This window comes from Mytilus galloprovincialis, chromosome 3 (genome assembly GCF_965363235.1).
Source record: "Mytilus galloprovincialis chromosome 3, xbMytGall1.hap1.1, whole genome shotgun sequence".
In the NCBI taxonomy this organism is placed as follows: Eukaryota; Metazoa; Mollusca; class Bivalvia; order Mytilida; family Mytilidae; genus Mytilus; species Mytilus galloprovincialis.
Window position 1 is genome coordinate 4,639,296 of NC_134840.1, and position 268,352 is coordinate 4,907,647.

Consider the following 268,352-nt stretch of genomic DNA (forward strand, 5'->3'; position numbering starts at 1 on the left):
CTTTGTAATGTAACCACTTATTTTCTTCAGTTGGGAGTTCAATTTTCTGTGGTCCTTGGGTTTGGCAGTATGGTAGGTGGTTGCTTAATATTCTTTCTTTGGTAAATCCATGCAAGCAGTATGGGCAGTAAAAATGTCGTCCGTGATGTGTGTGCTGGTCACCTAACAACCGATTAAGATCTTTTATCCAGCAATAATGTGATTTTTTTGTTGTCCGATATCATGAGGAGGTTGACATGTTGTGCATACTGATGTTTCGAGATGTGTATCGGGAATATCTCGCCTTTGCTGAATCCAAACAAATTAATAGATATTGTGTTCTGTTTTTCGAACTTGGGAATGTCTGTTACTTTCACAGGAAACAAGATGCCTTCAAAGTTTAAGCTGCTTGTGTGATCCTTGTATTTCCATACCCGCTCTCCGTCACGTTTCGTTGGGAACATTGCAGCTAAAATCGACCACATGAAGCATTTGTTGTCCTTGTTTTTCACATTAATTATGGCATGTTTAGATCTGAGTTTGATTGGAAGTGGAATATAACTTGAGCCTTTTAAGGGTCTGTAGCGTGCCATGTGTATAGTCAAATTCATCACTTTATCCACCGTCCAATTACTTCCTTGTCGCTGATACTCAATGAATGATGTATACATCTTTTTTATAGATTCCTTTAATCCTTCATCTATATCCTCCAATTTTAAACTGGTTTGACATCTCCCGCGAAAATGAGGTTCTGCTGTTTCTACGTCGTCTCCTTTTCGTCGGCTCATTTTCACTTTCATTGATAAGTACCATTTTGTACCACCCCTTTCTTTAATTTTAAATTTGATGATTTCTTTTACATCGTCATACTGACTCTTCAAAAATGTCATCGGATCAAATTTATTTAATCCTTTCGCTTCGAAGATATGTGTTTCTACGGTCCCATTAAGAGCCTTGAAATTACAAGGTTCCGACTCGTTCTCCTTATCTGTATTAGCTTCTGTACTACCACCTCCAATTTGTTGGAATTCGTGTCTCTTCATGTGACGTAAATAGTTGTCTCGTCTATTTAACGATATACTACATGATCTGCATTCAAGTTTCTCTTTCGAGTGAGCAGTCCTTTTATGGCGAGATAAACCTTGCTTTTGTGAAAAAGATTTTCCACAAGTATTGCATTTATATAGGGACATCTTCATTTTCTTTACAGACGATTCCATCTTTTTACTCCTCTGTCTAATATCTGTAAAATAGTAACCTCAATATTGTGAAAGGATTTTTTATTTTTATTATTAATCATAATATGATTCGGACAACCAGACATTATTCATATCAAAGGAGCCTATCGCCACTGGTACTCGCCCACGGGTCGGAAAAACGACTCCTCAGTCTACCGACCGTATGGGTTCCCAGTCTTGATACTGATATGAATAACGATCTGATTGATATTCAAGAATGTTTGACTAAGGCTTTCGCCAAAGTAGTCACCGCCCGTCAACATTTCCATCACTGGAAACAGAGCTGCTCTCGCAGTTAAGCAAGACTGCAAAGGTTTTGGTCGGAGAGGTCTTCCTGACTATAACGGGCATGTCACATGACACTTCCTCTCTATTGCTAGCTAAATGACACTGCCCTAAGTCAGTACACCTTACCAGTGCAGGAGACTATTTCAAACTTTCGAGAACTCAAAATTAAAGTACAGCCTCCCCCTTTTTTCCCCATTATTTTGAAAATAAGCATATGTCTATTCCATTTATTTATTATTCGTAAAATAAGTTTGAAATTTAAAAACAAAATTATCAAGAAAACTTTAATTTATATCATACATTCCTTTACTATTAAACGTTAAAAGTTGTTTAAAATAAACAAATTATTAGCCATACCAAATCTTTAAATCCTTAAGATACTGTTAATGTAAACTTGATTTCACCTTTAGAATGTTTTCGATAAGACTGTACGAGCCACAACAAATGGAAGTTTTTAACGACCTTGACTGGCTATACAGCCCTTGCACGGTCGGTTGTACGAGCCCCGCATTTCACAGCGTTTATATAGCAGAATTTTCATGAATTGTGGAAATTCCGTAATTTACGTAATCTGATTGGTTAATTTCAAATCCGGCAAATTCTTTCGATCGATAATCAGTTCAGTCTAATTTACCTGTTGGAGCGATCAGACGTAGTTTTCTTTGCTAGCAAGGCAAATATATTTTTTTTTTTTGCATTCTGATCCTGATGTAATAAAAAAATAATTTGGAATAAAAGCATTTATTAATGAATAAGTTTATCAAAAATGAATATAACTTAAAAGTTTAAGTACAGCCTAATAAAAAAAAAGTAGAAATAATCATTATTTGATAAGAACTACTTGACATGTTTACATCAATGGTCATTCACCCATGTACTTAATCACACCAGGTTATTGGGGTCAACAGAAACTGTTGAAATGTCTTGTTTATCAGTTTGGCATTTAATAGTAAAAGGATTTCAGTTTAAAAGTGAATATGATCGAGGAAATAATAAAATAAGTTTTCAATTCATACAGTATATTATAAGATAAGATAAGATAAGATATTTTATTTCCAATTATGGGCCCCAAAGGGCATAAACATTACAACATCAATATTTTTTTCATAATACAATACAAACAATGAGATAAAAAAAAAAGTTAAACGAGAACTATTTAAGTTCTTAAAGAATACGTAGATAAAGAATCTATAGTATGTTGGTTTTTTTTTATACTAATGCATTTTAATACAAGTGTGGTTGATATAGATAACAAACAAGCAGCCCAAAAAGAAAAAAAAAGAAAAATAGATATCCACATATGTATAGTACACAAAAAGTTGGATCAATTAAATATATAATAATTAGCCAAAAAGAAAGTAGAAATTAAACATGTCCATGACTCATCCTGTGTCAGCAGCAAATAGGAAAGCATTATGGTTTCCTAAAGGCAGCTGACACCAGGGGACGATACCTTATGGGCCATAGGCATGTAAAATGTGTGTAAATGTCTCTTTCCTACCTGTATCAAAAGCAAACAAGGAAGCATCATAGGTAACTTGAATGCAGTTGATACCAGGGGACGATGCCTCAAGGATATAAGAGAACATTTGAATAAATAATATATCTTAACAATTATTTTTTTTTTTTTTTAATCGGCTAGTATGTTTGTGATATTCAGATGAATATAATTTTCTATGTCCAATCAAATGTATATACACACATAGATTTCCTTTAACTAATCTTCACTAAGGAAGATGTTTGTATATAAAATTACATATTATTTTAAGTAACTCAACATTTTCTACACTAAATAACCAGATAATTTTGCTTTGACTGTTCATATGATTAAAATAAGAATTATATTGTGCAATACTAGCTAACATACAATTTCTATCATCCTCAAATTTGTTACAATCAAATAGAAAATGAGCCTCATCTTCGACAGTATTGGAAGAACATTTATTACATATTCTGTTAATTCGGGGAATACCCTGATATCTACCTAATTCTATTTGTAATCTATGAGAAGATACACGTAATTTAGTAAAACTTCTTCTAAGTTCAAAATTCTTGATCAATGTTAGATATTTTTTAGTATATTATATGATTAACGGAGGGATGATAGTTGGATATTAAATAAAAGACGTATTATATAACAGTATGTATCATCGAACACATTAAAATTAACTACTTGATAAATCTCATCTTTGTAAGAATAATTCAATTAATATTATGATTTACTTATTTCTAAAGACTGCATAACGCGACAATGTTTATAATATTTTCAACATGGCGATTACATTTAAATCGGATTATTGACAAGTCTAAACTTGATTATGACACAGACAAGTTAACGAACGCTTTCAGTGATTTAGCAATTATATTATAAATTCAAATACTTAAAAAAAAAAAAAAAAAAAAAAAAAAAATCACACCATAAATATGAAGATATATTATTCTAATTAGTGCCAATAATATAACGATTTAATGATTTCAAAAGACCGACGCGATTTTTCAATATGGCGGATTTATTGACACGTATCAACATGTTAAAGGTCACTACGTACACTACTGGACAAGTTTAAACACGCTTTCAATATTGATTTAATAATCATGTTATCACAGATTAATAGCCGTAGGTGAATAAATATTATATAATACCAGAGACATATAACATGTATAATACAATAATTAATGATCTGTTAATACACACTAAGGTGGGGTTTTCCTGTATATCTATTAATAGACTGGGGATTTTCATCAAATATAAAGAAAATATAAGTATATACTTATCCATAATAAAAACAAACGTAACTAGTAACACTTTATAATGACCTTATCTCCAAAGAAATTACTTAATTTAATTAATGAATGTCATAATACTTAAATTGACGTCATTTATTAGGGAGGTTAACTCTGGGAGGTTAACCTCACTCCCATAGGGTTTGCATTAGCAAAAGGTCGCCAGAATGCCCACTTCCCCCACTACTTTTAGCAATGTATCACTCTCTACTGTCCTTATCTATTATTCTATATTCTGCGTTTCCATCCAGATTCTCGTGTATACCATGAGGGTCCGGATTGGGGGTATTGTTTATTTCTGTATTCTTTAAATTGTTATGTCATTTTTTTCTTCATTTTAATTATCTTACTCATTATTCTTTCTTTCTTTTTCATATTTTGTCATCCCAATATATTCTACTTACTGATGTTTAGTTATACTACGACGTTTATCTCTGATTTGTATACTGGTTACCAATGTAGATGACAAATTTGTGTCATTCATGACAATTAAACAGAATCAACATGATATATGCGATCATTCTTGGATGAAAATAATATTACTTTAATATTACGTTTTTTTAAAACCATTTTTATCAATTTTCAATTTCATGTGTTGTTTCCGTATATGTTATGTTTCATTGCTCATGTGTAGTTTTCGTCTATTTTAGCCGCTCGTCTTGAGCCTATCCATTTGATCCGATAACACCCCATATAGCAATAAAATTATACTTTTATTGCCATTCATAACTCTTAACAGACCAATTAACAGACCGGGTTTTATACATCCGACCCATTAACAGACCAGGTTTTAAATAAAGATTGATTTATGTCACCAAAATACAGATTTTCGTGTAGATTTTTCACACAATGATATCAATATGGTTAACAAACATATAGCCTTTCTTTTTTCGATGTTCAAAATATTGAATGCAAGTAAATTTAACCAATGTGTCATTTTGTTTACATTTTATGTGTATAAAATGTGTATAAATTTATTGATGAGTAACCCGCCTTTTCATTTAATAGATCGTACATCGAAGCTAGAAAAATAATAACTACACCACTGAATTCAGTACATTGAATTGTTTTGTTAGACATGAATACTTTTTATGATGAAGATATATTTAGAAAGTTATGCAATGAAACATGCTGAACTTTCAATGGTTTTCTCGATAACACCTGATTAACAGACTTTAGCCAACCCGATTAACAGACCAACCGCCGATATAGCCGCATACTCAATATAGATTAACCGACCAATCTCTCGGTTAGCCGAGTGTCGGCCGTGTAGCTGTAGAAACAGTTGGTGCGACCTCGATAAAATCTTTATCAGCGATAAATATTCATGACTACAATGATAATGAATTTATTGGAGTCACATCCACTGTTTCTACTGTAAACATGAACTCGTCGGTTAGTGCAATGAAGACACTTTTAAAGATTGAGATTGTTGGTTTATTCTTTACACCTTCGAGGTATTAAAATTATTTCAGTGTTTATTTAAAGTTAAATTTATTTTCAAATCTCTTCTGTTTAAAATTGTCGAAACTTCCGTTTAAGATTTCTGTGGTAAACTATCTATTCTATAGTTAGGACCATTTTATAATAAATACCCTTTTGTACAAGAATACTTTCTTTATAGAAGTATAGATCTGCTGGTTATAGTTTTTTTTTATAACTTTCATTATTGTGACGACGTGCTATGAAATTCAGATTAATTTATAAATGAAGTTGTATATAAATTTTTGGTCATAAACACAAATCTTTTAAACAGTTCGACGAGTGTGTCAATGTTACAGTACTCTGTTTACTGTAAGTTACTAAGCTTGGCCCGATTTATCTGTCATTTATGGAAACTAATTCACCACTTTCTGAGACATTCATTTTTATTTCACCATCAGACATGGAGCTACATTTGTAACTAAAGGAAAACTCTCAAATTAAAGAAATTTGACAAGATATACTGAAACTTTCTTATAATCAATTAAACGACTGCTTTTCTTAGATATGTGATGTTTCATGGTCAAACTTTTTCATTGTTAACGGACATTTGGAGATTTTTTATTGTAAAAAAATGGTGTTTTTTTTTTAAAGAAATCAACATTCAAAATTTAGAACTTCATGAACATGTACAGGAAGCTGAATTATTGCACATCTATGTACTACTTAAAATTGTACTTCGATCTGTTGCGTCCTTAAAATGTTCTGACCGTCCTAAGATTTAATGTACGGAAATGTTTCGGTAAATTAAATTCAAATCCGAATTGAATGTTTATGACACACAAAAAGAGAAACCAGAATCTCTTGATGACCAAACGTATGTACACGTTGGGGCGATTTAGAGCTTTTCAGAAGGAGTGAGAATCCACCCTTGTTGAAAGCCTTGTGGAGACCTCTAGATTTTTAAATTCCCTCCGTTTTTCTCATGGATGGAGTGTGGTCTCTCTGTTAATTACCCAATATCTTTTCATTTTCCTATTTACCGAAGGTTCCATGTGAAAATTTCCATTGGATCATATCTGTTAAACAAATGTACAAAACAGGCTCAAGAAAAGGAGAAATTTCTTTTTCAAACCCGAACTAGAAATCCATTTTTTTTTCTAATAGAGCACCTTTAAGTTACATTATCGTCAATGAGTTCAGGCATGTGAAAAATTATATAATCATACACAAGAAAGAAACCCTGAACAGGCTTTCAGCAATAATTTTTACCTATTTAATATTAAGTAAATATTAACATGTACATGTATTTGATAAAGTACAGATATAACAAAGAAACTGCCCGGTATCCGACGTAAGAGTAAACTTTTTACTGCACGCGTAGTCGGGTGCGTTCACTACGAGGACACTTGTACCCAACTACGCGTGAAGTATGAGTACAGAATCGTCACATACAGGACATTTTCTATGTTATCCTAGTATATTATCCGACAGTTAAGAATAGAATCTGGTCAAATTTTGAAGTTGAACATGTGGGAATTTTTTATTTTTGCCACGGACCATTTAATTAATAAATCTTTTTTTTCTGTTCTGACTTTGAAGAAATGACTACTTTTCGCCCAATCGAAATGGTGCATGGACATATTTTGTTTCATATTATTAGAATTATTTTCAATATTATCGGTATTAAACTTGATTATCGACACATGAAAGTTTGTCAGCATTGTCAATCTTTTTAACGTTAAAGTACCAATAGTTCGGTCACTACTCAATTAAGTTTGTCGATAACGTAGCTAATTTTGACGGTAAAGAAACATCAATTCGATCACTTCTCTGTTACGGGCTGTACCAGTTATAAATTTAAAATTTTGTACAATAAATTCACTTCGATTGCACATAACATACTGCATTTCTTTATTTCAGAACAAAGATTCTTAATACCTTATTATCTGGTAAATTTCAACGAATTCGAGACTGCAATAGTTTACTGAAGTTAAAATCTCCTCAATCGGTTAAGAAAAAGGAAAAATCACAAAAGTACCAATCTCCGAAAAAAAAATTCAAAACAGAAAGTCCCTTATCAAAAGTTCAAAATCATCATGAGATTATCCCATAACATGGTGTTAGATCAAAGGTCAAGGTCAACATACCATACCTTGAGAATTTGTTCATATCACATAAAATAATGATGATCGGTGAAGATCCTAGGTGTCTACGACTTACAGTTTCTGAATTTTGGTGGCTAACCGACACCGGTTAATTTTCATAGGGGCATAACCCTACCAAAGAGTCGTTGAATCTTTTCGATCCAAATATAACGAAGAACCAGGGTCTGGTCCTGAAAAAATTCACCCTTCGCTTTTTTTCTACCTCTACGGTTACGGTATTTGAGTGATAACAATGTTTTAAAGCTAGCTAAACCTCTCACTTGTATGACACTCGCATCAAATACCACTAGCCCCCAAGGGTGACTTGGAATAGAAATATGTCACTTAGTCTTCCTTTGACCGGCAGTAAAACGCTTACCAAAGTGGGGCGTCAGTATGGCTGTGCGGAATGTATCAAGTTTGCAGTCCTGTATGGTCAGAATGGGGACGTTAAATTCGATGCCTCATGTAAATAGAGTGCGACGCTCTTTACATGTTAAGAACCCTTGCAATAACTCTCTAGGGTCCGTAGGTGGTCTGTTGCAAGGCAAAATTTATGTCCCTATCCAATATACCCTCATTTTCTAATGGCAGTCCAAATTTCCCCGACTATCATCCCGTATGGTCTCTATTACAAGACCTACCTATTGTATTTATTGTTAACTCGTTCCCGTCCTAAAGATGCATGTAATATTTGCTACTGGACGTTAAGCAACCAACAATCATTCAATCAAATTTCATTATATTGACAACGATTTGTGAACAAAATACACTCAATAGTTTAACTGTCAAAATTAGGGGAACAACAGCAACACGAACCCCAACAAGAGAGATATAAACAAAAAATCGAAGGGAATCGCATGAACTCTAGAGGGAGCAAAACAGTAGTAGTATGTTTACTTCTACATCTATCTGTGTTATTGTGTAGCCTTGACTTATAACCAGCATCGTAGCAGGGTAAAATTTCAAATGATGAAACACTTAAATGATCCCGGTTACTGGATTATTAGATAAATAGTTAACTCTATAATGTTGTATGCTGTTTATTTAAGATATAATCGACATCACCTTTTATTCTTCAATAAAAAAGAAACCAAGAAGATACTGAGAAAAAGGGAATGTTAAGCTTTAAGACTGGAGACACTATGGCAAAATAAAGTGATGAAATGTCTCGCTTACTTTATTGACCCTTGATTGTATGTTGATAGTCCTAAGTATAAAGCTTTACTACAAGTATCAAATAAACTAAACGTAAACCACGAAAATGAGGTCAAGGTAAGATAGACCGAACCGGAAATATATGTTCACCCTACAATCATTCTATACACCAAATATAGTTGACACATTGCTTATATTTTCTTAATCAAAGCGCTGTAAGCGCTGAAGGCAGTTAACCAAAAACCAAGGCAACCCGTTTCCCTGGAAAGAAAACTGAGTTTGTTTTCTATAGTACAAAAGTTATGAGACACGAATCAGACAAATGTTCACCACAACAGGGATCAAAGGTGAGGTCTGACTGACCTGCCCATAGTAAATGTAAATGATTTGTTGTTTTGTCCCATACATATGAATTTAAGGGTGGGGATCTCAACGGTTTTCAAGTTCTCAAACAGGTAGGGGTAGGCAGAGGATTTAGGGGGCCCCCTTTTTGGGAAAAAAATTGGTTGCTTATATAGGGAATCACTGAAACGTGACTGGAGCAGGCCCCTTTTCGGTCAGTCAGTGGGCCCCACTTATGAAAATTTCTGGATCCGCCACTGGGGGTAGGGTGACCCTAGGGACTTCCCCTTCATTTCATTTTATTTGTTATATTGTCCCATACATGAATATATATGGTTTAGGGGTGGGGATCTCATTGGTTTCCAAGTTCTCAAACAGGAGGGGTAGGGTGACCCCAGGGACTCCCCCTATATTTCATTTAATTAGTTATATTGGCCCATACATGAATATATATTGTTTTGGTGTGGGGATCACGACCATTTCCAAGTTCTCAAACAGGAGGGTTGGGGTGACCACAGGGACTTCCCCTATATTTCATTTGATTTGTTATATTGTCCCGTACATGAGTTATATGGTTTAGGGGTAAGGATCTTAACCGTTTCCAAGTTCTCAAACAGGAGGGTGAACAGTGACCTCAGGGACTCCCCCTATCTTTCATTTGAATTGTTATATTGTCCCGTACATGAATATATATGGTTAAAGGGTGGCAATCTCAACAGGTTTCAAATTCTCAAACAGGAGGGGGTGGGGTGACCCAAGGGACTCCCCCTATATTTCATCTGATTTGTTATAATATTATTGTCCCATACATGAATATATATGGTTTAATGGTGGGGATCTCGACCATTTTTAAATTCTAAAACAGGAGGGGTGGGGTGACCCCAGCGACTCTTCCTATATTTCATTTGATTTTTCATATTGTCACAAACATGAATATATATGGTTAAGGGGTGTGGCTCTCGACCGCTTCCCAGTTCTCAAACAGGAGGGGGTGGGGTAACTCCAGGGACTCCCCCTATATTTCATTTTTTATTTATTATATTGTCCTATACTTGAATATATGCAGGGGCAGATTCAGACGGGGGAGGGTTGCGGGCTTGCACCCCCCCCTTAAATTTGCAAAGCATGGGTTATTCTCAGCTTAATAAAGAATATTCCGATAATTTTACCTCAAATTTATTTTAGCTTCACTGTGCTCGGCGAAAATTTAAGTTTGCGCCCCTCTTAACCTAAAATCCTGGATCTGCCCCTCATATGGTTTAGGGGTGGGGAGCTCGACCGTTTCCAAGTTATCAAACAGGAGGGGGTAGAGTGGCCCAAAGAATGACACCTATATATCATATGATTTACTTACATTAAGGTATATATAATATAGTTGCATTATTTGTGAAAATAAAGAAAGAAACTTTCAGCTACTTTAATTGACCCTTCAAAATTGAGAAAAACAAATAACCCTTTGAAATTGCAGTAATATGTTTACACTTTAAAAGCATCTCACATGCATTATCATCATTTATCATTTATATAGAAAATTTAGACTGTGACCATGAACATGTATATTGTTAGATATACTGTTCCCAGCTGTCACGTTGTATTGGATTTTTAAATTAAAATTTGTCAAAAAGTAATTTTGAGTTTCTGAATAAAATATTTTTCTGCTTTTTATTTCTTTTTTACCATGCATAGATGTATTTTTTCACCTGCATGGATTTATTTTGTAAATGATCGCCAAACCCGGAATTACCCTTATCCGCTTCCGGAATCGGGTCCGATATTGTCTTCACGGCCGCCATTGTTATGTTTTACAATGTTGTTTTTAGTGGAAGAAGACGTCAAGTCTTCTGAAGACTTAAGGGGCTGACCATTGGCATTGAGTCTCCGTATGCCGCATTCATTTCGTGTATTACAATTTCAAAACAACTTAGATTCCTGACACCGATTTTTACACATGATTAGGCATCTGAATCATTTAATTTGTAAATTATGATTGTAAAACAATCACTATCGTAAATATGACCCTTTTATTTATGTAAATTATTAGATTTCATCTCATCCACATGAATGTTATTTGTTTACTTGTAACAGGATGTTTTAACTGTAGATATTTGTATTACGCATGCGTGAATTTGGTATCGGCACAACTCGCCCTGTTTACAAGTTCGCCCTTGAAGTTACGAATTTGCAATCCTGCAGACAAGAAGATTTTGTTTTTATATAAACAAAAAGGATATATAAAGTGTTGTCTTTATTCATGGTTTTCCTTTGTCATGTGAATTAGATGCCCTTCGTAACATTCATGTGAACCTCCCGTTTAGGAGAAAAAACTCCCGTGTATGAAATTTTTCAGACGCCATATTTGATCATTTCTTACTACTGTACGGGTGTAATTGACACCTGTGTTAAATTTTACCTGAACATCAAAGAAGATGTATAATTATATGGCTTCACTTGACAGCTTGGGTGTCAAACATACTGGTAATCAACGATGTTTACCTCCGGCTAACTGCCGTTGTGTTATCAAAACGATGTGTATTGGGAATATTGAAATACTTTTTTGTTACTTCCCTTTGTTTTATCCTGTTTTCAGTTATTTTGCTTTTAAAAATGTAAATTGTAAAAAGACTATAAATGATTAATATTTTAATCAAATAATCATAAAAGGATGTTGATTAAATGAATTTAAATGATTTTGGACAAATAAAAAAATTAAAATTTATAAATTATTTAAGCAATCTAGACCTCCTTTCAAGGATTAAATTGAAGTTTATATCATAATTTTGTTTACAACAGAATGTTTTCTTAATTAATTTACGATGTTGCAAATATACATGTGGAGCTTATTTCTTTCTTATTTGTCTATACATTTGTGCTAGCGTGTATTTATTCACGATTGAATAAATACCGTTATAATTTTGTAATGTATATTTTATTTCCAATTTGAATTTGCTTTTAATAAAGATGATTTAATTCCTAATTCATATTGGAAATAAAATATACATTACAAAACACTACCAGCAGAGACCAAGACACACATAAACAAGGCTATAACAACCCAACCTGAAGACGAAGGTCTACAGGAGATCAAAGGTTTGATTAATCAGATACATACCAGACTGGATTGTAATGATAAAAGATGGGAGCAAGCACCATGGAACCATCAGGAACAACATACACAACCCCCACAATTTCAACCACCAAATCAGTCGAGACAATGGCAGCAGCCCAATCAGTCATCACCATGGCAACAGCAACCACAGTTTGGACAACAACAACAAAATAGAGGAGGATATAGAGGTAGAGGAGGAAATTCAAATAGAGGTAGAGGACAGAACAATTACAGAGGAGGAAGAGATAATCCAGATAGAGATTACCAATGCTGGAGATGTGGACAGACAGGACATCTGAAGATAGGATGCAAAGTTAGAATGGATCATAGTCAGCAACATTTAAACTCCAACAAGCCTATGCAGGGGGAACGTCCATAGGTTTAGAGAACAGCAAGGTTCCCAAAGTCAGTCGGGTAAAGACACCACCAGGACTCTTTGGTCAGCCAACAGAAGTAAAGATGAACATAAATGGTATGGAAACATCAGCCTTATTAGATACCGGCTCAACAGTGTCAACAGTCAGCCAATCTTTCTTCAACCAGTATATACAGACACCATTAATGGACATAACAACCTTGCTAGATATAGAGTGTGCAGATGGGCAACAGTTACCATACCTTGGCTATACTGAAACTTGCATACAGATACCAGGTCACCATCAGGAATACCCATGTATACTCCTAGTTATACCAGACAGTAGATACAACAAACAGGTACCGCTGCTACTAGGAACAAACATGCTTTCAACCATCATAGATCAACTTAAGGTAAGTATAGGAGCTAGATTTTTACAGGAAAGCAGCTTGACTACACCATGGTACCTAGCGTTAAGATGCATCATACTTAGAGAGAAACAACTTACAAAGAACAGCAACCGTCTTGGAATTATCAGAAGTGGTGAGATCAAGTCTGTAACAGTACCACCAAATTCATACATCACATTAACCGGCTACTTAGACAAAGAAATACCATATCATGATTCACCAGCAATGTTACAGTCGTCTTTACTTGCAAAAAATCACGAGGACTTAGACATCGAACCAACATTAATCAGCTACCAACACAGAAAGAATGGACCAGTGAAGATACGCATTTCCAACATAACTACCAGAACTGTAAGTATACCACCTAGAGCCATAATATGTGAGATCCAACCAGTTACCATCGAACCATCGCAACCAACAACACAAGATGATGAAAAGGTAAGTATTATGGAGAAGATGGAATTCACCAAAAGTAATCTCACGGATGAACAATTTGAGGAAGGACGTACACTTATCCGTTCGTACATGGACATCTTTTCCAAGAGGGATGATGATGTAGGTCACACCGACACGGTGCAGCATAGAATCGACCTTCTTGAAGATAAACCGTTTAAAGAGAGATACCGCCACATACCACCAACAGCATATGACGAGGTACGGGCACATTTGAGGCAGTTACTGGATATAGGGATTATTAGACCATCACACAGTCCTTTTGCGTCCAATGTGGTATTAGTGAGGAAGAAAGACTCCAGCCTGCGCCTGTGTGTAGACTACAGAAAGCTAAACAACGCTACAAAAAAAGATAGTTATGCACTTCCAAGAATAGATGAACTTCTGGATTGTCTGGCAGGATCGACGTACTATTCGGTCGTAGATATGAAATCAGGGTACCATCAGATTGAGATCTATGAGCCACACAAAGAAAGAACAGCCTTTACAGTCGGTCCATTGGGTTTTTATGAGTATAACAGGATGCCGTTTGGTTTAACCAACAGTCCAGCCACTTACCAGAGAATGATGGAGGACTGCTTAGCCGACTACAATCTGAGGATATGCTGTGTTTTCATAGACGACGTTATCATTTTTGGGAAGACGTATGAGGAGCATCTAGAGAACCTCAGGCTAGTGATGGAGAGAATAAGGCAAGTCAACTTAAAGCTAGCGCCAAAGAAGTGTTCCTTCTTTAAGAGACGGGTGAAGTTTGTTGGTCATATAGTTTCAGAGGCAGGAAAAGAGATAGACCCAGAGAAGACAGACAAAGTAACTACTTGGCCGAAACCAACATCGCCAGAGGATGTCAGACGATTTCTTGGGTTTGTAGGCTACTACAGAAGATTCATCAAGAATTTCAGCCAGATTAGTAGACCTCTCACTGATTTGATGCCATCACCAACAGGTAAGAAAGGAAGCAAAGGAAAGACCAAGAAACAGATAGCATGGAACTGGGGACCAGATCAAGAGACAGCCTTTGCCACCTTGAAGCGACTACTTACATCAGCACCTATTTTAGGATATGCCGATTATACTCTACCGTTTGAGTTACACACGGATGCTTCGGGAATTGGATTAGGAGCAGTCTTATATCAGGAACAGAAAGGTGAAAAGCGAGTTATTAGCTATGCTAGCAGGGGTCTGACGAAAGCGGAAAAGAACTACCCGCCACATAAATTGGAGTTTTTGGCATTGAAGTGGGCTATTACAGATAAGTTTAAAGATTACCTGTTTGGACAACAATTTACGGTATGGACAGATAACAATCCACTCACATATGTTCTGACAACAGCAAAACTGGATGCTACAGGTCACCGATGGTTAGCAGACTTAGCCAGCTATCACTTCAACATCAAGTACCGCCCTGGAAGAACAAACGCAGATGCAGATGGACTCAGCCGGCTACCAGTTTCTGAAGATCGATCAGACATCAACATTGATTCCGTACGTGCCATCTGTGATGCAGTTGTACCAACACCTTTTGCAGAATGTTTAGCCATTAACCCCAACTTAGTTCAGGACGAAGAGAACAATGTGTTAGATGGGCCATCAACCACTGACATCATAGATTGGAAGAAAGCCCAACAACAGGACAAGATGATAACACGTTGGATAGAGATGGTAGAAAAACAGCAGAAACCTGATAAAGGAGAACCCATATTGAAGAGACAATTTAACCACCTACAGATTATTGATGATATTCTATACAGAGTAGTTAATACTGAAGATGAAGTGAAGAAACAACTTGTATTACCATCACAACTTATCACCACCATTTTACAAGCATACCACAATGATATAGGACACCAGGGAAAAGATAGGACTCTATCACTACTCAGGGACCGCTTTTATTGGCCAGGTATGGCGAAAGATGTAGAGGAATGGCTTTCACACTGTGGCAGATGTTTACGGAGGAAAACCATCCCTAATCACAGAGCACCTCTGGTAAGTATTCAGACCACGGCACCGTTACAGCTTGTATGCGTGGATTATCTAACCCTGGAACCATCGAAGGGAGGACAACAGTATGTCTTAGTAATTACAGACCATTTCACCAGGTTTGCACAAGCTATACCAACAAGGAATATGACAGCAAGAACAACAGCTGAAGCACTGTATAACCACTACATTGTTCACTATGGACTTCCCGAAAGACTTCACTCAGACCAGGGAGCACAATTTGAGTCTAAGCTTATTAAGGAACTCTGTACGTTAACAGGAATGGTAAAATCCCGCACCACCAGTTATCACCCACAAGGAAATGGACAATGCGAGAGGTTTAACCGGACATTAATGAGTATGCTTGGAACCCTGGAGGTTGAACAGAAGAGAGACTGGAAGGCTTATGTTGGACCATTGGTATATTGCTACAACAGTACCAGACACGATTCAACAGGCTATTCACCATACTTTTTGATGTTTGGGAGGAATCCGAGATTACCAGTAGATATTGCTTTTGGTTTAAGGAAGGAAGCAAAGAGTCAAGACTATATCAACAACCTCAAAGATAGACTAGAGTATGCACACAAGGCTGCAGCAGAAATGTCGAAGAAATCTCAGTTGAAACAGAAAGGAGGTTATGATACTAAGGTACGTGGTGCAACTATACAGAAGGGAGACAGAGTACTGGTACGAATCAACGCATTTGAAGGACGACATAAGCTATCTGACAAATGGGAAAAGGATTCTTACCGTGTTCTTGATCAACCAAATAAAGACATTCCAGTTTATACAGTGCAAAAAGAACATGGTGGTGGAAAGAAGCGAAATTTGCACAGGAACCATTTACTACCTGTAGGATTCATCACGGAAACGCATGAGCATAATGAAGAGAACAAACCAGTACAGACACTAAGAAAAAGAAAGCCAACAAAAGTACCACCTACAATGATACCCGATAGACCAGTACCAATTCAGGACTACAGACAGAATGAATCTTCTGATGAGGAGTCAGTTGAATTGGTCATTATACATTCAGATGCTGATGATGACAGTAACCCATCCGTTACAGATTTAACATCGCAGCAAGGAGAGCAAAATGAGGTAATAGAGACAGAAGCTTCAGGATCTGATGGGGACGCCCTTTCTCAGGCTGATTCAGTTACGACAGTTGATGAGACAGATTCCGAAGAAGAACAGGGAAGCGCTTTAGATAGTGGAAATGACATAGAACAGCAGGAGAATCCACCTGAAGACAGTTCGTCGTCATCTTCTCAGACTATTAGACGGTCTACCAGGGAAAGAAGAAAACCAGCTTGGATGCGGTCAGGTAATTATGATACATCGCATTCAGCTAGTTTGGTAACAGAAAAGGATTGGTACCAGAGGATCCAGTGTATTACGTCATTAGCAGGAACCAACTTATTTGGAGATCTACAAACAGAAGCAGCAAAGACGATTTTAGCTATTGTGAAAACTCCACAGAGCAAATGACGGGACGTCATTTCAGATCAGGGAGGAGTATGTGCTAGCGTGTATTTATTCACGATTGAATAAATACCGTTATAATTTTGTAATGTATATTTTATTTCCAATTTGAATTTGCTTTTAATAAAGATGATTTAATTCCTAATTCATATTTGTGTTTTCGTTTTCAAATAGATTAATTACGGATTGTAATTAATTATGAGTGGTGCTATTCGTATTTTATATTCACGGACTTTGACGATTGACTAGTTCGGCCTTGATTGTTACTCACTTCTACTATTCTGATGGTCAGTGTTTTACGCTTGATTTGACCGCACACTTTCTTCTATTTCATTGGTTATATATCTTTTGGCGGTTTATTTCTATTCAGTCTATATTTAATTGTGGATTGATGTTCAAACCGAACAGACGTTTCATATACTTTATTTGCTGTTTCATATTTTGTACTATTTGTATTGGAGGAATTCCACGATTGTTTCAGGTCAGTTTGCTTACTTATCTCTTTGGATATTCTGTCTTTATCTTACTTTCATTGTAATTTTATTACCGGATTAATCAGTATTTCACGCATGAGTAACTTTCCATTTTAGCATGAATTCGTAGTAAGAATGTGTATCGTGTGATTGGTGAATGAATGTTGTAAACTATTTAAAAGGTTAACGTAACTTTTATAACAGGCACATGATTGATTTACATTTGAGCTACATAATTTAAGCCTGGAAATAAATAGAGTAAATATAAACGTATTGAATGCCGAATATTTGAGCAGAATGAGTCCGAGAGTAAATGAGTAAAATGTTAACTTGATAAATACTTTTCAGAGTCTTTATAATATTTTTGTCTCCGATAGATAGATTTTAAGTACTTTATAAGTCTGTGTATAGTAACTATAATTTAGTATTTGTTATACAGGTATTTGACAGAGTTCTGCATATGATGTAGATATACGTAGAGGCATAACCTTTGTACCTCATACGAGGTAAGAATGAGTGTTCATTTGTAGTGGCTTATTATTTTATTAGCTTAGTTATTTTGATTTGTTTAGCTAGCTTATATTTATTAATTAACTGCTTGTTGCTATTTGCTTAATTAATGCTTATTTTGCTTAGACTGTTTGTTTATAGTTTTAACGGCTAATGCGTATATTATAATGCTTTGTTAAATGAGAAACTATGTTTCTATTTTGCTTTTCTGACAAGTTAAATTCTGTTTCGGATGTCACAGAAAGTTATATTTTGATTAGATAAGGTTAATTGCACATTTTGGTAATTTCATGAACTGTGACGTATTTTACAGTAAATTGGTTAATTATTTTGAGTACACATGTACATATTACGTAAATTTATCAGATTGATATAATACATGTTTTAAAAGAATTGATTTATATACATTGTTATTAAATGTAATATTATGTTACAGGGTTTCTTTTGATGCTTCATTGAATAATAAAACTATCCAGAACCCTATACAGTCTACTATTTATTCATGCCCAGATAGTGCGACTACACATTTACAAATGATAAGGAGATGAAGACATGAACAAAAATATATACAGATAAGATATATAAATATAATGATTCATTTGCTAGCAGTGAACAATCATTTGTCAAAAACAAAACAAAACAAGAAACAGATTCTTCTTATTATTTTATTTTATTCAAATAGAGAGGCAATAATGGAACTATAAACATTACAATTTCATGGAAATTTGAAGAAAAAACACAATTTCTACATCATTTGGTTACATTTATGACAAAATTTATGTCGATAAAAAAACATGATGTTTTGACCATTCAGTACTTAACCCTTTCCTCCATAATGACGCTTTTTGACGCCACCCCTTTACTCCATAATGACGCCTGTGTAGTACCTCAGTTGAAACACTTTGACTACAAAGTGTCTGCAGTAGACTCAATAAAATTTGTATCCAATATGAAAAGGAATATCATAGGAATATTCTACTTAAATTTATTTAATGAAATATTTGTTTTTTGCAATACATTTTAATACTTTAAAGCCTATTTTCAGCATTTTATTGAAAAATTCTATTTTGTGTTCATTTTTTACAGTGGGTTGTGATGATCTTCCAGTTAGGTTACCCTCATTTGGAGTGTTGTTCCCAACCTGTTAAAGGTCCATCTTTGTGCATAATTCAAAATTGGAATTTCAACAAGCATCTAATATTCTTAATCTGGAAAATAAACCCTGGTCTGCTAGCTTCATGTATATTTTTTCAACCGATTTATAGCGAACCCTATGATAGTTTTCCATAGATTCACCTGCAAGTTACCTGTCGATTTAAACTTTTGGCAGTTCTATTGTCCCATCTAACAAATACAACAGGTATTGTTCTCTGTATAGTTCATTCACCAAGACCTTTAAATTTCTTCTAGGAGAAATATATCACTCATTGATTAATTTACCTGACCAAAAAATTATCTGTTTTTTTTATTGAAATACTTCTATAAACTCACATAAACTGTATGCAATATTGTATTTATTCAATATACTATCAATATATTTTCAATCTGTTCAATATAAAATCTGATTTAATAATAAAAAGTATATTTTAGACACATTTTTTAGTATTTTCCAAAGAATTTGCATGTTTTTGTTGTTGTTAATTTATAGACTATGTTTATGAAGACCTTAATTTAAAAATAATAATATTCAAATTTTTATTTATCAAACACACAAAAATATTTATTGAATATTTGATCAGAAATCAACTTTTAATTTTTAAATCATTATTAATATTGAACACATTAAAAACGAGTTTTTGGTATTGAATAAATACAACACCACATGCAGTTTTGTGAGTCCTTTCTTAGTATTGGTATAAGTATTTTTCATCATCGACAGTTCAATTTTTTGTTCAGGTAAATTAATCAATGAGTGATATATTTCTCCTAGAAGAAATTTAAAGGTCCCAGTGAATAAACTACACAGAGAACAATACCTGTTGTATTTGTTAGATGGGACAATAGAACTGCCAAAAGTTTAAATCAACAGGTTAACTTGCAGGTGAATCTATGGAAAACTATCATAGGGTTCGCTATAATATATAACTAGAATCATGCAAACAGACTTAAGGAAAAGGCATGTAAGTTCATCATACAAATATGACACTTTTTCTAGACAATCCAGATCTTGCAAAATACGTCGCTAAAAATTGTAACCTTTAAAATTGTTGTGCAGTAAAAACCCATATGGGAACTTTCAAAAGTTGGCAGGTATGTAACAAATCTTACTATTTTTATGCTCCATTTATGGGCAATATGTTTTCTAGTCTGTCCGTCCGTCCTGCTTCTGGTTATAAAGTTTATGGTCGAGGTAGTTTTTGATGAAGTTGAAATCCAATCAACTTGAAACTTAGTACACATGTGTTCCTCTTGATATGATCTTCTTAATTACTGTCAAATTAAAGATTTTACCTAATTTTCATAGTCAACTGAACATAGAAAATGATTGTACGGATGGGAAATCCATGTACTTATGACCTTTTCTTGTTTGAAGAAAAAAAATACATTTTAACGATAATGGAACAAAGCAGCCTGGGTAAGTGGGGCTGCTTTTATGGTAATTCAAGTTACCTTTTATTCACCTTCTTCCACTTCAGAGCTATCAGCTCTTTGATTGTCTATCAGATACGACTTTACTCGAATTTATACAATATTTGTCGGCGATTTTCTGTATAAAGCTAGCGGTTGAACAAAATGAACATCGCTGTCATGAATAATAATGATAAAAATAAGTTTTTAGCTCGTTTAATTGGAGACTTTGGTGAACATGGTGAAAAGGTTTGCAAAGTAATTTCTTATTCTCTTTCAAGTGGAAGGTGGCTACGTCGGACGTAGCTAAAAAACCCACTATCCTAGTCGAAATTCCGCTTGCAAAAGTGGAAGGTCGCGGACCTCGGACCACCGCTAATTTGCACACCTGCCTCCAAATTGAAAAGCTACGAAAATTTCTTTTTCTAATTTGAAATTGCCGCCAACAGCATGAACAGTTGAACTTATTATATAATAGACTACTGACGTACTTGTACTACGTATTGATGACAAACAATATTCCTACGACTTTTGTCATTTGGGAAATCTAAACTACTTGTCTTAAGAGATTTTCGGCGATTAAATATTTCATACAGTTGTTCTTTGACATCTTAGCTAAAAGCACAAGTCATAATGAACTACACAAAGATTCTGAATAAGCACTACTTCCTATGTGTAACTTTAAAACTTTTGGATAAATCGACGATCATTTAAGGTTTTTCTGGTCATATTTTTTGTTATCCAGAATAAAAAGTATTAAAAAAGTGTTCAATTAGTTATATATAACATAGTAGCGAGCTACATAATAACAATGGCAAGTATTTCAGCATTTATTGGGTAGAACACAAATCTAGGGTGCTCGCATAATGCAGCTTAACTGCATAAAAACTATCTTAACCAAGAACACTCAACATTGACAAATGAAGCATGAAAATGAGGTCAAGGTCGGATGAACCATGCCAGACAGACATGTACACCTTACATTCTATTAATGCACTAAATATAGTAGACATATTTCTCATAGCATCTTACAAACAAACTTAACCATGAAACTTAACATTGACAATGAACCATGAAAATGAGGTCATGGTCAACTAATATTTACCAAACAGACACATAAACTAAATACAGTTGACCTTTTGTGGACATTGTAAGAAAAACAGAACAAAACACTATAAACAGTTCACTGATAAATGAACTGTGAAAATGAATTCAAGGTGAAATTAAACCTGCCAGACTGACATGTGTATCGTAAAATATTTCCATAGCGCTATAAAACTAGGTTCAACCCCCTCCATTTTCTACATTTGAAAATACCTGTACAAAGTCAGTAATGTGATAGTTGTTGTCCATTCGTTCGGTGTTTAATCATTTGATTTTGCCATTTGATTAGGGACTTTCCGTTTTGGAATTTTTCACTATCTTTGTGATTTTATTTTTTTTACTTACACCAAATATAGTTGATTTATTGCATATAGTATAAGAAAGAAGACCAAAAAAAACCAAAAAAACCTTAACTTTAAACATTGAATAATGAAAATGAAGCAAAGATAAGATGAAATCTGCCAGCTGGACAATTACATCGTATAGCTAGCTGTTTGGTGAGCCAAGTCTCCTTGTTGAAGACCGTACTTTGACCTATAATGGTTTACTTTTAAAAATTGTAGACGAAACGCGCGTCTGGCGTACTAAATTATAATCCTGGTACCTTTGATAACTAATTTCATTGACACTCATACCACATCTTATATCAATGTTCACCTGACAAAAGTTCCAGATATAGACTTATAGCGTATAGTATCTAAGATAAAGACTTGACCACAAAAATTAACCTTGTTCGCTGATCCATGAATTGAGGTCCAGGACAGATGAAACTGTCTGACAGGCATACAGGCCTTACAAGGTACACACAGAGAGATATTAACAATACATAAGTAGTCACTAAACCATGAAAATGAGGTCATGGACAAGGGACAAATGACAGATGGAAACTTCATAAAATAAAGCATCCATGCCTTTGGCCTTCTGAAATATAACGCTTAGAAGTAGTTAGTAAACGCTGCAGTTAGATCACTATCCCCATGATGAGCTTTCTGAACCAGAAGTTGCATCTCGACAAAAAAGCCGAAACAACATGTGGAGACTGCTTGACTGATTATGATTGAAGTTAATGTTGACAGTGTTTAAAACTATAAAGTTTTACTACAGAGATCACATAAGTTTCACAAATTATCAAAATCCAAGTCCTATATAAACCCACATAGATAGCTTTACATAGACAGAAATAGTAGACTTATTGTATATAATTATCATAAGAAACTAGTGTAACTATAAAAACTTAACATTGACCAATAAACCAAGAAAATCATGGTTTTAGCATCTTGCAGCGAAGTTGCTATTCAGGATATAAATAATCCCAAGTCTTTTGAGTACTAAAAAAAATAATTCTTGATACAAAGTACTAACATAGCTATTGTTTTTTTTTCTGTCGCACAATAAAGGAAACAAATTAAAACTGAGGTTACAACAAATGTATTTATGTCTGGTATGTGGAGTGAGTCTGAAAGATTGTGCAATGTGTTTTTTTTATTCAGTGGGCTTTTAAATAGATTATGTAACAATTGTTGTTATTCAGTTTGGCAGCCAGTTTATTCTGCAGGATTCTGCCAAGCAGTTTCTTTTGTGTTTCATATGTTCTTTATAATTTAGCTTGGACTTTTGTGGCAGGGGAAATATTTTTAATTTGAAAATAAAATTTTGAGCTGGTATCTGCACCATTCAGTACAAACACATTGTGTTTGTGTGCATGTTCTCAAGGTTTCAAAGTTGCTGTAGCATTTTAGAACATACATATTCCAGAATAAGATTTGGATTTATATATTTTGTATAGCTTATATTTAAATGTGCAATATATTCATATATCATTTTTCTAAAGCTACCTTCTGCTTTAAGACCAACTTACTTTGAACAATTTTGAGCATGGCATACAGTATGCAAATCAACTTTTTTATGTTTTTAACTGTTTGTTGCTCTATAAATCTCTTTTTGATTTTAGTGTCCTTGAGATGAGGTCTCAACATCTCTTTTTAATTTATTTTTACATTGTCTTATTAAAATATAATTAAATCATTTCAGAATTGCCCTATAAGTGATTCCTACATGTGTATTGTTCTTTCTTTCAGGTTGTATCAAATTGTTAATTTATAACCGAACTGTGTTTTAACAATATAACGAAATGATTCTTATTGAAAACATATCAGTATATAGTTCTTTCATCATGATGACTGATTTTGGAGGAATTTGTTTTATCATGCAATCAAAATCTGTGTTTAAAAGTTAGTTTTATTATTAAAAGTCCCCTATTGAATAAGACTATTTTAAGCTTCTGTACTATTTTTATACAATTTACCTGTATTTATCTGTATCATTGGCGCAAATACACAGCACCTATTGCACTTACCTTTTAAATAATAAGAACACAAATTGTCTTTATTGGATGGATGGATTGGTGTTTAATTCAAATCATTGATGGCTTTACAAACTGAGATATTAATGAGATTTTACTTTAATGATGACATAAACTATAACAAATATATCATTGAAATCAAGTCTTTTTTCACAATAAATTATGCTGACAACACAATATATAATGTCAAAACAAGCACTAACAGTCTAGAATCTTATGACATTTCTTCTTCTAAACTTGGCTTCCACATATAATCTGAAATTTAAAAAAATATTTTATTATTTGCATATCTAACAACATATTTTTAATAAAAAAAATAAGGAAAGTGCCATTTAAGATCTATTCTATATATCTTTGCAGATCATGAACTTAGATCAAATGGTGATTTAAATGAGTTTACATACTTGTAAGAGAATGAACATATCCTGATTTGAGTTCTTCACCATCTATTTTAAATTCATTTTTTCAGTGATAAAAAAAAGGAAAATAATAAATAAGTACCTGCAGACTGAGATATATTTCAAATAAATGCCATAATAATAAAAATAACATTTTTTAACAACATTTGATGTTACAATATGTTTTGTTGTGAGTTTTTTTTTCAACATTTGTACTTCCATTAATGTTGTTTTATCCTTCATGTATTAGAAATCCTGCATGTGTTGAGAATGTAGCTGAACTGAGCAGATGATTTTATTGAAATGTAGGGTTTTACTTCCAATACCAAAATTTGCTTGGATTTCATTTGCTTTTATGAGTCTTTATAAGAGACATAAGAAGTGTAAGGAACAAAATCTAAATCATATGATCCTCAAATATAGCATCAGTGGGTACCAAGACAGGGTTAGTTTAGTGTCTTAGTTATGTATTTAACCCTGTCATGCATATCTTTACTATTTACCGGATTTGTTATCTCATAAGCAACGCGAGGGGTGCCACATGTGGAGCAGAATCTGCTTACCCTTCTGGAGCACCTGAGATCACCCCTAGTTTTTGGTGGGGTTTGTGTTGTTTATTCTTTAGTTTTCTATGTTGTGTTATGTGTACTATTGTTTTTCTGTTTGTCCTTTTCATTTTTAGCCATGGCGTTGTCAGTTTATTGTCGATTTATGAGTTTGACTGTCCCTCAGGTAACTTTCGTCCCGCTTTTACTCAGTCAAAACTGAACAATACCCAAAAATTTACCACAATCCTTAATAAAGCCCTCATTTGGCCCAAATATAAGTGCAAATAGAAAGTTTCCATTCATTTTTGTTACGAATCAGAAAAATATATATAGGGTGCAAAAATCTAAGACAGTAGAATCATGTGACTAGTAATTTATTACCTAATCTTCAGTCCATTCGAATGGCTCTGGTGGTTCAGGTTCTTCCTCCTCTTCAGCTTTAGGTCCCCCAGTAGCCACAGGTTCTATTATCTCTTCCTTCTCATCTGGGTTACAATTCTTCAACAATATGATTCCACCACTGCTAACCTAAAAATACAAATATTCTTATATCATACTTCAGACTGTTTACAGATTAAACACTTGAAATACAAATTTAGGCGAGTTTATAATTTTCTACAGTCAAGTTCTTTTGTTTGCTATCTTTTAAAACATATGTGTTCTTTATTGGAAATAGAAAAAGAGATTACTCAAAAAAGTATTTACAGAAATCTGCTATTTTCTGTAAATGAAAAAGAACATGACAACATATTCTGTTTGTACTATCATTATAACATTTCAATGTTCTGTGAACTTCAAAATCCAGACTAAAAACCCTAATTTGGCACTTATTTCTAAAAAATAACATTGTAATGAACATTTGTACTAATTGAAAGTTGATGTGACTACAACTTCATTGTTAATTTCCTAAAATTAAAAAAAAAAGGGAAAACACCGACATAAAACCTAGTTCCACCCTACAATCATAGTAATAATACGATAAACTTACTTCCTTGATTGGTTTGTAGCGACTTCCTTCTGGCATGTTAACAACCTTCAACTAAAATAATAAGAAAAGTTATTAGCACATTTATACAATTCATAAAACATAAAAAATAAACATGTTAAATTCTGTGTGAAGAGAATGTTAAGATAAATTGTAAGGAACAGGATAAGAACAGAACAAAATATATTTTTTTCTTGACATTCTGTAAGTAATTCTAATATAATCTTCATGTAAAAAATTGTTCATTGGCTTAGTTTAGCTGTTAAATCCACAATTGACACTCCAGGTTGCCATTTTAGTTGGTATTCACGAATATTCAATTTATATAATATAATAAAAAATAACTGTGTACATTAATAATTGGTAATCATTTGAGTGATTTAAAACATATACTTTGTTTTGGACCCGAAAATGATATGTTGATGATTTTCTGGTACTAACCAAGACTTACAATGATGATTAGGATAATGATCTGTACAAACCTGTTGTTTCATAACTCTAGCAGGATTTGTTAGGATTTGAAATGTTGGTTCTGGTTCCTTTTCCTTCTTTTCTGTTGGTGTTTCTTCCATTTTTTCCTCCTTTCTTTCTTCTTCCTTTTTCTCCTTTTTGTCATCTGCTTTCTCTTTCTCTTTTTCATCATCTTTCTTTTCATCATCCTAATAAATGAAAGATAAAATAGTTTTTCTTAAAAACATATCCTGCTTTAAAAAAATTGTATTTGTTTTATGGAATATACTGCAAAGCAACTTAATTGCAACAGCAATTTTTTTGTGATTTTCAATCGTAAAATAAATGCTAAAAATAAAGGACTATAACAATTTTTACATTCAAAAATTTCTTTGGCTTACTCAAACAAGATTAGTTATATACTGGAAATATACATTCAAAATCTTTACTTAAAAAAAATATAAAAATTGTATATAGATGCCAGTTTTAAAAACTGCCAAATGTCTTTTTATAATATGCAGTTTTTAGTACATATAACCTTGATAGATGGTTAGAGATTTTTCAAAAGGAAATGTGATTAGTTCTGCAAACATTGAAAGTCAGGTAACAAATAACCCTTTGCATTCACAGGAGTAGAACTTTTACACTAATTCTGAAAATTTTCCTTATTCAGCATTAGGGATCATACTTGCTTTTGCTTTATTTCGTTTGTAAAAACAAGTGTATGGATAAATTGATTGAATTCTGTGTTTTATTTTTTACATATATAAATGCATTTTGTGTTGTGTTACTGTTATGGTAGAGTTGCCTTTCTTCAAATGTTTATCAATTTAAGAGATTACACTAAACAATTCCAGAGACCTTGTAATATATCTCAGGTAGACCCTAAGTTGCATTAACAAAATTGTATTGTTTTTATCAATACTACTGATTATTTACGTAACTATTTTATCAACAATTCACATGTATATGGGATGTGATACTAGGCAAGATATGTCAGTATGAACGTACCACATCCATTTTTTCTTCTTTTTCTTTCTTTTCTGCTTCTTTCTTCTTCTGTTTGGCTGTAATACTAAGAACAGCCGTTTCTACTTTCTCTTTTGCCTTTTCTTTCTTGTCTTCCAATGGTGGGGGATAAGCATAATGCGATGGTTTAGCATTAGATTTAAACTCTAAAATCGGCATCTGTATAATACAACATATATCTTATTTAAAGTTAGTCATTTTCCAATAACAACATCTGTAAATCTTAGAGGGATTGTCACTTTCAATGTTCTGCTGAGATTAAGTACATAATACAAGATTGGGAAAACCATGAAACCAAATAACCACTTAAATACTGGTTTTCCTCAATCCACCAAACTGATACCACGAAAATAAACCAATCCACAGTATTGACAATTAAAACTGAAAATTGTAATAAAAAAAAGTCTTTGAAAATATGTGATTTCTAAATCTACTTCTGTTTTATCTTTGTAATCACCCATACATATATCGGACGAAGCTGACAACGATGACGACAACGTGATACCAATATACAACCAAAATTTTTAAAATTTTGCAGTAGTATAAAAACTGTTTGTTTGACAAAGAAACAACCTGACCAATGGACAAAATGATTGCAATACAGCCCCAACTTTTAGAGGTTAAGGTATACAGTAATAAGAGGAAAATTTAAATGTAGGATTTTCTGTGGAATAAGGGTGCAATTTGAAATTACTTACCTTGAGGTCTTCATTTAGACCAATCAGACATGTTGGCTTGAATGACAAACACAGGAAGTGGCTAAGTGGATACCAGAACCAGAACTGTGTGAATACCAACATACCAACCACAGCCTCTAGATTGGTGTGGCCCATCTTAGACTGAAGAGAGATTGTCATGTTACGACCACCTACAAAACAGAATAAAGATTAAAGATTAATCTAGATTGGTGTGGTCCATCTTAGACTGAAGAGAGATTGTCATGTTACGACCACCTACAAAACAGAATAAAGATTAAAGATTAATCTAGGTTGGTGTGGTCCATCTTAGACTGAAGAGAGATTGTCATGTTACGACGTGACCTACAAAACAGAATAAAGATTAAAGATTAATCTAGATTGGTGTGGTCCATCTTAGACTGAAGAGAGATTGTCATGTTACGACCACCTACAAAACAGAATAGTCATGCAGGCATTTCAAACTTAACTACGTATTTAGTCTTAGGTTTTCTATGTTGTGTCTTGTGTACTATTATTTGTCTGTTTGTCTTTTTATTTTTAGCCATGGCGTTGTCAGTTTATTTTCAATCCATGAGTTTGAATATCATTTTGGTAACTTTGCCCCTCTTTTATTGTGTTTTTGGGCAAGAATTTCATAAAAGGCAAAATGAATACATGCCATTTTACTAGACTTTGCTAAAACTGCTGTTTAAAGAACGCAGTCCTTTAATTGAAAGACGGTCAAAAGTGTTATTATAATCATTATTTAGCTTCTAATTGAACATGTACAATCTTTGTCATTTGTTAGATAGTTGTCTCCATACAACATCTGTGTTAACTGTACCTAACATCTTCTCTTTGAACCAAACATTATATAAAAAATCTTGCTGACACACATCATTCTAAATGATCTGTTACACCATAGTGTATAAACATAATTAATCTGATGTCATTCTCTAATATTATTGGAAGTAGCCAAACATTAAATGTTTCTGATAATATCACCTACAAGTCTCAGACATTTAGTGACAGGTATATATATACACATTGTAAGCTTAATGTGTCATTTAGGTAGATATTTGGCCAAAAGTGCATACTCAAGGTAGGAAATGAGAACAGTATGTCCTTTTATCTATAATTCTTTAAAACAAAACAAAACACCATAACATGATACCTAACAAATATATCACTGATTCTCTTAGGCCAATTAGATAGCTCCAGTATTTGCCTTCATTACTGTATAACTGTATCATATCTTTAGGCAACAGTATTTTAAAACTTGCATGTTGAAGACCGTACTTTGACCTTTAATGGTTCACTTTTTACAAATTATGACTTGGATAGAGAGTTGTTTCATTGACACTCATACCACAACTTCTTATATCTACATAACCAATCTCAAGGATTTATTTTGGACAATATGCCTAACATACCTGCATCTATAATGCCTTGGGCAACAATAGCTCCAAACTTAGCCATTACATCTTCATGTTTGTCACTGATCACCTTTGCATACATTGTACGGAAATGGGCAACCTAAAATTAGAGAAAAGATGCATCATGGGTTAACATTTGATGTAAAGAAATGGGCCATCGGAGAAGATGATATACATGTACAGTATAGCCTATAAAGTCCTTATGTAATCATGAATAAACTATTCTTTCCAAGTAACAGAGAACTTTTCTGTACCAGAAACATACCCATAATCTAGTGGTGGTTTAGATTAAATGAGTAATATATCAGTAACATTATTTCATTTACTCTCCAAAGGTTAATCTGTATGGTGTATAAAATAACATCTCAGTCATAAATTAGTCAATTATGGAGGAATATTCATCAAGGAGTACCTGTTATATTCATTAAATATTCACAATATCACTAGGAGACACAGATTCACCGAGAATTGTTTTTGGTATAATTGAGGATCATGGGAATTGAAAAGGTCATAGGCTCACTAATGAAGATTAGAAATTAAAAAATAAACAGGTCAAATGTCTTAATGGAATGTAAAAATATAATACTATGTGGTCACAAAGACCAGCTCAATATCTTCATTCATTTTATAAGTTGCTTATTAAAAAAAATGATCTAAATGAACAAAATAATTCCCAAATGGATTGGGCTTGGAGCAAGTTTTAGAAAAAATAAATGGAAAATGTGTCACACCATGGGACACAGATGATGTCCCCACTTGCATATAACTTTATAGAATAAGAACAGAAAAGGAGATTGAATCCCATTAGAAACTATACAGCCAAACCAAATGAAAGGGACAATAAGGGTTAAACTGTACACAGAGACTAACCATAGATGAAATAGACAATAATCTGACATAAACATTTTGTTCAGAGAAAAGTTTAGACCTGTGAATGTCTTATTCATCTTTATAGTTTTAGTTTCCATTTTCTATCACTGTAAGAATAAATTTTCACTTCACTGATGTTTTTTCAATAACTATGGCCTATCAATGTCATGTAGACATCCTTTTCTAGCCAACATTTTTTAATATTTGAAATAATAGTTAATGATTTAGAAAGTAAGAGATCAGATCGCTGGAATCATTCAAATGTAACATAGAAGAAAAATGATTAGACATTAACAATAATACGAAGAGCAATTGTCTACACAATAGAAAGATCAAATCTGTCATTTTCATTCTGTTAGATAAAAAACTATTTATATACATCATTACTCTTTCTTATAATAATTAAGACAAAACTTGTAGATATTGCAATAATGAAAGTCTACTTTTAAAATTTGTCAAAACTGCCCCTTAAAAATAAGAAAATTGTCCTGCTTAATTTCATTATCTCAAGTAGTTATTGTGTTTCGATCTTCGATTATCCCTTTCATCTTTTCTGTGTTTTTTTTTTATATTTCAATAAAATTAAAACTATTATTATACCAGCAAATGAGGACAGTTTATTTTTTATGATGAATTGTTATCATAATAACAGCCAAATTGAAGTTTTGTAAATATAATGAATCATTATTTTTCATGTAGTAATTGAAATATTATCATGTTTATATGCTGTTAGATGTCATAAATCACAGAACGAAGAAAGACAATAATTTGCATATATCATATTAACTAATAAACCCAATTATATAGTTATAATTAATTACGGCTATATGATCATCAAACGAGATTATGTCATTAACACAAAAACTTTGGGCCATTACCAAGAAATGTCATTAAGAAACTTTATCAAAGAAAGACAGCTTGAAGATGATAGTCATTTACATTTATTTATCTGTTGGTCTGATAAATAGTTGTGGAATAATAATTATAAATAATACCCCAGGGAAGGTCACATGTACTTTTAGAGTTCATTCCGTCTAAATCTTGTTTGATGGTTGCACTGTTTTTCCAAGTTCAAAGTTTTTTTTATCACTTTAACTATTGTGTTATCAAAATTCCGTCCTGCATCATTAATCAAATAAATAAATTTGATGTTTTCACAGTATTCATAATGTTAAATTGGACTAATACAAAATATAATACAACTGTTAGAAAACAATGCAGGTATTGTCTCTGCAACAAAGCAATAATTTTTATTGAGATAGAAAATAACTTTCATGCATAGTGCTCTGTTTCGAAATAACAAGCTTTTACAGTGATTTTTATAAATTGGTGGTATATTAAAAAAACAGAATTAATCCTTTCCTCCATGGAATTTTTTTAAACATACCTGATTTGCATAGGATTTTTTTCAGTAAAAAAAAATCATCAGGTTTGAAGTGTTAATGCATTGTGAAGAGAATATTTCAACAACAATGAAATTCAAGTCAGATATTCTCATGAATCTCGTTTTCATATGGAATACAATTTTTTTTAAAGTCTTATGCAGACATTCTGGAGTCAAAGCGTTTCAACTATGGTACTACACAGGCGTCAAAAGGCATCACTATGGAGTAAAGGGGGTGGCGTCAAAAGTCGTCATTATGGAGGAAAGCAGAAAAAATGAAAGGTCTAGTATAATTGGTAAATCTGTTGAAGGACAGCTGTCAAACCCTCAACTTTCTTTAAACATTCTCTACAAATGGTTCCACTCAATCCACTGCACTACCTTTTTTCTTTTTTTTTTTTTAGTATTTTCAAATTTTCTACATTAGTTCAGGTTCCCTGACATTCCTGGTTCAATTGTTTAAGAAAACCTGTTAAGTTAAAAAAAATAGTTTAAATCAAGAATTCAAGTTTTTATCACAATGGTGATTCTGATATCCAAACATTTACCAAAGGTACCAACATTTAACTTACTGTCAAACAACAACAGATTATTTGTCTTCTTATTGATATAATAGACAAATAGTATAAACCAACTTTTAAGATGGAAAAACTGTTATTACAACTAACCTTTGGGCAGGTGTTTTCATTCTGTTGAACAGTGACCATAGCTGAAGCAATCAGGGCTCCTTGTCTCACATAGTTGACTGGATCATTGGTCATTGGTTCAAGTAGTCCAATGGCTTCCTGTAATAATCAAATATTATATTGTAGTTTGTGTAACTGAAAGACTGTTAAAAAAAATAAAACTTCTAAATACTGCAGAAGGTAATTTTGTGGAATAAGTATAACTATCTTTTATCCTTATTGAGTAACTTGTACAAAATCTACCAATACTGAAACATGGTATCTTTAAATAATGCAATAAAATGAGGTCAACTTTTAAGATTTTCAACTGATTTTTATAGTTCATTCTTATGTTGTACTGTTATACCACTGTCCCATGTTAGGGGATGGTTGGGATCCCGATAACATGTTTAACCCCGCCACATTCTATATGTATGTGCCTGTCCCAAGTCAGGAGCCTGTAATTCAGTGGTTGTTGTTTGTTTATGTGTTACATTTTTGTTTTTCGTTCATTTTATTGTACATGAATTAGGCAGTTAGTTTTTCTCGTTTGAATTGTTTTACATTGTCATTTCGGGGGCTTTTATAGCTGACTATGCGGTATGGGCTTTGCTCATTGTTGAAGGCCGTATGGTGACCTATAGTTGTTAATTTCTGTGTCTTTTTGGTCTCTTGTGGAGATTTGTCTCATTAGCAATCATACCACATCTTCTTTTTTATAAAATCAACCTGTTTGATTTACTGTTCTGAATCATTGTTCACTCACAATAAAACACAGAAATCAGTTATGGCCTACAAAAGTACACTGGTATTATGTCTATGTATTCTGGTACCAACTATTAAATAAATCAAGACCCTGGAAATGAATAGATCCCTCTCAAATGGCAAATCAAATTGAAAGTTATTGATCAAGGTTGATACCCATCAAATCAACGAACAAACAATTGACAAATATCGCAGGACAATGTTAGACAAATTATCATGTAAATTGGTGTTGTGCATTAACCCAATCAGATGACCATTTCACAGGAAACAGTTTGTGATATTTAAATCTCAGCTTAATTGGTCTTTGTAATTGTGTCCATTGTTTTACATAAATATTGTGTCTTGTTACAGTATATCAATACTTTATGTGGGATATGGGTAGGAAATCTACCATATCTATATGGTCTATGGAATAAGATAAGGTCTCACACATGAAATTATTTCTAGAGCTTATACAGCATACATCATTTCAAAAGTGACATTTTTTGAAAATGACCAATATTCTTGAATCTTAGTACTTTAATTTAAATTCTATCAAAAGTTATTCAGACAATTCAACAAAAACTTTTTTTCCAAAGTAACTTGATTCAGATCTAATTAAATTCTACCCAAATCATTTTCAATATTACATAAATTTAATCACTTTATGATGAATTGAAAATATTATTACTAACTTCCTTACTAATTGGTTTAAACCTTTTACATGATTTTGTTTAAGAGTATAAAATGTAAATAAATTATGGGAACTGTCATGAATGCCAATTAGCCTCAATGTATGCCATAACAAAAGTTAGAACAGAAACCTGCCATATAAATATTCCTACAAATGGCCAAAACATCTGATAACATGATAGGCAGTAGAAATGACCACATTATTTACCCAACACATAGCCCATCAATGCCAAGTTGGTACACATTTAATTTCCACTTGTTTTGGCAAATTTAACATGGACTGTAAGGTTATTACTCCAACTAAAATAAAATTGCAGTATTTCTTATCTTCTTTATATATCTGCACAATAAAACTGAGGCTCAACACAAGTTATGATCATATCGTGAACATCCATTGAATCACAAATAATTCTAAGATAATTTTAAAACCTAGAAGGGGGAAGATAAGATTATCCAAAGGGAGTAGCAAATTTTAATTACAACATAACAGTAAGAAGCAGAAACTTGTATATATAGGGATATTAGCTAATGTATTTCACAACTACTCATCTAGACCCTGAAGTCTGACTGCAAGTTGCAGACATCTGCATGTTCTCAATGGCTTCCAATATTAATTGATAATGATAAGTAATTTAAGGACTGACCACAGCTGAATAGAGCTATTCCTTGGATCATTGCATTTTATTCTCCCAAACCAACATGTGTTTAAGACTTTCTGTGAGGCTAAACTATTACTCTTATACTCGTTGTATTGTTTTAATTCTAACAAACTTTTATTTCTTTGATTATTTAAGAAAAACTTTTAATATTGAAAAAAAAAAAAAAAAAACAAATCAAAAACATTTGCCCTTTTTTATTCCCATTTTGAATGCAAAGATTTAATTGTTTTTTAATTAATTTAAAGAAGTTAGTGTGAAATATTATTACAAAGAGTATTTTTTATCTCCCTTAATATGAGCTTAAATGTAGAAACTAAGTAGAATTGGAACTATATTATCAGATATAGACAACTGACCAAGATTAATTATTACTTTACCATAGTAAAATAAACTTCCCTCAAATAGTAGCTGATCACAACAATCTGAGATTCCCATTTTTTTCCAGCAAGTATTCAATCAATGTCTTGCTTTCTTGATTAACCAAAGATTACATAAGTCAGAATCTATGTCAGCACAGAACACTCTATTGTGACGAGGTAAACCTGGTTTCATATGTACTAAACCTTTATAATTTATAATTAAGTACTCCTCTTAACTACGATCCCATCCCTTTCCAAGAATTTGACCAACCCAATTAGACTTCTAACCAGGTTGGAACTTACAAGAGCAGCAAAAAGGGTGCAACATGAGGGTGCAGGATCTGTTTACTCTTAAGGAGCACCTTAAATCATTCCAGATTTCAGTGAGGTTGTGCTACTCAGTTTTTCTATGTTGTATTTTGTGTACTTTTGTTTGTCTGTTTGTCTTTTTCTTTTCAGCCATGATATTGTCAGTCTATTTTTCAACTTATGAGTTTGAAAGTCTGTTTGGTATCTTTCGCCACTCTTTTGTCTAGATGACTTTTGGTCTATATTGTGGTTCTGTTTTTGGTTCATTACCTTTAATCCAGTCCAGTCCCTGCACAAGCTATCCCTAATGCCATGGCTGCACCAAACCTCACAAGTGGATTATAACTAAACTTACCTTTAATCCAGTCCCTGTACAAGCTATTCCTAATGCCATGGCTGCACAAAACTTCACATGTGGATTATAACTAAATTTACCTTTAATCCAGTCCCTGCATAGGCTATCCCTAATGCCATTGCTGCACCAAACCTCACATGTGGATTATAACTAAACTTACCTTTAATCCAGTCCCTGCATAGGCTATCCCTAATGCCATTGCTGCACCAAACCTCACATGTGGATTATAACTAAACTTACCTTTAATCCAGTCCATGCACAGGCTATCCCTAATGCCATTGCTGTACCAAACCTCACATGTAGATTATAACTAAACTTACCTTTAATCCAGTCCCTGCACAGGCTATCCCTAATGCCATTGCTGCACCAAACCTCACATGTGGATTATAACTAAACTTACCTTTAATCCAGTCCCTGTACAGGCTATCCATAAATCCATGACTGCACCAAACCTTACATGTGGATTATAACAAAACTTACCTTTAATCCAGTCCCTGCAAAGGCTATCCCTAATGCCATGGCTGCACCAAACCTCACATGTGGATTATAACTAAACTCACCTTGAATCCAGTCCCTGTACAAGCTATCCCTAATGCCATGGCTGCACCAAACCTCACATGTGGATTATAACTAAACTTACCTTTAATCCAGTCCCTGTACAGGGTATTCCTAATGCCATGGCTGCACCAAACCTCACATGTGGATTATAACTAAACTTACCTTTAACCCAGTCCCTGCACAGGCTATCCCTAATGCCATGGCTGCACCAAACCTCACATGGGGATTATAACTTTCTGACAATAGTGAAACAACACTTGGGCATTGTTCTGGCGTTCTGGAAGTAAAAAAAACCAAACAATAAGTAAAAATATCAACCAACTTTTGTTTCTTAAATAAGCCTTTAATGTAATTGTAAAATGTTAGAGGCAACAACATTGACCAAACAAATCAATGCCATACAGACTGTTATACTGTCTAATGAAAGCAAAAGTGTTTCTAATTATTATAAAAAAGATTAATTATTATATAAGCAGTGGCGGATTCAGAGGGGGGCGTAGAGGGCGTACGCCCCCCCCTTTGCTGGCACTTTTTTTTTTTTTTTTTTTTTTTTTTATAAAATCATTAATAATCAGCCTAGACTTCGTGAATTTTGCTGTGTATTTAATTTTAATGCGACAGTTCTCCACTTATAAAGATATTTTTCACTCGTATTCACTGTAATATATTATTGATTATGTCAAAGTTATGTGATTCGCTACGGTGGAGTTGACAAGTACGTCGAAAAAAAAACGTCACTCAGTCATTTTGAAATTCAGATTACAGTAACACATGTTCAGGCTAAGGATGACGCCTTCAAAGTATTGAGCAAGGACATATTGACTTCTTTATCACAATTCCACCCAACAGAAAATTATACTCTATTACACTCTAAAAAAACTGGGCGTATTTTTTTTTTTTTTTGGGGGGGGGGGGGGGGGTAAAGGATTGCATGTGAATCCCATATCTGACCGGAAGGTCTGTTAAGCCGAACTAATATACTGAATTTTTTTTTTCAAAGCCCAACGTCAACCGGCCTGCTGGGTGTGGCCTATATGACACCATGTGTCGAACGTTATTCACAACTTCATTTTCGTTTCCGATTCATTCGTAGCCTTTTGGTTGATTTGTACCCCTCGCTTCCATTGTTGGGTGAAACATTTCAACCAAACATTTCATTGGATAAAAAATTCTTGTTTGTTTTCCCTTTGGTCGGTCGTATTGTAAATTTCATTGAATAGTCGTATATCTTGTTCAAAACAAGAAATCTGTAAAGTTATGCTAACTAACCATACAACAAACGGGAATTTCCCATTTCCATTTTTTACTGATAAATTCCACTTCAAATATATTAAATAGTTCATAGCTTTGGATCCATTCAATCATTTTATAATAGACAATCAATGTAGAGAATACGGCACCAAAAATGTCCAGCCCCTACACTTTAACTAAAATGCATTTTACACTTATTTTATATTTTTTAGCAAAAAAAAAAGGTCCCCAAAAATTTATTTCTTCGCCCCCACTTTCCAAAATCCTGGATCCGCCCCTGATAAGAATAAGTTTTTTACCATACTACGTTGGGTTAAATTTACTTTAAATATATTTTTTTAAGTCTATCTGTGTTCAATGTCTATTTTAAGTTTTTTTGGTAGTTTTGAAATTATAATTTTATAACACTCCATGATAATACATACTGTACTACTGGACTACAAACATACACACAGCATGTATCAAATGCCAGTTCTTCATTTATATTCACCAATATTTAAACCTATCCCAGCATAAGGAATAACAATGGATCATTTAAATGTCACTTTTGAATGAACTATGGGTTACTGAAAGGAGATTATCTGACAAGTTTCAAGTGTTAACAGAATAATATAATATTGTTAATACCCAAACACAAACAATACTGTCAATGAACACCAGCGATTCCCCATCACTAACAAGGAAGTCAAACCTATGGTGTCGTCTGTCTTTTTCATCATGTATACAATATTATTGAATGTAAATCAACATAACTAACTACAAAGTTTAAAAATACATTTCAAACAAAAACATATTGAATTGAAGTTTCCTTACATGATACTGTTAACAAGACAAATTAAAAATAAAACTATTTTACACAGGAATATATATGTATAGATGTATAATATTTTTGCAGAATTTTTTATATGTCTGTATACGTGGCAGTGCTTACAAAAGACATTCTCCATGGGATAACCTTTGTGTTAAAGGGGCACTAGCTGCCAAATTCATGTTCACTGATTTGACTCAAATTCTTATATTTTATTCATAACAATGTAAAACATTTTTCCAAACTATTAAAAGTATAAAAAAAAAAACAATTTACAGGACATGGTCTCAAAAAGATGTAGCTTCGTTTTGTGTGAATTTTTACCAAGACACCATCTAATTATCTATTGAGTTGACCTTTTATGACCATATAAGCGATGTAAACATAAACATATATATAAATAGATTAAGCAACAGGTGCAATTGGATTTTTATAAGTCTGTTAAATTTTGTATTATAGATTCAAAATTAATGTTTATCGTCATTTTTACATTTATTAGAAAGACTTTTTGTGGATCGAATCAGTTAATCAAATTTAATTTACCTTAGTTTCACTTTCAATATAGACATTCTTTTCCTTTAATAACCGTACATGGACAATGCATGCATTATTCTATCTCTTTCTAAGGGATTACATTGGAGTTCACATGAATACAGGTTTAATAAGGTCAAGTTATTCACTTGCAAGTGAATAATTCATTTTCAATGTTTATTAGTTTAATTTAACAAAATTGAACCATTTTAGCTGATAAAAGCAAATTATTATTTCACTATTTCACTTTCATTAATGGTTGAACAAAAAAAATCATACTTTTGATTTTTTATATATCTCATAGCTAGTGCCCCTTTAAGGTAAACTTCATTTGAAATTCAGCCCAACAATTTAAGAAATGCAAATTTTGGCCTTTAATCTTTTATCAATGTTTATAGTGTATGCACTTCGTCCTGTCCTAAACACTAAAAAAAAAAAAATTGTTAAAAGAGATAATTGTTGCTGCTGGATGCATGTAATTGCAAAGGGCAATTCCTTAAAATATAAACTTTGCAAAAAGGAGAAGATTACTTATTTCACAAATTCACTAATTGTTTATAAAGATGTTTAGAAAAACACAAATAAATCAATGCAGGTTCAGAAAATGAATAAATTTCTAGTTAAACCCAGTACAATCAGAAAGTAAATCTTTCTAGTTAAACCCCAGTACAATCAGAAAGTAAATCTTTCTAGGTAAACCCCAGTACAATCAGAAAGTAAATCTTTCTAGTTAAACACCAGTACAATCAGAAAGCAAATCTTTCTAGTTAAACCCCAGTACAATCAGAAAGTAAATCTTTCTAGTTAAACTCCAGTACAATCAGAAAGTAAATCTTTCTAGTTAAACCCCAGTACAATCAGAAAGTAAATCTTTCTAGTTAAACCCCAGTACAATCAGAAAGTAAGTCTTTTCTAGTTCTACCCCAGTACAATCAGAAAGTAAATCTTTCTAGTTAAACCCCAGTACAATCAGAAAGTAAATCTTTTAGTTAAACCCTAGTACAATCAGAAAGTAAATCTTTCTAGTTAAACTCCAGTACAATCAGAAGGTAAATCTTTCTAGTTAAACCCCAGTACAATCAGAAAGTAAATTTTTCTAGTTAAACTCCAGTACAATCAGAAGGTAAATCTTTCTAGTTAAACCCCAGTACAATCAAAAAGTAAATCTTTCTATTTAAACCCCAGTACAATCAGAAAGTAAATCTTTCTAGTTAAACCCCAGTACAATCAGAAAGTAAATCTTTCTAGTTTAACCCCAGTACAATCAGAAAGTAAATCTTTCTAGTTAAACCCCAGTACAATCAAAAAGTAAATCTTTCTATTTAAACCCCAGTACAATCAGAAAGTAAATCTTTTCTAGTTCAACCCCAGTACAATCAGAAAGTAAATCTTTCTATTTAAACCCCAGTACAATCAGAAAGTAAATCTTTTCTAGTTCAACCCCAGTACAATCAGAAAGTAAATCTTTCTAGTTCAACCCCAGTACAATCAGAAAGTAAATCTTTCTAGTTAAACCCCAGTACAATCAGAAAGCAAATCTTTTCTAGTTCAACCCCAGTACAATCAGAAAGTAAATCTTTCAACATTTTAAATATACTGTTATATAATTATGTACAGGCAGATGTGTGCTCCTTCTGTTAAATAGACAAAACAAATAATAAATCACTTAATCTGCGTTCAATTATTTATTAATAATTGGTGATTAAATATATATTTATATGTTTCTATCATGTTCTGATAAATGGACAGGTGACAACTGATTAATACTAACAAGAAGAGAGACAAGAGCGTGTTCTCGCCTTCTATACTAATCATTGATATTATGTTGATAGTCTAAGCTTTATTACAACTGTCACATAAACTTAACATTATGCAAGATAACTAAACAAAGACCAATGAATCTTGAAAATGAGGTCAAGGTCAGATGAACCATGCGTCTATACAACATATATAGTTGACCCATTACTTATAGTTTAAGAAAAATAGACCAAAACACAAAAACTTAACACTGTGCAATGAACCGTGAAAATAAGGTCACGGTCAAATAAAACCTGCGCCACTGACAAAAAGATCATAAAATATTTCCATACACCAAATATAGCTGACCTATGGCATATAGTATTAGATAAAAAGACCAAAACTCAAAAACTCAACTTTGACCACTGAACAATGAAAATGAGGTTAAGGTCACATGACATCTGCCCGCTAGACATGTACACCTTACAATCATTCCATACAACAAATATAGTAGACCTATTGCATATAGTATGAGAAAAACAGACCAAAACACAAAAAATTAACTATAGCCACTGAACCATGAAAATGAGGTCATGCAGGTCAGATGACACCTGCCAGTTGGACATGTACACCTTACAGTCCTTCCATACACCGAATATACTAGCCCTATTGCTTATAGTATCTGAGATATGGACTTGACCACCAAAACTTAACCTTGTTCACTGATCCATGAAATGAGGTCAAGGTCAAGTGAAAACTGTCTGACAGACATGAGGACCTTGCAAGGTACACACATATCAAATATAGTTATCCTATTACTTATAATAAGAGAGAATTCAACATTACAAAAAATTTGAACTTTTTATTAAGTGGTCACTGAACCATGAAAATCCGTCGCTGGATCACTATCCCTATGTCGAGCTTTCTGCAACAAAAGTTGCAGACTCGACAAAAAACCTAAACCAACTACCTCTGGTTGTAAAATTTCAAAGCTAGTTTTTACTTGTGACAACAGAACAACATCTTAAAGATTGTAGACTGAAGTTGAATAGCTTTTACTTGATTATAATTACTTTAAATTAAAATTGGACAGGAATGTGTCCATAGTACACGGATGCCCCACTCGCATTTTCTATGTCCAATGGACTGTGAAATTGGGGTCAAAAATCTTATTTGGCATAAACATTAGAAACATCATATCATATGGAACATGTGTACTATCATTTAAGTTGATTGGACTTCAACTTCATCAAAAACTACCTCGTCCAAAAACTTAACCTGAAACACGCTATATCATTTTCTATGTTCAGTGGACCCTGAAAAATCTCATTTGACATTCAAATTAGAAGGATTGTATCATGGGGAACATGCGTATTAAGTGTCAAGTTGATTGGACTTCAACTTCATCAAAAACTACCATGACCAAAAACTTAAAACCTCAAGCGGAACAGTAGATCACTCACTCAGGATGAATGAACGAACGGACAAACGAACAGACGCACAGACCAGAAAACATAATGCTCCTCTCTATATACTGTAGGTGGGGCATAACTAAAATAAGTATGACCTTAACCATTGGTAGATACAGAAATATTAACAATCACATTAAACTCCCATCAACCTTTATTTGAACATACACCTAAAAGGCTAAACTAAAGTAATTGAACCTTAAGTAAAATGAAAGAATAATACTGAGGCAAGATATACAAAATCATAAGTCGAAAAATAAACTGACATAGCCATGGCGAATAAAGACAAAAAAGGCAAACAACAGTACACAACACTCAACAAATAAAACCTAAGGACTAAGCAACATGAACCCAACCAAAAACTCAAAGCTTAACTGTAAACAATCTGGTTTATTGACTACACTTTAATCCCATGCATTCATTTATAATTCTATTCTCCATGATCAAAGGCTTCAAGAACCAATACTTAGGGTCTTTGCTTTCTGTGTTGTCTATCAGCAATTCCAATATTAAATGCACATTTGTTAGCTTATAGAAACAGTGTTTGTAGATATCAAATTATAAATAGAAGGTCCTATTTAATTAATATTTACCAAAAATAAAATAGAAACAAAAAGAAACAGATGTCTCTCTATGTTTCCTCAATTAATATCTACTTATCTTTATTTAGACGTAATTCTAGGATATAGTCTCTAAATAACATTAAAGATAGTCTCTAAACAACATTACAGACATGTAGGATCATAAGGGGGTATATCCTGTCGTAGAAACTCCAGATGAAAAAATAAATGTCATTACCACAGGTAAACAAGACTTAGTCAATACTGACGAAAGATCACAACAATTAGTGCAATATTGTCAATGTGCAGGGAATTCTGCTCGGCTAAACTATTGAAATTCTTTCAAGTTAATATCAACTTCAATAAAAGCTGAGCTTTTAGGCTAAGGATAAGGTATGGCAAACATGCAATATTGTTGTTAATTTCTTAAATAGATTTATAAATTGACAAAGGATTTTGTTTTGTAAATATTTATCAAAACAAGGTTAATGTATTGTTCGATGTTTTTTTTTTAGTATTTGGCTCTAAATAATGTCAAGCGTCTTAGATCGACAATGACACTTGTTTACAGTCTGCAACTATTATATGTAATTGTAGCAGTCTGTTTAATTCAAATGTCCTACAGCACATATAATCTTTTCTGTCAAATAGCACATTCTTTTACTCTCAAAAGAATACATTAATGATAGACAAGAGTGCACACTTGCCTTCTATACTAATCATTGATATTATGTTGATAGTCCTAAGTATAAAGCTAAGCTTTATTACAACTGTCACATAAACTTAACATTAACCAAGATAACTAAACAAAGACCAATGAACCTTGAAAAAGAGGTCAAGGTCAGATGAACCATGCCAGGCAGACAGGTACAGCTAACAATGCTTCTATACAACATATATAGTTGACACATTACTTATAGTTTAAGAAAAATAGACCAAAACACAAAAGCTTAACACTGTGCAATGAACCGTGAAAATGAGGTCACGGTTAAATAAAACCTGCTCGACTGACATAAAGATCATAAAATATTTCCATACACCAAATATAGTTGACCTAAGGCATATAGCATTAGATAAAAAGACCAAAACTCAAAAACTTAACTTTGACCACTGAACCATGAAAATGAGGGCAACGTCACATGACATCTGCCCGCTAGACATGTACACTTAACAATCATTCCATACAACAAATATAGTAGACCTATTGCATATGGTATGAGAAAAACAGACCAAAACACAAAAATTTAACTATAACCACTGAACCATGAAAATGAGGTCAAGGTCAGATGACACCTGCCAGTTGGACATGTACACCTTACAGTCCTTCCATACACCGAATATACTAGCCCTATTGCTTATAGTATCTGAGATATGGACTTGACCACCAAAACTTAACCTTGTTCACTGATCCATGAAATGAGGTTGAGGTCAAGTGAAAACTGTCTGACAGACACGAGGACCTTGCAAGGTACGCACATATCAAATATAGTTATCCTATTACTTATAATAAGAGAGAATTCAACATTACAAAAAATTTGAACTTTTTTTTCAAGTGGTCACTGAACCATGAAAATGAGGTCAAGGACATTGGACATGTGACTGACGGAAACTTCGTAACATGAAGCATCTATATACAAAGTATGAAGCATCTAGGTCTTCCACCTTCTAAAATATAAAGCTTTTAAGAAGTGAGCTAACGCCGCCGCCGTAGCCGCCGCCGTAGCCGCCGCCGGATCACTATCCCTATGTCGAGCTTTCTGCAACAAAAGTTGGCCCATTGGTTTGAGAGGAGAAGATTTTTGTAAAAGTTAACGACGGACGACGACGACGACGACGGACGCAAAGTGTTAAGAAAAAGCTAACTTCGGGCCAAGTGAGCTAAAAATTAATGACCCCTCCCCTACGGCAGGGCAATAAAAAGAGTCTTTTCTTGCTGCATTGAAGACCTGTTGGTTACCTTTTGCGGTTGTCTGTTCTATGGTCGGGTTGTTTTCTCTAACACATTCCCCATTTCCATTCTCAATTTTATTTTTTATTTGATTTTTCTCTTGAATCTTTAAAATGCTAGAAAAATTGACAGATTTAATACAGTATATCCCCTTTTACATGTCATACAGTATACCCCCTTTTACATGTAATACAGTATGTCCCCTTTCAGATGTAATACATTATACCTCCTTTTACATGTAATACAGTATACCCCTTTCAGATGTAATACAGTATACCCCCTTTTACAAGTTATACAGTATATCCCCTTTTACATGTAATACAGTATATCCCCTTTCAGAAAAGTTCAATATGGAAGCAATTGTGATAAAATGAGAATCTTACACACTTTGCTTAATCAAAGTCAGACACTCAGGGAAACTGATGAAGTGAAGAATATTCAGCTCCAATGTCTTCGACACCTGTTAAATCTGATACTGGAAATAAATGGTCAGTACAGTATCTCTGGTTATCTCTTAGAATGTATGTAGATAAAAATATTAAAGTGTTCATACAGATCTATGGAAAGGGAAAGAAGAAAAGCCAAAAACACACATAGGATATATACATATACACAAGTGGAAAGGATCTAACCAGTGTACAAATATTAAAGAGTTCATACAGATCTATGGAAAGGGAAAGAAGATAAGCCAAAAACACACATAGGATATATATATATGTACACAAATGGAAAGGATCCAACCAGTGTACAAATATTAAAGCAAACTTGAGCTCTCGGAGATGGACCTTCATAGACAATCACTTTTCTTATAGTAAGTTGTAAGTTTTGTTGATATATTTTTGTATTTCTAGCTTGTATATTTTATGCCGTGGTGACGAAAAAAGAAAATTTAGGCGTTAAGGCTTACTTTTGGGTTATCGACAGGACACAAACACCCCAAAAATAATATTCAGGAAGGATCGATGAGTTTCAATGACTGCGAAGAGTAAATATAAGCACTTCTTAACAATTTAACTTACATATATGCAAATATTATGAATCCATTTTGTATTCAGGACTTCAAGTAAACTATCTATAATGCATACTGTAAACTGAGAATTTATGCTGAGTCATCATATCTAACATTGTCTAAGGCCCAGGATTCTACTGATCTTCATGAAATATTTATAAAACTTCATATTTGAGTTAATTTCTTTAAAATCTTTGAGATAAAGCAAATTTGGTTAAATTCTGAATGTTCTCTTTTTTCACCAGTATAGGTTGCATTTCTTTAAATATTAACAATGCAATTTCCCATAGGAACTTCTTTTACGGCTAAAACTGTACCACTTTTACTATGAAGTTTAGAAAAAAATCTTATCCTTGAATTGAAAGTTCATATGCACTACAATTTTTTTCAAAGGTCAAAATATAGGGCTGTGCGGCATTTTCAACTTTTATATGCCCTGAACTTTCAGAGATTAAACTAACACTAATATTCCTAACTACCCCTACCTCGAATGAAGTGTTACCACACATTTCAATGTAAACAATATGCACGTGTATATTTGCTGGTAACATTCCAAAGTTACGTCTCTATGAGATGGAACACAGAGAGCATAACTGGGAACCAGTATGTAAACAAAATTAATTTTCTATGAATATTCTAAATCTCCCCAAAAGAGGCGTGGTTTGAGAAACAGCTGTATTTACGAAGGGCAACCTTTAAGTGAATAAACCTGTGGTAGTGATAAATAAACATACTTTCATAATTTAAACATGTACCATAAGGTGAGCGGGTTTTTGTGGGAGGCCTCACAGTGACTTTGAAATGAAGAACTGCAATAAAAGCGTTGTTCCTTTGCTGTTTGTGTTTGTTTATGCTGTGCATATACTGACTTTGTGTCATGGATGGATGCCCCATATCCTCTGACTTTGTGTCATGAAGGGATACCCAATATCCTCTGACTTTGTCATGGAGGGATGCCCCATATCCTCTGACTTTGTGTCATGGAGGGATGCCCCATATCCTCTGACTTTGTGTCATGGATGGATGCCCCATATCCTCGGACTTTGTGTCATTGATGGATGCCCCATATCCTCTGACTTTGTGTATTGGAGGGATACCCATATCCTCTGACTTTGTGTCATGGAGGGATACCCCATATCCTCTGACTCTGTGTCATGGAGGGATACCCATATCCTCTGACTTTGTGTCATGGATGGATACCCCATATCCTCTGACTTTGTGTCATGGAGGGATACCCCATATCCTCGGACTTTGTGTCATGGAGGGATACCCCATATCCTCTGACTTTGTGTCATGGAGGGATACCCATATCCTCTGACTTTGTGTCATGGATGGATGCCCCATATCCTCTGACTTTGTGTCATGGATGGATACCCCATATCCTCTGACTTTGTGTCATGGAGGGATACCCCATATCCTCTGACTCTGTGTCATGGAGGGATACCCATATCCTCTGACTTTGTGTCATGGAGGGATACCCATATCCTCTGACTTTGTGTCATGGATGGATGCCCCATATCCTCTGACTTTGTGTCATGGAGGGATACCCCATATCCTCTGACTCTGTATCATGGAGGGATACCCATATCCTCTGACTCTGTGTCATGGAGGGATACCCATATCCTCTGACTTTGTGTCATGGAGGGATACCCATATCCTCTGACTCTGTGTCATGGAGGGATACCCATATCCTCTGACTTTGTGTCATGGATGGATGCCCCATATCCTCTGACTTTGTGTCATGGATGGATACCCCATATCCTCTGACTTTGTGTCATGGAGGGATACCCATATCCTCTGACTTTGTGTCATGGATGGATGCCCCATATCCTCTGACTTTGTCATGGATGGATACCCCATATCCTCTGACTTTGTGTCATGGAGGGATACCCATATCCTCTGACTTTGTCATGGATGGATGCCCCATATCCTCTGACTTTGTCATGGATGGATACCCCATATCCTCTGACTTTGTCATGGATGGATACCCCATATCCTCTGACTTTGTGTCATGGAGGGATACCCATATCCTCTGACTTTGTCATGGATGGATGCCCCATATCCTCTGACTTTGTGTCATGGAGGGATACCCCATATCCTCTGACTCTGTGTCATGGATGGATGCCCCATATCCTCTAACTTTGTGTCATGGATGGATACCCCATATCCTCTGACTTTGTCATGGAGGGATACCCCATATCCTCTGACTCTGTGTCATGGAGGGATACCCATATCCTCTGACTCTGTGTCATGGAGGGATACCCCATATCCTCTGACTCTGTGTCATGGAGGGATACCCATATCCTCTGACTCTGTGTCATGGAGGGATACCCATATCCTCTGACTTTGTGTCATGGATGGATACCCCATATCCTCTGACTTTGTGTCATGGAGGGATACCCCATATCCTCGGACTTTGTGTCATGGAGGGATACCCCATATCCTCTGACTTTGTGTCATGGAGGGATACCCCATATCCTAGATGTTTTTCAAGATATGAATAGCTGTCCATGACTATGTCTGGATAGGAGAGAGATCAATTTTGTCTAAGTTAAAATAAACATGTCTTGTATAAATTCTCCAGAATCTTGTAGAAAACAGAGTTTATAACTTTGGTACTGGCTATAATCAATCTAATTACTAAATATAAAAGTCTGGAACATAAGTCTGGTAATTTATGTCTTAAGCTTCTTAAATTTGGTTTCTAATAAGATATTCAGGATGTTATAAACTTGATTATGTTAGAGAAAATTGAGAAATGCCTGTCATTGGTTTTAGTCAATAGAAATTAAAATGGGATACAACCTATATATGTTTGTCATATTATCGCCAAGATACTTAAAATAAATATACAAGATGTTAAAATATCTAATTGTTAATGGAGTATGTTGTTCCTTATGGTAACTAAAGCTATTGGACTAAAGCTTTGCCAACATAAACTGAAGCTATTAGACTAAAGCTTTGCCAACACAAACTGAAGCTATTAGACTAAAGCTTTGCCAACACAAACTGAAGCTATTAGACTAAAGCTTTGCCAACACAAAATGCTAAGTCCTTTAGACTTGTTTAAAAGTCATCAATTACCCCCCTCCTAAACTATCCAACCATACACAACATTTCAAAACTGTAGAATCAATTGACACATTTCCGAAAAATCAATCTGCATCAAATTAACAGCAATCTTTGATATTTAGATCTAAAAGGGAACTACCTGCAGTTTGAAGCTAACTTTGGCATTGATGATTATATAAATCTGTTTCTTTCTGATTAAATCAAACACCAGTGAAAATGACTTTTCTATCAAGTCTGATGCAAATTCAAAATGAGCAATACAAGTTAGCAAATCTATAAAATTGTGATCTGTTCTAAACATAGACTGACAGTACAGCTATTAAACTTCAAAACTTTCACTTTATATTTAATCATCTTTTATAACAACTTTTACATAATTTCAATTAAATTAGACTTTATTGGGTAGAGGAGTTTATCTTAACAATTAAATTAGACTTTAACGGGTACTTGATGCCAATGAAATAGTTAATCATAGAAAAACTCTTTGAAATTGATATTTTTCTTCTTCACATGAACCAAAGTTGATTACTCAATACCACATCTTTACTTGTCAGAAATAAGATAATTTTTGTTATATTTTAAAAAGAAGGATGTCCGAAGAACCAATGCCTGTCTATCAAATACTTTGCGACCACTTAACGAGAGTAACTGACTTTCAACATATACAATTAGATGGAGAGAGTAACTGACTTTCAACATATACAATTAGATGGAGAGAGTAACTGACTTTCAACATATACAATTAGATGGAGAGAGTAACTGACTTTCAACATATACAATTAGATGGAGAGAGTAACTGACTTTCAACATATACAATTAGATGGAGAGAGTAACTGACTTTCAACATATACAATTAGATGGAGAGAGTAACTGACTTTCAAAATATACAATTAGATGGAGAGAGTAACTGACTTTCAACATATACAATTAGATTGAGTGAGAAACTGACTCCAAACATATACCAGTAGACTGAGTGAGAAACTGACTCCCAACATATACCAGTAGATTGAGTGAGAAACTGACTCCAAACATATACCAGTAGATTGAGTGAGAAACTGACTCCAAACATATACCAGTAGATTAGGTGAGAAACTGACTCTAAACATATACCAGTAGATTGAGTGAGAAACTGACTCCAAACATATACCAGTAGATTGAGTGAGAAACTGACTCCAAAAATATACCAGTAGATTATGTAAGTTATTGACTTACTTAAACTAGTAGATCGAGAGAGTAACTGACTTCTGTCATTTACCATTAGATCAGTAGAGTAACTGACTGCCAATATATAACATTATATCAAGTGAGTTACTGACTCCCAACATATAACATTAAAATCAAGGGAGTAACTGATGCCCAATTTTTGGTTTCTCAATGCTCTTCCAACTTCAAAATTTTTTTTTGCCTTTAAAACATTTTTGAATTCGACCGTCACTGATGAGTCTTTTATAGACGAAACGTGTGTCTAGCGTAAGTGTAAAATTTTTGTCCTAGTATCTAGGATGAATTTATTCCCAACATATACATGTACCATTAAAATCAAGAGAGTAGTTACAAGTAGATCATAAGAGTAACTGACTTCCAACCTATGCCAGAAGACTTCTATTAGATCAAGTGAGTATTACGATAAACTGATATTTAAAGACCTATTTATAGACAAAATTTAAAATTTGCACAGAGTAAGTAGCTGTTCCTCAAACAATTATCCATAGGATGTGTTGATATCTTTATACTATAATACTACTACAATCAGCAGGCTTTAATACTCATCTTAATTAATCATATACAATACCACTGATACATCCTATCCTACTATAGCTCAAACATTTATCAATGGAATTCGGACTAGGAAAGACCAAAAATCAAGGCAAGTACAAATCAAATGTATCTTTTTTTCTTGCTTTTCTTTGAAGTGGCTTAATGATCTATTACATTTAATTTCTAAGACAATTAAAAAATATGTTTTATCAAACATCTTAAAATAAGCCTGTTATCATATCAGATACCTGGACTTCTATTCATGTTATATCTAGAAATGTAAAATCCCATTTATCTTTGCTTTCCTCTCAGTCTGCTGTTAAGATATTTCTAAATAGTGTCACTGCTAATCAAAGTAACATACTGCAAATAACATGTACTGTTAAATGGTTAAGAAATCTATTTCCAATAAATAACTATCTGTTGTTTACTATAACTGAGAGAGCTTATTATCAAAATAAAACTTACTTTGACATAAATAACCAATGCAATTTCACAGAGATATGTCTTGCTTTTTAGAAATTTCGATAATGCAAATGTTGAAATAGAAAAAAGCAACACTTTTTAAACATGTAAGTTTAGCAAATATTCAAAGTCAATGAACCATGACTGAAGGTATATGGCTAAACAATCTCCATGGAAATGAGATGAGCCATTATGCTAATACAACTGCATACCAAATACTATTGACTTATCATAAGTAGTTCTCTTTAAACAAACCTAAACACAAACTAATACATGTAAACTAAATAAATTTCCAAGTCAATAAAACCTAACTGAGGGAGAGGGTAAAAAAATTTCCATGGTAATGAGATGTGCCAATGTTATTACAACTACATACCAATTATCATTGGCCTAACACTACTGGTTCCCCATAAACTGACCTAATCACAAACTAATACATGAAAACTAAGCAAAAGTTTCAAAGTCAATAGACCATAACTGGGTCAAATAATCTCCATGGTAATGAGATGTGCCAAAACTTATACAACTGCATATCAAATATCTTTGACTTACCACTAGTGGTTCACCATAAACTAGACATTATCACAAACTAATACATTGTTGACGCCGCCGTCGCCAGAAACAGCATACCTATGTCTCGCTTTTTGACTCCGTCAAGCGAGACAAAATAAACTTTTTTCTAAGCATTCAATAGATGCAAACAGTACTGTATATGAACTGTATTTCTGTAGTTGTTTTTTGTTGCTGTATGATATCATAGTTTTTTTTGTTTTGTATTGTGTGTCCTTGTGTTGTGCTGTTGCACTGGTCTGAACTTACGGGGTGGGTCACTTGACTGCCTCAAAACATGTTTCACCAGCCACAATATGCATGTTCCTGTCCAAAGTTAGGAGCCTCTAATTCAGTTGTTGTGGTTTATTGCTGACTATCATAATTAATTTAGTATTTTGTTTTGTGCATTAATGATAGTCTGTTGATTTTGAATTGTTGTTGTTCTATTATGTTGTGACCTTTTACAGCTTTCTTTGCTGTATTGGTTTTACTCATTGTTGAAGACTGTACAATGAACTACAGTTGCTATCATCTTTGTCATTGTGGAAAGTTGTCTCATTGGCAATCATACTTTATCTCCTTATTTTCCTGCCATATCCAGCTCGACTCTCCAGTTGGAAGTCAGTGAAAATGACCTGATGTCATTATACAGCCAACATCATTGACGTTAAAGTTGCAGTGTAATTAAAAATAAGGTTGCCACTTAGATCTTCATGAAGGTTTCCTCCTTCAGCCTGATAAATTAATCAGACACTGATGCATTTGATGGGTTAAACTACTAGATTATCATGCTGCAATTATGTTTTAATAACTGGTATGTCAAACAGACTTTTGGTATAAAACTCAAACAAACCCCACAAGGAGTTATATTTATATGTCACATGGAATTCTTGACAAAGGATTTGCTCTCTGGGAATCTTACAAGTTTTATGTCTTGACATCAAATTGTCACCTACATATATATCTTTACAAATCTACTCCATTCAAGACCTCACTTAAATCTTCAATTACATTAATCCCTTATTCTTGAACATAACATCAAAAGGATAATCCTTAAATGATGTAAAAAAAATTCGTTAAGAAAGAAGGATGTAATTCACTACTGCTACTAACTTAAATTGTTATAAAATTTCACATTTCTGTTGTTCAGATTTCACTGAATTCAAAGAGAATTAAATATTTTCCCATTATTATGTACCATGTTGCATTATCATTAATATTGACCAATAACTTCAATAGTTATATCTTATTTCTTTGTGTTATTATTACAAAAATTATATAGATTTTGAATATTCTATATTCAATTATAAAAATAAAATTTAAGTTTCTATTGAAATGGTTGAATCATATAGATTTTGAATATTCAATATTCAGTTATAAAAATAAAGTTTTGAGCTTCTGTTGAAAGGGATTTATACAACTTTCTTCTAAAGTAGCTTATTTTTCAATAATTTGATGTAGTATATAGTTAAGTAGTGGAGAAAATCAAACATTCTATCAGAAATCTTAAGATCAACATATCATAACATAAGTAGATATATCATATTAATCAAGTAAATATACTGACAGACTAATTAATGGCGATTTCTTTGATTGCTTAAGAAGATCGGAAATGAAAAAGCCATTTTAGAGGAGATTGTATTGATTGTTACGCTAATTGGTGTTACTGATTAAGTGGGTTTTACACATACCTATAGGAATTATTGATAACAATATATTAATTATCTATTCAAACCAATCAAAACTTCTTGTTTCAGCCTCTACAGAACTTTTATTGTAAAAATCAATTCTGACCAGACAGGTAAAAATGTGATGGATGTAATACACTGCAATAAAGTATTTAGGAACATTTCATGACGAGGATCCCGCTATAATTCACGTAATAAAGTAAATAGTACGTCACAATGATCATGGAATATATCGTGCATTTTAGAACTTCTGGTCACATGTTTCAAAAAGTTCAAAAGTTAGAATAAGTACATAAGAAATATCAAAGTGTCATTTATTTATAAAGATGACAATATCTCAACAAAAAAATATTAGTGAAAAGAATGGAACAGAATATATACAATGGGATTTACTGCTGAACCAATCAACGATTCATCCAAACTCAACAAATTCTAGCATGGAGACCGAGTATAACTGGGCCATATTACTATGGTCTCCGTTGATAATATTTGGAATTGCTGGGAATATACTTGTGTGTATGGCTATATCTATGGAGAAACGCCTTCAAACTGTGACCAATTACTTTCTGTTGTCTCTCGCTGTGACTGACTTACTTGTGTGTGTTATAGTTATGCCACTTAGCATCATTAATGAATTTACAGGTAAGAAAAACACATTCAAACACAAATTATTATTAATGATTATTTATTTATTTCTTATCTTTTATTTTTTTATAATGATAATTCATTTTGGAATTTATGAAACTTTGTGTCTTGCTGAAAAAAAAACAAAGTTATTAAAAGAAAACTTATCAACATTTTCAAAAGGAAATAACTACAACAATATGTTCCATTTCAACTTCAGTTCAAAGTAAATAAAAAATTTCCATGAAGAAAATTTACACAAAATAAAAAAAAAGTATAAGTATATTTTCGTCATTTTGATCGATTATAGCGATAAAAGCTTAAAAGCATGGATTTAACATTCAAAATTTATTAAAAACAAACATTTTTTCAAAGTGATTGGATAAAAAATAGATTAATATCCAAAAAAATATGTTATGAACTGGCATTACATTTGACTTTGGTAGAAAACAAATAAGATGTTAAATGACTGTTTTACCCATTAATTTCTCCATTTGTAGAAAAATTCCTGTACATCATTCTTAGCATTTAATTCCATTTGATTTCAAACTGACTTTGTATATAACAACTTATTCATTTAACCTTCATTAACCATCACAGTTATTAAGTATCCATCTAAAATCTGATCCTAGAAACCTTATATAAAACACACTTCATACAAAATAATTCCAAATCAATTCTTGAAACAATCTTTTCAGTTATTAAAAAGCTATAAAATCACTACTTAAAATAAATTATTTTCATGCAAGATTTCCTTCATTTAAAAAATCATTATTGGTTTTCATTGTAATGAAATATTCACCATTGATATCATCAAAAATAACTAGTTTGTTTCATGATGTTTATATCTCATTACATTATCAGATCACAAAGCACTTGGTGAGGAAATTAACTGATTCATTATTTCATCTCATAACTAATTATTTTTTTCATCATGTATAAACCTTGGAGTATAACACAGCATATGAGTACTGAAAACAAGGAGTTCCAAAATTGGAAATGACTGAAACAAATTTGAATTTGTAATTTTCTACTTTGGTCATGTGCTTATGTAGATGATCTCATTTATTATCTCATAGTTTATAAGATCAACAGAGAAAGAAACTTGACAATAACTGATTCATTATATTTCCAAGTAATATATGCATGACAATCAGACCATTTAAAAGAAGTAGCATGAAATCCTGTCATTTTCCTGTCTCCAATAATTGTGTTCCTAACTTGTACTGTGTGACGTCGGACTATTGTTCAATTTGAGCAATGCTTTTGAAGAAAGTTTTCAATACAAGATATTGCTATACTTAAACCTGTAGTTTTGGTTCAACAATTACTTAATCAATTACATTACAAATGTTACAACCAAACATTGATTTCTTGTTTATTTATAATAAAATCATTGTATACGCAAACAGTAGGTGAAAAATAAACTTCTATTAATATATACATCAGTTATAAATGTATACAATGGGCAAACAATACACTTATATTAATATATATATATCAGAGATATCTCTATACAAAAGAAAAAATACTTAAGCAATAAATGCATTTTTTAAAAGTATATTTTATATAAAGGACAGAAATCTGTGTTTCATATAGAAAATAAACATCATTTACATCATTACTTTTATATGCTAAAAAATCCTTACAAAACAATAAAATTCTTATAAATAAAAATAAATTGGGAATGTGTCCATGGTATACAGATGATGCCCCCACTTGCATATAACTTTATAAAGGGACATAACTCAACAACTGTAAAAACGATGCTTCCCAAATTTGTATTTGATCTGAGTTTTGTGGTAATTAGCATTGATTATAAGTTTCATAACATTTAGTTGAAGCAAACTAAAGTTAAGAAACAGAAACAAAAAATTCAGCAATTTTTCCATTTGTAAAGGGGCATAACTCTAGAATAGTAAAAGTAACGCCCTCAAAATTCAAACTTGATCTGTGTATAGTGGGAAGAAGCATTGTGTAAAAGTTTCATAACATTTAGTTGAGGCAAACTAAAGTTAGAGAACAGAAACCGATTTTGGACATACATACAGATGGACATTAGTGTGAAACTTACTGCCCCCTCCACTACAGTGGGGATGTAAAAAAAACAACCCTACACCAATAAATTATATATGCTGTTTTAAAGAAACATGTATTTATGCATCTCAATTGTAGACAATTTCTAATAGAGACAAGGCAGACTGGACTCTCTTCCCTCCATTATGGCAGAAACTTCCAAGTTTTTGTTACATTTTCTGCTTTTTGATTGCCCCCTTTTTTATTATCTCCTCAGACACATTTATTGATAAATTAGGGCCTGTACAGTAATAGTGAATTTCATTTTGGGTGAAATATTCACTTCATAAAGTTATTGACCAATCAGATAATTTCTCAAAGATGTATGTACAAACTTTTACTAGATCTTTACCTACAATTTAATTGTACTAGTGATAAATCTATATCTGTGTTATTTAATTACTTATTGCAATTATGTAATACATAAATGTTACGTGCAAAGGGTCACAATATCAACTAACTGAGAAGATAGTCTGAACAATCTTTTGCCTCTAACATTGCTGATAATAAATTTCTTAATTATCGCCAGACCTTAAAAAAAAACATGCAACTAATAACTAAAATTTTAGCCTGAAGGACTGTGGTATGATTGACAACATTAAACTTGCTACAGAAATAGCCTGCATATTCCAAAGGCTGAACAAGTTTTCACAAAACAAATGCAGAGAGGAAACCTTCAAGTGCTAAATCTTGTCAATACTAATTAAATTACAAGTATAACCACCACATAATAACAAGATTTTACAAGGTTTTCTAATGTCATAACTAAGTACTTCAAACTGAAAACAGTGTCTGGCTCCTAAATGGTTTTCAGTAAGATAACACTTATTATAACAATTTTTGACAAATATTTCTGACTATTTGATCATTGTTTAGTTATAAGGTAGAGGACTTTTGTAATGCACATGTCTTATTCTACATACTCTTATTTTTTATTTAATTCGTTTTTCAACAGAAACTGTGATGTAAGCTTATATACCACTTTAAACTGTGATTAAATAAAACAACAACTTGTATATAATGGCTATTTACTTCATATTATACTAAAACTTAACTTCTTATCTGAAATAATTGAAAACAAAGAACTTTAAAATTAATTTTAGATGGTTTAAATACAGATAATTTTAGATTGGTTGGTAATACACTTTCTAAGATTGTAATAATTTGGATTGGTAATACACTTTAGATTATTGATTAGTTACAGGTTACCTACCACAGAAGATGACTTATGTCTACACCTGTTGATTAATGCTGCCAAACTTATCTTAAAGCAATTCATTTACTTAGCTTTAAAGAAAAATGGCATTATTATATTTGACCATTCTACGCTGGAAATTTATTTATTTCACATTTTTAAAAAATAATGTTTGTTTTCAATATACATTGGAACAAGCTATGTCTTAACTTCCTGCCAGCTGCTGCATCTCTCAAATTGCAACAGTTGACTAAAAACTGAGTTATTCTGTGCTATTGTTTTTTGAGAATTCCAATGGTTTTTGTGTTTCCTTTTGATTATTAGCACAGTCAAATTATCCCTTCATATCAATCAATTGTCTTGTAACTGGTCATGTTAAAAACCGTATGTATACTAGACAGCTGCATGAGAAAATGTCTTGCTCACAAATCAGAGAGAAACAGGACAGGGATTCCTGTAGATTTAATACATGTTTCTGGATGTGGAATTTCAAAAGGATCTGAGTCATCTGGAGTAAGGAAAAGTTGCCTTCTTTATTTCTGATTAATGTCATAATAGAACTATAGAATGACTGATCATTAAAATCTATACGAATTCAATTCTTAATTTCTTATTTATTTATTAAGAAAAGCATCAATTTATAACTGAGGAATGAACCTTGAACATGTGTCAAAATTAGAGGATTGTTTACACTATACGTTAGTTATTGTGAAATGGATCACGGAAACAAGAATTGAAAACCCACAGACAAAACTGTTATGGAATTTTAAAACTGGTTCTTGAACAAACAAGTATATTTTTCTAGAACATTTTTTAGTCTAAAACTTCTATAACTCATCTGTTTTTAATCTTTTGAACAGTTTAACGGGAACGGGAACGGAAAGACAACTTCACACTGTCATTTTACATCATAATATAGAAATAGTCAGGTGTTCAGATCCAAATTGATCAAACAGAACTGAAGTTAACTTTAATTAAAATCACATGAGTTTTGTATGATGTATTGGTTAGAACAGATTGTTTCTACATTAATTGTCTCACATAACTGAATGGTCAATGTCCTACAGTCCTTCCTTCTTTTCATGTTATTTATTCTATAAGATTAGATACTCTAAAATAAATATGGTCAGAAACCTTTTTGGCTGATGGACTTGAGAAAATTAATTCAGAAAACCCCTTTAGTTGTGGGAGTTATAATTTTGGTTAATAGTGGTCTAACATGTAAGATGAATCAGTGTTATAACAAACCTATTTAGATCTCTATATAGACCTAATATCCTTATAAAACCTTTCTAATTTCCATATCTAATCTTAACTATTGTTTTATAAAGCCCTTGACAGGATAGGCAACAAATACAACCAGTGACATCAGAATATCTATTTTACTTGCATGGAAATCATCATCTTTTTAATTTCATGCTTTAAAATGAAACTGACAGCCTTTCGGAACTAGATTACACTTTTGTCAACTTCCAAATATTTTAATCAATATTATGAAAAAACAATGAGTTTTCTTTTCTGTTGTAAGTTATTAAAACAGTTATCTGACTAAACAATATGCCATCCTTACTCCATTGATTTAACAACTATATATGTGATATAGAAACAGAACAATGTATATGGTAATAGGACTCAGTCAGGATGTTCTTTTCAATGTTAGACTGTACATACAATAGGACAAGAATTTAATGCATAAAAACAATTCCATTGATGACACCTTCTCCACTTGGCTTTTTTAAAACAATTTTTGTCTGTCAGTAGGATAGAAGGATGAAAAACAAGAATTATTGAGATTATACTGTCTTGTACAACTTTTAAAACATCATTTACAGTTAACAAACGTCTTTATACCAACAATAGTCAACTAAAATATAAGGAGAGACATCTGGTGACAGGATAATTGCCCACATTTGCTAACATTATACTGCAAGGGCAAGGACACACTATCCTTTTGGAAAGTGCATTGTAATTTACTTATTTTGCCTCATCTGATATTTACAAACATAAGAAAACCTTTACAAGACAACAGTCAGTCTCTGATTACAGAATGTTTTCAGTGTAAATATTCTGACATTTTGTCTGGGATCTCCATGACATTAAACATTTTATAATCAACAGAAATAAGATTCCTATCTACATATTGCTGGCACAAAAACTTCATTCACACACCAGCTTGTTCTACCTTTGTCAAACTGTGTGTTAAATAAACTCATAGCAATACCTGATATTACAGAGATGTAAGATAAACAAAATCAGCAAGAAACCAGATATTTGTTGAAATCATCTAAAAAGTAAACAGCTGAGGTCATTTCAATACCACAGACTCATTTGATCATTAAAGTAACATGGTGGCACATAATCCTAAACGTTTCCCACTCTCTGACTACCATTGTGTGATTACTAAATATAAACTAGCTAATATATCTGGTGGTATGTAAAAAGATAAAAAAAAAAAGGTGCTAAATGTGAGGAGAAATAGTACCGCTGCATGTGAGAACTATCCAAACAGTGCATGATTAGATGAAAATCACTTTATACTGATTTTAGCATTCATTTCAAATATCAATTTCCATGAACCTGAAAATAAAATTAATTTACCAGTGCTGACAAGAAACAAAGACCAAACAGATTATGAGTGAAATCACAGACCATTGAACACTAACCACACCAATGGATAAATGGACAGTTATAAAATTATGAACTAATTGACTTGGAGGGGATTACATTTGTGTACTAGTTAACCCACAAGAGTGAAAAGACCAACATGTTTCTCTCACACTCTCAGCCCACTGATATCAATGGTTTCATAAATAACTATTCCTTGCTTGCCTTGGTCAAAATGTTAACTCCAGTGCAAAAACATGGAAGAAACTTTACAACCTAAATTTATCTATAACCCACAATAATTGAGTCTGTATGTCATTAAAAGAAGACTACAACAGATCAAACTAATATCAGGTACACAAATGTGGAACAAATGATATTTTGTGAATTGTAACTATTCTGAACCAACTCACCTTATAGATGATTTAATAAGAAACATATCTAATCTATCATGCAACAGAAATTAATCCAATGCTTTAAGTTACTGTAAACTTATAAACCTCTTCATATACACCCAAAAGGATGACCATGTGGCTGCATTGAGTGACCAATTCCAAAAATCTTAATTTATAGTCCTCCAACATTCTTAGTCCAATGATATTTCACACACACTTTATTGTTGAAGACCATTTGTTAACTTCTTGATGCCAGGTTTACTGTGTACCAAACAATATATCCCTAGCTGCCAGGAGATATGAACCAAAGAACCCTTCTGTGTACTAAATAACCTTTGTACCAAGTGAACATTATGGAAGTCCATGACTGTCTTCTGATGTTAATTGTTTTATATGTTCGGTGCTTTATTCATTATGTTCAGTATAGTATCTATATTATGTTCAGTAGTTTTCCTATTATGTTCAGTAGTTTTGACATTATTTGGTGCTTTTGTTATTATGTTCAGTAGTTTCATTATTATATGATGTGGTATTGGAATTATGTTCGGTACTTCTGGCGTTATATGCAGTGCATTTTTCATTATGTTCAGTAGATTCAGTATTATTTACAGTACATTATGTAATATCTTCTGTGGTGCCGGTTTCTTTATATTCGGCAGATTCTTCATTATGTTCAGTAAAAGCATCAGTATTATACTCGGTTCAATCAACAATATGTTCAGTGGTTGTGTCAATATGATGATGCAGTAAAAGTCGGAAAATCAATAACGGAAATTGAACAAAAAAAAACAAACTATCGCGGATATTTTCGACCGACGTTTTCTTTTCGTGGAAACCTTTACGGTATGGAATAAAAATGGAAGAAATGGAAGCAGTATTAAATCAGCTTGGTTAACTTTCACACTTTTTCAATTTTCACAAGGAAAAAACACTCCTGACTTAATTTGTAAGATGTAATGATTGATTGATTGTTGTTTTCTGAAGGTACAGTGGCAAATAGTTCATGCATATTTATGACGGAATGAAGAATTTTTTAAACAAGAAATAAGAAGTTGCATGCATTGTCGTTGATAAACCCTGACAATAGAGATGAAAAAAGACAAACAGCAAAAATAAAATATAAAAACATATTCTTTTGTATTCCTAGTAGGTAACCCTTTTTGTTGGTTGGTTGTAGCAAATAAATCTCAAGCACCGACTTTTAAGAGACCACCAAAAATCATATATTTATTTGAAGTAACCCAAGATATGTGAGGTTGTGGATGAGGTTTATAGAATAGAGAAAGTTGATTCACAAATATGACAATACCAATGATAATTCATGGTAACACGGATTAGCCAGCCATGAACCTGTATTTGTATTTTCTCAATCTATTCCTCTTAACTCTGGCTATCTTTGGTGGATCTAGAAACTAAATCTAGAAATATGTTTTTAAACGCTGTGTTCGATAAAAGATATTAAGTTATTGGTTAGGGTACTTTCTAGTCTCTTATTAAACAAAAATGGCCATGTTGTATGAATTACTTAAATAATATGAACCATAATTGTACAGAAATGGTGAAAATTTGCACAGAATTAAAGTTTTGCACTTTGTATTTTGATATTCATGACCTTTCTAATAGACAGTCTATGGTAATCATATTTACACTTAGACCTTGTTAGTTTTTGTGTATACTGTTTGAATTTGGAAGATTAAAAAAAATGACATTCATATTGATACTCAGTGTTAATTGTTTGTAGCACTTTGTACAATAATTCATTCTATACTCTTGCATTATTTCACAGTAACCAGCATACATTTCCATGAAACTCTTTGAATGGATGCAATTTATGAATAGTTGTTTTCTATTTTTTCCTGCCATTGCAGAACTCTTTCTTGTCAATAAAATATGTTTGTCAGAACTCTATCACGAACTGTTTTATCTTTTTTGTAATAATTTCTGACACCATGTAGGAGAAGGAGGCATTATTCTCTTTTCTGTAAGCCTCATACATAACCTCATGTCTTGGGTTATTTCAAATAAATATCTGATATGCAAGCGCCTTTTAGCGGGGTAGGATGCAGAACTCTAAAAGAATATCTACAAGAAGATTGTTGGTGGTCTCTTAAAAGTCGGTACATGGGATTAATATGCTACTAGCCAACAAAAAGGGTTAACTACTAGGAATACAAAACCTATATAATATGTTTTTATATTTTATTTTTGCTGTTTGTCTTTTTGCCTTCTCTCTATGGTCAAGGTGTATCACCAACACCGCATGCAACTTTTTATTTCTTGTTTAAAAGTTATTCTCTCCGTCAGAAATAAACGTGAAATGTTTGCCACTGTACATTCAGAATACAACAATCATGACATCTTACAAATTAAGTCAGAAGTGTTTTTTCCTTGTGAAAATCAATAACGTGTGAACGTTAAAACAAACCGATTTAATACTGATTCCATTTCTTTCGTAGAGGTGTCCATGAAGAAAACGTCTGACGAAAATATCCGCGTTCGTTTTTTTCAGACAATTTTCGTTATTGATTTCCTTACTTTTTACTGCATCATCATATTGACACAACTACTGAAAAAATTGTTCATTGAACCGAGTATAATACTGATGCTTTTACTGAACATAATGAAGAATCTGCCGAATATAAAGAAACCGGCACCACTGAAGATAATACATAATGTACTGCAAATAATACTGAATCTACTGAACACAACGTCAAAAGTACTGAACATAATGAAATATGCACCGAATATAACGTCAGAAGTACCTAACATAATTTAAATACCACTGCATATAATTATGAAACTACTGAACATAATGTCAAAACTACTGAACATAATGTCAAAACTACTGAACATAATATAAAAAATACTGAACATAATATAAATACTATACTGAATATATTGCATAAAGCACCGAATATAATATAAATACTATACTGAATATAATGCATAAAGCACCGAACATATTAACCATTTAACATCAGAAGACAGTTCCATAGAACATCATTGTATGTTAGTGTTTCTGAGTATACCTTTAACTGAGTAATTATACTAAGTCTTGGTGTTCACTTCACTCCATTCAGATAACAGACATGTCAGACAACCATTCATAATTTACTTCACCTAGTTGGCAGAAATATCTGACCTACTAACTCCCTCACTACTATGACCTTATTTACATCACCCAGCTGGCAGACATGTTTGACCTACTAATTCACCCACTACACTAGTTTACTGAACACCACCCAATTTCAGTCACGTTTTACCTACTAACTCCCTCACTCTTATGACCTACTTAAACTCATCCAGTTGACAGACATTTTCGACCTACTAACAACCTAACTACTATCTGATTTTTAACTCATCAATCAATCAATCAATCTTTTGAATACCTCTTTAAAAGCATGTCTCACCACAAATTTCTCTTCCAATGATATAATTTTAAATCTCCCAGTTGTCAGACATTTCAGCCTGTCTATAACACCAGTTGGCTGACACGTCTAACCACAACTGTTCCTGTTTTCACTGTAAGTTCTTAACACCTGATTTAAAGGTTTCACCTGTCAACAGTTAAATCAGTATCATAGTGAGGAATTTTTGGCAAGCTTTGAACTGCATGGAGGTAAAGGAAATAAAAAAGGATATTAAAATATAGTTTACCCCCTACATGCTCATGTCCTATGTAACAAACCAAGATATCAATGGGCAACAAAAAACAACTTTGACAAATGGTTCAAACACTTGTTAGATACTGTTGTAATTTTCACTTTTGCATACCTCCATTTAATTCCATTCATACACTGTATTAAAAAAAAAGAGACAATCACAAAAACTGTGGAAGATGAATTCAAAGATTACTTGCAATGTCTGCAATGGGAAAACATGTACTTGTATTACTAGAATATCATTCTATAACAAAAATCATTTACTATTTCTTGGTAAACAACGCAATTTTGTTTTACCATTTTTGTATGTATATAGAACATCTATTATTGGTCAGCAGATAGACATTCTGGTAGCTGCTAGGGTGAGATACAGACTAACCTTACTAAGACGTTCCCGCAGTTCTTAAAAAAATGATGAAAGGCTATCAATGTATTGGGTTAATGCATCTAAGTTAACATTTACTTATAATGTGCCATACATACTTCCATGTTAAATTAAGTGAGGAAGACATTTCCTCACCCAAACCTATCAATTTCTGAAACAATAAAGTTTTGCCAGTGGAAACTAATATGGTCAGTGTCATAGGTGGGCTGGCTCACCATATACATCCCTGGTCAATCAGTCCAAGGAAATATTATTCACAGATCAAAAGGAAAGTCTTTCTACTTATTGTATATTTGGAAAAACAATTTTCAAGGTTCACTGTGAATTCAAGGCAACTATTCTTGTTGTTTTATTGAGGTTTCTAGAACAATGCCTTCAATCCATTAAGACAATACAAATCAGGTTTTCTTGAAAGCAGATTTGGAAATCTGTCAGTCAATATTTCTAGCTTCCAGTAGAAAGTTAAACTAAATTCAATAAAGAATCTACCATAGTTAAAAAATTGCCTTAAGATCATTTTAACTTGTAACAACACTTTTTAGTACTGACAAACTTGTTACCATTATGCATTCAAATGGAATAAAAGAAATGATTTTTTGAGTAGGACAGCAAAATTTTGATAGATATTGTGAATATATAGCCCTGGACTTAAAATAGCATAATACAATTTGTAAATTTTCTACTGCAGTTACATCTTACAGTCATCTAACCCAAATATTCTAGTTATAAAAGAGAACATTATTTAAGTTTTAGTGAATTAATATATACTGGATAAATGACAGCTATGTACAATGAGCTGTGTACTATGATTAGGAAAATATTCTACAGAAAAAACCTATCACATAATGGCAAATTAGGGGGAATACAAAGGATCCTTTAAAATTGAACATTACCACAAAAAGAAGGGAGATTTCATATTTCCAAATTTTAAGGTTTACAAAAAATTTTGGAAAGCAATTACATCTGTAAATGAGTTATAAAGGTTTTCTGGGTAAACTTTATTTTTATTGTTTCGAAAAAATATTTAATTTGCTTGTGCCAGACTTTATAAAATATGTAGGTTTATTATCTGTCTGTAACGATGATGATTGTTATAATCAACAGAAGATTGTTAGTGCTGTCTTAAACATTTTATTGGTTGATCTATGAACTTTGACCTCATGCATATTAAACTTATATTTCTTATAAGAGCTAATCATAATCAATACTTGCTTATGTTTAAAGAGAAAATGATATATTTGCTTAAGACTGGTGCCAAGAGTAATTAATTGGGGTTATTGAAGATTCAATGTTATCATAATCTGCATGGCAAACAAATAAAAATAAAAAGCTTGCTTTACTTCCAGGTAAATCATTTGTACATGTATCATGGTGGTCCAATGAAAGGGTTTCACTATTCAAAAAGGGCCTTATTAATATTATGAAATTTAGATTAATGAAAAACAGGAAATGATACATTACTCCCTAAATTTTTTAAAAAGGGAGCTAAGTAGAGAAGTACATTTTATATCTGCTTTTAAGTACCCAATACAGTAGTCACCAAATAAAACATTTAAAAAAAACAACTCAATTTAATAGATAGATTGGACATGCTACATGTCTAGTCTGGTAATTTGTCTTTGAATGCATAGTATACTGAAAATCTTTGATGATAAGGTTGCCCTTTTAAAATGAATCATGAATGTTTAACTTTCATCAATTTTCTATACATATATGAGGTCAGTGGAATCCTGACCTATGCAGGCAGACATTGGGTTCCTTACAAATGATTCAATAGATCAAGTATTGTCAATCATAATTATTAGAAACAGAAATTCATGCATTGTTGTGCTTAACATCTCCCCACTCCTTACTTTAAAGTACCAGAAAGCAGAAAAAATGTGTCAGACAAATCTGATTTGTGCTCAAACTTTCCAAATCATCACTGTTAAACAGCTGACTAAATATGAAGTATTCTTTTTAGAAGTTTCTTTGAAAAGTGTGACAGAATTGGAGACAACATATAGTAGACCTATAACTAGTGTATTACTTTCTTGGTGACTACGTCCTACTGAACTGTTGCTATGCCATCTTCAAGATTCTCTTCAATTATCCTCTCTGTGCAGAGAGTTTATCCTAATATTTTATAACTTTATTATATGATTCAGGTTTATCTTCCATTCAACAGAACTACGTTTTATTTAAAATCCATAAGTTTTAATACTAGAAACATCAATTTCTTAATCCACACAAATCAATATCAATAAACTAAAGTAACATTGATAAATCTTCTGCTAATTTAACACAACATATTAATGACGTTAATCAGTAGGCAATTGTGACATCAGAATTCTTGGTCAACTCTGCCCCACGATAAATCATATTAAAACAATGCTTATGGTTATGTATTCAAATTATGGTTGATCGGTTCATTCTGAATTCTTCTATAATAAATATATTTTCCTATTTATGTTTTTTTTTTAAATTTTTCTTTCCAGATTTATTTGTATTTCTCGTATTAAAAGCCAATTTAGAAGCTGAAAAGATTCAAATCTATTTCGTCAAAACAAATTAAAAAGAAATCGTAGTTCCTCTTATTAAGTATGTCAAGTAACGTCAAAGAAATTATCTATTTCTTAAAACTTTAACATTTAGAGCAGGTTATAAAATATTGTATTTAAGGATATGAACCTTAAGATAGGCAATTAAGTAAAGTAAGAAAAAAAAGATAAAATCCTTAGGCCCATAAAAATGTTATAAAGTTTTACAGCAATTTACTATATTCCAAGTAGAGGCTATAGAATGTGTATTATAAAGTCTGGTATCATTATAAAGTATAAGTATCATTGGCCTTTTTGTTGACAAACTTTGGTTTTGTTTATTATACTTTTATATGATATGTGAATTAGAGAATATTTTACAGTGATTAGAATCCCAGACTGCTTTTTAATGATAGATGATTGTTAGACGTAATTGATTTGGCTTTTTCTTCCAGGGTATTGACCTTGCTAACTACCACTGTTTTCCCTGCAGCAGGGTTAAATTGATTTGCCTATCCAATTTTCTGCTTCTATTTTACTCTGAAAATATGGAAAAAAGTTTAATCCTTCTGAAGTTGAATGGAGGAATTAGAAATAATCCAGCTAGGATTTTAACTTCAATATTTGATCAATATATAAAAAAGTGTTTAAAAGGAATAGAGCCAGTAACCTCAATGAACGGCCCTGTAAAGGGTAATTTTTAAAACTTAAAATGTAAAAAAGTGTTTGTAATGCTAACATATTATTTTAAAGAGTAATATAAGAAAAAACTGTTTATCTGCTTCCTTATTATAATTATATTAACCAGAAATAAGTACAGATTTCATTTTAGTCCATTTTTTATAGAAATTTGTTATTTTCTTCGTAACCGTATATTTTTTGAATTTATACATGGCACCACACCTGAGGCTCAATGAAAGTTTGGTTGAAATGTAAAGAATATGGAATATTTAAAAGTTTTTCAGCAAAAATATTTGTGGGCAATAATTATCTCTTGCATTAACTTCACATGTGCTTGATAATGACACCACTTTAAGTGGTACTACCACAATATTAACCTTAACTGAATCTTTAAGACAAGTGACATTTAAAAACATACAGGATGCATTAGAATGTAAGTTACCGAGTACTACATCAAAATGTAATTAATCATCAAAAACATTTTCATTTTTGATATTTCAATATTGGAATAACCTCATTAACACTGTAAAATAACAATTAACACTAATTAAACAAAACTTGTCAGCCAATACACACTAATTAAGTAATCATTACACTATAAGCACTTATATTTCTATGATTTATTCATTAGCTATTGTATGTTCTCAAAATAACCCAACTAAAACCATTTTCATATCTGGAAACTAAAATAAGACAATAAAGTCAGCAAATGGTCTAAAGCCTTGTCAATATTTCTCTAATAATGGACTTGATGACATTCTGTATGTGCCTGTCTGGAACCTGTAATTCAGTGGTTGTCATTTTGTTGCTGTATATCCTATTTGTTGTTCATAAATCATACTGTTAGTTTTCTCACTAAGAATATTCAAATATAACTTATATGAAAGGGAGGCAGACATGTTACTGATGCACCACTGATTCATTGAGTTTGAGGGGTGTCAAAGTTGTTTACCATGACTTTCAATGTTTGGTTTTTATCCTTGCCGACTTTTGATGTTCAGATTTTATCCTTGTCTTACAGAGTGATGGTTGGTAATAATTTTTGACTCAACATTGAGGAGTTTTGAAGTTGGAGAGCAGAAACAATATGTGACAGAGAGATGGACAATACATTAATGCCTTCGACTTATTACTGAATAACAATATGTGACAGAGAGATTGACAATACATTAATGCCTTTGACTTATTACTGAATAACAATATGTGACAGAGAGATGGACAATACATTAATGCCTTTGACTTATTACTGAATAACAATATGTGACAGAGAGATTGACAATACATTAATGCCTTTGACTTGTTACTGAATAACAATATGTGACAGAGAGATGGACAATACATTAATGCCTTTGACTTATTACTGAATAACAATATGTGACAGAGAGATGGACAATACATTAATGCCTTTGACTTATTACTGAATAACAATATGTGACAGAGAGATTGACAATACATTAATGCCTTTGACTTATTACTGAATAACAATATGTGACAGAGAGATGGACAATACATTAATGCCTTTGACTTATTACTGAATAACAATATGTGACAGAGAGATTGACAATACATTAATGCCTTTGACTTGTTACTGAATAACAATATGTGACAGAGAGATTGACAATACATTAATGCCTTTGACTTATTACTGAATAACAATATGTGACAGAGAGATGGACAATACATTAATGCCTTTGACTTATTACTGAATAACAATATGTGACAGAGAGATGGACAATACATTAATGCCTTTGACTTATTACTGAATAACAATATGTGACAGAGAGATTGACAATACATTAATGCCTTTGACTTATTACTGAATAACAATATGTGACAGAGAGATGGACAATACATTAATGCCTTTGACTTATTACTGAATAACAATATGTGACAGAGAGATGGACAATACATTAATGCCTTTGACTTATTACTGAATAACAATATGTGACAGAGAGATGGACAATACATTAATGCCTTTGACTTATTACTGAATAACAATATGTGACAGAGAGATGGACAATACATTAATGCCTTTGACTTATTACTGAATAACAATATGTGACAGAGAGATGGACAATACATTAATGCCTTTGACTTGTTACTGAATAACAAAGCAGAAATCCTTATGTAATAAATCTATAGAGAAATTTGGCCCCAAAACTTCCTCAGGGTTGAAAGACAATAAATAAAGAGGTTATGACATTTGGGACAACTTTGAACCTGGAATATCTCTACTACGTTGAAATAGCACTACACAAAATGGTTCTAGAATCTTTACAAACCTCACTGGACAATTAAGACTATATAATTGCTGGATGACAATAGTTGTCAAGCACAGACCAGAATGGAGAATGACATTCCTTCCTTTAATCAATAAAGTTTCTATCGAAATATGATTTCTTCATAAAATTATACATTACTGACAGGAAATACAACACAATGTATTGTAAATATTATAATATGAGAACAGAAACCTAGGCCTCTGCAAGATACAACACTATATAAATAACACATGGCTGAGAGGGTGATAGAGCAGATTGTTACCCAGAGAAAACATTGTCAACTGAAGCGAAGCCAAGGTTGACAATGTCTTTTTGAGAGATAACAATCTGCTCTACACCTCTCAGATATGTGTTATTACTGTTGATTAAATTTCAAATTCAAATAAATAAATTATGACGTCTTGTACATAACAACCATCCATATTTAATAAAGCGCACACTTGATCAAGCGTCTCCGTGAAGGGTAATAGAGTATTTGCCATAGGATAGACTTGTATTTAATAAAGCGCACACTTGATCAAGCGTCTCCATGAAGGGTAATAGAGTAAATTAACACCCTCGTATTAGCCAATCAAAATCTGGCATTTTGACATGAAGTATACTAAAATGTATTGTAAATATTATAATATTAGAACAGAAACCTATGCCTCTGCAAGACACAACACAATGTATTGTAAATATTATAATATGAGAACAGAAACCTAGGCCTCTGCAAGATACAACACATTGTATTGTAAATATTATAATATGAGAACAGAAACCTAGGCCTCTGTAAGATACAACACAATGTATTGTCAATATTATAATATGAGAACAGAAACCTAGGCCTCTGCAAGATACAACACATTGTATTGTAAATATTATAATATTAGAACAGAAACCTAGGCCTCTGCAAGACACAACACAATGTATTGTAAATATTATAATATGAGAACAGAAACCTAGGCCTCTGCAAGATACAACACATTGTATTGTAAATATTATAATATGAGAACAGAAACCTAGGCCTCTGTAAGATACAACACAATGTATTGTCAATATTATAATATGAGAACAGAAACCTAGGCCTCTGCAAGATATAACACATTGTATTGTAAATATTATAATATTAGAACAGAAACCTATGCCTCTGCAAGACACAACACAATGTATTGTAAATATTATAATATGAGAACAGAAACCTAGGCCTCTGCAAGATACAACACATTGTATTGTAAATATTATAATATGAGAACAGAAACCTAGGCCTCTGCAAGATACAACACATTGTATTGTAAATATTATAATATGAGAACAGAAACCTAGGCCTCTACAAGATACAACACATTGCATTGTAAATATTATAATATGAGAACAGAAACCTAGGCCTCTGCAAGATACAACACATTGCATTGTAAATATTATAATATGAGAACAGAAACCTAGGCCTCTGCAAGATACAAAACAATGTATTGTAAATATTATAATATGAGAACAGAAACCTATGCCTCTGCAAGATACAAAACATAGATGTTTGGTAAAAACATTTAAAGTAATATGTTCAAAATTGTAAAGAATGTCTTTTCCAAAGCATCTTTAAAGGAGCAAAGTTCTCTCTGATCATGATCCAACACAAGTCCATTCTCAATTTTAAGATATTATAAAAAGAAAGGATATTGCTTAGCATGAAAATATACTATGAAACATTGCTTTTTAGCATGTCCCCGATTTCTTAACATAATTTGATACATATGAAATAATACAAGAGTTAATAAATATAAAAATTTCTTTAAACCTGAGACTGAGTTCTATTATTTCAATTCAGTGGATGAAGACATTTTTGTTTTTTGTATTCTGTGTTTATATCAATTGTTTGTATTATGTTTGTTTATTTATTTTTTCAGGTCAGTGGTTGTTTGGACCAGTTCTTTGTGATTTTTTTGTGACTGCTGATGTCTTCATGTGCACATCTTCTATACTTCATTTATGTACGATATCACTTGAAAGATTCATGGCTATACGAGCACCTCTTTCAAACCGTAATAAATCAAAAACTGTTGTGATATTAAAAATAATAATGGTATGGGTTATAGCAGTCACAATATCAAGCCCGATTACAATTCTAGGATTTGTAGACGAGTCAAATATTTTAAGTGGGAACTACTGTGTTCTAAGCAACAAACATTTTATGATATATGGATCAATATGTGCTTTCTTCATTCCACTTTTCATCATGATTTTATCCTACAGTATAACTTTGTATTTACTCATACGACAGTCTAAAAAGTGTCAAAGAGGAAATCATAATGGTAAACCTATAATGAGGAGATCGTTGAGTCGAAAACCTGTCCAACGCCGTCCATATGTACGATTTCAATCAAAACTGACATCTCCGAATGGAAGTATTGTGGGGAATGCCGATAATCAGTTTTCACCAATGATAGGTAGAAAGCCAGGTAGAAAACAGCGATTACGTCCCAGCTTAACTTTTCCTATTCAAAAGAATACCCCGTATCTTAGTCCAGGAGATGTGTCACCTGACAAGGAATGTTCTGTGTATCATTCACAAGAAGTGCTAAACAGTAAATGGGATAAAAAGGCAAACTTTAATTTGTCAAGTCCCTCAGCATTATCTAGACTGATAAAGAAACATCAAATGGAGCTTAAAGAAGCGAGAATAAAAACAGATGATGTTCAGACTGAACAGAAAGCTTCAAAAGTCATAGGAATAGTATTTATAATATTTGTAGTCTGCTGGGCACCATTTTTCATCGTCAACATAACTTCAGCCTTGTGTGATAAATGCTTCTTTAGTCAGACACTGATTTCAACTTTCGTATGGCTTGGCTTCTTATCAAGCACAATCAATCCTATCATTTATACCATGTTTAACAAAACATTTAAAATGACCTTTAAAAAGCTAATACTTTGTCAATATGATACGCTTCAACGTAAAACACGGGTCCAACGTTGGATGTTAAGTAACGGGATCAGTCACTATCCAACCAGCTCCAGTACTGTTAGCTTAGAGACACCATGCTGACAAGACATAAAAACCATCTTATAGTCAAGTACAATTCACCTGTCAAAAGTCAATTAATCATCTCAAACTGTTTTTAATTGTCTCAAAGATGGATTTCCAATATTAAAATAATAATATATCTTCTTTAATTTCTACTTCAACTTTATTTGTTGTGAAATATTTTGATCAAGTGTTATCATTAAACACAAATAATAAACATCAACAAAAATAACCACAGCTTCTATTGTAAAATTATTAATATCATTGGAAATAAATAATCTACTGATAGATAGTAAACATCAATAGCAGAATATCAGGTATCAAATTTAGAATCTTTCACCTTTTTTCTATGATCATTGGGTGTTTCTATCAGCAATGTTACAGAATTTATAGTTTCTTCTGTTCAGAATGCATTTATAGATGTGTGATTACAATCATAAGTGGATCACCAGAGAGACAATTACTCAATAAATCATGGCAAATCTTATTACTGATTTAGAACAACACAAAATCAGGGACTACTTGGACCCCTGGTTTAATGTTTTACAACAATAAATACCTACCCTTTGGTAGATTTGTTCATGCTTTATTGATCCAGGTTGGTAGATTTTTGCTAGAATGGTGATTTCACAAAATCATTAAAAGAACAAAAATTCTATCATGGAACATGGAAGAAATATTGGTTCCTTTATAAAACGTCATTAGAATTGAGGGCAGAAGTCTTTTAATTTTGTTCCATAATGTGTTCTTTTAAAATAGAACTTTTTCTTTGCTATATTATGTTTTGTTTTGTTATGACAATAAATAAAGATATCAAGTGGTTTAACACATTAAATATTGTCTGGTTGAAGATTACTTTACAGGTGGACAAAAACCTTGGAAAGAAAACTTAACAATGATCAATTACATACACATAATAACTTGGTGTAAGTGTTGACACTTTCCAGCAAGCTTAGTGCCAGATGACAGGGGTTTAACCTGGGTTTAGCTTAGACTCTGTGTAATACAAAACAATAACAACAGCAAATACTACTTCTGATTAAGCTACCACATATATATCTGTGGCTTGTTGACTATCCTTGAGGATGACCCATATAGCCGTGTGTACAAAACCAATCTGATAAATCTATCTCTCCTTGTATCTGACCCATTACAGATCTGATGATGGACATAACAACATCATTCACATGATCAAAGTCATCAGTAGAGATGCCAGATAACAGTAAAATCATTCATACCTTTTATAAGATATTGTTTTCCCATTCTGCAAGTATTTATTGTAATGGTTTTAAGATTAAAAGTTTATCTGAAGTTCATAGCCAGAGTCAAGCAACAAAAACCAACTGTTAAAATGTCTGAATTTGCTTTACTAAATAGAACAAATATATAAATAACTTTACCACAATTGTTAAATAACATAGTTTATCTTGAACGTCCAATAAGCATGAACTTTAGAACTCTCTTTGTACACTGTAAGTGAGGGTCCATCATTTTAATGCATCAAAGTCCTGTTATTTCAGAGGAAAAACAAGAGGCTGTCACAACGACAGCAAACCGGATTTATTAATATTTATTTGTGTCCTGGCAATATCACAAGAACCATTACTGATGAATGGTGAAAGTGAAAATCGTCAATATCAAATTTGACCTCCATTTTGTCATCAGTATCAACATCTTAAAATTTGAAAAGCTTAGATTGAATGGTTCATGAGTAAATGCAACAACGTGAATGGAAACGCCATTTCACAATCTTTCAAGAACCATAACTCCTGAACGGTAAAAGTCAAAATCGTCATTATTGAACTTGACCTCTAATTTGCCATCAGTAACAACATATAAAAATTTCAAAAGCTTTGGTTGAATGGTTCATGAGAAAATGCACGGACACGACTGGAAACACCATTTTTCAATCTTTCAAGAACCATAACTCCTGAACGGTAAAAGTCAAAATCGTCATTATTGAACTTGACCTCTATTTTGTCATCAGTAACAACATATTAAAATTTGGGAAGCTTTGGAAAAACAGTTCATGCGTAAATGCACGAACACGACTGGAAACACCATTTTTCAATCTTTCAAGAACCATAACTCCTGAACGGTAAAAGTCAAAATCGTCATTATTAAACTTGACCTCCATTTTGTCATCAGTAACAACATATTAAAATTTGGGAAGCTTAGTTAGAACAGTTCATGCGTAAATGCACGGACACGACTGGAAACTCCATTTTTCAATCTTTCAAGAACCATAACTCCTGAACGGTAAAAGTCAAAATCGCCATTATTGGACTTGATCTCCATTTTGTCATCAGTAACAACATATTAAAATTTGGGAAGCTTTGGTAAAACAGTTCATGCGTAAATGCACGAACACGACTGGAAACACCATTTTTCAATCTTTCAAGAACCATAACTCCTGAACGGTAAAAGTCAAAATCGTCATTATTAAACTTGACCTCCATTTTGTCATCAGTAACAACATATTAAAATTTGGGAAGCTTAGTTAGAACAGTTCATGCGTAAATGCACGGACACGACTGGAAACTCCATTTTTCAATCTTTCAAGAACCATAACTCCTGAACGGTATAAGTCAAAATCGCCATTATTGGACTTGATCTCCATTTTGTCATCAGTAACAACATATTAAAATTTGGAAAGCTTAGGTAGAACAGTTCATGCGTAAATGCAGGGACACGACTGGAAACTCCATTATTCAATCTTTCAAGAACCATAACTCCTGAACGGTAAAAGTCAAAATCGCCATTATTGAACATGACCTTCATTTAGTTGTCAGTAACAACATATTAAAATTTTAAAAGCTTTGGTTGAACGGTTCATGAGTTAATGCACGGACAACATTTGATTCCCGCCCGCCCGCCCGACCGACCGACCGACCGCCCGCCCGACCGCCCGCCCGCCCGACCGCCGTACATCCCCAAATCAATAACCGACATTTTTGTCACAAAAATCCGGTTAAAAATTCAGAAAATTCTATGTAAAAATATTGTATGCTACAAATAACAGTATAGAATGTAATAAGAATGTAACGAATTAGCTGCAATACAGAGACACTTACTTCTGTAACCCTTATTATTAACATGACATGATTGTTACACTTTGTATGCATAACTTCTCGTAGACAGTAAAGAGTTTAAAATATACACACTTCTTTCTATAATTCACAAAAGCGAAGTACTACCACTTATAACCCAAACAAAGAACCCTAGGACCACCTCTGTTAAGCTAGGAGGAGACCAGTATGACCAAATCAAGACCATATTGGTAACTTATTAGGTAAAGCAAAATATATATCTGCCATGTAACTCAGCATTGTGGCAAATATTTGTTTCAATCAGAACTCTGGTTTCAGATTAAAAAATAATCTCTATTACTTTGGACAGATAACAAATGTAGTAGAGGTGTCAATAACTCAAACTGGTCCTTCATGTCAGATCAGGGAACCAGTCAAAACTTGATGTTTATCATTATTTACCACATATGAGGGTTAAACTAAGGACTCTACCCCCATAAAATACTGATAAAGAAAGAAAAAAAACAGATATAAATATTACATATCACATAGTTATTAAATATGATAATGAATTTATCTTGTTTTATGAGAAATGTCAAGATTTTGACAGAAAATACACTGAAGTCTAGAGTTGAATCTGTAGAAATGTTCCTATACTCAAGACAGAATACATCGTTAAACAGATAAAGAAGACGTTGTAAGGTGCAATGTCTTATCATTTCAATGTATATTTTATCATCATACTCATCAAATGGTTCTGCAGTTTTGAATTTTATGGAAATGTTTGTTTTTACTTGAGCTAATGTCAGCAACTGTTTTAAAGCTGTTTATGTATTGGTACTGAATACAATCAAACAGTTGAAAGATTTTTTTCAATAAATTTTAATCTTTGGGTGTAATTCAGACTATTTCATTACTTTTTAGACCATTAACCTTCGGAGCCTAATAGAATGTATTTGCAAACTAACCTATCTGGTTAGATCAAATCACTTAATTCTTATCTTTCTAGTATCCTGTTTCCACTGAGAAATATCATCTAATTACAGAACATCTTGATTGTAGGAGCCATGAAAGTGTGGATGGTGCATGATAAGATTTTATCAAGTTTTTGTTTCATTTCATTACAAGTGTTTACAAAACTCTGCAATTAAGATACAGAATCAAAGCAGCATGTCTAGTATCAATTTACATAAATATTTCAGCTATCTACCATTTCAACAATATACACAAGGATACACAGGGTATAGGGGACAGAAACTTAATGAAATCTTAATCTACCATTTCTAGAGCATGGGGGACAAACACATAATGAAACCTATCTACCATTTACACACTACACATAAGGATACACGGGGTATAGGGAACAGCAACTTAATGAAACATATCTACCATTTCTAGAGTATGGGGGACAAACACATAATGAAACCTATCTACCATTTCAACACTACAAACAAGGATACACGGGGTATAGGGAACAGAAACTTAATGAAACATATCTACCATTTCTAGAGTATGGGGGACAAACACATAATGAAACCTATCTACCATTTCAACACTACAAACAAAGATACCCAGAGTATAGGGGACAGAAACTTAATGAAACCTATCTACCATTTCAACACTACACACAAGGATACACAGGGTATAGGGAACAGCAACTTAATGAAACATATCTACCATTTCTAGAGTATGGGGGACAAACACATAATGAAACCTATCTACCATTTCAACACTACACACAAGGATACACAGGGTATAGGGAACAGCAACTTAATGAAACATATCTACCATTTCTAGAGTATGGGGGACAAACACATAATGAAACCTATCTACCATTTCAACACTACACACAAGGATACACAGGGTATAGGGAACAGCAACTTAATGAAACATATCTACCATTTCTAGAGTATGGGGGACAAACACATAATGAAACCTATCTACCATTTCAACACTACACACAAGGATACACAGGGTATAGGGAACAGCAACTTAATGAAACATATCTACCATTTCTAGAGTATGGGGGACAAACACATAATGAAACCTATCTACCATTTCAACACTACAAACAAGGATACACGGGGTATAGGCTACAGCAACTTAATGAAACATATCTACCATTTCTAGAGTATGGGGGACAAACACATAATGAAACCTATCTACCATTTCAACACTACACACAAGGATACACAGGGTATAGGGAACAGCAACTTAATGAAACATATCTACCATTTCTAGAGTATGGGGGACAAACACATAATGAAACCTATCTACCATTTCAACATTACAAACAAGGATACACAGGGTATAGGGGACAGAAACTTAATGAAACCTATCTACCATTTCAACACTACACACAAGGATACACAGGGTATAGGGAACAGAAACTTAATGAAACATATCTACCATTTCTAGAGTATGGGGGACAGAAACATAATGAAACCTATCTACCATTTCAACACTACAAACAAGGATACACGGGGTATAGGCTACAGCAACTTAATGAAACATATCTACCATTTCTAGAGTATGGGGGACAAACACATAATGAAACCTATCTACCATTTCAACATTACAAACAAGGATACACAGGGTATAGGGGACAGAAACTTAATGAAACCTATCTACCATTTCAACACTACACACAAGGATACACAGGGTATAGGGAACAGAAACTTAATGAAACATATCTACCATTTCTAGAGTATGGGGGACAGAAACATAATGAAACCTATCTACCATTTCAACACTACAAACAAAGATACCCAGAGTATAGGGGACAGAAACTTAATGAAACCTATCTACCATTTCAACACTACACACAAGGATACACAGAGTATAGGGAACAGAAACTTAATGAAACCTATCTACCATTTCTAGAGTATGGGGGACAGAAACATAATGAAACCTATCTACCATTTCAACACTACAAACAAAGATACCCAGAGTATAGGGAACAGAAACTTAATGAAACCTTAATCTACCATTTCAACACTACACACAAGGATACACAGGGTATAGGGGACAGAAACATATTGAAACCTATCTACCATTTCAACACTACACACAAGGATACACAGGGTATAGGGAACAGAAACATAATGAAACCTATCTACCATTTTTAGAGTATGGGGGACAGAAACTTAATGAAACCTATCTTCCATTTCAACACTACACACAAGGATACACAGAGTATTGGGGACAGAAACTTAATGAAACTTATCTACCATTTCAACACTACACACAAGGATACACAGGGTATAGGGAACAGAAACTTAATGAAACCTATCTACCATTTCTAGAGTATGGGGGACAGAAACATAATGAAACCTATCTACCATTTCAACATTACAAACAAGGATACACAGAGTATAGGGGACAGAAACTTAATGAAACCTTAATCTACCATTTCTAGAGTATTGGGGACAGAAACTTAATGAAACTTATCTACCATTTCAACACTACACACAAGGATACACAGGGTATAGGGAACAGAAACATAATGAAACATATCTACCATTTCTAGAGTATGGGGGACAAACACATAATGAAACCTATCTACCATTTCAACACTACACACAAGGATACACAGGGTATAGGGGACAGAAACTTAATGAAACCTATCTACCATTTCTAGAGTATGGGGGACAAACACATAATGAAACCCATCTACCATTTCAACACTACAAACAAGGATACACGGGGTATAGGGGACAGAAACTTAATGAAACCTATCTACCATTTCAACACTACACACAAGGATACACAGAGTATAGGGAACAGAAACTTAATGAAACCTATCTACCATTTCTAGAGTATGGGGGACAGAAACATAATGAAACCTATCTACCATTTCAACACTACAAACAAAGATACCCAGAGTATAGGGAACAGAAACTTAATGAAACCTTAATCTACCATTTCAACACTACACACAAGGATACATAGGGTATAGGGGACAGAAACATATTGAAACCTATCTACCATTTCAACACTACACACAAGGATACACAGGGTATAGGGAACAGAAACATAATGAAACCTATCTACCATTTTTGGAGTATGGGGGACAGAAACTTAATGAAACCTATCTACCATTTCAACACTACAAACAAAGATACCCAGAGTATAGGGGACAGAAACTTAATGAAACCTTAATCTACCATTTCTAGAGTATGGGGGACAGAAACATAATGAAACATATCTACCATTTCTAGAGTATGGGGGACAAACACATAATGAAACCTATCTACCATTTCAACACTACACACAAGGATACACAGGGTATAGGGAACAGAAACATAATGAAACCTATCTACCATTTCTAGAGTATGGGGGACAGAAACATAATGAAACCTATCTACCATTTCAACACTACACACAAGGATACACAGGGTATAGGGAACAGAAACATAATGAAACCTATCTACCATTTCTAGAGTATGGGGGACAGAAACATAATGAAACCTATCTACCATTTCAACACTACACACAAGGATACACAGGGTATAGGGAACAGAAACATAATGAAACCTATCTACCATTTCTAGAGTATGGGGGACAGAAACATAATGAAACCTATCTACCATTTCAACACTACACACAAGGATACACAGGGTATAGGGAACAGAAACATAATGAAACCTATCTACCATTTCTAGAGTATGGGGGACAGAAACATAAAACATATCTACCATTTCTAGAGTATGGGGACAAACACATAATGAAACCTATCTACCATTTCAACACTACACACAAGGATACACAGGGTATAGGGAACAGAAACATAATGAAACCTATCTACCATTTCTAGAGTATGGGGGACAGAAACATAATGAAACCTATCTACCATTTCATCACTTACAAATTAGGATACACAGAGTAAAGGGAACAAACACAAAATGAAAACTCTCTATCATTTCCAGAGTATAGGGGACAAACACAAAATGAAACCTACCTACCATTTAATACTTCAGATAAGGATAAACAGATTATGGGGGTGGGAATAAAGATCTGAACTTTAAACTTGAAGTCCCTTTTTGTATTTCCATTGTGAGTTCATTCCAACATATTCTGATACTTTTTTTCAACTCAAAATGCAATATCATCGAAGTACTAAAAGAGTACACATTATCTAATTACATTTTCAGTCCTTCATTTCTGTCATATTAAAATAGATGTGCAAAACTAGGTGTATAAGAAGATGTGTCAATCCCATACACATCCAATTTCCTTTTAATACAAAACTATATCCTTTTGTGGCTGCTGTCTTGAATTGAATATTTAAAATCATAAAATTCTGATTAGGTTTGGCAAAAGACTATTGATTGATTCATTCTATAAGTTTCAATCAAGTTTGAATGACCCCAGACTCCTACATTATATTTTTTTGTTTGCTATTGTTCATTGCTGATTATATTCCTTTGACAGTTGTGTTGCTTTCTAGCATATCTAGGACACACAAGCACATACACCCTAACCTCCATCTCTACTGCATAAAGTTGGGAGCCATCTTTAAAAATGGAAACACTTATAAATCTGGAGAGAGGTATTTAACCAGGTGACAATCATTAACACTAGATACAAGAGAAAAGAGAGTGCTTGTGATAATACTGAAACCAACAGTTTTAATAATTAGAATCGCAGACTGGATGAGCTAAAATAAATCATTATGTAATTTAATGTTTGTGTTAAAAACTTCCAAAAATCTATGATGTATTAGTAACAGAAAAGATACTTTATAAGCTATAGTTAAACACTGAATAGTACTAACTAAACAAGTAGAAGGTTGAAAACTTTGCCATCTTCTGCATTTTGAGAGACTAAGTACTTCAATGCAAAGTTTCTCAAAAGCATGTAAAATTTTCAGTATTGTTTTCTTCATCAGCCCTCAATAACATCTCAAATACAATAGTTTAAACCAGACCTATCCTCAATAACATCTCAAATAGAATAGTTTAAACCAGATCAATCCTCAATAACATCTCAAATAGAATAGTTTAAACCAGACCAATCCTTAATAACATCTCAAATAGAATAGTTTAAACCAGATCAATCCTCAATAACATCTCAAATAGAATAGTTTAAACCAGATCAATCCTCAATAACATCTCAAATAGAATAGTTTAAACCAGACCAATCCTTAATAACATCTCAAATAGAATAGTTTAAACCAGATCAATCCTCAATAACATCTGAAATAAAATAGTTTAAACCAGATCAATCCTTAATAACATCTCAAATAGAATAGTTTAAACCAGACCAATCCTCAATAACATCTCAAATAGAATAGTTTAAACCAGACCAATCCTTAATAACATCTCAAATAGAATAGTTTAAACCAGACCAATCCTCAATAACATCTCAAATAGAATAGTTTAAACCAGACCAATCCTCAATAACATCTCAAATAGAATAGTTTAAACCAGATCAATCCTCAATAACATCTCAAATAGAATAGTTTAAACCAGACCAATCCTCAATAACATCTGAAATAGAATAGTTTAAACCAGACCAATCCTTAATAACATCTCAAATAGAATAGTTTAAACCAGATCAATCCTCAATAACATCTCAAATAGAATAGTTTAAACCAGATCAATCCTCAATAACATCTCAAATAGAATAGTTTAAACCAGATCAATCCTCAATAACATCTCAAATAGAATAGTTTAAACCAGATCAATCCTCAATAACATCTCAAATAGAATAGTTTAAACCAGACCAATCCTCAATAACAATCTCAAATAGAATAGTGTAAACCAGACCTATCCTCAATAACATCTCAAATAGAATAGTTTAAACCAGACCAATCATTAATAACATCTCAAATAGAATAGTTTAAACCAGACCAATCCTTAATAGCATCTCAAATAGAATAGTTTAAACCAGACCAATCCTCAATAACATCTGAAATAGAATAGTTTAAACCAGATCAATCCTCAATAACATCTCAAATAGAAGTTTAAACCAGACCAATCCTCAATAACATCTCAAATAGAATAGTTTAAACCAGATCAATCCTCAATAACATCTGAAATAAAATAGTTTAAACCAGATCAATCCTTAATAACATCTCAAATAGAATAGTTTAAACCAGACCAATCCTTAATAACATCTCAAATAGAAGTTTAAACCAGATCAATCCTTAATAACATCTGAAATAAAATAGTTTAAACCAGATCAATCCTTAATAACATCTGAAATAAAATAGTTTAAACCAGATCAATCCTTAATAACATCTCAAATAGAAGTTTAAACCAGACCAATCCTCAATAACATCTCAAATAGAATAGTTTAAACCAGACCAATCATTAATAGCATCTCAAATAGAATAGTTTAAACCAGATCAATCCTCAATAACATCTCAAATAGAATAGTTTAAACCAGACCAATCCTCAATAACATCTGAAATAAAATAGTTTAAACCAGACCAATCCTCAATAACATCTCAAATAGAATAGTTTAAACCAGATCAATCCTCAATAACATCTCAAATAGAATAGTTTAAACCAGACCAATCCTCAATAACATCTGAAATAAAATAGTTTAAACCAGACCAATCCTTAATAACATCTCAAATAGAATAGTTTAAACCAGACCAATCCTTAATAACATCTCAAATAGAATAGTTTAAACCAGATCAATCCTCAATAACATCTCAAATAGAATAGTTTAAACCAGACCAATCCTCAATAACATCTCAAATAGAATAGTTTAAACCAGACCAATCCTCAATAACATCTGAAATAAAATAGTTTAAACCAGACCAATCCTCAATAACATCTCAAATAGAATAGTTTAAACCAGATCAATCCTCAATAACATCTCAAATAGAATAGTTTAAACCAGACCAATCCTCAATAACATCTCAAATAGAATAGTTTAAACCAGATCAATCCTCAATAACATCTCAAATAGAATAGTTTAAACCAGATCAATCCTCAATAACATCTCAAATAGAATAGTTTAAACCAGATCAATCCTCAATAACATCTCAAATAGAATAGTTTAAACCAGATCAATCCTCAATAACATCTCAAATAGAATAGTTTAAACCAGATCAATCCTCAATAACATCTCAAATAGAATAGTTTAAACCAGACCAATCCTCAATAACATCTCAAATAGAATAGTTTAAACCAGATCAATCCTCAATAACATCTCAAATAGAATAGTTTAAACCAGACCAATCCTTAATAACATCTCAAATAGAATAGTTTAAACCAGACCAATCCTCAATAACATCTGAAATAGAATAGTTTAAACCAGACCAATCCTTAATAACATCTCAAATAGAAGTTTAAACCAGACCAATCCTTAATAACATCTCAAATAGAATAGTTTAAACCAGACCAATCCTTAATAACATCTCAAATAGAATAGTTTAAACCAGACCAATCCTCAATAACATCTCAAATAGAATAGTTTAAACCAGACCAATCCTCAATAACATCTCAAATAGAATAGTTTAAACCAGACCAATCCTCAATAACATCTCAAATAGAATAGTTTAAACCAGACCAATCCTCAATAACATCTTAAATAGAATAGTTTAAACCAGACCAATCCTCAATAACATCTCAAATAGAATAGTTTAAACCAGACCAATCCTCAATAACATCTGAAATAGAATAGTTTAAACCAGACCAATCCTCAATAACATCTGAAATAGAATAGTTTAAACCAGACCAATCCTCAATAACATCTCAAATAGAATAGTTTAAACCAGACCAATCCTCAATAACATCTCAAATAGAATAGTTTAAACCAGACCAATCCTCAATAACATCTCAAATAGAATAGTTTAAACCAGACCAATCCTCAATAACATCTCAAATAGAATAGTTTAAACCAGATCAATCCTCAATAACATCTCAAATAGAATAGTTTAAACCAGACCAATCCTCAATAACATCTCAAATAGAATAGTTTAAACCAGACCAATCCTCAATAACATCTCAAATAGAATAGTTTAAACCAGACCAATCCTCAATAACATCTCAAATAGAATAGTTTAAACCAGACCAATCCTCAATAACATCTCAAATAGAATAGTTTAAACCAGATCAATCCTCAATAACATCTCAAATAGAATAGTTTAAACCAGACCAATCCTCAATAACATCTGAAATAAAATAGTTTAAACCAGACCAATCCTTAATAACATCTCAAATAGAATAGTTTAAACCAGATCAATCCTCAATAACATCTCAAATAGAATAGTTTAAACCAGATCAATCCTCAATAACATCTCAAATAGAATAGTTTAAACCAGACCAATCCTCAATAACAATCTCAAATAGAATAGTTTAAACCAGACCTATCCTCAATAACATCTCAAATAGAATAGTTTAAACCAGACCAATCATTAATAACATCTCAAATAGAATAGTTTAAACCAGACCAATCCTTAATAGCATCTCAAATAGAATAGTTTAAACCAGACCAATCCTCAATAACATCTGAAATAGAATAGTTTAAACCAGATCAATCCTCAATAACATCTCAAATAGAAGTTTAAACCAGACCAATCCTCAATAACATCTCAAATAGAATAGTTTAAACCAGATCAATCCTCAATAACATCTGAAATAAAATAGTTTAAACCAGATCAATCCTTAATAACATCTGAAATAAAATAGTTTAAACCAGATCAATCCTTAATAACATCTCAAATAGAAGTTTAAACCAGACCAATCCTCAATAACATCTCAAATAGAATAGTTTAAACCAGATCAATCCTTAATAACATCTCAAATAGAAGTTTAAACCAGACCAATCCTTAATAACATCTCAAATAGAATAGTTTAAACCAGATCAATCCTTAATAACATCTCAAATAGAATAGTTTAAACCAGATCAATCCTCAATAACATCTCAAATAGAATAGTTTAAACCAGACCAATCCTCAATAACATCTCAAATAGAATAGTTTAAACCAGATCAATCCTCAATAACATCTCAAATAGAATAGTTTAAACCAGACCAATCCTCAATAACATCTCAAATAGAATAGTTTAAACCAGACCAATCCTCAATAACATCTGAAATAGAATAGTTTAAACCAGACCAATCCTTAATAACATCTCAAATAGAAGTTTAAACCAGACCAATCCTTAATAACATCTCAAATAGAATAGTTTAAACCAGACCAATCCTTAATAACATCTCAAATAGAATAGTTTAAACCAGACCAATCCTCAATAACATCTCAAATAGAATAGTTTAAACCAGACCAATCCTCAATAACATCTCAAATAGAATAGTTTAAACCAGACCAATCCTTAATAACATCTCAAATAGAATAGTTTAAACCAGACCAATCCTCAATAACATCTCAAATAGAATAGTTTAAACCAGACCAATCCTCAATAACATCTCAAATAGAATAGTTTAAACCAGACCAATCCTCAATAACATCTCAAATAGAATAGTTTAAACCAGACCAATCCTCAATAACATCTCAAATAGAATAGTTTAAACCAGATCAATCCTCAATAACATCTCAAATAGAATAGTTTAAACCAGATCAATCCTCAATAACATCTCAAATAGAATAGTTTAAACCAGACCAATCCTCAATAACATCTCAAATAGAATAGTTTAAACCAGACCAATCCTCAATAACATCTGAAATAGAATAGTTTAAACCAGATCAATCCTCAATAACATCTCAAATAAAATAGTTTAAACCAGACCAATCCTCAATAACATCTCAAATAGAATAGTTTAAACCAGATCAATCCTCAATAACATCTCAAATAGAATAGTTTAAACCAGATCAATCCTCAATAACATCTCAAATAGAATAGTTTAAACTAGACCAATCAATCTGGGCTTTGTTAAACAAATTTTTTTTATCTTATTTACTCCATATGAATATTTCTTAGCAAATGGCAGAAAGTGTCTTACATGCATTTTTAAATTGACCAGTGTCCAGACAGAGAGTGTTCAATTAAGCTCCAGACAAACTACAGATGGTAGTCAATTATAGTTTATTTGTTTGTTTTTCATTACCAGAAAGTGTTACACTCAGAAGATATATAACTTCAAACATTCCTGTTTTAAATGAACAGCCTCTCATAGAAACCTTATATATCATCCTGTTTCTAGAAAGAGATAATTACCTGATAATAAGGTTTCATACAAACTTTTTATACTTTTCATTGCCAATTAACATCGCAACTAATGCTTTTGAAAATATAAAATTTTTCAATCTTTTATTGATGAACATCATTATAACCTGGCCCAGTTATGCATTTGAAGAATTAGCATATTTTGCGAAATTTGCGTGATTTATCCTCTTTCAAAATAGAAGCATTTATCAAACAAACTTAAAATCAATATCAATATAATATTTACCAGAGTAGAAAAAAGTATAATAAAAATTAAGAAGGTAAATTAAAAAGGGGTGGTCCAATAAAACTGAAAAGAAATTAGTACTTAAATCAATTGATGTGTATATTCATTTTTTTCAATGAAAGTCAGAGTGGGAAACTGGTGGAAATAGTTGTATTTGTAGCTCAATGTGGCAGAGACTTACTAGAACAGTCAAATACTACAAAAATAGATTGTTTCAACCAAATACTGCATGAATTCAAAGGAAACTAAAAAAATGACTTTGTCTAAAACTGGTCACATTCACATTGTTAAATAGCAAAACTCATCTTTTGTTGAAAAATTAATTACATTTCAGATAAATTCTATATGTTTTTCATTTGTTTTGAAATTTTATGTTTCATCTATTGAGAAACTGTATTTTTTTAAATGGAGTTTTCATGCTGGTACCAAATTTTACAACTTATTTAAAAGCTATTAAATAGCCCTGTATCTGTGTTGATTGGGATGTCTGTTCTTCTAAAGAGATTGTCTGGTTCACAGAGGACTGCCAATGTATAACTATAATCAATGATGGGGATGCATATACTGGAAATGTTGAAGGAGTTAAGATAAAAGTTTATTTGTAAATTATAATGACTTTGGATTCAAAGATAACACTGCAGAGTAACACACTTGTGTTTATATCAATATATTAAGAAAGTATTCCATTATTATTGTTGAAAATGGGAAATAAATAAGATATAATACTAAATAGAAGTTTTTAAGTACTACTTAATAGTTTTAATGACTTTGACTGGCTGTTAGCCAGGCACTCACACAGTCATTTTTTTTTTTGTCTTTTTTTTTTAATATTATATGGAAAGAAGGCTTGCTTTTAATCCATGTAAATGAATAAAATTTGTGGCTTTTAAAACACTTTCATTTACTTTCATAGGACACTCACAGAAGTTAGGAGAATCAAAAGTAATCATTTTAAATAGGGACCGCTTTAACCAAGAAAGTCTTAGTGTGGCAATCGTAAACATAGGCTTAACTTATGTGGGCTGAAACATAAGTTTCAGAAATGTATTCAAGTTTGTTAATTGATTTAATGTATCAAAATCTTTAAAGTAAAACAATTAGAGAAGTTCTGTTATTTGTACTAAAAAGTAATACTCATAACCCACTGCAAAGAATGGGGAATAACTCTATTTATGACAAGGGACACTACTCTGTCAGGTCTAGATACAACTCAATACACTACTACAGTTGTCTTTCTTGTCATAACAAGTCAAACTTTTTTTAAATCTTTGTGTCTGTAAAATCAATGTCTAATTAACAATACAACAATTTACATCAAGAGTCTGTTAAATGGATACCTGTCATTTATCATGCTTATCAATAATATTTGGTCAAATCACTGCAAGATCTCCTTCATAAATTATTGAAAACTAGAATTCTGCATTGACAATATTATATTGGTGTAAATTATAAAGATAAACACCCTCATAGATATATCCAATACATACAGTAAAAGTTCACCTACCTTACTTCAAATTCCCACACAGAGGATAAGTATCAACTGTTCTTACCTACAAAAATTAACAAAAATACTTATCATTTCTACGTGTGAACATTTCTATATCTAACATTATTTTTTAAAGTTGTCACTGCGATATCAATTGGTGCTGTAGTGTATCAAAGGTGTGAGTTCAAATCCTGTTGAGGGACAAACATTTGATAGCTAAATATCTAGTTCTAACACTGTTGGGTATAATTTTCAGACCTAAATAAATATTGGTATTACCCCTCTATATCAAACACAATGAGATTCAGGGGGCATATATATTGTATGGTTGTCAGTTGCTTTAGAATTGTTGGTATGATATACATATTTCTAGTGACTGTGATATAATTTGTATCATTATTGGTATACAAAAAATTGTTGAGTCACATTGCTGACAAATATGAAAATACATTGTGTGTAAAAAAAATTTAAAATATACACACGCTTTAAACACATGTCTTATGCCTATCTCTAGATTTGCCTTATAATACATCAATTGAAGTTATATCTTCAATAGGGGATGTGGTCAAGTGGCATAGAACTCTGCACACAAGGCTTTGTGATTGGTGCTGTCAAATCATGTACAGAGACAAAACTCCAACACTGCCAGGTTTACTCTTCAGACTATATATATACATCTGTACTGAGAGGGTAAAGATGTCAATTTAATTTCGGTTTAGATTGATAAATAAAAAAACAAGTTTGATGAAACCCTCAGAACTGTGGTAGAAAATAAATTCAACCGTTGCACATATAATAAACACTGCATACTAAAATTAATATTACAACCAGTGGAACCAAGATGAAACATATGAAACCATGATAAAATACATTTATTGCTACAACAAAAGGAACAATGAAAGAACTCCACAAGCCTACTGCCATGAAAAAACACATGTGAACTAATACTACATAAGCAGTATGCTATCATTAGTCTTTATTAAAGATTTCTAATATATTATACCATGGATAACAGAAGAAACTAAGCAAAATGAGAATTCAACAAAGAACTACTAGCAGTTAACCACATGCCAACTCCTCCAATTAATTGGTCAAAAGATTGACTTCATCATATGAAAATCAACAATTCATTTATTCATCTTAATATTAACTATAATAAACTGATAATGATCCTACAATCACCTGCAGGATAAACTGAAGTTAGATGTCAATTCTGATCTATTGAAGAAGATTGACAAATCAATTACCACTAATTATTCCTGGCTAAACAATGAACTTTGTTGGAAATCCTTGACAAGGAATTCACTCAAATCTAAGAAGAAAGGCATTGATAACACAACACTTAAGGTTAAACAACAATGATTTGAAAAATCATCTTTTATTTCAAATCCAGTAGAAAATCTACTAAGGAAGAAATAAATAAACAGACAAGGAGCAATCAGAAGACAATGCAATTCTTTTAAATATTAAAAAGAATTAAAATATTTTTCCAAAATAGCTTGCATGTTATTGAAAGTTTCTAGAAGAAAAAAATAAAGTCTTGAAGCTAGCTTTTATTCCGACTACGAACTAACTTTATTACTGACAGAAAGCCTCTTGAAACTGTATAGTTCAATTATAATGTACATGTTTAGAATCCACAAATTTTCCAGTGACATCACTTTCAATAAAATGTTCCAATCAATATAGAATTGTTAAGCATATTGTTTAGATGGTATTTACTCCAACCTTAAAATTTATGACAAAAAATGCCTTTCTTGTGGTAATTCATGCACAATAGTAAAGGATGAATGAATCAAAGAGTTAAGGAAATATGTTTTTCAGATATATATGACCACATCCTCCCTCTTGCTTGTTTACCATCAAAATCATGACTAATTTTTCTATCAATTATGAGTACAAAAGATTTTCATCTCAGTTCTCATACTAGAAGTACATGGTATGAAAGCTTAATTACACAATAACAGAAATATATAAACATTTACATAAGCTATTAGGTACAAATGTGTTTGGCTAATATGAAGTATTATAGAATAATATGTTTTATAAATACATGTACTGTCAATTCCAAAGAGGAAAACAAGAGAATATCTAGCTACCTATCAGGATATGAAATCTTAATGAGATCACTCAAGTTTTATATTCTGTATGGTAATAAGTTCACACAATTCCTGGAATCAGTGCAAACACTAAGTGTAAATTCAGGAATGTTCAGTGCAAAAATGCCATTTATTATTGTGATTATGGAACAATTGACAAGATAAATCATTTATTGTGATTTCAGGAAATGCTACATTCATGCTGTCATTATTTTAAATGCATTTATTCTTTATTTTTGTGAAACCTATCCTGGCGCAATTTTTTGCAATAATAAACACGTCTGAAAATTTTTAGAATTCAATCATGTTTTACAGTATAGAATTTTTGTATAAATAAACATGATCCTTCCAACAAAGTTTAATATATTTAGTATAATAAAATTTATTCTGTTACATATGTTTGTTAGTAATAAAGTGTAACAAGTGCTCTCTTTATTATACCAATGTGATGCAAGATGCTTTTTGAGGAACTAAAAATGGGACACAAATATATTGCCAACCTGGGTGAAGATAAGCCACCAGAAACCACAAAGACTTTAGGCGTGGTATTAATTGAGGGCCATTTTCTGCATGAAATGAGTCGTCCAAGTTATAATACTTTATTATATGAATCGGTCGCATCCGCCCTTCCTGACATTATGTTGACCAGTGACTCTTCTAGATATCACATGTGTAACAACCAAAGACATTTAAAATAAAATCCTGAGTGCTCAAATAAACTAAACATAATCCAAAGAGCTAAATGTCACATCTATATCAACCTGGAACACCAAAATAATCATGAGAGCACTTCTTTTACTTTTTAATATATATATATACTACAAACATATGTTTTCTGTGAAACATGATGTAATACAGATTTAGAGCTGTGATTAAGCCGTTGCAACAGTGACTGATATTAATATCATCACAGATTTCTGATACAGAAAGATTCAAATTGATTTTATTACACTAAATTTACTTGAATTTACTACAAAATCTATCAAAATAGTAAATCAAAGATACATAGTTTTTCTATCTTTCAAGTTGATAGAAATTTTGGTATTTTTCTTAAAAAAAATCTTTTAACATTTCACTTGCTTATCTATACTAATATTATACAATAGACAATCCACTAAACAAATACCATCAAGGTAATTGCTTCCTCTAAGATTTGTATCAAAACAAAATTTATTAATATAAATGATAAAATGTACTTTAGAGTTGAAAACAATAAAAAGTGATCTGATTTAACAAATCTCTTCTAAAACCCTCTCCGACTTTAATTTCAATAGTGAAAATATCTGTACTTTTAATAAGACAACCTAATGCTGTCCAATAAACCTATATCAAATCTATCCAGGCTGTTTTATCATCATGTAATATTCTTCAGGCCAATTCTAGATTAATCTTATTACACTTGGTCTGTTCATTTTGTAAATTAATCATTCCTCCCTTTTAAGCTTGGGAAAATAGAAAATAAATTAATTCAGAGAATTTTCATTGCATGAATATATACAAGTAAAAAATAAAAATATCAGAAATAAAAGATAAACTAGTTTCTATTGAATGGCATCCTTAACTTAAAAACTGAATTGAAAGAGGAAATAAAAACCAAAATGCCTTAAAAAATTTAAATATTAAAACAAGATAAGTAGACAAACAGATGAACAGAAAGACAAACATAAAGACAGAAAGATAATCAGACAGATTGATGGGGAGATTGCTATCCATACAAAATGTTGGTATCATGCCAAAGCTCTCTGACAATAGAAACTACAAATCTCTTTAACAGTCATCAAAAGCTAAACTGACAATAGAAACTACAAAGCTCTCTGACAGTCATCAAAAGCTAAACTGACAATAGAAACTACAGAACTCTCTGACAATAGAAACTACATATCTCTCTGACAATAGAAAATACAAAGCTTTCTGACAGTCATCAAAAGCTAAACTGACAATAGAAACTACAAAACTCTCTGACTGTCATCAAAAGCTAAACTGACAATAAAAATTAAAGAAGCTCTCTGAAAGTCATAAAAAGTTCAAATGACAAAAGAAACTACAAAGCTTTCTAAATGTCATCAAAAGTTCAAATGACAATAGAAACTACAAAGCTTTCTGACAGTCATCAAATGCTAAACTGACAATAGAAACTACAAAACTCTCTGAGTCATTAAAAACTAAACTGACAATAGAAACTACAAAGCTCTCTGACGGTCATTAAAAACTAAACTGACAATAGAAACTACAAAACTCTCTGACAGTCACCAAAAGCTAATTAACTAACAATAGAAATTAAAGAAGCTCTCTGACAGCCATCAAAAGCTAAACTGACAATAGAAACTACAAAGCTTTCGGACAATATAAACTACAAAGTTCTCTGACTGACATTAAAAGTTCAAATGACAATAGAAACAACAAATCTCTCTGACCTGACAGTCATCAAAAGCTAAAATGACAATAGAAACTATAAATCTCTCTGAGTCATCAAATGCTAAACTGACAATAGAAACTACAAAGCTCTCCTACAATATAAAGTACAAAGTTCTTTGACTGACATCAAAAGTTCAAATGACAATAGAAACTACAAAGCTCTCTGACAGTCATCAAAAGCTAAACTGACAATAGAAACTACAAAGCTCTTTGACAGTCATCAAAAGTTCAAAAGACAACAGACACTAAAAAGCTCACTGACAGTCATTTATAGCTCAAAAGACAACAGAAACTACAAAGCTCACAGTCATTTACAGCTCAAAAGACAACAGACACTACAAAGCTCAATGACAGTCATTAACAGAACAAAAGACAACAGACACTACAAAGCTCACTGACAGTCATTAACAGCACAAAAGACAACAGACACTACAAAGCTCACTGACAGTCATTAACAGCACAAAAGACAACAGACACTACAAAGCTCATTGACAGTCATTAACAGCTCAAAAGACAACAGACACTACAAAGCTCAATGACAGTCATTAACAGCACAAAAGACAACAGACACTACAAAGCTCATTGACAGTCATTAACAGCTCAAAAGACAACAGACACTACAAAGCTCAATGACAGTCATTAACAGCACAAAAGACAACAGACACTACAAAGCTCACTGACAGTCATTAACAGCACAAAAGACAACAGACACTACAAAGCTCACTGACAGTCATTAACAGCACAAAAGACAACAGACATTACAAAGCTCACTGACAGTCATTAACAGCTCAAAAGACAACAGACACTACAAAGCTCAATGACAGTCATTAACAGCACAAAAGACAACAGACACTACAAAGCTCACTGACAGTCATTAACAGCACAAAAGACAACAGACACTACAAAGCTCAATGACAGTTATTAACAGCACAAAAGACAACAGACACTACAAAGCTCACTGACAGTCATTAACAGCACAAAAGACAACAGACACTACAAAGCTCACAGTCATTTACAGCTCAAAAGACAACAGACACTACAAAGCTCACTGACAGTCATTAACAGCTCAAAAGACAACAGACACTACAAAGCTCACAGTCATTTACAGCACAAAAGACAACAGACACTACAAAGCTCACTGAGTCATTAACAGCTCAAAAGACAACAGACACTACAAAGCTCAATGACAGTCATTAACAGCACAAAAGACAACAGACACTACAAAGCTCACTGACAGTCATTAACAGCACAAAAGACAACAGACATTACAAAGCTCACTGACAGTCATTAACAGCTCAAAAGACAACAGACACTACAAAGCTCATTGACAGTCATTAACAGCTCAAAAGACAACAGACACTACAAAGCTCACAGTCATTTACAGCTCAAAAGACAACAGACACTATAAAGCTCTTGACAGTCATTAACAGCACAAAAGACAACAGAAACTACAAAGCTCACTGACAGTCATTAACAGCACAAAAGACAACAGACATTACAAAGCTCACTGAGTCATTAACAGCTCAAAAGACAACAGACACTACAAAGCTCACAGTCATTTACAGCTCAAAAGACAACAGACACTATAAAGCTCTTGACAGTTATTAACAGCACAAAAGACAACAGAAACTACAAAGCTCACTGACAGTCATTAACAGCACAAAAGACAACAGACATTACAAAGCTCACTGAGTCATTAACAGCTCAAAAGACAACAGACACTTCAAAGCTCACAGCCATTTACAGCTCAAAAGACAACAGACACTATAAAGCTCTTGACAGTCATTAACAGCACAAAAGACAACAGAAACTACAAAGCTCACTGACAGTCATTAACAGCACAAAAGACAACAGACACTACAAAACTCACAGTCATTTACAGATCAAAAGATAGAAGACACTACAAAGCTAAAGTGATTATTTACAGCCAAATTTAGATTAAAAGAAAACAGGAAGTAAAAAGTTTATTTACAGCCAAGATTAGCTCAAAAGACGACAGAAAGTACAAAGATTATTTACAGCCAAGATTGGTTCAAAAGACAATAGAAAGTACAGATTATTAACAACCAAGATGATCTCAAAAGACAACAGTAAGTACAAAGATTATTTACTGCAAAAATTAGCTCAAAACTTAAAGTCAACAGAAAGTACAAAGATTATTTACAGCCAAGATTGGCTAAAAAGACAACAGAAAGTACAAAGATTATTTAAAGCCAAGATAAGCTCAAAAGAAAACAGAAAGTACAAAGATTATTTAAAGCCAAGATTAGCTCAAAAAACAACAGAATGGACAAAGATTATTTACAGCCAAGATTAGCTCAAAAGACAAAAGAAAGTACAAAGATTAATTACAGCCAAGATTAGCTCAAAAGACAACAGAAAGTACAAAGATTAATTACAGCCAAGATAAGCTCAAAAGACAACAGAAGGTACAAAGATTATTTACAGCCAAGATAACTCAAAAGACAACAGAAAGTACAAAGATTATTTACAGCCAAGATTAGCTCAAAAGACAACAGAAAGTACAGATTATTAACAGCCAAGATTGGCTCAAAAGACAACAGAAGGACAGACTATTTACAGCCAAGATTGACATTATATAACCAAAACAACTACTGAAACTTATATACACCTGAAAAACACTATCATTAAAGAATATGAGTTGCACTTTCTCAAGAAAACTGAGCTCAAGTTCAGTGAATGCTATGAATAAATTGTAAGGGCTACTTGGTTCAGTTTCTGTAAACTTCACCTTGAGGTGTCACCATAAGAAGAAATCATTTCTCTCAGTGCCTGACATATATTTACATTTTTTTTTATTAAAATTATTCTTAATCTTTTACTGAATCTGATAAATATGATTGCCCTGAGTTCAACTTGACTTCAAGGACAAGAAGTGTAATAACTTTATGGTTTACAGTAATTACAAATAACTGTGCAAATGGAAGAAACATGTAAATTTATTAATATACCAAAATACATACAAAAATAACTTTTTATTTTAGATGTTAAATCATAAAACTGAAATTTCAGATGTATCTCTTATTCATGCAAAATTGTAAAGAAATGTTAGAACTTTCTGTATCTTAACACAGTTTTATTGAATTATTTATACCATTGAGTCAAAATCAAATTAATAAACATTCAGGAATTGAAAAGAATGTAAAATTTACAAATTTTAAGATTGTTACAAAATTACACAGAAATAAGTGAATAAAGGACACTAGTAACAGAAAAATAAACCCTTCATTTTGATGGACACATTAGAAAAAAAAATATATTATTAACACAAGCTGTTGTTTTATTGTTTACAAATTTTGCTGAAATTTAATAAAGCTTACTTGAATTATCATGAAGAGGGCTTCAAATGGGAGAAAATAGTACAGATTTAAGTACCTTTCTAATTAGAATGAAAGAACTATAAAGACAAAAATTAAATAGAACAATTTTTCTCTTTGAAAATCATGCATTGTGTTCAAATATGTAAAAGATACAGAAAAGCTTGAGTTCCTTCTACATACTTTACAAATTTTGATTCATAGACAAACAACATTAAATTGATCAAAATCATAATCCCGCAAGTTGAAGTGTGCAAGTTGAAGTGTGCGCTCAACTCCAATCTGAATTGATGTAGATTGTCAGTTTTCCTACCATAGGATGGTTAAAAAGTTCTTACAATTGCTTCAGCTTCCTCCACAAATGAAAAATGACCACTACGAAATAACACAATAGAGTTGAAAGTGGCACTGAACACCAAATATTCATTCAATCAAAAGCATTTTAACTACTAACCGTGATTTTTTTTGGAGGGGGGGCATATGCTTTCACTTAGTAATAGATAATGAATATGATTGAATAACAGGTTGATCAGGGGCATCTTTTGGGAAACAAAAATTAATTGGGGTCAAAGGAACAATCTTAATTATAGCATTGTAGAACCTGATGCTCTGCAGGGCGCAGCTTTATACGACCGCAGAGGTTGAACCCTGAACAGTAGGTGCAAGTATGGACACAACATTCAAGCTGTATTCAGCTCTAAATTTGGATTATGATTAAATAGTTGACACAGCATAGGTTTCTGACACAGAATGAATGTGGTCTAATGAACTTAAAAAAATTTTTTTGCCTTTGAACAATTCACTATGCTGTTGAGTATTAATTCTCTCAAAAAAATGTTTGAAGAAATATTCTTTTTTTTATGAAATCTGAAATGAGAAAAATTAAACACCCATCCCCCACCCCCACCCCCAACACCCAATTTTTTTCACATGCCCCTTTCCCTTATTCCAAAACTGATCTCAATTCAAATTTCTAATGGAGTTTGCAACAATAACTACTCATTTAAATATATCATAAAATATTAAAATGTAATCAAAGAGCTGATAGCTCTGAAGTGGAAGAAGGTGAATAAAAGGTAACTTGATTTACCATAAAAGCAGCCCCACTTACCCAGGCTGCTTTGTTCCATTATCGTTAAAATGTATTTTTTTTCTTCAAACAAGAAAAGGTCATAAGTACATGGATTTCCCATCCGTACAATCATTTTCTATGTTCAGTTGACTATGAAAATTAGGTAAAATCTTTAATTTGGCAGTAATTAAGAAGATCATATCAAGAGGAACACATGTGTACTAAGTTTCAAGTTGATTGGATTTCAACTTCATCAAAAACTACCTCGACCATAAACTTTATAACCAGAAGCAGGACGGACGGACAGACTAGAAAACATATTGCCCATAAATGGAGCATAAAAATAGTAAGACTTGTTACATACCTGCCAACTTTTGAAAGTTCCCATATGGGTTTTTACTGCACAACAACAAAATTAAAGGTTACAATTTTTAGCGATGTATTTTGCAAGATCTGGATTGTCTAGAAACAGTGTCATATTTGTATGAACTCACATGACTTACATGCCTTTTCCTTAAGTTTGTTTGCATAATTCTAGTTATATATTAAATCGGTAGAAAAATTATACATGAAGCTAGCAGAAGCTAGACTATTAGCCTAGTTGCACATATTGTGTGTTAACTTCTAAACAGTTATAAACAAATTTAATATATAAACTTCAATTTAATCCTTGAAAGGAGGTCTAAATTAATAAAATAATTTATAAATTTTAATTTTTTTATTTGTCCAAAATCATTTAAATTCATTTAATCAACATCCTTTTATGATTATTTGATTAAAATATTAATCATTTATAGTCTTTTTACCATTTACATTTTTAAAAGCAAAATAACTGAAAACAGGATAAAACAAAGGGAAGTAACAAAAAAGTATTTCAATATTCCCAATACACATCGTTTTGATAACACAACGGCAGTTAGCCGGAGGTAAACATCGTTGATTACCAGTATGTTTGACACCCAAGCTGTCAAGTGAAGCCATATAATTATACATCTTCTTTGATGTTCAGGTAAAATTTAACACAGGTGTCAAATACACCCGTACAGTAGTAAGAAATGATCAAATATGGCGTCTGAAAAATTTCATACACGGGAGTTTTTTCTCCTAAACGGGAGGTTCACATGTATGTTACGAAGGGCATCTAATTCACATGACAAAGGAAACCCATGAATAAAGATAACACTTTATATATCCTTTTTATTTATATAAAAATAAAATCTTCTTGTCTGCAGGATTGCAAATTTGTAACTTCAAGGGCGAACTTGTAAACAGGGCGAGTTGTACCGATACCAAATTCACGCATGCGTAATACAAATATCTACAGTTAAAACATCCTGTTACAAGTAAACAAATTACGTTCATGTGGATGAGATGAAATCTAATAATTTACATAAATAAAAGGGTCATATTTACGATAGTGATTGTTTTACAATCATAATTTACAAATTAAATGATTCAGATGCCCAATCATGTGTAAAAATCGGTGTCAGGAATCTAAGTTGTTTTGAAATTGTAATACACGAAATGAATGCGGCATACGGAGACTCAAAGCCAATGGTCGGCCCCTTAAGTCTTCAGAAGACTTGACGTCTTCTTCCACTAAAAAAGTGCTTGTTATCACTGAATGGTAAAGATTGTTTAAATTTATCAGTTGGTAGTAAAAGTGAACATACATTGTATATTGTATAAAACAATGATTTGAGATGTTTCAACTACTATTCTGGACAAAGAAAGATAACTCCAATTGAAAATTTCTTGCTATTGCGCAATATTGTGCATTTAGATATTTCTTGCTATTGTGCAATACTGTGCAATTGAAAATACTTGCTATTGCACAATACTGTGCAATTGAAGATTTCTTGCTATTGTGCATTACTGTGCAATTGAAAATTTCTTGCTATTCCACAATACTTTATATAATAATTTTGGATCCTGACTTGGACAAACGTGAAAACTGGGCCCATAATCAAAAATTTAAGCACTAGTTTAGATTCAGCATATCAAAGAAGCCCAAGAATTCAATTTTTGTTAAAATCAAACTTAGTTTAATTTTGAACCAGTTGGACCTTAATGTAGACCAATTTGAAAACAGGACCAAAAACTAAGAATATACATACACAGTTAGATTTGGCATATCAAAGAACCCCAATTATTCAATTTTTAATGAAATCAAACAAAGTTTAATTTTGGACCCTGATTTGGACCAACTTGAAAACTGGGCCAATAATCAAAAATATAAGTACATTTTTAGATTCACCATATCAAAGAACCCCAAGGATTCAATTTTTGTTAAAATCAAACTAAAGTTTAATTTTGGACCCTTTGGACCTTAATGTAGACCAATTTGAAAACGAGACCAAAAAATAAGAATCTACATACACTGTTAGATTTGGCATATCAAAGAACCCCAGTTATTCAATTTTTGATGAAATCAAACAAAGTTTAATTTTGGACCCTTTGGGCCCCTTATTCCTAAACTGTTGGAATCAAAACTCCCAAAATCAATCCCAACCTTCCTTTTGTGGTCATAAACCTTGTGTCAAAATTTCATAGATTTCTTTTTACTTAAACTAAAGTTATAGTGCGAAAACCAAGAAAATGCTTTTTTGGGCCCTTTTTGGCCCCTAATTCCTGAACTGTTAAGACCAAAACTCCCAAAATCAATCCCAACCGTCCTTTTGTGGTCATAAACCTTGTGTTTAAATTTCATAGATTTTTATTTACTTAATCTAAAGTTACAGTGTGAAAACCAAAAGTATTCGCACGACGACGAGGACAACGACGCCAACGTGATATCAATAAACGACCAAAAAATTGAACTTAATTGTGAAAATATGATAAATATTCAAATAATTTCTTCTTAAAAGTCATATGAAACAAGTGACTGGTGAAAAATAATGTTTATCAATTCTTGAACCAATGCATGTATATATCATAAACTTAGTCTGTGCACGATTTTATCATTTTTTATATAAGGCCAAATAAAAATATATGTGTGGTTCCAGTAACCTGACCGACCCTAGTTAAAACCCCCCGACCCTAGAACTTTTTTTTTTCATTTCTGAAAAATTAATTTTCAAACGATCAAATTTTGAGGATTGTGAATTAAAATAATTAAATTCATAGATTTCTGTCATCTGAATTTCCATCACAAGTATCTGTTATGGCTAAAATGCAGCAATTCATAACAGAATGCAACAAAATTAACTAAAAACATATCATGACTGTTTATTTTACAACCAAACACATGTAAAAATGGTGGACTTCCGGTTGGGGCGTGTATAAAACCGGAAACAATTTCGGTAAACACACGATTTTTTTCCAGATTTTGACATTCAAAAATAAAAATTGAAAAAAAAAAAAAAAAAATTTGCCGACCTACCGACCCTATTTTTAAAAGTATGTAACTGGAACCACACATATATTTTTATTTGGCCTAAATTTATTGTATAATCATCAATTTTTTTTCTCTCTGTCCATTATGAATTAAAAAATATGGCTGCTCATTAAAAGTTGTGTTTTGAAGCAGAAGTTTACCGATTGTCACCTAATAGTAAACAATCAACAAAAAGCATGGGTATTGAGAACGTGTTTAACATGTACAATCAGATAATTGTTTATTTTAATGACAGAGCCATGCGTATTTCGATCACCGGATTTTTACAAGGAGGGTCACACTAAGGTCACTAAGCATACAGAAAATATGTCGGCGAATTGCTTCCTGGAAGCAAGCAATTGAAAATAAATAAACTTCTTCTAAATGTGGACAAATTAAAGAATTTTCCTCAGAAAAAATATATGTACATAAGTTGTATAATGAAAACTATCCATTTAATTTAGTTATAAAAAACATATGCATAATTTTTTTAATTTGAGGTTTCATATGACTTTGATTTATAATATCTATAAGTTTATGACCACTTTGGGTTGAAAGTCTCCATACTTATATTAGTTAATCATTGTATAAAAAAACACTTATAAGCTACCATCGATTATTGTCCTCCTACACTAATTGTTCAATAATTAGGCTGAGGTTAATTGTAATCATTTTGATATTTAATTAACGACTTAGTGACATCATTAAAACAGACCTTAGTGTTTCTTTATTGATCAATTATAAGGGGAGATCATTGATTGGTGGATTGTAAATCTATCAATGAACGTGATTAGATGATATCTACAGTGGGATGGAATGTATCGGTGAGGTTGTAAATAGTTTTCATCAACATCATCTTTTGCTTTTTCACATCTTTAAATAATTTAACATTAATGAAACTTTAAGTATATTGTACTTTGTATACTTCTAAAGGAATTTTGTGGTTTTTTATAATGCACATGTTTGTACAAAAATAGATGCATGATCAATTGAGACAGTTTTGGAAAAAAAATTAATATGAAAAGTTTTAAAAACTTGTTAAACTAAAGTTGGATATATTTCTTAACTGATTAAGAAAAGGAGAAATTATTTTGACAATGATAAACATGGATTAAGACTGTGATTTCAAATTTTAATATAAAAATGGAGAAAATAGTGAAAGACTAAATCAACAGGATCAACAATGAATGAAAATATTTCTGCCTTAAATGGAAGTCTTAATGTCACTGATGGTGCTGAAGAGGAACAAGAATTAAGATGGGGAATGCTATCTTTGTTAGCTTTGATATTTTGTACAACGTTAGGAAATTTATTAGTGTGCCTTGCAGTAATATGGGATCGACGATTACAGAATATGACTAATTATTTCCTGATGTCTCTTGCCATTGCAGATTTCCTCGTCTCAATTCTAGTCATGCCCTTTGGCATGGTGGTAGAAATTTATGGTAGGTACATTAAAAAACATTTTGAAAATTGAGTTATTTGTCAAGACCTTAAATTCTTTTTAAAGTGGATAATTGTTTTTAAAACTGCAAATGATATCAACTCTCCTATTTCTAGTTACCACAAAATGCAACTAAAAAATTGACTAAGTCAAATAGCATAAAAACTATGATTACATTGATTATAGGACTCTCTTAAAAAAATAATAACCATATGCATTGATTTACTTTGTGGTGTTCCAGGAACTTACTTTTAATTGTGAAAAACAAGTTTTTAATTGATTTTGATAAAGTTACAAATGCCAAATTATTGATGCAACTGATATTACCTATTAATGTAAACAGAGAATAATTATATGGAATCAGCTTTCATCCAATTTCATATGGATTTATACTCAAGTAAATATACATTTAATTTGACCAAAGGATAGTTTTTTGTTGTAAATGCAGTCTGCTGTCAATTTATTATCCCAATATTTAAATTCTGTATTTTACATATTCCATAGTCTTTGGCTATTGACAACATTGAACTGAAAGAAGGTAAAAAGAGAAAGACAAAATAAGTGTGACTAATCCTTTACTCAACATACAGTAGCAAATATTTCAAGCATATTCAGGATGAGAACATTTAATCCAATAATCAAGTTCAGCAAATTGGGTCCATAGGGATTAAGGAAGGGAATTTCAAAAGTATAAGGGATAAAGAAAGGTCACCAACTGACCCCTCAATGAGTTACTGCACTAGTTTATTAAATGTGCACTCTCCCTACGTGAGACATCAGATAGCTAACATCAATACATCCTGAAAAGTCAAACGTCCAATGTCCGACTGAAGTACAGGTTTTAAATCCAAATTGGGAGGACTTTATTTCTATACCCTATTCAACCCTTGGGATATCAAACCAAAGAAGAAACCAATATGGCAGAAGACAAACAATAGTCCCTATAACATTATAGATTGTCAGATATCTTGAGACTAAGTAACATGAACACCACTAGAAACTTAAGTTGGAAGGGGGTAAATACAAAATCAACCAAATGGTTTTAACATATTGGTCCTCTGGTGGCATGTCTAGCTGCACATGGCATGTAAAATGCTGTTATATTTTCTGAGCTTGGCTACCATAGCGGTCTTTTTTTAATTGAGTGAACATAAAACTACAAACAACAACAAATCTTTGCTTAAACCCATGGAGTTCTACTTATTTGTGAATTGTATAACATTTTTTCTTAAAATGTCAGTCTTGATTTTTTTAAATTAAAGGAGCTAAAGAATGCTAACTAAATTTGACCTCAGTGATATTGAAACTGTTACCAGTAAATTTATTGTTGTCTATGGCCATCACTTTTAAGAGTAAGCATTTTTTTCTATCTAACTAAGTTTGCATTGCTAAAAAAGCATTAAAATTCACCAATTTGTAGCAGACAAGTTCTTTATAGACTTTTAACATCATCAAAGATGGGACTTCCAAGTTACATTCAATTTACTGCCATTTTATCTCCACAATAAAAACCTGTCACAATAATAAAAGATACTTGTGAAATGATATCTCCTACTAACTATATATTAACCCAGTCTTTATGTCCCTAAATTACATCAGGGGACGTGACGTTTTCATCAGATGGGAAAGGAAATACACTAACTTAATAAAAGTGTGAAATGTAATACTATATAACGGAGACAGTGATGAAGAGTGCATTTGTTTCTAACCCGAAATTTTGTCATCGATGACTATCGTTTAGTAAACAATAAGCTGCTAGAAACAAATACATTGTTTAATAAACTTTATCGACCCCACGTAGTCAGACAGAAATAGATTACACTCACGCACTGTAAACAAACAGGTAAAAGTGCGGGAAATAAATAACCAGGACTTTGTGAAAACAACACGTGCTCGTTATTATTTAAACGACAAATGCAGAAACAAATTTATCGTTTACACGTCTCAACGATAAACGATCAACGACTACACGACTATTTTGCGCGTACATCGTTTATGTGAACGATGTCAACGTTGACCAAAAAATGAAAGAAACAAATGGATTAAACGACTAGGCGCGTAATTGTTTACATCGTTTAGGTTAGAAACAAATGCGCTCGAAGTCTTCAAATTATCAAAGAAAAGTACTGATCAATAACCTATTTTACTTTTTGCTCAGAACTGTTTTTTTTTTTGTGTGGCAAAATAATAAATGAATATCATTGGTAGACTCTTGAGTGTGATTTTCCATAAAATCAACCTAGATTACAGCTGTAGTCAAACTCAAATGTTTCATTAATTCTTGGAAATAGAGAGGGTGTCATACAGCAGAATTCATACAATGTGTAAACACTGCTGTACATGTTCTTGCCATTTTAGAGGGTGTCATACAACAGAATTCATACAATGTGTAAACACTGCTGTACATGTTCTTGAGAGGGTGTCATACAACAGAATTCATACAATCTGTAAACACTGCTGTACATGTTCTTGAGAGGGTGTCATTATAACAACAGAATTCATACAATGTGTAAACACTGCTGTACATGTTCTTGCGATTTTTTACATTAAAATCACTTCAGAAAACTTATTTTTGGTTGTTAACCTATGGGAATCAAGATACAGAAATCGACGACAATTGACATATACAATATGTCAGGCTTGTCTGTTTACTTATTTATAGATAAGTTTCAATTAATTCAATGAAAATGGAACCAGAAATTAAAAAGATATAAGAAGAATGTGCCAGAGGAAACAAATGACCCAAATCAAAAGAATTTTAAAACTTAAAAAGTGGCATAACTCTATAAGTATAACAGTAGAGTGACTCACCCAAATTCCTACTCTGTCTACTAGTTTTGATTCTTAACATTGTGTATGAATTTCAATAAATTTGCACGGGACAAACCTAAGTTAAGAGTGTGGAAACAAAAATGGTGTAAAGATTGACAAAAGGTCAAGGGTGAAACTTTATGCCCCCATTACCTGCAAAGGTGACATAAAAAAAATGTGTTTAATAAAGGACACCATTCTGTCTAAATGTCAAATTCTTATAAATTTTAACAAATCAAAAATTTCTATAGCTTTTTTTGCATCTCATGTTCTCTTAAATTTCAGTACCATTATTTTGGTTCACATGAAAATTAATAGATGCCAGATTTAGAGCTAATTCTCATTTCAAATAAAATACATGTAAAACTATGGTGTTTTATTTTAAACTAACAATATTTCAGCTTTGAAATATTCCTCAGAACTAGATTGAGGCAATGTTCAAGATCAGAGAGTTACTGTAAATATTCCAATTATAAATAGTCATGCAGCTCATTACAAACACGACAGACCTAATTACCCATCTTGTTAGCCTCAAATCTTTATTCTATGTATTTTGGGCATCCTATAATTGCTGCGATATTACATCATACCATTGTACTGGTACGTTTTTGTTCTTTTAAGTATAGCACTAAATTCTGGTATCAGCAGCAATCATCATAGAAAAAGTGACAAGATATTATTTGAGAAAAATGAACTATGATTATTGTACAGTAACCTATAGTTGCTTAAATCTACGTCAGTTGGTCTCTAGTGTATTAAGCTGTCTCATTGGCAATCAAACCATGTCTTCTTATTTTTATAACATTATTGTTTATTTGTTTCAATTATTATAAAGCATGAACTAGATTGCAGCATGGTCTCCTGAGACAGGGTTGTTAAGATTAAGAATAAGAAATATTTGTGGGAATGATATGAGATTAAACAATCCATGTAGCACAACTAATTCTTATATAAATGTAATCTGTAGAATCAGCCTAATGTTCCAATGATAAAGCCCCAACTTAACCTTGAAATTTGTTCATGAAGGTAATGTCTTATTCAGTAAAACTTTGATCAAACTAATTTTTCCATTGTTGAAAGGTTGCATTACAGTATTTTGGGAAGATATCTTAGATGATAAAGTTGTAGTAGAATTTCAGAAAGGAATGAGTTCTGCTAAGGAAACCTTGAAGTCTCAATCTTTAAGGAACTCAGCCTATATGGTTTGCTTTAAATGGTAGATTTCTCTATGAAAATCCAATTTCTTGCAAGTAGAAGGGTGGGATATTGATATAAACTTAACTGATCTCTGGAACTGAAAACTGAAAAAAACCTTTCAAGATAACAGTGAACAAGTATTAGTTCTCATAGTATTATTTCAATAGAGCATATAATAAAACTTTATCTTTATAATAATTTTGGAAACCATTCAAAGGACAAGCTGCTCTGAGGCTTCAATATATAAGAGTATAACGATAGGTGGACTGTCTCAAGATACTTAATGAATCACTTTCACCAGAGGGACACTTTTCATTCATCTACAATGTACACTGAAAACTTTAATATGTACTGTATGACCCATCTGTAAATCTTATTGTCTTAGTCCTTAAGCAGTGTATTGTTTAATAATTTTCAGTCAAATTAGCAACTGTTTAATAAATATATACAACTCCCGACCATTTATAAACATATGTTACTTGTCCTATGGTAATAATATGTAACAGTGAATTTTTCCTCTGTCAGTAATATCTTATGCATAGTTACTCCAAACAGTGGGGACACACATTAGTAGGTTATTGTAACATATCCCAGGAAACTTTAACGCATAAACAAGTATGGTATTATACATGTACCAGAAATCAACAAGGTTAGAAACTTCTCATATCTTTCTTTCATCAGGAACAAGGGAAAATTGTAATTAATAGATATTAATATTTTGCTAGTTTTATTTAATACTTAATATAATAATAGGAATTATCTATGATATTGGACAGCACAAGAGACAGACCCCAACAACTACAGTATTTACTAAATGTACAAGCTGTTTATTTTTTTATTTGTTGGCTACCACATATTCAGTGTTTTACTTTTTTTAGAGGTTCATTACAACTTCCTTTGATATTTAAGCCAATCTTTACATATCTGAATCAGATACCAGCTTATCACTCTTAATCCTCAATGTTAAAATTACCAATTAACCTCAAATCCCTCTCATCTTCCTAATCCATTAAACAAAAAGCAAATAAAATTACTTAGTCTATCCTTGTATATCTTTTATTTTAGAAAGAAGAGAAATAATGTTTCATAGGCCAAGGACAACTAAAAAGTAAACTTGAATTTACCAATGAAGAAAATGTTATCCCTTAAAAAAATGTGTATATTTAACTTCCGATCATACAATATAGTGACAGTTTTGTATTAAAAAAAATAACCTTTGTGTTAAGGAAAATTTTAAGTCAGAAAATCTATGAATTGTTACCATGTTGCCTTGTATATGACCCATAAATTTGTTTCTTAACAAGATCTGTTTGTAAATTTTGTAAAGATAAATGCAAATGTTTTTAATATTCCCTACAATATTATTCATACTAAAACCAGACAACTTATTTACATGAAACATATTAGAAAATAACTGTTTAACATGATTTTTCTCTTATCAATTCAATTATGATTCCCTCTACAATATCTCTTCTTAACATGTTAAAACCACCAAATAATTACAGTTAATGATTAACATAAAATACTCAATTATCTATCTATGATAAATAAACTTAAAGTACTTCCTGAAAAACTGTTTTTATGACTTTCAACATAAACCTTATTAATCTGATCCAATACTTTATTTTCGGTGCAAACCCTCAATTTTGGCAACTTTTGAAAATAAACGCTTAGCAATGTCTGCTAAATGAACCACGTAAAAATTATCAAAAATAATTTTTGAGAAAGACGTCCATTCTGTTATTGACTTTATAGAATAATTGTCAAGTAAGCTTAAAAAATTACTTCAAGGACTGCAAAATCAAACAAATTTTGTGACCATGACTTTTGTGGGATTGATTCAAAACTTATGTACATCTGCCTTCTGGTGAACAAGTATAACTTTTAACTCTAAGCAGAACATTTATCACAAAGTGGACATATAAAGTAAACAACCTTGCTCTATAACCTTGAAATAAAAACCTTATCTACAACACAGTCCTCTATTAACCTTATTCTGTTGACCTCAAACAACCAATATTAAATTCAAAGTAGCATCAAGATATAAGGCTATATGAAAATATGAACCTTGACCCTGAAGCTGGCATGATGGACACATTTTATGTAAGAAGTGAACTTGTATACTAATTATCAACTACTCAATTTGGTCAATAAAAAAAACAGACCTAGATTGATTTAATCTTTCATTTGAAATATGTATATGAAAAAAGATACATTATACTGTAAAAGAGAAAAGTTCTGAATTTAATCTATAAACAATTTCTTTTGAAAGAATTTTTGGTTACAAATTGAGCGCAATTAATTCAAATACATGTTTGTTTGAAAATATATTTTAAAAAAAAAACTGTTTGTACAATAAAGCCATATTTTCTAAAATCAAGGTTTAAAAATTTTCTTGTTTCTAATTGTAATTGGTCCTATGGACTAAGGTATTAAAGCAGACAATTTATAATATTAGCCTTGCATAAAGAGATAGGGGACAGTATGATCTTGTTTTTAATCAACCTAATGTGATGACTTGTTACTCCCCCCTTGATGCCTGACTTCAGAATCCTGATACTTTAAATCTAATACTAACAAGTTATACACCTTATATAATACTTAATAAAAAAAAAAAAGTGCTAACAAATGGATGCCTGACCTTAGAAACAAAGAGTCAACATTATAATATAAAACATTCACACTTCATACTTTCTGTCAAACCAATCAAAGAAAGTTACGTAATATGTGCTCAATTCTCAAAAAAGTATATTTCAATGATTCTCTAAAAGTCAATAATTCTCATCAAAACTGTAACTTTTTCACTCTTAATTCATCTCCCCCTTATTATGTCGTTCCAAATTTAGTTTTCTATTCCAATTATTTGGTTCATTATTGTCACTACCAAACACGATCACATTCGGAGATTCTAAATCACTCTATTTCTATAAATCATTTATTGTTCAATATATCTGTGATATCTGAATGTCTGACTACTTTAATATCATAATTCACAAAGTTTGTTACATGAATATTTGCATAAATCTAACAAAAAGATCATTGACTTCCCTACATTATAATTCTACAAAAATCTTGGAAACTTCTTTCACTTCTGCAAAAACAGCATTATCTTCTTTACATTGATAGAACTTCTTTGTCATTTCTTATCAATGGAATCTCAGATAATATTCATCCTTAATTTTTATCATGTTGTCAAGAACAAATAAGTGAAATCAAAAGCAAAGTAGTTTGTTGAATAATACTGAAGCAGCCCAAAACATATAAAGGAGGTAAACACCAATGAGACAGCAAACCAACAACACAGAAAAATAAACTGAGAGATATTTAGATTAGTGTCTAGGTTTTCTGCTAAACTGTAGAACATATCTTATTTGTTTCTTTAGACATCTAAGTCATTCCATAATTGAATAAAAAACAGGAGGGTGGTATTTGGAATTGAGACAAAAACCCATAAACACAAAGAGCACAGACAAATAGAGGACATAAATATAATTCACTTATCCATGAACATGGTCAAGTCAGTTGTTTGAAGCTGCATCAGAGACATTCAGAACAAATAGAGATCCCTAAAGTGATCAATAGTGCTGATATACTCAATTGTTAATTAAATAGTATTAATAGAAAGGTCATCTGAGATCACAGAGACTAATATCCATTAAATTGTAAGGTACTTTACCTCTTTTATTATTTCTTAGTGTATATTAAGTAACCACCCGACCAATCAATTAATCTAAAAGACATTTTTGTTTCTGTGGCTTCTAACTTGGATACACATTTTTATACCATATAGACGATCATATAAAAATACTAATTAAGTGGCACTGTGTACATCTCCTCCCCTCTGTATTATCAATCACATCTGACACATTGTATAGTTATCACCCTCCCACTTTATATTACTCATGATCACTTCAAATCTCTTTATTTCCTACATATAAATGGTTTTTCAGTTCTCTATTAAACAAATGAATATTAAAGCCTTTAAATTCCAGTTTATCTATGAGATTAAACCAAAACTTCAATCATCAAAGGCTGAAATTTAGATTCAAAATTTAAGCTACAACAAAGCAGCTTTCACATGTAACTTCTGATGAGTTTTTGTTATTCTGATTCTGATTAACATGTTTTGTGTATTTGCTATCCATACAAAGGGTTAAAGGGGATACCAAGTGGCACACTGGTCATAACCATATAACCCAGCAATCTTCAATTTCAGATTCTGTTTTGGATGAATTGTTCCCTATCTCTTCAATAATTCTGGCTAAATTAGTCAATGGACAGATTACATTATTTTTCCCTTTGAAAACTTCATGTTTTATCAACACTTATAATTAATGTAAAACAAAATACTTATTGATATAAAATTACTTTACAAGATGGTTTTAGCCTAAACATTTATTCACATCAAACAAATTCTGAGAAACTAGAATTTGAACAGTTTACAAAACATTTTCTTTGAGCAATTACTGCCTATCCACTTTGAGCTACACATCTGTTTGTCCTATCAGTTAATAACAAACAAATCATGCAGAAAGCAAATTGTATCTATTACCATGAATTTCAATTTCAAAATCAAATGTTTTGGGTAATATAATTTAAAAAAATCATAAAATAAATAAGTTTGCAACATATGAAAATAACTAATGATTGTCAATGAGAGAATAAATAATAAAAATAATCTGAGTGTGAACAGACAGTTAAGATTAAACTAATGAACCATTTAATGATTAAATGACAACAAAAGTGCATGTGAACTTTAAACAAATCTAATATCACAAAACATCTCTGCAATTTTTGAAGTTTTTCTCTTAACTAATTACAAAACAGCATAATAAATCATAGTACATCCCAAGTTGTGCAAACTTTAATATAAAGGGCAAGAACTCCTTTGTACTTTTAAACATTGCATGAGTTATGACTGATATCACTTAGGATGGTTTCCATTGTAGGTTTGTTGACATTGATTACCAGACACAATTCCTCCATTCACACAAATTTAAATACGGCAATGGCTTTTTAATAATTATTAATTATTGATTGTGGTTTCAATTTCCTCCACTAATGAAACAAAGACCATCATTTCCAATAAATAGTATTTATATGGTATTTCCCATTAACATAACAACATTGGAGTTTATCTATTTAGTAGTCAACTATCATAGACACATTACAATTTGAATTGCAACTCCAACACTGATATTCACAACAAGTGTCACATATTACAGCATTGTATGGACAACTGTTAATAATTACAGACATTTCATCAACCTCTAGATTTCTTTTTGTGTTTTGTTGATAAGTTGCTGTCTCATTGACATATTTCCTTTTACTCTTTCCCAGCATTAAGTTTAGTAACACCATTACATCATCCTCTTGTGAGAAGTTGAATACAAAACTTTTGAAAAATCAATAAAATTTAAACTTTAAAGAGAACAAAATTTGAAGAGAAAAACTGCTTACAACTTAGATAAAATTCTTTAACAATATTGAATCCTTTAGGGTAGTGCAAGTGCAATCAAATTACGAAAAGAAATGTGTAAAAACTGCAGTCAGTCAAAATGTCTGGTGATCAGGTGAGTTAATAGTATGATAACAACTTAATGATGGGAGGCTTTGACATAATCATGGATGTGATAGAAATAATTATTCATGGATTTAATTCTGTATATAAATAATACTAACATATTGCATTAATATCATCAAAACCTATAGTGACAGTAAAAGCCAGTCTAAACCTTAAAATGTTATATGTAATTACAGTAAACCAAGTTTTAACAAGCGTTGCATGTCATTACTATAACAAAGTCTAAACCTATGTTACATGTAGTTACAGTAAAGCCAAGTCTAAAAAGGTCTATGTTAAATGTAATAAAAGTATAACCCAGTCTAAACCAATGCTACATGTAAAATGTTTCTTTAAAACCAAGTCTAAAACCCCTGTTATATGTAATTACTGTAAAACAAAGTCTAAACCCATGTTATTAAAATGTGATTACTGTAAAACCAAGTCTAAACCAATGGTAAATGTAATTGCAGAAAATTCAAGTTTAAACCAATGTTAAGGTAAAATCCTGTTTAAATAAATGTAAAATACACTTATAGAAAAAAACAGTCTAATGAAAATGAAAACTTTAGACAGTTACCCAGCAACAAAAACAACATCAATTATGAACATTTGAAGGTCACAGTACAGTCTATAACAATTACCAGGTGTTCATCTAAAAGTTTTAGCAATTACGTAAATATAATTACAAATCACTTGATGAGATAACAGAAATTTCATAAACCTGCAAAAGAAGTTATTAGAAAAACAGACTGCAGTATCAAACAAGATACTAATAAATTGTCCATTAATAACCTGGTAACAATGATGAGTTATTGTATGACCAACATCAGTCCAAATAATGACCATTTTGGTCAAGGATAAGTGGTATTCAGAGAGAAATCCATAAAGAGAGTCATTATCCACTACTGGGATATAATGAGAAAATTGTTTTGTAAATCAGGGAACAAAAAAACAACCTATCAAATACATGAATAGAACATTGCTAATGTAAGCAAATTATCACTTAATGTCCAAGGGAGTAAAAACACAATATCATTACATCAGATAACAAAATCTACTGGTAAACATGTTTTTGTACTGCTAAAATCTGATAAAGATGCTTTCTAAATATTTTCACTATTGTACATTTTCTATCAATTATCAGGAATTTAATAGGCAATTTTACCTGTAGCCTAAAAACAATCAAATTTTGATAATGTGGGTGTTTAATTTTCTCAAATGCACAATACTGAACAATATCATTTCATACATTAGGAGATAATTATAAATACAAGTTTCTAAAAAATTCCTTATTCAGCTTTAATTTGAATACAATAAATTTTGAAATGATAAAAAAAATAGAAAATGAAAAAAAAAGCTGCCCAATAACTGCATCTTTAATGATGTTTTCTTGACATTATTCCTAAGTATAAATTTATATGATTTTCAAATTCATTTAGTTCCCAAATTGCAAGTTAATCTAGAATAGAAGAACAAATTATTAGATTTAAAGTACTATGGAAAACCAAACAGTGAAAGGATAAAATAGCGTTCAGGGGAGATAATTAAACTTTCTTTTCTGTTAAAACACAATCAGTCATTTGCCTTATTGATTTTCCCTGGAAATATGTCCTTAGAGGCAAATAAAACTGATGATTTAATGCAATCGTTTTATCACTTTCATTGTTAATCCAAGCTCTACAACTTATCTAACAAACTGATGATTTAATGCAATCGTTTTATCACTTTCATTGTTAATCCAAGCTCTACAACTTATCTAACAAACTGATGATTTAATGCAATCGTTTTATCACTTTCATTGTTAATCCAAGCTCTACAACTTATCTAACAAACTGATGATTTAATGCAATCGTTTTATCACTTTCATTGTTAATCCAAGCTCTACAACTTATTTAACAAACTGATGATTTAATGCAATCGTTTTATCACTTTCATTGTTAATCCAAGCTCTACAACTTATTTAACAAACTGATGATTTAATGCAATCGTTTTATCACTTTCATTGTTAATCCAAGCTCTACAACTTATTTAACAAACTGATGATTTAATGCAATCGTTTTATCACTTTCATTGTTAATCCAAGCTCTACAACTTATTTAACAAAGCAAAATGTCCATAACATCTGATGAAAACAGAATGTCCACTTGTCAGAACACTAATTTCAAACGAACAAATTGTTTCCTGGAATAATTAGTCCAATTATCGGAGGTTCCAACAATACAAATTAAACCTGTAGGAATTACTGTCTGAAGTCAACAACTAGGTTGACTAATTGAACTTAAATATTTAAATCAAAACTAGATTTCTAATGGCCTACTGTCCTCTTTAAGATAAATGAAGCTTAACATATACACCTAGTTTAGTCTGGTTTAAATCAAGCTTTTTTTAACAGGATAATTCGTGTGATCTGAACATTAGGATTTTTAGCATTGTTACAACAGAATATATATTCATCCAATAAAATCAAATTATGTTTCTTTTTGGCTTATATGGGGAATTCATGTAAAACTTCTGAACATGAGTTGATAAACAAGAATGACTTCCTTGAAACTAGAATTGCTTGGTTGATTGATATACTTGCTAAAATGTTAACTGTGTCCCAATGTCTCTTTACACAATCTGTAGGTTGTTACTTACTGAATCACAGTTTAGATACTGGCCTCAGACTCCTAGTCAATAAGCTATTGTTAATTCTGTACCAATGTCTGTAGGTTGTTACTCACTGAATCACAGTTTAGATACTGGCCTCGGACTCCTAGTCAATAAGCTATTGTTAATTCTGTACCAATGTCTGTAGGTTGTTACTTACTGAATCACAGTTTAGATACTGGCCTCAGACTCCTAGTCAATAAGCTATTGTTAATTCTGTACCAATGTCTGTAGGTTGTTACTCACTGAATCACAGTTTAGATACTGGCCTCAGACTCCTAGTCAATAAGCTATTGTTAATTGTGTACCAATGTCTGAAGGTTGTTACTCACTGAATCACAGTTTAGATACTGGCCTCAGACTCCTAGTCAATAAGCTATTGTTAATTGTGTACCAATGTCTGTAGGTTGTTACTCACTGAATCACAGTTAAGATACTGGCCTCGGACTTCTAGTCAATAAGCTATTGTTAATTGTGTACCAATGTCTGTAGGTTGTTACTCACTGAATCACAGTTTAGATACTGGCCTCGGACTCCTAGTCAATAAGCTATTGTTAATTGTGTACCAATGTCTGTAGGTTGTTACTTACTGTATCAGTTTAGATACTGGCCTCGGACTCCTAGTCAATAAGCTATTGTTAATTGTGTACCAATGTCTGAAGGTTGTTACTTTCTGAATCAAAGTTTAGATACTGGCCTCAGACTCCTAGTCAATAAGCTATTGTTAATTCTGTACCAATGTCTGTAGTTTGTTACTTACTGAATCAGTTTAGATACTGGCCTCGGACTCCTAGTCAATAAGCTATTGTTAATTGAGTACCAATGTCTGTAGTTTGTTACTTACTGAATCATTAGATACTGGCCTCGGACTCCTAGTCAATAAGCTATTGTTAATTGTGTACCAATGTCTGTAGTTTGTTACTTACTGAATCAGTTTAGATACTGGCCTCAGACTCCTAGTCAATAAGCTAGTGTTAATTGTGTACCAATGTCTGTAGTTTGTTACTTACTGAATCAGTTTAGATACTGGCCTCAGACTCCTAGTCAATAAGCTAGTGTTAATTGTGTACCAATGTCTGTAGGTTGTTACTTACTGAATCACAGTTTAGATACTGGCCTCAGACTCCTAGTCAATAAGCTATTGTTAATTGTGTACCAATGTCTGTAGGTTGTTACTTACTGAATCACAGTTTAGATACTGGCCTCAGACTCCTAGTCAATAAGCTATTGTTAATTCTGTACCAATGTCTGTAGGTTGTTACTTACTGAATCAGTTTAGATACTGGCCTCAGACTCCTAGTCAATAAGCTATTGTTAATTCTGTACCAATGTCTGTAGGTTGTTACTTACTGAATCACAGTTTAGATACTGGCCTCAGACTCCTAGTCAATAAGCTATTGTTAATTGTGTACCAATGTCTGTAGTTTTTTACTTACTGTATCAGTTTAAATACTATGATGGATACTAAATTATTACTTACTAATATCTCTACCAGAAATGTTCTCTTACCTGAAACAGAAAAATTCACAGTTCATATTATTACAAATGGTAGTTAATAACATAAAATCATTTAATTTTGAGAACATTTGTTTATTTTGTATTGGTTGTGTGTTTTGCTGTTCACTCACTGGAATGGGATTTCTTATCATATCTTTGGATTTTTGTATAACAATATTTAAAATAGACAACATTCAAAATTAATTTAGATCTCCTGATTGTATACTGTTCTTTTCTTTATAAAAGTTTCATAAATTGAAACTATGATTCCTGTTTTTTAGAACAGCTGCGAACTTTCATTTTACCATCTTAAATCAATTTATTACCAAGGTAACATCCACTATACCCAATTTATCCTGAAATACGACTCTAAGACAATAGTTGTGACACAAATTGTATGATGTTCATACAAGGACCTATCCCACTATCTGATACTTTTCACTAATTAAAAAGAGCAATACTATGTGCTACGTCATAAAAATACAAAATTTCAGATACTTATAAATAGATATAGTAGTTAAATTTAGCTTTGGGAACCAGTTCTATGGAAATATAATAATCTGTCAATCATATGCAAAATAACTTTGATTATAATCTTTTTTCATGAAAAAATTGTTGTAATGTAAATAAATTAAAATGTAGTTTTCAAAAATTCAAAAATGCAAATGAAATTCACTGCCAATTTTTCCTGAAATGTAAATTGTACTTGTGTTTTTGTGTATTTTTTCAGCAGTGAAATGTTAAAATCAATCCACTTAATCTGTTCATGTTCTTCATCAATTAATTTCTCTGGATTGTTACTTTGACAATGACATGCATTGTATTTTCAGAACTTTCAACTTTTAACCCATTAATTTGTGTGTCATTTAAGGATTGGATTCACTTAACTCACAGACTATTTAAATATATTCCACAAAAAAAAAAACTGCCAGGAGAACAATGTTGGAGCATTTTAGATTCTCTGATCAAGTGTAAATTGCTAACAAATATCTGAATCTCCTCATTTAGTGTAAGCAATTGAAGAAACAGAGAAACAGAGACCCGGTCAGTCAAAAAGGATCCAGTCAAACTTTATTATAAAGGAGAATCATATCAAGACAGTAATGGCTTCTCTATTGACCCATCACTATCTCTTGAATGATTTTTGCTCTTTTGAACAGAACAAAAAAAGAGGTTTTTGACTATGATAGCACATTATTTACGCTGTCTTGGCTTGTTTTGGAGGTTATCATCCCCATTATAAATTCCCTCCTTTACATAGGAATAGATTCTACAGACATAATTCCCTCACTGTCTTGGCTTGTTTTGGAGGTTATCATCCCCATTATAAATTCCTTCCTTCACATAGGAATAGATTCTACAGATAACATCTTGTTCCCTTCAATTACAAATGGATTTTTCTATGTTTGCCTACTAATTGGCTTCATTTCTGGGGGTTTCCAAGTACATTTAATTCCTGCCAATAGGCAATGATTTTTTAAATAATTGCAAGATTTATGTAACGGCATAATCACAAGTCAGAGAATTCTTTTCTTCTATACATAATTGTCAAAGCTTATATTCCGTTAACAACCTTACTTGGCATATCATGTTTTATTGAAAAACTATTTTCAAAACACCAATAAAAATTTAGCTAGCTAATCTTTCAAGATTTTTTCAGTTGCTTTGAACGTATTTCTATCAAAACAAGGCTTAAAAAGTCTACTGGTTTCAATGAAGAATGATTTAAAAAAAAAAGTAGATTGTTAGGTAGTTGCTCCATATATTTGGGCACCATAAATTATAATTTTTATTTGTCTAATCTATATACAAACTAATCTGTAAATCACATTACAACATGTTAAGAAAAATTATTTTTTTGACATTTAAATTTGAAATTTACATTTTTATATTTTCAGGTACATTTCCTTTCCGAGCAGAGTTATGTATGTTCTGGGTGACAATGGATGTACTCATGTGTACAGCCTCCATATGGCACATGTGTACAATGTCAATGGATAGATATTTTACATTAAAATATCCGATGCGTTATGGACGAAACAAGACGAAAATGATGGTTGTGTTGAAAATATTCTTTGTATGGGCCGTCTCCATAACAATCAGTAGTCCTCTCTGTATTTATGGAATTCAAGACAGTAAATATATCTTAAATGATGGACTCTGTGCACCAGCTATTGAAGACTTTGTAATATATGGGTCTGTGTTTGCCTTCTACATTCCGTTAGTTATAATGCTAGTAACATATGTACTGACTATAAGAATTCTGTGGCAAAATCAAGTTAACATGCAAAGGATTGACAGATCAGATTTAAGATATAAACAAAAGAAAGATAAAAAGAAAAAGTCTTTCAAAGCATATCTGTCACCACCCAGTGATGAAGGCTCACAACGGCACAGTGTGGAACAGCTTGAGAGCGATACAGATAATACTGTACTAGCTTCAATTCCAGTGCTCCCTCAAAAGGACCATTTATACACAGAGAAAGTCTGCAAAAAGATCCCAAAACCCAAACAGAACTGGGAAAGACGTAAAGCATCTTCTTTCACATGTCTGCCAACATATCCCAAATATACAACTATCAAACCAAAAGAACAGACATCAGATCTATTACGTGTTAATTCTATTGAAAATGTTTCAAAAGGCAAAAATATATTTGGTGCTTCCTCTTTCTGTAACTTAAATGACACTGATATTCCATTTGGAGGAGGTATGAGAAATGTCATGTTTCATAGTTGTGGAAATCTGGATTTTAAATCGGCAGGGTGGAAACAAAATTATTTCCAGATTCAAAGCGAAATGGACCAAATTATACGAGATGGAGAAAAGGAGAATAAAAGACCTACACCTGAGTCACTGTCTGATATGAAACTTCACAAAATACAGGACTGGTCGGAAATGAAGTTTCACAAGATGCAAGACTCAATGTCGGACATGAAGATTAATAGAATACAAGACTCAGTATTAGACATGAAGCTCCAAAAAATACCTGATTCAATACTGGATACAAAAATAACCAAACAGGATGACTCATTGTCTGATATAAAACTTCATGATCTATCAGAGGACAGCGGTGCTCCTAATTTACTCGGCCTACCTGCATCAAAGGTTGTATCAGAATCAGAGGACTCATTAGATGAAACGTCTTCATCTGGCTCAGACTTTCTAACGATTAAACTTCGCCCGCAATCTTTCCATATGTATAAACTAAACACTTCAGTACAAACATCTTCAAGTCCACTATTAGGGAATTCAACCATCAAAAATCATGTGAATGGATTCTGTCAAAAGATGTACGATACCACCAAATCAAGTGAGTCTCTAGCCTCTTCATCTGACAGACCTGAAGTCTCAAGGAGTATCAAAAGTCTTCTTCACAAATTCAACAAAGCTCAGGATGCTAAGCACACCATGTCAAGAAAGGCTACTTCAAATGAGAAAAAGGCATCAAAAGTACTAGGCATAATATTTGGTGTATTTGTAGTTTTGTGGACACCATTCTTTTTTGTAAACATACTGTCTGGATTCTGTGAGTCTTGCATGGAGTTTGTGACTCCTTACATGATGTCCATATTCTTATGGATGGGTTATGTGGCTTCGTTAGCAAATCCTATTATTTATACAATGTTCAACACAGCATTTAGAAGAGCTTTTATTAGAATTTTAAAATGTCATTTATGTACAAAAGGACATATAAGATCTGATATATACAATGGTACAAGTTTTCCTACATCCCATAATATCACAAATGATCGTAGAAATACAGTGACAGTTTTAATTAAGGATGAGATTAGATAATGAACTTTGATTTTTAAATTTACATATCTATATTGTCTATTAATTACCAAAGAATTAAAACGTATTTATTTATCTTGGTGTTTTTTTAATTATAGAACCTTTCAAGCTTAGGTTTGAAGATATTTCATTTTACTGATCACTTAAATCAACAAAAACTAGGTACGGTACCTTAATTACATCCTCAATGATCAATATAATAAGGAATTTTAAAGCATACCAGAAAAGTTGGATTATTTACATAGTATTCAAGTCTAATTATGTCACTATTATACTGGTGACTTGCTTGGTATGCAACAGAGGTTTATCTAAAAAGGATCCATGTTTAGAGGAACAGAGGATAAATGTTCATTGGATGTAACCAACTATTCCAAACATTCTAATTACATTTTATTCAAATTCACAAAACAACATGAACTGACACAAGACATTACATTTTACTTTAATTTGTAGATGTCAAGTGCTGTTTTTCATCTATAATTGACCCACAACATTCTATGATAAACTCAATTTATATCTTTTTCTTCTTACAAAACATAACTTTGAGTTTCTAGGTTAAACTTATGGTATCTTATATAAAAAACACTTAAATATTGTTTAAATAACTGGATAACATAGATATCAGAAATCCATAATTTAATGATCACACAAAATAGATATCCACCCTCCAGTGCATAGGGTTTGAATCATATTCCTTTATTCATTTATGTACTTATAGAACATTAGTAAACCAGTATTGCATTTTACATACAAAATACAAAAGATATTATTTTCGACAATTAATCGAGTTGTATCAGATCTGTTAAGCATGTGAGGGCGGTGTAAGTTGTATCAGATCTGTTAAGCATGTGAGGGCCGTTTAAATATAAATTTTCTGACAATTAATGAGTTGTATCAGATCTGTTAAGCATGTGAGGGCGGTTTAATGAGTTGTATCAGATCTGTTAAGCATGTGAGGGCGGTGTAAGTTGTATCAGATCTGTTAAGCATGTGAGGGCCGTTTAAATATAAATTTTCTGACAATTAATGAGTTGTATCAGATCTGTTAAGCATGTGAGGGCGGTTTAATGAGTTGTATCAGATCTGTTAAGCATGTGAGGGCGGTGTAAGTTGTATCAGATCTGTTAAGCATGTGAGGGCCGTTTAAATATAAATTTTCTGACAATTAATGAGTTGTATCAGATCTGTTAAGCATGTGAGGGCGGTTTAATGAGTTGTATCAGATCTGTTAAGCATGTGAGGGCGGTGTAAGTTGTATCAGATCTGTTAAGCATGTGAGGGACGTTTAAATATAAATTTTCTGACAATTAATGAGTTGTATCAGATCTGTTAAGCATGTGAGGGCGGTTTAAATATAAATTTTCTGACAATTAATGAGTTGTATCAGATCTGTTAAGCATGTGAGGGCGGTTTAAATATAAATTTTCTGACAATTAATGAGTTGTATCAGATCTGTTAAGCATGTGAGGGCGGTTTAAATATAAATTTTCTGACAATTAATGAGTTGTATCAGATCTGTTAAGCATGTGAGGGCGGTTTAAATATAAATTTTCTGACAATTAATGAGTTGTATCAGATCTGTTAAGCATGTGAGGGCGGTTTAATGAGTTGTATCAGATCTGTTAAGCATGTGAGGGCGGTTTAAATATAAATTTTCTGACAATTAATGAGTTGTATCAGATCTGTTAAGCATGTGAGGGCGGTTTAAATATAAATTTTCTGACAATTAATGAGTTGTATCAGATCTGTTAAGCATGTGAGGGCGGTGTAAGTTGTATCAGATCTGTTAAGCATGTGAGGGCCGTTTAAATATAAATTTTCTGACAATTAATGAGTTGTATCAGATCTGTTAAGCATGTGAGGGCCGTTTAAATATAAATTTTCTGACAATTAATGAGTTGTATCAGATCTGTTAAGCATGTGAGGGCCGTTTATGCATGTGAGGGCGGTGTAAGTTGTATCAGATCTGTTAAGCATGTGAGGGCCGTTTAAATATAAATTTTCTGACAATTAATGAGTTGTATCAGATCTGTTAAGCATGTGAGGGCCGTTTAAATATAAATTTTCTGACAATTAATGAGTTGTATCAGATCTGTTAAGCATGTGAGGGCCGTTTAAATATAAATTTTCTGACAATTAATGAGTTGTATCAGATCTGTTAAGCATGTGAGGGCGGTTTAATGAGTTGTATCAGATCTGTTAAGCATGTGAGGGCGGTTTAAATATAAATTTTCTGACAATTAATGAGTTGTATCAGATCTGTTAAGCATGTGAGGGCGGTTTAAATATAAATTTTCTGACAATTAATGAGTTGTATCAGATCTGTTAAGCATGTGAGGGCGGTTTAAATATAAATTTTCTGACAATTAATGAGTTGTATCAGATCTGTTAAGCATGTGAGGGCGGTTTAAATATAAATTTTCTGACAATTAATGAGTTGTATCAGATCTGTTAAGCATGTGAGGGCGGTTTAAATATAAATTTTCTGACAATTAATGAGTTGTATCAGATCTGTTAAGCATGTGAGGGCGGTTTAAATATAAATTTTCTGACAATTAATGAGTTGTATCAGATCTGTTAAGCATGTGAGGGCGGTTTAAATATAAATTTTCTGCAAGAATTTTAAACTACCAAAATGGATATTGTCATATATCACAGAACACAATACAACAAAGATGTACATCACATATCAAACAGAATCTTCTTAGTTCAGAAAGTCTAACACACCTTTAAATGTGATACTAAAGTAACAATTATTAGCTGAATAAACATGGAATTTAATGTCAAATCTCAAACTTAACCTACTTAGTACAAAAAGTCTAACACACCTGTGAATTTGAAAACAGCAATCACTTAGATAATCAAGGAATTTCAATTTGAAATGTTACAAATATAGCTCTTTATTGACAAGGCATTCTATGGCTAGTGTTTCCCATCTGGATTCTCTTGATTATTGTTATTGTTTACAAGGAAGCCATTGAACCTAGGGATTTTAATGGACTAGCTGACAGTTTCAAGGACGATGTCCTAACTATTTTGCCTTTCTTGACAAACTGATGACCACTATAAGTCTCTGTTGTTTGCACTTCCTTGTCTTCCATTCCTTATCTAAGACATCATGAAATACAACTGACACTGTAAGGTACTACTAGCCGGTAGGGATTGTTTGCTGTTGTTTTTTTCTATGGTCGGGTTGTTGTCTCTTTGGCACATTCCCCATTTCCATTCTCAATTTTATTGTTTGGCTCATAGGATCACCTGATTTCAGATTATTTTATCTTAGTCTGCTCTTTATGTAAAAGTTCCACAGTGGTCTCATGGCAAAGAAAGTGGGTTTGATCCAGAGACAGGTCAGAACAAAAAGTCACAAATTTGTTGCTTAGAAGATACATATATACTGCATATAAGAGTAAAACCACAAGCCAGATTGAAGTCAAAATAATATGACCAGATTAGATGAAGTGTCTTACTGTGTACTGTTAACTTTTGAGCCTAAGCATGTTACAAATAAGGACCTGAACTTCAGCTCAGTAAAAGCTAGGTTGGATAGATCATTGTTAGTCTATTGTTCAGTGGCAAATATTTCATGCATATTTGAAACAACATATTTAGATTAAACTAACATGGTCTTTCTAGGAATAAGGATGAAAAGATAGCCCTGTGGGCATTTAATCCATCACTCCTTCTATAGATAAATTACAATTATCATTAATGATCAGGAATCCTTTATTCTAATATGACGTGCTGCTTGAGCTTTGTAAACAACATCGTGATAAATTCCTCCAATATATATCTATATTAAGCACACTAACAGATGTACAGATTTATGGCCCTTACAGTTTATCTTCCCTCATGTAAATCAACATGTAAAAACAGTGTTGGTTTTGCTATGTAAAAATTGAAATTTAAAAAAAAAACTACTAAAAACTAAAAACAGTTGTTTTACAAAATGAAAGTAATGCTTTAGAGCTTGGAAAATGTTTGAAATTAAAATAAGAAATATTTCTGCGAAATTCTATGAATGATTTTGGCACATTATTAAACATAATATTGTACAAACGAAAAGTCTAAAGCTGAAGTTCCATTCATTACTTGTACCCTAATATCTCATTTAAACAGAGTTTTTGAGGTAGGTGTTGTTCACATTTTTAATTCCATAACAGCCACACAAAGTTAGGTGGTTATAATAATTGAAAGTAATATACTTTGGAATAGTTATGTTCTTGCAAAAAAAAAACCAACATTGTGTATAGAACATAAGTTGCAGTGAAAGGATTGTATGATGGAAATAGAATAATTAATACAAGAATGGGATAGTTAATATGACCAGTCAATTTTGTATTCTTTTTATTGTCATTAAGGATACTAGTACTGTAAACAGATATAAGATACTTGACTGATATAAATCAGTTGATTTCATTCATACAAAATTTCCAGCACAGAAAGCAAGCACTCGAGAACAACTTCAAATTCAGCAATCATAAACGTTATTAGATTTCAAACCAAGGATTGAACAATTTTGTTTAACTGTATCTTTTTTTAGCTCCATTATAACTTGCATGAGTAATTGTAGTGTTTCGTAATTTACTCTAAACCGTTGCCTTTTATTGAGACTGGTGATATGACATGACTGTCAGAAATCTCATTACATTTGGAAATGAAACAATAATTTTGTCAATATGGAGAAAACAAATTTGATCAGAACCACAATCAGTAACAAGAGACTTAGTAAATGCTTTATGGTTTACAGCTGATGTAATGAGAGTTTCTCAGAAATAATAATACCATCAGAGAAATGTGAATGAAAGCCATTGATGATTAAACCTTCATTTGTTGATATTGAATAACTAATATCTGTCTAGATGTCTTTGTTTTGTAGGTTTGTCCTATTAGATAACTAATAACTGTCTAGATGTCTTTGTTGTGTTGGTTTGTTGTCTATTGGATAACTAATAACTGTATAGATGTCTTTGTTGTGTTGGTTTGTTGTCTATTGGACAACTAATATCTGTCTAGATGTCTTTGTTGTGTTGGTTTGTTGTCTATTGGATAACTAATATCTGTCTAGATGTCTTTGGTTTGTTGGTTTGTTGTCTATTGGATAACTAATATCTGTTTAGATGTCTTTGTTGTGTTGGTTTGTTGTCTATTGGATAACTAATATCTGTCTAGATGTCTTTGTTGTGTTGGTTTGTTGTCTATTGGATAACTAATATCTGTCTAGATGTCTTTGTTGTGTTGGTTTGTTGTCTATTGGATAACTAATATCTGTTTAGATGTCTTTGTTGAGTTGGTTTGTTGTCTATTGGATAACTAATAACTGTCTAGATGTCTTTGTTGTGTTGGTTTGTTGTCTATTGGACAACTAATAACTGTCTAGATGTCTTTGGTTTGTTGGTTTGTTGTCTATTGGACAACTAATAACTGTCTAGATGTCTTTGGTTTGTTGGTTTGTTGTCTATTGGATAACTAATATCTGTCTAGATGTCTTTGTTGTGTTGGTTTGTTGTCTATTAGATAACTAATATCTGTCTAGATGTCTTTGTTGTGTTGGTTTGTTGTCTATTGGATAACTAATATCTGTTTAGATGTCTTTGGTTTGTTGGTTTGTTGTCTATTGGATAACTAATAACTGTCTAGATGTCTTTGTTGTGTTGGTTTGTTGTCTATTGGACAACTAATAACTGTCTAGATGTCTTTGGTTTGTTGGTTTGTTGTCTATTGGATAACTAATATCTGTTTAGATGTCTTTGTTGAGTTGGTTTGTTGTCTATTGGATAACTAATATCTGTCTAGATGTCTTTGTTGTGTTGGTTTGTTGTCTATTGGACAACTAATAACTGTCTAGATGTCTTTGGTTTGTTGGTTTGTTGTCTATTGGACAACTAATAACTGTCTAGATGTCTTTGGTTTGTTGGTTTGTTGTCTATTGGATAACTAATATCTGTCTAGATGTCTTTGTTGTGTTGGTTTGTTGTCTATTAGATAACTAATATCTGTCTAGATGTCTTTGGTTTGTTGGTTTGTTGTCTATTAGATAACTAATAACTGTCTAGATGTCTTTGTTGTGTTGGTTTGTTGTCTATTGGATAACTAATATCTGTCTAGATGTCTTTGTTGTCTATTGGATAACTAATATCTGTCTAGATGTCTTTGTTGTGTTGGTTTGTTGTCTATTGGATAACTAATATCTGTCTAGATGTCTTTGTTGTGTTGGTTTGTTGTCTATTAGATAACTAATATCTGTCTAGATGTCTTTGGTTTGTTGGTTTGTTGTCTATTAGATAACTAATAACTGTCTAGATGTCTTTGTTGTGTTGGTTTGTTGTCTATTGGATAACTAATAACTGTCTAGATGTCTTTGTTGTGTTGGTTTGTTGTCTATTGGATAACTAATATCTGTTTAGATGTCTTTGGTTTGTTGGTTTGTTGTCTATTAGATAACTAATAACTGTCTAGATGTCTTTGTTGTGTTGGTTTGTTGTCTATTGGATAACTAATATCTGTCTCTATGTCTTTGGTTTGTTGGTTTGTTGTCTATTGGATAACTAATAACTGTCTAGATGTCTTTGTTGTGTTGGTTTGTTGTCTATTGGATAACTAATAACTGTCTAGATGTCTTTGTTGAGTTGGTTTGTTGTCTATTGGATAACTAATATCTGTCTAGATGTCTTTGGTTTGTTGGTTTGTTGTCTATTGGATAACTAATATCTGTTTAGATGTCTTTGTTGTGTTGGTTTGTTGTCTATTGGATAACTAATATCTGTTTAGATGTCTTTGTTGTGTTGGTTTGTTGTCTATTGGATAACTAATATCTGTCTAGATGTCTTTGGTTTGTTGGTTTGTTGTCTATTGGATAACTAATATCTGTCTAGATGTCTTTGTTGTGTTGGTTTGTTGTCTATTGGATAACTAATATCTGTTTAGATGTCTTTGTTGTGTTGGTTTGTTGTCTATTGGATAACTAATATCTGTCTAGATGTCTTTGGTTTGTTGGTTTGTTGTCTATTGGATAACTAATATCTGTCTAGATGTCTTTGTTGTGTTGGTTTGTTGTGTATTGGATAACTAATAACTGTCTAGATGTCTTTGTTGTGTTAGTTTGTTGTCTATTGGATAACTAATAACTGTCTAGATGTCTTTGTTGTGTTGGTTTGTTGTCTATTGGATAACTAATATCTGTCTAGATGTCTTTGTTGTGTTGGTTTGTTGTCTATTGGATAACTAATATCTGTCTAGATGTCTTTGTTGTGTTGGTTTGTTGTCTATTGGATAACTAATAACTGTCTAGATGTCTTTGTTGTGTTGGTTTGTTGTCTATTGGATAACTAATATCTGTTTAGATGTCTTTGTTGTGTTGGTTTGTTGTCTATTGGATAACTAATATCTGTCTAGATGTCTTTGTTGTGTTGGTTTGTTGTCTATTAGATAACTAATATCTGTTTAGATGTCTTTGTTGTGTTGGTTTGTTGTCTATTGGATAACTAATATCTGTCTAGATGTCTTTGTTGTGTTGGTTTGTTGTCTATTGGATAACTAATAACTGTTTAGATGTCTTTGTTGAGTTGGTTTGTTGTCTATTGGATAACTAATAACTGTCTAGATGTCTTTGTTGTGTTGGTTTGTTGTCTATTGGATAACTAATATCTGTCTCTATGTCTTTGGTTTGTTGGTTTGTTGTCTATTGGATAACTAATATCTGTCTAGATGTCTTTGTTGTGTTGGTTTGTTGTCTATTGGACAACTAATAACTGTCTAGATGTCTTTGGTTTGTTGGTTTGTTGTCTATTGGATAACTAATATCTGTCTAGATGTCTTTGTTGTGTTGGTTTGTTGTCTATTGGATAACTAATATCTGTCTAGATGTCTTTGTTGTGTTGGTTTGTTGTCTATTGGATAACTAATAACTGTCTAGATGTCTTTGGTTTGTTGGTTTGTTGTCTATTGGATAACTAATATCTGTCTAGATGTCTTTGGTTTGTTGGTTTGTTGTGTATTGGATAACTAATATCTGTCTAGATGTCTTTGTTGTGTTGGTTTGTTGTCTATTGGATAACTAATATCTGTCTAGATGTCTTTGTTGTGTTGGTTTGTTGTCTATTGGATAACTAATATCTGTCTAGATGTCTTTGTTGTGTTGGTTTGTTGTCTATTGGATAACTAATAACTGTCTAGATGTCTTTGTTGTGTTGGTTTGTTGTCTATTGGATAACTAATAACTGTCTAGATGTCTTTGTTGTGTTGGTTTGTTGTCTATTGGATAACTAATATCTGTTTAGATGTCTTTGTTGTGTTGGTTTGTTGTCTATTGGATAACTAATATCTGTCTAGATGTCTTTGTTGTGTTGGTTTGTTGTCTATTGGATAACTAATAACTGTCTAGATGTCTTTGTTGTGTTGGTTTGTTGTCTATTGGATAACTAATATCTGTTTAGATGTCTTTGTTGAGTTGGTTTGTTGTCTATTGGATAACTAATATCTGTTTAGATGTCTTTGTTGTGTTGGTTTGTTGTCTATTGGATAACTAATAACTGTCTAGATGTCTTTGTTGTGTTGGTTTGTTGTCTATTGGATAACTAATATCTGTCTAGATGTCTTTGGTTTGTTGGTTTGTTGTCTATTGGATAACTAATAACTGTCTAGATGTCTTTGTTGTGTTGGTTTGTTGTCTATTGGATAACTAATAACTGTCTAGATGTCTTTGGTTTGTTGGTTTGTTGTCTATTGGATAACTAATATCTGTCTAGATGTCTTTGGTTTGTTGGTTTGTTGTGTATTGGATAACTAATATCTGTCTAGATGTCTTTGTTGTGTTGGTTTGTTGTCTATTGGATAACTAATATCTGTCTAGATGTCTTTGTTGTGTTGGTTTGTTGTCTATTGGATAACTAATATCTGTCTAGATGTCTTTGGTTTGTTGGTTTGTTGTCTATTGGATAACTAATATCTGTTTAGATGTCTTTGTTGAGTTGGTTTGTTGTCTATTGGATAACTAATAACTGTCTAGATGTCTTTGTTGTGTTGGTTTGTTGTCTATTGGATAACTAATAACTGTCTAGATGTCTTTGGTTTGTTGGTTTGTTGTCTATTGGATAACTAATATCTGTCTAGATGTCTTTGGTTTGTTGGTTTGTTGTGTATTGGATAACTAATATCTGTCTAGATGTCTTTGTTGTGTTGGTTTGTTGTCTATTTGATAACTAATATCTGTCTAGATGTCTTTGTTGTGTTGGTTTGTTGTCTATTGGATAACTAATATCTGTCTAGATGTCTTTGTTGTGTTGGTTTGTTGTCTATTGGATAACTAATAACTGTCTAGATGTCTTTGTTGTGTTGGTTTGTTGTCTATTGGATAACTAATAACTGTCTAGATGTCTTTGTTGTGTTGGTTTGTTGTCTATTGGATAACTAATATCTGTCTAGATGTCTTTGTTGTGTTGGTTTGTTGTCTATTGGATAACTAATAACTGTATAGATGTCTTTGTTGTGTTGGTTTGTTGTCTATTAGATAACTAATATCTGTTTAGATGTCTTTGTTGTGTTGGTTTGTTGTCTATTGGATAACTAATAACTGTCTAGATGTCTTTGTTGTGTTGGTTTGTTGTCTATTGGACAACTAATAACTGTCTAGATGTCTTTGGTTTGTTGGTTTGTTGTCTATTGGATAACTAATATCTGTCTAGATGTCTTTGGTTTGTTGGTTTGTTGTCTATTGGATAACTAATATCTGTCTAGATGTCTTTGTTGTGTTGGTTTGTTGTCTATTGGATAACTAATAACTGTCTAGATGTCTTTGTTGTGTTGGTTTGTTGTCTATTGGATAACTAATATCTGTCTAGATGTCTTTGTTGTGTTGGTTTGTTGTCTATTGGATAACTAATATCTGTCTAGATGTCTTTGTTGTGTTGGTTTGTTGTCTATTGGACAACTAATAACTGTCTAGATGTCTTTGGTTTGTTGGTTTGTTGTCTATTGGATAACTAATATCTGTCTAGATGTCTTTGTTGTGTTGGTTTGTTGTCTATTGGATAACTAATATCTGTTTAGATGTCTTTGTTGTGTTGGTTTGTTGTCTATTGGATAACTAATAACTGTCTAGATGTCTTTGTTGTGTTGGTTTGTTGTCTAATGGACAACTAATAACTGTCTAGATGTCTTTGGTTTGTTGGTTTGTTGTCTATTGGATAACTAATATCTGTTTAGATGTCTTTGTTGTGTTGGTTTGTTGTCTATTGGATAACTAATAACTGTCTAGATGTCTTTGTTGTGTTGGTTTGTTGTCTATTGGACAACTAATAACTGTCTAGATGTCTTTGGTTTGTTGGTTTGTTGTCTATTGGATAACTAATAACTGTCTAGATGTCTTTGTTGTGTTGGTTTGTTGTCTATTGGATAACTAATATCTGTCTAGATGTCTTTGTTGTGTTGGTTTGTTGTCTATTGGATAACTAATAACTGTATAGATGTCTTTGTTGTGTTGGTTTGTTGTCTATTAGATAACTAATATCTGTTTAGATGTCTTTGTTGTGTTGGTTTGTTGTCTATTGGATAACTAATAACTGTATAGATGTCTTTGTTGTGTTGGTTTGTTGTCTATTGGATAACTAATAACTGTCTAGATGTCTTTGTTGTGTTGGTTTGTTGTCTATTGGATAACTAATATCTGTTTAGATGTCTTTGTTGTGTTGGTTTGTTGTCTATTGGATAACTAATAACTGTCTAGATGTCTTTGTTGTGTTGGTTTGTTGTCTATTGGATAACTAATAACTGTCTAGATGTCTTTGGTTTGTTGGTTTGTTGTCTATTGGATAACTAATATCTGTCTAGATGTCTTTGGTTTGTTGGTTTGTTGTCTATTGGATAACTAATAACTGTCTAGATGTCTTTGTTGTGTTGGTTTGTTGTCTATTGGATAACTAATATCTGTTTAGATGTCTTTGTTGTGTTGGTTTGTTGTCTATTGGATAACTAATATCTGTCTAGATGTCTTTGGTTTGTTGGTTTGTTGTCTATTGGACAACTAATAACTGTCTAGATGTCTTTGTTGTGTTGGTTTGTTGTCTATTGGACAACTAATAACTGTCTAGATGTCTTTGGTTTGTTGGTTTGTTGTCTATTGGATAACTAATATCTGTCTAGATGTCTTTGTTGTGTTGGTTTGTTGTCTATTGGACAACTAATAACTGTCTAGATGTCTTTGGTTTGTTGGTTTGTTGTCTATTGGATAACTAATATCTGTCTAGATGTCTTTGTTGTGTTGGTTTGTTGTCTATTGGACAACTAATAACTGTCTAGATGTCTTTGGTTTGTTGGTTTGTTGTCTATTGGATAACTAATATCTGTCTAGATGTCTTTGTTGTGTTGGTTTGTTGTCTATTTGAAATATATGGTATAGCTTCTTTTATTCATATTAATCTTTAAAAAATGAAAGCCATTCCTACAATAAAATTTTGACTATAACTTTTTCTCTTTGGATGATGAATGTTTTTCAATCTTTAAAATAGTCATATATACCATCACAGTGTTTTCCTACAGAAGTATAGCATTCTGTAAAACAAACTTTTTTTTTTGTCTTTTTACATAAAAATAAAAAAAAATTATGGATTAATATATTTTTTACTTTTACACAGAATGGCCTTAAACAACAATCAGCAACATACTTTACTAAAAGCCCGTCCATTCCATACATTATTAAAACTTCCTAAAACCTTTATACAGGAAGCAATCAAGTCTTCACCAAGTATCTGGTCAATGAATCCTTAATTTGTGTGATCTTACTTAGCATCATATATAGAGATTCCAATTTATTATTTTTGCCCAAAGATAATTCTCTTTAGTTTTCTTAATTTAGTCAAATTGTCATCAGGCAAAAATATGTCAGATAAAATGATTCTATAACAACTAGCTACAGAATAGTTAAACAGGCTTCAGAAAATGTGTGTCTATGACAGTTTTAGCTCTAGGTTAATTATAAATTCACATCAGGAATTTAGTTAGAGTCTACAGATAACTAACAGTATTAGCAGGATATTTTTTATTATCAGATATGTATTGCTATTAAAATAGATAGAAATAGACAATTCCATTTTATCTACATACATACATAAAATGCCCTTCTCATAGTGATAGAACACTGACATGTGCTTGTGGTTGCAGATGCAAATGCACCGACATTGTTTTATGGTAGAATACATATCCAGAAAATTATGCTATGCTTTACATGCCAAGAGAAATGAACTCTTAAAGACCTTCCTGTACTAAGCAAACGCAAAGGTCAATGACTGTAGCCAACATACACCCCACGGGATGTACATTTATATTTTTTATTTTTTATATTTTGAAACTAATATAAGTATATATAACATTCTTGAAAACCTTATTCTTTACGAAGTGCTCCTTTGATGGAGGGATTTCCTAATACAGATACAGAGAGATACATGGCTGATTTAACTTCTGTTCTAAAATTAACAAAACCATAAAACAACTAGTATCTCAATTGTTTGTAAAACAATTGAAAGGTCTTTCCTGTAAAAGTGATGTTTTCGTATTGTACTTTGTACAACCTTTCGTTTGATATACGACAAGCACACCTTCTGAAACTTTTTGCTTTTTACACTTAATGACCTCATCCGTCTACATTTTTGAGATCGGAATTATGATATATGGAACAGAGTAGATGAGCTCTCGTTTGATATGCGACAACACTATGTTCTTGAAAGTTTGATTTTTGCACTTAATAACCCTATCCAACAAATTTTTGGAGGTCGGGAATTTGATATTTCAAATGTACACATCATGACCTTTCATTTGATATACAACAACCCTACCTTAAAAGAACATTTATTTTTGCACTCAATGACCCCATCCAACCCATTTTTGGGAGACGTCAATTTGAAATTTGAAATGTACGCTTTATGTTCTTTCATTTGATATGCGACAACCTTACCATCTGAGAAATTTGAATGTTTGCACTAAATGACCCCACCCGTCCCCCTGGGATGAAAAGGGGGTTTAAAATTTTCATTTTTAAGTAGAGTACATTTAGACCTTCAATTTGATATATCAGATGACCCCATTTGACAAAGTGCAAAAAATGATGCAATATCAACTATATAAATAGAAGTTATGAAACTTACAAAGTCAATGCAAAACTTGAAAATTTCAAATTGATTTTTTGGCGTTTTTTTCCATGGAATGTTTTTGGTATTTGGTCAAACATATAACTATATTAACCTCTTCAATTTCTAAACATTTAAGTGGTAAGCTGTTGTTGATTCAGAAATACATGCCGCCGCTCGCAAAATTTCAAACTGGATTATCTCTAAAACGACAATAGATATCTCAAATCTGTTAAATGGTAAATGATCTACAGTTAAAGGACAACATCATAGAAAAAGAATTTGGACAATTTCAAAGTTCACGAAGGTCACAATTAATCATCAAATATATGATGCAATACCAAACTTCAGAACCGGAAGTCGTAGAGATATGGGACTATCACCATTCAACTCAGGACCACTTGACCTTTCAAATATCACAAGGTCAAGGTCATAGTATAATGTGAAGGTCAAGGTGAAATTTCATCATGTCCTGACATTGACCTCAAATTGAAGGTCTTGAACTACTGATCATCTTTGCAGTTTATAGTAGGTTGATATCTGTTACCTTTGAAAACATATACACACAATACTATACTTTTAAGAATCATCCCGTCGTAACTTTTGAACAGACAGTCGGACACTTTTGAGCTCAGTGTATAAAATGTAGAGCTCATAGAGAGGAACATTTTATACGCTGTAAGTATGCAGCAAACTCTTATCGTTTTCTTAATATGCAAGCTTGAAATTGCAGCGTAATTTTTTTTTGCACTTGGTGACCTTTGACCTTGGGTGCAAATTAAAGGTCACATGAACTTAAGATTATTGGTGTAGGTCCCAAGTCTTTACGACTTCCTGTTCTCGAGATACAATTTTTCAAAAATTGTTTAAATTTTTTCAAGGGAAATAACTCCTTATAAGGGTTAACAACAAAATGATTGTATATGTTCATTATCATTGCCATCTGGTCTTGTACATGTTGCTGTTTTCAAATCAATTCTATCTTGAATACTTTTTGAGAAAAATGTAAAAGAAAGAAATTGCTTCAAGGGGACGTAACTCTCATAGGGAATAATGAAATCCTTAGCAGCCTCATATGGTAACACATCATGATGAAATCTAACTGTTGTCCAAATAAGGTCATGATATCTTTAAAAACAACGAGGGGGGGCCATGTCGAAAAAAACCAATAAAAGGGAGATAACTTCTAAAGGGGATGATGAAATCCTACACAGCCTCATCTGGTAATACTTCATGATGAGTTCTACCGATGGTCCATATTTGGTCTTGATAACTCCAATAGAAACGAGGGGAGGCCATGTCAAAGAAATGCTGGATGAAAAAAAAAAAAAAAAAAAAAAAAAAAAAAAAAAAAAAAAACAGGAGAAAAACAATAAGGTCTTTCCTCGCGGAGAGGAAAGACCTTAATTACAGTTAAAGAGTGTATGATTTGAGTGCAGGAAATAATTAGGGCACAAGGAAGTACATTATGTTATTCATTTGTCTGCTAACATATATCTTCATTTACCCAGCAAACAAAACTAGAGGCTCTTAAGAGCCTGTGTCGCTCACCTTGGTCTATGTGCATATTAAACAAAAGACACAGATGGATTCATGACAAAATTGTATTTTGGTGATGGTGATGTGTTTGTAGATCTTACTTTACTGAACATTCTTGATACTTACAATTATCTTCATCTATAATGAACTTGGCCTATCAGTTACAGAGGAAAATATTTTGTTAAAAATTTACAAAAATTTATGAAAATTGTTTAAAATTAACTGTAAAAGGCAATAACTCTTTTAGGGGTCAACTGACCATTTTGGTCATGTTGACTTATTTGTAGATCTTACTTTGCTGAACATTATTGCTGTTTACAGTTTATCTCTATCTATAATAATATTCAAGATAATAACAATTCATCTGAAAATTTCAGGGCAGCTAGATCTCGACTTGATAAACACTTTACTTAACCCAATGTCAGATTTGCTCTTAATGATTCGGTTTCACAGTTATAAGCCAAAATCTATATTTTACCCCTACATTCTATTTTTAGCCATGGCGGCCATCTTGGTTGGTTGGACGGGTCATCGGACACATTTAAACGAAATACCCCAATGATGATTTTTGCCAAGTTTGGTTAAATTTGGCCCAGTAGTTTCATAGGAGAAGATTTTTGTAAAAGTTAACGACGACGACGACAAACGACGGATGCTAAGTGATGAGAAAATTTTCAATAAACAGCTGTGCCATGCGCGAATAACATAACATGCCAAACTTGTTTTCAAAGAATAAAGTTCAATTACTTCTCATCGAGCTTACTTCGATAGATATAAATAATTTGACATAGTTTTATGAGAACTGCTGAAAGCATTTTTGAGTTATTTGTCAGAAAACTGAGAAAAAACACCTTTTTAAATAATAATACCCCACAACTTGGAAACCTAAAACCGAAAATTTATAAAAATTGAAAGGAAGCTAATGTTAATAGATATAAACAATTCAACAAAGTTTCATGAGTACCGCTGAAAGCAGTCTTAAGTTATTGTCAGAAAACTGGAAAATCCCCCATTTTTTTAATGGATAAAACCCCATAACTCGGAAATGTAAAATTTACAATTTATAAAAATCGAAAGGAAGCACATGTCAATTGATATAAACAATTCCCTAAAATTTCTTGCAAATTGGTGAAAGCATTTTTGAGTTCTTGTCTGAAAACTGGAAAATCACCCTTTTTTTTTAATGAATAATACCCCACAACTCAGAAATGTAAAATAGAAATTTTATAAAAAAACGAAAGGGAGATCACATCAATAGATATTAGAACACACCCACGAAATCGCGGGCAATTAGAGCTTGGTTGAAAATATGTAAACCGTTGTAGGGAGAATATTTGTAAAACATTTTGTGTTTGGAGAATTTCAGTAAAAGATTTCATGTCTGGAGAATTTCAGAAAAGGTATCAAAATTCATTGGTACTTGGAAACAGTTTTAAGCCCTCACCCTTGTTTCCAAAGTCCGTTATTTTTTTCTGTTAAATTCCATTATTTTCGTGTTTCTGTGTATATACTATGAACATGTGTATCTATATTATAAATATTAAAGTGTACTTAATTTTCTATTAACTATTTAAATTCTAAGTTTCTTCTCCTAGGCGATCACTGCTATGTTATAAAGTGTGTCTCTATCAACAGGATTGTCCTGTCCCAGAGCACTCTTATGAAATTTATGAGCAAGTTTGATACAGGAAGTCCTGTTTAAGCTTGGTTGAAAATATGTTGACTATTTAAGAATGAAATTTTGTAAAAGATTTTATGTCGGGAAAATTAAAGAAAGGATATATTCCATATTTTAGCGTTTTTTGTATACTATGAACATACGTATCTATCTTATAATTTTCTATTAACTATTAATTCTAAGTTTCTTCTGTATGGCGATCACTGCTTTATCATATAGAAAGTTTCTATATATTATAGTAGTATATTAATCATAGTATACATGCAGATAAACATGAAAATATATGGTTTGTTCCCGTCTGAGTACTTATGAAAATTATGTGCAAGTTAAAACCGAGGTATAATAGTTGTGGTTCTTATGATCTAAAAACCCCGATATGGACAACGCTCTGATTTGCTTATTTATTTTTCATTTTTGATATCTATCATACGATTGTTCTCAATGTTAAAACCGGTAGTCAGGTCTGACTTAAAATTCAGTCTGATTTCGGAAACAATATCCGGATGCCTTTTTTTCGTTTTTTTTCTCCCAAAATAACCCAACTGAATAGTCACAAGAAAGGACGACAAATGCGACTATGCACGGTACCTATAGGACACAGAGGCATGATGATTAATTTATTGTAGGAGGAGGAGAAGCGACACACAAAATGAGGTCTTCTCGTTTAATAGTATAGATAAGCAATTTACTGAAGTTTAATGCAAATTGGTTAAAACATTTTTGAGTTATTGTCCGACATGTTCACAGAGAGACTGACGGACAGACCGACATACCATAATACGTCCTGTAAACGGGCGTATCAAAAGGGTATTTCTGGATTTTTACAAGATTTCTGGCATGTAACTAAATTGTAAATCATATCCTGCTGATTAATTAGAAATAACAACTTTTGTTTCACAGTTTTGATTAGAAAATGAAGTAGATAGATCTTATTATTATGAACATGTCTGTTCTGCCTTCAACAATGAGAAAAAAATGAGAAGACCCAGACATGAAAAATGTGAACCAATTCAAATGACAAAATCTAAGGAAACTGATTTATGCTAATACAATGAAGCACAATCATGTATCATTGAACAGCCCAGACTTAAATTATTGGTGTAACAGCTATTGAAATTGAACAAATCAGAAGAGAACAGCTAGACTTATCTGATCGATAAAAAACACAAAAGCAACACACAATAAAACAAAAGAAACAAATTACTGTTCTAAGAGACAAGCAGTTACTGAACATTATGATTCAAGGCTTATAGCAACATACAAATAAATCATATTTTACCAGACTTAAAATATCAATCAGTACACAGCAAATGGAACTAGTGATAAGATGTCATAAACAGCCTGAGAAAAGCATGAACTTGTGCAATGCAAAACACTAAGTATCAACATGATAAAGGCCAATAAGTGTGCAAAGTAAAGCAATACATGTTAAAATAATGTTTTTTTCTAATAAAATGTTAGAAAGTGTAACATAGCTTCTTATATCATATGGAATTATAATCATTTTTTATCTGAACCTACTAGACATTTCTTACTCTAAGATTTATTCCATTACATCATAATGAAAAACTGATATCTTTTCTCACATCTCAAACTATGCATTTTGATTGTCCTGTCTTTTTGTCAGAATTATTTGTTTAACTCCTATTTTCATTGGTTGATTTGTGCTAATAAAAATGAACCAAAAATTAAGTTACCACAAGGATTTTATTAGAACTTGACTTGCTTTAAGAGATAAAAACAAGAGTGCACACGCTTAAATGTCTCGCCTTCTTTACTAATCATTGATATTATGTTGATAGACCTAAATATAAAGCTTAATTACAACTGTCACATAAACTCAACATTAACCAATGAACCATGAAAATGAGGTCAAGGTCAGATGAACCATGCCAGGTAGACATGTACAGTTAACAATTCTTCCATACAACAAATATAGTTGACTTTTTGCTTAAAAATTAAGAAAAACAGACCAAAACACAAACACTTAACACTTAGCAGTGGACCGTGAAAATGAGGTCAAGGTCAAATAAAACCTGTGTTACAGACATATAGATCATAAAATATTTCTATACACCAATATAGTTGACCTAATGCATAAAGTATTAGAAATATAGACCAAAACTCAAACACCTAACTTTGACCACTGAACCATGAAAATGAGGTCAAGGTCAGATGACACCTGTCAGCTAGACATGTACACCTTACAATCATTCCATACACCAAATATAGTAGACCTATTGCATATTGTATAAGACAAGAGTGCATACGCTGAAATGTCTCGCCTTCTATTCTAATCATTGATATTATGTTGATAGTCCTAAGTATAAAGCTAAGCTTTATAACAACTGTCACATAAACTTAACATTGACCAAGATAACTAAACATAGACCAATGAACCTTGAAAATGAGGTCAAGGTCAGATGAACGATGCCAGGCAGACATGTACAGCTAACAATGCTTCTATACAACATATATAGTTGACCTATTACTTATAGTTTAAGAAAAATAGACCAAAACACAAAAACTTAACACTGTGCAATGAACCGTGAAAATGAGGTCACGGTCAAATAAAACCTGTGCGACTGACATAAAGATCATAAAATATTTCTTGACACCAAATATAGTTGACCTATGGCATATAGTATTAGATAAAAAGACCAAAACTCAAAAACTTAACTTTGACCACTGAACCATGAAAATGAGGTCAAGGTCACATGACATCTGCCCGCTAGACATGTACACCTTACAATCGTTCCATACAACAAATATAGTAGACCTATTGCATATAGTATGAGAAAAACAGACCAAAACACAAAAATTTAACTTTGACCACTGAACCATGAAAATGAGGTCAAGGTCACATGACATCTGCCCGCTAGACATGTACACCTTACAATCGTTCCATACAACAAATATAGTAGTCCTATTGCATATAGTATGAGAAAAACAGACCAAAACGCAAAAATTTAACTATAACCACTGAACCATGAAAATGAGGTCAAGGTCAGATGACACCTGCCAGTTGGACATGTACACCTTACAGTCCTTCCATACACTGAATATACTAGCCCTATTGCTTATAGAATCTGAGATATGGACTTGACCACCAAAACTTAACCTTGTTCACTGATCCATGAAATGCGGTCGAGGTCAAGTGAAAACTGTCTGACGGGCATGAGGACCTTGAAAGTACGCACATACCAAATATAGTTATCCAATTACTTATAATAAGAGAGAATTTAACATTACAAAAAATCTTAACTTTTTTTTCAAGTAGTCACTGAACCATGAAAATGAGGTCAAGGACATTGGACATGTGACTGACGGAAAGTTCGTAACATGAGGCATCTATATACAAAGTATGAAGCATCCAGGTCTTCTACCTTCTAAAATATAAAGCTTTTAAGAAGCTAGCTAACGCCGCCGCCGGATCACTATCCCTATGTCGAGCTTTCTGCAACAAAAGTTGCAGGCTCTACAAAAATGTATTCTCTCAAATATTGAATTGTTACTTAATGATTGAATAAACATGATTTAAGAAGTAGAATCCATAGAAGACATATATCAGATTAACTGACAAAGGTATACCCTACTGACCACTTCATTATGTTATGTGTGTGAGACCTTCTATAAAGTACAGTATGTCTTTAGGGATATGACAATTGAGGAAAAATCCTTTAAAAATTGATCAAGCAATAATGTGCAAGGTCAGAACTTGGTCAACAAAATGTAAGACATAATCTCATGAATACTTGAAAATGCATTTACTCCTATCTAAATTTACACCATAAATTTGATAGACTTACAAGTGCAGAATAACTTTCTGTTTAAACAAGGTATTCTTTGATGATCTTTTTTAAAAGCATACAAGTCTACATTTACTCAGTATTCAAACAGAAACAGAAATATATTGTTGTAAAATGAGGCCCTTTATGGGTTCTTGATTACATTAATAAAATTTTTATCTCTTATAACTATGAAGACTGACTTAATGAAATCCTTAAAACCAATCTGAGTACAACAAAAGGCAGCTGTAACGTCTTAAAATCAACCATAGTTGGCCATAATAAGCAATGCATAACGTCTTAAAATCAACCATAGTTGGCCATAATAAGCAATGCATAACATCTTAAAATCAACCATAGTTGGCCATAATAAGCAATGCATAACGTCTTAAAATCAACCATAGTTGGCCATAATAAGCAATGCATAACGTCTTAAAATCAACCATAGTTGGCCATAATAAGCAATGCATAACGTCTTAAAATCAACCATAGTTGGCCATAATAAGCAATGCATAACGTCTTAAAATCAACCATAGTTGGCCATAATAAGCAATGCATTTGCATATGTTTCAAAATTTATACCTTAAATATAGGTTCTGTAGTTGATTATAAAAAATAAATGAATAAAAGAATAAGAATGTGGTTGAGAAGACAAATACCTCTCCCCCCTTTCCCCTTCAAGCTGTGGAATTTTCAAAGTTATATAGGAATAAAGTTTAGAAGTAAGAGTACAGAAATGAAATACAAGTGACCTCCCCAAAGTTGTCTTTCTTCACATGGGTTCACAAAAGGGCAACCTTGAATCAGGAAAATACAATATTACTACTGTCCCTAGATTCTACACCAAGTTTGTGTAAGGAGGTGCATGTTACCTTACCCTATTTTCTAACGTTTAGAAGCCTTTCGTTTCCGTAAAATATTTGCTAATAATTAAACATCTCCTGTAGGCCTTATTTTAAGAGCAGTAATTTATCAAAACTTAGAAAGGTCCGGCTCACACATTTTGATCAATTCATGTAAAACTGTAATAATATTTCAATATCATGCAGGCTTGCAGCTATCTCTTAACTACTTAGAGATTTCAACTATAAAATGCTTGAGTCATAGTAATATACATAGAAAATTAAATTTAGACATATTTATGACTATTTTCTATGATACCATGTCTTTTGATCTGTTGAATAATATTTCCTGATAAATAAAATGAATAAAACCAGTAAATAAAGAAGTAATTTTAAAACAAATTTTAACCAGTGGTAGTTAAATTAATACACTTATATTATATTTGAATTTACAAGATTAATTTGAAATAAAATATGAAATTTACAATCCATACTGATAAGTTTACAATTTTATATTAAACATATAATACAACAAATATTTTGAGAAACATTTTAATTACATTTTTATATCATTTATTTGATTAAATAATCTAGATGGTGTTTAGTTTCAGGTTTCTTGTCAGCACACCATTTTTGTTAAACAAGAAAATATATAAGCTTGACTAATCCTTATACAGACACTGACAACAATCTGACAATGGTGTGTCAAGCAGAAGTAATATTATTTCACAATAAATTGTCCACCAGACTTCTTTTCTCTTAGTTATTAGAGGTTTTAGATTCCAGCAAATTAATCAGTGCAGTCAAGGGAAGTTTCAATTGACAATATCTTTCTTCATTTAAGGGCTATTCACCCTGCAAGGATTATTTCCCTGCCATGAGTTTCTGGAGCTATTCAATCCCTAGGGACTATTTCCTTGCAGTGTGTCAATTTTTCTGGGCTATACAACTTGCAGGTATTGTTTAATGAACTGATTGATGCTCTTTGGGTTTTAAACCTGCAGGGACTATTTCCATGCAGTGCTTTCTGAAAGTATTCAACCTGCAGGGACTATTTCCATGCAGTGAGTCAAGCTTTCTGAGGGTATTCTTATGCAATGCATCAAATATTTTTGGTTACAGTGACTTAGTTCAATACAATACATCTGTTTTCAAACATGTCCATTTATGTCAAATAAACTGAAGCTTGTTTGTTAACTGGACAAATGTTTAAAAAGCAAATGTGTGGTATTGTCAGCTTTTACTCCAATGGGAATCCTTACAAATAAAAATTTATATAGATTAAAGAGTTGAATACTATGTGATGTTCTGTTGATAACTTGTTTACAAAGACTTGTCTTCACAAATAAATGTTGTTTATATCCCATGATATGATTGGTTTCTAGTGTACATGATTGTCAAGGATATAATAGCATATACGTTAGGCCAGCTTTGTCTTAATAAATGCTGAGATATTGTTTTTCTATCATCTTAATGATCATAATAAATTCAATACTCTTTGGAAATGTTTATTTGGATACAGGTAAAAATCTCAAAGTGACCATCTCAAGGTGGACATCCAGAGTGGAGGTAAAGTGATCATTTCCAAGTAGATATATTTGAGGGTGCTACGTTTCTACCTTTCTAACATTTAATGCATATCTGCTGGGATTTTCCTAAGTATTGCATTAAAAGTGTTCAAAGAAACTTACAGTATTGTTTTACTAGGGCCATATTGTTAAAACTTAAACCTCTATTTCAAACATAACTTGATAATCTCACAATAATGCATGCTATGCATATAATAAAACTTATTGTGTTTTATACTGGTTTGAATGTTCAGTGTAAATTGGTTAAAAGTTAAATTTTAACATGAACGGTAAGGTTATTCCGTACTTCAATATCAATGATCAGTCGATTAAATGCAATAGGGTACTTATCTTCCAGCTTAAGGTCCTATTATTATACAGACAATTAAATATCAGGACTATTACTATTGTTGATTTCTTATAATAATACCTTCATTAACTAAGTACTAATGGTAAGTAGTATAAGTCTAGACAAAACAACAGTATAACAGAACAATCATACTTATCGGTAGTATAAGTTTAAACAAAACAATCATACTTATCGGTAGTATAAGTTTAAACAAAACAATCATACTTATCGGTAGTATAAGTTTAAACAAAACAATCATACTTATCGGTAGTATAAGTTTAAACAAAACAATCATACTTATCGGTAGTATAAGTTTAAACAGAACAATCATACTCATCGGTAGTATAAGTTTAAACAAAACAATCCTAGTCTTTCATCTACAATGTTTGATGGAAGCACAAGGGTACTGAGACTTACAATGTTTGATGGAAGAACAAGGGTACTGAGACTTACAATGTTTGATGGAAGCACAAGGGTACTGAGACTTACATTGATTGATTGGTGTTTAACACCACATTCATAAAAAACAATAATTTAAAAAATAACCATCAGAGAAAGCCACCAAAAAAAATAATTCTGAAAATAATTAGAAAAATTCTTATCCGATTTTAATAACATGGTATAAAATATTGTTTGTACCAATGGTCCATCTGACCTAATGTTAGTTATTAGCAGTCAGTAACAACCAAGAACAGCGGACTATCTAACCTCTAGATAATTACATTGTATAACAGATTGTTTGATAGACCTAAACAATACTAAAGGTCATATATCCTGACATCTTGTTAGTTCAGCCAGTCTAATCGGTATTTCTAAGGATAGGAGGTTAAACCAATTGTACCTTAAGAAACAATAGACAATTGGATTTCCTGAAGAAGTTACACTTCCATAAAATAAGTTCACTGCAAAGGACTTCAAAAAAATAGTCTTGGTGCAGTTTTTGGTGTCTTTTTCAATACATTGTAATTGTTTGACACATATTATCAAGCTCTTACTAATAATACTGATTTTTCATAAATTTTAGTAAAAATCTAAGTCTGATTGTCCAAGTCACTAAGATTAGAAGACTAAGTCTGACTGTATATACACTCTAATGAAGGTCTGCATGTCCAAGCACTAACATTTTGTGACATTTGGTCACAATCAGTATTCTAAACGAATCTCCATTAGATGTTACAATAAAAACATGGGTGTGTCAATATCATATGTTATGTAATATTATAACAGGGTTTATCATCTCCATTTAATTTATGATTCATAAAACATTTATTCTTTTTGAAACGAGATTCAGCATCTATTTCATTATCAACATCTGAATATTAACTCTGAATACCATCAATGTGTGTGTTGACCTTGACAGCATGCAGTTATTGATAATTGACATGAAGCCACCTGTCAGAATCTATCATGCTCGTTTGCACAATATGCACATCCTCCTACAGTATGTGTCAATCACCAGCCTTCATTATATATTTTACAGAATAGAACCATTAATATTGTTTAATATCAAACGTTAAGTATGATAACATGAACATATGGTACCAATTTAAGTATGCAGGAAACATGCCTCTGGAATAATCTTCAAATTTTAAACAAAAAATAGGCAAAACAAAACAGTTAAATGAAATACCATTCCTAAAATCACTTCATTCAAAGTCTATTAGAACCCAGTTGCATCACTGAAGTGGGCCATAGGACCATAGCATCCTGTATTTTGGGAACAACTTCTAGATCATACTGGTCTCAGATTCTATGGCCTATGAAATATATTGTTGTTCCTCAACCTTTATCTTTAGAGGAGGAATTATTACCATTGATATCTATTTCTTATTTTTTCCATCAATAAAATCAATTATAACCAAATTTTGTCACATTTTACATGTTATAAATATCAATTACATGCAGACACTTAACAGTAAGAGATAATTGTGTGATTTCTCTTTCCTTATTTGTATATAATGATTGGTAAGACAATTACATTAGCACCCCAAACCTTCATCAATGGGAAAATATTATCATTACCCAATTCACCTTTAAAAGTCTCAGATCCGATTAACCTTCCCTGTCAATTCTTCTTTGCTATATAATGACGTCAATTCTAGTCTTAAAAACACTTGTCCAAATGCAACGTTGATTGCATTTGACTTTAAGGATATAAATTGTCACAGGATTGATGCTCAAAGCTGCCCTCTTTCCATAAAATCTACGTCATTTACTTCAAATTACATATTGTGTAGAAGTTTTTCAAGAAGACTGACTTCATTGTTATTCAAGATACTGCCAACCTTGTCTGTTTGTTAGCATTCTTTTTCAATTTTATTTGGAAACCAATTATTAGAGTTTCCAGTGTTATAATAGAGAACCACTGACAGGATTTTAATGATGGTACATAAAAAATTTCTTCCAATAAATGAAAATGTCATCCAATTTAAAACATCAATGAGAGAGTTTAGAATTTGTATTCGGTCCAAAAACATCAAATGAAACATGCAAAAATATATGTTTGGCATTTGCTTTTATTATAATTCAAAATAATATGCAGTATTTAATCTTTTTTAAATTGTCACCATTAATAAAAATTTTCAATCAATGCATATTTCCTGAAATAAAAGTACTTTTTATTGTGTAGCACAGGAATAGTTTCATGAGAAAAATGATTAACTGATTTGGTCCCTGGTGTTACATCAGCAATCATTTTAAACTTTCTTACTTTATGAATACTTCTCTAAAATACTTGTGTTTTAAAAAAAAAAGAGAAAATTAATGACAGTGATATTCAGAAATATTTTTTATCATTTCTCCTTGCACATTATCTTTTAAAAACAGCCACAGAAGATATATAACAGGCAATTAAATGTCAAAAAGATGGAGAAAAATTTTGGCAGTACCTTGTTAAAAAAGGAACACACAAATTGCAATTATATATGCCAAACCTTACAAAAAATCTGTGACATTATTCATTCATTGTTCTGGTACATATGAAGTCCACATAGTTTGTGCCAATTTTTTGACTTTGTACTAAATTTCATAGTTCAGTTCCTCAAAAGAGAATAACAGGAATTCCAAATGTCTTTTTAATCACAAATTCAAATATATTTGACTTCCATTTCTAATCTGTCAAATGTGTATTCCCATGGATGCACACTAACTGCAGCATATCAAAGGAAATCTGTACATGCACATTTTTAAAGGAGACTTTAAATCTTATCAAACTAAAGTGTAAATCAATTAGATCATTTTTAAATGTCATCTTTGTTTTATGATCTTATAATGTTTGCACCTGTCCCAAGTCAGGAATCTGATGTACAGTAGTTGTCGTTTGTTTATGTAATTTTTACGTGTTTCTCGTTTTTTTATTTTATATAAATTAGACCGTTGGTTTTCCCGTTTGAATGGTTTTACACTAGTAATTTTGGGGCCCTTTAAAGCTTGTTGTTCGGTGTGAGCCAAGGCTCCGTGTTTAAGGCCATACATTGACCTATAATGGTTTACTTTTTTTAAATTGTTATTTGGATGGAGAGTTGTCTCATTTGCACTCACACCACATCTTCCTATATTTAATTAGTCCTTGTCTTACAAACTTATTCTATAATATATATAATCTTAAATAATTTAAATTATATACCGAAAGAGGTATATAATTTTAATTTTCAATTCTATGATCCTAAATTTAAATTCTAAATTTTATGATTTTTTAATAGATATCATTAAAATAAGTTTATTTTTCTAATTTATTCTTTTTCAGAAGGAATAACAGAAAAACAAGTTAATAAATGAAATTGAATCTGAGTACATCTGACAGTTTAAAGCTTTAATTAGAAATCTTGTTCAAAAGTTTTCATCCTATAGAAAAACTTTCAATCTTACGCTGGAGTGCATCAAGAAAATGTCAATACATGTAATTCAATTTAAGTTGGTTTCCCTCCCCTCTCTTATTCTGATCAATTTACAAAAAGAATTGTAACTTGTCATCAACCCTAAACTCATATTTCAGATGACATCATACATGCAACAATTGATAGCAACATTATAACAAATCTCTTTTTCATTTTGACAGATCGGAAAGATAACTGAAACCTTATAGTTTCCTGTGCATGTACTTTGTGTGAGATTTATCATGTGGTCTTGGTTCTAATATCTTTATGGTTTCCAATGATTACTTTTCTATGATACAATACCTCAGGTTAGTCTACAACCTCTTACTCATTGAAAATGTGAATAGAAAATGACTTTTCTATTACATAACAATATAAATCATTTAGCTAGTATGTTTTGAGAATTGCTATGTTGCTATTTTTCTGTCAGGACAAAACAATCTAATGTAATAGTTTCTTTGTCAAGTCCAACTTTATATAAGAAAAGTTAGTAAAGTGTGTAATCCCATATCTATCTTTTATCCATAGTAATTACTGATGCTTTATGCTATTCATCACCAATCTGTCTGCATGTTATTCTTACATGAGCAATTAAATCTTAAAAACATTCCCTTCAATAAGTATAACATCAGACTAACGAGTCATGTGATGTGTAGTGTTAAATGTATAATAGACCATTTTCATAAACACCAACTTTCACTACCAAGTGTAAAATTTTTCGACAGGTTATATACTATGTGTTAGGAAATTCCCGTACTTGGGCAAGTAAGAGCAACTAAAAGGAGTAAAATCTAGCTTACAAAAAAAAAAAAAAAAAAAAAAAAAAAAAAAATCTAGCTTACAATCGGTGCAACTAAAAGGAGTAAAATCTAGCTTACGATCGGTGCAACTAAAAGGAGTAAAATCTAGCTTACAATCGGTGCAACTAAAAGGAGTAAAATCTAGCTTACAATCGGTGCAACTTAAAGGAGTAAAATCTAGCTTAGAATTGGTGCATCTAAAAGGAGTAAAATCTATCTTACAATCGGTGCAACTAAAAGGAGTAAAATCTAGCTTACAATCGGTGCAACTAAAAGGAGTAAAATCTATCTTACAATCGGTGCATCTAAAAGGAGTAAAATCTAGCTTACAATTGGTGCATCTAACAGGAGTAAAATCTAGCTTACAATCGGTGTAACTCAAAGGAGTAAAATCTAGCTTACAATCGGTGCAATTAGGAAATAAAACCAGTGTGTTGTGTTTTCTATAGCACAACAAAATCATTGAAAAACTGTTAATTCTTTTATCAAAATTACAGATTGTAATTCTGATTTGGAGTCAAAAGTTGGTAATATGATAAAAAAGTCTATCGATTTGAAGGATAAAAACCCTTTACATAATTTCTTTGTTAAAATAAAAAATTAAAATTTTGTTTCAACAATATTTTCCTTACATTAAAAAAATTATTTTTCATTAATTTTGTTGTCTTTATGTAAACCAATACCCAAATGCACAGCAACCCTTCATTTATATACAAAAAACAATTACATTTGTTAGAAATTTTCTATTTATAAACATAAAATCTTACAGATTGTGGTTGACACATTTCTTGATGATTTATTTTGTACAAGGTTTCACTCTAAGGATATGTTCTTGAGTTTGTGTTTTAGTGACAGAAAAGCAATCTTGGCTTATATCCTTTATACCTAAAATGCTAAAAGTAGCCTAAGGTAGAGATTTAGAATTTGTTAATAAGATTTTCTATAGATTTACATTCCCCTCCAGAAAAATGCAACACCAACAAGATAATAGAATTATACAGTATCTTAAAATGCTTTGATAGAATGTCGGTTGGATTATTATTTATTAAGAATTATAAAAAAATCTTCATTTCTTTTTTTTAAGTAAATAAGTGAAAAAAGGTCAAAAATGGATTAAAACTCTTTTATAAGAAGCCTGAACATGCACATTTTCACTTGAAATCTTATTTAAACTAGTTAAATATGAAAATGACAATAGTTATGCAGCACATAAAAGATTTCCTTGCTGTCTTTGTCAATATCTTATTGGTTCTCAATCAGACGAAGCATTATCGTATATTGTCATACAATCATTATACATATTGTCTGAGTAGTCAAGTGTAATTGATTCCGGAGAATAAACGCTTTTTTTATTGTCACATTTCCTAACCAGTATATAAAGATCCTCGGAGGAAACAGATGGTTTTCCTACATTAAAACAAAGATCAATTTCTAAGATGAAGATGACATTCTAGTCATGATCATTTCTGAAACCTTACGTCAGTTTATGTGTTCCAACCTTAAACCTACACATATTGGATACTATATTGATAATGCCTGTACTTCGTTTTATTGTGTGTGAAAAATTCACCCACTTGATCATTTCTGCATTAGTTGTTTATAAACTAAACATTCAAGTTTTACAAACATGAATAGGTACTTATTATTTCATACATGCAGTTTAAAATGTATTTCTTCTTCACTCAGTAAATAAAATGTAGATGTTTTAAAGGAACAAAATTGAGAATGGAAATGGGGAACTTGTTAAAGAGACAACAACTCCACCAAAGAGCATAAAACAGCCAAAGGCTACCAATGGGAAATGCAGCGAGAAATCATGCATCTAGATGCAGGACTCAGCTACAAATATTTCCTAACACTTTAATTTTGAAACAATTCGGTGTCTAAAACTACACACTTTTCCAGGAAAATTAATTTGTTCATCGTGTTTTGATGTTAACTTCCAACATGTTGCATGAAGAAATGAATTTGTTCTGTGTCTTACTATTTGATTATAAAATGTGGGATACAAGATATAACTATATTAAACTCATTCAAAACCTCATAATATACTACTATTATGTTATGTAACCTTTATATCAAAATATATTTACTGTGTAGAAAACAAACTTTAGTTTGTCTAAAAATTAAGCGTACACACACTCCTGGGATTTTATTTTTCTGTCAGCCCTTCTATCTGTTACAATTTTAACTGAGTTAACTGGTCAGAACTAGTAGAGATATCATTCACCAATTTATAAACATTATTCCTCATTCAAAGCTTTTAACAAAGAAAATTTATGAATCTGTATCAAGAGAAAGGCATAACTGGAGATACTAACATAATTTCCGCAGATTTGAAGAATTTATAAGGTCCAGTCTGTCAAGCAGCATCTAATTAAAGGCAAATGTAAAAAATCCTTTTTGACAACATTTTATCATATTTTTCAGAAGTGTAAAGTCATTATTTGCTATATACTGTGGTGCCGCTTGTGTATACATAGAAGAACCAGTCCATATCTTACAGTATGCCTAACAATACCTCTGGACGACTGACGTCACGAGGATTCTCTTCTACTTCCGCTTTGTATTGAACACATGTATTATTATATTATTGCTGTCTGTTGACTTATATATTCACCAGATTACAGAGATCTACAGATATTAAAGGTATTCTGTTTATTACACATACACTTTACTTATTTGTACCATATTGGCACAACATTGGCGTCGTACGACAAAGAACGAATTATTTTTAGCAAGTGAGGCGGACTCCACGAGGGCGCCTTTGCAGATTTGAAAACTTTTGATGCTTCATTTTTTTGTAAATTTATTACGTAAGCATTACAATAAATTTACTTCATATTGATTGTAGATTAAATTGCATCAAATTTTTACAGTTTATCACGTATGAAATCTTCATATTTGATATTTTTCATCAGATAATACTAGGAGCTTCCGGTTATAGCCATTAGGTCCTTCTTCACGGAAGTCACTTGTCTGCATTACTACATTGCGCAGACGCAAACCGGAAACGGTCTTGATTTCAGTAACTTAGTTTCGTACATTATTTTACACTGAATTTAGACTGATATTTTATATTAAAGAAGGTGTATACACTCATAAATATTTATGAACAAAATCTTATACACCGTATAATAAAGTACAGTGTGTCAGCTGAGTCTCTGTTCCAGTTCTGCCCTATTTTGTTGCCTGCATTTTTGAAATTGTAAAAGTAGTAGCTTTTATATAAAAGCTGCATTGTTTATGTCTTGAATCGCATATAAAAGTTGTGATTTTGAGATTTATTTGCCTTGAGTAATTACTCAGTGCATATCATATTGTTTTGAGTTGCAGAATATTTCAATTTGAAATATTTTATTGCAATTTGAGAATAAAATTGTGATATTCTATTAACAAATTAAAGGACAAAATGGCAGGAATTGGGGATGATAATGAACTTAGTCAGAAGGAAAACCTTGATGAGTTGACACAGGTAGAGATATTAAACAAAGAACAAATAGCTGACAACACTCTAACTGAACACAAAAACAACATACCATTAGAGCAGCTTTACCAAGAATTTAAGGAAGAGAGAAAGGCAAACGAAAAAAGAGCTGCTGAGATTGATAGCAGGGTTAAACAAAGCGAGGAACGCATTAACCAAATATTCAATGGTTTGTTGAATTTTAAAGCAGAACAAAAGGAAGCAATGAAAACTTGCTCAGAAAATATTGGAGCAATATCCCAGCAAGTCCAACAGTCGGAACATAGAATTGACCGGAAGATAGATGACAACGCTAAGCATTTAGAAGAATTAACATCTGAAAAGTTTAATGCCTTAGCAAGAAAGTTGGACAAAATGGATCCATCGGAGGAGGCGAGTACAGTCCAATTTAAGAGTGCCTTTGAGCAAACAGGATCATTTCAAGAGATGACATCAGTGGTTAGTGATTTGGTTACCAAGAGGAACAAAGAAGTCAAACTCCCACCTATGGATACCCCAGTGAAACAAAAAGTTGAACCCAGTCAATATATTGCCAGGACACAATTAATGCAAAATAAGCCTCCTGCTTTTGGCTTCTCAACAAGCAGTTCAATTGACCATACAACTACACTGCCTGAATCCAAAGCAGGTGTACTTCCACTTTCAAGTGCCAAAGGTAATGTGTTAGGGCCCTCGGCACTACACAACACAGTGTTGTTTCCACAGCCTCATGGCAACGACATGCTAGAAAGTGTTGGTACTGAGAAGGAAACTTATCACATGCAAGGTTCGCTGTCACTACCTAGTAGCAAGGGTAACGTGCCAGGGCCCTCGGCTCTGCACGGGACTACCTCAGGTATGCTAACACAGCCTCCATTCAAAGGCACAGATGGAGCATACACAGAATATAGACCCACATATTATACTACTCCAGCAATGGTTCCTTTAACATCGTCCTATGTTGGTACACCATATGTAGCTCAAGGTACACATGTTAGTAGTACACCATTACACATAAAACCAGCTGCAAGTAGCGAGTCACATGCAGCTTCCTTGGTGCTGAATAGACCAGCAATGTACGCTAATATGGAATCAATAGTACAACAACCCCCATTCGCGTTCATGACCCCTGTGATGACTACAGACCAGTCACCAAAGCAAATTGATAAAAGAAGGTCAAGATCGCGCATTAAAAAGGAACAGAAACGAAGCCATAGCTCTTCCTCAGATTCCTCTCTTGATAGGGAGTACTCAAGATGGCATGACAATTCTGGGGCTAGGGACAGAAGCAGAAGTCCTCAGCTTCCGAAGATGCAAGTCTTTACAGGAAGAGGATCCCTTAATTGGGAAGCATTTGTTTATCAATTTGAAAGGACTGCAGGCCGAAGACAGTGGGAGGATCGGAAGAAGGTTTGCAGACTGTTAGACTGTTTAGCAGATGTAGCATTAGAATATGCCCGCAAAGTTAATATCAGTGATGATTACAAGGCGCTACGAAAAGCCCTTAAGCAACGTTTTAGCCGAAAGGATGAACCAGTTTCAGCAAGACGTCAGTTACAGTATTTAAGGCAACAGGACAGTGAAACCCTGGAAGAGTTTGCCGAACGTGTCCATTTTATAGCCATGGACGGATACAATAAATGTGACAACTCGGTTATTGATCAAATCGGTACAGAGGCATTTCTCAGAGGTTGCAAAGATAAGGAATCTGCCCGTCACGTAATAGAAGGAAATCCAGAGTCTATCAACAAGGCATTGAAACATATGAAAACGTCTATTGCAAACCAAAAAGCTATATATGGGTCAAGAAGTCTGAATTTTGCCCATCGACAAATTTCATTTGCTAGCAGTATCAATAACTTGACTGACATAGTACATGTCGATCACAGCCCATTGGAGGATGAAGTACAAAACTTGACAGAGCTTGTGTCTAAATTATCAGATGTAATGCTTTCCTCAGATCAATCTGCGTCTAGAAGATCCCCAAAGTTCAATGTATATCGAACAATTACACCCCCACAAATTCAAAGGTCATATAGTCCTTCACAGCAACGATCACCATCACCAGGACCAAACTATAAGAATTCAGGATACTCCAGACAACAGTCTCCGTTATCCAATGGCAGTGTTAAGCATAGCCCTAATCCATCAGCTGAGTCTTTAAACATCAGCGGGAAGAGTGGGTAGGTCAACGCTCGACCCTTAATTATGATGGCCAAAATGAAATGACAAATGACATATCAGAACAGAGGCCCACGGCCTCGTCTGATGTTGTTAGAAGTCGTGTTTTGACAGGAAGGGTTACATCGTTAGATCCAAATGAAAGTATAATTGTGAAGAATGCATCGACAATAACACTGATGAACAATACATTAAGGCCAGCAGAGATAGGCTATGAAACTGTTACAGTGATATTTGGCTTAAGCAAGAAACTGGTTATTAGCCAAGTTGGAATGAAAACACCCCTGAATATTGATAGAATACATATATATTTGTGCATGACATTACTGCTGTCACGCTGTGAGGTTGAGTTTTCCTGGCACATGTACCTATGGGACATAACAGTCACTCAGAGATGCAATCTGGGGCCTTTGGCCCCGTTTGCATGTTTATTTATATAGGAACATTTATTGTATGGACTTTGTAAATATATTTGTTTTTACCAGGACGGTACTGCAATTTGTAAAAACGTTAATTGATTGTATTTATATTCTGCTACTTGTGAATCTGCTTGAATGTTCAAGGATGTTTCTAGTGGCATCCTGCACTTTGGGGTGCAAATGTAGAGGGTAATGTACTTATGTTTTCGGTAGTGTTTTATCTTGTTTTTTAGGTTTATTTTATAGTTTAAATATGTGACTGATTCTACATGAAGGGGACGAATGTGGTGCCGCTTGTGTATACATAGAAGAACCAGTCCATATCTTACAGTATGCCTAACAATACCTCTGGACGACTGACGTCACGAGGATTCTCTTCTACTTCCGCTTTGTATTGAACACATGTATTATTATATTATTGCTGTCTGTTGACTTATATATTCACCAGATTACAGAGATCTACAGATATTAAAGGTATTCTGTTTATTACACATACACTTTACTTATTTGTACCATATCGGCACAACAATACTACCATAGGACTGGACTCACTGGAAACAACTAATTTAAACTTTCATACCTATAAAGGTTTATTTCTATCTTACCTGTAAAGAAAGAGTTGTTTGTGTTTATCTACTCCTGAGTATAGACTTCAATTTTACAGGCTTACAAATTTTTGATATTGAAGGTGAAATTACCCAAATGACAAATATTAAGATTTGCTAAAATTATTGTAAAATACTTATGGTCATATTTTGTATTATATGTTGGTGAATACAACAGAGATTCTTGTCTAACCTACTTTTCATGCATCTAGATATGTGTAAAGCATTACATTGATGCTCCACTAACCTGAATAATAAGACATTACATTGATGCTCCACTAACCTGAATAATAAGACATTACATCGATGCTCCACTAACCTGAATAATAAGACATTACATCGATGCTCCACTAACCTGAATAATAAGACATTACATCGATGCTCCACTAACCTGAATAATAAGACATTACATCGATGCTCCACTAACCTGAATAATAAGACATTACATCGATGCTCCACTAACCTGAATAATAAGACATTACATCGATGCTCCACTAACCTGAATAATAAGACATTACATCGATGCTCCACTAACCTGAATAATAAGACATTACATCATGCTCCACTAACCTGAATAATAAGACATTACATCGATGCTCCACTAACCTGAATAATAAGACATTACATTGATGCTCCCCTAACCTGAATAATAAGACATTACATCGATGCTCCACTAACCTGAATAATAAGACATTACATTGATGCTCCACTAACCTGAATAATAAGACATTACATTGATGCTCCACTAACCTGAATAATAAGACATTACATTGATGCTCCACTAACCTGAATAATAAGACATTACATTGATGCTCCACTAACCTGAATAATAAGACATTACATTGATGCTCCACTAACCTGAATAATAAGAATCCAAGGGAGGTTACTGCTATTCTTCTCACATCATCATTCACATCACTGACCTAAATAATAATATTCTTTTACATATTTCACTTTACATAAAAAAAACACTTTTATAATGATAACAACCTGTTTTTGTAAATATAACCAAATAAAACTAGAGGCTCTAAAGAGCCTGTGTTGCTCACCTTGGTCTATGTGACTATTAAACAAAGGAAGCAGATGGATTCATGACAAAATTGTATTTTGGTGATGGTGATGTGTTTGTACATCTTACTTTACTATACATCCTTGCTGCTTACAATTATCTCTATCTATAATGAACTTGGCCCAGTAGTTTCAGTGGAAAATGTTAGTAAAAATTTACAAATTTTATAAAAATTGTTGAAAATTGACTATAAAGGACAATAACTCCTTAGGGGGTCAATTGACCATTTCGGTCATGTTGACTTATTTGTAAATCTTACTTTGCTGAACATTATTGCTGTTTACAGTTTATCTCTATCTATAATAATATTCAAGACAATAACCAAAAACAGCAAAATTTCCTTAAAATTACCAATTCAGGGGCAGCAACCCAACAACGGGTTGTCCGATTCATCTGAAAATTTCGGGGCAGATAGATCTTGACCTGATAAACAATTTAACCCCATGCTTAATTTGCTCTAAACGCTTTGGTTTTTGAGTTATAAGCCAAAAACTGCATTTTACCCCTATGTTCTATTTTTAGCCATGGCGGCCATCTTGGTTGGATGGCCGGGTCATCGGACACATTTTTTAAACTAGATACCCCAAAGATGATTGTGGATAAGTTTGGATTAATTTGGCCCAGTAGTTTCAGAGGAGAAGATTTTTGTAAAAGATTACTAAGATTTACGAAAAATGGTTAAAAATTGACTATAAAGGGCAATAACTCCTATATGGGTCAACTGACCATTTCGGTCATGTTCACTTATTTGTAAATCTTACTTTGTTGAACATAATTGCTGTTTACAATTTATTTCTATCTATAATAATTTTCAAGATAATAACCAAAAACAGTAAAATTTCCTTAAAATTACCAATTCAGGGGCAGGAACCCAACAACGGGTTGTCCGATTTATCTGAAAATTTTAAGGCAGATAGATCTTGACCTGATTAACAATTTTACCAATGTCAGATTTGCTCTAAACGCTTTGGTTTTTGAGTAATAAGCCAAAAACTGCATTTTACCCCTATGTTCTATTTTTAGCCATGGCGGCCGTCTTGGTTCGATGGCCGGTTCATCGGACACAATTTTTAAACTAGATACCCCAAAGATGATTGTGGATAAGTTTGGATTAATTTGGCCCAGTAGTTTCAGAGGAGAAGATTTTTGTAAAAGATTACTAAGATTTACGAAAAATGGTTAAAAATTGACTATAAAGGGCAATAACTCCTAAAGGGGTCAACTGACCATTTCGGTCATGTTGACTTATTTGTAAATCTTACTTTGCTGAACATAATGGCTGTTTACAGTTTATTTCTATCTATAATAATATACAAGATAATAACCAAAAACAGCAAAATTTCCTTAAAATTACCAATTCAGGGGCAGCAACCCAACAACAGATTGTCATATTCATCTGAAAATTTCAGGGTAGATAGATCTAGACCTGATAAACAATTTTACCAAATGTCAGATTTGCTCTAAATGCTTTGGTTTTTAAGTTATAAGCCAAAAACTGCATTTTACCCCTATGTTCTATTTTTAGCCGTGGCGGCCATCTTGGTTGGTTGGCCGGGTCACCGGACACATTTTTTAAACTAGATACCCCAAAGATGATTGTGGCCAAGTTTGTATTAATTTGGCCCAGTAGTTTCAGAGGAGAAGATTTTTGTAAAAGATTACTAAGATTTACGAAAAGTGGTTAAAAATTGACTATAAAGGTCAATAACTCCTAAAGGGTCAACTGACCATTTTGGTCATGTTGACTTATTTGTAAATCTTACTTTGCTGAACATTATTGCTGTTTACAGTTTATCTCTATCTATAATAATATTCAAGATAATAACCAAAAACAGCAAAAATTCCCTAAAATTACCAATTCAGGGGCAGCAACCCAACAATGGGTTGTCGGATTCATCTGAAAATTTCAGGGCAGATAGATCTTGACCTGATAAACAATTTTACCAAATGTCAGATTTGCTCTAAATGCTTTGGTTTTTGAGTTATAAGCCAAAAACTGCATTTTACCCCTATGTTCTATTTTTAGCCATGGCGGCCATCTTGGTTGGTTGGCCAGGTCACGCCACACATTTTTTAAACTAGATACCCCAATGATGATTGTGGTCAAGTTTAGTTTAATTTGGCCTAGTAGTTTCAGAGGAGAAGATTTTTGTAAAAGTTAACGACGACGGACGACGACGAACGACGGACGACAAGTGATGAGAAAAGCTCACTTGGCCCTTTGGGCCAGGTGAGCTAAAAAGAAAAGCTGAGTTTGAATATAAAATTGTCAAACAAATTACTAATCATTGTTCTTCATTTCTTGGTCAAATAGGCTTGAAGGTACTGACTGACGACTAGACCTTCACAATAGGCTTGAAGGTACTGACTGACAACTAGACCTTCAAATAGGCTTGAAGGTACTGACTTTAGACTAGACCTTCACAATAGGCTTGAAGGTACTGACTTTAGACTAGACCTTCAAATAGGCTTGAAGGTACTGACTTTAGACTAGACCTTCAAATAGGCTTGAAGGTACTGACTTTAGACTAGACCTTCAAATAGGCTTGAAGGTACTGACTTTAGACTAGACCTTCAAATAGGCTTGAAGGTACTGACTTTAGACTAGACCTTCAAATAGGCTTGAAGGTACTGACTTTAGACTAGACCTTCAAATAGGCTTGAAAGTACTGACTTTAGACTAGACCTTCAAATAGGCTTGAAGGTACTGACTTTAGACTAGACCTTCAAATAGGCTTGAAGGTACTGACTTTAGACTAGACCTTCAAATAGGCTTGAAGGTACTGACTTCAGACTAGACCTTCAAATAGGCTTGAAGGTACTGACTTTAGAATAGACCTTCACAATATATTATATTATGCAATTGATTTTCAAAGACATTTTTTTATATAGTATATAGTCTTGTGTAAATAATTTATATAAATGAATGAATGAATGAATGAATTTATTTATTTGCAAAAAGCATTTACATGCTATGGCAATCAAAACATATATTACATATATATGACACAATAATAAACAGCAGAAAACAACACATCATACAAAGTTAAGTAAGAATTTGACATCTCATTTATCCATGCTGCCTTAATATAATTACATAATTTTATAGTTACAGTTTTATTGACAGCTTTTAACAATTGATCCAGTTTATAAATATTTGGCCAAGAACAAAAGTATTTTGGTAAATAATGTGACCTTACAGGTCTGTATACAGGACAAACTAAAACAAAATGATATTATTATTATATGTGTATTCATAATAAATATAACCATCAAACTGGAAATTTCCTCTTATGTATACTTGACTTTGACACTGTTGCTACTGAGTAAATGCTCTTTAATAGCATAAATGTGTGCCCTGTTGCTAATGTTCTAATGAGTAAATACTCTTGAAATATTTAAATGTCATCAATGGTACTTACTGCTACATGTAAAAGTTTTCTGATGGCTTGGTTACTAGCTGAACCACAATACGCCATGGCGACAGTAAACATGCCAGACCATCGAAGGATAGGATCTTTGTCACGACATAGGGACTCTATCAGAGCATCAGCCTCTTCTAAACGTTCGTACATAGTTAAAGAGATACCAACAGCCAAACCTCGTAATATCTTTTCATGCTGGGTCTCCTTAGCATACTGTAAAAGACAATAATGAATTAATTTATTTAGTTGATGCAGTTTCATAAAATTTGAATAAGGCAACCTTAATTAAAAGTGTGGAAACAAAAATGGTTCAGAAGGGCATACAGAAAGACAGCAGTAAAAAGTAACACTTAATGCCCCAGTTGACTATGGAGGAGACATAAATATGATATAAAATTCCAACCATATTTAACCTTGGCATGAGTAACATGACAGGTGACACTTGAGGACCAGATTCTGCTCACCCTTCAAGAGATCACTGATCACTGTTGAAGGCTGTACAGTGACCTATAGTTGTTTATTTCTGTGTCATTTGGTCTCCTTTGGAAAGTTGTCTCATTGACAATCATACCATATCTTCTTTTTTATATTTTTTGTTCTGGACTATTTTGATATATTTTACAATTTCAAAATAAGTAAAGACAACCCCCAGAGCGACAATTTCCAGGTATCCTGTAATTAGATTATTAATTCTGTACTAGTCTCTTTGACTAGCGATATGAATAACAGAAATATTAGTTACAGAGAGATATAAATCCAATGACACAAGAAACTGACATCTTTGTCTTTATCTATAGAATACCATCCTAACCATATGTCAACTTCTATATTTTCCTGAAGTCTAGCCAATTGTGATTTAGCTTAAAAGCCACTATCAAATACATACTGTCAGTAAAGAATAAGATAAAGACATCCACTGAATATGTTTATGACTTGGGACAAACATGGATGGAGTAAGGCAGTTATTTTAGTGACACAGGTTTCAAATCTAACACTGGTTTTTATAAAATTCATCAAATATATTTGTAATCATATTTTTACAAAATAAAACTAATGTTTTACATTGTATTTTCGGGGCCTTTTATAGTTGACTTTGTGGTATGGGCTTTGTGCATTGTTGAAGACCGTACAGTGACCTATAGTTATTAATTTCTGTGCCATTTTGTTCTCTTGAGGAGAGGTGTCTCATTGGTAATCATACCACATCTTCATTTTTTAAAATAAAAAAATTGATTATAAGATATTTTTATTAGTTCTAAGTTAATCACAACATTTATGTGACAAAATGTGTCTGTAAAATAGAAAACTAGACAGGGTGATGCAAGATGTTGTTATCAAGTACAATTCCTTAGACACCTGCTCTTTAGTATACTCAAGGGAACATCACTATAATCTATAACTAGGATTAGTCTTACTTTTACAAAGAAAATATAGTAACATTAATATTATTTGCATGTTAACATGTAATTTAACTTTGATAAATGAAGATTCAGATTTTATAATGGATTGTAGGAAACTGAAGAGTAATTCAATCCAAATAATTTTCCTTTAATTTTTCATTTTGTATTATGTAAGAATGCAATGTTTCCCTAATAACTTGAACAAGTGTTTTAATAAAAAAAGTTGATTCCTATTGATTTACTTTTCAGAAATGTTATCATGACTAGTGACAACATTGGGATGATGGTGATGTTTTATCTGAATGTTACATGGAGGTTAGTCCTCTAGTAAGTTAGAAGGATGACAGCAAGGTGTAATTAAGAGTAAGGGATGGGTTTTTTTTTTATAAATTTGTTGATGATGCATGCACGAGGGTTGATGATAATTTACGTTTTTAAGTTAGCTGATGATTCATGTGTGAGAATGAATGTCTATGATTGATTAAGTTTGTGTGAGAATGAATGTCTATGATTGATTAAGTTAGTTGATGATCCATGTGTGAGAATGAATGTCTAGGATTGATTAAGTTAGTTGATGATTCATGTGTGAAAATGAATGGCTATGATTGATTAAGTTAGTTGATGATCCATGTGTGAGAATGAATGGCTTTGATTGATTAAGTTAGTTGATGATCCATGTGTGAGAATGAATGGCTATGATTGAGTAAGTTTGGTGATGATTCGTGTTTGGATGTTGATGGTGATGTTTGCTTAAAGTTTGTTGATGATTCATGTTTGGATGTTGATGGTGATAGTTGTTTAAAATTTGGTGATGATGCATATTTGATGGCTGATGCTGATGTTTGTTTAAAGTTTGGTGATAATTCATACTTGATAATTGATGGTGATGTTTTGTTTAAAGATTAGTGATTTTTGTTTACAGTTTTGTGAGGATACATGTTTAAGGGTTGATGGTGATGTTCGTTTAACTTGGTGATGATTCATTCTTGAATGTTGATGGTGATGTTTATCTAAAATTTTGCTAATAGAGCAGGCTTGAGGATTGATGGTTTGTCTAAAACTTGTTGGTAAAGCAGGCTTGAGGATTGATGGTTTGTCTAAAACTTATTGGTAAAGCAGGCTTGAGGATTGATGGTTTGTCTAAAATTTATTGATAAAGTAGGCTTGAAGGCTGATAGGGATGTATGTTTAAAGTTAATGATGATTAATACTTGAATATGATGTTTGCTTAAAGTTTTGTGATGATTCATGCTTGAAGGTTGATGGTAATTTTTGTTTAACATTTGGTGATGATGAATTTTTAAGGATGGATGGTGATGTTTATTTTCAATTTTGGTGATGATGCATATTTGAGGGTTGATGGTGATTTTTGTTAAACGTTTGGTGATGATAAATGTTTGTAGGTTGATGGTGATACTTGTTTAAAGTTTGGTGATGATACATATTTCAGGATTGAAGCTGTTGTTTGTTTAACATTTGGTGGTGATACATGCCAAAAGGTGATGGTTGTTTAAAGTTTGGTGATGATGCATATTTCAGGATTGAAGCTGTTGTTTGTTTAACGTTTGCTGGTGATACATGCCAAAAGGTGATGGTTGTTTAAAGTTGGGTGATGATGCATATTTCAGGATTGAAGCTGTTGTTTGTTTAACGTTTGGTGGTGATACATGCCAAAAGGTGATTGTTGTTTAAAGTTTGGTGATAATGCATATTTCAGGATTGAAGCTGTTGCTTGTTTAATGTTTGGTGGTGATACATGTTAAAAGGTGATTGTTGTTTAAAGTTTGGTGATGATGCATGTTTGAGAATTGATAGTGATTTTTGTTTGAGGGATTTACAGCTGATTTTGGATTAAATAGTTCCCAATTCTTGTTTTTCTTTATTGTCAAATAAGATACAAATTCTCATTTATAGTTATAATTAAATCTATTACTAAGTATCAATGTTTTTATCATACATAAAGAGTTTTAGTGGAAAGAAATGTTTCATTTGATAAATTGTGGTATTTGATTTGACAAGTAGCAGAATGGTTTTCACAAGAAACACAGTCATCTGTTGACAATAAATACATTACAAGTGACAGGAAATCTTGTGCTATCTGAGACTCTCCTAGCAACACTCTTCTGTCCAACATCTAATAGGGTATTGATTATTTATAACTCCTAATAAATTAACTTGATAAACAACACATTTCTTGAGACTTAATTTAAACATTTACTATTATAAATGGTCATTTATATAGTTAGTTTACCATCACTAATGTCAGCGAACTCGTACAAACAGGCTAAGCACATGTCATGGAATGCTAACCAGTAAGGATAGGTCGACAAATTGTAATCAGTTTAACTTACACCAAAATAACATCAAACTAGTAGTTTATACAAGGAATGAAGCCAATAAAATGAAGTTTATTTTAGTTTAGATGGACATAAAATAGGATTCTAAGGATTTAAATAAATAAGTGGTAAAGGTTAATAATTAAAAAACAACTATGAATAAGAAATTTGATGCTACATAACATGTAACCAAAACATGTAAACAAAATGTGTTTATATTGACAACAGAAATTGGATAACAACTTTAGTAACACTCAGCTAATTATGTGTAGTCTCAATGTGATGGCAAAATAATCCAAACAATGTTTACAGATATTTGTTAGTTTGTCATCACTTTCTTCACATGACACTACCAATTATAATATGATATAAAATATGTTCCTACTATAACAGTTATTAGCATAATCTTTTAATTTGAAATAAATGGGGAATGTGTCCCATGGATGGCCCTGCTTGCATATAATGTTAAAAAGGGACAACTCAAGAACTGTAAATGTGACGCTACCCAAATTTGTACTTAATCTGAGTTTTGTGGTAATAAGCATTTCATATAATTTCTTTTAAATATCTGCTGGAAGCAAACTTCAGTAAGAGAATGGAAACGAAAAATTCAGCAATTTGTGAAGGGGCATAACTCTAGAATGGTAAAATAGACGTTACCCAAATTCAAACTTGATCTGTGTTTTGTGGTAATAAGCATTGTGTATAAGCTTCATACCATGTGGTTGAGACAAGCTTGAGTTAGTGAACAGAAACCTATTTTGGGACTGAGGTTCAGACAGACAAGGGTAAAACTTTGTCTCCTGTGCTACGGCAGGGCAAGAAAAAAATAATTCAACTAAGAGGATGTTCTACACAAATATGATAAAGATGACAGATCACCATTACATGCTTTAAACATTAATAAAGACAACAAAGAGGGTCTCCAGCATACGAAATATACCGCATTAAAGTCATGGGTCGCTAAACATCATGGCATTAAAATAAATGAACAAGATTGTCCAATGATTCAATGAGAAAGCTTAATACGAAAACGCAACAGCTAAAGACAAATAAAACTAGATGTGTCAAAGCGACACAAATGACCCCTTCTCAAAAAGTTGAAAAATCTGCAATTTCAATATCACATGTGGACACAAACATGATGGTAATCTCACATTCAGCTCAAAATCTGGAGGCGTATACAAAAAAAAGTCCGAATAACTGTGATTTTCAACAATTTTCAAAGTTGTAAACCCTTAATTTTGGCAAAAATTTGGAGCGGCACAAAACTTAAACTTGATCTGTAACTCATCTTGGTTAACTCAAATGCCAAAAAACATCCTAATATCTGAAAGCGTTTAGAAAAAAAGACCTTACAATTGTGTTTTTCAACAATTTATCAAAGTTCAAAGCCCATTATTTCAGTTAAAATTAGCAGAGCGAAATGAAACTTACACTTGATATGTAACTCATCATGGTTAAATCACATACCAAAAATCAATATCTGAAGGCGTTTAGAAAAAAAGTCTGTATAATGGTTTGTTGCCAAATGACAGAATGACGGAATGACAGACAAGGGTAAAACTATATGGCACCAACAACTTCATTGCAGAGCCATAAAAAAGAACATTTTAAATTTATTTAACCAAAACAAAACCTTGTCTGAAAAGCATCTTTTAACAAATAATAAAGACAAATTATCTCTAGTAAATCTAACACAACAACATTTCAGGAGTATTTTCTTTACATTTTTCATTTCTTCTCAAGATTATAGTTGTTATTCTCCTGGATATTGATGTCATTGATATATACGATAGGTCTTTTTAATATATATTTGGGACAGAATTCAAACCATATCTTTTGAGGAATAAAAGACTGTATTTCCATTCATTCATTATTCTATACAAATCCCCCTATAAAGAAAGTTTTATTGACAAATTAGCGACTTTATCTTCATGCAATCCATAAAGGGCTGCCAGCTCAAATTGTCAATGATAATGAGAAGAGGGAGAATGATTCGTTAATTCTAAGCTGAGACATAAATACTTTCCAATCAAGTTATTAAACAATGAAATGGAATTGGTAAGGTGGTGAAACAAACATCACACAGAAAATTAATTTCCCCTTCAACTTATTAACAATCCCATCCGTCTTATCTTCTAATAGATGACATTTTTACTATATACTTGCAGAATATTTTTCATGAATGAATCTTTTATTATAATCATGACTGTGTGGAAAATTTTTGTGTCAGCTTAAATCTATCAGAGTTAACATAACAACTAATTGTATGATATAAAATAAGATGTGGTATGATTACCAATGAGACAACTCTCCACTAGAGATCAAATGACGTAGTACTATAGAACCATTCCTAAGTTTAGGAGTCAGGTGGGATATATGTTGTGCTGTCTATTATTGTTGGTAAATATTATTGTCCTTTTTTTTATTAATAGAAAGTAGATGTGATGAATAAGTCAATGAGACAGCTACTTTTTTTTAACAGTAAAGAGGACTTATTGAGGTTAGTATGCAGTCTTCAACAATATACAAAAACTTTATCTGTTACGTTTTTTTGTAATTAGAAATGAAATAAGTATGTTATGCGTTTACTTTTCTACATTGGCTAGAGGTATAGGGGGAGGGTTGAGATCTCACAAACATGTTTAACCCCGCCGCATTTTTGCGCCTGTCCCAAGTCAGGAGCCTCTGGCCTTTGTTAGTCTTGTATTATTTTAACTTTTAGTTTCTTGTGTACAATTTGGAGTTTAGTATGGTGTTCATTATCACTGAACCAGTATATATTTGTTTAGGGGCCAGCTGAAGGACGCCTCTGGGTGCGAGAATTTCTCGTTGCATTGAAGACCTGTTGGTGACCTTCTGCTGTTGTCTGCTCTATGGTTGGGTTGTTGTCTCTTTGGCACATTCCCCATTTCCATTCTCAATTTTATATTTTACTATACTTGGTATATTGCTTTATTTTACTAATTCTCTTTACATAGAAGACATACTGAAGTTCAGTTGGCAAGGGAAGAGGTGTATAAACATAAATAACTGCAAGGCTCAATGATATATCAGAAACTATAAAAATAGCCTGTTATACATCAGAAACTATAAAAATAGCAATCACTTTTAAAACAAAATACATAAAGAACAAAAAAAACTCTTTACAAGACACCTTTCCTTTTAAATTATTGATGATATATGAAATGATGTCTCCCAGGAAGATTATCAAGTAAAATAAAATTAAATCTGCTACAGCTGACAACCATTATAGCATTGTATTTCATTTTTAATGTCTTAATGCTGGAAATTTGATTTAATATTTACAAACATAACTGTATTAAATAGAAAACTGGGACAAAGTCAGTGTTAAATACTGCTCATAGAAGTAATAACTATTCTGTTATTAGGTTACTGACATCATTTCTTAGCACGATAATTTGTACTTTACATGCTTGATTTATTGTTAAACAAATAGTGACATAGTTTTGTGTTTTTCCGTGTTAATGTTAAAATGGTGGATCAATTTACAAAAATATTTTTCTTATGTTGTCCTCTGTAAAACTGCTTTCAGGTCAAGGTATTTTTTAATGCCATGTTTAATTACAATGGATGTAACGATGATAATTTATTAATTTCGTTCTTTTTTAAAAATTTGTTGTTTTGTCCAATAACCAATGATTGAATGTAGATGTTGAATACTTACTGCTAACATGTCCTCTATAGCATTGGCATGTTTTGTCCCCAACATAACCAGCCCCATGGCTAACCCTGCAGCTTCACCTGAAATAAATAAAACCAAGTGTAATTTTTTGCAGTATTTATTCTTGGGGATTTCTAACGTCAAGCAGGGTTTTATTTTCCTGTGTTTAGGTCTAACTGCTAAATGTCATGTGCTTAGTGACAGAAAATGCACATTTTGAAACATATTTGCAAGTTGAAAATATTGAGCACATACAAGAAAAAAATAAATAATTCTAATAGAGGTGTGGATCATTTTTTAACAATCATCATATTTAAATATTCAGTTGTTACTTTTGTGTACTCAAAGTACATGTTTTGGTCCAAAATTTAGTTGAAAATACTCGAAAATCTAAGCATTTTTCACAAAAACTCCAAAATAAGCACATTAAAGTTGGGTGTACTCATATCATAAAGCAGAGATTTTCTATTGATGTGAAATAGGTAGTATATAATAATAATAATATATAAGTGAATTCACACTTTAATTATCTCTAATCATTACATAAAAATGACGTCAATGATTTCACACGGTCTTTTAATTAGTATACCTCAGCTAATTATCATAGTGATGTGTGTTATTATCTTTATGAAAAGGTTTTCCTCAGTTAGAGTAGTCACAAATTCAACACCATATCATTTTTATACAATTAAGCCAAATCTATTTAGAAAGCAGAAGTTGTATAAGGTGCACATTGGTCACGATTAACTACAGTCTCTATTACTGGATTTGTGGCTTTGAAAACCAGACTGACTGGAATGACTTTGGGTCCTCAATGCTCTTCAACTTGGTACTTTATTTGACCTTTTTGAGAATATTACTATTATTACTTCTGCACTCAGATTTATTGTGCATTGACAAATCAAGAAGAAACAAAACAAAAAATACAAGACACATTTCCTTATTTGAATGTTCTCCTGGTATCTTTCGCCCCTCTTGTCCTAAATAATGACAGACAAGCACCATAGCATCAGTTAAATAATATGGTAAAATATAAAAAATAAACTATAAGCACCATTATAAAGTATAACCAGTAAGACCTTAATAGTCTTGTTGCTTCTGGGTATTTACTTAGTTAGAGATGTTAATATTTAATGGAAACTTCATCATATAACTACAGGTCAACATCACATTTTATTTATATAATTTATCACTCTTGACAATCAGTTAGAGGCTATTATTTCCATGTTTGAAGAAAACACATTTTAGGTTTAATTAGATCCATATATCAAATTATTTGTTTACTTCCTGATACCATAGGCCATGCTTTATGAGAATAAAGTGAAACTATAGCCGATATCATATTAACATTCAAAGTTGTATAATCTATTGAAATAGACATATTAGATTCCAGTGATGTTTGATAATGATTTGATCCCCTAGTAACAGATATGTATAGTGAATGAACTAAGATACCATGATATCTACACCAATCTCTCCTAAATCTCATTGGAGGTTGCATGCTAATCATAAAATTAAATGATTCTTTGTTCTGGACATTGTTTTATCAGTTAAATATATAAACTTATAGCTTGCTGTTCGGTGTGGGCCAAGGTTTCGTGTTGAAGACCGTACTTTGACCTATAATGGTTAACTTTTTATAACTTTTGTGCCCTTTATAGTTTGCTATTTGGTGAGAGCCAAGGCTCTGTGTTTAAGGCTGTACTTTGACCTTTAATGGTTCACTTTTTACAAATTGTGACTTGGACAGAGAGTGTCTCATTGGCATTCATACCACATCTTCTTATAACAATTTCTTACTTAAATTGACTGCAGATACGGTAGTATTATTTCCATATTTCGGAATGACCAAATTACATTGCACTTTATAAATTAAACTACTGACATATTTAAATGAACCATTTTTTATTTGAACTTGATTTCAATTTACATGCTGGATTAACAAGGCATTATCAATTGTCAGCAAAATCTATTTTCCATTTATAAAACATTAATAGAAAATGTCAGAGGCAAGGCTTCCCAAAACATTTCTCTCCTGCAATTTCTTATTCTATTCCATATAAAACATGTCAATAGCTAAATAAATGTCTAAGAAAATAGGATTTTTATACAATATACCATGAATTAAAATCCTTTACAAGAGTGCTCATAGTAAAGATGAGAATGAGGGATAATAAAATTAAAAACCAGAATAGCAAAGTGGCAGAGATGTGGTTGAGGTTTTTCCTTCATTATGAAGATGTCGACCACAAACAATACATACTCGACAAATGTCAATTGTTTTATAACATGCTATAACAAACTGTCAAGCCACAATACAAATCCCTAATCTAATTTGATACGACAGAAATCTAATCCTACAAGACATAATTCCCAGTCAATCAACCTACACAAAATCACAGCCTTTTTCTCAACAGTTTTATATTCTATGTCTGAAATTTGATTCTATTCAGAAAAAAAATCAATTACTAGTATGTTTTAGTTCAAATCAGCCAGTGATTTTAAAATTGTAGGAATAAAACAAATGATTAATAGTTGGTCACTTTGGTTTTTAAAATTGTAGAAATAAAACAAATGATTAATAGTTGGTCACTTTGGTTTTTAAAATTGTAGAAATAAAACAAATGATTAATAGTTGGTCACTTTGGTTTTTAAAATTGTAGGAATAAAACAAATGATTTATAGTTGGTCACTTTAGTTTTTAAAATTGCAGGAATTAAACAAATGATTAATAGTTGGTCACTTTGGTTTTTAAAATTGTAGAAATAAAACAAATGATTAATAGTTGGTCACTTTGGTTTTTAAAATTGCAGGAATTAAACAAATGATTAATAGTTGGTCACTTTGGTTTTTAAAATTGCAGAAATAAAACAAATGATTAATAGTTGGTCACTTTGGTTTTTAAAATTGTAGGAATAAAACAAATGATTAATAGTTGGTCACTTTGGTTTTTAAAATTGTAGGAATAAAACAAATGATTAATAGTTGGTCACTTTGGTTTTAAAATTGTAGGAATAAAACAAATGATTAATAGTTGGTCACTTTGGTTTTTAAAATTGTAGGAATAAAACAAATGATTAATAGTTGGTCACTTTGGTTTTTAAAATTGTAGGAATAAAACAAATGATTAATAGTTGGTCACTTTGGTTTTTAAAATTGTAGGAATAAAACAAATGATTAATAGTTGGTCACTTTGGTTTTTAAAATTGTAGGAATAAAACAAATGATTAATAGTTGGTCACTTTGGTTTTAAAATTGTAGGAATAAAACAAAAGATTAATAGTTGGTCACTTTGGTTTTTAAAATTGCAGGAATAAAACAAATGATTAATAGTTGGTCACTTTGGTTTTTAAAATTGCAGGAATTAAACAAATGATTAATAGTTGGTCACTTTGGTTTTTAAAATTGCAGAAATAAAACAAATGATTAATAGTTGGTCACTTTGGTTTTTAAAATTGTAGGAATAAAACAAATGATTAATAGTTGGTCACTTTGGTTTTTAAAATTGTAGGAATAAAACAAATGATTAATAGTTGGTCACTTTGGTTTTAAAATTGTAGGAATAAAACAAAAGATTAATGGTTGGTCACTTTGGTTTTTAAAATTGTAGGAATAAAACAAATGATTAATAGTTGGTCACTTTGGTTTTAAAATTGTAGGAATAAAACAAATGATTAATAGTTGGTCACTTTGGTTTTTAAAATTGCAGGAATAAAACAAATGATTAATAGTTGGTCACTTTGGTTTTTAAAATTGTAGAAATAAAACAAATGATTAATAGTTGGTCACTTTGGTTTTTAAAATTGCAGGAATAAAACAAATGATTAATAGTTGGTCACTTTGGTTTTTAAAATTGTATGAATAAAACAAATGATTAATAGTTGGTCACTTTGGTTTTTAAAATTGTAGGAATAAAACAAATGATTAATAGTTGGTCACTTTGGTTTTTAAAATTGTAGGAATAAAACAAATGATTAATAGTTGGTCACTTTGGTTTTTAAAATTGTAGGAATAAAACAAATGATTAATAGTTGGTCACTTTGGTTTTTAAAATTGTAGGAATAAAACAAATGATTAATAGTTGGTCACTTTGGTTTTTAAAATTGTAGGAATAAAACAAATGATTAATAGTTGGTCACTTTGGTTTTTAAAATTGTAGAAATAAAACAAATGATTAATAGTTGGTCACTTTGGTTTTTAAAATTGTAGAAATAAAACAAATGATTAATAGTTGGTCACTTTGGTTTTAAAATTGTAGGAATAAAACAAATGATTAATAGTTGGTCACTTTGGTTTTTAAAATTGCAGGAATAAAACAAATGATTAATAGTTGGTCACTTTGGTTTTTAAAATTGCAGGAATAAAACAAATGATTAATAGTTGGTCACTTTGGTTTATAAAATTGTAGGAATAAAACAAATGATTAATAGTTGGTCACTTTGGTTTTTAAAATTGTAGGAATAAAACAAATGATTAATAGTTGGTCACTTTGGTTTTTAAAATTGTAGGAATAAAACAAATGATTAATAGTTAACTTTTAAATTGGTGACTTAACTAGTTGTTAAGAAATCTATAAAATCTTCAGACCACTAAATATCTTTATCAGTTTAATCTAAAATATAGTGCTCAAATGCACAACGTTTAATCATTTAACACTTGGCCATCAAAGTGCAGTTTAAAAATATATCCATTGCACGCCTTTCTTAGTATAACATGATCAGTTTCAGATATGTTCAAATGATATATTTTACATATTTTAAATACAGATAGAACTACTAAACGTAAGTAACTCTTCCTCCACAATGACGGTTTTCTGTAGAAGTATTCTCTAAACGTAAGTAACTCTTCCTCCACAATGACGGTTTTCTGTAGAAGTATTCTCTGATTTAACATCAGCTATAAGTTTAAAGTGTGAGGCTAAGATAATTAATGTTGATCAGTTTTAAGTGTGAGGCTAAGATAATTAATGTTGATTAGTTTTAAGTGTGAGGCTAAGATAATTAATGTTGATCAGTTTAAAGTGTGAGGCTAAGATAATTAATGTTGATCAGTTTAAAGTGTGAGGCTAAGATAATTAATGTTGATCAGTTTTAAGTGTGAGGCTAAGATAATTAATGTTGATCAGTTTAAAGTGTGAGGCTAAGATAATTAATGTTGATCAGTTTTAAGTGTGAGGCTAAGATAATTAATGTTGATCAGTTTTAAGATTGATTATCTTGGCATTCAGTTTCATTAGACAAAGAGCTGCCAATGAATTAGTAAGGGTGATAAATTATGTACCTTGGTGATGTCAGAACAAGTCTATAGCCTTATATAGCCCTATTTGTAAATTTGAAGTGAATCAGTCTTAAATGTTCTGAGAACTTTTGACATGTTAATTCCATAAGTAATAGGGTTTTCCCCATCCTTTATCCATCTGTATATTTTCATTGTTAAACTTCTTCGTATTGGAAAACACTCAACTTCAAAGCTTTACTATTGGAAAACAAATTACCAAAAATATTGAAATACAAAGTATATAGTAAGAAGAAATTATATCAATTCCAAAATAAAAATGTACAGATAGACAGACAGAAAAAAAACAAAAAAGTTCCTCTTACATAATTTGCTAAAACAAAGTTAGTCTTCCTATGACAAAGAGATCACAATAAAACAAATAATTTCTAAAACAAATCAGATTAAATTATACCAACATTTTCGTAAAAATAAATGTTTAAGAATGCTTAAGTTCCTAACATGATATAAAATTCAAATTAAAGCTCCTTAAAAGTCATTATTGCTTAAAACATTATCGTGAAAAATTGTCATAGACAATGATTTTATAGAGATATAGTCTTCTGGGACAAAGATTAATCTATCAATCAGTTAAGTAAATGTTGGTATGACATTCATGTACATATAGTTCCCACCTGATTTAAACATGATAGATGGGATCATAACCAAGATATATATGTACCTAACACAGGGAATTACAAAACGTAATTGTCATGTCCTCATTCTCTACATTCAAGGGTTATTCTGTTGGGTTTAAATTAGTTTTGCATTTTATCACACTTATCTTGATAAAATAATTGTGAGACTAGACAGTGATTAATCTATCTGTTCTGCAAGCCCAGTAAGGTAGCTTAGAACCAAACAAGTTTGACTGATCAAACCTGACATAACTCCCATGTGATCTCTAGTTTGATTTTCCCTCTCTCAGTTATTCATATGGGTCCAAACTTTTCATCTTTGAGGACACATGATGAAAATCATTTCAACACACTTATCTATAACATTAAGTTTGGTTGACATTTTTATGTAAATCCCACATTGTGATGACATCATTTATTTTTTTTTATTCAGACAGACCAATATCACATATATATATATATATATTTTCATGCATGTGTTCACACTGTGAAAAATAATTCTAATGCACTACCATTTGTAACATTCCATCTTTTTGTCTTTGTTAAATGTGTACAAACAAGAATGAGTTGTAACTAATAGAAACATTTTAGTCATACTAGATAATATCAAAACTGAACTTAGAAACATTTCTGGTTTTTATTAGATGACAAGCACAAAGACCTTCCCCTCCCTGCTTAATCATTTCCTAGATGATATGAAAAGTAGTTCAAAAGATGCTGTATAAACAGGGAATCATTTCTGTAATATTAGGAGATATGTGAGGGAATCTACTACCATTATTTATAATAAATATGCCAAACAATACTATCCTCATTTATAGCCATCCTGATCTACTGAGAAAATGTTAATTGAACAACACTTATAATAGAATGTCCTGCTATTTTTGTGTCAATAATTTTAAGATTGATTTTCAATTCTACCGCTAAAGTTTGTTTTTTATCAGAATCATTATTTTTATAATTTCTTCTAAAAATATAAATTATAGGTCCATCCCATGCTTTACTTTAAATCAATTCTAGTAATTTCAGAACTAATATTCTTATTTTCCTTAAAATTAAGAAGTTATTTATACTTTTAAACAGCTTATTTTACAGACATTTATTGGCTGGTTAACTAATTGTCATGCCATTTCAATAACTTGCACTCAGTAACTGATTTGTAAAGAAAAGCAAACCTAAGACTAAAAGCAATGATGTTATGGTTTTTTTTCTAAGTTATTTTCTCCATAAATCAAATTTTATGTCAGTTTCTCACATTAAAATCTTTAACAGTTTAACAATTATTAAAACATTATCATAATTTGTATTTCTTAATGTGCCAATAAAGACTTTGATTAATCTATAATATTTCTGAGAGTGATCAAATGGCAGAGAAGAATTACTTAACTTTTTGACCAGAAAAAATTCTACCAATTATATGATAGAAGAATAATAACATTTACAATGAATGAGGGAATGGATGTCTGTATTCTCCTGTGGTTATGTTTGACAAATGGACAGACAGACAAGGTGACATCAGCGTTCCCCCTACTTCTGGTGTGGGTGTTTTACTTTACTAAACTCTGATGAGAAAAGTAGGCGAAAAATGATTTATATTGTTGATTTTCCATAATTGCTTTCCCAATGGGTGTATATACAATAAATACTTGATCAATACTGATTTTCAACCTTGTTATAGATATTGCATGATGTGAACATAAACATATATTTCAACGAACTCCAGTAAGACATAAAGTTACAACAGCACTTCCAAAGTTGATTTTGTATTTTATTAACATTTCCAAGGCCATATACTGTAAATTCAGAAATTATTGCAAGGGTTTTATTATTGCAAAAATGCGACAAATTTGTAAACACAATAATTTAAACTCGCAATTTGAAATATTTCATATTAATTTTACAAGAACTTTTTTCAAAATCGAAAAAAATTAAAATTGCATTTAAATTTAAAATGACAAAATCACAATAATAAATGCATGCAATAATTTCTGAAATTACAAAATTTATACAGACAACATATATATATATACTACACTATATATTACCTGTAACAGCATCATCTTGGTACAGATTAAACTTTAACTGTTCATATATATCTACAAACAAACAAGAAATCAGTTTTTCAATCAGAATATGTATTATTTACAACTCTCTCTCTCTCCTTTCTAAATGGTGATAGCTCCTCTAAAGTATCAATTTACAATTTAACCAATTCAACTTATTTGTAAATCTTATATTGCTGAACATTTATGTTAGTTCTCTCTATTTATTACAGTTTCAAAGACTATTTTTCAAGGGCAATAACTCCCAAGAGGGGTCAATGGATTATATGGGTCAAGTGGACTTATATGAAGATCTCATTTGGCTGAAAATGTCTGCTTTTACACTAGTTTCTCTTTATCTATTTCAGCAAAAATGGGTAAACTTTTCTTTCTAGAGCAATAACTACAAGAGGTCTATTTAAAAATCTCGACCCCTGTGGACATTTTTGTAGCTCTTTTTTTTTGCTGATCAATTATTCTAACTTTTCAATATAATTCATAGTTTAAATAAAACTAGATATCAAACTAAATGAAACTTTTAACACAATGTTAACTTTTCTAAAGAAAAAAAAAGAAAGTTTGAGTTTTTGTTTTGTTGCTTAGGGAAATATCAAAGGAGATATTTACTTTATTGAAATGTAACAGTTACTTACCTTGTCTAGCTGTTCCCATGGCAGCCAATCCTAAACCAAGACAACCACCATGTCTGACCATCTATGAAAAATATTTTACAGTGAAGTTTAACATCTTTACAGTCAATAGAAAATATTAAAAGCATTCTGTGGAGATTGCATATGACACACAATGCTACCTACCAGGTGTACTGTTAACATTGGATATAGTTATACTTTTTTGGATGAGCATTAGTTGATATTGATGTAGCAGGGAAATTCCATCTAATCATTATTTGGGTCAGAAAATTTATTGAAAGATGCATATGTCAACAACTACTAGTATTTTTTTTTAAATTGAGCAACTCAACATTACAGTGCTATTTACTAATAGATCAAGGACCATAACTCCTGATCAGTAAAAGTGAAAATTGTCAATATTTAACTTGACCTCCATATTGTCATCAGAAACAACATATTATACTTTGAAAACCATTGATGAAAGAAAGGATTCATAAGTTATTGAAAGGTATTGAAAGGAAACACCATAAACATGATAAAGTGATATTTTCCAATTGTTAAGAACCATAACTCCTGAACAGTAAAAAGTGTAAATTGTCAATATGGAACTTGACCTCCATTTATTCATTTGTATCAACAAATTATATTAGAAAAGCATAGGTTAATCATTTAATAAGTTATTGCAAGAAAACTGCTGGCATCTGCCCACCCACCGTACTAAACTAATTTAATATCTGTTTCTTTTCTGGGAAAACCCAGTAAAAAACCCAACAATATCAAATTTGACCATCATCTGTCATATATATAAAAAAAAAACATCTACAATTCTTTGCACAGAAACTGCTGGAGCCGCACCCCTATCCACCCACAGTACAATCTCTATTACTGGATTTCCATAAGACCTTATAAATGAAAAATGCAGTCTTCCTAACCATGCGTAACCTGTAAACTGATGTGTAAGTGATGATTAGTATAAATACACAGAAAAGCTAAAATACCAGCCTCCAGAGAATGATAGCAGAGTCTGAATGATTGTGTACTATAACAAACATAAATAAATAAAATATTGCTTTGAGCAATAACATTGCTTAACGATTCTGCTATTGAGACCTGGACAGAATAAATAGACAGTGATGTGAGAGACAATCCTTATATTTATCTATGTCGTCATAAAGATTTCATTATCAGGGATTTATAGCAGCTATTCTCTTTTCTCTAACCTCTATACACTCTATGTTCTCAATGTCCTAGTCTGAAGTGGATATGTTCTTCAAAATTGATTCTCTATTTTATGATAAATTGATATTTTTACTTTCATGTCCAAATAAATTTTACAGTTTCTAAAATATGCCATTCTAACGGCAATTCATTTTCCCACTTAATTGATCCAAGGTCATGAAGGTTATAGAAAACTACAGAAAGGTTTATACATTAACTGCCACAGAAAAAATTACAAAAACTTTCAGTTTCTATTTTGTAAATGTTATTTCTTGCAAGATATACAATATAGATATGTCCATATGTTTTTATTATTTATGGTAATTGTTTATATAACTACTTACATCAGTTGAAGCATCTTTTAACTGATTCAATAAATATTCTGTTATTTCTCCACCATGGTTGGCATGTATTAGACCTACAAAAGATATAAGTTCATACGAGACCTTGTCACTGAAATGGGGTCACAGGCTAATGAAACCTGTCTGGCCAACATGTTGACCTTGCACAGATCCCTTATACCAACTATAGCTATCCTATTACTCACAAAAAGTGAGAAATTCATTTGACCCAAAAATATAGTTTTTTAAGCAGTCATTGAACCATGAACATGAGGTCAATGATAGTTAAAACCTGCCATTTGGACATGAATACTTTAAAATCATTTAATACAGCAAATACAGATGACCTATTGATAATAGTATCAGAGATAGTGACTTTACCACAAAAACTTAACTGTAATCACCGATCAATATCATGAGGTCAAGGTCAGGTAAACCCTGTATGATGACAGACCTTGCAAAGATCAGATATACCATATATAGTTGTTACTCAAAACAACTCAGAACTCATGTCAACAATTCTTGGCAGTAACTGTACCATGAAATGAGGTCAAGGACAGTTGAAAACTTTGTAACATTATGAATTATAAAACTTTTTACAAATAGTTTATGTAATGGTGGCATCCATATTTCTCACACTCTGTTACTCCTGTCACATGAGAGGCAAAAGAAAACAAGTTTAGTGAAAATTGGCAATTACAACCCACTTATATCAGTTTAGCATTGAGCTGAATTGCTAAATAAAATTCAATGTATACATACCTAATGCATACAATCCACCCCCTTCAGAATATGCTGATCCTGGTCCAGAATCTTTAGGTAAATATGTTGACATTAAATTCAACGCTTCTTTTTCATGTCCCTAGGATAGAAAAATTAATAATTAATTCCAGCAGGCAAACTTTTAACTGGTATAAGTTTGAAAATAAATATAATCTCAATTTGACCAACATGCCAAGTAAAGTAAGATTTTCAAAGTGCTTGTCCACATAAAGACATTTCAATACATCTGGACATAATACTATGCTCATTGCTGAAGGCCATACAGTGACCTATAGCTGTTAATTATTTAATTATGTGGTCTCTTGTGGAGAGTCATCTCATTGGCAATCATACCACACCTCCTTTTTATAATACTGTAATCCAACTTATAATCTTTCATTTTTGTTCATTTATATGTTTTGGAGTATAGTATGACATCCAATTTCACTGAACTAGTACATATTTTTATTTAGGGGCCAGGTGTAGCCTTATTCATAAACAAAAGAACAAAAGTTACATATGTTAATAGTCTCTTTGGATTTTCACCTTTCCCATAATTGTATATTATTGTAGTGATAGTAAAGAATGGAAAAAATAAACCTTAAAACGTATGTGTTAACTTTGACTTTCTGTTAAAGTCTACTTACTTTATGTATAACACCTAAACTAGCAGTGGCTGTAAATTTGGCCCAGTTTGTAGCTCTAGCTAACCATTCTAAATTATCTCTGCAAAGAAATGTTCATTCATATTTTACAAATAGTGATAACAATTGTGAAAGTTTAACTGTGAGTCTATTACTGTGGATTAATTTATTTTCGTGGGTATCAATTTTTCTTGAGTAAGAAAAAAAAAATATTATAACTTCAAGTTTGTAAGTACTATATATATTCAATGAAGTTTCTTGCTTGCATCTGAGTCTGTGAGTTCACAAGATTTTATGAATCTTCTTGTTTTGATTGTGAATCTGCGATTACAATAGATTTTATGAATCTTCTTGTTTTGATTGAGAATCTGCGAATACAGTAGATTTCATTAATCTTTTTGTTAAGACTGAGTCTGGGAGTAATAAAGATTTCATAGATTTTCTTGTTTTGATTGTGAGTCTGTGAGTTACAAAGATTTCATTGATTTTCTTGTTTTGACTGTGAGTATGTGAGTAATAAAGATTTCATAGATTTTCTTGTTTTGACTGCTAGTCTGTGAGTTACAAAGATTTCATTAATTTTCCTGTTTTGACCGTGAGTATGTGAGTTATAAAGATTTCATAGATTTTCTTTTTATGACTGCGAGTCTGTGAGTAACAAAGATTCCATAGATTTTCTTGTTTTGACTGAGTCTGAGTAACAGAGATTCCATAGATTTTCTTGTTTTGACTGTGAGTCTGTGAGTTACAAAGATTTCATTGATTTTCTTGTTTTGACTGTGAGTATGAGTAATAAAGATTTCATAGATTTTCTTGTTTTGACTGCGAGTCTGTGAGTAACAGAGATTCCATAGATTTTCTTGTTTTGACTGTGAGTCTGTGAGTAACAAAGATTCCATAGATTTTCTTGTTTTGACTGCGAGTCTGTGAGTAAAAAAGATTCCATAGATTTTCTTGTTTTGACTGTGAGTCTGCGAGTAACAACATTCCATAGATTTTCTTGTTTTTACTGAGTCTGTAAGTAACAAAGATTCCATAGATTTTCTTGTTTTGACTGCGAGTCTGTGAGTAACAAAGATTTCATAGATTTTCTTGTTTTGACTGTGAGTAATAAAGATTTCATGGATTTTCTTATATTGACAGAGTTTGTGAGTACTATATATATATATATTCATTTGAGCTTCTTGACTTGATGTGAGTCTCTGAGTTCACAAAATTTTATGGATCTTCTTGTTTTTACAATAAATCTGTGAGTATACTAGATTTTATGAATCTTCTTGTTTTGACTGAGTCTGTGAGTACTAGAGATTTCATAGAACTTAATGATTTGATTGTGAGTCTGTGAGTACTATAGATTTCATGAATCTTTTTGGTTTTACTAAAAGTCAAGTACATAGATTTAATGGATTTCTTGTTAAGTATACTACTATTTATCTTGTTTCAAAGTTTGATTGATTAATGTTTGGTGTTTTTCAGCACTTTGGCTATGACATGATGACCTTTTTTTTTTAGTGAAGGAAGCCTGAGTGCCAAGAGAACCACCATCAGGAGAACTGGCAAACCCAGTCAATGTTGACTAGTGATCACCATAAATCAACTTCTTAGAATAATGAGCCACGGAGGCCACTTCAGATACAAAACATTTGAGTAAGCATTTTTTGTATTCATGTAATTGATTAAACAGATTGATGTCATGCAAAATTTCCTTAAACAGTATATCTGAGGTTACCTTAGAAATTGATCACATGTTGTTCCACAATGCATGAACGAGTTAGCCATTACAGTTGCAGAATGACAGACAGAGTTCCTTACAGCATCCTAATAAAATACAAACAAACTTTTGGTATCAAAATAATTCATTCCTCTATGGGGCTTTTAACAAAATGATTTAAAACCTTGGTTATTTTCAATATATGCAAAGTTTTATTCTTCTTTACAAAATGAAATCAGATTTAAATTGACTGTTTTATAATTCTCTGTACTGAAGTAACCTTAAAAACAATCATAAAATGATGAACAATAACAATCAACACATGGTCTATACTTGGTACAGGCACTAAATGTTTCAGTATCTAACACATGGTCTATACTTGGTACAGGCACTAAATGTTTCAGTATCTAACACATGGTCTATACTTGGTACAGGCACTAAATGTTTCAGTATCTAACTTATATGAAACACGTTTCTTGTAATCATAATGCGATCGAAATTATTGAACCAATGCATGCATATATTAAACTAAGTACTGTATGCATATTTTTAAAGTTTATTATCAATCTATAATGTATTATCCACAAATTCAGTGACTGTTGATCACAAGCTTATTAATTTTAGAGATAGAGATATTGATAAACAATCAACACACAGCATGTGAAGCACGTGAAAAGTCAGTAAATTGATTTGATCTTCCTTTGCATGTTTGTTTACTTTCTTTCATCCTTGCATTTGTGCAGTAACACTGAATACATGAAAATGTTTGCAAATTAGAGTATGGGAAGACTATAATTCAGTATAATAATGAAGATTTGGATAACATAAAGGATTTTCTTTTACAAAAGGTTTATGTACAGTTGTTTTTTAGTAAGACCCTCAAGTATATAAAACATATCCTACTTTTCTTTGGAATTTAAAGTTTTATATAACATATCAGTTATATTACTCAAAATGGCATGATGGACATACCTTGGTATTTTTCAGTATTAACATGTCTGTTTTATTATTCCGTATTAAGAACTGTAGATTGTGTCCTATTGTCAGATCACCTCCCAGAATCGTCTGTAATTTCTTCATTCTTTCCTGTATCTTTTTATCTTCTTCACTCTACAAATAAGCATTAGATTTTTAAGTGTTTTAATTGCTTTGAGAAAATATGTTTTAATGAAATACTAGCTGATACAAGAACTTTCATTCATGAGGTTTCAAATTTTCTAGATTTTTGAAAACTCACTTTCCTTTGATTCAAACAAGATTGTAGATGAATTAATTCAATAGGATATTTTTGACATGATCCAAGTACATTATACTATCAAATTGTATAAACATCTTTTAAAGGGGCACTAGCTAAGAGATATATACAATTTGAATATATTTTTCAATCATTAATGAAAGTGAAAAAGTAAAATAATAACTATCTTTTAGCAGCCAGTATGGTTCAATTTTGCCAAAATAAGCTCAGAAACATTGATGGTGAATTTTTCACTTGTAAGTGAATAATTCGACCTTATTGAATCCGTATTCATATGAACTTCAATTTAACCATTTAGCTAGAGATAGATAACGCATGAGTTTTGTGTGCGTTCATTTATTTAAAGGAAAAGAATGTCAACATTGAAAGGGAACAAAGGCAAATCTTATTTTTAATCTATTATATTAAATTAAACAGATCTAGAAAAATCAAATGGTACTAGGTCGCTTTATATCTATATCTATGTTTATGTTTATATCAGGTATATGACCGTTGGCAGTCTTCAGAGGTTACCTCAATGGTTTATTAGATGGCTTCTAGACTAAAATACACACTTAATTTTTAAATATATAATTGTATTCATGCATCTTCAATTGTTTTTTTTAGACTTTTTAATATTTGGATAAATATTTTAGTATGTTATAAGTCGATTTGACAGCTAATGCCCCTTTAATAAATTCTATGCGGTAAACTAACAAATAAATCATCTTGTCAACTGACAAATTTATCAAATATACAATGTGTACAACCATAGAATAATTATTGTTATTTCTATAAATTAATGTAAGTTCTAGACCAACATAATTTTTGTTTACAAAGATCAGGAATACACACACGATACAATCAGCTAAACCAACAATCAAGTAGGACTATATTTATAGTAAATAAGTCATACATTGTCAAGTCTCTATAACTACCATGACTACAGGTTGTACTTATTTTTTAAATTTCATATAAAGTTTATTTTATTTTTATTTAGAATTTTTTTTATTAATAGTATCTTAAACTTGAAGAAAAACGCAAAAAGCGAGTTTATAAATACTATCATTACTCACATTCTCAAATATTAACTAAACCAAACAAACAAACAAACAAATATTTTATTTGCCAAACACGGCGCCCAGAATGAGCAGAATAATTATAATATAATTTTCAAACATAATGTAAAGTAAATTCAAAATAGGTTAAACAAAGTACATAATATGATTGATTTTGATTTAGTTGATTGATATAATATTAAAGAAAATGAAGTAGGCAATTTGTAAATAATAAACATATATAATACAATATGACCAATAGTCTGTTATTCTGGTCCCTTTATTGGACAGCACACCTCGTAGTATATACTAATAATTTATCAAATGCAAAAGAAATAACTTATGTAAATGCATATTTGATCATTATATAATTTTATATAGAGAAATCTAATTTAATATTGTATTTCTGTTTATATTTAAAACCTCTAATAATGACCATAATTTGCTATTGGGCTCCGTTTCCTATAACTATAGAAAAGTGATAAAATGTGAATTACTGTAAGAAAAGTTGTAACTACATCTAAAGATGCCATTATTTTTATCAACATACAAGTGTATGCTACTCTTCCCTAGAAAAAAAATTGAAATTAACAAATTTCAAAGATTATACGACCGTATTTGTGTGTCGTTTCTCGCGTTACTTTTCGCGTCCGAAGTGCATAACGCTGACTAATTTATAGATAATCGTCACCGGCAAATTCGTAATTTTTGCTTTAAAATAACAAAGAACATCGACCAATAAGAATAGTGAGAAGAAAATGCCGAGAACTATAAGTATTTCTGTAGCAGGTGTAAGAACACTGTCGTTATTTTGGTTTCCCATTTCGTAACGCACATTTTAGATGGTTTAATCTGCTTTGTTGTAAAAGAATTCTTTGCAACAATATGCAAATACGAACTCTCGCGAGATGTTCAAACAGGTAAATCAGAGATGATTTACATTCTTGTTTTGTTCTTCGTAACAATTAAGTTAGACAAGAGTGCACACACTGAAATGTCTCGCCTTCTATACTAATCATTGATATTATGTTGATAGTCCTAAGTATAAAGCTAAGCTTTATTACAACTGTCACATAAACTTAACATTAACCAAGATAACTAAACAAAGACCAATGAACCTTGAAAATGAGGTCAAGGTCAGATGAACCATGCCAGGCAGACATGTACAGCTAACAATGCTTCTATACAACATATATAGTTGACCCATTACTTATAGTTTAAGAAAAATAGATCAAAACACAAAAACTTAACACTGTGCAATGAACCATGAAAATGAGGTCAGGGTCAAATAAAACCTGCGCAACTGACATAAAGATCATAAAATATTTCCATACACCAAATATAGTTGACCTATGGCATACAGTATTAGATAAAAAGACCGAAACTCAAAAACTTAACTTTGACCACTGAACCATGAAAATGAGGTCTAGGTCACATGACATCTGCCCGCTAGACATGTACACCTTACAATCATTCCATACAACAAATATAGTAGACCTATTGCATATAGTATGAGAAAAATAGACCAAAACACAAAAATTTAACCATAACCACTGAACCATGAAAATGAGGTCAAGGTCAGATGACACCTGCCAGTTGGACATGTACACCTTACAGTCCTTCCATAAACCGAATATACTAGCCTTATTGCTTATAGTATCTGAGATATGGACTTGACCACCAAAACTTAACCTTGTTCACTGATCCATGAAATGAGGTCGAGGTCAAGTGAAAACTGTCTGACAGACATGAGGACCTTGCAAGGTACGCACATATTAAATATAATTATCCTATTACTTATAATAAGAGAGAATTCAACATTACAAAAAATTTGAACTTTTTTTTCAAGTGGTCAATGAACCATGAAAATGAGGTCAAGGACATTGGACATGTGACTGACGGAAACTTCGTAACATGAAGCATCTATATACAAAGTATGAAGCATCCAGGTCTTCCACCTTCTAAAATATAAAGCTTTTAAGAAGTGAGCTAACACCGCCGCCGCAGCCGCCGCCGCCGGATCACTATCCCTATGTCGAGCTTTCTGCAACAAAAGTTGCAGGCTCGACAAAAATGACGTTATCGTTATGCGTTACATTTCACACGAAACAGAAGTCCATTTATTTATTAAAATTGTTTTTGTCGTTAAGTTCTAATCATTTCCGGTCATACGTGAAACATGTGACTAACATGTGATCACGCCCTTACAGCCGGATATACGAAATACTAGGTCTAAACATTGTATTTGTTTCCAACGGGATGTAAGCAAACATAATCTGTAGGCTTGTTTCGTCTTGTTTAAAAAAGGAAAATACAATTTTCAAAGAGATTGCGCCGGGGGTCTATTATTTTTCCTATGTGCATAATGTTACATACGATCTTGTGTGAAAATAAATGCCCAATGACTTGACAAAATCGATTTCAGATTTGACCGACGTTTTAACACACTTCATTTCCCAATAACGATGTAAAGGGTCCTTGGAAAATTCAATCGAAATTACGTCTCCTATCATGGTGCCGATGTTCGTTGGATTGATTTAGCTTCAACAGTAAATATTACTGGATATTTTAGGTGAATAAAGATAATTTAATAAAAAATACATGTTAATGTACCGTTACACTTGGAATGTACAAAGTTGGTATCTTTGTCACAATTTTTAATTAATTTTTTTTATTCATGTTCTGCAAACACTTATCAGAAACGCAATAAACTTGTCAAAGGAAAAGTAAACTTTTACCATGCATGACTTGAAAGGAAGTACTTTATTGATTTTAGCCCACTAAAGTAGGTTAAAATGTGGAAACCATGTAGATGGTGTACAGGTTACAAATATCACATGGTGCCTATTTTAAAGATGCTAATTCCAAGTTAAAAGTTGTTTTCTTTACTGGATTTAAAGAATTTTACATTACCAATGATTTGGAATAAATTGTATATAACTGGAATTTCAAAACCAAATATAAATACATTTTTTTGGCTAAAACATCAAGATACAACGATTATGGTATCCTGTATCAATGAAGAAAATACGGAAATTCCTGAATAAATTGTACTAATTGTTTTCAAAACAAGCACATATTTAGGAGTTTTATAATACTGTTACATTTAAGATGGATTTTAAGAAAAAGTATACTGTTCAGATCATTTCAAGCAGATTTTGCAATAAAATAAAACTAAAAAAATGCTTTCGGTTTCTTATGGTTTCCTGTCGCGTTTAAAAAAAACTTTAATTTAACATTGAAAATAGATTTTAAATATTAACATGAAGCAAGTAACACTAGTAATGGTGTTCATTTATGTCTTTTGAAATATATTGTGCAAAATAAAGAAAATAAAGATTGGTTTCCTGTTTTGTTTCCTGTCACGTAAACGGTGAATCAAAATGTATTAATTTTTTCTCGAAAAACTCAATTGTTCCATTAATACTATTCTAACATCAACACAACCCACAGAATAAAAGTTAAAGTTTTAGAACTTATAAAAAAGGATACAAAAAGAAACCAAAGGCCGAATACCAAATTATGGTCCATATATGACAAGTATTCAAAGTGTGGTAAAAACATTTCATGCAAAGGCAGGGTTGGCAAAGTATTACCCGCCCGGGAATTGCCAGGTGGGAAAACCCGGGTTTTCCCGGGCTGGGCAATACTCCCAGAAATGGGTAATACTGGGCATTACTGGGCAATATGAATTTTTAAGCTCATTTTAACACAAAATAGTTAAGACTTGGTGTAGTTTCATAGTATTACAGCTAAATATATACTTTTTATACAGATAACCATTGAGTCCTTTCTAGAAAAATGAAAAATTCAATTTCATTTAATTCTATATGTAAGCAGAATGCAAGATTTGCACATTTAAGGATACCGTGTTAATTACCAAGCATTGTTTTGATAATCAAATCTTTGATAAAAATGCATTGTTTTAAGTGAATTGTTATTTTAATTGTTATACAGTCATATTGATATTGCTAAATAAACAACCTAAGGGGTCATGCCATTAAAATTTATAAAATTGAAAGGGCTGATTATTGTAAATAAACAAATCTGTGTTGTAATCTGAATAATTACTTATTAATTATTGACAGTACATTAAAATATACATAAATTTAAACGTATTTTTTCTTACTTCTTAATAAGAGTTGTACTTATTTGAAAAAAATGATTTTTTTTGCTTTATATTTACAGTCTGACCAATCTCGACAACTAAAACAAGTTATATATATCTTAAATGTATTACATTTGTGTTTGATCACTAAATCCTCTATGAAATTTAGACCAGTATTCTATATTACCCAGTATTGCCCAGTATTACCAACTAAAACCCAGTAAAACCCGGGTTTTCCCAGTATTTCCCACTGGGCTGGGCAATACTCATAAAACCCGGGTTTTTGCCAACCTTGTGCAAAGGGAGGTAACAACTTTAATGACTTATTTAAATTTACCAGAGGATGTTGTGGCTCTGATTTTACTGTAGTTGTGTCTGTGGCTTTAGTAGCATCTGTGGCAACTGTGGCTTGGGTCTTACTATCATCAATTTCCATTTCACTGTTAAAACAAGAGGAATAATATAAATAAGTTACATAAAATGTTGTGTTTTATTATCTCCAGTATGTCCTGTTTGCTTGATTGTAATCTTCATGAATATTGGTAAGAAAACATACTATATAAAACAAAAAGTGCTACACCTGCTGCTAGTCATCTTGAAAGTTACCAAATATGATCCCTCCGTTTGCCAAAGTTTAAAAAGTCTAATATATTTTCCCATTATATATAGTGTTTACAGTTCAATATTAATGAGCAGCTGAAATTTCTGATATATAACTCTCAAATGCAAAAGTTTTAAGTAAAATACTATTAAAATAAACTTCTGGAAAAAAAATTCGTAAGGGTTCCGCGGAACCCAGTGTCTCGCCTACTTTTGCTGTTAATCGCAGATTCAACAAAAATGAGGAAAAACATGAATAAAAATTTCCCTCTCGATACTGTCTTTTGATTGAAAGAAGCTTCCAAGTTTGGTAAAAAAATCCAGGATAGTTTATGAATCTAATAAATGTTTTATAAACTTTAACTGCAGACTGTATGTAATGTTAACTGGAAGAAAAACTAAGTCATTTTATAAGTAAAATACGGAAAAAGTGAATTTTTTTTTTACAAAATTTACTTCTGAATAATATCTTATGATCAGATACAAGCTTTTGTCTAAGTTTGATAGAAATCCAGGATAGTTTAAGAAAATTATAAAAATTTAAAAACTTAAACCACAGAGTGAATGTTTTGTTTCTGGCAAAAAAACTAAGTCCATTTATAAGTAAAATACGGAAAAGTGGAAATTTATTTTTACAAAATTTTCTTCTTGATACTATCTTATGATCATAAACAAGCTTCTGTCCAAGTTTGGTACAAATCAAGGATAGTTTATGAAAGTTATTAAAATTTTAAAAACTTTAACCACAGAGTGAATGTAATGTTTCCTCGCAGAAAAACTAAGTCCATTTATAAGTAAAATACGGAAAAGTGGAAATTTATTTCTACAAAATTTTCTTCTTGATACTATCTTATGATCATAAACAAGCTTCTGTCCAAGTTTGGTACAAATCAAGGATAGTTTATGAAAGTTATTAAAATTTTAAAAACTTTAACCACAGAGTGAATGTAATGTTTCCTCGCAGAAAAACTAAGTCCATTTATAAGTAAAATACGGAAAAGTGGAAATTTATTTTTACAAAATTTACTTCTGGATACTTTCTTATGATCATAAACAAGCTTCTGTCCAAGTTTGGTAGAAATTCAGTATAGTTTAAGAAAGTTATTAAAATTTCAAAAACTTTAACCACAGAGTGAATATTTGTGGACGCCGCCGCCGACGACGACGCCGACGACGACGGAATGTAGGATCGCTTAGTCTCGCTTTTTCAACTAAAGTCGAAGGCTCGACAAAAATGTATTCTTGAGAATAAATATGGCAAATTCAAATTCTACATATATTTAATATCCTTCTACATGAGGGCACTACTACTGTATACCTGTCTTTTTTGTCTTCCTCTGTTTTGACTGATTTTTCTGGTTCAGGTAACGGTACTGTAGATCTGAGAGAATTGGTTACTCTCAGTAGAAACTGTTGGGTTGCACTGTCATAAAGGTCAAAGGCTATCTGGTAGGCCATTAATAAATTCTCCTGGAATTCAACAGGTTAAATGAAACAATAGTCAGCAAAAACAAGTGCAATCACCTTATTGATAAACAAAAAGACAAAAGTGACACTTTTTTAAAAGTCTTTGTTTTTTTCTTTCTTAATTTCTAATAATTAAGAACAACTTATCAAAGCCAAATTTATCTGGAGATTTTCAACAAATGTTTAAAATGACAACAATTGCTCACCGTTAGATTACATTGTATAATGTTTGTCTAACTGAAATGACAACAATTGCTCACCGTTAGATTACATTGTATAATGTTTGTCTAACTGTTCTACATCATCAGTTTCCCTAAATGTTTTTTCTCTTATCTAATTAATAATGTAATCATAAAAAATTACTTAGTACCTCATAAATAATAAGGAAGATAGATTATGAAAATCAAACTAAATGTGTTTAAGTCAAAAGTTTAGATTGTACAATAAATCATACACCTGGCAACTAAAAAGATGATGTTATGATAAGACAACTCTTCTGTTTAATCTTTTAAAATCTGAACACTTGAGGCTGTTATTCATATTTTATTTGAGTAAGTTGATTTTAAGATTTGAAAGTACATCTTTGAAATTATTGTTGATATCTGAACCTGGTAATACTATTTACCTCTGTTCCTTTGATCAATCTTTCCAGGATATCTGCTACAGACTGGGGGTCATCCAGAAATATAAAACACTGTAAAAAACATAATATAAAACACTGTAAAAAACATACAGTAATATAAAACACTGTAAAAAACATACAGTAATTTAAAACACTGTAAAACAAGAATGTGTCCACAGTACACGGATGCCCCACTCACACTATCATTTTCTATGTTTAAAGGACTGTGAAATTGGAATAAATTCTCTAATTTGGCATTAAAATTAGAATGATCTTATCAAAGGGAACATGTATACTAAGTTTCAAGTTGATTGGACTTCTACTTTATCAAAAACTACCTTGACCAAAAACTTTAACCTGAAATTTGCACTATCATTTTCTATGTTCAGTGAACCGTAAAATTGGGGTCAAAACTCTAATTTGGCATTTAAATTAGAAAGATCATATCATAGGGCACATGTATACTAAGTTTCAAGTTGATTGGACTTCAACTTCATCAAAAACTACCTTGACCAAAAACTTTAACCTGAAGCCAAAAACTTTAACCTGAAATTTGCACTATCATTTTCTATGTTCAGTGAACTGTAAAATTGGGGTCAAAACTCTAATTTGGCATTTAAATTAGAAAGATCATATCATAGGGCACATGTATACTAAGTTTCAAGTTGATTGGACTTCAACTTCATCAAAAACTACCTTGACCAAAACTTTAACCTGAAGCCAAAAACTTTAACCTGAAATTTGCACTATCATTTTCTATGTTCAGTGAACCGTAAAATTGGGGTCAAAACTGTAATTTGGCATTTAAATTAGAAAGATCATATCATAGGGCACATGTATACTAAGTTTCAAGTTGATTGGACTTCAACTTCATCAAAAACTACCTTGACCAAAAACTTTAACCTGAAGCCAAAAACTTTAACCTGAAATTTGCACTATCATTTTCTATCAGTGAACCGTAAAATTGGGGTCAAAACTCTAATTTGGCATTTAAATTAGAAAGATCATATCATAAGGAACATGTGTACTAAGTTTCAAGTTGATTGGACTTCAACTTCATCAAAAACTACCTTGACCAAAAACTTTAACCTGAAGCGGGACAGACGGACGAACGAACAGACGAACGAACGAACGAACAGACGGATGAACGGACGCACAGACCAGAAAACATAATGCCCCTCTACTATCGTAGGTGGGGCATAAAAACTAAATTTGAGGTACTTTTTAGAAATTCCCTATCATAATGACTATGTATGTAAAGTTACAAATGGATGCAACTATAACTTCATCATAAACTACCTCGACCAAAAACTTTAACCTGGCAAAGAGCTGTTTCACACAATCTCATTTTCATGTTCAATGAACCATGAAATGAGGACCAAAACCTAAATTTGAGGTACTTTTTAGAAATTCCCTATTATAATGACTATGTATGTAAAGTTACAAATGGATGCAACTATAACTTCATCATAAACTACCTCGACCAAAAACTTTAACCTGACATGGGACAGACGGACGAACGGACGAACGAACAGACGAACGAACAGACGAACGAACAGACGGACGAACGGACGCACAGACCAGAAAACATAATGCCCCTACTACTATCGTAGACGGGGCATAAAAACATACAGTAAAATAAAACTGTAAAAACATACAGTAATATAAAACACTGTAAAAACATACAGTAATTTAAAACACTGTAAAAAACATACAGTAATATAAAACACTGTAAAAACATACAGTAATTTAAAACACTGTAAAAAACATACAGTAATATAAAACACTGTAAAAACATACAGTAATATAAAACACTGTAAAAACATACAGTAATATAAAACACTGTAAAAACATACAGTAATTTAAAACACTGTAAAAAACATACAGTGAAATAAAACTGTAAAAAACATACAGTAATATAAAACACTGTAAACAAGAATGTGTCAAAAGTACATGGATGCCCCACTCACATTATCCTTTTCCATGTTTGATGGACCATGAAATTGGGTAATAATCTAATTTGGCATTGAAATTAGAAAGATTATACTATAGGGAACATATGTACTAAGTTTCAAGCTGATTGGACTTCAGCTTCATCAAAAACTACCTTGACCAAAAACTTTAACCTGAAACTTGCACTTTCATTTTCTATGTTCAGTGGACCATGGAATTGGGGTCAAAAGTCTAATTTGGCTTTAAAATTGGAAAGATCATATCATAAGAAACATGTGTACTAAGTTTCAAGTTGATTGGACTTCAGCTTCATCAAAAACTACCTTGACCAAAAACTTTAACCTAAAACTTGCACTTTCATTTTCTATGTTCAGTGGACCATGAAATTGGGGTCAAAAGTCTAATTTGTTTATTAAGACTTTTACAGCTTGATTGTCTTTTACTGAAGACTATGTTGACCTTCGAGGTTTTCTTGTTCTTAAAATGGTAAAACTCCTTAGGGTTGAAGTTGTTCTTTCCACATTAGTTCTTGAAAAAAAAATACTTGAGCTGTATGAAATATTATTGATACAGTGAAACTTCTCAAAACCGGCCGACCGTCGGACCACGGGATTCGGCCGGTTTTCGGGGGTGGCCGGTTTAATGAATTTGAAATAAACAAGAGTTACTTCCCTTCAATATAAGGGTTACTTCCCTTCAATATGTGTGCATTTGGTTTTTTTTACCATGTATTGTACCTCAATCATAAAGTTTGTTTTGTTGTGAAAATTTAGCTTTGTATTCTAAATTGATTATGAAATAAATATTAAAACATCATTTGTATCTTTATTATTTTTTATTTTGCAGGAATAACAAATAAAATGCAACTATATAACAAAACAATTTTAATATCAATATCATATATTATTCAATCTAAAAAGCTGTAATTAGCGGTATCATACTATGTTCCTTAATTCTTCATAAGCAATACACACACATTAAAGCTTAGCACCTCAAACTAATCAAACACGCTGTTAATAAACTAAATGGTTTCAAATACATCAATAGATTATCCCAACGATAACGAATTACGATTTATTCAAAAAAATCAAAGTGAGTGATAAATTTTCATAATTTGCTTATTTTTTTTTTTTAAATCATCAAATAAAGTAGCCAAGCTTAAACATTTAATGAAAATTAACTATCATCATTGATTAGCGTGGGTGAGATCAAAATCTCTCAACCGATAATTTATTCGGGTATTGATTTGACATTGACAGGTGAACACTACTCAGTGGCCATGCAGGTGTCTAATTGACCGGATTAACTTGTTTGTTTATATAACAGTATTATATATGGACTAATGATTACAAATGAGAAGGCCGGTTTTATGAGGTGATATTTTATTGATTTTGATTACACAAATACACAAATAACGGCCGGTATCCGGTTTAAAGGGGTGGCCGGTTTTATAAGGTTACCTGACCGTTTATTTACATACACGCCGGCCGGGACTTGCGGTTTTGGCCGGTATGAAGGGAGAACCGGTATTAAGAGGGACCGGTTTAGAGAAATTTCACTGTACAACTTATTTTTATTTTGGAAGCTTTCAGACTTTCTGGTCCTTACCTGACAAACATTTATGTAATCTGGAGTTTGTAGTCCCATGTATAATTTGGAAAGGACTTGTAATACTGTCTTCTTAAACTGTCTGTTCCCAATCAAAGACATACAGACTTTCAGACTGTATGACAACATGCTATTAACATCATCCTACAAATATAGAAAATGCAAGTTATTAGTCACTTTCTTTTTCACAAGAATTTGAGTTATACAAACATATTTTGTAAATACACTATTAAATAACATGAGGGAATTTAAAGAAGTAGGTTAGGTAAGTGCCATATTTGGCCCCTATTAAAAAGTTCAATGTTTCAAGATGAAAATGTTTTAAGTTGACATAAAGACATGTGAGAAAGTTATATAGAACTATTTCTGTCATAGTTTTATTCTAAAGCGTTGATCCCAGTAAGGTCAAAATAAGCAGTTTTGGCAAAATTTGACAAGATCAGCAGGATTGCAGCCAAATTTTAGACCAGGTAACATAGAGCACAGTCGTTGACAATCAAAATATTTAAGTTAGACATGTAAAATGTCATGCAAACATTATTGTCAAAGATCTTTTTGTCGAAGTATGTGCTATATGTTTCCTGTCTAGATAATCAATGGAAATTTATAAATTTTCATTGTTTTTTAGTGGAAAATCAAAATGAGTACTATTTGTGACGTCATGAATAAAACGCAGGAACATAAATTTTCAACAAAAAGACTTATTTCCTATCTAGTCATTGTTTTAGCTATGATTCATCCTGATATCAGTCAATAAATCCCAATTTGATATTAAGGGTAAAAAAGGGGGCCATTTTAAAGCCTTATCGAACCTACTCCTTTGTTTAAAAAAAGATCTGCTTAGCTTTTAATCTATCAAACTGTTGTGTATTAATTTTCTAATAAAACTTTACAAAGTTATAATATGATATTTCATCAAAAACAATTGATAAACAAGAACATTTTGTAATTCAGTCTTCATTTCTGATTGGTTTAAACATTTCATTAACAATGATGTTAAACTTTATGTGTATTGAAGTTTATGTCACATTTTGTTTTATGGATTAATGACTTACTGCTTGTAGGATTGCCTTTTCAAATATATCAATTCTCCTGGTCTCCAATGCTATACCTACAGCCTACAAATACAATATAGCATACGTCATTAGTAGAAACCAAACGTATATCAAATATAAATTGGTGGTTACACATTAGGAAAACCTTTACCAACAGGAAATTTTTAATATACAATTGCTGAACTTGACTTTTGCAAAACTTAATGGACAACTCTGGCCTTTTTATAGGAAGATAATGATCCATAGTAGTCCTTAACAATGGCCTGGTGTCCTGAGCTGAGTTTCCTGCAGGATTAATTGTGTAGTTATCTAAGGGAAGTCTATTGTCCACAGGAGAGTTGAGGTTTAATTGTGTAGTTATCTAAGGGAAGTCTACCATTATTGTCCACAGGAGAGTTGAGGTTTAATTGTGTAGTTATCTAAGGGAAGTCTATTGTCCACAGGAGAGTTGAGGTTTAATTGTGTAGTTATCTAAGGGAAGTCTATTGTCCACAGGAGAGTTGAGGTTTAATTGTGTAGTTATCTAAGGGAAGTCTACCATTATTGTCCACAGGAGAGTTGAGGTTTAATTGTGTAGTTATCTAAGGGAAGTCTACCATTATTGTCCACAGGAGAGTTGAGGTTTAATTGTGTAGTAATCTAAGAGAAGTCTACCATTATTGTCCACAGGAGAGTTGAGGTTTAATTGTGTAGTTATCTAAGGGAAGTCTACCATTATTGTCAACAGGAGAGTTGAGGTTTAATTGTGTAGTAATCTAAGGGAAGTCTACCATTATTGTCAACAGGAGAGTTGAGGTTTAATTGTGTAATTATCTAAGGGAAGTCTACCATTATTGTCCACAGGAGAGTTGAGGTTTAATTGTGTAGTTATCTAAGGGAAGTCTATTGTCCACAGGAGAGTTGAGGTTTAATTGTGTAGTTATCTAAGGGAAGTCTACCATTATTGTCCACAGGAGAGTTGAGGTTTAATTGTGTAGTTATCTAAGGGAAGTCTACCATTATTGTCCACAGGAGAGTTGAGGTTTAATTGTGTAGTTATCTAAGGGAAGTCTACCATTATTGTCCACAGGAGAGTTGAGGTGTAATTGTGTAGTTATCTAAGGGAAGTCTACCATTATTGTCCACAGGAGAGTTGAGGTTTAATTGTGTAGTAATCTAAGGGAAGTCTACCATTATTGTCCACAGGAGAGTTGAGGTTTAATTGTGTAGTTATCTAAGGGAAGTCTACCATTATTGTCAACAGGAGAGTTGAGGTTTAATTGTGTAGTTATCTAAGGGAAGTCTACCATTATTGTCCACAGGAGAGTTGAGGTTTAATTGTGTAGTTATCTAAGGGAAGTCTACCATTATTGTCAACAGGAGAGTTGAGGTTTAATTGTGTAGTAATCTAAGGGAAGTCTACCATTATTGTCAACAGGAGAGTTGAGGTTTAATTGTGTAGTTATCTAAGGGAAGTCTACCATTATTGTCCACAGGAGAGTTGAGGTTTAATTGTGTAATTATCTAAGGGAAGTCTACCATTATTGTCCACAGGAGAGTTGAGGTTTAATTGTGTAATTATCTAAGGGAAGTCTACCGTTATTGTCCACAGGAGAGTTGAGGTTTAATTGTGTAGTTATCTAAGGGAAGTCTACCATTATTGTCAACAGGAGAGTTGAGGTTTAATTGTGTAGTAATCTAAGGGAAGTCTACCATTATTGTCAACAGGAGAGTTGAGGTTTAATTGTGTAATTATCTAAGGGAAGTCTACCATTATTGTCAACAGGAGAGTTGAGGTTTAATTGTGTAGTTATCTAAGGGAAGTCTACCATTATTGTCCACAGGAGCATTGAGGTTTAATTGTGTAGTAATCTAAGGGAAGTCTACCATTATTGTCCACAGGAGCGTTGAGGTTTAATTGTGTAGTAATCTAAGGGAAGTCTACCATTATTGTCCACAGGAGAGTTGAGGTTTAATTGTGTAGTTATCTAAGGGAAGTCTACCATTATTGTCAACAGGAGAGTTGAGGTTTAATTGTGTAGTTATCTAAGGGAAGTCTACCATTATTGTCCACAGGAGAGTTGAGGTTTAATTGTGTAATTATCTAAGGGAAGTCTACCATTATTGTCAACAGGAGAGTTGAGGTTTAATTGTCTAGTTATCTAAGGGAAGTTTACCATTATTGTCCACAGGAGAGTTGAGGTTTAACTGTGTAGTTATCTAAGGGAAGTCTACCATTATTGTCCACAGGAGAGTTGAGGTTTAATTGTGTAGTTATCTAAGGGAAGTCTGCCATTATTGTCCACAGGAGAGTTGAGGTTTAATTGTGTAGTAATCTAAGGGAAGTCTACCATTATTGTCCACAGGAGAGTTGAGGTTTAATTGTATAGTTATCTAAGGGAAGTCTACCGTTATTGTCCACAGGAGAGTTGAGGTTTAATTGTGTAGTTATCTAAGGGAAGTCTACCATTATTGTCCACAGGAGAGTTGAGGTTTAATTGTGTAGTTATCTAAGGGAAGTCTACCATTATTGTCCACAGGAGAGTTGAGGTTTAATTGTGTAGTTATCTAAGGGAAGTCTGAAATTATTGTCCACAGGAGAGTTGAGGTTTAATTGTGTAGTTATCTAAGGGAAGTTTACCATTATTGTCAACAGGAGAGTTGAGGTTTACTTGTGAAGTTATCTAAGGGAAGTCTACCATTATTGTCCACAGGAGAGTTGAGGTTTAATTGTGTAGTTATCTAAGGGAAGTCTACCATTATTGTCCACAGGAGAGTTGAGGTTTAATTGTGTAGTTATCTAAGGGAAGTCTGCCATTATTGTCAACAGGAGAGTTGAGGTTTAATTGTGTAGTTATCTAAGGGAAGTTTACCATTATTGTCAACAGGAGAGTTGAGGTTTACTTGTGAAGTTATCTAAGGGAAGTCTACCATTATTGTCCACAGGAGAGTTGAGGTTTAATTGTGTAGTTATCTAAGGGAAGTCTGCCATTATTGTCAACAGGAGAGTTGAGGTTTAATTGTGTAGTAATCTAAGGGAAGTCTACCATTATTGTCCACAGGAGAGTTGAGGTTTAATTGTGTAGTTATCTAAGGGAAGTCTACCATTATTGTCAACAGGAGAGTTGAGGTTTAATTGTGTAGTTATCTAAGGGAAGTCTACCATTATTGTCCACAGGAGAGTTGAGGTTTAACTGTGTAGTTATCTAAGGGAAGTCTACCATTATTGTCAACAGGAGAGTTGAGGTTTAATTGTGTAGTAATCTAAGGGAAGTCTACCATTATTGTCAACAGGAGAGTTGAGGTTTAATTGTGTAATTATCTAAGGGAAGTCTACCATTATTGTCCACAGGAGAGTTGAGGTTTAATTGTGTAGTTATCTAAGGGAAGTCTATTGTCCACAGGAGAGTTGAGGTTTAATTGTGTAGTTATCTAAGGGAAGTCTACCATTATTGTCCACAGGAGAGTTGAGGTTTAATTGTGTAGTTATCTAAGGGAAGTCTACCATTATTGTCCACAGGAGAGTTGAGGTTTAATTGTGTAGTTATCTAAGGGAAGTCTACCATTATTGTCCACAGGAGAGTTGAGGTGTAATTGTGTAGTTATCTAAGGGAAGTCTACCATTATTGTCCACAGGAGAGTTGAGGTTTAATTGTGTAGTAATCTAAGGGAAGTCTACCATTATTGTCCACAGGAGAGTTGAGGTTTAATTGTGTAGTTATCTAAGGGAAGTCTACCATTATTGTCAACAGGAGAGTTGAGGTTTAATTGTGTAGTTATCTAAGGGAAGTCTACCATTATTGTCCACAGGAGAGTTGAGGTTTAATTGTGTAGTTATCTAAGGGAAGTCTACCGTTATTGTCCACAGGAGAGTTGAGGTTTAATTGTGTAGTAATCTAAGGGAAGTCTACCATTATTGTCAACAGGAGAGTTGAGGTTTAATTGTGTAGTTATCTAAGGGAAGTCTACCATTATTGTCCACAGGAGAGTTGAGGTTTAATTGTGTAATTATCTAAGGGAAGTCTACCATTATTGTCCACAGGAGAGTTGAGGTTTAATTGTGTAATTATCTAAGGGAAGTCTACCGTTATTGTCCACAGGAGAGTTGAGGTTTAATTGTGTAGTTATCTAAGGGAAGTCTACCATTATTGTCAACAGCAGAGTTGAGGTTTAATTGTGTAGTAATCTAAGGGAAGTCTACCATTATTGTCAACAGCAGAGTTGAGGTTTAATTGTGTAGTAATCTAAGGGAAGTCTACCATTATTGTCAACAGGAGAGTTGAGGTTTAATTGTGTAATTATCTAAGGGAAGTCTACCATTATTGTCCACAGGAGAGTTGAGGTTTAATTGTGTAGTTATCTAAGGGAAGTCTACCATTATTGTCCACAGGAGCGTTGAGGTTTAATTGTGTAGTTATCTAAGGGAAGTCTGCCATTATTGTCCACAGGAGAGTTGAGGTTTAATTGTGTAGTAATCTAAGGGAAGTCTACCATTATTGTCCACAGGAGAGTTGAGGTTTAATTGTGTAGTTATCTAAGGGAAGTCTACCATTATTGTCCACAGGAGAGTTGAGGTTTAATTGTGTAGTAATCTAAGGGAAGTCTACCATTATTGTCCACATGAGAGTTGAGGTTTAATTGTGTAGTTATCTAAAGGAAGTCTACCATTATTGTCCACAGGAGAGTTGAGATTTAATTGTGTAGTAATCTAAGGGAAGTCTACCATTATTGTCAACAGGAGAGTTGAGGTTTAATTGTGTAATTATCTAAGGGAAGTCTACCATTATTGTCCACAGGAGAGTTGAGGTTTAATTGAGTAGTTATCTAAGGGAAGTCTACCATTATTGTCAACAGGAGAATTGAGGTTTAATTGTGTAGTTATCTAAGGGAAGTCTACCATTATTGTCCACAGGAGAGTTGAGGTTTAATTGTGTAGTTATCTAAGGGAAGTCTACCATTATTGTCCACAGGATAGTTGAGGTTTAATTGTGAAGTTATCTAAGGGAAGTCTACCATTATTGTTCACAGGAGAGTTGAGGTTTAATTGTGTAGTTATCTAAGGGAAGTCTACCATTATTGTCAACAGGAGAGTTGAGGTTTGATTGTGAAGTTATCTAAGGGAAGTCTACCATTATTGTCCATAGGAGAGTTGAGGTTTAATTGTGTAGTTATCTAAGGGAAGTCTGCCATTATTGTCAACAGGAGAGTTGAGGTTTAATTGTGTAGTTATCTAAGGGAAGTCTACCATTATTGTCCACAGGAGAGTTGAGGTTTAATTGTGTAGTAATCTAAGGGAAGTCTACCATTATTATCCACAGGAGAGTTGAGGTTTAATTGTGTAGTTATCTAAGGGAAGTCTACCATTATTGTCCACAGGAGAGTTGAGGTTTAATTGTGTAGTTATCTAAGGGAAGTCTACCATTATTGTCCACAGGAGAGTTGAGGTTTAATTGTGTAGTTATCTAAGGGAAGTCTACCATTATTGTCCACAGGAGAGTTAAGGTTTAATTGTGTAGTTATCTAAGGGAAGTCTACCATTATTGTCAACAGGAGAGTTGAGGTTTAATTGTGAAGTTATCTAAGGGAAGTCTGCCATTATTGTCCACAGGAGAGTTGAGGTTTAATTGTGTAGTTATCTAAGGGAAGTCTGCCATTATTGTCCACAGGAGAGTTGAGGTTTAATTGTGTAGTTATCTAAGGGAAGTCTACCATTATTGTCCACAGGAGAGTTGAGGTTTAATTGTGTAGTTATCTAAGGGAAGTCTACCATTATTGTCCACAGGAGAGTTGAGGTTTAATTGTGTAGTTATCTAAGGGAAGTCTACCATTATTGTCAACAGGAGAGTTGAGGTTTAATTGTGTAGTTATCTAAGGGAAGTCTACCATTATTGTCCACAGGAGAGTTGAGGTTTAATTGTGTAGTTATCTAAGGGAAGTCTACCATTATTGTCAACAGGAGAGTTGAGGTTTAATTGTGTAGTTATCTAAGGGAAGTCTACCATTATTGTCAACAGGAGAGTTGAGGTTTAATTGTGTAGTTATCTAAGGGAAGTCTACCATTATTGTCAACAGGAGAGTTCAGGTTTAATTGTCTAGTTATCTAAGGGAAGTCTACCATTATTGTCCACAGGAGAGTTGAGGTTTAATTGTGTAGTTTTCTAAGGGAAGTCTGCCATTATTGTCAACAGGAGAGTTGAGGTTTAATTGTGTAGTTATCTAAGGGAAGTCTACCATTATTGTCCACAGGAGAGTTGAGGTTTAATTGTGTAGTTATCTAAGGGAAGTCTACCATTATTGTCAACAGGAGAGTTGAGGTTTAATTGTGTAGTTATCTAAGGGAAGTCTACCATTATTGTCCACAGGAGAGTTGAGGTTTAACTGTGTAGTTATCTAAGGGAAGTCTACCATTATTGTCAACAGGAGAGTTGAGGTTTAATTGTGTAGTAATCTAAGGGAAGTCTACCATTATTGTCAACAGGAGAGTTGAGGTTTAATTGTGTAATTATCTAAGGGAAGTCTACCATTATTGTCCACAGGAGAGTTGAGGTTTAATTGTGTAGTTATCTAAGGGAAGTCTATTGTCCACAGGAGAGTTGAGGTTTAATTGTGTAGTTATCTAAGGGAAGTCTACCATTATTGTCCACAGGAGAGTTGAGGTTTAATTGTGTAGTTATCTAAGGGAAGTCTACCATTATTGTCCACAGGAGAGTTGAGGTTTAATTGTGTAGTTATCTAAGGGAAGTCTACCATTATTGTCCACAGGAGAGTTGAGGTGTAATTGTGTAGTTATCTAAGGGAAGTCTACCATTATTGTCCACAGGAGAGTTGAGGTTTAATTGTGTAGTAATCTAAGGGAAGTCTACCATTATTGTCCACAGGAGAGTTGAGGTTTAATTGTGTAGTTATCTAAGGGAAGTCTACCATTATTGTCAACAGGAGAGTTGAGGTTTAATTGTGTAGTTATCTAAGGGAAGTCTACCATTATTGTCCACAGGAGAGTTGAGGTTTAATTGTGTAGTTATCTAAGGGAAGTCTACCGTTATTGTCCACAGGAGAGTTGAGGTTTAATTGTGTAGTAATCTAAGGGAAGTCTACCATTATTGTCAACAGGAGAGTTGAGGTTTAATTGTGTAGTTATCTAAGGGAAGTCTACCATTATTGTCCACAGGAGAGTTGAGGTTTAATTGTGTAATTATCTAAGGGAAGTCTACCATTATTGTCCACAGGAGAGTTGAGGTTTAATTGTGTAATTATCTAAGGGAAGTCTACCGTTATTGTCCACAGGAGAGTTGAGGTTTAATTGTGTAGTTATCTAAGGGAAGTCTACCATTATTGTCAACAGCAGAGTTGAGGTTTAATTGTGTAGTAATCTAAGGGAAGTCTACCATTATTGTCAACAGCAGAGTTGAGGTTTAATTGTGTAGTAATCTAAGGGAAGTCTACCATTATTGTCAACAGGAGAGTTGAGGTTTAATTGTGTAATTATCTAAGGGAAGTCTACCATTATTGTCCACAGGAGAGTTGAGGTTTAATTGTGTAGTTATCTAAGGGAAGTCTACCATTATTGTCCACAGGAGCGTTGAGGTTTAATTGTGTAGTTATCTAAGGGAAGTCTGCCATTATTGTCCACAGGAGAGTTGAGGTTTAATTGTGTAGTAATCTAAGGGAAGTCTACCATTATTGTCCACAGGAGAGTTGAGGTTTAATTGTGTAGTTATCTAAGGGAAGTCTACCATTATTGTCCACAGGAGAGTTGAGGTTTAATTGTGTAGTAATCTAAGGGAAGTCTACCATTATTGTCCACATGAGAGTTGAGGTTTAATTGTGTAGTTATCTAAAGGAAGTCTACCATTATTGTCCACAGGAGAGTTGAGATTTAATTGTGTAGTAATCTAAGGGAAGTCTACCATTATTGTCAACAGGAGAGTTGAGGTTTAATTGTGTAATTATCTAAGGGAAGTCTACCATTATTGTCCACAGGAGAGTTGAGGTTTAATTGAGTAGTTATCTAAGGGAAGTCTACCATTATTGTCAACAGGAGAATTGAGGTTTAATTGTGTAGTTATCTAAGGGAAGTCTACCATTATTGTCCACAGGAGAGTTGAGGTTTAATTGTGTAGTTATCTAAGGGAAGTCTACCATTATTGTCCACAGGATAGTTGAGGTTTAATTGTGAAGTTATCTAAGGGAAGTCTACCATTATTGTTCACAGGAGAGTTGAGGTTTAATTGTGTAGTTATCTAAGGGAAGTCTACCATTATTGTCAACAGGAGAGTTGAGGTTTGATTGTGAAGTTATCTAAGGGAAGTCTACCATTATTGTCCATAGGAGAGTTGAGGTTTAATTGTGTAGTTATCTAAGGGAAGTCTGCCATTATTGTCAACAGGAGAGTTGAGGTTTAATTGTGTAGTTATCTAAGGGAAGTCTACCATTATTGTCCACAGGAGAGTTGAGGTTTAATTGTGTAGTAATCTAAGGGAAGTCTACCATTATTATCCACAGGAGAGTTGAGGTTTAATTGTGTAGTTATCTAAGGGAAGTCTACCATTATTGTCCACAGGAGAGTTGAGGTTTAATTGTGTAGTTATCTAAGGGAAGTCTACCATTATTGTCCACAGGAGAGTTGAGGTTTAATTGTGTAGTTATCTAAGGGAAGTCTACCATTATTGTCCACAGGAGAGTTAAGGTTTAATTGTGTAGTTATCTAAGGGAAGTCTACCATTATTGTCAACAGGAGAGTTGAGGTTTAATTGTGAAGTTATCTAAGGGAAGTCTGCCATTATTGTCCACAGGAGAGTTGAGGTTTAATTGTGTAGTTATCTAAGGGAAGTCTGCCATTATTGTCCACAGGAGAGTTGAGGTTTAATTGTGTAGTTATCTAAGGGAAGTCTACCATTATTGTCCACAGGAGAGTTGAGGTTTAATTGTGTAGTTATCTAAGGGAAGTCTACCATTATTGTCCACAGGAGAGTTGAGGTTTAATTGTGTAGTTATCTAAGGGAAGTCTACCATTATTGTCAACAGGAGAGTTGAGGTTTAATTGTGTAGTTATCTAAGGGAAGTCTACCATTATTGTCCACAGGAGAGTTGAGGTTTAATTGTGTAGTTATCTAAGGGAAGTCTACCATTATTGTCAACAGGAGAGTTGAGGTTTAATTGTGTAGTTATCTAAGGGAAGTCTACCATTATTGTCAACAGGAGAGTTGAGGTTTAATTGTGTAGTTATCTAAGGGAAGTCTACCATTATTGTCAACAGGAGAGTTCAGGTTTAATTGTCTAGTTATCTAAGGGAAGTCTACCATTATTGTCCACAGGAGAGTTGAGGTTTAATTGTGTAGTTTTCTAAGGGAAGTCTGCCATTATTGTCAACAGGAGAGTTGAGGTTTAATTGTGTAGTTATCTAAGGGAAGTCTACCATTATTGTCCACAGGAGAGTTGAGGTTTAATTGTGTAGTTATCTAAGGGAAGTCTACCATTATTGTCAACAGGAGAGTTGAGGTTTAATTGTGTAGTTATCTAAGGGAAGTCTACCATTATTGTCAACAGGAGAGTTGAGGTTTAATTGTGTAGTTATCTAAGGGAAGTCTACCATTATTGTCAACAGGAGAGTTGAGGTTTAATTGTGTAGTTATCTAAGGGAAGTCTACCATTATTGTCCACAGGAGAGTTGAGGTTTAATTGTGGAGTTATCTAAGGGAAGTCTACCATTATTGTCAACAGGAGAGTTGAGGTTTAATTGTGTAGTTATCTAAGGGAAGTCTACCATTATTGTCAACAGGAGAGTTGAGGTTTAATTGTGTAATTATCTAAGGGAAGTCTACCATTATTGTCAACAGGAGAGTTGAGGTTTAATTGTCTAGTTATCTAAGGGAAGTCTACCATTATTGTCCACAGGAGAGTTGAGGTTTAATTGTGTAGTTATCTAAGGGAAGTCTACCATTATTGTCAACAGGAGAGTTGAGGTTTAATTGTGTAGTTATCTAAGGGAAGTCTACCATTATTGTCCACAGGAGAGTTGAGGTTTAATTGTGGAGTTATCTAAGGGAAGTCTACCATTATTGTCAACAGGAGAGTTGAGGTTTAATTGTGTAGTTATCTAAGGGAAGTCTACCATTATTGTCAACAGGAGAGTTGAGGTTTAATTGTGTAATTATCTAAGGGAAGTCTACCATTATTGTCAACAGGAGAGTTGAGGTTTAATTGTCTAGTTATCTAAGGGAAGTCTACCATTATTGTCAACAGGAGAGTTGAGGTTTAATTGTGTAGTTATCTAAGGGAAGTCTACCATTATTGTCAACAGGAGAGTTGAGGTTTAATTCTGTAATTATATAAGGGAAGTCTACCATTATTGTCCACAGGAGAGTTGAGGTTTAATTGTGTAGTTATCTAAGGGAAGTCTACCATTATTGTCCACAGGAGAGTTGAGGTTTAATTGTGTAATTATCTAAGGGAAGTCTACCATTATTGTCCACAGGAGAGTTGAGGTTTAATTGTGGAGTTATCTAAGGGAAGTCTACCATTATTGTCAACAGGAGAGTTGAGGTTTAATTGTGTAGTTATCTAAGGGAAGTTTACCATTATTGTCAACAGGAGAGTTGAGGTTTAATTGTGTAATTATCTAAGGGAAGTCTACCATTATTGTCAACAGGAGAGTTGAGGTTTAATTGTCTAGTTATCTAAGGGAAGTCTACCATTATTGTCAACAGGAGAGTTGAGGTTTAATTGTGTAGTTATCTAAGGGAAGTCTACCATTATTGTCCACAGGAGAGTTGAGGTTTAATTGTGTAGTTATCTAAGGGAAGTCTATTGTCCACAGGAGAGTTGAGGTTTAATTGTGTAATTATCTAAGGGAAGTCTACCATTATTGTCCACAGGAGAGTTGAGGTTTAATTGTGTAGTTATCTAAGGGAAGTCTACCATTATTGTCCACAGGAGAGTTGAGGTTTAATTGTGTAGTTATCTAAGGGAAGTCTACCATTGTTGTCCACAGGAGAGTTGAACATGACTTTCCAATACTTTTTTTTTTTAATTTTTAAAATAACCATGGCAATAATATGAATTTTAGCAGAAGTGTAAGGCAACAGCCCATCTGTTCTATTTTGGGCCAGTAATTTGTTGGTCATTGAACAACTTCTATTCGTTCTGACACAAAAGACAAGCAATTTCTTGTACTGAGTCTTTACGTTTAGTATGAAATCATGTTGTTGAAGTTGTTGGTAGTTTGTTAAAAAACATAAAATGACAAATATTGTCAACACAGTACCATCTATCACATTGACTTTCTATTAATAAATTTCAAAGCTAGAAATGTATAATACCTGTTTGAACTGTTTATCTGCTAGACATCTTTGGAACATTCTGTTGACAATGGCCTCCAGTCTTTCATCAATCATCACTTGTTCACCTTCTCCAACATCAATGTTGGCCACTCGTAACTTTGTGTAATGGTCAATACACTTAGCTGAAACAAAATAAACAAACACTCGTAACTTTGTGTAATGGTCAATACACTTAGCTGAAACAAAATAAACAAACACTCGTAACTTTGTGTAATGGTCAATACATTTAGCTGAAACAAATAAAAAAACACTCGTAACTTTGTGTAATGGTCAATACACTTAGCTGAAACAAAAAAAAACAAACAAAATGTTATTATTGGTGAATGTTATGATCAAGATATAAAACAGCTTGTAACTTTTAGAAGTCATTAAATGCAATACCAATAACAACTTATAACTCTAAGGAGTCATTAGATTTACCAAAGATTACCATTTTAGCTGTTGTAAATTGTTATTAAAACAAAATGGCTAAAGATTTACTTTTACAGAATTAAGTCCATGTTTGTATTTATATCTGGTTCAATGATGCTGAATACATAACACAGTTGATCTCTGACTTTCATTCCATAAACTCCCCTCCACATACAAAACAAGAGCCCTTTCATTATAAGTGGGTACACTTTCATCACTTCTGCTTCTTTTTAACACCTATTGCATGCACATAATGAACATATAAATGTTCCTCTATATTACATCTACAATACTTACCAATGATAGTTTCCACATATTCTGTTGTATCATTGACATTGAAGAGATTTCCTGCTCCTAAGGCATAGGTCAGAGAATCATCAAACGCTCCTAGATGGTAATAAACCTACAACAGAGAAAATATCTATAGCTAAGGCATAGGTCAGAGAATCATCAAACACTCCTAGATGGTAATAAACCTACAACAGAGAAAATATCTATAGCTAAGGCATAGGTCAGAGAATCATCAAAGGCTCCTAGATGGTAATAAACCTACAACAGAGAAAATATCTATAGCTAAGGCATTGGTCAGAGAATCATCAAACGCTCCTAGATGGTAATAAACCTACAACAGAGAAAATATCTATAGCTAAGGCATAGGTCAGAGAATCATCAAAGGCTCCTAAATGCCTTAAAATGGTAATAAACCTACAACAGAGAAAATATCTATAGCTAAGGCATAGGTCAGAGAATCATTAAAGGCTCCTAGATGGTAATAAACCTACAACAGAGAAAATATCTACAATTATAACAATTTCCTGCTCCTAAGGCATAGGTCAGAGAATCATTAAAGGCTCCTAGATGGTAATAAACCTACAACAGAGAAAATATCTATAGCTAAGGCATAGGTCAGAGAATCATCAAAGGCTCCTAGATGGTAATAAACCTACAACAGAGAAAATATCCATAGATAAGGCATAGGTCAGAGAATCATCAAAGGCTCCTAGATGGTAATAAACCTACAACAGAGAAAATATCTATAGCTAAGGCATAGGTCAGAGAATCATCAAAGGCTCCTAGATGGTAATAAACCTACAACAGAGAAAATATCTATAGCTAAGGCATAGGTCAGAGAATCATCAAACGCTCCTAGATGGTAATAAACCTACAACAGACAAAATATCTATAGCTAAGGCATAGGTCAGAGAATCATCAAACGCTCCTAGATGGTAATAAACCTACAACAGAGAAAATATCTACAATTATAACAATTTCCTGCTCCTAAAGTATAGGTCAGAGAATCATCAAATGCTCCTAGATGGTAATAAACCTACAACAGACAAAATATCTATAGCTAAGGCATAGGTCAGAGAATCATCAAAGGCTCCTAGATGGTAATAAACCTACAACAGAGAAAATATCTATAGCTAAGGCATAGGTCAGAGAATCATCAAAGGCTCCTAGATGGTAATAAACCTACAACAGAGAAAATATCTATAGCTAAGGCATTGGTCAGAGAATCATCAAACGCTCCTAGATGGTAATAAACCTACAACAGAGAAAATATCTATAGCTAAGGCATAGGTCAGAGAATCATCAAAGGCTCCTAAATGCCTTAAAATGGTAATAAACCTACAACAGAGAAAATATCTATAGCTAAGGCATAGGTCAGAGAATCATTAAAGGCTCCTAGATGGTAATAAACCTACAACAGAGAAAATATCTACAATTATAACAATTTCCTGCTCCTAAGGCATAGGTCAGAGAATCATTAAAGGCTCCTAGATGGTAATAAACCTAGAACAGAGAAAATATCTATAGCTAAGGCATAGGTCAGAGAATCATCAAAGGCTCCTAGATGGTAATAAACCTACAACAGAGAAAATATCCATAGATAAGGCATAGGTCAGAGAATCATCAAAGGCTCCTAGATGGTAATAAACCTACAACAGAGAAAATATCTATAGCTAAGGCATAGGTCAGAGAATCATCAAAGGCTCCTAGATGGTAATAAACCTACAACAGAGAAAATATCTATAGCTAAGGCATAGGTCAGAGAATCATCAAACGCTCCTAGATGGTAATAAACCTACAACAGACAAAATATCTATAGCTAAGGCATAGGTCAGAGAATCATCAAACGCTCCTAGATGGTAATAAACCTACAACAGAGAAAATATCTACAATTATAACAATTTCCTGCTCCTAAAGTATAGGTCAGAGAATCATCAAATGCTCCTAGATGGTAATAAACCTACAACAGACAAAATATCTATAGCTAAGGCATAGGTCAGAGAATCATCAAAGGCTCCTAGATGGTAATAAACCTACAACAGAGAAAATATCTACAATTATAACAATTTCCTGCTCCTAAAGCATAGGTCAGAGAATCATCAAAGGCTCCTAGATGGTAATAAACCTACAACAGAGAAAATATCTACAATTATAACAATTTCCTGCTCCTAAGGCATAGGTCAGAGAATCATTAAAGGCTCCTAGATGGTAATAAACCTACAACAGAGAAAATATCTATAGCTAAGGCATAGGTCAGAGAATCATCAAAGGCTCTAGTAGATGGTAATAAACCTACAACAGAGAAAATATCTACAATTATAACAATTTCCTGCTCCTAAGGCATAGGTCAGAGAATCATTAAAGGCTCCTAGATGGTAATAAACCTACAACAGAGAAAATATCTATAGCTAAGGCATAGGTCAGAGAATCATCAAAGGCTCCTAGATGGTAATAAACCTACAACAGAGAAAATATCCATAGATAAGGCATAGGTCAGAGAATCATCAACGGCTCCTAGATGGTAATAAACCTACAACAGAGAAAATATCTATAGCTAAGGCATAGGTCAGAGAATCATCAAAGGCTCCTAGATGGTAATAAACCTACAACAGAGAAAATATCTATAGCTAAGGCATAGGTCAGAGAATCATCAAACGCTCCTAGATGGTAATAAACCTACAACAGAGAAAATATCTATAGCTAAGGCATAGGTCAGAGAATCATCAAACGCTCCTAGATGGTAATAAACCTACAACAGAGAAAATATCTACAATTATAACAATTTCCTGCTCCTAAAGTATAGGTCAGAGAATCATCAAATGCTCCTGGATGGTAATAAACCTACAACAGACAAAATATCTATAGCTAAGACATAGGTCAGAGAATCATCAAAGGCTCCTAGATGGTAATAAACCTACAACAGAGAAAATATCTACAATTATAACAATTTCCTGCTCCTAAAGCATAGGTCAGAGAATCATCAAAGGCTCCTAGATGGTAATAAACCTACAACAGAGAAAATATCTACAATTATAACAATTTCCTGCTCTTAAGGCATAGGTCAGAGAATCATTAAAGGCTCCTAGATGGTAATAAACCTACAACAGACAAAATATCTATAGCTAAGGCATAGGTCAGAGAATCATCAAAGTTTCCTAGATGGTAATAAACCTACAACAGAGAAAATATCCATAGATAAGGCATAGGTCAGAGAATCATCAAAGGCTCCTAGATGGTAATAAACCTACAACAGAGAAAATATCTATAGCTAAGGCATAGGTCAGAGAATCATCAAAGGCTCCTAGATGGTAATAAACCTACAACAGAGAAAATATCCATAGATAAGGCATAGGTCAGAGAATCATCAAACGCTCCTAGATGGTAATAAACCTACAACAGAGAAAATATCTATAGCTAAGGCATAGGTCAGAGAATCATCAAAGGCTCCTAGATGGTAATAAACCTACAACAGAGAAAATATCTATAGCTAAGGCATAGGTCAGAGAATCATCAAACGCTCCTAGATGGTAATAAACCTACAACAGAGAAAATATCTATAGCTAAGGCATAGGTCAGAGAATCATCAAACGCTCCTAGATGGTAATAAACCTACAACAGAGAAAATATCTACAATTATAACAATTTCCTGCTCCTAAAGTATAGGTCAGAGAATCATCAAATGCTCCTAGATGGTAATAAACCTACAACAGACAAAATATCTATAGCTAAGGCATAGGTCAGAGAATCATCAAAGGCTCCTAGATGGTAATAAACCTACAACAGAGAAAATATCTACAATTATAACAATTTCCTGCTCCTAAGGCATAGGTCAGAGAATCATTAAAGGCTCCTAGATGGTAATAAACCTACAACAGAGAAATATCTATAGCTAAGGCATAGGTCAGAGAATCATCAAAGGCTCCTAGATGGTAATAAACCTACAACAGAGAAAATATCTATAGCTAAGGCATAGGTCAGAGAATCATCAAAGGCTCCTAGATGGTAATAAACCTACAACAGAGAAAATATCTATAGCTAAGGCATAGGTCAGAGAATCATCAAACGCTCCTAGATGGTAATAAACCTACAACAGAGAAAATATCTATAGCTAAGGCATAGGTCAGAGAATCATCAAACGCTCCTAGATGGTAATAAACCTACAACAGAGAAAATATCTACAATTATAACAATTTCCTGCTCCTAAAGTATAGGTCAGAGAATCATCAAATGCTCCTAGATGGTAATAAACCTACAACAGACAAAATATCTATAGCTAAGGCATAGGTCAGAGAATCATCAAAGGCTCCTAGATGGTAATAAACCTACAACAGAGAAAATATCTACAATTATAACAATTTCCTGCTCCTAAGGCATAGGTCAGAGAATCATTAAAGGCTCCTAGATGGTAATAAACCTACAACAGAGAAATATCTATAGCTAAGGCATAGGTCAGAGAATCATCAAAGGCTCCTAGATGGTAATAAACCTACAACAGAGAAAATATCCATAGATAAGGCATAGGTCAGAGAATCATCAAAGGCTCCTAGATGGTAATAAACCTACAACAGAGAAAATATCTATAGCTAAGGCATAGGTCAGAGAATCATCAAAGGCTCCTAGATGGTAATAAACCTACAACAGAGAAAATATCTATAGCTAAGGCATAGGTCAGAGAATCATCAAACGCTCCTAGATGGTAATAAACCTACAACAGAGAAAATATCTATAGCTAAGGCATAGGTCAGAGAATCATCAAACGCTCCTAGATGGTAATAAACCTACAACAGAGAAAATATCTACAATTATAACAATTTCCTGCTCCTAAAGTATAGGTCAGAGAATCATCAAATGCTCCTAGATGGTAATAAACCTACAACAGACAAAATATCTATAGCTAAGGCATAGGTCAGAGAATCATCAAAGGCTCCTAGATGGTAATAAACCTACAACAGAGAAAATATCTACAATTATAACAATTTCCTGCTCCTAAAGCATAGGTCAGAGAATCATCAAAGGCTCCTAGATGGTAATAAACCTACAACAGAGAAAATATCTACAATTATAACAATTTCCTGCTCCTAAGGCATAGGTCAGAGAATCATTAAAGGCTCCTAGATGGTAATAAACCTACAACAGAGAAAATATCTATAGCTAAGGCATAGGTCAGAGAATCATCAAAGGCTCCTAGATGGTAATAAACCTACAACAGAGAAAATATCCATAGATAAGGCATAGGTCAGAGAATCATCAAAGGCTCCTAGATGGTAATAAACCTACAACAGAGAAAATATCTATAGCTAAGGCATAGGTCAGAGAATCATCAAAGGCTCCTAGATGGTAATAAACCTACAACAGGGAAAATATCTATAGCTAAGGCATAGGTCAGAGAATCATCAAACGCTCCTAGATGGTAATAAACCTACAACAGAGAAAATATCTATAGCTAAGGCATAGGTCAGAGAATCATCAAACGCTCCTAGATGGTAATAAACCTACAACAGAGAAAATATCTACAATTATAACAATTTCCTGCTCCTAAAGTATAGGTCAGAGAATCATCAAATGCTCCTAGATGGTAATAAACCTACAACAGACAAAATATCTATAGCTAAGGCATAGGTCAGAGAATCATCAAAGGCTCCTAGATGGTAATAAACCTACAACAGAGAAAATATCTACAATTATAACAATTTCCTGCTCCTAAAGCATAGGTCAGAGAATCATCAAAGGCTCCTAGATGGTAATAAACCTACAACAGAGAAAATATCTACAATTATAACAATTTCCTGCTCCTAAAGCATAGGTCAGAGAATCATCAAAGGCTCCTAGATGGTAATAAACCTACAACAGACAAAATATCTACAATTATAACAATTTCTTGCTCCTAAGGCATAGGTCAGAGAATCATCAAACGCTCCTAGATGGTAATAAACCTACAACAGACAAAATATTTACAATTATATAATAAAGGTCAAAATCCCATTACTTCTATAAAAATTGTGATGTGACATGGTCCAGAGAATATGAAAGTTTTATTCATAAACTGTCTCTGGGAAATTTTATGTTTTGAATGGATGGACAGCATTTCTATATGCCTACATTGTATCCCTGCGGTGTGCTGGGGACAATATGCAAGGAATCTAGTAAAATGACAAACCTGTTATGCCACCAGGTCACCAAGTTTTAACAAATATTTGACGTCTCACAAGTATCTGATTTAATAACTAGCCTTTCGTTCCACTATGGCACCAAATAAAAATAAAGACTATTTGATGCCTTAAAGAAAGCTGGTTCCAGACAATAGCAAAGCTTTTATGCCACATTTGAAATAAGTTTAAATAACAAACCTTCGATGCCACCAATGCAGCCAGTTCACTGTTCTTAAATGCAACATCTTCATATAGTATTTCTCTGAAAAAATCAAAATAAAATTTGTTCATCAATCAAATCTTCTCATTCTCTATGCTTCCTTCAGTAGCTGAGCTGTCATATAAAATTTTAACCATGAAACATATAACAAATATCCTTTATCATGTTTATATTTTAAATAATAAGCTATATAAAATTAGACAATTCACTACTGACAATTCTGTACTGGAGATGAACAGACAAGACATTGATGTGCCAGTATTTATTTTAACATTTTTTTATTACCCTATTGATAACCAATTCAAGGGCTACATTTTTAAATACAAACATTTAATTCACACTTACATTTTGCCTATGGCCTCTGAAATCTCTGCCCAAAATACATTTACAATTCTGTTCAATTTTTCCAATGCAAAAACCTGTAATGACAAATTCCAACCAATAAAAGGAAAGCAACTGATATACATTTGTACATTTAAGAAATAAGGAAGTTACTTTGTTTTTATTTCATAAGTAAAAAAAATCAAAGACAAAGACTAGAATTCATCTGCCTGAAGTTCAATTTTAAGAAAAAATTAAGTAAGATTTTATTGTCCTGTACATAGAGATGATTTTACAGAACAGGCAGCATTTTTACAAGCCTGCAGGGCTGGTTGGCCTGTGATAAAGCGTGAAGATGGCTGAACAGTGCTCAATATCTAATTCAAGAGTTCGACAACTGTTCTCAGACATGAAATAAATTCGATTCAAATCGCAAGTAGCATCATTGTATAAACCAAACATTATAATAGCATAGGTACTACAGAGGCGGACAAACACTTTCTTTTAAGTCTCTGACACCACTTCCTCCTATGATTCTGACGTACTATATGAGACCGTATACAACCAGATTTTATATATTTATAGCAATCCCATATTCAGCATGGTATATTAAATTTGTTAATCTGTTTCTAATTATAATTAACATGAAAAAAAATCTGAATTGATCATATTTATTAAGATAAAAGGTTCTTTAAATAGTAGAATTAAATGTGTTAGTCATGAAAACTAACTGAAATTAAATATTCACCTTCAGTTGAGGTTCTGGTTCATCAAGTAGAGATATAACACCAGCTAAAATAGAAAAATAGACATTTATTCATGGCAAACTTTTGACATCACAACAGAAAAGTAATTTGTTTTAGGATGTTGAAAGTTCAATTTATAGCACTGGAAATAGCAATTTATAAGTGTAATGTAGGTGAGATCAACTGCGGAATACAGTGTGATAATATGGGCAACATATCCGCAACGAGAGCCAGAATTGGTAGCTTTAACGTATTTATCAGTTTATACAGATACAGTTGACTTGCTACAATTCCCTTTCTATACACCTTACCGCTAATCCCGGCTGACCCGGCTGCTTGAACTTTTGACGTCAACAACAATCCCTTTTCATTGTGGCGTCAGATATTTTATTTTATGACGCCAACATTTTACGGGAACCTGTGGGATATCCAACAATGGCGGACAAATAGCGATAAGGTGTATTATTTCTCTCTTACTAATTTATATGTTTACTGATAAGTGCCAGCCTACTGATTGCCCTTGGAGAAACTGCAGATGAGAGTATAATTGTAATCTCCTAGTTATAGCAGTAAAATTATTAAAAGGGAAAAATTAAAAAAAAAAAAAAGAAAAAACATAATTACAAACTGTAGGAAGGGACATGTACATGTAGCATGTCTACAGATACATATAAAGGGAAAAAACACTTACAAAATGGCCTTCGTGGGCTCAGCATGTAGTCTCGTGTTCAAGATCTTGCATTAATCATTTGATTTAAAGCATTCTTCATAAAATGTTTCGTTTTTTTCTTTCATGTCCGTGTTTCTTTTTCAATTCGGGAAAGAAGGGGGGATGTCAAAAAACCTGAGTCATCCACGTGATTGTAAATTTAAAGATATTTTCCCCATTTAAACATGAAAGAAACATTTCAAAATACTTACCAGCTGAAGTTATATTCATTTCTAACTGTCTTTCTGCAACTAGTTAGTTGCCTGCTACTTTAAATATCAATATATTATATGATCCAACACACAAAACCGGCAAACAACAAATCAAAACTAAAGGGAGTTAATAATTAACCGGAAGAAGGTTGGGTAAATACATTTTAAAACTTTAAATGCAAAACGAATTTCGGTTACAATACTACATCTACATAATACTTCTTAACTTCAATATGTTGAAGATTACAAGAAGGCACATACTAGGGAAACAAATTAAAAACTAAACATATTTACAATAATTGCAAAAGAACATTTTTTTATTTTTTTTATTTTTTTTGTATATAAGATAAGATATTTTTATTTCCAATTATGGGCCCCAAAGGGCATAAACATTACAACATCAATAATTTTTTCATAATACAATACAAACAATGAGATAAAAAAAAAAAAAAAAAAAAAGTTAAACGAGAACTATTTAAGTTCTTAAAGAATACGTAGATAAAGAATCTATAGTATGTTGGTTTTTTAATACTAATGCATTTTATTACAAGTGTGGTTGATATAGATAACAAACAAGCAGCCCAAAAAGAAAAAAAAAAGAAAAATAGATATCCACATATGTATAGTACACAAAAAGTTGGATCAATTAAATATATAATAATTAGCCAAAAAGAAAGTAGAAATTAAACATGTCCATGACTCATCCTGTGTCAGCAGCAAATAGGAAAGCATTATGGTTTCCTAAAGGCAGCTGACACCAGGGGACGATACCTTATGGGCCATAGGCATGTAAAATGTGTGTAAATGTCTCTTTCCTACCTGTATCAAAAGCAAACAAGGAAGCATCATAGGTAACTTGAATGCAGTTGATACCAGGGGACGATGCCTCAAGGATATAAGAGAACATTTGAATAAATAATATATCTTAACAATTATTTTTTTTTTTTAATCGGCTAGTATGTTTGTGATATTCAGATGAATATAATTTTCTATGTCCAATCAAATGTATATACACACATAGATTTCCTTTAACTAATCTTCACTAAGGAAGATGTTTGTATATAAAATTACATATTATTTTAAGTAACTCAACATTTTCTACACTAAATAACCAGATAATTTTGCTTTGACTGTTCATATGATTAAAATAAGAATTATATTGTGCAATACTAGCTAACATACAATTTCTATCATCCTCAAATTTGTTACAATCAAATAGAAAATGAGCCTCATCTTCGACAGTATTGGAAGAACATTTATTACATATTCTGTTAATTCGGGGAATACCCTGATATCTACCTAATTCTATTTGTAATCTATGAGAAGATACACGTAATTTAGTAAAACTTCTTCTAAGTTCAAAATTCTTGATCAATGTTAGATATTTTTCAAAACCAAAATTTGTTTTATATAAAAGGTAGGTTTTCAGTTTACTGTCTGAAAATTTATCTATTTGTTTTTAAATGAATTAAACATCCCCCATATTTCGCTACCATATAATAAAATAGGTTTTACAGTGTGGTCAAAAACATGAATACTTGTTTTTACATCAGGATTAAGTGATAAAAGATCTTTCCTTAATTTGAAATGAGCTTTCAGGGATTTTTTGTATAGTTCATTTTGAGTATAACTGAATGAACCAGATGAGCTTAAATATAAACCTAGGTATTTGTATTTTGAAACACATTCCAGATTTATATTCTGAAATGTGAATATCTGTTTTACATGTCTGCCTGCCTTGTTGAAAATCAGCACCTTTGTCTTATTAGTATTCACATTGAGACACCAATCTTCGCAAAATTTATCAAGCATTCCCAGCTTTTCTCGTAGTCCTTCAGCTGATGTAGATAATAAAACAATATCATCAGCATACATTAAACAATGTAGATCTTTGTCATTGACATTAACTGGGTCTCTAGTATCTGACAAATATCTGGGCAAATCATTTATGAATATCTTGAATAAATTCGGACTGAGGTTGTCACCTTGTTTGACTCCAATATCTAATGGGAAAAAATCACTTACTTGATTTTGAATTTTGACACATGATTTGCTAATTTCATACATATTTTTAATAATGTTATAAAAATAAGACCCAACCCCAATATCTAGTAGTTTAATCTTGATCCCTGTATGTATAACAGTATCAAAAGCCTTCTGAAAATCAACAAAACAGGCAAACAGTCTACCTTCTTTTGAATTACAGTATTTGTTAATAAGACAGTTTAAAATAAACATATGATCTGCAGTTCTGGCTTTCCTTGTGAATCCAATTTGACTATCATGTATAATATTATGTTCCTGAAGAAATTTGTCCAGTCTTAGACTTAATATTCTATTAAAAAGCTTTCCAATTGCACTTGTTATTGTTATTCCTCTATAATTGTTAGGGTCACTTGTATCGTTGCTTTTAAAAATTGGTGTAATATAACCTTCAGCCCAAGATGTTGGGTATATACCTGAAGACAGACAAGTATTAAACATCTGTTGAAAACTTTTTAAAAGGAAAGTCTGTCCATTCTTTATCATATTATTACTAATGTTATCCAAGCCTGATGATTTATTGCATTTTAAGTGTGAAATGGCTTTGGATATTTCAGACTCAGTGATAAAGGAGTCCAACTCGTTGAAACATTTTGAGTTTTCTAACTGTTTCAGTTTTTCACATAGCTCTGTATATCTACTTTGAAATTCACCTTTCAGTTGTGACAACTTTTGGAAATGTGATATCAAAGTTGATGGTTGTACTCCACATTTTTTTTTAGTTTCATTTTTTTCCTGTAGTTCATTAATTAAGTTCCAATACAGTTTTGGATTCTCTTCGTGCAAGGAGTCCAGCTGACTAATCAATGATTGTTTGTATTGTTTGTATTTATATTTCCTTAGTTTGGAGTATTCACGATTCAGTTTATAAAAGTGATTTTTGATAATTGGATCATATGGAAATCTTGAATAAATTTTTCCATAATTAAGCAAGTTAGTTCGAGCTTGTTGTAAACTTGCGTCAAACCACTTTTTGTTTTTTTGTTTGTTTGTGTGTTTTTTTAAAGGTCGTTTAAGTGATAGATTTGCTGCTGATAAAAAGATGTTTGAAAGTTTTGATGATGCGTCATCTACTGATGTCTGAGTAAATTGAATTGTGCTGTTGTTGAATTCTAGTATGTAGTTTTGTAGTGTATCTGAAGAAAGTGTTTCTTGAAATTTTATTGCTGAACAGTCAGTCCAGATATAATTAGGTGTCATATTTTTCAACTGGATTGGAATATCATTTTCTCCAGGAACACAATATTTTGCAGATAATTCCCACTCAAGTTTACAATGACAATCAGATAATGTGGGAATAAATCTGGATACTTTAAAATACAGTACATTTTCAAGAATTTCTTCCGACACAGCAACATAATCAACCACACTTGCACCATTGGGGGTATAGCAAGTAAAATTACCAAATGTATCACCAAGAACTCTGCCATTTAAAATTCTTATTTGTTTACTAATGCAAAAATCCAAAACTTCTTTGCCTCTTTGATCAATTTTTTGGTCTCGACTTTTTCTTGTCATAATGTTTTTGTCAGTAGGGTATGTATCAAAAATTGGAGTAAATTTTGAATCATCGTTTACTATAAAGTCATTTTCAGAGCCTATTCTGGCATTAAAATCTCCACATAACAAAATTTCACCCATTTTTTTATACTGAAAGATATCTTTTTCTATGCATTCAAAAACATCAGAAGAGAGTTCTTGGGTATATTTAGACGTAACAGGGGGGTTGTACAGTACACAAATAAATAGGTCACTTTTAAATCCAAAAAAGGATTTTTCTAATTTAATCCATTGATAATCTGGATTACTGTTAATCAATATTTTGACATGAGGTTTAACGTGACTTTTCTGTAGAATTGCTATACCCCCAAAATGACGGTTATTATTTGATAATTTTCTACATATTGGATGATAATGAAATTTGCCAATATTGTGTATTTGGGAATTATATCCCACATGAGTTTCGACTAAAAAAAACAATGTCGTAATTCTCTATATGTTTCAGAAAAAGGGGATCCTCTGCTTTATTCATGCCCTTTGAAAATAAGCCACCTATATTCCAATAACTAAATTTTACAGATGATTGGTTTGATTTTGGCATTTTGGTTGATACAATTAAATCTGGTATAAATAATAGAATAGATTTTCTATCTATAAAAAAAAAAATAATAAAAATTTGTCTCTAAATAAAAGGAAGAGACAACAAGGAAAATATTCAGAAATGTAAATATTTGAAATAAGTAGATTTATTTAGAGGATAGTTTTTACAATGGTTTTCTAAATACAAATAGGCTATGATATAATGACAGATAATTTCTTTTCTATGTATCCTCTTTTAACTGAATAACTATTAAACTGATTTGGGTTGAATAACCTGATATCCTGGGTTAATTCAAGATCAAAAGTATGATTCAAATGTGAAAACTAAATATAAAAATGAATAAAATAAAAATAAAAAAGGCGAACTTTTATACCTAGCAGAGGTTACATATATATGACCATGTAATAGTGTGACTTCTTCACATAAATATATAGATAAAAACATGGTTTGGTTTAGCAATACATATGTGATCATATGTGGTTTTGCACCAGACTTTTAAAAAAGCTTCTAAGTCTGGGCTACAGGCTACTTGGTATGGTAGGAAATTCCACAACCTTATTGTTCTAGGAAAAAATGAATATAAATGATAGTTTGTGGGAGAGAATGGCTGTATAAATTTATGTTCTTTAGATGGTATTAGGTATGTATTTACTGGGATGGAGACTAATTGGTGTTGGATTTTATATAGCATGGTGACGGATGCAAGATTTCTTCTTTGTTGTAATGTTGGCCATCTTAGATGTTCAAGCATGGCTGTTACACTGCTTTGATAGCTGTATTGGTTAAGTGTATACCTTGCAGCTCTTCTCTGTACCATTTCAATTTTATGTATTTGTTGTTTCTGCCAGGGGTCCCAGACGACACTACAGTATTCTATTTTTGGTCTTACGTATGTTTTGTAAGCCAGTTCTTTTGTTTTTATGCTGTTTGTTTTTACGTTTCTTTTAATAAATCTCAGTGATGCGTTTGCTTTGTTTGTGATGTTATTTATATGAGAATTCCATGTCAGATCTTTTGTGATGGAAACACCAAGATATTTTGCTTTGTTTGTTGATTTTAGAATATGGTTATGTAATGTGTATTTATAGATGATTGGTTTATGTTTTCTTGTTATGTGGATGCTTTCACATTTGTCTGGGTTAAAGGACATAAGCCATTCTTGCTCCCATTGTTCCAGTTTATGTAGGTCTGATTGAAGGGTGTGACAGTCATCTAATGATGAAATTGTTAGATACACAATAGTGCCATCTGCAAAGAGGCGAACATTACTTTTGAGGTTGTCTGGCATGTCATTAATGTAAATTAAGAACAGACATGGCCCGAGAACAGAGCCTTATACTAAACCAGTGCAACTATAATTTATGGGCGTTTTTCAATAAAAACGTACTTTGTTGTCCCAGCCACTTTAAAAAAAAATGTGTTTGATCTTTGCAAGTAATTTTTTGTGCAGTCAGTACATTGAATCAGATATAACATTTTTAAGCAAAGAAACTGTTTATTTTTTAGAGGGATTGATAAAATATTGATTCCTGAATGGTCCAAAACAACCAAAATGGCATGTCCCTAGACCGCCTGTTCAACATTCATACTCTAAAATATCGTAAAAAAATGTAGAAATAAATATTAATTTTACTTAATATAAGTTCTTTAATAATTCAAAAGTATGTTTAGAGCCAACATATTTTAATAAACACCTTTTAACATAGGATTTTTTATTTCAGAAGGTGTGTCCCTAACACAATGTCCACTACGAAACGAAGTCATTAAAACTTGCTTATAAACAGTTTTATAAAATCAATGTAAATTTTTGTTTGCAAGAGATATAAACATTAGAGTCTTACAAAAGAAGTGATGCTTTTATAACGGCAATTAAATTGTTGGTAAGAAAAATTGAGCACATCAAATGGACCAGAGTGATACCGTATTTTTGTAAATGTCCACTACGAAACGGGTCAAATCTCCTTCAGTAACTGGTTTTAAAATTATGAAAAAAATATCCGTGTACAGCTTAATAATGCTTAGATGAATACAGTCAGTCTTGTTACTATTGCAATATAGGGGTTGTGAGAAAAAAAATAAAACATGTGAATATGTCCCCTACGAAGCGGTCACCTACGAAACAAGTTTGGGAGAAAAACGTTTCGTAGTGGACACTACCACTACCATGCAGTCTTTTTTTTACTCTTTTTTCAATTATATTCGTGCAATGCAAATAACAAAGGTTAGTTTCATGTAATTTTTATTATGTTTTCATTAACATAGAATAGGGTTGATGTCAACTACGAAACTTTTTGTCCACTACGAAACAGTTTTGTCAACTACGAAACGCATCAAAATGTCCACTACGTAACATGAGTTGTACCTTCGTATGTGAAGTACTGTCTAATCTTTATCGATAAAAAATGGTTCTCCAATTCAGAAAAAAATAGATTTTTCTAGTATATAAAGTAAACAAACTGGAATGTCTATAGGAAACATTTAAAATTGCAAAAATATGTGTGTTTAGAAGCAGTTTCGTAGGGGACAAAAGTCCCCTACGAAACAGTACACAAATTATGAAAATAATATTATTTTAAAGAGTATTTAAGATTGCACTTTTTGTTTACAAACAGGTCTATAATAGAGGTATTCAAAATAACTCTTGAAAATAAATTTTAGACTAGTTGATTTTACATTTTTTTAGGTCTGAAAGGAACGCTTTTATTGAAAAACGCCCTTATAATTTACTATTGTCAAAATGTAGGTTATATATAAATTTTGCCTTTTTCAAAACAAATTGGTAATGAATCTTTTTCAATGTATAGGGTGGCAAAATAAAAAGGATAATATACAATATGATGACCAGAACGAAAACTTAACATGAGTAGATAAATGTTATAACAGGCTTTTAATATTAAAAATTAGAAATTGTAGATGCTCATTTATTGCTTCAGAAAATTATTCAAATGTAATGATCATTTTATTTTATAAAAGAAATAAAATAATCTGAATTATCTCCCCTTATACGACTAAGTTTACAAATTATTTCATATAATAAAAAATATTTTTGCATCTGTAAAAACAGTCGTAGGAATAAATTGAGAAATACATTTTTTTCTTGTTTAAATGAAAAGTCCTACAAGTTTATTGCATTTCATTTCCCAAACTTGCTTATTTCATCTTAGACCAAACCAATAGTTTTCTGCTATTATATGTTATCGACAATTTGTACATTTTCCCGTCTATCCGAGTTACTGCCTTTTTTTCTTCTTTTTATTAAGATCATGAACAGGACTTGATACTTGAAATTATTAGGTAATGCCGTCATGCATACTGAAGTGCAGAAACTTCACGTGCTCAGGTCCACCTCAAGCTCCAAGTCCATCCGCCTCAATTTATCAATGAAATGCGACTTCATTCATACAACCGCACAACTATCCAAACATTTTGTACGCGTGAAATACAATTTGCTGAAAAAAAGAATAATGACATTTTAATTTTTGATACTGACTTCATCTGAGCTCGAATATCAGCTCGCCCATGCCAGCTGGCTTTATTATCTTGCTGGTCAAGTCAGTATCAAAAAACAAAAATGCCGTTATTCGATACTCAAAAGATGACGGAACCAAAAAAATATGACTGATCTATCGGAGATCATTTTCGCACCCTTTTCACATGCCCTTTCAGCATCAGTTACTGGAGGTACATTTTGTAAAAATAAAACACGCTTCGAACGCATCAAATATGTATTGGTTTCAATACCCCTTAAGCATATTTTATTTATTATCAAGTTCGAATGTTTAAATAAAAAAAAAAACATTATGTTGATTTCAATTTTTTCTTCATAAAAAAAATAACGATACATCATAATATTTCCTTTTTCTTAATAGTCTGTACAAAAAACGGAGATATAATATTGTTGTCGTCAACATCCTCGAAGATTATATTTTAATGAAATATACTTATTGCAGCCCTATATATACTAAATTTAATCCTGGTATCTATGATGAGTTTATTTAAAACCACTGGGTCGATGCCACTGCTGGTGGAGATTTATTTCCCCGAGGGTATCACAAGCCCAGTAGTCAGCACTTTTTGTGTGCTGATATGAATTGTCATTGATATTGTTATATTTATAAATTTACTGTTTACAAATTTTAGAATTTTTTGAAATACTAAGGCTTTTCTACCTCAGGCATAGATTACCTTAGGTGTATTTGGCAAAACTTTTAGGAATTTTTGTTCTCAATGCTCGTCAACTTCGTACTTTATTTGGCCTTTTTAACTTTTTTGGATTCGAGGGTCATTGATGAGTCTTTTGTAGACGAAACGCGCGTCTGGCGTATATAATAAATTTAATCCTGGTATCTATGATGAGTTTATCTACACATTATGTAGACCGAGATAAAAAAAAAAAAAAAAAAAAAGAAGAAGAATATCGTTGAAAAGAGTATAAAGGCCAATGTATGAAAATCAAGTGTTAAAAACGATACCGTCTGTAAAAATCTCTGATTTTCTGGAGTGCTCCATTGTGCAGTGTCATTGAAAAACCTTAATTACCCAGAGGCGGCCACACGATTCTGTAAAGTGGGCATAATGGAGGTAACATAATGACTAGGACTAGTACTGGAAAAGGCTTTATAGAATAACCATATAACCGGTAGCTAGTTATGAGCTTAAAAAATTGGGAAAAAGTGTACAAATTTAATTTTCAAAATCATGTATCTATATGTAATATTATATAAAATTCATTGATTTATTCAAGACTGATATTTTGCTATACATTTTTAAAAATATAATCTTAGTTTTAATGGAAACAGAGAGTATTTTATGCTTGGTTCATTGGTCCTGTAATTTTCAGTACTGTTTTGACATTAATATTTTCCTACTAGGTACTAGTATTCTCCTAGTCTTTTAAGTTGCTAGTCTCAAAAGAATTACAACTGTACCTTAAAAGAAGTAAAATTCACTAATTATACCCCAAAAATGTATTTATGTATATGCCTTTAAATGCTACGCGCTCCGTTAATTCATATAACTATGCATATATACATTGTTAAACAGTTCAATGAAGCATAGTAGGATTTAATTCAAATACTTTACCTTCTTTGGAGATATCTTCCTGGTTGAAATATCGACTGCTTATTTATGTTATAATAAATTGAGTATGTTAATTGGATGTTTTGGAGTTCTGAGTGTGGAAAATAACTTCGGAAATAATGGATTCAAAAACGGTATGATTTTATTTACCTAGTGCATTAATTGGCCTATTGTTAGATATAAAGTAAATGGTAAATCTTTTTTTGCGTAGTATCTTTTTGACCATGGTTTTGTCGGTTTTATCGACCTTAAGATGCTGTATTGTCCTCACTGTATCTTCTCACTTGTTTAAATACAAAGTTTTACTTTACACCCAGTATCATAGAACCACATGTACAGTATGCATCATTATGATGGATTATTCATTATTGGATTTGAGTATAACATGTACACATACTTTAATGCTCATCTTATTTTTTTCACTTTTTCAAACATATACAGTGTAATTTGTTAACACAAACGGATTACTCTTTAATCCCAATAGTATTACCCCTTTTCGAAAGTATCTATGTGCTTTTATTTTTAACAAAGATTATGGCGTTGTCAGTTTATTTTCGATTTATCAGTTTGACTGTCCCTCTGGTATTTTTTCGTCTCTCTTTTATGAACAAATTTCCTTTGATTTGTTTCACTTAGGTATCAGAATCTTGAACTTGGTTGGTGACCATTTAAGTGCTAAATAGTATATATATTTAAAAACTTTTTTACATTATAAAGATAATAGGCTTTGCATTGATGAACGATGAGACAACACTCCACCAGAGAACATATGAAGTAGAAGTCAAGGTTTCCAACAACATGAATGAATTTGTATCTAAAAGACATCACATTACCTCCGATCACAAATTTTGATGTTTGTGAAGAAAGTTCTTATGAGTAATATCAATAATATTCAAATAAAAATTCTCACAATTTATCACTATCTTTCAGATCTGTATTTTGAGAAAGAAATAAGCAGTTGTTATGCATTTTTAAACAATGCTCTTACGTTAATTGTTGTATAGTACACAACCCTTATTTAGTTATTCACGAATTAGTGGTAGTTCAAATTCTTATTGTAAAGATTGAAAGACTATTTGAAAAAGAATCTACTCCGTAATTAATTAGGGAGAAATTGTTTACCCTTTTTGATAAATTATTTCCATAATTTAAATATATAATCAAAATCATTCAAGGCGTCAAATGTCGATATTTAAATGAGTTTTTTTTTTTTGCAAAATCAATGTTTGGAACAAAACACATAAACAACACTGGCATTGATTCAGATCAACAACATGTATTGAGATTTAATCTAGATAGGATCCTTATATTGAATACGTATATAAATCGATAAGAAAATTAATATTTCTGTATGCAACATTTAAAGTTTAATGAGAACTGTATATGCATAAAGATAATGAATAAACTATGTACTGGTTACATCAACAACAATTGAATATGCTAGTCATTCATTTTATATGTTACGTCGTAACACAACAATTGTGATATCTTCTTATAGTTGTAGTTTCTTGAATGGATACAGTGTATACAATGTTTGTAACACATAGACCTAGCTTAGACTATAAAACTATATAATGGATATAGTGTATACAATGTTTGTAACACATAGACCTTAGACTATAAATCTATATAATGGATATAGTGTATACAATGTTTGTAACACATAGACCTTAGACTATAAAACTATATAATTTTCTAGGTCAGACTGGCTTACAAAATAACTTTTTATGTTTTGTCAATAACATGTCTATAATTATGTTACTTTGTTTGACGGTGTATTAATGGGTTTTTGTTTGTTTGAATGTACTTTAACTATTCTAATCATATACTGTGTTTTATTTTGAAATTCTTTTGATTGTCAAACTTTTTGAAAGCTAACAATAATTTACATTTGAAAGCATACACACTTGAAATTTTCAAAACAGAACAGACACAACTGTCCAAATTGTATGATCTTCAATAAGAGGAATCTGAAACAGGTCAACCTTGTTATAGAAATCTGCAACTGTTTTTTTTGATTTTTGGTGTTTTAACGCCACTTTTAAGCACCGCATTTAGGCTATTTCGTGGCGGTCAGTTTTTATTGGTGGAGGAAGCCGGAATGCACGGAGAAAACCACCGACCTTCGATATGATAAGATTGGAGTCGAGTGCACCTGCACGAGCGGGGTTGGAACTCACAACATAAAGTGTTGACTGGCTAGTGACTGATTACAGTAGTAACTTCTTAGACCATATGGCCATCGAGGCCCCGACTGTTTTTGAAGAACAATTCATGGTTTAGGGAGCTACCATTTGATTTTTATGGGGGGGGGGGGGGGGGGCTAGGATGAAAAATTTTGTCCTGCTTTTTTTTTAGTTGTAATCTCTGTCCTGCCTTTTTATTTTTTACTCTATTCGGTCCTGCCTTTTTTTTTACTAGTTTATCCTGACTTTTTTTACACAAATTGTCATCCTGCCTTTTTTTTAACAAGTTTCTCATCCTGCCTTTTTTTTTACTCAAAAATCCTGTCCTGCCTATTTTTTTCAAATTTCATCCTAGCCCCCCCCCCCCCCCCACATAAAAATCAAATGGTAGCTCCCTTAACGAGCTTGAAATGTACAAAATGTTAAAGTTCACACATGTCAATGCCAAAGCAATGCATGCCCACTGGAGGGCTGGTAACGTTGAAGACTGATATTTTTCGAGAAGTGGTATAAGTGCCTAACAAGATTTTGTGAGGTAGACGAAATTGACTTTAAAACGATCGTATTGAATTTTGATGTGCAGAAATAGGCAGATCGGACATATTTTGACTTTAGTTACTTACTTCTTAAGTTTGGGATTAATTGTTATCAACATATTCCAATGAGACTGAAAAATGTTTTTTTTTTATTATGATAAATAATAATTTTACCTGCCGTAGTCGTGCGTAAAATATATTTCGGTATTTCTCTTACGAAAATGACTTGTTTAATGGAACAAAACGTATTATTTGTAAACTTTCTCTTTACTCTTCACAATAGGCTTTTAAAAAATAACCTTTCAACTGTATATTCCGAAAATTTTGTGAAAATCGAATAAGTGGCAATTCTTACCTTTCATACCTTAACTTTCATTGATAAAACATAATATTGACTCGTCCAGTGTCCAGTTTGAAGGTCATTTTAGTTACCGTACACATTCATGCACGTTCTAATTAATCAATAGTCATGTATGAAAAGCATAAACAAGTTTGAAGGTAAACTAATAACAACTTAATCCAATCAAATTGCCTACGATTCAATAACAATGACCAGTCCACATCATAAAAATGTATAGGGGTAAACTGGGTAGGGAGAAAATGTCAGATATATTAAGTTCATTATTTTGCAACAACGAGTAAAAATTTGTTAACCAATAGATTTGTTATAATTTCATAAACATGTCGTTATGTATTGGTATAGTTTTTAGATCTTTCATTAGCGTATTTAAGGCTGTAGAAAGTTTGGCCTTCAAAAGTCAACATAATCATTGACTTTATACAGAAAATTCGCCTTTTTAAAACATTGAATGTTTCACAAATAATACGCGACAACAAAGCAAAATCATTTCTTAAAACACTGCAAAAAAAAATCATTCTGATTGATACAGTGGTATTGTCATAAATTGCACTGGAATGAACAGTTGTACATCAAACGTCGAATTCCCTCACACAATGTTATCACACACTATAGTTATCCCAGATATTCAGTGATCGAAAACAAACATGATTTATACGTCAAAATTAAGAAATGAATTGATTTTCTGTTTTTTTTTTAAATTTCAGAATGGTTTTAGTTTCACCAACATCAGAGCAAGTCCAACAAACCCTCACAAGAAACCAATTTATATAAATACGGGAAACCTTCAAGTGAGTAATCAGCTGTCATATGTATAGTAGTAAAGTAACAGAAATGCTACTGGAAACTTAATGTATGACGGAAATTATTTAGTTTCTTATTTACAAATAAATGACATTTCATTTTATTTGAAATATAAATATGTTTATGCTTAGTGTTCAAGTTAGTAGGCCGAGTTTACACATCAATACACTAGGTTGTGATATAAATGTGCTAATAACAAAGCCTGCTTTTAATGTATTACTTTTCAAACAGGTTTTACTTGAAAAGATACATTCATGTAACTTATGTAATAAACAAATCAAATCAGAACAGGGAAGATGGCTATTAATTATGTAATACCTGGGGTATTGTATTTCAATAGTATGCATTTATAAATAAAGATTCCTTTGTATATTTCACAGTGGTATATTTTGTGTTACTTGTTATCCAAAAAGTAAACAACTGGCCACAATAAGGTAGGATGAAATTGGTCAGCACACTTAATTTATAATATTCCAAACGGAATCATTGTTTATATTGTAAATACGCGATGCAAATGAAAGAACACTAATGTATTTATTGATTTCGTGAGAAGTTTGGCTATGATTGGCTATGTATATATGCTGTTAAGGTTTATGTACCCTTCTGTAGCCATTTTTGTACGAACTTTTCAAACTTCAATTGTATCAAAACTACAGATATAATGAATAATAGAGATAGGCCATTTTGTACATATTCCAAGGGGAAACTTGATGCAAAGCATTATTTTTTACTGTTCCATTGCATTTAATAGAAAAAGAGGAATTTGTGGCAAATAAATCAAGATTTTTATAGAAAATCCACAGCCTTTATCCTTGTACTCTCATATTTGGCAATTTGATAACTGATAGATATAGGATTATTGCATGCAGTGCTAGCATTGATTTCCTTAAAACAAGTTTATAAATGTAGTTATTGGTTAAGACAAGTATAAATATGGCCTAAATCAAGTACACCTTTTAGGGTGCGCTCGACTTTAGTGACTCAACACGAGGTGTTTTGGAATTTACAGGTTACTTAGAACTTTTTGTAAAAAATAAACACTAGCACATCATAGAAAATCAAGTGAGTAATTTATGTTTCAAATTTTATAACAAAAATCTCTGTATTAAAGGCTGTGGATTTTCTATAAAAATCTTGATTTATTTGCCACAAAGTCCTCTTTTTCTATCAAATGCAATGAAACAGTAAAAAATAATGCTTTGCATCAAGTTTCCCCTTGGAACATGTACTAAATGGCCTATCTCTATTATTTATTATATCTTTAGTTTTGATACAATTGAGGTTTGAAAAATTCGTACAAAAATGGCTACAGAAGGGTACATAAACCTTAATTTGTATAGCATTCTAGTGTATGATTTGATAATGACTGTTTCTAATGTTCCTAATGTTGTAACTTCAATCCTGCCCCCTTTTGAATGTGACCTACCGAATAAGATTTTTTTTTACCGCGTTTGTACTCAAATGAGAAACATCACAGTGTAGATACTATTCTGTACGCTATCCGGAAGTCGCGATTTTCGAAGCGATAATTTCCAACTGGCTAACGGGACGGTTTTGCCTACGGTAACTTTTCTCATCATTTGTTTACTCCTATATCTACAAAGTGCTTTGAACATCTTCAAGGTATATATAGCATCATAAATATGAGTTACTGTAACAAAAACATGCATTAGAATATAAAATATACGTGTGCATCACATCAACTTGGTAGAAAAAAGTGAAATCGATGGACAATTTTGCTCTCGTAGTACAAAGCAAATAATCTTTTATTGCAAATATTTGCATCAGTTTACAGCTAAATATATACTGTTTCAATATTCCTTTCGGATTTAAGTAGAATATTCGTATTTCCAATAAAAAATATGTTTTCCTTGAGGATCCCTAAATAAATTACTGTACGATCAGTCTAGAACTGACTGTATTCTAGAAGCGATTTCAGATTTTTTGACTGTATGACCAGTCGTGATTTTGAAGAAAAAACAACAGCAATTTGAAGGTATATATATACGTGTATATATGATATTATGAACTATCCAGGGAACTATAACGTGTAATTACTTTCATCAGACAATACAAATATATTTCTGATGTTATTTTTTAGATGGCAAAATAATTGTATTTTTGTTCCATCAGTCTTATTTAAAATCAAATGCCTAAAAAGTAATACATGATTCGCTTGTGGACTTTTTAATAGTGTATCGTTACAGTTATCTGTTTAAAGCTATTACATTTTTAGAGATTATTTACACCGTCCTCCGTTGACCAATTGATGATAACATAAATCAAGCTTGTCTCTTTTAAAATAACAAAAAATGGATAAAGACAGCTTTGCGTAGGGGGTTAATTCACGTGATATAATTTTGGTAAGTTTACAGAAATAGAAGGTCCATAATGCATTAATCGAGTAAAAATTGAGCAATTTCAGAAAACTTTAATGATTGGTTTAGGAGGTGTTGGAAATACCTGATGGGTACCCCTATATAATGCAATGTTCAATAAAATTGAGAAAGGAAATGGTGAATATGTCAAAGCGACAACCACCCGACCATAGAGCAAACAACAGCCGAAGGCAACCAATGGGTCTTCAATGCAGCGAGAATTCCCGCACCCGTAGGTCCGTATCTTATATAAAGTAACCCCATAAAAGATGTTTACTAAAATTCGAAATAGACGGTGCACAATACAGTCATTATCATTTATGATAAGGAATCCGAATAAGATAAATTAATAGTTATATCAGTGACGGATTCAAATAAAGGGGATCCGGCAGTTTGAAACCCTTTTTTTAACTATCAATGCATTTGTATGGGAACATAAATTTGAAATCCCTTATTCTCATGGATTGGACCCCCTCTCCATTTAAAAATGGCCGGAACCCCCAATGTATATAAAGTGGTTTATGAGAAGATGCGCTTACAAAACCGGCGAAACATATTGTACCGGTCCAACGGACGAACGGAAAGACGGACTTCTTTATCACTATAACCCCTGCTTGACAAAGTGGTGTACAATTGAGTGTCAAATAGACAGCTCTACATCTTAAACAAAGTGAAGGAACTGTGATCAATTATAGGCTACAGTACGTCCTCGAATGTGTGTAAATACATGCATTTTTATATAACAACTAAATCTGTGTGTTTGTACGATTTTAAGTATAACGGAGGACATTTCTGAACCTTATATACTAGTATACGTCAAACCTTCCTCTTATTTTAGCAATATTTAAACATCCTTATACTTAATGTAGTAAGTCGAGTACACCCTATTAAGCTAAAAAATGTTTCATATGTTTTCAGGATGTGAATGTATTGAAATATAATTGTGTTATCTAGAAAAATGCCACCTTCTAATGTATCGTAAATAACTTTGAAATCACCACTAGAATACAGTCACATAAAGACTGATCATACAGTTTTAAAATATACAAGCGAGACTGATCGTACAGTGAGAAATTCAAACAAGTGTAATTTTCTTATTTCTGGCTTCAAAGATCTGGTTGAAACTTTTACCACCACTTGAAATATACTTCATTTAGTAAATTAAGTCTGGTTTTTACGTTAATTTGTACACTAAGAGGGTAAAAAGATTGTTTTTAGGTTCGCCGACTGATTTTTCTTAGTGATGCACTTGAAAATCTCTTGATTAAGGCAAAGATACGAATAATGAATGTGCTGAATTTAATTCTAAACAATTTGAGAATATCGATGTCGGCTGAATTAATCATTAAGCAATGTACAGATAATCAACTTACCGTTTAATTCAGTATACCCATCAAATTTAAAATGTGATCCAAAAAGTTCTCGCTTCGAAAATCGCGACTTCCGGATAGCGTACAGAATAGTATCTACACTGTGAACATGACTGGAGTCACTTCTAAAGACGGATCTGCCTACCATTCCGGACCTCCAGTTTTGGTGGGGTTCGTGTAACTCACTCTTTAGTTTTCTATGTTGTGTTTTGTGTATAATTATTGTTTGTCTGTTTGTTTTTTATTTTTATTTTTTATGCCATAGTGTTGTTAGTTTATTTTAGACTAATGGTTTTAAATGTACCTTTGGTATCTTTTGCCCCTCTTTAACAGTCATAATTGACACAATCAGGTGCATGATCCAGGATTTAAAAAAGGGAGAGGGTTGATAAGTCAACATTTGAGCGATTCTTGTTAAAAATTGTATGCATTTATATATATATATATATATCATAAATTATGCCCCTGTCCCGCGAAACCCGCCTCTGACAATACGTATATTCATGCATTTTTCTTCTATAGAGCCATTTTATGTGCTTCTAATTAAATCCCTTTTAAATGTCCCATTTTATTTTTGAAACACTGTCTATATGCTCAGAAAAGGAGTTTCATACGCTCTTTGTGCAGTTTTTTATTGTTATATTTTATAATTGTATTTGATACAGTCACGTATATGAGGGCGTTAGTCCGATTGAGTGTATCTTATTTACACCAAGATATTACTGTCAATGCAGAATGGTAGTTTTCTGTAATTTAAGAGGGGTCTATCACTATATCATTTAAAAGCATGATAAATGCAAGGTATTCATTTTCATTTACCGACATCTTCGTGTAAGTTATATTGCTATCGAATTATGTTTTAGAGATCCGACAGTCTGTCAAGTTCAGGAAGTGATAAAAAGTATCAGGTATATGTGTGCTAAAAATTTGCTTATTTTGTCTGGAATGGAGCTCTGAACTAACATGTAAACAAACAAAGGGTATATGTGTGCTAAAAATTTGCTAATTTTATCTGGATTGCAGGTTTAAACTAACATGAACACACATACCAGGTATATGTGAGCTAAAAATTAGCTAAATTTATTTGGAGTGCAGCTCTGAACTAACATGTACACACACATCAGGTAATATGCATCAAATTGCAAAATACATCTGGCCTTGAAGGCATAAAACTTTTATGACCGTGAGGCCTGGAGTGCAGTTCTGAACTAACTTATCCTCATACTTCGGGTATATGTGTCCTAACATATGGCAACATGTATCTGGAGAGCAGCTCTGAACTAACATATGTATAAACTTTGTATGCTTGTTTTCTACGTTATTCTTGTGTAATTGCAGCATATTATAGCATAACAAACTTAAGGTGTGTTAAGAATTATTATGAAAGGTGTCTTGTCTGCTTTGATTCATTTGTTTTAGAAAAAATGATGCCGAGTCACGTTTGACTGATTTTGAAAGTGACTCTCATTAAGCATTTCTTATTTGTACATTGATTAAACTTACAACTTTCTGATACATGGTTACTTTAAATAACAATACATCTTCAGTTATGATACATATTTAATATAAGATCTGCAATGGTTAATATCATGTTTAATATTAGATCTGCAATGGTTAATATCATGTTTAATATTAGATCTGCAATGGTTAATATCATGTTTAATATTAGATCTGCAATGGTTAATATCGTGTTTAATATTAGATCTGCAATGATTAATATCGTGTTTAATATTAGATCTGCAATGGTTAATATCATGTTTAATATTAGATCTGCAATGGTTAATATCATGTTTAATATTAGATCTGCAATGGTTAATATCATGTTTAATATTAGATCTGCAATGGTTAATATCATGTTTAATATTAGATCTGCAATGGTTAATATCATGTTTAATATTAGATCTGCAATGGTTAATATCATGTTTAATATTAGATCTGCAATGGTTAATATCATGTTTAATATTAGATCTGCAATGGTTAATATCATGTTTAATATTAGATCTGCAATGGTTAATATCATGTTTAATATTAGATCTGCAATGGTTAATATCATGTTTAATATTAGATCTGCAATGGTTAATATCATGTTTAATATTAGATCTACAATGGTTAATATCATGTTTAATATTAGATCTGCAATGGTTAATATCATGTTTAATATTAGATCTGCAATGGTTAATATCATGTTTAATATTAGATCTGCAAAGGTTAATATCATGTTTAATATTAGATCTGCAATGGTTAATATCATGTTTAATATTAGATCTGCAATGGTTAATATCATGTTTAATATTAGATCTGCAATGGTTAATATCATGTTTAATATTAGATCTGCAATGGTTAATATCATGTTTAATATTAGATCTGCAATGGTTAATATCATGTTTAATATTAGATCTGCAATGGTTAATATCATGTTTCAGGTCATTTGATTATACCAATAGCAAGTGTTGCGTTAAGAAATTAAAATCTTCAAGCATTATGTTTCTATGTGGGTGATTTCAACATTTTTATGAAAACTTGCATACTATTAACACAAAAAGTCATGCGCAGCTGCATATAGATATCTAAAAAATAATGAATGTGACTTTAATACTTTTATTTCAAATATACTGTCTGGCAATAAAATTCAAGGCATGCTTTTATAAATCCCCTCTTCCCCCCAAAACAAACAATGAAAAATTTACAAACATCTCATATAAATGTTCTTTTGAAAATGCGAATATTATATCTAAAATATAGAACAATAAAATTTGAATACAACCTCATAATATACAATAAAAAATAAAGCGCAGGTGATAGGAAGGAACGCCAGGTGTAGTGATGTCGTTGACCTTTATATTTAACTGCACAGTGCCCATGTTCTCTCGCAAATGTCCTATAAAAAAGCGCAAACGTCCCGTGTCGGTTCTCTCCCCCCCCCCATTTACTATCTCGCTCTCCCTTTGTCCTTTTTTTTTTATCGAAACGATATTGAAGCTTTGTCCTCCGAGCTACCGCCTAGCTACGCCACTGAATTCAGAATTTATTATTTTGGCATTTTGTTTTTACCAATACAGTTTTAGACCCTACATGATTCGGGTCACCATAAGTAATTGAAGACCACCCTGGTTTATGAATGTTCATTTGTTGTATAAAATAATGGTTAGTGAGACAACTTTCCATATAGAGTCTAAATGAAGTAAGTTTGTACAACGATAGGTCAGGGTACGATCATCAGCAATGTGCAAAATCCATACTGTTGTCAGATTTTAAGAAAAGAAAATTAGCGTTTCCAATTCTCCTTTTGAAAACTAGTTACTTAGTTACATGTTATGACGAATTTTTATTTAGACATTATTCAATATAAATAACAGAAATGTTTTCTTTTCTTACCATCTTAAGTTTTACAGTACTTATATACAATGTTTTTTTGTCATTAATATATAAATTTTTAAAAAGATGTCGTTTTCTGCTTTTTCTTTGTTCTTCATTATTAACTGATATGTTTTTGTAACTTCAGAACATGCCAGGAGCTTCCTTCATTATTAACTGATATGATTTGTTTTTGTAACTTCAGAACATGCCAGGAGCTTCCTTTAATCCTTTAGATGGCGACAGATCTCATATTGTAAGTGTTCTCTGTCAAATATGTATGCGCTTTTTCTTTACTTAAATTATAAACCCTATTTTATACGAGTACAATATCAAATGAAAACTTCTTATAAAAAATAACTTACAATACATTACTAGTATACCGTTTGCATCTCATTTTCTTGCATACCTGAATAATTACAACCAATAAAATCTGCACCGATGTCCTAACTGGAGAGACGAGAACAATATATACAAAAATCTGCCAGCGATTAATTACATGAAAAAAAGAATTGAAAAAGTTAGTTTTATTACGTCCTCACACTTATCAAAAGCTTAATTAAAACCATAACATATTTTTAAATGAAATTCAGTTAGAGTATATTGTGTGAATACTATATGCACATACACCATACAATGTACATGGTGTCTTACCTACATTATTTATCGAGGGAATTAGTCCATTAGAATCTTGCAACACTGATATTTTAAAGATCTTAATCTTTGTTGTATATTGATAAAAGTTGAATAAATTATTTGCATATAAAATCTCAATATAAAAATAAGGACAGGAGATGTGGTAGGATTGCCATTGAGACAACTATCCGCTAGTGTCCAAATGACATGGATGTAGCAACTATAATTTACCGTACGGCCATTAATAATAAGTGAAACTCAAACCATACAAGGACCCTAAATGGCGAAATGTGTAACAATTCAAACGAGATAATCAAAGCCTGATTTCTGTAAAAACAATTAACGAAAAGCAAATATTACAGACAAGCTCTTCTTTATTCACTATTTTTACCAAATTTCCCAATTTTCAATATCTTTCTTTTAGCGTATATATGAAGATATTTAATTTTTTCAAAGATATACGTGTTCAGGTTAAACAAAGACATTTTGTTGTTGAATTAAAATGACTATCCGTTACAGAATTTTACAATTTTTAAAAACAAATATTAGTTGCCTTATCAATTGTACATACATTCACTGTCATTTTAATTATTTCTGATTGACTGTGTAAACCAAAACAACATATAAACAGAAGATGTGGTACGGTTTCCAATGAGACAACTCTCCAAAAAATACCAACTATAGGCCATCCTACAGCCCTAAATATCGAACAACGTCTATACTGCATAGTCAGCTAAGAAATTCCATGAAATGACAAATGTAAAACAATTCAAACGAGAAAACTAACGGCCTAATTTATATACAAAATAATGACTGAACACAAATATGTTACTCTTGGGATAGGCACATACAGGGTTTAACTCGTTTGAAGGCATCAGCCGTCCTAACCTACATTGGTCAGTTGTGTAACAGCACAACATAAGAACAAACAATACAAATTAGTCGAAAAATGCTGAACTCATCAGATGGATACAATTAGAAATACATCTAACAAATACACTGATTGGAAATGGACGGGTACTTAAACATCAATACAACAAAAAGACACTTAGTACATATCTGAGAGTACTGGCCGTACAGCTTATTTTTTATTTCTGAAATGACATAATAGTTTCAGAGCATACACATGTTAATTGTATCTGTAAAAGACACAAATATTAAACTTCCCGAATAGCACAATGGCAATAAGTATGTGCGAAAGAGTTCATATTAACAGGCAGCTGAATGTAGGTACATTTGCATATTATGATTATTAGTCAGCAACCTTATGACGTGAATTGATATGCTATTGCAACCATTTATGTACGAACTGCTGAAAGGATTTTGTAACATGAAATTCATATAAATATTTACCTGTTACGCTTGTCAAAATGCATGAAATATTAAAAAGATATATGTAGAATAAACCAATTGAAAGGACTTGACCAGTTCATGCACCTTCTGTGACAAGTAACATGAAGAAAGTCAGACTAGTTAAAAATATCACAAAGAGTGGTCTTTGTATACTGTTAAATTTTTTTTTACTGTTCCAGAATTTGCCTTTCCTAGTTTTTGAACGCCATAGTGTCGTGTTGTGAACCAGGCGACCAAGGATATTTCCAACTTGTTCTTACCAATAATCTCATTGTGATTTACAAGTTTAAGTACTATTCGAATTCGCTAATTAGCTTATATGATAGTTTTATTAGGTGTACATGCAATCAATATGAAAGTGACTGAAGCAAATAATAAAAAAATATTTGCATTGACAATGAAGTGATGAAATAAAGTTTTTTTTTATATATTGACAGGACAATTATGGCAAAGAAGATAAGGTAAACTAACATTCGAATATTTACTGAGTTTCTGATATATCGATCAAAAACACCTTGCAATTTACAAAAACTATAAAAAAAAGAAAAAAAAAAGAAGAATAAAACAATACCTTATCGCCTGCTTTGCGATGCAAGCAAATTCTGTATAACACTGATAGTTACTAGATAGATTGATGGTAAAATATGTTGATAATGAGATACTATTTCAGATCATATAAACGAGAGTTAAAATCTAATAATTGATACTGTAAATACATGTAGAAAGATTTTTGTGTTTCTAGGACGCTAAATCAGATCGGGTAAAATATTTGTTTTAGTTTTTTATGATTTGTTTTGCTTGGGTATGTGAAATTCTAACAATTAATGGTGATGGCAATTTTAGATGTTTATGTGTAGATTCTTTCAATACTGGTATAAATAGACAACAGTAGTATACCGCTGTTCGAAATTCATAAATAAATTGAGACAAAAACAAGTAAGGAGCACACTACTTTTATAAAAATACATTATGCAAACGTATTGGTGCTGTCGATGTTGTTGATATACTTCTAAAGCTTATAACCTGAACCTGTATAAAAAAAAATTAGTCAACGTGTGGTTCGTTTGATCTCAGTTCTTCATTGGTTAAAATCCGATTATGACGTCGAATTTGCTTGCTTTCCTCTGAAATTCCTATTGTGACGGCATGAAAAAAGGCGACCATGCCTGAAGACGTCACATAGAAAGAACACATATTTTTGCAGATCATTATAAAAGAAGGAATAAGTTTGCCTGCATAATGTTAGAAAATCATTAGAGAACCAGATTCCACCACCAAATCTCATTTAATACGATTTTTATCCACTCTCGACAGTTAAATTTTAAATATTTAAAACGCTCGGGCAAGCCTCGTTTTTTAAATTTGAAAATTTAACTGTCTCGAGTGGATAAATATCGTATTACACTCGATGCAGTGGTAGAATCTATATATAATCGGTATAAGGACATCATTCGTAAATATAGCTCAACATGCAGACTTCTTATACTTTCAGGTATTTCACATCCATTTTTTTATGGAAATATTCTTTATAAAGCACAAAGGTGTCAGTATTCACCTCAAAAACTAACAAAACCTTTGAATAGACTTATTAAGAAGGGATATAGTTACGATACTGTTGTCAGGTCATTAAAGATTGCATATTTTGGCGTTAATATTGATTCACTTATAGGGTCTTTGCATCGGAACTAAACACATTTATTCAAAAACCAGTTGTTGGCATGACACGGGTTATGTTCTTCTCATATATGTTATGATGGTATGATACTAAACCCCTAACGGAAAGGATTGTGCCTGATGTTCATATGATGAAATCATAATCTTTCAGTCAATTTAATTGAAGTCTGGAGCTGGCATGTCAGTTAACTGCTAGTAGTCTGTTGTTATTTATGTATTATTGTCATTTTGTTTATTTTCTTTGGTTACATCTTCTGACATCAGACTCGGACTTCTCTTGACCTGAATTTTAATGTGCGTATTGTTATGCGTTTACTTTTCTACATTGGTTAGAGGTATAGGGGGAGGGTTGAGATCTCACAAACATGTTTAACCCCGCCGCATTTTTGCGCCGGTCCCAATTCAGGAGCCTCTGGCCTTTGTTAGTCTTGTATTATTTTAATTTTAGTTTCTTGTGTACAATTTGGAAATTAGTATGGCTTTCATTATCACTGAACTAGTATATATTTGTTTAGGGGCCAGCTGAAGGACGCCTCCGGGTGCGGGAATTTCTCGCTACATTGAAGACCTGTTGGTGACCTTTTGCTGTTGTTTTTTTTTTCTATGGTCGGGTTGTTGTCTCTTTGGCACATTCCCCATTTCCATTCTCAATTTTATATATATATATAATAACATGATAGGTACCAGGATTATAATTTAGTACGCCAGACGCGCGTTTCGTCTACATAAGACTCATCAGTGACGCTCATATCAAAATAGTTATAAACCAAACAAATACAAAGTTGAAGAGCATTAAGGATCCAAAATTCCAAAAAGTAAACTCTAAACTGTAATCGCTGTAATCAGTAACACTCTTAACTCTGTTGCCCGAATAATTAAATGCCCTTTGATGCTTTACATCAGTAACAACAATGACTTATTTCGGTCTTTTCTGAAATTAGTTCTAACAAAACTTTTGATTATTCAACCCTGTATACCACCATTCCCCATGTGAATAAAATACTTTGACCGACAAAATTATTTCATATTTCTGCCTGTGTGACGTTTACATTTTAACGTAAAACACCCGACGCTACACTAGAGTTGATGTGACAGGACTTCTAATATTTCAATCCATTATGGGTTGATTTAAAATACACGTATAAGTAACCAGTAAATGTGGTTGTTAAATGCGATAGATGCTTTTTGTGTTTCTTTGTTAAATATATATATTTTTTTTCCAATTGAGATTGTGACACAGTGATGACTGCTTTACAACTATTTTGACAATTTTACCTATTATGTCTGTTTTTATTCACTCTTCATTGTAAATATAATGGAATTTGATGTCATACAAATGAGAGGTTAAGAGCTATAAAATCAGGTTCAATCCACCCTTTTCTAGACTGGAAAATGTCTGTACAAGGAATATGACAGTTGTTGTCCATTCGTTTTTTGTTTAATCATTTGATTTTGCCATTTGATTAGCGACTTTCCGTTTTGAATTTTATTCAGAGTTCAGTAATTTTGTGATTATACTTTTTTCTATTTAGAATTAACACTCACTTACTTTTAATTACCGCTTTTCATTGAATATGTTAGCTGTACATAAATCTGTGCTATGTTTAGATATAATAAAACTGTCTTACTGTGTGTAAAAACTAAATGAAAAAAGATACTTCGAAAAACTTTGGTTCGAAATTAAAATTCTTTGTTAACACCCAACAAATAAGTGAATGAATGGAAAACTTTTACAATGGTTTTTATACTAATAACACTAAGTAGAATAGTATATTGCACGAATTCAAATATTCTATCAGTATAATTTACTTTATTGTAATGTAAAATTTTAAACGAAAAGATCATATAATTTTAATAAACATCACCGTCTAGGGAATACGACGTCGCTTTGTGCAATAAGTATATGACATTGATACACATGCAATATAACTTAAACCATTAACATCTTAACATCAAGATTAAAAAAAAATGATTCATGCAATTACGCTTTGATTCACTCAGTTTAAATATTTATTTTTTGAGATGCGTCTAAAATAAAAGGTTGTAACAATAGCTAAATAAAGTGCAAGATAGATTACCTTATTGTCACGGTATCCAATTAACATAAAATCATACATATTTTGTTATCTATTTATTTCAGACTTATTGTAAATTGGATATAGGTTTCAATATGTAAAATAATCAAATATGAGAATTAGAGTCAAATCGGTGAACATGTATTTGACAGCTAGTGTCCCTTTAAGTTATGTCTTGACATATGATTGATTTAAAGATTGAGAAAGGTGAATACTTTGCACTATTTCAAGTTTAAACCACGCTACTCGATAATATATATATGAGCATTTTGTTTGTATTTTAGTCTAGACGCCATCAAATAAACTATCCAGATGATCTCCAAATACTGCCGACGATCACATAACACGATATAAACATAAATATGAATAGATTGCGACCTCGTGCAATTGGATTTCTATAGGTCTCTTTGATTACATGTTATAAATCAAAATAATAAGTAAATTGACGTTTTACCTGTATAAAAACAAAAGAAAAAATAATCGTGGATCGAATCAGTCATCAAAATGGTTCACCTTTGTTTCACTTTCAATTTTTATATTCTTTTCCTTCCAAAGAGACACTAGCTACAATAATGCACAAAGATAGAATATGATTTCGTTTGGTCCAATAATTAATACAAGTGAAATAACGAAACAATAATTCGCTTTTAGATGCCAATTTGGTTCAATTTTGTCTAAATAAGCAAGAAAATATCGCTGATGAATTGTTTACTTGCAAGTGAATAATTCGACCTCGTTAAATCCGTTTGCATGTGACCTTCAATTTAACAAATTACCTGCAGCATGCATAAGTCGTGTTCAGCTATTAAAAGGAAAAGAATGCCAACATTGAAAGTGAAATAAGGTGAACCATTTCGTTGACTAATTCATTCTTATACAAGTAAAGACGTTCATTAACCTATTTTTTTTTAACTCATAACATGTAACCAAACAGACATGTAAAACAATTGCACGAGGACACAATCTATTTGTATTTATGTTTATGCTTTTACCAGGTTATGTGATTGTCGGCAATATTCGGTGATCATTTAGATTCTAGATGTTGGATTCCTTTAGTTACATACAGGTAGAAAAATAATTATAAACTGTTTGTCATCCACTAAGAACCATTGCTACAATATTGATTTTGTATATATTCATGCACAAGACACTCGTTTAATGATCAGAGGTTATAAAACCAAACAGACCAATATTTAGTTATTCATGTTATTTATTTACTTTTTATTCCAGTACGTGTGGTTGTGCAAATTTATTACTGGTATAGTTGTGATATTAGTGGCTATTGTCGGAACAGTGTATTTCATACTGTACTACACTCATCGTAAGTTAGCAGTTCAAAGAAATAAGAAATACAATATCAACCCCATAAAAAAATAATAAAAAAAAAAACAAAAAAGGAATATCAACCTCCCTCCCCTTCCCCTTCCCCTCCCCCCAAAAAAAAAATCCATACAAAAAAAACCCAGTATTTAGATTTTAGTTGGAGCAACACATTTAAGCTCTACCGAAGGCTTGGAGATTGTTTTTATCAAAACTACAATACTTCGCCCACATGTCAATTATCTGTATTACGTTCAAAACAACTCTGAACTTGGGGTTTTAGTGTTCTGTTTTTTTCAATTGGTATATCATACACCGATAGAAATATACCGATACACAACTTTGAACTCTAATTAATAATAATAAATTATCCATTCGAAAACGAATGTATATTATTAAGAAAATCTTACCTAGTCGAAAGTGAGAAAATATTGTGTTATTGAAAAAAAGGAGTTAATTGTTTTGGTGGAAAATGATATAACAGTTATACATACATTGCGTTCACTGAAATCTAACCTATCACTTCAGACATTGGCATAGCGAACGAGTTGGGAAAATACACAAACTATATGAAATGGCAAAAGGAACATACCCGTCCTAGAAACAAAAACGAAAAACGAAAAGAGGAAACGACAAAATTGCCACTTTTTTGTATTACATTTTGTAATTTTCGTAGTGAAACTGAAACAATTAAACTCTCTCCAGTGATCAATCTGTATACACATATAAAATATATATACCACAAAACTCAAAAATGCAGATACTAGTATAAGAGTTCTTGAAAAAGAACATGAGTATAACCAAAGCAAAACAAATTATAGCAGTGAGCCGAAAGATACCAAAGGACAATTTAAAAGTCGAAAATATACTGACAACGGCATGGATAAAGAAAAAATAGACCAATAGAAAAACCGCCGTACACAAAATACAACATAGAAACACTAAAGACTGAAAAACACGAACCTCACTTAAATACTGGTGATGGTCTCAGGTGCTCCGTAAGTGTAATTATATCCTTCAACACATGTGTACCCGTCGTGTTGGTCATATAAATAGAACTATGCATGAATGGGATAGAAGCCACACTTTAAGATAACTTCTTATGATTTGTAACAGCAAAAGTCGATAAAACAACATCAATTATTTCATGTCAGTTCTTTTGGAAGTAATGAGTTACAAAGATGTGACACCCTTGGGGGCTTACAGTCCACCAGAAGAGGTATCGACCAAGTGGCAATACAAATTTTACTCCACCAGATGTGCATTTCAATACAATTCTTTAGTTTCTTCAGGAAAAAAACCCGTTAAAATTTTACTCCACCAGATGCGCATTTTGATAATCAATGTTTCTTCAGAAGTTCATGACAAAAATGTACGTTACTACAAAACGTATTACACAAGTTTTGCAGCTGATATGATAGAAAAGGGCAGACATTAAACACAAAGCCGAACTAAGAAACCGAGCATGAAGGAGAATAATTCCTTAAAATAAAAAAAAATAAATACATAAGTTTTATAAAATCTAATTTAAAATAAACTGTCAGTTTTTTCATGCCAGGATTGAAGTACTGATCTACTGAGCAAGATATACTCTTTGGGACTTTAAAATGACATTAGAGCGCCTAATCATTTATGGGATTATTTACAATGAAGATGTTTTAATGGCATTTATTTAAAAAGACAATTAAAAAACAATTAAAAGAAAGACTAACAACTAAAATGTTTTAAAACAGAAATAAAAGAATAATCAGTTTCTCACATCCCTTAAATGGTGTTCAGTTCCATCTTGAGAATAGGAGCTAGTCGTAACCCTTGTCTTATGAAAATAACTCTACTCCTGCCTGGTAGTACCTTAGAAGAATAGAAAATTTATAGCATGCTTCTTGAATGGGTAGGTTTTGTTCAATCCACTACAACACAATAAAGATGATGATTGAGCTATGTAACGTTTTTCACATCAAATAATTTGGTTAGAAAAAGGTTTCTGTTAAGCAATCAAAATATAAATCTTTGAATTGAACACTTGGCCTATTCGTTTGATGTGTTTGAGCTTTGGATTTTACCATTTGATTAGGGTATTTCATTTTTGAATTTACACCAGAGATCAGTATGTTTGTGATTTTACTTATTATTATCATTGTACTTGTCATTGACCTACATCTTTATTGCACTTTTATGTTTTCCTTTCAGCAAAAGTACAAGAACGTAAGTACTACTGTTAATGGCAAATAGTGGTAATTTTTTATTTACTGTTACCGGCATGGCGGGGCCATTTTGAATGAAAACATCTACAAAAGTATATTTGAAGTGTATATTAGAGATACGGATATTTTCGTAAGGAATCAACGAGTAACAGTTGCATCTAAAATGAGCATTCATATAATATATTGTTTTAATTCAATTGGTTTTAGTTGATGTTGTGTCACAGTGTGGTCGTTGAAACATGTTTACTTCTTTTTTATCAAGATTTGTTTGACTGATTCTATGCATACTTTCTATTGACTACTTATTTTGTTTATTTTTCACAGGAAACACGTAAAACAAAATTACAAATAACACAAGTGAAAAAAAAATAGTTACAGTAAAATGTAGCTGATATAGAATGTATTGAATCCCCAAATTTCTAATATTTGTTTTAAACGATCTAAGCTCAGTTTTGTAATACCAATGAATTATTAATTTGTAGCACGAACAGAACGTAAGTATTGAGACTTTACGTATATTAAAACTTTTCGCAACTTTTTGTTTAGAATTAATTGCCAATCTTAAATGATTAACATTTATTTAATATCTGATCTTAGTAAGTCTACTATGTGTTTCAAAAATTTCTAAGTAAGGAATCCAGTGTAAATTTTGTAAACAAATACCATGGGGAATCTCAAGTGCTCAGGAATGGTCAGCAGATAATATTCCAATAGTGATGTTTGTCATATTACTCTTTGAATAAGAAAACCGTTTATACGTACAAATATCAGATAATAATGCATAATATCATATAATTACAGATACGCGAGTTCCTTTTGTCTAAATTTCGCATTTTGTTGACCATTGTCCCCCAAAAATTCTCTTCTCATAATCTTGTCCGACTTAAAAATACCAGAATAATTCTATAGGTTTGAGAACAAAGGATTCCAATTATTCCAATTGATATTTTATAGTGTCTGTCTATTTTTTGATGTTCTACTATTGGTTCAGAAAAGGGAGAAGGTTTGGTACCATTTTATCGTTTAATCCCGCTGCAAATGTTTGCACCTCTCCTAAGTCAAGAATCTGATGTACAGTGGTTGTCGTCCGTTTATTTAGTTTTTAGAATTTCTCGTTTCTCGGTTTTATACAGATTAGATCGTTTATTTTCCCGTTTGAATGTTTTTACACTAGTAATGATAAGGATTCTTTATAGCTTACTGTTCGGTGTAAGTCAAGGCTCCGTGCTGAAGGCCGTACCTTGACCTATAATGGCTTACCTTTACAAATTGTGACTTGGATGGAGAGTTGTCTCATTGGCACTCATACCACATCTACCTGTATCTATATAAACACGATTGAATAATCAACACAGCTATTTACAATGAAAAAAATGCAATTCTGAAACCTAAACCAAATGTGATTTTAACCCTTTTAGGTGATTTCAATTAATTGTTTCGTAATTGAAACATTCTTTCGTTTTAAAACTTTTTTCGTAATACTTTATCTTGACGTACTTTTTTTTCAAAATGTAATTTCATATGTAAAATGTATTCCAGCTCAAGTCCTTACAATAACAACACCAACACCAAGCCGACTACCCCAAAGTAAGTATGTTGTTCAGAAATCTGAATAAATCAGTATACATAAATATAACAGAAGAAACTGGGAAAATAAGGGAGTTACAATTAAAAAACTCAACTTCACAAGAAAATGTTTCCCATCGTATAATGAAGAAAATCCAAATGAAGTTACGAATACGATTTAAGTTTCTATTAAGCACCATACCAAAAAATCGGAAGCGATTAAAGCTTACAACTTACACTTTACTGAAATGCTGAGAGGTATTTCTTACGTTCTTTCTGACATGGTAATAATCAACAAAACACAGTATTCGGACTCCAAGCAAACAATGTGCTGTTGTAGTTCGAAAAATGGTGAGCTACTAGTTGAAGAAACAGCAAATACCAGTCGGAAATTGGTTGGTACTTGGAAAGTACATATGCTTGAATAGTGAATATTTATGGTCAATATCGTTTGAATTGCCTTTCATATTTTAAAATTTGCAAAACCTTAAATCGGAATTACGTATCACTCTGGCCACGATCATATGCACCAACTGTTGCAGAAGGCGATAAGTAACATTTTATCGATCATCTAAAATACCATTCAAAATGCAGTAATTAAAAAATAATTCTGCTTTATATTTTTACAGACTGTACAAGATCACAAGAAGAAATTCATTTCAAAGAAGTTTTTACAATTACCTGCATGATTTCTGTATCAGATCAAGATCAGCTTAATACATTATATATTAACTACAAGCCACAGTATGGATCTTACAAACCCGATGAAGCATACAACTTTAGCCTTACACAGATTGAACCTGACCAAAGTGGATGGACGATTACAGTACTAAACAGTTCGTCGCCTGTACACATCAATATTACACGGGAACCTGTGAAGTGTGATAGTGGTGGGGAGTATATATTTAGGTTCATGGCGGTTAACAGTACTAAGAGTGCACATGAGTTTGAAGTATCCAAACATACGGAACTCATAACAATTGAAAGTACGTTATTATTATAATATTGTTAAGTAATACAATTAAGTTAGACATATTGATCCAAAAAAATTAAATTAAGGTACATGATAACTAATATTATTAACCTAGCAGTTTAGTTCAACACAGACAAAACTCATGTAAACTTATATATTTTTTTAGCTCACCTGGCCCAAAGGGACAGGCGACCTTTTCTCATCACTTTGCATCCGTCGTCCGTCATCATCGTCGTCGTCCGGCGTCGTCTTTTAACTTTTACAAAAATCTTCTCCTCTGAAACTACTGGGTCAAATTTAACCAAACTTGGTCACACTCATCATTGGAGTATCTAGTTTAAATATTGTGTCCGTTGACCCGCCAGCCAACCAAGATGGTCGCCATGGCTAAAAATAGAACATAGATTTTGGCTTATAACTCTGAAATCAAAGCATTTAGAGCAAATCTGACAGGAGAAAAATTGTGTGTTAAAAAAAAAAGTTAAGGAAATGTTGCCGTTTTTGGTTATTATCTTGGATATATTATAGATAGAGATAAACTGTAAACAGCAATAATGTTTAGCATTACAAATAAGTCAACATGAACAAAATGGTCAGCTGACCACTTAAGGAGTTATTGCCCTTTATAGTCAATTTCTATCAATTTTCATAAACTTTTGTAAATTTTTAGAAAATATTTTCCACTGTAATTATTTGGCCAAGTTCATTATAGATAGAGACAATTTTAACAATACGAATGGTCAGTAAATAAAGATCTAAAAACACATCACCATCACCAAAACACAATTTTGTCATGAATCCATTGTTTAATATGCACATAGACCAAGGTGAGCGACACATGCTCTTGAGAGGCTCTTGTTTTCCTTTAAGTATGCAATCTGTTCCTCTGCCCGCCTAATTGTTCTTTTAATCGTTAAAAACGGGTTTCCTTCGAGATATTTTTAAGAAATGGAAGAGTTTAGCATTATCCTTTTAAATCTACTTTAATATCCTCTTATGGATCTATTCAAAGTGTGTTGACTATGTTGGTCCCACATATCCAATTTAAATTTAAACAAAGCACATGAAGGATACATTTAAATCTGCTTCATTTCTTTCATAATGAAATCGGTTGATGTCTGTAGTAAAAAGTAATCTCACAAAAATACTGAACTCAGAGGAAAATCAAATCGGAAAGTCCCTAATCACATGGAAAAATCAAATGACAAAACACATAAAAAACGAATGGACAACAACTGTCATATTCCTGACTTCAAATGTAGAAAATGTGCGGTTGTATTATTCTGCTTGAGAACTGCATAGTCTTTTTTAATACAATGACTATTATGTCATCTTATGATCTGTTATAAATCAATATAAGATGGATGAATGAATGAGTTTATTTGCTAAAAGCATATACATACTATGGCAATCAAAACACATTATATATGGAGGACTCTCAAAGTGCGATGGTCTACGCTAAAGTACAATGGTGTATCACGCTAAAGTGCGATGGTTGTTTGTTTGCTAAAGTACGATGGTATATCACGCTAAAATGCGATGGACCAATATGATCAGGTTCGACGGCTTAAAAAATTAAAATACATGGATTTAAAAAACAGTATTTTTGCAAACGTTAGTATGCTAAAGTATAACATATGTGATAGGCTTTATGATTTATCTGTTAGCTTCAGTGATAGTTTTTAAATTTAGAAGACCGACCACATGTGTTTGTGCAAGGCGTTTCGCTTTAATCTTAAATGCGAGAAAAAGGCGATATACGGCGACCTTTCTTTTTTTCGTAAAAAATACATGTTAGATTTTCCTGCACTGTACAAACTATGTTTAGCCGACAATTTATAATTTACGCTTAAAAACATGAACTTTTATTTTACTGACGTTTCTTTTAAAAACAAGAATGTTTCCATAGTACACGGATGCCCCACTCGCACTTCATTTTCTGTGTTTAGTGGACCGTGAAATTTCGGGTAAAAACTAAAATTTGGCATTTAATTAGAAAGATCATATCACAGGGAACATGTATACTAAGTTTCAAGTTGATTCGACTTCAACTTCATCAAAAACTACCTTGACCAAAAACTTTTACCTGAAATTTGCTCTATCATTTTCTGTGTTCAGTGAACCGTGAAATTGGGGTCAAAACACTAATTTGGCATTATTACAAGTAGAAAGATCATATCATAGGGCATATGTGTACTGAGTTTCAAGTTGATTGGACTTAAATTTCATCAAAAACTACCTTGACCAAAAACTTTAACCTGAAGCGGGACGAACGGACAGAAGGACAGACGGACGAACGAACGAACGAATGGACACATAGACCAGAAAACATAATGCCCCTAAACTATCGGAGTTGGGGCATAATAATCGAGAATATTTTAACGGGGACCGCAATGTAAACTGCAACGTAAACAAATGATTTCAGTGCATCCGTTCGCTACCGATAGAAGCATGATATACGATACCTATGCGTATACTATTTTGTATCTATAAAGTAAAATGGTTGACTGCAGGACACAACCCTTCTTCCAGCACCCGAAATAAAACAACACAGTTCCTGCAGCCGACGAAGCACGGTTCGGTCTGAAATTAAATCATGGACATTTGGTTTAGAAGTTGTCAATCAAATATTCTTAATTTATCTTTGAGCTTATTTATTTTTGGTTTGTATAAACGACTGTTAACGTCATAACCAAAGTACAATTCTTACGTCTATACTTTCGCAGACCATCGGACTTTAGCGTATGGAGGATCCGCACTTCAGCGTATACCATCGCACTTTAGCGTGACCTTCGTACTTTAGCGTCCCCATCGCACTTTAAGAGTCCTACATATAAATGACACAATGCTAAACAGAAAACAACACGTTTTCTGAGTTTTACGGTGACCTATAGTTGTTAATGTCATTTTGGTCTCTTGTGGACAGTTATCTCATTGGCAATAATGCCACATCTTCTTTTTTACATACACATGAAACATTGTTAAGTAATATGATGTACATATCTTTTTTACATGATTATTCAGATATTATCAATGACAATAAAAGTACTTCTTATAATGTATTGTTAAACATCTGCATATGTTTCTGTAATCCTTAAAATGAAATGAATTATGATCTTATTTATTACAGGCAAAGTTTCTGATGTAAGCTTACAAGTAAAACAAAACAATGTATCAGGTGGTTTTTATGAAGTGTCCTGTTCTGCACAAAGTGCATGTACGCCTGCGCCAATTACTTTGTTAGGAGTTTTCGTTGGAGACAATTCAAAGTCGGCACAACCTATTTTTGGTTCAAATTTTACTTGTATTATAAACTACAATGACAACGACGGATGGACTGTTAAATGTACAGGAACCATTCCAGAGAATGTTTACTCGTCACTCAATAGCATTGCATGTCGGCCGACGACGGGTAACCAAACAATCGATGATAAAAAGGAGATTGAATACGAAATTTGCAGAGGTAAAGATAATTTTGATCTGAATTGAGTTTTATAGAAACCAGACAACAAACATCATCTGTCAATCAATTTATAAAACATACATCAGGTATGGGGTTTTCTTATTGTTGATGGCCGTACGTATGTGTTATGTGGAAAGTTATCGCACTGGTAATCATACCCCATCTTCCTTATTATATCAACAATAAAAAAAATCATGCAAGAAACAGAAAAAAGACCCTTGTTATATTTCAAATACACTTCATCGTAATCAGATCTAATTTGAAAAAAGTAAAAACAAAAACAGAAGTTTAATGCAAATTTAAAGTGGGGAAGTCCATTAAAACAGACAAAATTAAACGCGATCAATCGACAGAGCAAACGAAAAATGTAAAACAACTGCCATATTACTGACTTGGTACAGACAATAATCATATCTATCACTCTTGTTCGTAAGGTACAACATACAAGAAACAGTACCATTTTTACTACACGCACCAAATGCACATTTAAACTCAATGTCTCTTTAGTAATGCTCAGGGCCAAACTATTCAAAATCCAAAACAAATTACTATGGACGATCGAGTTACCTTTATATATATATTTGACTATTGTCAAGACATCTATGTTCTAGGGTGTCTTTGATTGACCATAAAACTATTGTACTGCACATGTATAAAAACAAAGCTTGAAGGTTTTAGCTCCAGATTATGTAACACAATTTGTGTTCCAATCTACTAGTTACATAATTAATACAATTTCAAGTACATGTATTTGACCCTTGCAGACATTTATCGTTCATGTATTTTGCTGACGTTATATAATTGCATTGCGCAGATGTTAATAACATTGTCAAATGACCAACCTAGTACATGTATTACTTAATAGCTAGACTACTTTATACAACTATTGACATTTATGGCCATTTTGGAACTTGATGGATGGCCCCTCTGAACTATATAAGATCCAGCTTTGGACTCGGACAGAGGGGTACCGGAGATTCCGCCAAGGTCTCCCCCTTCGTGGGTAGGCTTGAACCCATGTGCTTAATATCCGAAATACTCTAACAGGAATGAACAGTTACACTATACGATCACGTGCCCGTGTGAGATATTGAACATTCGAACAATTCAACTTTAAAGACAGTTTGTAAACATTCGAACATTTGAACTTTAGAAACATTCTTGACTTTGTAATTACATAATAAAATATATTTATCCTATTACTGACTTCGTCACAATTAAAGTAGATCCAGAATAGCGTTTCGGGTACACAAAATTTGTAAACAAAATTGTAATGATCAGATATCGTCTCACTGATATTTTGCATGCCTCTATCTGAGGTAATAATTAAACATAACCTTGTTTTAATATAATGACATGGAGCAGACTATACAATAATTATTTCCGATATTAAGACTTGAAGTGAAGCAGTGTATAATTATAGAGTGTTGAAGAACACAGATTTATACTTAAATTTAATAAAGAGTACTTTTCATTTTTATTTTTTGTTTTAGATTGCATATTTGAGTGTCCCAACGACAATTATGACACGTATTGGTTTGATCACAAAATATGTAATATATTTCATCGATGTTTCAACGGCCATTTGTACACACAACCATGTCCACCCGCAACATATTTCAACACTAATTCATGCACGTGTGATCATACAGACAACTTACCAGGAAAATGTGACGAACAAAATGAAAGGGTTGAACAAGAGGAAAAAACAAAATCTTGTAGCTGATGAATTTTATGTGCATCGAAAATATCGCTATTGAACTGGGTTGTCTTACACCATAATGCTTTAATGTAAAAGTGTAACTGCTCATTACATTTTAACTATGCCATATACTATTAGTATTTTAACTATGCTGAATTTTGTCATATATAGTTATCAAAGGTACTAGGATTATAATTTAGTACGCCAGACGCGCGTTTCGTCTACATAAGACTCATCAGTGACGTTCATTGTAAAATATTTATAAAGCCAAACAAGTACAAAGTTGAAGAGCAGTGATGATCCAAAATTCCAAAAAGTTGTGCCAAACAATCCTTGTACAAATATATATTATTTGATAATTTCTGATAAATTCCCTTATTTGAAAAGTATCGTTGCAACAGGATCCACCATTAACATATGGAATTACTGCTAAAATAATTGCATCCTCAGTTGAGCAGATTGAGTACATTGTTTTTAAAAAAAGAGATGGGTGTGTACACTGGTAATATACAAATTGAACCTTTCGTATTCTTGTCCCGCGTCTGTAAGATTCAGGAAATTGAGAAAGAATGGCGTTATCGCGGATTTACCTTATCACATACTATGCAAATTTTATCGCTAAAATATGTCGATTAAAATTTTCAAGTTTGGACTAATTACACAAACGCTTATTACTATACTTGTATATTGTGCCTGCTTCGATGGGAATGGTGTATTATACTTTTAAAAATCTACGGACACAACTATTGCACGTACTGCATGTCGCATAAAAAAAACGCATAAGGCGTCGTCAAATATAAACTTAGCTTTTTTCTCTCTTTCTTGTATGTAATTATGTATTTGTCAGAATGGTATTATAAACTAGTCTAGTGAGCCTAGGGAAACCGAACAATTTTTAATGGATTTATATTCAAACTGATATTATGGAGGTTACACTTTGAAATAAATTCATTCACTTACTCATGCTCCTTAAAAGTGATTTTTTCTTTTATACGCAATTCATTTGAAATTACTATATGGTATTGGTGTGATTGTTGTGTTTGCTGAATTATTAGGTTTTAACAGATTGTCGGTTCTAATTATGCATCTGTTTGTTGTTGATCAATCAGAAGCAGAATTTAAAAAAATCCTTAAAGACAAAAAAGGCATCGTGTAAAGGATTGAAAAAGCAAAATCACAAAAATACTGAATACAAAAATACTGAACTCTGAAGAAAATTCTAAACGGAAAGTCCATAAGCAAATGGCAATATCAAAAGCTCAAACACATCAAACGAATAAGCCAAGTGTTCAATTCAAAGATTAACATTTTGATTGACTAACAGAAACCTTTTTCTGACCGAAATCACACCAAACGAATGTATAACCACTGTCATATTCTTGACTTGGTACAGACATTTCCTTATGCAAAAAATGGTGGATTAAACCTGTTTTTATAACTAGCTTAACCTCTCACTTGTATGACTGTTGCATCAAATTCCATTGTATTGACAGCAATGATAAACAAAACAAACAGACATAATAGGTAAAAATGTCAAAATAAGGGATACAGCAGTCAACATTGTGTTATAATCTTAATGACTTCAAAACGAACAAATATGTAACAAAGAAGCACATTGAGTAATTTAGACAAATCATTTGGCAAAAATGAAAGACATGAATACAAAAATTATCATAGAATAATTACACGATGACGGAATGTACCAAAGAAATTCTAAAATGCACAAAGACAAAGCACATCAGCAAAAATGAAAGACAAGACTATAATTCTACCACAGAACAATGACACAATCACGAGATTTAAAGTTCAGTCACGTCAAATTTATATCAACAAAACCAGACCAGACCAGACTAAACAGCAAAAGTGATATTAATAAAGATAAATAAAAGAATACAATAACACGTTATTAAGATGATAAACAACGTAAGTACCCAGAATTTATACTTCAAGGCCATCGTGTATTATTTGCTAGTAAAAATATTAATATTCATTAAGAAGGTCTTGATATCTTCCGATATTTTTTTTTTTAGAAAAAGGACGAGACGTTCTTTGACATACCCCTATTCCATTGACTTTCTGCTCAGACACTGGTGACGATTTACATAGTCTTAATAGCACTGAAAGCTCTTGTATACCTAATGAGTTGGAAAATGTATATCCCATATGGAGGTGAAGTTGTTATATTGCTACTTAGGTGATGGAAATTGATAATGTTTTACAAAACTACTTCAAATAATTCTCATACGTATGCCTGTCTTGAAAGGCTATTTTAAATTAATGCTGAGACTACGTTATAAATAATTGATAATAAAGTCTGTTCTACATGCAGTACATGCTTAGTTACATTTCATACATATGTATAGTCGTTTCAACGACCATTAGCTCTCAAATTTATTTTCACCGAATTGACTCAAATTTTCATACTGTAGATTAATTTATTTTCGTGGGTACCAAATTTCGTGGTTTGAGGAAAATTTGCATATTTGTGGAAATTTCATTTCGTAGTTTTGGCAAAGACAGTATACATTCCTTTAGAAAATTTGTAATTCGTTAAGCATTTCTATTCGTGGTTCCACTTTACACTCGAAATGAATAAAAAATGGTTTCCAACGAATATTAATGAATCCACAGTATTTTATTCATGATTTGTTAAAGCGTATTCAAAGTGAAGTATGAAATAAAAAATTATCAGTGCATAGACTCGTTACATGGTTAGAATTAAGGGTGTATTATTTATGATTAACATGTGTGAAGCGATGGAAGCAGAGTGGGAAGGAATATAAGGGCTTGTGTATCTAGTGTAGTTGCCAAGAGTGTAAAGAATAATATTCCTAGGCGAAGACGTTGTATTTTTTTTCCTGAGGACTTTTAAGCACCAGGAAAAAAGAACAAATGGGGCGGGGTAACATAACAAAGGCAACAAGAACTAATATCCTATCTTTCAGCAAAATCCAACGAACTTTACTAACAAGAGTTGACAATATGGAGTGAAAATGTAAGAGGTTTATCATTTGTGCTCACTTGACCAGAGGATGACAAAAGAATTATCGGAAGAATAGTTCCTAACCAAATTGATCTTGATGATTTCAAAATGAAAATACACTGGTTTTCTACATTGGTAGTATTTGTGGATGTAAATCTTGCTGACGATGATAGAAAGGTTTGAAGATTTCTCAAGACTTGTTGGTCAGTCTAGCAATAAGTATGTTGAAACAATAAACAAAATAAACATGAATATAAATAAAAATAGGGAGCACATATAATTGTGATTATCTATGCCTATTTGATTTCATGTTAAAGGTTTAAACAAAATGTTTATCATTGGTTCTACCTATGATTGAATGAATGTTTTTATGAATATAATCCGTCTACGAAATGGTTCACCCTTTATTCATTATCAATGTTGACTATGTTTTCCTTTTAATAGCTTGACAAGACTATAATTAGTTATCAAAGGTACCAGGATTATAATTTAGTACGCCAGACGCGCGTTTCGTCTACATAAGACTCATCAGTTACGCTCATATCAAAATATTTATAAAGCCCAATAAGAACAAAGTTGAAGAGCATTGAGGATCAATAATTCCAAAAAGTTGTGCCAAAAACGGCTAAGGTAATCTATGCCTGGGATAAGAAAATCCTTATATTAGTTTTTCGAAAAATTCAAAGTTTTGTAAATAGGAAATTTATTAAAATGACCACAATATTGATATTCATGTCAACACCGAAGATATGGGCATAGATAACATAGATAATATATCACAAGGTAAGGGGTTGAATTGAAGAAGGTGACATGAATACGGATTCGATGACGTTAAATTATTGACTTGCAAGTCAATAATGCATCAGCAATGTTTTTGAGCTTATTTGGACAAATTTGAAAGAAACTGACAGCTTTTAACGAATAACTTTTACAAAATTTCGCTTTTATATATACTTTTAGAAAACAGAATGGCATTGTTTTTTTTTGGTTCTAAATCGTAGCCAGTGACCCTTTATATAACTGTTATAGAATAACCAATGGTTTACAGATATCAATGAAAATGAATGTCCGTCATAAGGGAAACCAAACCACTCATGCAAATGTATCTCTAATATAGAACCATTTATAGAAAAATAGTAAATTGTCAATGCTTTTTAAGAAAATGTTGATGGAGATACTCGTTATAATGCTTTGTGATTTCAACCATCTTAACAGGATACCCTACAATGAATATAGGTTGCTGCACATGCAAAGCATGCTTAGTTGAATGTGATACATAGGTATTTTAACAAACTTTTATTGAATAATAACAAAGGATTAACAAACGTATTTGCTTTAAATATATTCTTGAACATGCTGTATGAGTTTTGTATGATATCTAATATAGATAACATCTTCAAACAATGTATTTTCAACTATGCTATTTATTATCAGTCATACTTCTATATAACGACATCTTGTTGATTACGAATGAAAAATACATTTGACCACATCAACAAACGACAAATACTGAACATCAGGTTTCAACTTTACCTTATACAAACAATGTAACCTCACAACAAAGAAAAGCACACTATAAAATATCAATTGAAATGACTGAAAATGAATGATGAAATAAAATTACAATACAATGGGTAATGTTTAATAGAGTATGCGTATAGTGCCTTTCCAAAGTAAAATCAGTTAATTGCTGAAACAATATTTTAGGAATACACTTAGGGTTACTTCGTCTTAATATAACGTAAGTTTGATTTGTTTTATTAAAATTATTCGTAAGTGAAAGATAACTTTGAAACTGAATTTAGAAATTTTATAGTGCTATCTGCATTGTCTCACGAAACTAGGACCTCAACAGTGTGTATAAATGCTTTAAAGTGTACAATACACAAATATAATTACATTTTACAAACACTTAATAAACATTTAAGGACGTTTGATCATTTTTAGATATTACAATAACAAATAAATCATTTCAACAACATCTTTACTCTTGAAACCTGCTATCTCGCAAGAGTGTAACCGTATTGTTTCATTAATTTGTTTAAACGAAACTCAGTCTTAAAATGCAAAAGGGATGCTTAACTTTCTCATTTTTCTGTATGGGGACGATAATTTGATGTTCGGGAGTTAGGTCCAGAATGATAATTTATTTTCATTTGTTGCTGGGAATGATTATCTGTCTTCCCGCGTTAAACTCTTCAATTTGTACCTCTAAATTTTCAGAATCCTTTTGATCCTCCTCATTAACCAAAAAAAAAAAATTAAATTAAAAAAATACTTTATTACTTTATATGTGGCGCAACATGCGTATCTCTAAAATTTTCTGCTAAAGATTAGAAATTCCGGCATATTGGCAACTACTTTTTTCTATTTTTAGTTTTAACGGTCATAGTTTTATAGTCATGGCAAAAACAAAACTGATTGCAATGATACTCATTTGACTTATGGTAGTTAAAACTGAAGGTATAACATTTTATTATATAATAGAAATTGTACAGAGGAGCAGTCTAGTTTGATGCTATTGAAATTTGGACACATGTATTTCTTTATCATTTGTTTAAATGTCGATTTAGATAGATGTTTATGCAAATCTCAGTTTTATCATAAGGTAGAATCCATGAAGAAACACTAAAGCTGTAAACGTTTACAGATAGGGGTGCAATTATTGTTTATTTATTTTTTTATTATTCAACATAGTAGGTGTGATGTTACATTCAATTTATATATGTAAATTGGTTATATATCAAAATGTATGGAGTCGTTAACAAAATATAACCAACATTTCCTACGTTGAATTATGCATTTCCTTGTCTCAAAACATAAAACATTTAGACATAATCAATTTCTAGAATAGATATTTCAACTGGCTTAATTGTGAGCAGCAAAAGTTTAGTGAAATTTATTGCAGTGATGAGATATCAGTTAATTATTTGACGCGTTGTTAATAATTAAAAAAGAAACAAATTTTGATTATCACACCAACATCATTACACTCAGTTCTTAGACACAAAATTCAATAATATTTGTAATACCGACGTTTTCTCTTAATCGTACATACAGATAACCCTTAATTTTCTTCATATTTATGTATTCTAAAATTTCTTCTATAATTGAAACATAGTTATTAAAAAAGAAAGTCTTGTGTAGATTTTTTTTTTTTTCTTCTTCTTAAGCCCATTCCTTTTTCGTAGATGGGCTCATTTCGTAGGAACACTAAGTGATTTCCTATGTCAGTTACCTTTCCAATTTTAGATAACAATATGATGATTTAAAAAAAAGTTCATCTTTCAGCCAATTAATAGATTCACTTTTCAAAATAAAATTGAGCAGAGTAAACAACTTTACAGAAGCTATAGATTAGGCCTACCCTTTTTTATTTTGTTTTTAAATTGTCGATTTGATCTTGAAATTATCAACTTTAATCTTGGAATTATCACCATTAATTTTGAAGTTATCAACTTAATCGTGGAATTATCGCCATTAATTATGGATTTATCAACTTAAATTTAGGAATTATCAACACGGATCTTGGAATTATCAATTTTAATCTTGGAATTGTCAATTGTAATCTTGGAATTGTCAACATTGACCTTGGATAACCAACTTTAATCTTGGAAAGTATCGGAAATAAATGAGATTTCGATTTTTTAAAGGATGCAATTAAAACAACGTAAGCATGATAGATACATGTATATTTTTTGTCAACAAATATGTCATAGGATATGTATTCTTGTTATTCAAAATATTTAAAAAAGGTGGAGACTCAATGTACCCGCTGCTCGTACCTACCACAAAGAAGGTCCCACAGGATTAAACCACTTGTTGATCATGTCATACTATTGCCTGGTCTTTTTTTGTTCTTATTTTATGTAATTTATTTAAACTGTTTAAATGTTTGATAAATTTTATATACTCAATTACGTTTTAGGTAACATGGTGTGTTATATATCCTGTTTTGCTGCAGTTGGTGTACCCGGTGCTTTTGCTGGCCCTGAAATACTTTCTACACTCGTATTTACCACCACTGGCATAAAACCTATATCATGGGCGGCTGGGTGGATGGCCTTACAAGGAGGAAATGTTAAATAAAGGCAACAGTAGTATACCGCTGTTCAATTATAAATCCATGGACAAAAAACAAAATCGGGGTAACAAACTAAAACTGAGGAGAACAACGACACAACACTACAATGTAACACACACAGAAACGGACCAAGCATCAGACAAAATCCCACGAGAATAACAAATATAACATCAAAACCAAATACATGAATTTGGGATAGACAAGTACCGTGACACGTCTTATCGCAATGTGAATTTACACTAAAAAATAAGAGAAAACAGACGACGTAACGTTAAAATGTAACACACACAGACACGAACTATAATATAACAATGGCCATATTCCTGGCTTGGTACAGGACATTTTTAAAGGAAAAAATGGTTGGTTGAACCTGGTTTTGTTGCATGCCAAACCTCCCTCTTTTATAGCCATGTGAAATATAACATTAAAATGACAACTCGACACCACAGGGCTACAATATAAATAAATTGGAGAACACAATTGACAAAGAAACACACGAACAACAGCCAACAAAAGGCAACAAGTTCAAAATTTTAATACGCCAGAAGTGCATTTTGTCCACACAAGATCAACTAGTGACGCCCAGATACAAAAGTTTGAAAGCCGAAACAAGCACAAAGTCGAACAGCATCGAGGACCAAAAGATAAAAAAAGTTGTGCCAAAAACGGCCAGGGTTTTCTGTTAGTTACCAGAACATCCCTATTATTTAGAAAAATACTCTTTTGCAAACAGTAAATTTATAAAATTAGTATACAAAAGATGTACATGATAAAACTGAAGTATTAACTAATAACAGGAAACAACTTAAATACATTACATAACCAGACATTTGCAACACAAAATGTAGACACATCCGAATAAGTTTAAACCAAGCCAAGTGACGTCATATTTGAAATTGTAAAAAATGACAAAAAAATGACGTCATTTGAATTTGTAAAACAGATCATCAAAAAATGAAAAATGACGTCACATTTGAATGAATAAGATAGAATTAGGATTCATTTAAGATTATACTTGAACTAAATACTGATATTGCATTTAATAACAATGCACATTTTAATACTTATTAATAGCAAACTAAGGTAGCAATTAACTATATTATAAAGCTATGTCGGTTTGTTTTGAATCTAACTTCAAACGTAAAATATCGTACTGATTACGTTGAACAAAATCAAATCTAATAAATGAATGCGGTGATTTTCTTTACCATAACACATAAATATAATAGAAAAGACGTCAACACATTTGACAAAATCCGATGAGAATTACAAATATAACATTAAACATTTAAACTAAATACATGAATTTGGGATAGACAAGTACCGTAACACGTCTTATAGTAATGCGAATTCACACTCAGCAAAACAGTCACAATCGGGAATAAGTCACGTTTGGTAATTAAAAGATTAGACGACATAATGACAAACAACAATCTACCTTGTGGTAAAAATGTTCTTAGCTAGTTTGGTCAAAGACACATCGTATGGATCCACCAATTCGTGATGGTGTCCATAATATTTACGGAGTGTCAATGTTAATCTGTCCTCCTCATAACTTTGTTGGAGCAGTTTCTGCGTAAGGAGCACACTCCTGTATATGAAGTCCGTATAGTGGGAACAGGCACGAGAATAACGTATCAATTGTGATATTTAAACACCATACGAAGGGACAGAGGGTATATTACTGCTGAGAAATGGGAAATTGATAATTGGGAAGTTGAAATCGTCCCGTTTATCATAGATTTTCGTGTGAAGCAGAAGATATGTTTATCACGTTGCATGCCATTGGTGCAAAAACAGCAATAAAAAGCATGGGAATTTTCTTACGTTAAAGCTGTATGCAATTATCTTTGCTATAACGAATAATCGACAGTTTCTACAGTGTTATATCAAAAATGTTTTCCGCTATCCCTTATGCCCCTATTATTTCATGCATTTTATAAAAATATTGCCAAAATTATTTTGATTGTCCGATTTTGATTTTTAATGTTTAACTCTCAAATGTATACTATTCTAATATGTTTATAGTTATAATATTTATATGACATATCATCACAGAGAAATAATCATTCATATACAAAACCTGATATTATAAGGGTCATATTTATTTCTTATATGTGAAACAATTTTGACCTTATCCTGTATATGTATAAATAAAAAGCACTGTTAAATACATACTTTTACTACTGTTATGTTTGTAATTGATCTGACAAATATTTCCAAACATAATTGTAATATTTATAACATAGCTCTTATTGGCAAGTGATTATTCTGTCTCATTTACATATTATGTATTTTTCATGCTGAAATTTGTTGTTTGAATATTTTATAATCAAAATTGAATTTGACATTTATATTTTGTTCTACTTGCCCTATGTATATGTTTTCTCTTATTTTTTTAATTGTTTGTTTTTTTCTTGCCGCATAATTGCATCAAACAATAAAATAAATTATCGAGTTTCGGAACTTTCATCACTCCCGCGTACAAATCATATTCCACAAAAAAATCATTCAATGCCTTTCACAACCTGTGTTGAGCGTTGTGTTTACTGTTGACACATATGCTTGTTTCCTAAAACAAAAGAATTGAGTTTTCTTCTTGTAAGCACATAAAGTTACAAATTATCTATTTAATCACACTAAAAAACTCAATTTTTTTACAAATAATTTACTTAAATAATTTGTTTTTCTCCAACATTTTTGTTTTATTTGATCGATCACAAATGGAACTCTTTTAAAGACCTTGACTGACTATTCAGCCCTTGGAAGGTCGGTAACGATCTATAACAGAAAATCAGTATTTATATACTGCTGTAGTATTCCATGTTATAATTATTACACTTATTGAACGTTGTGACAATTGTTTTTTCCTTATCCAGTTGTGAACTCTGTTCTCGGCAAATGATTGGTCTAAATTTAAATCTGACATAAAGTTATCTTGAATTTTTCAGAATTTCTATTTTGACGTCCTGACAAATGCCCGATGACGGCATATATAAAGAACACAAACTTGCTGTAGATCTCTAAAAGAGAAATAAGAATAAGTATGGTTGCAAATGAAACATAGATCCAAGACAATTATGTAAATTTGATTAACATTGGATATTGTATAACATAGAAAATATAACCTCTAAAGCTGTTTAGATAAGATATCAAAACATCAACAATAACAGCAGTTAATGCAAAATTAGTAACAGGAACTAGTCCCTTTTTACATTTCAAATAAACTTCATCGTAATCTGGTTGAAAAAAAGAATAACAAAACATATTAAAACCTAACGCAAATTCAAATTGGGGAGGGCTACGAAGAAGAAACAAATCAAACGTTGGCACTCAACGGAGCAAATGATAATAAAAAAAACAACTGGCATATTCCTGAATTTTCCGAAGACAGTAATGATTCATATCTTTTACTTTTGTCCGTAAGGTACAACATATCATTAACAGTACCAATATTACTTTAAATAGACACCATTTGCGAGTATGGTCTTGTGGAAACAATGATAGTCCGTCGGAAGGGGACGATAAATGGCTGACCCGTGTTAAGACAGATTCATATCTCTTGCATGTCTAAGACAACCTTGTAGATTTCGATTACAAGTCAGCACTCGCACCCGCAAAGTGGAAAGGGATTAATATAAGTTGCAAAACTTGTTTCCAAAACCACTATAAATAAATATGTTTAAACTAAACCAATATTACTGCACCAAAGACACAATTTCTCTTGAGTAATGTTCGAAACACGCATCCGATGCAGGATTTTCTCGCTGTATTGAAGACCTATTGGTGACTGGTGACCTTCGACTGTTTTTTTCTCCTGCTCTTTGGTTGGGTTGTTGTCTCTTTGACACAATGCCATTTTCCTTTCAATTTTATTATTTTTATTTTTGATCTTTAGATGTCAGTATAATCGTTTGATCTGTTAATTAACAGATCATAATATTCAGAGTGTGAATGGGCATTTTGGGTGGGGCATGCAAATCAGGAGACTGCTGCCTACTCTGTCGACGTTTCCGGACTACCTATTTCTGGGTTCAACACAATTCCATCAGTTTAGGTTCTGATTCAATTTACGAGAAAAGAACATTAGTAATTAATTGTCGCATTAATTTACGAATGAAAATTATAAAAAAAAGTTATATTCAGGTACTTTTATATAACACGAAAGAAATATGTACTTACAAATCATTAAATCTATGAGATATTTTTTGTTCTCCACCTCGTTGTATTTTTACAAAACACTTTAGTTTTGTTCCATTTAAAACACAAATTAATCAGATTTCTATCTAGACAGTATTAAGCCGGAATGATTGGGATAGCCATCTAAGAAAATTAGTCATACTAGTACTGAAGGTATATTCATTATGCTCTATATGGGTAATAAGAAAAAACATGAACTAAAGATACCAGATGAGGATAAATGAATCTAGTATTGCCTCTCATCTTTCTAAAGGTATAAATGAAAGCTTTACTGGACAGATTAAAAACAAAAAAGGTACTCTGGCGGAAATAAATATTAACTTACAGCTTGTATCATCAAATTAACCATGTCCAGCTTCTCGATTTTTATTTATGCTACATAGCAGTTTGTGTTGATGTGAACATAAATGTCTCAAAAGCCTTTATTATCGAAAATCGTAAATTTTGTCATTTACTGTCATATAAGCCTGTACAACATCTCCTTCTGAGATTTTCAAATGCAATTCTCCCTTTTTCTCTCACATCTAGACGTCGATGGTCACTGCTGGTTAAGGCTGTCCACAGTTGATTAAGCTTAAGAGCAGCACTAGTTGATTGAATAACATTATAAGAAAGTTTTACATCAATGACTATGGCATTAGTATCAATGCTAAGATAATCATAGTAAGGGTTAATATATATGCCATTGTCACTGATGTTTCTCTATTCACTAGTTTACTATCATCTCAGTCTTCCACATTATAGTGTGACAAATAATAAAATTGCCATAATTGGTGAGTTTGTGGTTATTTTGTATGAGTTAACTAGCAGCGGTAATAAAGTGAAAGAACCACACTAATTGCACAAAGTCGTAGGTTCTCTCTGAATGTGTTGTCCATTCGTTTGTTATGTTTGAGCTTTTGATATTGCCATTTGATTAGGGACTTTTTGTTTTGAATTTTTCTCGGATTTCACTATTTTTGTGTTTTTATTTTTTGATCTCTGAATGTGTCTCCATCAAATGAAAACAAAAAATATCAGCTTTCCGATATGACGACAAACACAATTAATCAATGCATCAATCCTGTTTAAGTACAACAGGTGTCTTTTCCCGAGCATTCATATCACGGCATGTTGCAAAACTATTTATTTTCGTTTAAAATAATTTTCTCATCTTTTATTCTTTACAAACAGAAACATCTTAAGGATGTACACCTCTGAGGAGCCAGACATTTCTAGAATTAAAACTTTTTTTCTTAACCTGAATTTTGGGTTTATAAGACTGTAACTAATATTGGTGAAAAAAAAATCATTTGGTGGTGCACTTCTTTTTTTTTTTTTGCTACGGGCCTTTGAAAATATCCAATTTCGATGATTTTACAATTTTTCATCAATTTTTACACCACTGGGTCGATGCCACTGCTGGTAGACGTTTCGTCCCCGAGGGTATCACCAACATCATCATCATGACATGAATATCAATAATGTGGTAATTTTTATAAATTTCCTGTATACAAAACCTTGAAATTTTCGAAAAACTAAGGATCTTCTTATCCCAGGCATAAATTACCTTAGCCGTATTTGGCACAACTTTTTGAAATTTTGGATCCTCAATGCTCTTCAACTTTGTACTTGTGTGGCATTATACGTATTTTGATAATAGCGTCACTTATGAGTCTTATGAAGACGAAACGCGCGTCTGGCGTACTAAATTATAATCCTGGTACCTTTGATAACTATTTACCTATTTTTGGGCTATTATCATGAAAATAAAATCACAGTTCCACAATTAATGTTTCTTTCATACTTTGAATAAAGATGAAGTGGACCAATCTGAATAAATTTAACTTACAAAAACTAAAGGTAGGTGCTAATATAAGAAAGTTTTATCGTATTTTGATTCTTTTTTTTTGTCAAATTTACCAAGCTGTCAATTTTGTTAATTTGTGATTATTCTCAGTTTTAAAAACAAAATGAATATTATTTCAACTTTTTTGTTATAAATGATTGAAAACATACATATCTAAGAAATTTGAAAAGACAAAAATGATTTGGGATGTACATGATTCTTGTAAAATCTGTTTATGTACCCCTCACCCATTATCTCAAAATTATGGCTTAACAGACTGAATTGATTGGTCGTAAAATTTGAAAACTGGATTACTCAAAAACTGTTCATTGCAAGTACACAATGTTTTCACAGATTTATGTTTGATTATGATATTTTTAAAATTCATTGATATTTTCCACTTAACGTATCAATTGTTATGGAAATAATTCCAGAACGAGATTTCAACGAGACAGAAATGTCAGAAAAATACATCCTAAGCTTTGATTTTCACGATTAAACTATCACACACATAAAAGGTCATTAAGTCTATGAAAATGTTCCTAAAAACCGCTTATCAATCAATGGCAGAAAATTATATTAAATTCAATAGTATATTTTTTTTTTTCTTTCTAGAAAATAAGTCTAGTGAATTTAAATTTTTGAAAGGAGGTACACATGTTTTTGTGAGATCTTAACTACCTCTAGCCAATAGTTAATGATATGCAAGCTGCAGACCTCAACTAAACTAATTAAAACATTGTGTATTCATCAAATGCTTAGCTGGATTAGATACACATGTATAGGCGTTTAAAGGAACATTATTTATCAAATTCATTTTCACCGAGTTGACTCGAATTCTTATATTTTTGTTATATTAACATACTGAAACTTCAGATATAAAGTATGAAATAAACAACCAACAATGCTTTCCACATTTCTTGTGTATTTTAGTCTTGACCCCATCTAATTAATCAAGATGACCTCTGGATGGTCATATATCTAATGATGACAAAATCAATGTATCTTTTTGGATAAATAAATAAATAAATAAATAAGTTGAAGAAAGTGCATCGGATTCCCTTCAGGCATAAAAATCGCAGAAGAAAAAAAAAGGGGGTGGGGTGGGGGGGAATTGCAACAAGAATTCATCGTCCATCGTTCAGCAAATCAAAATGAACGGTAGAAACAAGAATCGAAAACATAGAGTGAAATTTCTGAACTAAAGAGAATAAAAACAAAAGCGGAATATCAGTTGCATTGTTTTCTGAATAAGCATCTAGTTATGTAACTGTTGATAACTACTTCAGGATAACATTGCTGACAGTTTAGAAAATTTTCAAGATTTTCAAGATTTCACAAGAAACAGTTAATCAAATAGTATATTGTAACAAAAACCCGTATTAAGATAAATATAGATATTAATAAATATCATAACTTCTGGTACTAATGAAACAGGGACCTTCACTGAGATAGCTGTGTCAGTGGAGTAATTGTTAACAGCGAGCAATACTGTTGTTGAATAAAAAAAAAAAAAAAAAAAAAAAAATTCATGCACCTATGTTTGGATTTTTCTAGGTCCAATTGATTTTATGTCAAATGTTTAAAAGTATATTTATATATTTATCAACGTTTGTACCTGTGTATGAATCAATTTTTGAATCAAATCAGTCAACGAAATTGTTAACCTTTTTTCCAGTTTCAATTTTCATTTTCCGCCTTCAAATCAAATCTATCCCCAGATTAGAATTTAAATTGAGGGTCACATGAATACGGATTCAATTGAGATTAAATTATTGCCTTGCTAGTCAATGATCGTCAGTTACGATTCATGTAAATGTATCACTAAAAATAAGATCCATTCTGAAATAAAAGTAAATTAACAAATCCTTATTAAAAAATATTGACGGGGATACACGTTATGATGCTTTGTGATTTCAACCATCTTTTACACCAGACAAACTAGGCTACTGCCCATGCAAAGCATGCGTATTTAATAGTGGTATATATGATTGTTAACCTACTTTAATAAATAAATACTTAAGGTTCACATTCTTTTCAACATTATAGATTTGTTCAGTGTGGCTGAGTGAAAAAAACAAAACTGATAAAGGACGATTTAAAATGATGTTTAAAGATATTCTTGTACTTAATTTATATTTCTGTATGATTTCCTGATATGATATCAACGATAGTTAACATCTTCAAACAAGGTATTTCTCAACTGTAATATTTATTATCCGTAAAGATCCTCTTCTTTGACACATTTAATGTTTATAGATATTTTAAAGGCATTTTCAGAAAATGCATTGCAACAGATACACACCAAGGGAGATAATGTAAAACAAGATACATTACAAAAGGTTAGGTTAAATCGAACATTGCGTACAGCGCCAATTCAAAGTAAAGCCAGTTTAATACTTAAACAGTATATTTGGAACACATTTGGGCTTACTTCGTCTTAAAATATAACGTAAGTTTGATTTGTTTAATTCAAAATATTCACAGGGGAAACATTACTATTGGATTTTATAGTGCTATCTGCATGTCTCCAAAAACAGTGATTACGTGTCATGAAATAAAAGATCCTTTGTAATATAAGTAATTTAAACATATTTTATTGTCGTTATACTACAATGTAATTAGAGTCTATAATAACCAAACATAATTACATTTTACATACAATAAGAAAATTTTTTTTTTTTATTTTCGAATAAGAAATTTTTTTTTTTTTATTTTCGAATAAGAAAAAAGTTTTTTTTTTATTTTCGTAAACAATGAAGGAAACCCCTGGCATGAAACATGAATTATGAGACCGCACTACCCCCACTAAACTAAACACCAGAAAAAGTATAAAATGAGCGGTATGTGTATTCGACTGTACTGAATCTTGCTCTACCATTTTAACAAGTCTGTATTTTTACCAGAAACAACCAGATTAAGATTGGAAACATGATTGACCAGGGGCCAGTTCACAAAGCTGTCTTTGGAATAAGATATGTATTAGGATGGTCTTACGACATAGGACTACACGACATGTGTCTTATAATGGTCTTATAAGGGTCATAAGTGTATATAAATTGATTACAATAAAATTACACTTATTTCTATATTAATTTTGCAAATTATTTTATTATTGTTTCATATCTTATCCTCATTACCTTCTTGTAAATAAATCTTTATATCAGTGAACATTGGATGTAATTTTATAACCTTATACTAACCGATACAGTAAACACTTGACTTCAATTCACTTGTACAAAAACAAATGATTATGAGTTTATTGTTTTTTCCCTCAAATTTGTATTTGAATTTTTATATGTATATTGGTGTATATATAAATTAGTAGATTATATCTTTCAATGAATACGTTTAGTAATTTAAGGGAAATACAAACATTTAATACATTTACATTATTTTTCCCCATTAATCCATATTAGTTATGAAAAAATTAAAGAACTTGCGGCAGGTTTAGGATAACGTAGCTTAGTTCGTCCTAAGACAGTTTCGAGGCGATGTCTGAGATATCTCCTAGGATAGTCATAGTAGGATCAACAGACATGTCCAAAGGTATATTTTATGACAGGTCTTATGATAGTTTCGTGAAACCGGCCTTTAGTGATTTCTATTTAATCAATCTTTATTGTGTTACTACTATCAAATGCATATTAAGATAACATAAAAGTTGAGAAGAATACTGCATGCAAATTATGAATAACACAATAAATGGAATCATTCAGACTGTATTGAACGATGAAACTATCCACTGAAATAACATTTGTCCTGAATTTTTGAACATGCATTTATAAATGGCAGACTTCTATTTAAATTCAAGAAAATTATAAATGAGATTAATGTGAGAAAAAAAAAGACAACAGTAGTATTTTGACTATTTTACTTACTTTGTACATAATAAGTAAAATAGTACATTATAGGTAAAATACATGTACATAATAGGTAAAATAGTCAGAATACTACTGTTGTCTTTTTTCTCTCACATTAATCCCATTTATAATTTTCTTGAATTTAAAAAGAAGTCTGCCATTTATAAATGCATATTCAAGAATTCATAATAGGTGTTCACGCATCGTTGCAAACATAACGGAATTTGATTTGACTGTCATGCAAGTGAGAGGTTAAGCGATATAAAACCAGGTTCAATCCACCATTATCTACATTTGAAAATGCTTGTACCAAGTCAGGAATATGACAGTTGTTATCCATTTGTTTGATGTGTTTAATTATTTGATTTTGCCATTTGATTAGCGACTTTCCGTTTTGAATTTTAAACCTTTAATCACTTTAAGATAAAGCTATATTCTATCTTTGTAGATACGTAAATGTGTTCTTATTTTACATACATCCAGAACTTTTTTAGGTCGATCAATGCTAAATCATTATTTTTATTATTATTATTATCATTATTTTTATTATTATTATTATCATCATCATTATTATTATTCATCTTATTATTATTATTATTATTGTTATCATTATTATTATTATTATTATCATCATCATCATTATTATTATTCATCTTATTATTATTATTATTATTATTATTATTATTCATCTTATTATTATTATTATTATTATTATTATTATTATTATTATTATTATTATTATTATTATTATTATAAATGTTTTTTTATATCCTTTTGATGCATCATTTCCAACTATATAAATAGATAATATATTATCTAATAATGGTGTTAAGAGAATGTATGATTTTTACAGTGTACAATATCATAATTATTTTAGCATCCTGTATAATTGATTTTTTCATGTTAAAAGAAACATGTGTCACAAATATTTATCCTAGATATTCAATAAACATCAATAACTTACTTATGTTACCTCAATTACATTCTTATAACTCAATAACGAACACTTTCAAAAGAAGCTTTATTTTATCT

The 268,352-nt window shown here is 32.1% G+C and overlaps 4 protein-coding genes and 1 long non-coding RNA gene across 6 annotated transcripts; 4 read left to right on the top strand and 1 right to left on the bottom strand.

The window, feature by feature from the left end:
• The first annotated feature begins 17,252 nt into the window (after positions 1 to 17,252).
• Positions 17,253 to 18,667, top strand: LOC143066985 (uncharacterized). The gene is made up of 3 exons (XR_012975825.1): positions 17,253 to 17,631; positions 18,063 to 18,129; positions 18,570 to 18,667. It is a non-coding gene; the product is annotated as an uncharacterized LOC143066985 (long non-coding RNA).
• Positions 18,668 to 24,250: 5,583 nt separating this feature from the next.
• LOC143066998 (26S proteasome non-ATPase regulatory subunit 1-like) lies at positions 24,251 to 213,321 on the bottom strand. 2 transcript variants are annotated; one of them, XM_076239920.1, is made up of 30 exons: positions 213,188 to 213,321; positions 212,269 to 212,312; positions 211,545 to 211,618; positions 211,178 to 211,241; positions 204,837 to 204,942; positions 204,108 to 204,250; positions 192,811 to 192,873; positions 191,756 to 191,899; positions 188,198 to 188,266; positions 187,424 to 187,575; positions 185,843 to 185,945; positions 180,078 to 180,215; positions 179,124 to 179,212; positions 177,398 to 177,476; positions 176,751 to 176,850; positions 175,992 to 176,065; positions 174,451 to 174,511; positions 173,801 to 173,851; positions 165,847 to 165,923; positions 158,417 to 158,632; positions 154,784 to 154,848; positions 36,449 to 36,563; positions 32,613 to 32,729; positions 29,688 to 29,790; positions 28,276 to 28,445; positions 27,560 to 27,736; positions 26,581 to 26,757; positions 26,102 to 26,152; positions 25,495 to 25,641; positions 24,251 to 24,422 (listed from the first exon to the last, which is right to left on the bottom strand). In XM_076239920.1, the coding sequence occupies exons 1-29, from the start codon at positions 213,204 to 213,206 to the stop codon at positions 25,495 to 25,497; spliced, it is 2,988 nt and encodes a 995-aa protein (XP_076096035.1). In that variant the 5' UTR covers positions 213,207 to 213,321; the 3' UTR covers positions 24,251 to 24,422. The 2 variants fall into 2 exon arrangements, with proteins under 2 accessions (XP_076096035.1, XP_076096034.1); XM_076239919.1 differs by having other exon boundaries at positions 154,748 to 154,848.
• LOC143067000 (D(2) dopamine receptor-like) lies at positions 53,313 to 72,707 on the top strand. The gene is made up of 2 exons (XM_076239924.1): positions 53,313 to 53,776; positions 71,441 to 72,707. The coding sequence occupies exons 1-2, from the start codon at positions 53,461 to 53,463 to the stop codon at positions 72,577 to 72,579; spliced, it is 1,455 nt and encodes a 484-aa protein (XP_076096039.1). The 5' UTR covers positions 53,313 to 53,460; the 3' UTR covers positions 72,580 to 72,707.
• LOC143066986 (uncharacterized) lies at positions 101,775 to 119,772 on the top strand. Its single transcript, XM_076239881.1, has 2 exons — positions 101,775 to 102,185; positions 117,803 to 119,772. The coding sequence occupies exons 1-2, from the start codon at positions 101,924 to 101,926 to the stop codon at positions 119,698 to 119,700; spliced, it is 2,160 nt and encodes a 719-aa protein (XP_076095996.1). The 5' UTR covers positions 101,775 to 101,923; the 3' UTR covers positions 119,701 to 119,772.
• A 9,066-nt stretch (positions 213,322 to 222,387) lies between the features above and the next one.
• LOC143067002 (uncharacterized) lies at positions 222,388 to 251,326 on the top strand. The gene is made up of 12 exons (XM_076239926.1): positions 222,388 to 222,544; positions 226,198 to 226,281; positions 230,906 to 230,950; positions 233,602 to 233,652; positions 235,823 to 235,846; positions 236,128 to 236,145; positions 240,365 to 240,455; positions 242,645 to 242,659; positions 244,198 to 244,245; positions 244,854 to 245,210; positions 248,328 to 248,660; positions 250,154 to 251,326. Exons 1-12 carry the CDS (start codon positions 222,530 to 222,532, stop codon positions 250,384 to 250,386), a joined length of 1,314 nt encoding a protein of 437 aa, XP_076096041.1. The 5' UTR covers positions 222,388 to 222,529; the 3' UTR covers positions 250,387 to 251,326.
• The last annotated feature ends 17,026 nt before the right edge of the window (positions 251,327 to 268,352 follow it).

Excerpts from the sequence above, each read along its gene's own strand:
- LOC143067000 (XM_076239924.1), top strand. The coding sequence starts at position 53,461 with ATGACAATATCTCAACAAAAAAATATTAGTGAAAAGAATGGAACAGAA. Across the intron at positions 53,777-71,440 it reads CATCATTAATGAATTTACAG|GTCAGTGGTTGTTTGGACCA; the intron begins GTAAGAAAAACA and ends TTATTTTTTCAG.
- LOC143066986 (XM_076239881.1), top strand. The coding sequence starts at position 101,924 with ATGAATGAAAATATTTCTGCCTTAAATGGAAGTCTTAATGTCACTGAT. Across the intron at positions 102,186-117,802 it reads CATGGTGGTAGAAATTTATG|GTACATTTCCTTTCCGAGCA; the intron begins GTAGGTACATTA and ends TTATATTTTCAG.
- LOC143066998 (XM_076239919.1), bottom strand. Across the intron at positions 173,852-174,450 it reads CATGGGAACAGCTAGACAAG|ATATATATGAACAGTTAAAG; the intron begins GTAAGTAACTGT and ends GTTTGTTTGTAG. Across the intron at positions 32,730-36,448 it reads GTGCAGGGACTGGGTTAAAG|GAAGCCATTGGACTACTTGA; the intron begins GTAAGTTTAGTT and ends TGATTATTACAG.
- LOC143067002 (XM_076239926.1), top strand. Across the intron at positions 233,653-235,822 it reads ATGGCGACAGATCTCATATT|GACAATTATGGCAAAGAAGA; the intron begins GTAAGTGTTCTC and ends ATATATTGACAG. Across the intron at positions 245,211-248,327 it reads GGAACTCATAACAATTGAAA|GCAAAGTTTCTGATGTAAGC; the intron begins GTACGTTATTAT and ends TATTTATTACAG.